Source organism: Ranitomeya imitator, chromosome 4 (genome assembly GCF_032444005.1).
Source record: "Ranitomeya imitator isolate aRanImi1 chromosome 4, aRanImi1.pri, whole genome shotgun sequence".
NCBI classification, from domain to species: Eukaryota; Metazoa; Chordata; class Amphibia; order Anura; family Dendrobatidae; genus Ranitomeya; species Ranitomeya imitator.
The window spans coordinates 351,843,529-352,084,841 of record NC_091285.1 but is presented as its reverse complement, the minus strand read 5'-3'; the positions used below and the strand labels follow the sequence as shown (position 1 = coordinate 352,084,841).

Below are 241,313 nucleotides of genomic sequence, written 5' to 3'. Positions count from 1 at the left end.
AATTTCCCATTGAAACCTATTGACAACGCACTTGCGTCGCGTGTGTGCGTCGTGCGTGCGTTGTGCGACGCATGCGTCGTTAGATAAAATTAAACAAAAAAGTGTCTAGACAGTGCAAACAGTGATAAAAACATCCCCCATATATAAAGAAAATGTTTGGATTGTTTGTCACTTCTGCTGCAGGCTACACATGAGACTAGACACTACTAGACACACTACAAGATTGTCTTTTCATCTGCTGTCCAGAGATGTAAGTATAGAATGATTCTGTGCATTTTCTACATGTATTTTAAAATTGTTTTTGCAAGTTGTGTATTATATTCTGCACTGTGGCTTTTTAAAGATATTGTTGTATTTTTAGTCTGGTTGTGATGTATGGCGTTGTATAGGATGGCGTTTCATTGTCTGCGGCCTTGATTATTGTTCTTTACAGGATAGATTTTTCTTTTCCATTTATTGGTATGGTGGTGTTTTTTGTATTCAGTTGTGATGTTTTCTTGCGTTATATGATGGCGTTTAATAGTCTCCGGCCCTGTCGGTTTTATTGTAAAGTATGGTAGTATAGAATGATTCTGCGCCCTATTATTACATTTAATAATTTTTTATTGCAAGTTGTGTATTATGTTCAGCACTGTGGTTGTGTAAAGACATTGTTGTATGTTTCTGGTTGTGATGTATGGCGTTGTATGGCCTTTTATATTGTATCCGTCCCTGTTGGATTTATTGTAAAGTATGGTGTGTTAATGTTTCTGCCCTTAATTTTTGGGGGTTGTTAATTTTTACCTTTCAAAAATCTATTGTGTTTTTTGGGTTGCTCCATGCATGCATACTGTACTTTTTAAACAAAAAAAACAAAAACTCTTTTGGGATTACTACATAGGGTCTGTTGTAGATTAGTTTTCTTATCATTAGGCTTTTGTTTACTTTGGCATTGGGTTGTCTCTGCCATTGTTTCTTTTAATCAATGTGGCAGTGTTGTTTGCTCAGCGTTAGTTCAGTTGGAGTGCAATGTTCTTTGTGGTTGAAATGAAAATGTTTTTTTTTTTTTTATATTGATGGATTGTGCATAGGAGCATAGGATCAATGTTATTTTGTTTTTTTTTTCAGAATCAGAATTGCATTATGGCCAGTGATACCAGCAACACCCCACCGCTGACGAGTCCGGTGAGTACATGATCTACTATTGCTTACTATATTCGCTGTCATTTGTAGATGGGTCACTCAACTTTTTGGTAAACTATTTTGCAGGCTTCTTCAAGTGAGGAGGAGAACCAGGAGGAACAGAGGGAGCAGGAGCAGAGACCACGGGGCCAAGCTGTGGTTGCAGGACGGAGAGTAAGTTTGTATTTCAAACCTATTCATTTTTTTTCTGTAATTTTTTTGTTTGTGCGGGTATGGGGGGTGGTGGGAAGGGGTGGTGGTGTTTGTGGTAGGTGGCGGTGGAGGAGGTAGGGACAACTTTTTTTTTTGTATCTTGCAAACATTAATATTTTCCATTTATTCTAGGTTTCACAACGGGCCCTGGATGAACCACTGGATATCGACATGATGGTGGCATCCATAGAAGCACGGGGCCCGTTGTGGGACAGCCGTGACCCCCGGCACGCGGACCAGGGCATATTGCGGCGTCTGTGGTTAGAGGTGGCACAATCGCTGTGGGATGGCTTCGACAGCGCTTCCCCCAAGGCCAAAGCTAGTTTCCGTAAGTATTTCCAAAATGCTGCTGTGACCCATCATGCCAGGATTACACAACCGTCTGTGATGTCTTCTATTGGTATTGCACACGGTTGCGTAATCGTTTTAAATATATTCTCTAAAACATTTTTTATTTTTTTAATTTATACACAGTTAAACAATTGAGGACCAGATGGCGCTCCATGAAGGACCGCTTCAGGAGGGGCCTGAAGATGGAGAAACAGACCCGTAGTGGTGCTGCAGCTTCAAGGACCTCGGTGTACAAGTACAACCGTATACTGCAGTTCTTGCGACCGGTCCTTGAAAGCAGAGAGTAAGTATAGTACCTATGCACACACCTAGTTTTTACAACATGCATATTCACCTACTATATTCCAGCCACGTAGCTTATTGCCCAGCCAGTTATTTTGGCAAGTACAAAGTATAGAAATGAAGAAAAAAAGGCAAGCTCACCGAGGCGTGAAAAGTAAAAAATACATACTTTTATCCTCTTCAATAATAAGCAGAGGATGAAACATCAGCACAATACAATAGACACTATCTACGCGTTTCAGGTGACAGGGAACATCCGACCTGAAACGCGTAGATAGTGTTTTTATTGTATTGTGCAGATGTTTCATGCTCTGCTTCTGATTGAAGTGAATAAAGTATTTCGTTTTTATTTTTCACGCCTCGTTGACCTCGAATTTTTTATTCATTTCTGGTCTTCTCACACTTGACACAGTGGCTCCCTTCTGGGACTACTATGTCGGGAACACACTCAGTCGGAGCAGCCTTTGGAAGTGGAGAATCACCAGAAATAATACACAAGACACGTCTTGTATAGTGTATCACTGGGAAGTCTCTGAAGCACGCCTGCCTTCAAAGGTGCTATCCCTTCTTTATATAGTTGTTTCAGTAGGTTTAGTGGTTATACAAGTTTTGCATGTTTAAACAAAGAGACAAAACAGGAAAGAAAGAAAAGAAAACAGTTTCGTGGGCGGCAGTTTCACAACAAACAGTACAAAGGCAATTCCACAGACAAGAAAAACAGGATTTCATACTATAGCTAAAATGTCCTTGAATGGACAGGTCAATATTTATCACAAATTCTTTTTTTTCTTGTTCATTGAGGTAATCATTTTTGTTCTGCTCTTCACAATCCCCCCTTTGACATATTCCATTCAAAACCTTGTCGATCATTTTAGTCATTCTTTTTGTGATATTACAAAAAAAAACCTTTATATTCTCGCATCCATTACACAAAATTTATTTGTGCATACCGAGATACCCTTGAGTACAACCTTGAATAATACATATATAATTACAATAACCATAACTGTATGTATTAGGCTTTGCATAATCCCGGTAACCCACCCACCGATCCCTCTGAACCAATTGGCCAGGTTAAGAAAAGAAAAGGTATCTGACCACCAGCTATCCTTATTTTGGTCATTGTCTTTGTCATACTGATCCCTGAGTCGTTGTACGTCTTTTAATTTAAATCTCATACTCATAGTACTATTCGGGTCTATATAATGACAGCAGGTGGGTCCGATTATTTGACACATACCCCCTTGTGAGGCAGTTAGGTAATCCAATACCAGGGTATGTTGGTTAGTGACTATTATAAGCTGATTCTGTACAGCTATACTAGTATTTAATATGTCCAATATATCCCAAATCTGATCATCTAGATAATCCGTGGCTCTAACTAATTTATCCCACATTTGTGTTAACATAGGATAAATAAAAATGGTACTAGCAATTTTGTTGGGAATTCCCATTTGTACTATATGCGGCCTCCCCGAGGGACGTGGTGAGTTATCTGCAGCTCTTTTATACAGTGTGTGCTTGGGCACGGCTTGCATATTCACTTGTTTATTTGAAATTATGAAAGTAGCCGGGGTTAGGCGTCCTAATGTACAAGTACCCTTTATACCTACGGGAAGCCATTTATATGCTCCTTCTCCGCATATCCAAAATGTACCCTCAGGCAGATCCCACAAAGCTGAGTGCTGCAATACCAATCTGTGAGCCAAATCCACAAAACTAGATACATTCTGAAGCATACACCAAGAGGGTTTTTGTCCCAAGGGGCTACAGTACCCGGCTGCGGGATTCCCACATACATGCATTCCGTTGACATACTCATTGGATTCATTACAAACCAGGTTCCCCGGCTTACTTGTACAACTGTTTGCATCACCTTGGGGGAACAACTCAGAATGTTCCCATTTTCTATTATGTATGTATCTTTCCAATACTGTAGGTTTGAAAGCATCAGAGGAAGGGGTGGTTGTACTGAAACTGAGCTGTAGATTTTCAGTGGGGACCTGTCCTAAATCAGTTAATCCAGTCTTATTCCTAGGTACCCATTTTCCTCCCTTGAATGCTAAATATTGTAAGTTGTCTATTTTTCCTGTAAGATTGCCCTGCCACCAAGGAAATTCTACCCATCCCACAATTGGTATGGCGATTGTAGTATTCCATAGTCTAGTATTGCCAGGTTGGTTGTTGGCCAGGTTGTCTGAACAATTAGGCCAAGCGAATATTTCTTCAGTTGACACGGGAACTGCTAGAAAAGGTATACTTGTGGCTGATACTGGTGAATGGGTACAGATCCAACAATCTGCCAGGGGTTGCGTATTATTTATCAAGTCATGCACTAATTTTCTATGATGTTGTACGAATCTATTTTTCAAAGGGGCTAGAGAATTCAGTCTTTCCCATGCCTCCGTTGAGGTTAACATTATTAACATCAATATCATGAGTCTTATACTGCTTTTTTGCAATGGCTTGCATGTATCCATGATGCCTTTCCTTCAAGCTTGACTGCTGTTGGAGTTGTTAACAGGACTTGGAAAGGTCCGTCAAATCTCGGTTCCAGAGTCTTTCTGGTGTGTCTTTTCACGTAGACTTGATCACCAGGTTCCAACTTGTGGCCTCCTTCGAGATTTTCTGGATCTGGAAGGGAAGCAAAAACTTGCGAATGCACTTTAGTTAAACGTTTTTGTAATTCTTGTACATAAGCAGTTAAAGTCTCAGTATTCAACATCAGTTGTTGTGGAAAATAACAACCCAAATTTGCTGCTCTACCAAAAAGAATCTCATGTGGTGACAGCTTAGCCTTCCCCCTTGGGGTGTTTCGGATGGAATACAGGGCAAGTGGTAGCCCCTCGTCCAAGGCTTTCCTGTTTCTGCCATGGCCTTCTGGATTTTTAATTTTATTGTCCCATTTAATCTTTCCACTTTACCTGAACTCTGTGGATGATATGGAGTGTGAAACTAGTTTTCTACTCCAAACATTTTCATAACATTCTGGAATATTTCCCCAGTAAAATGGGTACCCCTATCTGACTCGATCACCTCAGGCATGCCGTAACGGGGTATCAGTTCATGTGCTATTTTAATGGCAGTAGTTTTTGCTGAGGCTTTACGAACTGGATAAGCCTCTGGCCACCCTGAGAACATGTCCACACACACAAGCACATATTCGTATCCATTGTACCTAGGAAGTTGGATGTAGTCGATCTGGAGTCTTTGAAAGGGATACAGTGGTCTTACATGATGCTTGGTTGGGGTTTTAATGGCCTGACCTGGATTGTGTGCCAGGCATATAGCGCATGCAGCACACATGTTCCGAGCAAAATTACCAAAGCCTGGAGCCAACCACCTTTCTTTTACCTTGAGCGTCATACCATTTGCCGACACATGCGTGGGTAGGTGGAGGTCACTTGCCACTGCGGGGTACCAGGCTCTGGGTAAACACAACAAAGTTCCTTTTTTCCATAATCCTTGCTGATCTTCTGCCCCTTTTTTCTGCCACTGCCCTCGTTCTTCGTCATCTACCTGTTTCTGAGCTTCCTTCAATCTTTCCTCATCATCTTCAGAGCTATCTAGTGTGTGGGCATGATGTAAGGGTTTACGTGCTGCCTGTTTTGCTGCCTTATCGGCTTTATCGTTACCCCTGGCTTCTTCGGTGTCGAGTCTCACATGTGCAGCTACCTTTATCACCGCTATTTCTTTAGTTTCTTGTGCTGCCTCCAGAATCTGTCTAATGAGGGAGGCATGTTTAACAGGTTGGCCTGAAGCAGTCATATAACCTCTGGCTCTCCATATTACGCCAAAATCGAAAATAATGCCATGTGCATATCTAGAATCAGTGTATATGTTTGCTGTCTGATCTTTGGCTATTTTTAGAGCTTCAACTAATGCCGTAAGTTCTGCTTCTTGTGCAGACTGATTAGCAGGGAGAGGTTCTGCTTTCAGCACTTCATGCTGAGTTACTACCGCATAACCTGTATGAAATTGTCCATTCATATCTGCATATCTACTGCCATCTATGAAAAGTTCAAATGTAGCATTACAGAGTGGCTTGTCACGTACATTACATAAGCCCTGAGTCTCTTGTTCCATTAATTGTACACAATCATGCATTGACTTTGATGGGTCAAAGGAGTTGGAGAGTGCAGTTTCAAAGGAGTTGGAGAGTGCAGTTTCCTCAGGTATGGTACCCCCCTCAGACTCTAAAGGGAGCAAAGACGCGAGATTAAGAGTCTGAATCCTGGCAAAGGAAATGTTGGGCGGCAGTAGTAGGGAACATTGGAGACGGAGGTGTCTGGCCATTGAAATATGTTTAGGTTGGACCTGGTTAAGAATGCCATGTACATCATGAGTGGTCTGAACTAGAAGTGGGTGATCAAGAACAATCTCAGAAGCTTTATCTAATAACAGTGAAATTGCGGCTACTACTCTTACACAAGAAGGTGCGGCTCTAGCTACAGGGTCCAGATGAGCTGATATGTATGCCACAGGTCTCTGTTTGTTTCCATGTTTTTGTGTGAGCACCCCTGTAGCATGTGAGGATATCTCAGCTGCCATCAATTGAAAAGGTTTAGTGTAGTCTGGGAGTCCCAAAGCCGGAGCTGATACCAGTGCTGTTTTCAAAGAGGAAAATGACTGTTTAGCCTCTTCACTGAGTGAATATGGTGTGTTGGCAATACAGTCATATAAAGGCTGCATGAGTTGACTTGCATGTATGATCCACTGTCTACAGTGTGAAACAATACCTAGGAAAGCACGCAGCTGTTTGTGATTCCTGGGTTCAAGCATGTTACGTATGGCTTCCGTACGTTGAGGTGTGAGGTGTCTGATGCCCTGTGATATGCAGTGACCTAAAAACACGACTGTTTGTTGACAAGCCTGGAGTTTCTGTCTATTTACTTTACAGCCTTTTTGCGCTAGGAAAATTAAGAAATTAACAGTTGAGGTAACTGCCGTCTGCTCATCAGGGCAACAAATAAGTAAGTCATCTACATACTGTAGAATGACTACTCCTGGTTCTGGGATGAAATTTTTTTAGCACGGTCTGCATTGCTTCAGAGTACAAAGTTGGTGAGTGTACCATACCTTGTGGCAATCTTGTCCATGCTAATTGTTTACCCTTGAATAGTGTTGAGCATTCCGATACCGCAAGTATCGGGTATCGGCCGATATTTGCGGTATCGGAATTCCGATACCGAATTCCGATACTTCCCGCGTATCGGATACCGAAATCGGAAGTTCCCAGAATTCAAACTGAACGCAGCAGCCAATGAGGAATGATTGGAAGTGTGGGCACATCCTGTTTAGCATGGTGGGCATGTAAGTACTGGCAAGGCTTGGATTGGCTGCTGAAATGATGTCACTCTGCACTATAAAAAACGCTGCCGCCATTTTGCGCTCACTCTGCTGTGATTTCAGTTAGGGACAGGACGCTGTGTTCTAACTGAGGGCCAGTCGAGCTAGCTAATTGCTTTATTTTCCTTTCCAAAGGCTAATTTAGCAAAACGCTGTGTGTTCTTCACTGTTCACCTTGCTCTTGCCTTGCAGCGCTGTTTTAACAGCGTTCTGCAAGGTCTCTGTGTGTGTGTGTGTGCAGCTCACTCTGTAGTCTGTGTGCAGCCATATACCCGGTTGTATTCAGCTCAGGGGGGGTTCACACTGCCTCACACAGTTGTCCTTTTTTGCTCTTAGTGCAGCCTGCTGCACATTTTTTCTCAAATTTCCTATTAGTGTTTTTCCACCAGTCTCCAGCTCTATTGTGGAAAAACACTACATAGGATAACCTAGAGGGGTTTTTTTGGGCCTTGCAGCGCCGTTTACGGCTGTCTGCACGGTCTCCGTGTGAGCCCAGCTCGCCCTGTAGTCTGTGTGCAGCCATAGCCGGTTGGATTCAGCTCAGGGTTCGTTACTGGCTCATACCTTGAGAAAAATTTTACTTTTTTTCAAATAGTGCAGCCTGTTTAAAATTTGAAAAAAAAAAATTCCTATTAGTGTCTTTCCACTCGTATCCAGCTAAATAGTGGAAAAACACTATATAGGATAACCTAGAGGAGGGTTTTTTGGCCTTGCAGCGCCGTTTACGGCTGTCTGCACGGTCTCCGTGTGAGCCCAGCTCGCCCTGTAGTCTGTGTGCAGCCATAGCCGGTTGGATTCAGCTCAGGGTTCGTTACTGGCTCATACCTAGAGAAAAATTTTACTTTTTTTCAAATAGTGCAGCCTGTTTAAAATTTGAAAAACAAAAATTCCTATTAGTGTCTTTCCACTCGTATCCAGCTAAATAGTGGAAAAACACTATATAGGATAACCTAGAGGAGGGTTTTTTGGCCTTGCAGCACCGTTTACGGCTGTCTGCACGGTCTCAGTGTGAGCGCAGCTCGCCCTGTAGTCTGTGTGCAGCCATAGCCGGTTGGATTCAGCTCAGGGTGCGTTACTGCCTCATACCTTGAAAAACAATTTCCTTTTTTTCAAATAGTGCAGCCAGTTTAAAATTTGAAAAAAAAAAATTCCTATTAGTGTCTTTCCACTCGTATCCAGCTAAATAGTGGAAAAACACTATATAGGATAACCTAGAGGAGGTTTTTTTGGCCTTGCAGCGCCGTTTACGGCTCTCTGCACGGTCTCCGTGTGAGCCCAGCTCGCCCTGTAGTCTGTGTGCAGCCATAGCCGGTTGGATTCAGCTCAGGGTTCGTTACTGGCTCATACCTTGAGAAAAATTTTACTTTTTTTCAAATAGTGCAGCCTGTTTAAAATTTGAAAAAAAAAAATTCCTATTAGTGTCTTTCCACTCGTATCCAGCTAAATAGTGGAAAAACACTATATAGGATAGCCTAGAGGAGGGTTTTTTGGCCTTGCAGCGCCGTTTACGGCTGTCTGCACGGTCTCCGTGTGAGCCCAGCTCGCCCTGTAGTCTGTGTGCAGCCATAGCCGGTTGGATTCAGCTCAGGGTTCGTTACTGGCTCATACCTAGAGAAAAATTTTACTTTTTTTCAAATAGTGCAGCCTGTTTAAAATTTGAAAAACAAAAATTCCTATTAGTGTCTTTCCACTCGTATCCAGCTAAATAGTGGAAAAACACTATATAGGATAACCTAGAGGAGGGTTTTTTGGCCTTGCAGCACCGTTTACGGCTGTCTGCACGGTCTCTGTGTGAGCGCAGCTCGGCCTGTAGTCTGTGTGCAGCCATAGCCGGTTGGATTCAGCTCAGGGTGCGTTACTGCCTCATACCTTGAAAAACAATTTCCTTTTTTTCAAATAGTGCAGCCAGTTTAAAATTTGAAAAAAAAAATTCCTATTAGTGTCTTTCCACTCGTATCCAGCTAAATAGTGGAAAAACACTATATAGGATAACCTAGAGGAGGGTTTGTTGGCCTTGCAGCGCCGTTTACGGCTGTCTGCACGGTCTCTGTGTGAGCGCAGCTCGCCCTGTAGTCTGTGTGCAGCCATAGCCTGTTGGATTCAGCTCAGGGTGCGTTACTGCCTCATACCTTGAAAAACAATTTCCTTTTTTTTCAAATAGTGCAGCCAGTTTAAAATTTGAAAAAAAAAATTCCTATTAGTGTCTTTCCACTCGTATCCAGCTAAATAGTGGAAAAACACTATATAGGATAACCGAGAGGAGGGTTTTTTGGCCTTGCAGCGCCGTTTACGGCTGTCTACACGGTCTCCGTGTGATTTAAACTAGCTCTGTAGCCCGATCTGCACCAAAAAAAAAGTTAAGTTCACCAAACACAACTTAACACTTGTGTAGGCCACATTTGAAAAATAATAAAGTTTAGTCCACAATTTACAACATTAGTGTTTCTTACACCTGTTAGGAGGAGCATTTCAGGAATAAGCACACTAAGGCCTTAGTACTTTTCTGCTTATCTTTATCTGTCAACCAAGATGAAGAGGGCAGGGAGTAAGGCACGTGGGCGTGGGCGCGGAGCAGGGAGAGGACGTGGTGATTCTGTGCCTGCTGCGGGCGCCGGTGACTCGTCGTCACTCAGTTTCAGCAGGGAACAGTCCTTCATGCGCAGCTTTGTCGGAGAGCGCCGTGCACCGCTGCTACGTGAAGACCAAATTGAAGCCGTTGTCGGGTGGATGGCAGCTAACGCCTCGGCATCGACTTCAGTTAGTGCCACATCCTCTCAGGCACAGAGCACTGGAGAGCAGCCATCTGTCTCTTCACCACCTGCCAAATTGGCCAGGCAGTCAGAGAGCCCAGGACAGGAGCCGTCTCTACTTCTGTTCTCTGAATCTCTTGGCTTGGAAACAGGGGGCCAGCCAAGCAGCATTGGAGAAATGGAAGAAGAGGCAGTGTGCAGTGATGCCCAAAAGCTTTATCTCTCTGACTCTGAAGAGGCAGGTGGGCCAGTGCCTCCGGTGACCACAGCGCAGTACGCATCTGATGATGAAACTCAGGTGCCGCTTTCTGATGCGTACTGTGCTGCCGAGACTACCCAGGAGGAACAGTTGGTGGCAGAGGGTAGTGGAGATGATGAGGTCCTTGACCCATCGTGGCGTGAGGAACAGGAAGGTGGTGGGAGCAGCTCTGAGGAAGAGCTTCCCCTTACGGGCCAAAGAGGGAGAGGGAGGGGGAAGACTGCGGAGCCTGTAGCCTCCACTTTGGCACCCGTTAGGAGCCTGTCTCTTTCCAAAGCCAAAAAGGGCGCTCCCAAGACTTGCAGTGCCTGGTCCTTTTTTGACACAGTTGCAGATGACATTTGTTTTGTCAAATGCAAGCTGTGTCATCAGAAAGTAAAAAGAGGTAAAAGTGTCAGCAACCTCAATACCACAAATATGTGGAAACATGTGCGGAACAGGCACGCGGTGGAGTTACAGAAACACAGTGAAGACGTAGGCCAACCAACAGCGGCAGCTACCACCTCTTCATCTCGTGTTGCCTCTTCCTCCACTGTTGTCCAGAGACCTAGTGTAATTCCACCCACAGCACCACCTTCCCAGTCATCCTCACACTCCCAGTCTACTCTACAGCCATCGGTAGTCCAGGCATGGGAGAAAAGGCGGGCATTCTCGGCCAACCACCCCCGAGCACAGGCTCTGAATGCAGGCATTGCCAAACTGTTGTCCCTGGAAATGCTCTCGTTCAGGCTGGTGGAGACTGACAGCTTCCGTGACTTGATGGCATTGGCAGTCCCACAGTACAAGGTGCCCAGCCTCTTTTACTTCAGCAGGCAGGCTGTCCCTGCCCTGCACAGGCATGTTGAGGCAAACATAAAACATGCGCTACTGAATGCCGTCAGTAGCAAGGTCCACCTCACCACCGATGCGTGGACCAGTCAGCATGGGCAGGGGCGATATGTTTCCCTCACTGCCCATTGGGTTAATGTTGTTGAGCCAGGTACAGATCGTGCAAGTGGCGCAGGACGTGTCCTGCCCACTCCAAGGATTGCAGGAATCCAGTCTGTACGCATCGACTCCTCCTCTTACACCAGTTCCTCTGATTCCTCTCTGCAGGATCCGTCACAGTCCACCTCCACATGGACCCGTGAACGTTTACCTATGACCGACATGAGCACAGCCGTGGCCAAACGTCAGCAGGCCGTCTTGAAACTAGTTTCATTGGGGCATCGAAGCCACACAGCGCAGGAGCTCTGGAATGCCATCAAGCAGGAGAGCGATGTGTGGTTACTGCCAGCGAATCTCCAGCCAGGCATGGTAGTGTGTGACAATGGCCGAAATCTGGTGGCAGCTTTGGCCCTTGGCAACCTCACTCACATCCCATGTCTGGCACATGTGCTCAATTTGGTTGTGCAGAGTTTTCTGAGGGACTATCCGGATCTTGATGCCCTGCTGCACAAGGTCCGCCTAGAGTGTGCTCACTTGCGGCGTTCCAGCTTGGCCAGATCCCGCATTGCTGCTCTGCAGCGCCGATTCCGCCTTCCGGAACACCGCATCATATGTGACCTACCTACCCGGTGGAATTCCACGTTACATATGTTGGAGCGGTTGTGTGAGCAGCAGCAAGCAGTTATGGAGTACCACCTGCATCAGGCGCAAAGAAGTCGCAGTCAGCGCCGATCAGACTTCACAACCACAGAGTGGGCCACTATGAAGGACGTCTGCCAGGTTTTGCGTCCTTTTGATTATTCCACGCGGATGGCAAGTGCAGATGATGCACTAGTCAGCATGACTGTCCCCCTTATCTGCCTGCTTCAGCAAACTTTGCAAGGGTTAAGGGATGATGTGGTGGAAGAGGTGGAGGATGAGGAGTCACCTTTTCCATCAGCTTCTGGAGAGTCAGCGCCACGTGGTTCCTCACAAAGGGGTACGCAGGGGCCAATTTGTGAGGAGGATGAGGAGGAGTCAATGGAGGAGGAAGAGCTCCGTCCAGAGGAGGGAGCGACACAATTGTCCAGTGGTCAGTGTGTACAGCGAGGGTGGGGTGATGACGAGCGGGCAGAGATCATGTCTCAAGCAGGGGACAGCGTTTCTGGGCCAGTTGGCACTCTGCAGCACATGGTGGATTTCATGCTGCAGTGCCTGAGAAACGACCGCCGCATCGACCACATTCTCAACATGCCTGATTATTGGGTGTTCACCCTCCTCGATCCTCGCTACCGGGACAACGTCCAAAACCTCATCCCTGCGTTGACCCGGGAGCGTAAATTGCGGGAGTACCACGACACACTGGTGAATTCCATCATCTTCTCCTGTCCAACTGAGAGGAGTGCTGCTAGTGCTTTACAAAGCAGCTCAGTGCGTCGAGGCAGTGGGGGAGGCTCTGCCCAAAGAGGGAGCAGAAGCAGTGCCTCTGCCCAAGGCAAGCCCAGTATGGCACAACTCTGGCACACTTTTGTGTGCCCGCCCCAAATGTCTACACCATCACCGGCGGCTCCAGTCAGCAGGAGGCAACGGTTCCGTCAGATGGTGACAGACTACATGGCTTGCCCTCTTACTGTACTCCCAGACGGCTCTTCCCCGTTCAAGTTTTGGGTCTCTAAGCTGGATACATGGCCAGAGCTAAGCCAGTATGCATTGGAGGTGCTGGCTTGCCCTGCGGCTAGTGTCTTATCGGAACGTGTCTTTAGTGCCGCAGGTGGTGTACTAACAGACCGTCGCATGCGACTATCCTCCGATAACGTTGACCGGCTTACTTTCCTGAAAATGAACCAGGCCTGGATCTCGCAGGAATTTGCCACTCCTCTGCCTGATTAAGTAATTGGGTGTCATCCAGGTCTCCTGCTGTGTTCATCTTTCTACCACCTGAACTGCTATTCCTGGGCTCCAACACCGCCAGTTGCGGCTCAGAAGTGCAGGCTGCACAGTAAAAACATACGACCCAGTGTTATTGGGTTTCAGTAACGTCAGCTGATCCCCAGCTGTGTAGCCGGCAATGTGTCCTGCGACCGCCACGCTGGCACAACAACCTAAATGTAAGGGAACCTGCCCCACCCCCCCCCCCGTCGTTTGTTACTGAAAGAGCCATCTTGTGCAGCAGTAATGCTGCACAAGGAAAAGGTAGCTCTTTTTTTTTTAGCTCTTTGCACACGCAGAACTTAACACTTATAAAATGTGTTCACTGATACCGTTATACCGTCCCGGAGCTGGGACTTTCCTTCGTAATGTGACGCAGCACAGCCATCATTCCTACCCCCTTGGTGCCATGCGCTGCCTCCTCAGCGTTGTTTTAAGCTGTCACGGAGCCTGCGCTGTTCTGTTATCCCTTGGGCATGCCCTATTTGCGCTGCCTGTCTTCTGACATAATTTGGTGTCAGGCTGGCTGCGCTTGTGCGGCCGCGCTGCCCGAGATCCCGCCTCGCAGTGTCTTCTGATTGAGTCACACTGCGGGCCTGGGATCCATGGGCATGCGCAGTGCATATCTTCCCCTCGGGCTCTCGCTCATTTCCCTCCGCCTTCATTAGACTGTGCGCCGTCAGCTGATCCCTAGCATGCCACGGCCGTGACACCGCACAGTCTGAAGAAGAGGGAAGGAGGGGAGTGAGAGTCGAGGTTATGCACTGTGCATGCCCATGGTTCCAAGGCCCGCAGTGGGATTACGTTAGACGAGACTGCGAGGTGGGATCTGGAGCAGCGTGGACGCACAGGCACTGACAGCCTGACACCAAATTATGTCAGAAGACAGGCAGCGCTAATTGGGCATGGCCAAGGGCTAACAGAACAGCGCAGGCTCCGTGACAGCTTAAAACAACGCTGAGGAGGCAGCGCACGGCATCAAGGGGATAGGAATGACAGCTGTGCTGTGTCCCATTACGAAGGAAATTCGCACCTCCGGAACGGTTTAACGGTATAAAGGGACACATTTTCAGTGTTTACTTCGGTGTTTGCAAGGAGCATAATTAAAAGAGCAACCTTTTCCTTTTGCATCCTTAGTGCTGCACAAGATGGCTCTTTCAGCTACAAACGTCTTGGGGGGGGGGGGGGGGGTTAAAGGTTTCCTTTCAACTTGCTCCAATCAGGCTTCGGCCTACACTCTGTTCCTCTGCTCCTCCTGCTGTCCCTGGGCTCTAACACCGCCAGTTGGTGCCTGGAAGTGCTGTGTGCACAGTCAACAGTCGCTCCTCTGTTATTGGGGTTCAGTAACGTCAGCTGATCCCCAGCTGTGTGTGCGGCAATACCTCCAATCTGCTCCTCCTGCTGTCCCTGGGCTCTAACACCGCCAGTTGGTGCCTGGAAGTGCTGTGTGCACAGTCAACAGTCGCTCCTCTGTTATTGGGGTTCAGTAACGTCAGCTGATCCCCAGCTGTGTGTGCGGCAATACCTCCAATCTGCTCCTCCTGCTGTCCCTGGGCTCTAACACCGCCAGTTGGTGCCTGGAAGTGCTGTGTGCACAGTCAACAGTCGCTCCTCTGTTATTGGGGTTCAGTAACGTCAGCTGATCCCCAGCTGTGAATCCGGCAACGTGTCATGCGACCGCCACGCTGGCACAACTAAAATGTAAGGGGACCTGTCCCCCCCCCCCCCCCCAGGCGTTTGTTACTGAAAGAGTCACCATGTGCAGCACTAATACTGCACAAGGGAAAGGTCGCTCTTGAAATTATGCTCCTTGCAAACGCTGAACTACACACTCATGTAATGTGTCCCCTCACACCGTCCAACCGTCCCGGAGGTGGGACTTTCCTTTGTAATGTGACGCAGCACAGCCGTCATTGCTACCCCCTTGGCACCGTGCGCTGCCTCCTTAGCGTTGTTTGATTCCGTCATGGACCCTGCGCTGTTATGTTATCCCTTGGCCATGCACAGTTTGCGCTGCCCGTCCTCTGACATCATTTGTTGTCGTCCTGGCTGCGCCTGTGCGTCCACGCTGCCCGAAATCACACCTCGCAGTGTCGTCTAATGTGATCCCACAGTGGGCCTGGTATCCATGGCCATGCGCAGTGCATATACTAGCCTCTCACTCCCCTTCTTCACGCTTCTTCAGACTAGGCGGCGTCAGCTGATCCCTAATAGCATGCCACGGCCGTGACGCCGCACAGTCTGAAGAAGCAGGAAGGAGGTGAGTGAGAGGCGATGATATGCACTGCGCATGCCCATGGATCCCTGGCCCGCAGTGGGACTACATTAGATGACACTGCAAGGTTGGATCTCGGGCAGCTTGGACGCACAGGCACTGCCAGCCTGACACCTACATGATGTCAGAAGACGGGCACCGCTAACTGTGCATGGCCAAGGGATAACATTACAGCGCGGGCTCCGTGACAGAACCAAACAACGTTGAGGAGGTGGCGCCCGGCACCAAGGGGGTTGGAATGACGGCTGTGCTGTGTCACATTACAAAGGAAAGTCCCACTTCCGGGATGGTTTGACGGTGTGAGGGGACACATTATATGAGTGTGTACTTCAGCGTTTGCAAGGAGCATAATTTTCGGAGCCACCATTTTCCATGTGCAGTATTACTGCTGTACAAGATGGCTCTTTCAGCAACAAATGCCTGGGGGGGGGGGGGTTAAAAGTTCCCTTTCAACTTGCTCCACTGCAGGCTTCGGCCTACACTCTGCTCCTCTTTGATTCCCTGGGTTTCAACACTGTCAGTTGCCACCTGGAAGTGTTGTCTACACAGAAAAAACACTAGGTGATGTGTCAGTGGGGTTCAGCACCGCCAGCTGTTCCCCTGCTGTGTAGTCGGCAACGTGTCCAGCACAAGCCACGCTGGCACAACAGAACAAAAGCTGCCACCAGTGCAGGCTTCGGCCTACACTCTGCTCCTCTCCTCCTCCTGCTGACCCTGGGCTCAAACACCGCTAGTTTTTGCCCGGAAGTGCTAGCTGCACAGAGAAAAACACCAGCCAATGTGTTAGTGGGGTTCAGCAACGCCAGCTGTTCCCCTGCTGTGTAGCCGGCAACGTGACCTGCAAACGCCACGCAGGCACATGAACTGAAATTAAAGGGAACCTGGCCCCACCCCCCCAGGTGTTTCTATGTATAACAGCCACCTAGTACAGCAGTACTGCTGCATTTGTACAAGGTGGCTGACATTTTCTCCTTGCCCACGTGGAACTCAACACGTACAAAATGTGTCTCATTGAGACCATTCCACTGTCCCTGAGGTGTGACTTTCCTTTCTAATGATACGCAGCACCCCCCTTGGTAGCGTTTCCCGTCTTTTGTCATCATGGTTAGATGGCTGCGCCTGTGCATCCGCCCTGCTAGAAACAACGCCCCTCGTTGTCATATTTATTTTGTCAGCGAGGGTGTGGTTTATGGGCACGAGCAGTGCATATGTTCGCCTGTCTTAACTCATCTCCTTCCGCCTTCTTCAGACTGTGCGGCCTCCTGGCCGTGGTAGGCGATAAGGGATCAGCTGAGGCCGCCCAGTCTGGAGCAGGTGTAAGGACATGTGTAAGCGGCAAACCTATTTACTGCACAAGGCCACGAATCACAGCCACGCAGTGTGATTTTTTGAAAACACACTGTGGGTCTGGGATTCATGTCCATCGCTAACCGCAACGGCCGACATTAAATGAGGTCAGAAGACAGGAAGCGCTCACAGCGCATGGCCAAGGGATCACAATAGCGCAGACTCCTGTACAGCAAATAACAACGCTCAGGAATCTGCGCCCAGTACCTAGGTGCAAATTTTTACACCTGTGCTGCGTCTCCTTAAAAAGACAAGTCACGCCTCCACAACTGTTTGACAGTATAATGGGCTAAATAGTGTACGTGTTTTAGTCAGCGTGTGCAAGGAGCAAAACAAATAGAGCAACCTTTTACTTGTGCAGCATTAATGCTGCACAAGGTGTGGCTCTTGTACCTTGCAACACCTGAGGGGGGTTAAAGGTAACCTTTGAAATTGGTTCAACTAGGCTTCGGCCTACACTCTGCTCCTCTCCTGCTGACCCTGGGCTCAAACACCGCTAGTTTTTGCCCGGAACTGCTAGCTGCACAGAGAAAAACACCAGTCAATGTGTTAGTGAGGTTCAGCACCGCCAGCTGTTCCCCTGCTGTGTAGTCGGCATCGTGTCCAGCACAAGCCACGCTGGCACAACTGACCAAAAGCTGCCACCAGTGCAGGCTTCGGCCTACACTCTGCTCCTCTCCTCCTCCTGCTGACCCTGGGCTCAAACACCGCCAGTTTCTGCCCGGAAGTGCTAGCTGCACAGAGAAAAACACCAGCCAATGTGTTAGTGGGGTTCAGCACCGCCAGCTGTTCCCCTGCTGTGTAGTCGGCAACGTGTCCAGCACAAGCCACGCTGGCACAACAGAACAAAAGCTGCCACCAGTGCAGGCTTCGGCCTACACTCTGCTCCTCTCCTCCTCCTGCTGACCCTGGGCTCAAACACCGCTAGTTTTTGCCCGGAAGTGCTAGCTGCACAGAGAAAAACACCAGCCAATGTGTTAGTGGGGTTCAGCAACGCCAGCTGTTCTCCTGCTGTGTAGCCGGCAACGTGACCTGCAAACGCCACGCAGGCACATGAACTGAAATTAAAGGGAACCTGGCCCCACCCCCCCAGGTGTTTCTATGTATAACAGCCACCTAGTACAGCAGTACTGCTGCATTTGTACAAGGTGGCTGACATTTTCTCCTTGCCCACGTGGAACTCAACACGTACAAAATGTGTCTCATTGAGACCATTCCACTGTCCCTGAGGTGTGACTTTCCTTTCTAATGATACGCAGCACCCCCCTTGGTAGCGTTTCCCGTCTTTTGTCATCATGGTTAGCTGGCTGCGCCTGTACATCCGCCCTGCTAGAAACAACGCCCCTCGTTGTCATATTTATTTTGTCAGCGAGGGTGTGGTTTATGGGCACGAGCAGTGCATATGTTCGCCTGTGTTAACTCATCTCCTTCCGCCTTCTTCAGACTGTGCGGCCTCCTGGCCATGGTAGGCGATAAGGGATCAGCTGAGGCTGCCCAGTCTGGAGCAGGTGTAAGGACATGTGTAAGCGGCAAACCTATTTACTGCACAAGGCCACGAATCACAGCCACGCAGTGTGATTTTTTTGAAAACACACTGTGGGTCTGGGATTCATGTCCATCGCTAACCGCAACGGCCGAAATGAAATGAGGTCAGAAGACAGGAAGCGCTCACAGCGCATGGCCAAGGGATCACAATAGCGCAGACTCCTGTACAGCAAATAACAACGCTCAGGAATCTGCGCCCAGTACCTAGGTGCAAATTTTGACACCTGTGCTGCGTCTCCTTAAAAAGACAAGTCACGCCTCCACAACTGTTTGACAGTATAATGGGCTAAATAGTGTACGTGTTTTAGTCAGCGTGTGCAAGGAGCAAAACAAATAGAGCAACCTTTTACTTGTGCAGCATTAATGCTGCACAAGGTGTGGCTCTTGTACCTTGCAACACCTGAGGGGGGTTAAAGGTAACCTTTGAAATTGGTTCAACTAGGCTTCGGCCTACACTCTGCTCCTCTCCTGCTGACCCTGGGCTCAAACACCGCTAGTTTTTGCCCGGAACTGCTAGCTGCACAGAGAAAAACACCAGTCAATGTGTTAGTGAGGTTCAGCACCGCCAGCTGTTCCCCTGCTGTGTAGTCGGCATCGTGTCCAGCACAGGCCACACTGGCACAACTGACCAAAAGCTGCCACCAGTGCAGGCTTCGGCCTACACTCTGCTCCTCTCCTCCTCCTGCTGACCCTGGGCTCAAACACCGCCAGTTTCTGCCCGGAAGTGCTAGCTGCACAGAGAAAAACACCAGCCAATGTGTTAGTGGGGTTCAGCACCGCCAGCTGTTCCCCCGCTGTGTAGCCGGCATCGTGTCCAGCACAAGCCACGCTGGCACAACTGACCAAAAGCTGCCACCAGTGCAGGCTTCGGCCTACACATTGCTCCTCTCCTCCTCCTGCTGACCCTGGGCTCTAACACCGCCAGTTTTTGCCCGGACATGCGAGCTGCACAGAGAAAAACACCAGTCAATGTGTCAGTGGGGTTCAGCACCGCCAGCAGTTCCCCTGCTGTGTAGCTTGCAACGTGACCTGCAAAAGCCACGCAGGCACATGAACTGAAATTGAAGGGAGCCTGCCCCCCACCCCCAGGTGTTTCTATGTAAAACAGCCACCTTGTACAGCAGTACTGCTGCATTTGTACAAGGTGGCTGACTTTTTCTCCTTGCCCACGTGGAACTCAACACGTACAAAATGTGTCTCATTGAGACCATTCCACTGTCCCTGAGGTGTGACTTTCCTTTCTAATGATACGCAGCACCACCCTTGTTAGCGCTGCCCGTCTTTTGACATCATTGGTTAGCTGGCTGCGCCTGTGCGACTGCCCTGCTCGAAACAACGCCCCTCGGTGTCTTATTTTTTTGAACAGCGAGGGTGTGATTGATGGGCATGTGCAGTGCATATGTTTGCCTGTGTTCACTCATCTCCTTCCGCTTTCTTCAGACTGGGTGTCCTCATGGCCGCGGCAGGCGATAAGGGATCAGATGAGGCCGCCCAGTCTGAAGCAGGTGTAAGGACATGTGTGAGCGTCAAACATATTTACTGAACAAGGCCACGAATCCCAGCCACGCAGTGTGATTTTTTGAAAACACACTGTGGGTCTGGGATTCATGTCCATCGCTAACCGTAACGGCCGACATTAAATGAGGTCAGAAGACAGGAAGCGCTCACAGCGCATGGCCAAGGGATCCCAATAGCGCAGACTCCTGTACAGCAAATAACAACGCTCAGGAATCTGCGCACAGCAGCTAGGTGTAAATTTTGACACCTGTGCTGCATCTCCTTAAAAAGACTAGTAGTCACGCCTCCACTACTGTTTGACAGTATAATGGGCTAAATAGTGTACGTGTTTTATTCAGCGTGTGCAAGGAGCAAAATTAAATAGAGCAACCTTTGACTTGTGCATCATTAATGCTGTTCAAGGTGTGGCTCTTGTACCTTGCAACACCTGAGGGGGGGGGTTAAAGGTAACCTTTGAAATTGGTTCAACTAGGCTTCGGCCTACACTCTGCTCCTCTACTCCTCCTGCTGACCCTGGGCTCAAACAACGCCAGTTTCTGCCCGGACATGCTAGCTGCACAGAGAAAAACACCAGCCAATGTGTTAGTGGGGTTCAGCACCGCCAGCTGTTCCCCTGCTGTGTAGTCGGCATCGTGTCCAGCACAAGCCACGCTGGCACAACTGACCAAAAGCTGCCACCAGTGCAGGCTTCGGCCTACACTTTGCTCCTCTCCTCCTCCTGCTGACCCTGGGCTCAAACAACGCCAGTTTCTGCCCGGACATGCTAGCTGCACAGAGAAAAACACCAGCCAATGTGTTAGTGGGGTTCAGCACCGCCAGCTGTTCCCCTGCTGTGTAGCTGGCAACGTGTCCTGCAAACGCCACGCAGGCACATGAACTGAAATTGAAGGGAGCCTGCCCCCCACCCCCCCAGGTGTTTCATAGTATAACAGCCACCTTGTACAGCAGTACTGCTGCATTTGTACAAGGTGGCTGACTTTTTCTCCTTGCACACGTGGAACTCAACAAGTACAAAATGTGTCTCATTACAGACCATTACAATGTCCCTGAGGTGTGACTTTCCTTTTTAATGACACGCAGCACCCCAATTGTTAGCGCTGCCCGTCTCCTGACATCATTGGTTGGCTGGCTGTGCCTGTGCGTCCCCCCTGCCCGACACAACGCCCCCCGTTGTCTCATATATTTTGACTGCGAGGGTGTGATTGATGGGCACGAGCAGTGCATATGTTCCCCTGTCTTCACTCCCCTCCTTCCGCCTTCTTCTGACTGTGCGGCCTCATGGCCGCGGCATGCGATAAGGGATCAGCTGAGGCCGCCCAGTCTGAAGCAGGTGTAAGGACATGTGTGAGCGGCGAACATATTTACTGCACAAGGCCACGAATCCCAGCACCGCAGTGTGACTTTAGGAAAAGCCACTGTGGGTCTGGGATTTATGGCCATCGTTAACCGCACCGGCCAACATGAAATGAGGTCATGAGACGGCCTGCACTAACAGGGTATTGCCAAGGGATAACACAAGAGCGCAGTTTCCTGTACTGCAAATAACAACGGTAAGGAATCTGCGCACAGCACCTAGGTGTAAATTTGTACACCTGTGCTGCGTCTCCTTAAAAAGACTAGTAGACTAGTCACGCCTCCACTACTGTTTGACAGTATAATGGGCTAAATAGTGTACGTGTTTAATTCAGCGTGTGCAAGGAGCAAAATTAAATAGAGCAACCTTTGACTTGTGCATCATTAATGCTGTTCAAGGTGTGGCTCTTGTACCTTGCAACACCTGAGGGGGGGGTTAAAGGTAACCTTTGAAATTGGTTCAACTAGGCTTCGGCCTACACTCTGCTCCTCTACTCCTCCTGCTGACCCTGGGCTCAAACACCGCTAGTTTCTGCCCGGAACTGCTAGCTGCACAGAGAAAAACACCAGTCAATGTGTTCGTGGGGTTCAGCACCGCCAGCTGTTCCCCTGCTGTGTAGTTGGCATCGTGTCCAGCACAAGCCACGCTGGCACAACCGACCAAAAGCTGCCACCAGTGCAGGCTTCGGCCTACACTCTGCTCCTCTCCTCCTCCTGCTGACCCCGGGCTCAAACACCGCCAGTTTCTGCCCGGACATGCTAGCTGCACAGAGAAAAACACCAGTCAATGTGTTAGTGGGGTTCAGCACCGCCAGCTGTTCCCCTGCTGTGTAGTCGGCATCGTGTCCAGCACAAGCCACGCTGGCACAACTGAACAAAAGCTGACACCAGTGCAGGCTTCGGCCTACACTTTGCTCCTCTCCTCCTCCTGCTGACCCTGGGCTCAAACAACGCCAGTTTCTGCCCGGACATGCTAGCTGCACAGAGAAAAACACCAGCCAATGTGTTAGTGGGGTTCAGCACCACCAGCTGTTCCCCTGCTGTGTAGCTGGCAACGTGTCCTGCAAACGCCACGCAGGCACATGAACTGAAATTGAAGGGAGCCTGCCCCCCACCCCCCCAGGTGTTTCTATGTATAACAGCCACCTTGTACAGCAGTACTGCTGACTTTTTCTCCTTGCACACGTGGAACTCAACAAGTACAAAATGTGTCTCATTACAGACCATTAAAATGTCCCTGAGGTGTGACTTTCCTTTTTAATGACACGCAGCACCCCCATTGTTAGCGCTGCCCGTCTCCTGACATCATTGGTTGGCTGGCTGTGCCTGTGCGTCCCCCCTGCCCGACACAACGCCCCCCGTTGTCTCATATATTTTGACTGCGAGGGTGTGATTGATGGGCACGAGCAGTGCATATGTTCCCCTGTCTTCACTCCCCTCCTTCCGCCTTCTTCTGACTGTGCGGCCTCATGGCCGCGGCATGCGATAAGGGATCAGCTGAGGCCGCCCAGTCTGAAGCAGGTGTAAGGACATGTGTGAGCGGCGAACATATTTACTGAACAAGGCCACGAATCACAGCCACGCAGTGTGATTTTTTGAAAACACACTGTGGGTCTGGGATTCATGTCCATCGCTAACCGTAACGGCCGACATTAAATGAGGTCAGAAGACAGGAAGCGCTCACAGCGCATGGCCAAGGGATCCCAATAGCGCAGACTCCTGTACAGCAAATAACAACGTTCAGGAATCTGCGCACAGCAGCTAGGTGTAAATTTTGACACCTGTGCTGCATCTCCTTAAAAACACTAGTAGTCACGCCTCCACTACTGTTTGACAGTATAATGGGCTAAATAGTGTACGTGTTTTATTCAGCGTGTGCAAGGAGCAAAATTAAATAGAGCAACCTTTGACTTGTGCATCATTAATGCTGTTCAAGGTGTGGCTCTTGTACCTTGCAACACCTGAGGGGGGTTAAAGGTAACCTTTGAAATTGGTTCAACTAGGCTTCGGCCTACACTCTGCTCCTCTACTCCTCCTGCTGACCCTGGGCTCAAACACCGCTAGTTTTTGCCCGGAACTGCTAGCTGCACAGAGAAAAACACCAGTCAATGTGTTAGTGGGGTTCAGCAACGCCAGCTGTTCCCCTGCTGTGTAGTCGGCAACGTGTCCAGCACAAGCCACGCTGGCACAACAGAACAAAAGCTGCCACCAGTGCAGGCTTCGGCCTACACTTTGCTCCTCTCCTCCTCCTGCTGACCCTGGGCTCAAACAACGCCAGTTTCTGCCCGGACATGCTAGCTGCACAGAGAAAAACACCAGCCAATGTGTTAGTGGGGTTCAGCACCGCCAGCTGTTCCCCTGCTGTGTAGCTGGCAACGTGTCCTGCAAACGCCACGCAGGCACATGAACTGAAATTGAAGGGAGCCTGCCCCCCACCCCCAGGTGTTTCTATGTATAACAGCCACCTTGTACAGCAGTACTGCTGCATTTGTACAAGGTGGCTGACTTTTTGTCCTTGCCCACGTGGAACTCAAAACGTACAAAATGTGTCTCATTGAGACCATTCCACTGTCCCTGAGGTGTGACTTTCCTTTCTAATGATACGCAGCACCCCCCTTGGTAGCGCTTCCCGTCTTCTGACATCATTGGTTGGCTTGTTGCGCCTGTGCGTCCGCCCTGCCTGAAACAATGCTCCTCGTTGTCTTATTTTGACTGCGAGGGTGTGATTGATGGGCACGAGCAGTGCATATCTTCACCTGTCTTAACTCATCTCCTTCCGCCTTCTTCAGACTGTGCAGCCTCATGGCCGCGGCATGCGAGAAGGGATCAGCAGAGGCCGCCCAGTCTGAAGCAGGTGTAAGGACGTGTGTGAGCGGCGAAAATATTTACTGCTCAAGGCCACGAATCCCAGCACCGCAGTGTGACTTTATGAAAAGGCACTGTGGGTCTGGGATTTATGGCCATCGTTAACCGCACCGGCCAACATGAAATGAGGTCATAAGACGGGCAGCTCTAACAGGGCATTGCCAAGGGATAACACAAGAGCGCAGACTCCTATACAGCAAATAACAACGCTCAGGAAGCTGCGCCAAGCACCAAGGCGTTATTTGGGACACCTGTGCTGCGTCTCCTTAAAAAGCCAAGTCACGCATCCACTACAGTTTGACTGTAGAATGGGCTAAATTGTGTACGTCTTTCATTCAGCGTGTGCAAGTAGACAAATTAATAGAGCAACCTTTCACTTGTGCAGCATTAATACTGCACAAGGTGTGTCTCTTGTATTTTGTAACACCTGAGGGGGGGGGTAAAAGGTTTCCTTTGAAATTGGTTCAAATAGGCTTCGGCCTACTCTCTGCTCCTCTACTCCTCCTCCTGCTTCAACACGGGCTCTAACATCGCTAGTTTTTGACCGCAAGTGCTAGCTGCACAGAGAAAAACACACGCCATTGTGTTAGTGGGGTTCAGCAACGCCAGCTGTTCCCCCACTGTGTAGCCGGCAAAGTGTCCTGCAAACGCAACGCAGACACAAAGCTGCCTCCAGTGCAGGCTTCGGCCTACACTCTGCTCCCCCTGCTTACCCTTAGCTCCAACACCGCTAGTTGGGGCTCTAGGAAGACAATCTTTAACGCATCTGGGTTCCAGCACCGCCAGCTGGTTCTCGGCAGTGTTCTTGTCACAGGTACTCCCTCGTGCCAAGCCTGGTTTCGGCACCGTCAGCTGTTTCCGGGTTGTGTCAAGCTCACTGAGACGCCTATGCTTGCCCCATCGTGGTGCGGTCGGGTTAGCCAACTCCAGGGTGCCTCCAGTTTAGGAGCTTCCTATGTGGGCTGCGTGAACTGGCAGTCAAGGCTGGTTCTGTAGTGCCAGTAGGCCCAGCTCCCCCTGTAGGACTGTTGGGGTTCGTTAACTGCGGCTGCCTCGCGGCCTAGCTGTTCTCTCCTCTCCTGTGGGCCTTGGGGTCCACCACCTGGTTCCAGCACCGTCAGCTGGTTCCGGGCCGAGCCTTTGGCTTAGGTGCCTCCTCCTGGGTATCCGAGTTCCGCCAACGTCAGGCGGTCCTTGGTAGTGCTTTTAAGCGCGGGCACCTACAGCTTAGTAACCGGGTTCCAGCACCGCCAGCTGGTCCTCGGTCGTGCCATTGGCTCTTGCACACTGGGGCAACGCATCTGGGTTCCAGCACCGCCAGCTGGTTCTCGGCAGTGTTCTTGTCACAGGTACTCCCTCGTGCCAAGCCTGGTTTCAGCACCGCCAGCTGTTTCCGGGTTGTGTCAAGCTCACTGAGACGCCTATGCTTGCCCCGTCGTGGTGCGGTCGGGTTAGCCAACTCCAGGGTGCCTCCAGTTTAGGAGCTTCCTATGTGGGCTGCGTGAACTGGCAGTCAAGGCTGGTTCTGTAGTGCCAGTAGGCCCAGCTCCCCCTGTAGGACTGTTGGGGTTCGGTAACTGCGGCTGCCTCGCGGCCTAGCTGTTCTCTCCTCTCCTGTGGGCCTTGGGGTCCACCACCTGGTTCCAGCACCGTCAGCTGGTTCCGGGCCGAGCCTTTGGCTTAGGTGCCTCCTCCTGGGTATCCGAGTTCCGCCAACGTCAGGCGGTCCTTGGTAGTGCTTTTAAGCGCGGGCACCTACAGCTTAGTAACCGGGTTCCAGCACCGCCAGCTGGTCCTCGGTCATGCCATTGGCTCTTGCACACTGGGGCAACGCATCTGGGTTCCAGCACCGCCAGCTGGTTCTCGGCAGTGTTCTTGTCACAGGTACTCCCTCGTGCCAAGCCTGGTTTCAGCACCGTCAGCTGTTTCCGGGTTGTGTCAAGCTCACTGAGACGCCTATGCTTGCCCCGTCGTGGTGCGGTCGGGTTAGCCAACTCCAGGGTGCCTCCAGTTTAGGAGCTTCCTATGTGGGCTGCGTGAACTGGTAGTCAAGGCTGGTTCTGTAGTGCCAGTAGGCCCAGCTCCCCCTGTAGGACTGTTGGGGTTCGGTAACTGCGGCTGCCTCGCGGCCTAGCTGTTCTCTCCTCTCCTGTGGGCCTTGGGGTCCACCACCTGGTTCCAGCACCGTCAGCTGGTTCCAGGCCGAGCCTTTGGCTTAGGTGCCTCCTCCTGGGTATCCGAGTTCCGCCAACGTCAGGCGGTCCTTGGTAGTGCTTTTAAGCGCGGGCACCTACAGCTTAGTAACCGGGTTCCAGCACCGCCAGCTGGTCCTCGGTCGTGCCATTGGCTCTTGCACACTGGGGCAACGCATCTGGGTTCCAGCACCGCCAGCTGGTTCTCGGCAGTGTTCTTGTCACAGGTACTCCCTCGTGCCAAGCCTGGTTTCAGCACCGTCAGCTGTTTCCGGGTTGTGTCAAGCTCACTGAGACGCCTATGCTTGCCCCGTCGTGGTGCGGTCGGGTTAGCCAACTCCAGGGTGCCTCCAGTTTAGGAGCTTCCTATGTGGGCTGCGTGAACTGGCAGTCAAGGCTGGTTCTGTAGTGCCAGTAGGCTCAGCTCCCCCTGTAGGACTGTTGGGGTTCGGTAACTGCGGCTGCCTCGCGGCCTAGCTGTTCTCTCCTCTCCTGTGGGCCTTGGGGTCCACCACCTGGTTCCAGCACCGTCAGCTGGTTCCGGGCCGAGCCTTTGGCTTAGGTGCCTCCTCCTGGGTATCCGAGTTCCGCCAACGTCAGGCGGTCCTTGGTAGTGCTTTTAAGCGCGGGCACCTACAGCTTAGTAACCGGGTTCCAGCACCGCCAGCTGGTCCTCGGTCGTGCCATTGGCTCTTGCACACTGGGGCAACGCATCTGGGTTCCAGCACCGCCAGCTGGTTCTCGGCAGTGTTCTTGTCACAGGTACTCCCTCGTGCCAAGCCTGGTTTCAGCACCGTCAGCTGTTTCCGGGTTGTGTCAAGCTCACTGAGACGCCTATGCTTGCCCCGTCGTGGTGCGGTCGGGTTAGCCAACTCCAGGGTGCCTCCAGTTTAGGAGCTTCCTATGTGGGCTGCGTGAACTGGTAGTCAAGGCTGGTTCTGTAGTGCCAGTAGGCCCAGCTCCCCCTGTAGGACTGTTGGGGTTCGGTAACTGCGGCTGCCTCGCGGCCTAGCTGTTCTCTCCTCTCCTGTGGGCCTTGGGGTCCACCACCTGGTTCCAGCACCGTCAGCTGGTTCCGGGCCGAGCCTTTGGCTTAGGTGCCTCCTCCTGGGTATCCGAGTTCCGCCAACGTCAGGCGGTCCTTGGTAGTGCTTTTAAGCGCGGGCACCTACAGCTTAGTAACCGGGTTCCAGCACCGCCAGCTGGTCCTCGGTCGTGCCATTGGCTCTTGCACACTGGGGCAACGCATCTGGGTTCCAGCACCGCCAGCTGGTTCTCGGCAGTGTTCTTGTCACAGGTACTCCCTCGTGCCAAGCCTGGTTTCAGCACCGTCAGCTGTTTCCGGGTTGTGTCAAGCTCACTGAGACGCCTATGCTTGCCCTGTCGTGGTGCGGTCGGGTTAGCCAACTCCAGGGTGCCTCCAGTTTAGGAGCTTCCTATGTGGGCTGCGTGAACTGGTAGTCAAGGCTGGTTCTGTAGTGCCAGTAGGCCCAGCTCCCCCTGTAGGACTGTTGGGGTTCGGTAACTGCGGCTGCCTCGCGGCCTAGCTGTTCTCTCCTCTCCTGTGGGCCTTGGGGTCCACCACCTGGTTCCAGCACCGTCAGCTGGTTCCGGGCCGAGCCTTTGGCTTAGGTGCCTCCTCCTGGGTATCTGAGTTCCGCCAACGTCAGGTGGTCCTTGGTAGTGCTTTTAAGCGCGGGCACCTACAGCTTAGTAACCGGGTTCCAGCACCGCCAGCTGGTCCTCGGTCGTGCCATTGGCTCTTGCACACTGGGGCAACGCATCTGGGTTCCAGCACCGCCAGCTGGTTCTCGGCAGTGTTTTTGTCACAGGTACTCCCTCGTGCCAAACCTGGTTTCAGCACCGTCAGCTGTTTCCGGGGTGTGTCAAACTCGCTGAGACGCCTATGTTTGCCCCGTCGTGTTGCAGTCGGGTTAGCCAACTCCAGGGTGCCTCCAGTTTAGGAGCTTCCTATGTGGGCTGCGTGAACTGGTAGTCAAGGCTGGTTCTGTAGTGCCAGTAGGCCCAGCTCCCCCTGTAGGACTGTTGGGGTTCGGTAACTGCGGCTGCCTCGCGGCCTAGCTGTTCTCTCCTCTCCTGTGGGCCTTGGGGTCCACCACCTGGTTCCAGCACCGTCAGCTGGTTCCAGGCCGAGCCTTTGGCTTAGGTGCCTCCTCCTGGGTATCCGAGTTCCGCCAACGTCAGGCGGTCCTTGGTAGTGCTTTTAAGCGCGGGCACCTACAGCTTAGTAACCGGGTTCCAGCACCGTCAGCTGGTCCTCGGTCGTGCCATTGGCTCTTGCACACTGGGGCAACGCATCTGGGTTCCAGCACCGCCAGCTGGTTCTCGGCAGTGTTTTTGTCACAGGTACTCCCTCGTGCCAAACCTGGTTTCAGCACCGTCAGCTGTTTCCGGGGTGTGTCAAACTCGCTGAGACGCCTATGTTTGCCCCGTCGTGTTGCAGTCGGGTTAGCCAACTCCAGGGTGCCTCCAGTTTAGGAGCTTCCTATGTGGGCTGCGTGAACTGGTAGTCAAGGCTGGTTCTGTAGTGCCAGTAGGCCCAGCTCCCCCTGTAGGACTGTTGGGGTTCGGTAACTGCGGCTGCCTCGCGGCCTAGCTGTTCTCTCCTCTCCTGTGGGCCTTGGGGTCCACCACCTGGTTCCAGCACCGTCAGCTGGTTCCGGGCCGAGCCTTTGGCTTAGGTGCCTCCTCCTGGGTATCCGAGTTCTGCCAACGTCAGGCGGTCCTTGGTAGTGCTTTTAAGCGCGGGCACCTACAGCTTAGTAACCGGGTTCCAGCACCGTCAGCTGGTCCTCGGTCGTGCCATTGGCTCTTGCACACTGGGGCAACGCATCTGGGTTCCAGCACCGCCAGCTGGTTCTCGGCAGTGTTCTTGACACAGGTACCCCCTCGTGCCAAGCCTGGTTTCAGCACCGCCAGCTGTTTCCGGGTTGTGTCAAGCTCACTGAGACGCCTATGCTTGCCCCGTCGTGGTGCGGTCGGGTTAGCCAACTCCAGGGTGCCTCCAGTTTAGGAGCTTCCTATGTGGGCTGCGTGAACTGGTAGTCAAGGCTGGTTCTGTAGTGCCAGTAGGCCCAGCTACCCCTGTAGGACTGTTGGGGTTCGGTAACTGCGGCTGCCTCGCGGCCTAGCTGTTCTCTCCTCTCCTGTGGGCCTTGGGGTCCACCACCTGGTTCCAGCACCGTCAGCTGGTTCCGGGCCGAGCCTTTGGCTTAGGTGCCTCCTCCTGGGTATCCGAGTTCCGCCAACGTCAGGCGGTCCTTGGTAGTGCTTTTAAGCGCGGGCACCTACAGCTTAGTAACCGGGTTCCAGCACCGCCAGCTGGTCCTCGGTCGTGCCATTGGCTCTTGCACACTGGGGCAACGCATCTGGGTTCCAGCACCGCCAGCTGGTTCTCGGCAGTGTTCTTGTCACAGGTACTCCCTCGTGCCAAGCCTGGTTTCAGCACCGCCAGCTGTTTCCGGGTTGTGTCAAGCTCACTGAGACGCCTATGCTTGCCCCGTCGTGGTGCGGTCGGGTTAGCCAACTCCAGGGTGCCTCCAGTTTAGGAGCTTCCTATGTGGGCTGCGTGAACTGGCAGTCAAGGCTGGTTCTGTAGTGCCAGTAGGCCCAGCTCCCCCTGTAGGACTGTTGGGGTTCGGTAACTGCGGCTGCCTCGCGGCCTAGCTGTTCTCTCCTCTCCTGTGGGCCTTGGGGTCCACCACCTGGTTCCAGCACCGTCAGCTGGTTCCGGGCCGAGCCTTTGGCTTAGGTGCCTCCTCCTGGGTATCCGAGTTCCGCCAACGTCAGGCGGTCCTTGGTAGTGCTTTTAAGCGCGGGCACCTACAGCTTAGTAACCGGGTTCCAGCACCGCCAGCTGGTCCTCGGTCGTGCCATTGGCTCTTGCACACTGGGGCAACGCATCTGGGTTCCAGCACCGCCAGCTGGTTCTCGGCAGTGTTCTTGTCACAGGTACTCCCTCGTGCCAAGCCTGGTTTCAGCACCGTCAGCTGTTTCCGGGTTGTGTCAAGCTCACTGAGACGCCTATGCTTGCCCCGTCGTGGTGCGGTCGGGTTAGCCAACTCCAGGGTGCCTCCAGTTTAGGAGCTTCCTATGTGGGCTGCGTGAACTGGTAGTCAAGGCTGGTTCTGTAGTGCCAGTAGGCCCAGCTCCCCCTGTAGGACTGTTGGGGTTCGGTAACTGCGGCTGCCTCGCGGCCTAGCTGTTCTCTCCTCTCCTGTGGGCCTTGGGGTCCACCACCTGGTTCCAGCACCGTCAGCTGGTTCCAGGCCGAGCCTTTGGCTTAGGTGCCTCCTCCTGGGTATCCGAGTTCCGCCAACGTCAGGCGGTCCTTGGTAGTGCTTTTAAGCGCGGGCACCTACAGCTTAGTAACCGGGTTCCAGCACCGCCAGCTGGTCCTCGGTCGTGCCATTGGCTCTTGCACACTGGGGCAACGCATCTGGGTTCCAGCACCGCCAGCTGGTTCTCGGCAGTGTTCTTGTCACAGGTACTCCCTCGTGCCAAGCCTGGTTTCAGCACCGTCAGCTGTTTCCGGGTTGTGTCAAGCTCACTGAGACGCCTATGCTTGCCCCGTCGTGGTGCGGTCGGGTTAGCCAACTCCAGGGTGCCTCCAGTTTAGGAGCTTCCTATGTGGGCTGCGTGAACTGGCAGTCAAGGCTGGTTCTGTAGTGCCAGTAGGCTCAGCTCCCCCTGTAGGACTGTTGGGGTTCGGTAACTGCGGCTGCCTCGCGGCCTAGCTGTTCTCTCCTCTCCTGTGGGCCTTGGGGTCCACCACCTGGTTCCAGCACCGTCAGCTGGTTCCGGGCCGAGCCTTTGGCTTAGGTGCCTCCTCCTGGGTATCCGAGTTCCGCCAACGTCAGGCGGTCCTTGGTAGTGCTTTTAAGCGCGGGCACCTACAGCTTAGTAACCGGGTTCCAGCACCGCCAGCTGGTCCTCGGTCGTGCCATTGGCTCTTGCACACTGGGGCAACGCATCTGGGTTCCAGCACCGCCAGCTGGTTCTCGGCAGTGTTCTTGTCACAGGTACTCCCTCGTGCCAAGCCTGGTTTCAGCACCGTCAGCTGTTTCCGGGTTGTGTCAAGCTCACTGAGACGCCTATGCTTGCCCCGTCGTGGTGCGGTCGGGTTAGCCAACTCCAGGGTGCCTCCAGTTTAGGAGCTTCCTATGTGGGCTGCGTGAACTGGTAGTCAAGGCTGGTTCTGTAGTGCCAGTAGGCCCAGCTCCCCCTGTAGGACTGTTGGGGTTCGGTAACTGCGGCTGCCTCGCGGCCTAGCTGTTCTCTCCTCTCCTGTGGGCCTTGGGGTCCACCACCTGGTTCCAGCACCGTCAGCTGGTTCCGGGCCGAGCCTTTGGCTTAGGTGCCTCCTCCTGGGTATCCGAGTTCCGCCAACGTCAGGCGGTCCTTGGTAGTGCTTTTAAGCGCGGGCACCTACAGCTTAGTAACCGGGTTCCAGCACCGCCAGCTGGTCCTCGGTCGTGCCATTGGCTCTTGCACACTGGGGCAACGCATCTGGGTTCCAGCACCGCCAGCTGGTTCTCGGCAGTGTTCTTGTCACAGGTACTCCCTCGTGCCAAGCCTGGTTTCAGCACCGTCAGCTGTTTCCGGGTTGTGTCAAGCTCACTGAGACGCCTATGCTTGCCCTGTCGTGGTGCGGTCGGGTTAGCCAACTCCAGGGTGCCTCCAGTTTAGGAGCTTCCTATGTGGGCTGCGTGAACTGGTAGTCAAGGCTGGTTCTGTAGTGCCAGTAGGCCCAGCTCCCCCTGTAGGACTGTTGGGGTTCGGTAACTGCGGCTGCCTCGCGGCCTAGCTGTTCTCTCCTCTCCTGTGGGCCTTGGGGTCCACCACCTGGTTCCAGCACCGTCAGCTGGTTCCGGGCCGAGCCTTTGGCTTAGGTGCCTCCTCCTGGGTATCTGAGTTCCGCCAACGTCAGGTGGTCCTTGGTAGTGCTTTTAAGCGCGGGCACCTACAGCTTAGTAACCGGGTTCCAGCACCGCCAGCTGGTCCTCGGTCGTGCCATTGGCTCTTGCACACTGGGGCAACGCATCTGGGTTCCAGCACCGCCAGCTGGTTCTCGGCAGTGTTTTTGTCACAGGTACTCCCTCGTGCCAAACCTGGTTTCAGCACCGTCAGCTGTTTCCGGGGTGTGTCAAACTCGCTGAGACGCCTATGTTTGCCCCGTCGTGTTGCAGTCGGGTTAGCCAACTCCAGGGTGCCTCCAGTTTAGGAGCTTCCTATGTGGGCTGCGTGAACTGGTAGTCAAGGCTGGTTCTGTAGTGCCAGTAGGCCCAGCTCCCCCTGTAGGACTGTTGGGGTTCGGTAACTGCGGCTGCCTCGCGGCCTAGCTGTTCTCTCCTCTCCTGTGGGCCTTGGGGTCCACCACCTGGTTCCAGCACCGTCAGCTGGTTCCAGGCCGAGCCTTTGGCTTAGGTGCCTCCTCCTGGGTATCCGAGTTCCGCCAACGTCAGGCGGTCCTTGGTAGTGCTTTTAAGCGCGGGCACCTACAGCTTAGTAACCGGGTTCCAGCACCGTCAGCTGGTCCTCGGTCGTGCCATTGGCTCTTGCACACTGGGGCAACGCATCTGGGTTCCAGCACCGCCAGCTGGTTCTCGGCAGTGTTTTTGTCACAGGTACTCCCTCGTGCCAAACCTGGTTTCAGCACCGTCAGCTGTTTCCGGGGTGTGTCAAACTCGCTGAGACGCCTATGTTTGCCCCGTCGTGTTGCAGTCGGGTTAGCCAACTCCAGGGTGCCTCCAGTTTAGGAGCTTCCTATGTGGGCTGCGTGAACTGGTAGTCAAGGCTGGTTCTGTAGTGCCAGTAGGCCCAGCTCCCCCTGTAGGACTGTTGGGGTTCGGTAACTGCGGCTGCCTCGCGGCCTAGCTGTTCTCTCCTCTCCTGTGGGCCTTGGGGTCCACCACCTGGTTCCAGCACCGTCAGCTGGTTCCGGGCCGAGCCTTTGGCTTAGGTGCCTCCTCCTGGGTATCCGAGTTCTGCCAACGTCAGGCGGTCCTTGGTAGTGCTTTTAAGCGCGGGCACCTACAGCTTAGTAACCGGGTTCCAGCACCGTCAGCTGGTCCTCGGTCGTGCCATTGGCTCTTGCACACTGGGGCAACGCATCTGGGTTCCAGCACCGCCAGCTGGTTCTCGGCAGTGTTCTTGACACAGGTACCCCCTCGTGCCAAGCCTGGTTTCAGCACCGCCAGCTGTTTCCGGGTTGTGTCAAGCTCACTGAGACGCCTATGCTTGCCCCGTCGTGGTGCGGTCGGGTTAGCCAACTCCAGGGTGCCTCCAGTTTAGGAGCTTCCTATGTGGGCTGCGTGAACTGGTAGTCAAGGCTGGTTCTGTAGTGCCAGTAGGCCCAGCTACCCCTGTAGGACTGTTGGGGTTCGGTAACTGCGGCTGCCTCGCGGCCTAGCTGTTCTCTCCTCTCCTGTGGGCCTTGGGGTCCACCACCTGGTTCCAGCACCGTCAGCTGGTTCCGGGCCGAGCCTTTGGCTTAGGTGCCTCCTCCTGGGTATCCGAGTTCCGCCAACGTCAGGCGGTCCTTGGTAGTGCTTTTAAGCGCGGGCACCTACAGCTTAGTAACCGGGTTCCAGCACCGCCAGCTGGTCCTCGGTCGTGCCATTGGCTCTTGCACACTGGGGCAACGCATCTGGGTTCCAGCACCGCCAGCTGGTTCTCGGCAGTGTTCTTGTCACAGGTACTCCCTCGTGCCAAGCCTGGTTTCAGCACCGCCAGCTGTTTCCGGGTTGTGTCAAGCTCACTGAGACGCCTATGCTTGCCCCGTCGTGGTGCGGTCGGGTTAGCCAACTCCAGGGTGCCTCCAGTTTAGGAGCTTCCTATGTGGGCTGCGTGAACTGGCAGTCAAGGCTGGTTCTGTAGTGCCAGTAGGCCCAGCTCCCCCTGTAGGACTGTTGGGGTTCGGTAACTGCGGCTGCCTCGCGGCCTAGCTGTTCTCTCCTCTCCTGTGGGCCTTGGGGTCCACCACCTGGTTCCAGCACCGTCAGCTGGTTCCGGGCCGAGCCTTTGGCTTAGGTGCCTCCTCCTGGGTATCCGAGTTCCGCCAACGTCAGGCGGTCCTTGGTAGTGCTTTTAAGCGCGGGCACCTACAGCTTAGTAACCGGGTTCCAGCACCGCCAGCTGGTCCTCGGTCGTGCCATTGGCTCTTGCACACTGGGGCAACGCATCTGGGTTCCAGCACCGCCAGCTGGTTCTCGGCAGTGTTCTTGTCACAGGTACTCCCTCGTGCCAAGCCTGGTTTCAGCACCGTCAGCTGTTTCCGGGTTGTGTCAAGCTCACTGAGACGCCTATGCTTGCCCCGTCGTGGTGCGGTCGGGTTAGCCAACTCCAGGGTGCCTCCAGTTTAGGAGCTTCCTATGTGGGCTGCGTGAACTGGTAGTCAAGGCTGGTTCTGTAGTGCCAGTAGGCCCAGCTCCCCCTGTAGGACTGTTGGGGTTCGGTAACTGCGGCTGCCTCGCGGCCTAGCTGTTCTCTCCTCTCCTGTGGGCCTTGGGGTCCACCACCTGGTTCCAGCACCGTCAGCTGGTTCCAGGCCGAGCCTTTGGCTTAGGTGCCTCCTCCTGGGTATCCGAGTTCCGCCAACGTCAGGCGGTCCTTGGTAGTGCTTTTAAGCGCGGGCACCTACAGCTTAGTAACCGGGTTCCAGCACCGCCAGCTGGTCCTCGGTCGTGCCATTGGCTCTTGCACACTGGGGCAACGCATCTGGGTTCCAGCACCGCCAGCTGGTTCTCGGCAGTGTTCTTGTCACAGGTACTCCCTCGTGCCAAGCCTGGTTTCAGCACCGTCAGCTGTTTCCGGGTTGTGTCAAGCTCACTGAGACGCCTATGCTTGCCCCGTCGTGGTGCGGTCGGGTTAGCCAACTCCAGGGTGCCTCCAGTTTAGGAGCTTCCTATGTGGGCTGCGTGAACTGGCAGTCAAGGCTGGTTCTGTAGTGCCAGTAGGCTCAGCTCCCCCTGTAGGACTGTTGGGGTTCGGTAACTGCGGCTGCCTCGCGGCCTAGCTGTTCTCTCCTCTCCTGTGGGCCTTGGGGTCCACCACCTGGTTCCAGCACCGTCAGCTGGTTCCGGGCCGAGCCTTTGGCTTAGGTGCCTCCTCCTGGGTATCCGAGTTCCGCCAACGTCAGGCGGTCCTTGGTAGTGCTTTTAAGCGCGGGCACCTACAGCTTAGTAACCGGGTTCCAGCACCGCCAGCTGGTCCTCGGTCGTGCCATTGGCTCTTGCACACTGGGGCAACGCATCTGGGTTCCAGCACCGCCAGCTGGTTCTCGGCAGTGTTCTTGTCACAGGTACTCCCTCGTGCCAAGCCTGGTTTCAGCACCGTCAGCTGTTTCCGGGTTGTGTCAAGCTCACTGAGACGCCTATGCTTGCCCCGTCGTGGTGCGGTCGGGTTAGCCAACTCCAGGGTGCCTCCAGTTTAGGAGCTTCCTATGTGGGCTGCGTGAACTGGTAGTCAAGGCTGGTTCTGTAGTGCCAGTAGGCCCAGCTCCCCCTGTAGGACTGTTGGGGTTCGGTAACTGCGGCTGCCTCGCGGCCTAGCTGTTCTCTCCTCTCCTGTGGGCCTTGGGGTCCACCACCTGGTTCCAGCACCGTCAGCTGGTTCCGGGCCGAGCCTTTGGCTTAGGTGCCTCCTCCTGGGTATCCGAGTTCCGCCAACGTCAGGCGGTCCTTGGTAGTGCTTTTAAGCGCGGGCACCTACAGCTTAGTAACCGGGTTCCAGCACCGCCAGCTGGTCCTCGGTCGTGCCATTGGCTCTTGCACACTGGGGCAACGCATCTGGGTTCCAGCACCGCCAGCTGGTTCTCGGCAGTGTTCTTGTCACAGGTACTCCCTCGTGCCAAGCCTGGTTTCAGCACCGTCAGCTGTTTCCGGGTTGTGTCAAGCTCACTGAGACGCCTATGCTTGCCCTGTCGTGGTGCGGTCGGGTTAGCCAACTCCAGGGTGCCTCCAGTTTAGGAGCTTCCTATGTGGGCTGCGTGAACTGGTAGTCAAGGCTGGTTCTGTAGTGCCAGTAGGCCCAGCTCCCCCTGTAGGACTGTTGGGGTTCGGTAACTGCGGCTGCCTCGCGGCCTAGCTGTTCTCTCCTCTCCTGTGGGCCTTGGGGTCCACCACCTGGTTCCAGCACCGTCAGCTGGTTCCGGGCCGAGCCTTTGGCTTAGGTGCCTCCTCCTGGGTATCCGAGTTCCGCCAACGTCAGGTGGTCCTTGGTAGTGCTTTTAAGCGCGGGCACCTACAGCTTAGTAACCGGGTTCCAGCACCGCCAGCTGGTCCTCGGTCGTGCCATTGGCTCTTGCACACTGGGGCAACGCATCTGGGTTCCAGCACCGCCAGCTGGTTCTCGGCAGTGTTTTTGTCACAGGTACTCCCTCGTGCCAAACCTGGTTTCAGCACCGTCAGCTGTTTCCGGGGTGTGTCAAACTCGCTGAGACGCCTATGTTTGCCCCGTCGTGTTGCAGTCGGGTTAGCCAACTCCAGGGTGCCTCCAGTTTAGGAGCTTCCTATGTGGGCTGCGTGAACTGGTAGTCAAGGCTGGTTCTGTAGTGCCAGTAGGCCCAGCTCCCCCTGTAGGACTGTTGGGGTTCGGTAACTGCGGCTGCCTCGCGGCCTAGCTGTTCTCTCCTCTCCTGTGGGCCTTGGGGTCCACCACCTGGTTCCAGCACCGTCAGCTGGTTCCAGGCCGAGCCTTTGGCTTAGGTGCCTCCTCCTGGGTATCCGAGTTCCGCCAACGTCAGGCGGTCCTTGGTAGTGCTTTTAAGCGCGGGCACCTACAGCTTAGTAACCGGGTTCCAGCACCGTCAGCTGGTCCTCGGTCGTGCCATTGGCTCTTGCACACTGGGGCAACGCATCTGGGTTCCAGCACCGCCAGCTGGTTCTCGGCAGTGTTCTTGTCACAGGTACTCCCTCGTGCCAAACCTGGTTTCAGCACCGTCAGCTGTTTCCGGGGTGTGTCAAACTCGCTGAGACGCCTATGTTTGCCCCGTCGTGTTGCAGTCGGGTTAGCCAACTCCAGGGTGCCTCCAGTTTAGGAGCTTCCTATGTGGGCTGCGTGAACTGGTAGTCAAGGCTGGTTCTGTAGTGCCAGTAGGCCCAGCTCCCCCTGTAGGACTGTTGGGGTTCGGTAACTGCGGCTGCCTCGCGGCCTAGCTGTTCTCTCCTCTCCTGTGGGCCTTGGGGTCAACCACCTGGTTCCAGCACCGTCAGCTGGTTCCGGGCCGAGCCTTTGGCTTAGGTGCCTCCTCCTGGGTATCCGAGTTCCGCCAACGTCAGGCGGTCCTTGGTAGTGCTTTTAAGCGCGGGCACCTACAGCTTAGTAACCGGGTTCCAGCACCGTCAGCTGGTCCTCGGTCGTGCCATTGGCTCTTGCACACTGGGGCAACGCATCTGGGTTCCAGCACCGCCAGCTGGTTCTCGGCAGTGTTCTTGACACAGGTACCCCCTCGTGCCAAGCCTGGTTTCAGCACCGCCAGCTGTTTCCGGGTTGTGTCAAGCTCACTGAGACGCCTATGCTTGCCCCGTCGTGGTGCGGTCGGGTTAGCCAACTCCAGGGTGCCTCCAGTTTAGGAGCTTCCTATGTGGGCTGCGTGAACTGGTAGTCAAGGCTGGTTCTGTAGTGCCAGTAGGCCCAGCTACCCCTGTAGGACTGTTGGGGTTCGGTAACTGCGGCTGCCTCGCGGCCTAGCTGTTCTCTCCTCTCTTGTGGACCTTCAGGTCCACCACCTGGTTCCAGCACCGTCAGCTGGTTCTCGGCAGTGTCTTTTGCTCTTGTACCTTCTGCTCCCCATCCTGGTTCCAGTACCGTCAGCTGGTTCCGGGCAGAGCCTTTGGCTTAGGTGCCTCCTTCTGGGTATCCAAGTTCCACCAACGTCAGGTGGTCCTTGGTAGTGCTTTCGGGCACGGGTACCTCCTGCTTAGTAACCGGGTTCCAGTAACGTCAGCTGGTCCTCGATAGTTCCATTGGCTCTTGGACCTTCGGCTACCCATCCGGGTTCCAGTACCGTCAGCTGGTTCTCGGCAGTGTCTTTTTCTCTTGTACCTTCTGCTCCCCATCCTGGTTCCAGTACCGTCAGCTGGTTCTGGGCAGAGCCTTTGGCTTAGGTGCCTCCTTCTGGGTATCCGAGTTCCGCCAACGTCAGGCGGTCCTTGGTAGTGCTTTTTAGCACGGGTACCTCCTGCTTAGTAACCGGGTTCCAGTAACGTCAGCTGGTCCTCGGTAGTTCCATAGGCTCTTGAACCTTCGGGTAGCCATCCGAGTTCCAGTTCCATCAGCTGGTTCTTGGCATTTTCTCAGCCTTCTTGTACCTTCTGCTACATTTCCAAGTTGAAGACCCTAAAGTCGACCACCCGGAAGACCACCCCGATGACGACGACCCGGAAGACCACCCCGATGACGACGACGACGACGACGGCGGAGACGACGACGGCTGAGACGACGACGGCGGAGATGACGACACTGGAGACGACGACCCTGGAGACGACGACATGGAAGACCGAGAAGCAGAAGAACAAGAGGCTGCAGAACAAAGAGCAGAAGAACATTAAGCATAAGACTTAATATCAGAGCAAAAGATATTATCTAAATTATATGCAGAAGAAGACTAAGCAGTGTATGGGGGTGAGTCCGTTCCTCCTCGTGGTGCCCCTGGATAAAGCCTGATGCTGCAGGCCAAACTGAACGCGGACAAATGTAACTTTTGTGACTGGCAGAACGGAAGGTGTAATCTTCCAACTTTTATAGATAACAACTACGGGAATGCCTGTCACAAATGAGAATATGATGAAGAAGTAGAATAGGAAGAATAATAACAGTGGAATAAAAAGAATATGTAGAATAATAATAGTTGAATAAAATGAATATGAAGAATGTAATAAAAAAAAAAATAGGTAGAAGATGAAGAAGAAGATGAATAAGGTGAAGAAGAAGTTGATGTCAAAGATGCTGATGATGATGAAGATGAAAGTGTGGGAAAAGTAAAAAAAAAAAAAAAGAAAAAAAAAGAAGGGGAAGGGCGTGGAATAGTGAAACATCAATATCTGACAAAATAAAAAAAAATTTACATACTCAATATCTTTTTCACTCCGAACGTCTTAAAAAAAAAAAAAAACATGCTATTCTATTTGATTGGGCTAAACCTCATTGCCTTTAATGTCTCCGCCACCTCCCACAATACATCCTACATTATTCTTAGTTGTTTTCCTTCATGTAGAATGAACCTACAAGGCAAGAAAGGGTTTATTTTAATTCCGATATTTTGGTCCCATTGACTTGCATTGGGATCAGGTATCGGTATCGGCGATATCCGATATTTTTTGAATATCGGCCGATCCTATCCGATACCGATACTTTCCGATATCGGAAGGTATCGCTCAACACTACCCTTGAATGTAAAGGCAAACAAATGCCAACAGTTCTTATGTAGTGGCACAGAAAAAAAATGCGTTTGATAAGTCAATTACCGTAAAATATGCAGCAGTGCTGGGAATTTGAGACAGTAAGGTATGAGGATTCGGTACCACAGGGGTGACCGGTGCCAAAACCTTATTGATTTCCCGTAAGTCGTGCACCATGCGATATTTCACCATAGTTTCTTTGGAGGACACTTTCTTTTTAACAGGATATAAGGGTGTATTGGCGGGTGACCTGATTTCTACCAAAACACCTTGTAACACATAATCCTGAATTTGTTGAGAAATCGCCTGTTCTTGCTGGGCGCTGATGGGGTATTGCCTAAGCTGAGGTAATATGGTTCCCGGGGCAGTTTCTAACAGTATAGGAGCTACTGATAAAAATCCTACATCAGTGTCTCCTTTTGCCCATAGGCTGTCAGGAACCCGAGACAAGTCAATTTTTGCTTGTTGAGTGTAAATTTCGGGAAAATCCTCCATTGCCTGTATTCTAACATATGGTTCCAGAGTTTCTGCATCTTCAGGGATGGTCAGCATAACTGTGCCATCTTCTCTAAAATGGATGTTTGCATGCATTTTACTTAAGACATCAGTACCCAACAAGCAGGTAGGTGCACCTTTAGCAAATAAAAATTTGGATACAAAAGTTTTAGGGCCAAAGCTCACATTTAAAGGTTTTGTAAAGGGCAACGCCTGAATTTTAGCATCATACCCTTCTGCATATGTAACCTTTGAGGATATATTGTCAGGATATGGTAAAAAGTCCTGATTTAAAATGGAGGATGTTGCTCCCGTATCTATCAGAAAAGGTACATTTTTACCCTCAACTTCAACTTGTATTATTGGTCTTCTAGAAGGAAGAGAGACCTGCATAACTTTCAGTCATTCTGAGCTGTCTGTTTGATCAGGCACTGGGTTATTTATCCTATTTTTGGGTACAAAGGTTCCTGAATCTATATCTGCTTTTCTCTTCCTACATTCCCTTTGGAAATGTCCTGGCTTCTTACAGTAATGACAAGTAAACTTTTGATTAGCAGAGCCAGTATTAGCCTGTGCAATTCTTACTGGCTTAGAATTTTCTCTTAAGTCCATTTCTATCCCTACAGCTTTCTGTCTAGCCAGGTATGGGTCTTCCAAGGTTCTCCAATCAGGGGTTGCGGCCTTAAGCTTTTCCTTCACTTTTGGAGACAATCCATCTATAAAGGTTTTTGTAACTAACCTCATCATTCCTGGAGCGGTTAGATCCATGCCTTCATCTCTGAAATTATTTTCTACACTTAGATAATATTCGTCTACTGATTGTCCAGATTTCTGAGCCACCACTCCCGTTGTTCCTCTCTGCCTCTGTCTCTCCCTCATGAAAACCATTAAGTGATCTACAAATTGTGTACCTGATTCTATCGTTTGTAAGGCACCATCTCCTGCTTGGGGCCTATGTACCTGTAGATTTGCTAATAGCTCCTGGAAGAGTCCAGGAGTCATTTTCATTCTACATAATTCTTCTCCATCTGCCCAAACTCCAGCGTGAGTCTGCATAATTTGCTGTATATATTGTGCAAATCTAACTGGACACTGGGTGGGATCTGGTGCGTTATGCAAGAGAGACATGCCTTCAGCGGGGGACCAAGGGAAATATTGTCGAGTTTGGTGATATCTAGTTCCCATTACTCCGTCAGCACCAGGTTCCCTAAAGGGTCTTGGTACTACCCTAACAGGGGCAAGTACAGCGCCATGTCTAGGTGTACCACAGGCTAGGCAATCATTTCTCCAGTCTGGATTTTGTTGTCCACAGTGCGGACATACCCATCCTCCTGGTCCGGCTAAACTTTGAGGTGGTGTTTGGAGAAAAGATGGGGCATGTGGGTTAAGGTATGGGGGTGGGGTATTTTTAGATTCCACATTTTGTTTTTCTCCACAGCCTGTGGGTCTAATACACCACTTTTTACTCTGTTGATTATATGTCCATCCCTTATTTTCTGCTACCCTAGAGACATCAATCAATGCTTGGATCTGATCTATCCATTTCTTGTCTCTGATTATGCCTTTTTTCCTTTCCTGAATTCCTTCCCATAGTTTTCTACTAAAAGCTTCTGCCCTAGTAACTCCAAACTTACTAAAAATCTTTTTCAGCCCCTTAGTGGGATCTTCACCACTTCTCTCCTTTATGATAGTATAGATATCTAATTCTTCTGGTTCCGACTTTGTTTGCTTATTCCCCATTTTCTTATCCTGAGCATTCTTGCCCTAGGTGGCGTTTGGGTATGAGAATACCTCGTTACCTTCTTCCTAAGGAGCTAGGATGTCTTTTTCTTGCCCTAGGTGGCGTTTGGGTATGAGAATACCTCGTTACCTTCTTCCTAAGGAGCTAGGATGTTTAAACTGTGTTGATGTAAGAAAATCCTGATTCCTACACCTATAGCAAACAACACAAATGCAACCAGACAGAAAAAGAAAAAGAACATACAACGTATCTTGTCCCAGGCTAATTTATCTGTCCTGGGCTTATACTATCACATACAACGTATTCTTGTCCCAGGCTAATTTATCTGTCCTGGGCTCATACTATCATACACTTATCCGTCACCAGGTTTTTGTCAAAGACAGGATCAGAGATTGAACATAGGCGCGGAAGTCTCCCCGAAAGGACGCAACCACGTTGCCCAGTGGGACAGTCACTTCTTCTGTTTCAACCCCCTGGGCGGCTTATAGGGCTATTCCCAACTTCCACACACCTTCTATTCACATTCACTCTCATTCAATGCCGTACTCCGTGAGGTGATCAATTCCTAAATAGTTCAAGAACCCGAGCTATAGGTATCCTCCTCTACTAGAACTACCCGCTAAAGAACACGACACAGAAAATCTTACGGACAGTGCAGGGCAGATATAAGAGATCTAACAGTGTCTCTTACCTGGCCAGGTTTTTGTTCATCTGCCGTCCATTATCCCAGATTCTCTTTTCGTTCGTATTCTGCCGGTGTTCTTGAAGGAATACACAGACCTCGGGTCCCTGTTCAGGCGCCAGGAAATGTCGGGAACACACTCAGTCGGAGCAGCCTTTGGAAGTGGAGAATCACCAGAAATAATACACAAGACACGTCTTGTATAGTGTATCACTGGGAAGTCTCTGAAGCACGCCTGCCTTCAAAGGTGCTATCCCTTCTTTATATAGTTGTTTCAGTAGGTTTAGTGGTTATACAAGTTTTGCATGTTTAAACAAAGAGACAAAACAGGAAAGAAAGAAAAGAAAAGAAAACAGTTTCGTGGGCGGCAGTTTCACAACAAACAGTACAAAGGCAATTCCACAGACAAGAAAAACAGGATTTCATACTATAGCTAAAATGTCCTTGAATGGACAGGTCAATATTTATCACAAATTCTTTTTTTTTCTTTTTTTTTTTGTTCATTGAGATAATCATTTTTGTTCTGCTCTTCACAACTACAATGGAGAGCTTAACTTACTAGTAATTTCCCTGAAATCATAAGTATACAGAAAACAGAAAGATAGTAGATTGGCCATGCCCAGGCAATATTTCATAGTGGAGTAGTATAGTGCCCATCCAGTTGTATCCCAGATTTTTTATACACAAAAAATTAAAATATAATAGACACTGCATACCTCCAACTGCAAGGCAGGTTATGTTCCCATGGTTGCTCAGCTCGCAGGACCTGTGATGTTGTCTCGGTCACATGACCGTGACGTCATGGCAGTTCCAACGTAAGCATAATTGTCTGGCGTTACAAACCGCAACCATGGGTGACTATTTGTAATTAAATAAATGCATTTTTTTTTAATATTGATGGTGCATATGCAGTGTCAATATTAAAAATAGGTTAATATTAATGGCGGCAATGGATACCTGGCGGTAAAGTTAATTAATGACGCATGTGAAATGTGATATTTAGTATACTAATGGTTTCCTTTTGTTTTCACAGAACACACAGCAGCACCCGCGAGGCTGTCCGACCCTCTGGAGCGGTCCTTTATGAAGCGCCATCTGAACTGTCGCAGCCATCCCACAGCGAGAGCAGGTCTGCATCACCACAATCTGGCGAACCGGCAGCCGGTCCATCAGATGTTCCCCTGGCCGAGGCCTCTGGCGTTCCTTCCTTCGGGTCTTCCCGACAGCGTCAGCGGGCCTCGGACAGGGCGGTCATGCCCGAATTTTTACATTTGAGCACCGTATTTCAGAATGGTTTCAAGGCGCTGTGCGATAAAATGTCCAATATCGACCGGCGTCTTGAAAACATCGAATCGGAGCTCTCGAGGCCGGCCAAACATTTTTTTAGTGCCATTCACAAGGGCATGGTTGAACATCTTACGCCGGAACTCTGCAGCAGGCTCGGGTCATGCAGTCAGCGACAAATGTGCCCGCAGTACCATCGCTGGCTGCCATGACTCCGACTCCTGCTGCAGAGCACCACCACAGAGCTCCGCGTGCCGAGGGCCACCGCCACCGCCACCACAGAACAGAGCCCCAAAGTTCAGAGCATGACAGGCCTTCAAGGGCACACAGACGGGATGCCGACCCACACCCAGAGGGAGAGAGGAGGAAAAAAAAGAAGAAGACGACGACGACAAGCACTACGACCTTGGCTATGGCTGCTCCCAAAACTACCACCAGAACACAGCCTGGGTCGACCCGGAGCACACCAAGTACCCAGGCTGGGTCTACACGGAGTACACCCAGTACCCAGCCTGGGTCTACAAGGAGTACACCTACACAGCCTGGGTCTACCCGGAGCCGGAGTAGCCAGCCAAGGACACTGGTCGTCCCTCCTCCTCCCTCACCTCCTGCTTTGGCAGTCTCGCCACCATCAACTGCCTGGATTGATGTTGGCATCCCATCTAGTGTCATAGACTATGCTGCTTCCTCCCCCTCGTCCTCCTCCTCGGTCTCCTCAACACCCCCAAAAAGTGGGGGATATCAATCCCCTTTAATCGCTGATGTTGATACCCCCTAACATTTCCCATTCCTTTTTTTTTTTGTGTCCCTAAATAAAATTTATATTTTTTAAAAAAAAATTAGTTTTTATTGTCTCAAATAAAGTTTGCACCAAATCACACCTTGCGCCGTATACACAAATCTTGTCTTTGTAACACCTGATGTGCAATGTCTGACAATATTTTTTCAATTTTTTTTTTTCATTTTTTTATAGGGCTGTCGCTCATTGTACTATCAGATGTTACAAACACAAACAGCATTGCTCAATATGTCAAGTATAAAATGTACCATCACACAACGATTTCAGTATCGATAAAGTTGGTTTTTGTGTGTAACCAACGTTATCTTTTCTGAAATCGTAAAACGATTAGGCCCCTGCTGTGTCAGGGAATGATTTGGAATTTTTTGGGGTAACTGGTCACACGCTGTCATTGTTGGATCGGCGTGTTTGACACCGATCCAGCGATGTCTTTGTTTTAAACAAGGGAATATTGGGTTACTAGCGCAGTGTTTTAAACACTCAAATAAAAAGTGGACAATACCCCACAAATATAAAAAGGTGTCAACCACGTCCCTCGCCGTCATCTTTCCGCACTGACTGACACTGTGATTCCCGCCCGTAAAGCAGAGCACACTGTTGACTTAATAATAAACGCTGTGCTGTGCTTTAGGGCTGGCACAGTACGGAAAGCTGACGGCGATGGACGTGTCACACACCGGAATGTAAGGGTTTTTTGTATTTTTTAAAATTACATTTACAATGGTAAACATCGTGAGTGCGGCCATAACACGGGGACTTGCTCTTTTTTGGTCGCTGGAGAGCTGTCTGTGTGACAGTTCTCCAGCAACCACGCGACAAATAAACAACGATCACGGTCCGGTCGTATCACTGGTCGGTCTCGTTGGATAATAGTTTTATTAATGTACCTTAAGAATATTGGTCAGGTGAGGTGGTAGCAATGTTCACAGTGTCGCCACTATTTGACTCTGGACGATTTCTAGCATCCTGAGTACAATAGTGTTAACTCTGTAGAGTTTTGCAAACATGATCGTCTCCCTCCTTGTCAAGCCAGGTTCCATATGCAAATAGTCTGCAGGATTAAAAATGGTTGACAAGGTGGGAGCCGATTATGTTATACGTCAAAACTATGGAACACACAAATTTTGTGGGACACACATTACTTTCAATAAAATTGGATTTTACAATTCTATTACTATGGAAAAACGTATGGGAGATTTGTTTTTTGAAAACGGAAAGGCACAAGAACTTTATTTCAAAACACAACGCATTAGACAATCAGGGGACATTATAACAAAAACCTTACATAGGATGGTTAAATGACATGGACTCCACAGTGTTTACATGACATCATAATAACAAGAAGAATTAAACCATTTGATCTTGCCATGAAACACGGCCAACATCTGAAACAAAGTATGCAGCAAATTGGTCCCTCATATGAGCAATCTCCACAGTTGTCCGCAGAGGATGATCTTGATAATCAGGCAATGGATTTGGTATGGGTTCATCGAGTTCCACGTTGACTCTCTCTTTATCAATAATAAAATTGTGGAGAACCACGCACGCCTTCACCACCTCATCCACTGTCTCAATTTTCAAATTTATAGCGGATCCTAAGATACGCCATTTGGAGACAAGGATTCCAAAGGCGCACTCCACAGTTCTTCTGGCCCTGGACAGTCTATCTAATATATAATTGCCTAGAATACTACTTCCTGCAATTTGTGCCAACTTCCGTGGCTTTGTCCGGAGCTAATGTCCGGAGCTAATGTCCGGAGATAAGTGACGTCAACAGTGTCCAGTGTCTGATTGGTTGCCGCCTGCTGCGAGCGACCAATCAGAAACGTGCCGTACTGTGACACACTCCGCCCGCCATTTTGGTGTGATTTTTGAATTTTTACCTCACAGCACGTTTCTACTGCGTGGAGGCGGGCCCAGTGACGTTGCTATTCAAGCTCCTGCCGAATTTCGTCAAAAAAATGATGATACCATTTACCAAAACTATATATATTTAGTTGTGAAGTGGTTAAGTGACATTTTCACACCAATTTTGAACTTTTGTTTGGTGTTTTCTCCATATACTGCCTATTATTTTTGTTCTTTCTTACTATTATTTATTAATTGTATTATTCTTACATTTGAATAAATAAAGTATATATGGATTCTAGACTCCCGATTCTTTAGAATCGGGCTGCCATCTAGTAATTAAATATAGTTTTGGTGCGGTCCAACCCCCAACTGGAGTACGGTTTAAGTAGGTTGCCACTCATTTGAAAAGCCTCATCCCCAACCACAACAAATGGCAGGGCCGGGCCTTCGGTGTTGGGAAGAGGTCATGGATGGGGGAAATTAAAATTGTTATTGTACAATCTTCGGCCCATATCAGACTCCTTAAATGTCCGTGAATCATTTGCACGGCCAAACGCTCCAATGTCCACAGCGAGAAACCTGCAGTCCGCACCTGCAATTGCCATCAGCACGGTGGAAAAGTATTTTTTATAATTAAAAAAAAAGAGATCCACTTCTTGAAGGCTTGGTAATCCTAATGTGCTTCCCATCCACGGCTCCAATACAGTTAGGGAAAGAACACACTTGTTCGAATTTTTGGGCGTTGGCCTGCCATATTTCTCTTGTAGGGATGGGTAAAAATTCCTCCCGGAGGTTGTCCCACAATGCGCGGCATGTGTCGGCAATAATACCAGACAGTGTGTAGACTCCAATCCGAAACTGGAAATGCAGTGATCTCAATGTCTCTCCGGTAGCAAGGAAACTGACAAGAAGAAAAATAAATAAATGTAATTAATTAAATTGATTTGAAAAAATTTTTCATTCTAATTATAATTACAATCCCCCACCCCACAATAGCAAAACACATTACTTTAAAAAATAGCAAGAACATATAAATCCTTCACATTGCATTACGTACCGTAGAGTCACCAGCAGACGTTCCTTGGAGGAAATCGATTTACGGAGCTGCGTGTCCTGCCTGGAAATGGTTCCTTCCACCAGACGCAGCAGATATCGGAAGCTGTTTTGTGACATCCTGGTGTATTCGAAGTATTTCTCCTGGTTCTCATTTAATTCACCAAACAGACAATGGTATGCTCCACGACTCTCTCGGACTTCCACTATAGGGTGTAGCCAAAAACGCCGACGACTCCTTCTCCGTAGTTTGTCTCTTTTCCTCTGTTCATGACAGGCAATAGCATAAGCAATAGCAAGGGCTAATTCCAGCTCAAAATTGAGGTAGATACTCTCCATGGGACGATCCATCTTGATGCTGTATGGTTGGAAATAATCTATGTCGGGGTATATATACCACTATTACATTAATACCCACCCTCATCTACCCATTGGTGGCATTATCTATTGTCTAGACACTAGACCCACCCTCTTCTATTCATTGGTGGTGTTATCTAGTGTCTAGACACTAAATTGTGTGTAAAGATATAATCATTGTTTGACAACGCATGTGTCGTAAAACGCTGCGTTTTTTGTAAAAACGCAACAAAAACGCACAAAAAACGCTGCGTTTTACGACGCATCCGTCCGACGCTTGCGTCAAAAAAGGTGCGTTTTTGCGTGCGTTTCCGAACCGTCATGCGTCGCATGACGCTAATGTGAACGTAGCCTTACTGCGTTTTTTGTGCGTTTTTCCCAAATGCATAGAACTGCAGGAAAAACGCAGAAAATCCGCAAAAATAATGAACATGCTCTTTTTTTACCGCAATGCATTTTTTTTGCGGACAAAAACGCATCCATGTGCACAAAACATGCAGAATGCATTCTAAATGATAGAATGCATAATGCATGCGTTTTTAATGAGTTTTTATAGCGTTTTTAGAGCGAAAAAACGCAAAAAAAACGCGAAAAAACCTGAACGTGTGCACATGGCCTAAAACTCTGGGCAAAACCGTCAATGAAAAAGACCTGGGTGTGTGGGTGGACGACAATCTCATGTTCAGTGGCCAGTGTCAGGCAGCTGCTACAAAGGCAAATAAAATAATGGGATGCATTAAAAGAAGCATAGATGCACATGAGGAGAACATCATTTTACCTCTATACAAATCACTAGTTCGACCACACTTAGAATACTGTGCACAGTTCTGGTCTCCGGTGTATAAGAAAGACATAGCTGAACTAGTGCCGCTGCAGAGAAGAGCGACCAAGGTTATTAGAGGACTGGGGAGTCTGCAATACCAAGATAGGTTATTACACTTGGGGCTATTTAGTTTGGAAAAACGAAGACTAAGGGGTGATCTTATTTTAATGTATAAATATATGAGGGGACAGTACAAAGACCTTTCTGATGATCTTTTTAATCACAGACCTGAGACAGGGACAAGGGGGCATCCTCTACGTCTGGAGGAAAGGTTTAAGCATAATAACAGACGCGAGTTCTTTACTGTAAGAGCAGTGAGACTATGGAACTCTCTGCCGTATGATGTTGTAATGAGTGATTCATTACTTAAATTTAAGAGGGGATTGGATACCTTTCTTGAAAAGTATAATGTTGCAGGGTATATATACTAGATTCCTTGATAGGGCGTTGATCCAGGGAACTAGTCTGATTGCCGTATGTGGAGTCGGGAAGGAAAGTGGAGCTTTGGGAAACTCGGCTTTGGGAAAATGGCCGCCGCGATCTCTTCTGCGCACGCGCGGCATCCCGCGGCCATTTTCCTGAAGCCCCGTGCAGCAGAGCACTCCATCTGCGCACGCGCGGCCCCAGGAAGATGGCCGCCCCCACCGATGACAGGGGGTAATAGCGCAGATCACGCGCTGCTTCTTCACGTGCACGCAGTGGAATCGTCACTGCAACATGCGCACACCACTACGCCACCAACGGAAAGCTGGGGAAGAAAAGAGCGATGTCACCACGCCCACCTGACCAGACCAGCCTGATTGACAGGCGAAAACGGCGATTTTGGTAATGTATTGCGCAGCATAGGTGGGGAATCAGGGTACACAAAATACACTATAGTAACGCACAGCGCAGGCCCTATTTAACAGTATTTTTATCTCAATCTGAAAAAACGGGGTGACAGGTTCCCTTTAAGTGTTCCCTTTATTTTTTTGAGCAGTGTATTTCTATTGTGGATTCATGTAAAGCTTATTCAATCAATAGTATTCAAAAATTATAATTAAATGTTCTTGGTAAAGCCATATCTTATAAAAATGGTAGTCACCCCAGTAAAAGGTAAAACTGTATCAATCACATCTATTTGTATAATTGCTTTGTAATGTTTTTATTTCCAGTTCTGTCCAGATGTCACCGTATCCCAGAATTCCAAGCAGAGGAAGTTCACCAACCGCAATATCGGGACACCCAAGTGATGGGTGTCTCAATATGGAAACTGCTGCTGGTACTAACCTATTGCGCGGTACCACCAGCGGAACACCGTCGCACCACACACACACTCTATACGCTGTACACACCACACACTCACACAGACTCATAACCGGTACCACCAGAGGAACACCGTCGCGAACATGCCGCAACCAGGATCAGCCGAGTGATTCACTGACTGCCGCTATCTTTGTACAGGAGGAGCGCATGCGCAGTTTTAATGTGACCGCCACTATCTGCCTGCACAAAGATGGTGGCGGTCTGAAGCATTCAGCTGATCTCGGTGGCAGATGCGCGACATGTCTACAGGCAGAGGAAGCCGGTCACATTAAAAGGGTTTTCCCACGAACAAAAGTTCATTTTAAAAATTGACTGTGTCTGACTGTGTACAGAGCATGCCACATCTCCTGGGCAGGGGAGGAAGCAAAAGAAAACACTGACATTACAGCAGGGGATCACAGTGTATTCATTTTGTGAGGTAAAATATTTCACTGACTGTTCTTAAAAAATATTTTACCTCAAAAAATGTATCCTCTGCGATCTCCTGCTGTAAGGTCAGTATTGTCTTTTGCTTCCTCCCCTGCCCAGGAGCTGTGGTATGCTCGGTACATGGTCAGATACAGACAATTTTTTAAATAAACTTTTGTTCATGGAAAAACCCCTTTAAAAAGCAAATATCAACCCCAACATGGCTCCTCCTAAAAAAGTACGCCAATGACAATGAAAGGAAAGCAGCAAAGGCACAAGCAGCAAAGGCACAACATGGAAGACAACAAAGGGCAAATGAGACTCTTGAAGAGCAACAGCATCACTGGGACAAAAACAATGCATATAAGCGTAGGCGTCAAGCACATGAGTCCCGTGATGCAAAAGTCATTATCACAGGATGCCACTAGGCATCAACAGCGCCGCATGCCTGCCCCTATTGTGACATTACCGCTCTCCATCTAGTTTATACATACTCTTTGTTTCTGCCTTTCTTGTTTGAACATCATTCTGCTCCTATGGGAAAAATAAATGTTATTTTTCTGCAAGTAGAAATGTACTATAAAATATTACCATAATTAGCAGCTACGGTATATTTTTGGATTCCAGTTAGAAATATAAGCAATATTTTATAATTGTGCGCAGAAAGCATTTTTATAAAATATACTGCAACTTGTACATAAATATGTATTGTTTCCACTATTCGGTTGAAGGGGTATTACCATCTCCTAGATCATATCCCAATATGTATGTAGTCGGTGTAATAATAATAATATCAAATACCTCAAATTAGAAATGTAGTATAGTTTTTCTGATTCACTACATCTCGATTACGACCACTGATATAGTGACAGCTAGTTAGCTAGTAGCTAGTGGTCGTAACCATGGATACCTAAAGGTGCTGCAATGACTGCATGAGGAAAGAGATCTAACGAATCAGAAAAACTATACTACATTTCTAATTGGAGATATGCTAATATTATTATTATACCTACTACATATTAGGATATGATCTTGGAGATGAAAATACCCCTTTAAGTTCCCACGTAGAATTTTTTTTTATCTGTATTATCATACATACAGCAAGTCATCCATATAGCTTCCATTTTTATACATCAATAGTTATTAAAATTCACAAAACCAAACACAGTTTCCAGTGTTCAAAAACTGTGCACCCATAAACTGAGTGAGTCTCATCCGAAATACAAAAGAGACAAGTGCATGAAAGAATTTTTTGTTAATGTAGACATACGATCTTTGCAAAAACAATTTCATTTGAACAGATAACATTGGTCCGAGTGCTGTCAGTTATTTATATAGAAGACATGGTTAGGTAAACATATCTTTACAATAGTAACTATAAAAATTTAGAGAAGAGAAAAAATTTCCTAAGCAGGAGTTTGCGATAAAATCTAATGATTTATTAGAAAAGTACCGTATATACTCGAGTATAAGCCGACCCGAGTATAAGCCGACCCCCCTAATTTTGCCACAAAAAACTGGGAAAACGTATTGACTCGAGTATAAGCCTAGGGTGGAAATGCAGCATTTACTGGTGAATTTCAAAAATAAAAATAGATCATTATTGCCCCATAGCTGTGCCATATAGTGCTCTGCACCGTTCATATTTCCCCATAGCTGTGCCATATAGTGCTCTGCACCGTTCATATTTCCCCATAGGTCTGCCATATAGTGCTCTGCACCGTTCATATTTCCCCATAGCTCTGCCATATAGTGCTCTGCACCGTTCATATTTCCCCATAGCTCTGCCATATAGTGCTCTGCACCGTTCATATTGCCCCATATCTGCCCCATATAGTGCTCTGCACCGTTCATATTGCCCCATATCTGCCCCATATAGTGCTCTGCACTGTTCATATTGCCCCATATCTGCCCCATATAGTGCTCTGCACCGTTCATATTGCCCCATATCTGCCCCATATAGTGCTCTGCACTGTTCATATTGCCCCATATCTGCCCCATATAGTGCTCTGCACCGTTCATATTTCCCCATAGCTCTGCCATATAGTGCTCTGCACCGTTCATATTTCCCCATAGCTCTGCCATATAGTGCTCTGCACCGTTCATATTTCCCCATAGCTCTGCCATATAGTGCTCTGCACCATTCATATTGCCCCATATCTGCCCCATATAGTGCTCTGCACCGTTCATATTGCCCCATATCTGCCCCATATAGTGCTCTGCACTGTTCATATTGCCCCATATCTGCCCCATATAGTGCTCTGCACCGTTCATATTGCCCCATATCTGCCCCATACAGTGCTCTGCACCGTTCATATTGCCCCATATCTGCCCCATATAGTGCTCTGCACTGTTCATATTGCCCCATATCTGCCCCATATAGTGCTCTGCACTGTTCATATTGCCCCATATAGTGCTCTGCACTGTTCATATTGCCCCATATCGTGCTCTGCACTGTTCATATTGCCCCATATCTGCCCCATATAGTGCTCTGCACCGTTCATATTGCCCCATATCTGCCCCATATAGTGCTCTGCACTGTTCATATTGCCCCATATCTGCCCCATATAGTGCTCTGCACTGTTCATATAGCCCCATATCTGCCCCATATAGTGCTCTGCACTGTTCATATTGCCCCATATCTGCCCCATATAGTGCTCTGCACTGTTCATATTGCTCCATATCTGCCCCATATAGTGCTCTGCACCGTTCATACTGCCCCATAGATGCTCGGTATAAATCTGTGCCGCCGCTGCTGCAATTAAAAAAAAAAAGCCATACTCACCTTTCTTGATTGCAGCTCCCAGCATCCGGTCCCGGCGTCTCTGCGCTCTGACTGATCAGGCAGAGGGCGCCGCGCACACTAATATGCGTCATCGCGCCCTCTGACCTGAACAGTCAGAGCGCAGATAGACACCGGGAAGATGGAGCGGCGCCCGGAGGCTGGAACGCGGACAGGTGAATATCAAATACTTACCTGGTCCCGACGTCCGGCTCCCCCTGCCGTCCCACGGTCTTCTGTGCCGCAGCCTCTTCCTCTATCAGCGGTCACCGTTACCGCTGATTAGAGAAATGAATAGGCGGCTCCACCCCTATGGGAGGTGGAGCCGCTTATTCATTTCTCTAATGAGCGGTCCCACGTGACCGCTGAAGAGGGGAAGAAGCTGCAGCACAGAAGACCGTGGGACGGGCAGGGGGAGCGTCAGGATCGCTGGAAGCAGGTAAGTATGCCTCAGCGCCCTCACCCGCCGACCCCACCGCTACCGTGACTCGAGTATAAGCCGAGAGGGGCACTTTCAGCCCAAAAATTTGGGCTGAAAATCTCGGCTTATACTCGAGTATATACGGTATCTACTATATAATTGTCTAAAGGTCACTTCCGTCTGTCTTTCTGTCTTTCACGGATATTCATTGGTCGCGGTTTCTGTCTGTTATGGAAATCCAAGTCACTGATTGGTCTTGTCAGCTGCCTGTCATGGCTGCCATGACCAATCAGTCCGATTCATCCCTCCCTACTCCCCTGCAGTCAGTGCCCGGTGCCCGCTCCATACTCCCCGCAGTCAGTGCCCGGCGCCCGCTCCATACTCCCCGCAGTCAGTGCCCGCTCCATACTCCACCCAAGTCACCGCTCACACAGGGTTAATGCCAACCGGTAACGGACCGCGCTATGCTGCGGGTAACTCACTCCGTTACCGCCGCTATTAACCCTGTGTGACCAAGTTTTTACTAATGATGCTGCCTATACAGCATCAATAGTAAAAAGAACTAATGTTAAAATTAAAAAAAAAAAAACCTGCTATTCTCACCTTCCGTAGTCTGACGATGCGCTCGCGCCTGCCGCCATCTTGCCTTCTCAGAGATGCATTGCGAAATTACCCAGAAAACTCAGCGGTCTCGCGAGACTGCTAAGAGATCTGGGTAATTTTGCAATGCATCCTGGGAACGCAAGATGGCAGCAGCCGCGCGCGCATCACCAGAGGTTCGCTGGATCTACGCTGGATCCCGCCGGCGGGTGAGTATATAAATATTTTTTGTTTTAATTATTTTTAACAGGGATATGGTACCCACACTGCTAAATACTACATGGGCTGTGTTAGATACCGCGTGGCTGCTGTATACTACCTGGCCAGTGTTAGATACTATGTGGGCTGTGTTCTATACTGCTTGGGCTGTTATATACTACATGGCTGCTATATACTATGTGGGCAGTGTTATATACTATGTGGCTGTGTTCTATACTGCGTGCTGTGTACTACGTGGCCACTGTTAGATACTATGTGGCCTGTGCTATATATTACGTGGGCTGTGCTATATATTACGTGGGCTGTGTTATATATTACGTGGCCAGTGTTACATACTACGTGGGCTGTGTTATATACTGCGTGGCTGCTATATACTGTTTGGGCTGTGTTATATACTATGTGGGCTGTGTTATTTACTGCGAGGCCTATATTAACACATCGGGTATTCTACAATATGTATGTATGTATATAGCAGCCACATGGTATATACCACAGGCCACGTAGTACTCCTATATACTACGTGGTCTGTTCTATATACTATGTGGCTGCTATATACATACATACATATTCTAGAATGCCCGATGCGTTAGTACAAAAATAAATTGCAACATAAACAACCTCAACTTAAAAAAAATAGTCAGGCAAATGCGTTTCGCATGTATTTCCTTAACCCCTTTCTGTCATTAGACGTACTATTCCGTCCATGTGGGGTGGTGTTGTGAATTCTGTGGCTGAATTCACTCCTGTGGTCACAAGTGGTACTGCAGCTTCTGAGCTTCCTCCCTCAGGTGTTCTGGTGAGCTCGTTGGCTGCTTTGTTATTTAACTCCGCCTGATTCTGTCTTCCTTGCTCCTTGTCAATGTTCCAGTGTTGGATCTGAGCTTTTGGATCTTTCCTGTGGCCTGCTGCTCTGCTTAGATAAGTGCTTCTTTGCTTTTGTTGCTACTTTTTCTGTCCAGCTTGTCAATTCGTTTTGCTGGAAGCTCTGAGACGCAAAGGGTGTACCGCCGTGCCGTTAGTTCGGCACGGTGGGTCTTTTTGCCCCCTTTGCGTGGTTTTTTGCTTTAGGGTTTTTTGTAGACTGCAAAGTTCTCTTTGCTATCCTCGCTCTATCTAGAATATCGGGCCTCACTTTGCTGAATCTATTTCATCCCTACGTTTGTCTTTTCATCTTGCTAACAGTCATTATATGTGGGGGGCTGCCTTTTCCTTTGGGGTATTTCTCTGAGGCAAGTCAGGCTTGTTTTTCTATCTTCAGGCTAGTCAGCTCCTCAGGCTGTGCCGAGTTGCATAGGTAGTGTCAGGCGCAATCCACAGCTGCCTTTAGTTGTGTTTAGGATAGGTTCAGGTATTGCGGTCTACAGAGATTCCACGTCTCAGAGCTCGTTCTATTGTTTTTGGGTTATTGTCAGATCACTGTATGCGCTCTGACTGCTGGCACACTGTGTCACTGGATTGCCTACATAACAGTACAAGGAGCCGACCTAATGATTCTCAATAGAGGGAAAAAAGAAGTTCTGACATCATTTTTTTTTCTCAGCTCTGTGTTCAGTCTTTTTTTTCCCCTAGACATTTGGGTGTTTCAGGACACAGGTGTGGACATGGATATTCAGGGTCTGTGCTCTTCAATGGATAATCTCGTTACAAATGTACAAAGGATTCAAGATACTATTGATCAGAAATCTATGTTAGAACCAAGAATTCCAATTCCTGATTTGTTTTTTGGTGATAGAACTAAGTTTCTTAATTTCAAAAATAATTGTAAGCTATTTCTGGCCTTGAAACCTCATTCTTCTGGTAATCCTATTCAACAGGTTTTGATTATTATTTCTTTTTTGCGCGGCGACCCTCAGGACTGGGCATTTTCTCTTGCGCCAGGAGACCCTGCATTGAGTAATGTCAATGCGTTTTTCCTGGCGCTCGGATTACTTTACGATGAGCCTAATTCAGTGGATCAGGCTGAGAAAAATTTGCTGGCTTTGTGCCAGGGTCAGGATGATATAGAAGTATATTGTCAGAAATTTAGGAAGTGGTCAGTACTCAATCTGTGGAATGAATCTGCGCTGGCAGCTTTGTTCAGAAAGGGTCTCTCTGAGGCTCTTAAGGATGTCATGGTGGGTTTTCCTATGCCTGCTGGTTTGAATGAGTCTATGTCTTTGGCCATTCAGATCGGTCGACGCTTGCGCGAGCGTAAATCTGTGCACCATTTGGCGGTATTGTCTAAGATTAAACCTGAGCCTATGCAGTGCGATAGGACTATGACCAGAGTTGAACGGCAAGAACACAGACGTCTGAATGGTCTGTGTTTCTACTGTGGTGATTCCACTCATGCTATTTCTGATTGTCCTAAGCGCACTAAGCGGTTCGATAGGTCTGCCGTCATTGGTACTGTACAATCCAAATTCCTTCTGTCCATTACCTTGATATGCTCTTTGTCATCGTATTCTGTCATGGCGTTTGTGGATTCAGGCGCTGCTCTGAATCTGATGGATTTGGATTATGCTAAACTTTGTGGGTTTTTCTTGGAGCCTTTGCGGTGTCCTATTCCGTTGAGAGGAATTGATGCTACACCTTTGGCCAAGAATAAACCTCAGTACTGGACCCAGCTGACCATGTGCATGGCTCCTGCACATCAGGAAGTTATCCGCTTTCTGGTGCTACATAATCTGCATGATGTGGTCGTGTTGGGGTTGCCATGGCTGCAAACCCATAATCCAGTATTGGATTGGAACTCTATGTCGGTATCCAGCTGGGGTTGTCAGGGGGTACATGGTGATGTTCCATTTTTGTCTATTTCGTCATCCACTCCTTCTGAGGTCCCAGAGTTCTTGTCTGATTATCAGGATGTATTTGAAGAGCCCAAGTCCGATGCCCTACCTCCGCATAGGGATTGTGATTGTGCTATCAATTTGATTCCTGGTAGTAAATTCCCTAAAGGTCGATTATTTAATTTATCCGTGCCTGAACACGCCGCTATGCGCAGTTATGTGAAGGAATCCCTGGAGAAGGGACATATTCGCCCATCGTCATCACCACTGGGAGCAGGGTTCTTTTTTGTAGCCAAGAAGGATGGTTCGCTGAGACCGTGTATTGATTACCGCCTTCTTAATAAGATCACTGTTAAATTTCAGTATCCCTTGCCATTGTTATCTGACTTGTTTGCTCGGATTAAGGGGGCTAGTTGGTTCACTAAGATAGATCTTCGTGGTGCGTATAATCTGGTGAGAATCAGGCAAGGAGATGAATGGAAAACTGCATTTAATACGCCCGAGGGTCATTTTGAGTATCTAGTGATGCCGTTCGGACTTGCCAATGCTCCATCTGTGTTTCAGTCATTTATGCATGACATCTTCCGTGAGTATCTGGATAAATTCCTGATTGTTTACTTGGATGACATTTTGATCTTCTCAGATGATTGGGACTCTCATGTGAAGCAGGTCAGAATGGTTTTCCAGGTCCTGCGTGCTAATTCTTTGTTTGTGAAGGGATCAAAGTGTCTCTTCGGTGTGCAGAAAGTTTCATTTTTGGGGTTCATCTTTTCCCCTTCTACTATCGAGATGGATCCGGTTAAGGTCCAAGCCATCCAGGATTGGACTCAGCCGACATCCCTGAAAAGTCTGCAAAAATTCCTGGGCTTTGCTAATTTTTATCGTCGCTTCATCTGTAATTTTTCTAGCATTGCCAAACCATTGACCGATTTGACCAAGAAGGGTGCTGATTTGGTTAATTGGTCTTCTGCTGCTGTGGAAGCTTTTCAGGAGTTGAAGCATCGTTTTTGTTCTGCCCCTGTGTTGTGTCAACCAGATGTTTCTCTTCCATTCCAGGTCGAGGTTGATGCTTCTGAGATTGGAGCAGGGGCGGTTTTGTCACAGAGAGGTTCTGGTTGCTCAGTGTTGAAACCATGTGCTTTCTTTTCCAGGAAGTTTTCGGCTGCTGAGCGTAATTATGATGTGGGCAACCGAGAGTTGCTGGCCATGAAGTGGGCATTCGAGGAATGGCGTCATTGGCTTGAAGGAGCTAAGCATCGCGTGGTGGTATTGACTGATCATAAGAACCTTACTTATCTCGAGTCTGCCAAGCGCTTGAATCCTAGACAGGCCCGTTGGTCGTTATTTTTTGCCCGCTTCGATTTTGTGATTTCGTACCTTCCGGGCTCTAAAAATGTGAAGGCGGATGCTCTGTCTAGGAGTTTTGTGCCCGACTCTCCGGGTTCATCTGAGCCGGCGAGTATCCTCAAGGAAGGAGTCATTGTGTCTGCCATCTCCCCTGATTTGCGGCGAGTGTTGCAAAAATTTCAGGCGAATAAACCTGATCGTTATCCGGCGGAGAAACTGTTCGTCCCTGATAGGTGGACTAGTAAAGTTATCTCTGAACTTCATTGTTCGGTGTTGGCTGGTCATCCTGGAATCTTTGGTACCAGAGACTTAGTGGCTAGATCCTTCTGGTGGCCATCTCTGTCACGGGATGTACGTACTTTTGTGCAGTCCTGTGGGATTTGTGCTAGGGCTAAGCCCTGCTGTTCACGTGCCAGTGGGTTGCTTTTGCCCTTGCCGGTCCCAAAGAGGCCTTGGACACATATTTCGATGGATTTCGTTTCTGACCTTCCCGTTTCTCAAAAGATGTCAGTCATTTGGGTGGTCTGTGATCGCTTTTCTAAAATGGTCCATCTGGTGCCCTTGGTTAAATTGCCTTCCTCCTCTGATTTGGTGCCTTTGTTCTTCCAGCATGTGGTTCGTTTGCATGGCATTCCTGAGAATATTGTTTCTGACAGAGGTTCCCAGTTTGTTTCAAGATTTTGGCGAGCCTTTTGTGGTAGGATGGGCATTGACCTATCTTTTTCCTCGGCTTTCCATCCTCAGACTAATGGCCAGACCGAACGAACCAATCAGACCTTGGAAACATATCTGAGATGTTTTGTTTCTGCAGACCAGGATGATTGGGTGTCCTTTTTGCCGTTGGCTGAGTTCGCCCTTAATAATCGGGCCAGCTCGGCTACCTTGGTCTCTCCATTTTTCTGCAATTCTGGGTTCCATCCTCGTTTCTCTTCAGGACAGGTTGAGTCTTCGGACTGTCCTGGTGTGGATTCTGTGGTGGACAGGTTGCAGCAGATCTGGACTCAGGTAGTGGACAATTTGACCTTGTCCCAGGAGAAGGCTCAACTTTTCACTAATCGCAGACGCCGTGTGGGTCCCCGACTTCGTGTTGGGGATCTGGTTTGGTTATCTTCTCGTCATATTCCTATGAAGGTTTCCTCTCCTAAATTTAAACCTCGTTTTATTGGTCCGTATAGGATTTCTGAGATTCTCAATCCTGTGTCTTTTCGTCTGACCCTCCCAGACTCCTTTTCCATACATAATATATTCCATAGGTCGTTGTTGCGGAGATACGTGGCACCTATGGTTCCATCTGTTGAGCCTCCTGCCCCGGTTTTGGTGGAGGGGGAATTGGAGTATATTGTGGAGAAAATTTTGGATTCTCGTGTTTCTAGACGGAAACTCCAGTATCTGGTTAAATGGAAGGGTTATGCTCAGGAAGATAATTCCTGGGTTTTTGCCTCTGATGTCCATGCTCCAGATCTTGTTCGTGCCTTTCATGTGGCTCATCCTGGTCGGCCTGGGGGCTCTGGTGAGGGTTCGGTGACCCCTCCTCAAGGGGGGGGTACTGTTGTGAATTCTGTGGCTGAATTCACTCCTGTGGTCACAAGTGGTACTGCAGCTTCTGAGCTTCCTCCCTCAGGTGTTCTGGTGAGCTCGTTGGCTGCTTTGTTATTTAACTCCGCCTGATTCTGTCTTCCTTGCTCCTTGTCAATGTTCCAGTGTTGGATCTGAGCTTCTGGATCTTTCCTGTGGCCTGCTGCTCTGCTTAGATAAGTGCTTCTTTGCTTTTGTTGCTACTTTTTCTGTCCAGCTTGTCAATTCGTTTTGCTGGAAGCTCTGAGACGCAAAGGGTGTACCGCCGTGCCGTTAGTTCGGCACGGTGGGTCTTTTTGCCCCCTTTGCGTGGTTTTTTGCTTTAGGGTTTTTTTGTAGACTGCAAAGTTCTCTTTGCTATCCTCGCTCTATCTAGAATATCGGGCCTCACTTTGCTGAATCTATTTCATCCCTACGTTTGTCTTTTCATCTTGCTAACAGTCATTATATGTGGGGGGCTGCCTTTTCCTTTGGGGTATTTCTCTGAGGCAAGTCAGGCTTGTTTTTCTATCTTCAGGCTAGTCAGCTCCTCAGGCTGTGCCGAGTTGCATAGGTAGTGTCAGGCGCAATCCACAGCTGCCTTTAGTTGTGTTTAGGATAGGTTCAGGTATTGCGGTCTACAGAGATTCCACGTCTCAGAGCTCGTTCTATTGTTTTTGGGTTATTGTCAGATCACTGTATGTGCTCTGATTGCTGGCACACTGTGTCACTGGATTGCCTACATAACAGGGTGGGCCCTACTTCCCAAGGACGGAATAGTACGTCATGCCCTTTAATGCGACACTGCGACTTAAGTCGCAGTGATCGCATTAAAATTCCGACGCCATCTTACCTGGAGGAAGATGGTGTTGGCATCCTATGGCCTGTCTCCGCCCCCCCCCTCCCCCCCGATCGTTGTGATTGGCTGTTCGATTCTGAACAGCCAATCGTAGCCTTTCTCATTGTTTCAGCCAATCAGATTGGCTGAAACAGTGAGGTCCCAGGCTAGGATCGAGTACCGATGTACTTGATACCTGGCAACGCCAGGCATCAGCCAAAACCCCCCGGATTGGCGTGATCGACGATCACATCGATCGCGCCAATCGCAGGGCACAGCTGCCTGTAACTTCCTGCTCTGGAGCCTGGCTGCTGTGCCCTGCCTGTAAGATCATACTCCGGAGCCTGCAGCTACTGATTGGCGCGATCGATGTGATCGTCGATCTCGCCAATCACAGGGCACAGCAGCGGTGTGACCCCGCTGTGCCCTGATGGTGACCTGCCGGTCACATGCTGGTGACCTGCCTATGATCAGAGCCATGAGCTCCAATCATAGGCTGGTGCCTAGCAACACTGGCGTCACCAGTGCCTCCTCTGATTGGTGGGATCGATGTGATCATCGATCCCACCAATCACAGGTCACAGCAGTGGTGTGACAGCTCTGTGACCTGTCTCACCTGCCCCTGAAATGTCTGACTGCTCTGCAGGAATCCTCACACTTGGTGAGAATTCCTGCAGAGCGGTCAATGCGAGAGATCCCCTCCTGTGCTGAGACTTGTGGTGCCACAGTAGCCTGTGACACCACAATTCTTGCTAAAGAAAAAAGAAAGAAGACAGAAGAAAGAAGAGAGACTATAACCGTAAGTGTTGATACCCCGATCCCGGCCCGATCTCTCTTCATCCCCCCATTCCCCCCTCCACCCCCACCTTGCGTCGTATCCGTTCCCAAATTTAGCAGCCGCCGAGCGTTGATTGGTGGCGCAGTTCACCGATCAACACTCGTGCTCACTTTTTTTCATCCCCTTAGCACCGCCGAGCGTTGATTGGTGACGCAGTTCACCTATCAACACTCGTGCTCACTTTTCTTTTTCCCATCCCCGTGCGCTCACCCAGCTGCCACGTCTAATCCATGCATTCCCTTTTTTTTCTTTCCCCATCCCCGTGCGCTCACCCAGCCGCCACGTCTAATCCGTGCCTTCCCTTCTTTTTTTCCCCATCCCATGCGCTCACCCAGCCGCCGTGTCTAATCCGTGCCTTCCCTTTTCTTTTTCCCCATCCCCATGCGCTCACCCAGTCGCCGCATCTAATCTGTGCCTTCCCTTTTTTTTCCCATCCCCGTGCGCTCACCCAGCCGCCGTGTCTAATCCGTGCCTTTTTTCCCTATCCCCGTGCGCTCACCCAGCCGCTGCGTCTAATCCGTGCCTTCCCTTTTCTTTTCCCCATCCCCGTGCGCTCACCCAGCCGCCGCGTCTAATCCGTGCCTTCCCTTTTTTCCCCATCCCCGTGCGCTCACCCAGCCGCCGCATCTAATCCGTGCCTTCCCTTCTTTTTTTCCCCCCATCCCCATGCACTCACTTAGCCGCCATGTCTAATCCGTGCCTTCCCTTTTCTTTTTTCCCCATCCCGGTGCTCTCACCCAACCGCCGCATCTAATCCGTGCCTTCCCTTTTTTATCCCCATCGCCATGCGCTCACCCAGCCGCCGCGTCTAATCCGTGCCTTCCCTTTTCTTTTTCCCCCATCCCTGTGCGCTCACCCAGCCGCCGTGTCTAATCTGTGCCTTCCTTTTTTCCCCATCCCCGTGCGCTCACTCAGCCGCTACGTCTATTCCGTGCCTTCCCTTTTCCCATCCCCGTGCGCTCACCCAGCCACGTCTAATCCGTGCCTTCCCTTTTTTCCCCATCCCCGTGCGCTCACCCAGCTGCCACGTCTAATCCGTGAATTCCCTTTTCTTTCTTTTTTCCCCATCCCCGTGCGCTCACCCAGCCGCCGCGTCTAATCCGTGCCTTCCTTTTTTTTTCTCTCATCCCCGTGCGCTCACCCAGCACTCGCGTCTAATCTGTGCCTTCCCTTTTTTTTTCACATCCCCGTTCGCACACCTAGCAGCCGCCGAACTTTGATAAGTGACGCGATTCACTTATCAGAGCTAGGGCCTGCTGTTTTAGACTTTTCCTTTCACAGGTATTTTTCTCTCCCCATTTGCTTTTTTTTTCCTTTAGCTTTTTCTTTTCAGAATAGTTTGCACCAAACACTATCCCCCCCACACGTACACATAGTTACCAATAAAGTACACCCATGCACCATACTCACAAAAAAAATGTCCCGCTCATCCAGTTCGTCCCAACAGCGCTATTCAGAGGAGGCATATTCTTTCCTTGCCTCCGACACTGATAGCGAGGGAGAGGATCCCACTTTTTCTTATTTTTCTGATTCTTCCTCATCCTCTTCCCACTCCTCATCTTCCTCCTCCGGCCCTGCGGAACCGCCACGCAGACGTCGCAGGACGGCAGTGCCCATCATTCATGAAGATGAGGCAGGGCCCACTCCTGTAAATGAACCAGCGCGCCCCTCTTCGGACCCCGTATGGACCTCGCCCCCCAAAAATTACGAGCCACTGATTCCTGATTTTCTTGCACAATCAGGAATCAGGTTTGACACCACCGGCCTCACAGAAATAGACTTTTTCAAAGTCTTTTTCTCTGAGGATTTTGTTAACCTCGTCAATTGTATGCTCGTCAATTTTTGGAGCAAAACACCGGTTCATCATATTCTAACTGGTCTCCTGTAGACGCAATTGAAATGAGGGTCTGATCCTTCATATGGCGCTCCTGAAGAAGCCAGAATTTCGGCAATATTGGAGTGTTGATATTTTATACAACACTCCAGTGTTCCGAATGGTCATGGACGTGTTTTGAGGCCATCCATAAGTTCCTGCATTATTCCGATAATGAACAGTGTCCCGCACGAGATGACCCCAACTTTGACCGTCTGTTCAAAGTTTGGCCTGTCATCGAACACTTCAACAAAAAGTTTGGTGAAGTGTACGTGCCCAAAAGAGACATCTGCGTGGATGAGTCCTTGGTTCATTTTAAGGGGCGGCTCAGATTCCGTCAATACCTGCCCAGCAAGAGGGCCAGGTACGGAATCCAACTCTACAAGCTGTGTGAGAGTACCTCAGGGTACACCTACAGTTTTAGAGTCTACGAAGGGAAGGACACCAGGATTGAACCCCCTGAGTGTCCCCTTGTCCTGGGAGTGGGACAATTGTGTGGGATTTGGTGCACCCACTGCTGGATAAAGGTTATCACCTCTACACCAATAACTTTTATACCAGCAGCCCACTCTACAAATCCCTCTCTGCGCGAGGTACCACAGCCTGCGCTACTGTCCGCAAAAATCAGAGAGGCCTCCCGAAAACGCTACTTGTGCAGATGCTCAGAAGGGGTGACAGCAGAGCCCAATGTAGCGACCACCTGCTGTGGTCAAGTACAAGAGGGATGTCCTTCTCTTGACCACCATACACGGTGATGGCAGTGCCCTCAGCACTGTACGGGGTACCTCTACACAGGTCAGCAAACCTGACTGTGTACTGGGGTACAACAAAGGCATGGGGGGCGTTGATCTCTCTGATCAACTTCTCCAACCGTACAGTGCTTTGAGAAAGGCCAAGGAGTGGTACAAAATGCTGCCCGTGTACATCGTACAAATGGCAATGCTCAATGCTTTCCTGCTGTCACGATGTGCACGCCACAACGATACGTCGTACCTTCAGTTCCAGGAGGTAGTGGTTAAGGCCCTGATATTTCGTACACCGGAAGGAGCGGGCCCCAGTACTTCCGGAACTGAAGGTGCTCGTATCGTACCAGGTCAGCATTTCCCGGGGGAGGTCCCGCAAACTGAAAACAGGGGTAAGTCGCAAAAAAGGTGCCGAGTGTGTTACAAAAGGGGAATACGCAAGGACACCATTTATCAATGCGACACCTGCCCCGAAAAACCTGGCCTGTGTATGAAGGATTGCTTCAAATTGTACCACACCTCCATGCACTACTAATTTACTTTACAGGAAACAGTAGATTATTTCCAAAAAGGGGGCACATCTATGTAAGTTCATTGGGGGTCTAGTTTACAAAATGTCACTTGCGGATTTTTTTTTTTACTGTTAAGACACATCAGGGGCTCTGCAAATGGAACATGACGCCTGCAGACCATTCCATCAAAGTCTGCTTTCCAAAACGTCACCACTTCCCTTCCGAGCCCTGACGTGTGCCCAAACAGTATTTTTTCCCACATGTGGGGTATCAGCATACTCAGGACAAATTGGACAACAACTTTTGGGGTCTAATTTCTCCTGTTACCCTTGGGAAAATTAAAAATTGGGGACTAAAAGATCATTTTTGTAGGAAAAAATAGGATTTTTTTATTTTCACGCCCGGGTGAAACAATTAGGGGTTCAAAATTCTCACCACACACCTAGATAAGTTCCCGATTAGGTCTAGTTTCCAAAATGGGGTCACTTGTAGGGGATTTCTACTGTTCATGCAGATCAGGGCTCTGCAAATGGAACATGACACCCGCGTACCATTCCATCAAAGTCTGGTTTTCAAGAACGTCACTATTTCCCTTCCGAGCCCCAAAGTGTACCCAAACAGTAGTTTTCTCCCACATGTGGGGTATCAGCGTACTCAAGACAAATTGGACAACAACTTTTGGGGTCCAATTTCTCCTGTTACCATTGGGAAAATTAAAAATTGGGGACTAAAATATCATTTTTGTAGGAAAAAATAGGATTTTTTTATTTTCACGCCCGGGCGTTATAAATTTAAGTGAAACACTTGGGGGTTCAAAATTCTCACCACACACCTAGATAAGTTCCCAATTAGGTCTAGTTTCCAAAATTGGGTCACTTGTGGGGGATTTCTACTGTTCAGGCACATCAGGGGCTCTGCAGATGGAACATGACATCCACGTACCATTCCATCAAAGTCTGGTTTTCAGAACGTCACTACTTCCCTTCCGAGCCCCAAAGTGTACCCAAACAGTAGTTTTCTCCCACATGTGGGGTATCGGCATACTCAGGACAAATTGGACTTCAACTTTTGGGGTCCAATTTCTCCTGTTACCCTTGGGAAAATTAAAAATAGGGGACTAAAACATAATTTTTGTGGGAAAAAAAAGGATTTTTTATTTTTACACCCGGGCATTATAAACTTCTGTGAAGCACTTGGTGGATAAAAGTGCTCACCACACATTTAGATAAGTTCATTGGGTCTAGTTTCCAAAATGGGGTCACTTGTGGGGGATTTCAACTGTTTAGGCACATCAGGGGCTCGCCAAACGCGACATGGCGTCCGATCTCAATTCCAGCTAATTTTAGCTTGAAAAAGTCAAACGGCGCTCCTTCCCTTCTGAGCCTTGCCATGCGACCAAACAGTGGTCCCCCCCACCCCCCCCCCCCTTCCCCCACATATGGGGTATCGGCGTACTCAGAATAAATTGGACTACAACTTTTGGGGTCCAATTTCTTCTTTTACCCTTGAGAAAATAATAAATTGGGGACTAAACTATCACGTTTGTGGAAAAAATATGTTTTATTTTCACGCTCAGGCGTTAAAAACTTCTGTGAAGCACTTAAGGGAAAAAAGTGCTCACCACACATCTAGATAAGTTCCTTAGGGGGTCTAGTTTCTAAAATGGGGTCACTTGTGGGGGGTTTCCACTGTTTAGGCACATCAGGGGCTCGCCAAACGCGACATGGCGTCCGATCTCACTTCCAGCTAATTTTAGCTTGAAAAAGTCAAACGGCGCTCCTTCCCTTCTGAGCCCTGCCATGCGCCCAAACAGTGGTTCCCCCCCACATATGGGGTATCGGCGTACTTAGAACAAATTGGACTACATCTTTTGTGGTCCATTTTCTCCTTTTACCTTTGGGAAAATAAAAAAATTGTTGCTGTAATATCATTTTTGGGACTAAAAAGATAAATGTTAATTTTCTCCTTTCACGTTGCTTCTGCTCCTATGAAACACCTGAAGGGTTAATAAACTTCTTGAATGTGGTTTTGAGTACCTCGAGGGGTGCAGTTTTTAGAATGGTGTCACTCTTGGGTATTTTGAGCCATATAGACTCTTCAAAGTGACTTCAAATGTGAAGTGGTCCCTAAAAAAAATGGTTTTGTAAATTTTGTTGTAAAAATTAGAAATCACTGGTTAACTTTTAACCCTTATAACTTCCTAACGAAAAAAAAATTTGGTTCCAAAATTGTGCTGATGTAAAGTAGACATGTGGAAAATGTTATTTATTAACAATTTTGTGTGACATATTTCTCTGTTTTATGGGCATAAAAATTCAAAGTTTGAAAAATGCAAAATTTTCAAAATTTTTGCCAAATTTCCGTTTTTTACATAAATAAATGCAAGTAATATTGAAGACATTTTACCACGATCGTGAAGTACAATATATCACGAGAAAATAATGTCAGAATCATTAGGATCCGTTGAAGCGTTCCGGAGTTATAACCTCATAAAAGGAACAGTGGTCAGAAATGTAAAAATTGGCCCGGTCATTAACGTGCAAACAACCCTCGGGGGTAAAGGGGTTAATCATTGCACTTGTGATTAAGGACATGAATCTGAAACGCATTTGTATGACATTTTTATTTTTTAAGTGATGGTGGTTTTGGTGTCAATTTATGTTTGAATACTTTTCTTATAAATCATTTGATTTTATCGGAATCTCCTGCTTCTGGAATTTTTTGTCTTCTCTGGATACTCCTGGTGCACCGCAATTTCCGTCTTTAAAGATTTCTCTAGTTGCGTTATACAGATCTTTCCAAAACGTATCTAGAGGCAGCCTGGAATGTTAGTTTAGCAGGAAATACGACTTAAAGGGTTTGTCTCATTACAAAAGTATATTTTAATAAGCAGATCTTGAAAAAATAATAAGTTCCTCATCTGTATGTCTTAAAAAATGTTCCTGTGCTGCGATATGGTAGTCTTGCAAATGTGCCCCAGCTGTGTATTGTGTAATGGCTGTGTCTAACCAAGCAGAAACATGGTCTGAACATACCACAGCTACTGGTGAGGGAGAAAAAGAGACTATACAGACAGAAAACCGCAGCTGTGATGCCTTGCTGATTATAATGTGAGGTAAAACATGTTTAAAAACAAGCCAAAAATGCTTTATCTAAAAAAAAAGAATCAGATGTGATCCCATGCTGTAAAGTGTGTAAATTCTTTTGCTTCCTCCACTGCCCAGGAGATGTGGTACGATCAGACCACGTATCTGTATGGTCAGGCACAGCCATTACATATTACAAAACAGGGGTACATTTATAAGATTACCTCAGCACAGGGACATTTTTTAACAATTGTAGAACTTATTTTTATTTCTAGATCTATTGATTAAAATGTATTTTGTTCGTGGGAAAACCCCTTTAACCCCTTTACCCCCAAGGGTGGTTTGCACGTTATGGACCAATTTTTACAATTCTGACCACTGTCCCTTTATGAGGTTATAACTCTGGAACGCTTCAACAGATCCCGGTGATTCTGACATTGTTTTCTCGTGACATATTGTACTTCATGATAGTGGTAAAATTTCTTTGATATTACCTGCGTTTATTTGTGAAAAAAAACGGAAATTTGGCAAAAATTTTGAAAATTTCGCAATTTTCCAACTTTGAATTTTTATGCAATTAAATCACAGAGATATGTCACACAAAATACTTAATAAGTAACATTTCCCACATGTCTACTTTACATCAGCACAATTTTGGAACCAACATTTTTTTTGTTAGGGAGTTATAAGGGTTAAAAGTTGACCAGCAATTTCTCATTTTTCCAACACCATTTTATTTTATGGACCACATCTCATTTGGAGTCATTTTGAGGGGTCTATATGATAGAAAATACCCAAGTGTGACACCATTCTAAAAACTGCACCCCTCAAGGTGCTCAAAACCACATTCAAGAAGTTTATTAACCCTTCAGGTGTTTCACAGGAATTTTTGGAATGTTTAAATAAAAATGAACATTTAACTTTTTTTCACAAAAAATTTACTTCAGCTCCAATTTGTTTTATTTTACCAAGGGTAACAGGAGAAAATGGACCCCAAAAGTTGTTGTACAATTTGTCCTGAGTACGCTGATACCCCATATGTCGGAGTGAACCACTGTTTGGGCGCATGGGAGAGCTCGGAAGGGAAGGAGTGCCGTTTGACTTTTCAATGCAAAATTGACAGGAATTGAGATGGGACGCCATGTTGCGTTTGGAGAGCCACTGATGTGCCTAAACATTGAAACCCCCCCACAAGTGACACCATTTTGGAAAGTAGACCCCCTAAGGAACTTATCTAGAGGTGTGGTGAGCACTTTGACCCACCAAGTGCTTCACAGAAGTTTATAATGCAGAACCGTAAAAATAAAAAATCATTTTTTTTTTCACAAAAATTATCTTTTCGCCCTCAATTTTTTATTTTCCCAAGGGTAAGAGAAGAAAATGGACCCCAAAAGTTGTTGTACAATTTGTCCTGAGTACGCTGATACCCCATATGTGGGAGTAAACCACTGTTTGGGCGCATGGAAGAGCTCGGAAGGGAAGGAGCGCCGTTTGACTTTTCAATGCAAAATTGACAGGAATTGAGATGGGACGCCATGTTGCGTTTGGAGAGCCACTGATGTGCCTAAACATTAAAACCCCCCACAAGTGACACCATTTTGGAAAGTAGACCCCCTAAGGAACGTATCTAGATGTGTGGTGAGCACTTTGACCCACCAAGGGCTTCACAGAAGTTTATAATGCAGAGCCGTAAAAATTAAACAAAAATTTTTTCCCACAAAAATTATTTTTTATCCCCCAGTTTTGTATTTTTCTGAGGGTAACAGGAGAAATTGGACCCCAAAAGTTGTTGTCCCATTTGTCCTGAGTGCGCTGATACCCCATATGTGGGGGGAACGACCGTTTGGGCGCATGGGAGGGCTCGGAAGGGAAGGAGCACCATTTGGAATGCAGACTTAGATGAAATGGTCAGCAGGCATCACATTGTGTTTTCAGAGCCCCTAATATACGTAAACAGTAGAAACCCCCCACAAGTGACCCCATATTGGAAACTAGACCCCCCAAGGAACTTATCTAGATGTTGTGTGAGAACTTTGAGCCTCCAAGTGTTTCACTACAGTTTATAACGCAGAGCCGTGAAAATAAAAAATCTTTTTTTCCCACAAAAATTATTTTTTAGCCCCCAGTTTTGTATTTTCCCGAGGGTAACAGGAGAAATTGGACCCCAAAAGTTGTTGTCCAATTTGTCCTGAGTACGCTGATACCCCATATATTGGGGTAAACTCCTGTTTGGGCACACGGGAGAGCTCGGAAGGGAAGGAGCACGATTTTACTTTTTCAACGCAGAATTGGCTGGAATTGAGTCAGATGCCATGTCGCGTTTGAAGAGCCCCTGATGTGCCTAAACAGTGGAAACCCCCCAATTATAACTGAAACCCTAATCCAAACCCACCCCTAACCCTAATCCCAACGGTAACCTTAACCACACCTCTAACCCAGACACACCCCTAACCCTAATCCCAACCCTATTCCCAACCGTAAATGTAGCCCCAACCCTAACGCCTTAACCCTAGCCCCAACCCTAACCCTAGCCCTAACCCTAATGGGAAAATGGAAATAAATAAATTTTTTAAATTTTTCCCTAACTAAGGGGGTGATGAAGGGGGGTTTGATTTACTTTTATAGCGGGTTTTTAGCGGATTTTTATGATTGGTAGCCGTCACACACTGAAAGACGCTTTTTATTGCAAAAAATATTTTTTGCGTTACCACATTTTGAGAGCTATAATTTTTCCATATTTGAGTCCACAGAGTCATGTGAGGTCTTGTTTTTTGCGGGATGAGTTGACGTTTTTATTGGTAACATTTTCGGGCACGTGACATTTTTTGATCACTTTTTATTCCGATTTTTGTGAGGCAGAATGACCAAAAACCAGCTATTCATGAATTTCTTTTGGGGGAGGCGTTTATACCGTTTTGCGTTTGGTAAAATTGACAAAGCAGTTTTATTCTTCGGGTCAGTACGATTACAGCGATACCTCATTTATATAATTTTTTTATGTTTTGGCGCTTTTATACGATAAAAACTATTTTATAGAAAAAATAATTATTTTTGCATTGCTTTATTCTGAGGACTATAACTTTTTTATTTTTTTGCTGATGATGCTGTATGGCAGCTCGTTTTTTGCGGGACAAGATGACGCTTTCAGCGTTACCATGGTTATTTATATCTGTCTTTTTGATCGCGTGTTATTCCACTTTTTGTTCAGCGGTATGATAATAAAGCGTTTTTTGCGTTTTTTTTTTTCTTACGGTGTTTACTGAAGGGGTTAACTAGTGGGACAGTTTTATAGGTTGTTGTCATGTTTGATCGCGGTGTGCAGGGGGTTAATATGCCGGGGGCGGTCCGTGACCACTCCTGGCACATAGCGTCGGATGTCAGCTGCGATAGGCAGCTGACACCCGGCCGCGATCGTCCGCGCTCCCCCCGTGAGCGCGGCCGATCGCGCTGGACGTACTACTCCGTCCGTGGGAATTAAGGCCCACCCCACATGGACGGAATAGTACGTCCGATGGCAGAAAGGGGTTAACCCCTTTACCCCCAAGGGTGGTTTGCACGTTAATGACCGGGCCAATTTTTACAATTCTGACCACTGTCCCTTTATGAGGTTATAACTCTGGAACGCTTCAATGGATCCTGGTGATTCTGACATTCTTTTCTCGTGACATATTGTACTTCATGACAATGGTAAAAATTATTTGATAGTACCTGCGTTTATTTGTGAAAAAAACGGAAATTTGGCGAAAATTATGAAAATTTCGCAATTTTCCAACTTTGAATTTTTATGCAATTAAATCACAGAGATATGTCACACAAAATACTTAATAAGTAACATTTCCCACATGTCTACTTTACATCAGCACAATTTTGGAACCAAAATTTTTTTTTGTTAGGGAGTTATAAGGGTTAAAAGTTGACCAGCAATTTCTCATTTCTACAACACCATTTTATTTTAGGGACCACATCTCATTTGAAGTCATTTTGAGGGGTCTATATGATAGAAAATACCCAAGTGTGACACCATTCTAAAAACTACACCCCTCAAGGTGCTCAAAACCATATTCAAGAAGTTTATTAACCCTTCTGGTGCTTCACAGGAATTTTTTGAATGTTTAAATAAAAATGAACATTTAACTTTTTTTCACAAAAAATGTAATTCAGCTCCAATTTGTTTTATTTTACCAAGGGTAACAGGAGAAAATGGACCCCGAACATTGTTGTACAATTTGTCCTGAGTATGCCAATACCCCACATGTGGGGGTAAACCACTGTTTGGGCGCATGGCAGAGCTCGGAAGCGAAGGAGTGCCATTTGACTTTTCAATGCAAAATTGACTGGAATTGAGATGGGACGCCATGTTTCGTTTGGAGAGCCCCTGATGTGGCTAAACATTGAAACCCCCCACAAGTGACACCATTTTGGAAAGTAGACCCCCTAAGGAACTTATCTAGAGGTGTGGTGAGCACTTTGACCCAACAAGTGCTTCACAGAAGTTTATAATGTAGAACCGTAAAAATAAAAAATCATATTTTTTCACAAAAATTATCTTTTCGCCCCCAATTTTTTATTTTCCCAAGGGTAAGAGAAGAAATTGGACCCCAAAAGTTGTTGTACAATTTGTCCTTAGTACGCTGATAGCCCATATGTGGGGGTAAACCACTGTTTGGGCGGATGGGAGAGCTCGGAAGGGAAGGAGCGCCGTTTGACTTTTCAATGCAAAATTGACAGGAATTGAGATGGGACGTCATGTTGCGTTTGAAGAGCCACTGATGTGCCTAAACATTGAAACCCCCCACAAGTGACACCATTTTGGAAAGTAGACCCCCTAAGGAACTTATCTAGAGGTGTGGTGAGCACTTTGACCCACCAAGTGCTTCACAGAAGTTTATAATGTAGAACCGTAAAAATAAAAAATCATATTTTTTCACAAAAATTATCTTTTTGCCCCCAATTTTTTATTTTCCCAAGGGTAAGAGAAGAAATTGGACCCCAAAAGTTGTTGTACAATTTGTCCTGAGTACGCGGATACCCCATATGTGGGGGTAAACCACTGTTTGGGTGGATGGGAGAGCTCGGAAGGGAAGGAGCGCCGTTTGACTTTTCAAAGCAAAATTGACAGGAATTGAGATGGGACGCCATGTTGCGTTTGAAGAGCCACTGATGTGCCTAAACATTGAAACCCCCCACAAATGACACCATTTTGGAAAGTAGACCCCCTAAGGAACTTATCTAGAGGTGTGGTGAGCACTTTGACCCACCAAGTGCTTCACAGAAGTTTATAATGCAGAGCCGTAAAAATAAAACAAAATTTTTTTCCCACAAAAATTATTTTTTTAGCCCCCAGTTTTGTATTTTCCTGAGGGTAACAGGAGAAATTGGACCCCAAAATTTGTTGCCCAATTTGTCCTGAGTGCGATGATACACCATATGTGGGGGGAACCACTGTTTGGGCACATGGGAGGGCTCAGAAGGGAAGGAGCTCCATTTGGAATGAGGACTTAGATGGAATGGTCTGCAGGTGTCACATTGCATTTGCAGAGCCCCTAATGTACCTAAACAGTAGAAACCTCCCACAAGTGACACCATTTTGGAAACTAGACCCCCTAAGGAACTCATCTAGATGTGTTGTGATAGCTTTGAACCCCCAAGTGTTTCACTACAGTTTGTAACGCAGAGCCGTGAAAATTAAAAAAAAAAATCTTTCCCCCCAAAATTATTTTTTAGCCCCCAGTTTTGTATTTTCCCGAGGGTAAGAGGAGAAATTCGACCCCAAAAGTTGTTGTCCAATTTGTCCTGAGTACGCTGATACCCCGTATGTTGGGGGAAACCAACGTTTGAGCGCATGGCAGAGCTCGGAAGGGAAGGAGCGCCATTTGGAATGCAGACTTAGATGGAATGGTCTGCAGACGTCACATTGCGTTTGCAGAACCCCTAATGTACCTAAACAGTAGAAACCCCCCACAAGTGACCCCATATTGGAAACTAGACCCCCCAGGGAACTAATCTAGATGTGTTGTGAGAACTTTGAACCCCCAAGTGTTTCACTACAGTTTATAACGCAGAGCCGTGAAAATAAAAAATCTTTTTTTTTTCCCACAAAAAATATGTTTTAGCCCCGAGTTTTGTATTTTCCCAAGGGTAGTAGGAGAAATTGGACCCCAAAAGTTGTTGTCCTATTTGTCCTGAGTACGCTGATACCCCATATGTTGGGGTAAACCCCTGTTTGGGCACACGGGAGAGCTCGGAAGGGAAGAAGCACTGTTTTACTTTTTCAACGCAGAATTGGCTGGAATTGAGATCGGACGCCATGTCGCGTTTGGAGAGCCCCTGATGTGCCTAAACAGTGGAAACCCCCCAATTATAACTGAAACCCTAATCCAAACACATCCCTAACCCTAATCCCAACAGTAACCCTAACCACACCTCTAACCCTGACACACCCCTAACCCTAATCCCAACCCTATTCCCAACCGTAAATGTAATCTAAACCCTAACTGTAACTTTAGCCCCAACCCAAACTGTAGCCCTAGCCCTAACCCTAGCCCTAACCCTAATCCTAACCCTAGCCCTAACCCTAGCCCTAACCCTAGCCCTAACCCTAACCCTAGCCCTAACCCTAGCCCTAACCCTAACCCTAGCCCTAACCCTAGCCCTAACCCTAGCCCTAACCCTAGCCCTAGCCCTAACCCTAGCCCTAACCCTAGCCCTAACCCTAGCCCTAACTCTAACCCTAGCCCTAATGGGAAAATGGAAATAAATACATTTTTTTAATTTTTCCCTAACTAAGGGGGTGATGAAGGGGGGTTTGATTTACTTTTATAGCGGGTTTTTTAGCGGATTTTTATAATTGGCAGCCGTCACACACTGAAAGACGCTTTTTATTGCAAAAAATATTTTTTGCGTTACCACATTTTGAGAGCTATAATTTTTCTATATTCTGGTCCACAGAGTCATGTGAGGTCTTGGTTTTTGCGGGACGAGTTGATGTTTTTATTGGTAACATTTTCGGGCACGTGACATTTTTTGATCGCTTTTTATTCCGATTTTTGTGAGGCAGAATGACCAAAAACCAGCTATTCATGAATTTCTTTTGGGGGAGGCGTTTATACCGTTCCGCGTTTGGTAAAATTGATGAAGCAGTTTTATTCTTCGGGTCAGTACGATTACAGCGACACCTCATTTATATCATTTTTTTATGTTTTGGCGCTTTTATACGATAAAAACTATTTTATAGAAAAAATAATTATTTTTGCATCGCTTTATTCTCAGGACTATAACTTTTTTATTTTTTTGCTGATGATGCTGTATGGCGGCTCGTTTTTTGCGGGACAAGATGACGTTTTCAGCGGTACCATGGTTAGTTATATCTGTCTTTTTGATCGCGTGTTATTCCACTTTTTGTTCGGCGGTATGATAATAAAGTGTTGTTTTTTGCCTCGTTTTTTTTTTTTTTTTTCTTACGGTGTTTACTGAAGGGGTTAACTAGTGGGCCAGTTTTATAGGTCGGGCCGTTACGGACGCGGCGATACTAAATATGTGTACTTTTATTGTTTTTTTTTTTTTTATTTAGATAAAGAAATGTATTTATGGGAATAATATTTTTATTTTTTTTTTCATTATTTTGGAATATTTTTTTTTATTTTTTTTTACACATTTGAAATTTTTTTTTTTTACTTTTTTACTTTGTCCCAGGGGGGGACATCACAGATCAGTGATCTGACAGTTTGCACAGCACTCTGTCAGATCACTGATCTGACATGCAGCGCTGCAGCCTTCACAGTGCCTGCTCTGAGCAGGCTCTGTGAAGCCACCTCCCTCCCTGCAGGACCCGGATCCGCGGCCATCTTGGATCCGGGGCTGGAGGGAGCAGGGAGGGAGGTGAGACCCTCGCAGCAACGCGATCACATCGCGTTGCTGCGGGGGTCTCAGGGAAGCCCGCAGGGAGCCCCCTCCCTGCGCGGTGCTTCCCTGTACCGCCGGCACATCGCGATCATCTTTGATCGCGGTGTGCCGGGGGTTAATGTGCCGGGGGCGGTCCGTGACCGCTCCTGGCACATAGTGCCGGATGTCAGCTGCGATAAACAGCTGACACCCGGCCGCGATCGGCGGCGCTCCCCCCGTGAGCGCTGCCGATCGCATATGACGTACTATTGCGTCCTTGGGAAGTAAAGCCCACCCCACATGGATGCAATAGTACGTCTAATGGCAGAAAGGGGTTAAAATATGTGTACAGTGTGTTTCGGAGAAGTTCTGGAGCATGTTTGTTAGGCTCTCCATATATGTGTCGTGACCGTCACACCGCCGCAACACATGCAGCTGCGGAGCTGATCAGCTAGAGCGATCCAGGAAGCTGAGTTCCCTCTGCAGCTTTTTCGGTAAGCACTATAACTTGCTGAATAAACAGAGACCTGAGCAAATTCGCTCACTTCTACCCATGACAGCACACCTGAGACAGGAAACCTACTGAAATAAACGAGTGGCACCTCTCCCCCACAACAGTTGGGTTAGAGAGCATGGAAGAAATGATATACATAACCAACACAACATCAAAAAAACACCCAATCCATATTGCACACCCATATGGCGAGAAGGGGGGGATATAAGGGTGCTGTCATGGGTTCTGGAAAAAAAGGCTACTGCTAAGTAACCTTAGTTTTTTCTCTTCACCCATGATAGCACACCTGAGAGATTTATGGAGAACTGAAACACCTTAGGGAGGGACCACCGATAGCAGCACCCTTCTACCAAAGGTCAGCTCAGTAGGGGTGGATAGATCCTGTCTGTAGTGCCTAAAGAAAGTAGAGGGCAAGGACCAGGTAGCAGCCTTTCAAATCTGTTCAATCGACACCTCCACTTTCTCTGCCCAGGAGGTTGCCAGAGCTCTGTTGGAGTGAGCCTTGATGCCCTCAGGAATCGGAGCACCACTAGCAAAGTAGGCTAAACTAATGACTTCCCTGATCTACCTTGCCATGGTACTTTTGGATACCCCGTATCCCTTTCTGTTACCCTGAAAGGCTACAAACAAGAACTGGGCTTTCCTCCACTGACTAGTTACAGATATGCACTCAAACAGTGACCTTCAAACATCTAGACTGACATTTTTCTTTCCCTGGATTCCTAGGGTTATTACAAAAGGAGGGCAGGACAATCTCTTGATTCCTATGAAATTTTAGGGCAACCTTGGGAAGTTAGGCCAGATCAGGTCTCAATATAATCCTATCCTTATATACCTGCATATAAGGAGGGTTTATAGAAATGAAGTGGATATTGCTCACCCTGTGGGCTGAGGTCAGTGCTACCAATATGTTTTAAGGGTAAGATACTTAGCCAAAAACTCCTGTAAAGACTTGAATGGTTTTTTGGTCAATGCCTTCAGTACTAGGTTTAGATTCCATGGGGGAACCCTTGGAATTGGGACTGGCCTGGGCCTGTCACAGGATTTTATGAATCTCTATATCCACATACTGGCCGCAAGATTATAATTGTACAACACACCCAAGGCTGAAACCTGAACCTTGAGGGTACTAGCAGCTAATAAACTAAAACTTGAATTTTAATCACTGAACTTAAAATGGACAGAAAAACATGACACAAAAATCACATATACATAAAGTGCTTGTGCAAACCAGTGGTCAATTATAAAAATTGGTTTGATCTCACCAACAGGAACAGACATGAATCCACAACAGGTTCCTCCTTATACCGTTTCTGGATATCAAGACCCAAGAAAGGCAAGAAAGGGGAGGGGGAGGAGCAGTAGGGGGTATGAAGTTTTTCCTTAACTCCCTGTTGTGCCCCTAGCAATGTTCCTGTCCTCACAAAGACAGGCCCCAAGTGAACCCTGCTAAGAACAATCCAACATCCTCAAGATATAGAGTATAGGTCTCCCTACGCTTTTCCTCCCGTCTTGGGGATTCAACAGGGGAGTTAAATTATATTAAAGCCAGTGGGACATGGAATATAGATAAAGCTAAGTGTCTGTCATAATGGACCCCGCAGTGGCCGGGTACCTATCAATAAATGTGACTAGTTGTGTCACTGACTATGGCCAATCATTAACAGCCCGCAGTCAAAGCCCCACTTTTATATTGTTCAGAAGGATGACCCGCCCATGGCATGTGACATCATCCAACCACCCGCATGAATACTTACAACCAATTAGGTACTTTCAAACCCCTCGTAGTGTGCACGGTTGTTCTAAAGGTACCGTCACACATAGCGACGCTGCAGCGATACCGACAACGATCCGGATCGCTGCAGTGTCGCTGTTTGGTCGCTGGAGAGCTGTCACACAGACAGCTCTCCAGCGACCAACGATCCCGAGGTCCGCAGGGCCGCGCTTAGTAACCCGATGTTTACCCTGGTTACCATCCTAAAAAGTAAAAAAACAAACGCTACATACTTACCTTCCGCTGTCTGTCCTCGGCGCTCTGCTTCTCTGGTCTGGCTGTGAGCGCCGGGCAGCCAGAAAGCAGAGCGGTGACGTCACCGCTCTGCTTTCCGGCTGACCGACGCTCACAGCCAGAGCAGGAGGAGAGCAGAGCACAGCGCTGGAGGACAGACGGCTGTAGGTAAGTATGTACTGTTTGTTTTTTTACTTTTAGGATGGTAACCAGGGTAAACATCGGGTTACTAAGCGCGGCCCTGCGCTTAGTTACCCGATGTTTACCCTGGTTACCAGCAAAGACATCGCTGAATCGGTGTCACACACGCCGATTCAGCGATGTCTACGGGGAGTCCAGCGACGAAATAAAGTTCTGGACTTTCTTCCCCGACCAGCGATCTCCCAGCAGGGGCCTGATCGCTGCTGCCTGTCACACTGGACGATATCGCTAGCGAGGACGCTGCAACGTCACGGATCGCTAGCGATATCGTCTAGTGTGACGGTACCTTTAGTTGTAATCATCTGACTGCCGGTATAGTTCCGACAGAAATCACAGAGATACATTACACAAGCTGAATCGCAAACAGTATGTGGTTGCACTGCGTTCCACAAGGTGGAACGCAAAGTAACCGGAAGTGGCCGCGCCATCTTGTTTGCGTCACTTACGGTTTCGGGGGGTGGTATGCGCAAGTTGATGCATGATTCAAGGGGAATAATGAAATACACATAACGATTAGTGCTACCAGGATCAAACTGCCCCCATTCATAGTATAGAGCAGTGTTCCCCAAGTCTGGTCCTCAAGAGCCACCAACAGGTCATGTTTTCAGGATTTCCTTAGTATTGCACTGGTGATAATTGCATCACCTGGACAGGAAAGCATTCAATGACCTGTGCAATACTAAGGAAATCCTCAAAACATGACCTGTTGGTGGCTCTTGAGGACCGGAGTTGGGGAACACTGGTATAGAGGATGAGGGAATACACCCAAATCTCCTCTTTTATTGGCACATACCTTATATGTTTCCCACTCTCTTGATATGCATATGGGAGGGGGGAGGATCTTGCTGCATGTTAATATAAGAGAGAGATTCCCATAGGCAGATAATGGAGTCCAGAACTAAATAGTCCCCCATATATGTAGCCCGGTATTCAATTTCCACTAATATAGACAGTACTTCATTTAGAGAAGTAGGGAGAACTATATAAGGGAATAAATAATGATCCAATTCCTGTTTGTCATAATAGACTTCAAAAAATTGTTCTGTTTTAATTGAGGATCCCTAAATTTGGTGCTAGATACATGAATCCACATTGATGTTTCAAAGGCTAATTCTGATCTTCAGAGTGTATTCTGGGACACTGCCTTTCTTAAGGTACCGTCACACTAAACGATATCGCTAGCGATCCGTGACGTTGCAGCGTCCTGGCTAGCGATATCGTTCAGTTTGACACACAGCAGCGATCAGGATCCTGCTGTGATGTCGTTGGTCGCTGCAGAAAGTCCAGCACTTTATTTCGTCGCTGGACTTCCTGCTGACGTCGCTGAATCGGCGTGTGTGACGCCGATTCAGCGATGTCTTCGCTGGTAACCAGGGTAAACATCGGGTTACTAAGCGCAGGGCCGCGCTTAGTAACCCGATGTTTACCCTGGTTACCATCCTAAAAGTAAAAAAAACGAGCGCTTCATACTTACCTTCCGCTGTCTGTCCTCCGGCGCTGTGCTTTCCTGCACTCACTGTGAGCACAGCGGCTGGAAAGCAGAGCGGTGACGTCACCGCTCTGCTTTCCGGCCGCTGTACTCACAGCCAGTACAGAGAAGCACAGCGCCGGGGACAGACAGCAATGAAAAAGAAAAAATAATCTCCAGCATGGATCTTCTAAAAAGTCAATTTATTGAAAACACTTTAAAATGCAAACATTTGCAAAAAAGAGATGGGGGTCCCAGGTGGTCAACGCCGACGCGTTTCGACCATCAGGTCTTAGTCTTGCCATGACTAAGACCTGATGGTCGAAACGCGTCGGCGTTGACCACCTGGGACCCCCATCTCTTTTTTGCAAATGTTTGCATTTTAAAGTGTTTTCAATAAATTGACTTTTTAGAAGATCCATGCTGGAGATTATTTTTTCTTTTTCATTGCTGGCTCTGGACTACGCCCTTGACCAAGGCGGCTCCGTGCATGGACATCATTGCACTGTTGAGGGATTGGTGAGCTGACTTATTTTCTTCCCATTTTTTCCTTTTTCCCTATTTTTGTATTTTGGGGACAGACAGCGGAAGGTAAGTATGAAGCGTTTGTTTTTTTTACTTTTAGGATGGTAACCAGGGTAAACATCGGGTTACTAAGCGTGGCCCTGCGCTTAGTAACCCGATGTTTACCCTGGTTACCGGCATCGTTGGTCGCTGAAGAGCGGTCTGTGTGACAGCTCTCCAGCGACCAAACAGCGACGCTGCAGCGATCCGGATTGTTGTCGGTATCGCTGCAGCGTTGCTTAGTGTGACGGTACCTTTAGGGTCATTTTTGGAAGATCTATTGCTGATGAGGCAAGGTTTACCACCTTTGCTTACATTATCCCCGGGTAAGAGACAAGTCTGAAGCTTGGAATTTAGAACGAGGCCCAGGAATGATTGTAGTCTTACTGGCTTTAGCCTCGACGTTTGAGTGTTCACTATCCAGTCAAGATCCTTTAAGACGACCTTCACATCTCTTCTAAGACGACCTTCACATCTCTCAGTTGTGTTGCTCAGTGGTCTCCAACTTTCCCACTATGAAGAAGTCGTCTAAGTAAGGAAAGATAACGGTGTTCTGGATGCGAAAGTAGGCAGTCATTTCGGCTATTATCTTGGTGAAGTTTCTTGGAACAACTGATAACACAAATGGAAAGGCTCTGAATTGGTAATGATTGATTTCCCCCTATACATACAGGGCCATTCTCAGGTACCTTTGATGGTCTGGATGAATCGGGATGTGGTAGTAAGCATCTTTTAAAATTGACAACCACCATGAAAAAATTGTGAAAGAACAGTTTTATGGCCGTGCTCAACAATTCCTTTTTGAAGATGATTTTTTTCATCCACTTTTTGAGGTTCTTCAGATTGATGATGGTTCTGAATGAACCATTGGGGGTTTTTATAAAAAAGGGGAATAAAATTCCTTCCTCTTTAATTTCTCTGGAACCTCGCACAGGACCCGTTTCCCTACCAAGCCCATGATTTCCGTTTCTAGGGCTAGCTGTTCTTCCAATGACTTCCTGGGGGTTCTCATTATGAAGGTCTTATATGGCAGATGATAGAAGTCTATTTTTAGACCTTAATTAGGTCCAGGAACCATCTGCTGGAAGAGATGTTCTTCAAGCCCTGGATGAAGAGGGAAAGTCTGGCGTCATTGAGAGGATTGTTTGGATGCTAAGGAGGGACCGACAAACATAAATCGGCGCTCTTATCTACATTTGAACTCCCACTTCCTTTTCTCACTCAGAGGATTTCCCTCGTTATATATTTTCCTTCGAAAGGAAGTCTTCCTTGCATCACTTGTGAACCTGGGAAAGCCCTTCCTCTTATCTCCAGCCTTTTCTAAAATGTTACCCAATTTCTTCCCGATTAAAAATTGTCCATCATACGGTATAGAGAATTTTATTTTTAGACTGAAGGCCTCCTGGACAGCCTTTAAGCCACAAAGCTCGTTTTGCAGCATTCAACAAACCAGCAGACCTAGCTGCCAGTATGAGTCTGAAGATGTATCTGCCAGAAATGATACGGCCCCATGTAATAAAGGAAGATTGGGCAAAAATTTTGTCTCGTGGGGTTTTATCTCTGAGCTGTTCTTTCCACTTGTTGCAGCTAGATCATAAGGGAACAGGCGGTAAAGGTCTTCAATCACAGGCTTCAGACCCCTACTGCTGCTTCCCATGTGTGCTTCAAATATTCATTCACTTTTTTATCTAAAGGATCTCTAAGCACCCTCTGCAAAGAGTACTGTCAAACTCTTTGAGAATTTTGATACAGCCGCATCTATCCTAGGGATCATATCCCATATCTTTGAGTCCTTCTCTTCAAAAGGATATCTATCTATCAATAAGACACCTATCCATCACCAATTCTAAAGTTTGTTAAGGGTTAAATAAACACACACCTGCAGAATAAAGTATTTTAATCAGGGCTGTGGACTCGGAGCCCATTTTGGTGGATTCGAAGTCGGAATTAAATGGACCGACTCCTAAAATATATAGTAAATTGGGTACAGTAGTTCAATGCAGTTTGTGGGGAATATTTTTTTCATAAGAATTTGGGAAAGTTATGAAATGTCCTATAAATGTCTGTCCTATTCCTGATCTTAGGTTTAAACTTTTAGCTGAGATGAATCTGTGCTGCACAATACTAATGATAAGTAGTGAAGCTCCTCCTCTACAGATAAGGCATCTTTCACACTTCCGTCCTTGGACTCCGTCGCAATGTGTCGTTTTGGGAAAAAACGCATCCTGCAAATGTGCCTGCAGCATGCGTTTTTTCCCATAGACTTGTATTGCCGATGGATCGCGACGTATGGCCATACATCGCGTCCGTCGTGCACTGGATGCGTCGTGTTTTGGCAGACCGTGGTCACAAAAAACGTTCAAGGGAATGTTTTTTCGTACGTCGGGTCCTGCATTTCCTGCCATACATGGGCGGCTGGAACTCCGCCACCTCCTCCCCGGGACTTTACATTGGGCAGCGGATGCGTTGAAAAACTGCATCCGCTGCCCACGTTGTGCTGAATTTTCACAACGTCCGTCGGTACGTCGTGCCGACGCTTAGCGACGGCCCCGTACCGACGGAAGTGTGAAAGAAGCCTAAGAGGAAAAAATAAACACACAGTGAAGGAAAGCCTACATTCATCTCAGAATTTCTGGAGTGAACAGGAAAGCAGGATTGAAGAAGGTAAGTACTTCCTAAAGCATATCTAAACTTTCAATAAACTATGCATAAATCAATAGTCCAGTATATGTTGTCTCTGTATGCTACATGTTTTAGTTTGTTTTTCCTTTTAGCTCATGTTTGGAGAAATTAGCTGCTCTGATGACTTATATACACTAATCATAGAATATAAGGGGAAAAATGTTTTCTAACATCTCAAATTCAGAAATACAGTAACAGGATCGATGAGGACATATATATTTGTGTGTGTGTTCTGGAATGTGATTCAGCACAAACATGCTCCCTCCCTCCCTCACATAGACTGTGAAGAAATATGATGTGAAGCATTTAGTGAGCAGTACCTTGAAAGTTCAGCATAAAGTTATCTAACATATTTTACAAACTTTATACTGATCATCTGTCCTATTGATTTATGCAAATACTATTTTATCTCTATCCCAAATTATACATTGCATGATTCTTGCAAGAATTACAATATACTCTATTTTTTTACAGGACAAAATTATTTTGAGAGTGAATTTACATAATTACAAAAAATCTAAGAAGCATCTTATGAAGTCAGCTGTATTTGAGCATGTCACAATAGTAACATAGTAACATAGTTAGTAAGGCCGAAAAAAGACATTTGTCCATCCAGTTCAGCCTATATTCCATCATAATAAATCCCCAGATCTACGTCCTTCTACAGAACCTAATAATTGTATGATACAATATTGTTCTGCTCCAGGAAGACATCCAGGCCTCTCTTGAACCCCTCGACTGAGTTCGCCATCACCACCTCCTCAGGCAAGCAATTCCAGATTCTCACTGCCCTAACAGTAAAGAATCCTCTTCTATGTTGGTGGAAAAACCTTCTCTCCTCCAGACGCAAAGAATGCCCCCTTGTGCCCGTCACCTTCCTTGGTATAAACAGATCCTCAGCGAGATATTTGTATTGTCCCCTTATATACTTATACATGGTTATTAGATCGCCCCTCAGTCGTCTTTTTTCTAGACTAAATAATCCTAATTTCGCTAATCTATCTGGGTATTGTAGTTCTCCCATCCCCTTTATTAATTTTGTTGCCCTCCTTTGTACTCTCTCTAGTTCCATTATATCCTTCCTGAGCACCGGTGCCCAAAACTGGACACAGTACTCCATGTGCGGTCTAACTAGGGATTTGTACAGAGGCAGTATAATGCTCTCATCATGTGTATCCAGACCTCTTTTAATGCACCCCATGATCCTGTTTGCCTTGGCAGCTGCTGCCTGGCACTGGCTGCTCCAGGTAAGTTTATCATTAACTAGGATCCCCAAGTCCTTCTCCCTGTCAGATTTACCCAGTGGTTTCCCGTTCAGTGTGTAATGGTGATATTGATTCCCTCTTCCCATGTGTATAACCTTACATTTATCATTGTTAAACCTCATCTGCCACCTTTCAGCCCAAGTTTCCAACTTATCCAGATCCATCTGTAGCAGAATACTATCTTCTCTTGTATTAACTGCTTTACATAGTTTTGTATCATCTGCAAATATCGATATTTTACTGTGTAAAATGACAATGACTCAAGATAATAAATATTTTATGTGTCAGCGTATAAGTGACCCAGATGAAAACAAATGCTTTGATGCCAAAATCAGCGCATACTCAGGCAGTGGTAAAAAATACTCCTTCAAGAGATTCCAATCTAAAAAAAACATTTACAACCCTGCCACGTAGACGTTTACAAAGCTGTGACTGAAAAAGATCACAGCAGCACCAAGAAACCAGAGACCAGCACTTCCCGCCAGGCAAAGGAGGAGGAAAGAGAATCTCAAACGTCAGTTACAAGATATTTTGTAAGTGACAAAGTTACTGTAACAATGAGAGATGTGTTTAAAAGACAGCTCATCGAGCTTGTTATGAAGGACTGTGTACCATTATCATTATTTTCATGACCAGCTTTAACAGCTCTTAATTGGGAAATGGCATGCAAACTTGGTGTTTCTCTGGAAAGAGAAACTATTAGAAAATAAGTGATTGAAGAAGCCCTTAAAGGGAACCTGTACCCCCAAAATCGAAGGTGAGCTAAGACCACCGGCATCAGGGGCTTATCTACAGCATTCTGGAATGCTGTAGATAAGCCCCCGATGTAACCTGATCGGTCAGATCCGATGGGCGTCGTGGTCTGGGGCCTCCCATCTTCATGGAATGACGTCCTCTTCTTGTCTTCACGCTGCGGCTCCGATGCAGGCGTACTTTGCCTGCCCTGTTGAGGGCAGAGCAAAGTTCTGCAGTGCGCAGGCGCCGGGCCTCTCTGACCTTTCCCGCCACCTGCGCACTGAAGAACTTTGCTCTGCCCTCAACAAGGCAGACAAAGCACGCTGGAGCCGCAGTGTGAAGACAAGAGGACGTCATCGTAAGAAGATGGGGGGCGCTGGACCGGACCGCGACACCCATTGGACCAGACCGCAGCGAGAACGCCTCTGGGTGAGCATAATCTAAACTCTTTTTCTCATCTTTCAGGATACATCGGGGGCTTATCTACAGCATTACAGAATGCTGTAGATATACCCCTGATACCGGTGGGCTTATCTCACCTTCGATTTCGGGGGTGACAGGTTCCCTTTAACCAAAAGGAAGATCTTAAAAAGACTCTCAAAATACACTTTGTATTTCTTAAAACGGATGCCTGCACACGTCAGAGTTAACTATTTTGCTTTCAATGTTCGATATGTTTGTTACAACAAAAAAATTGCTAATAAGACACTGGCAGTAAAAGATATTAAAGTTCATCACAGCAGCCAGTTTCTCCAGACCTTAGTGGAAAAAGTTCTGCAAGATTATGAACTCAAAAAAGAACAGATTATTGCTATTGTAACTGATAATGCTTCAAACATGATAAGTACAATTAAACTGATGAATGTGAATAATGAAGGTGAACAGCAGCTAGAAGAACATTCAGTATGTTGGAGATGGAAGGCCACAGTCCTGTTTCCATAACGGAGGAACAAACAGATATTACTACAAAAGAACAGTAAAATGATTCTTTACAATTAGATGAACTTGTTGAAGCTGCTTCACACCTCTTTCCTATACATCACATGTGCTGTGTTGTGCACACGCTGCAGCTGGCAATAAGAGATAGTCTGCAAGAGGGACATGCTGGAACTCCGATTAGCTAAGTGAGGAAATTGTCTATTGCTGCCAGAACCCCTAAAATTGATTCCATCTTGAAGAGACATGCTGGAAAAGGGGCAATTGTGGATTAAGCTACTCGGTGGGTCAGCACATATTTAATGATTGAGCAATTGTTTGAGCTGAAACCCTTCCTTGTAGCTATGGCCAACCCTCAGTTAACACTACATGAAGGTCAATGAACACAAGTGGCTGAATTGGAATTGCTTCATCACCCATTTACAGTGACTAAAAAGTTACAAGCTATGGATTTAACTCCTGCCATTTTTATAAAGGGGTAGAAGAACTTGTTGTTTCGCCTGTCCCAAAGAGGTTTTAGTCACAGATGGCATTGCTGCTTCAATGAAACGGAGAGAGACACTATTAGAAAGTAAAATTCTTCTGTGGACCCGAGTCATCGTATATTGCTGGATGATCAACAGCTTACTAAAGGAAAAGAAGCTTTGATTGAGGTAGCAATTAGGATGAGTGGGCTACAGGACACCCAACAGCAAGAGGACTTGGGTCCTGCCAGTGCTGCTACTGCCGTTCCTTCATCCTCAACAGATGAGGAGTTTAATTTCGACAAGTATTTGGACAACATGAAGCAGGCAAAGGGTTGCTGCAGGCAAAAAGATTTCACTCCCATAAAAAAACTTGCTGTCAAAGAAGTAGAAGAGTTCAATCGTTCATCAAAACTGACTGTGCACAAGGTAATTCCTTTATACTCTGAAATTGTTAGACATGTTGCCCATGTGGTTACTGTTTTGCCAGTAATTAGGTCAGATTTGAGGTCACCTATAAAGGAGGATCTGATGGAGGCGATTCTATTTCTCAGAACAAATTCATAGACTACACAAATGCTATTCAGTACGCTTTTGTTGAAAACTGTTTTATTCCACTTACTGCAGAGTGTATAATAAATTGTAAATATGCAAAGTTTTTTTTGCTCTAAAGTTGTATTCCAATAAATATATTTTATGTTCTATCTAAATGGCTTGATTATTGTATCACAAAAATGATTAAAAGCCTGATGTTACCATTTTACTACAGTAAATTTATCACTTAAACTTAAACATGAGTCATGTATGAGGGAGTCGGGGTTGTAGTCGGTGTCATGGGAATTGAGGAGTCAGAGTCGGAGGTTTGTCTTGTCGACTCCACAGCCCTGATTTTAATGAAAAGAAAGAACACACAATTTGCCATGTTTATTCTTCTGCCAATCCAATCGATCTCCTGAAATAAATAAAAAAACAACAACATACCCATACCTGTCCAGCATACAGTCAGTCCCACGGCGTAATCCATATCTGGGGGATATATAGTTTACAACCGGGAGAGGTGCTAATGTGACAGGCTCGGCTGTAAAGGACAGGGGAATTAATGAAACGCTGGGAGCGGAGTTCCAGTGACTAGCGGTGATGTCACTGAAGCTGCGCTCCTTCACAGCCTGAACTCAGATGAACTCTTGAGTGTGGAACAATGCCCACTGTTTAGTGTTTTATTTCATTAAAATACTATTTTCTGCCTATTTTTTTTAACCCATTAACAACTATAGGATTAGTAATGGATAGGTGTCTTGTTGACACCTTTCCATTACTAACCCCTTAGTGACAGAGCCAATTTGGTACTTAATGACCGAGCCAATTTTTACAATTCTGACCACTGTCACTTTATGAGGTTATAACTCTGGAACGTTTCAACGGATCCCGCTGATTCTGAGACTGTTTTTTCATGACATATTGTACTTCATGTTAGTGGTAACATTTCTTCGATATTACTTGCGATTATTTATGAAAAAAACGGAAATATGGCGAAAATTTTTTAAATTTTGCAATTTTCAAACTTTGTATTTTTATGCCCTTAAATCAGAGAGATATGTCACGAAAAATAATTAATAAATAACATTTCCCACATGTCTACTTTACATCAGCACAATTTTGGAAACAAATTTTTTTTTTGTTAGGGAGTTATAAGGGTTAAAAGTTGACCAGCAATTTCTCATTTTTACAACACCATTTTTATTAGGGATCACATCACATTTGAAGTCATTTTGAGGGGTCTATATGATAGAAAATAATGAAGTGTGACACCATTTTAAAAACTACACCCCTCAAGGTTCTCAAAACCACATTCAAGAAGTTTATTAACCCTTTACGTGCTTCATAGGAACTGAAACAATGTGGAAGGAAAAAATGAACAATTAACTTTTTTTTGCAAACATCTTAATTCAGAACCATTTTTTTTATTTTCACATGTGTAAAAACAGAAATGTAACCATAAATTTTGTTATGCAATTTCTCCTGAATACGCCAATACCCTATATGTGGGGGTAAACCACTTTTTGGGCGCACCGCAGAACTTGGAAGTGAAGGAGCGCCGTTTTACTTTTTCAATGTAGAATTGTCTGGAATTGAGATCGGACGCCATGTTGCGTTTGCAGAGCCCCTGGTGTGCCTAAACAGTGGAAACCCCCCACAAGTGACACCATTTTGGAAACTAGACCCATTAAGGAACTTATCTAGATGTGTGGTGAGCACTTTGAACCCCCACGTGCTTCACAGAAAATTATAACGTAGAGCCGTGAAAATAAAAAATCGCATTTTTCATACAAAAATGATCTTTTTGCCCCAAACTTTTTATTTTCACAAGGGTAACAGGAGAAATTAGACCACAAAAGTTGTTGTGCGATTTCTCCTGAGTACGTCGATACCCAATATTTGGGGGTAAACCACTGTTTGGGCGCACCGCAGAGCTTGGAAGACAAGGAGTGCCGTTTTACTTTTTCAATGTAGAATTGTCTGGAATTGAGATCGGACGCCATGTCGCGTTTGGAGAGCCCCTGATGTGCCTAAACAGTAGAAATCCCCCACAAGTGACCCCATTTCGGAAACTAGACCCATGGAACTTATCTAGATGTGTGGTGAGAACTTTGAATGCCCAAGTGCTTCACAGAAGTTTAGAATGCAGAGTCGTGAAAATAAAAAATATTTTTTTTTCCACAAAAAAGATTTTTTAGCCCCCAAGTTTTTATTTTCACAAGGGTAACAAGAAAAATTGGACCCCAAAAGTTGTTGTCCCATTTGTCCTGAGTATGCTGGTACCCCATATGTGGGGGTAAACCACTGTTTGGGCGCACGGCAGAGCTTGGAAGGAATGAGCGCCGTTTTGGAATGCAGACTTTGATAGAATGGTCTGCGGGCGTTATGTTGCGTTTGCAGAGCCCCTGATGTACCTAACTAGTAGAAACCCTCCACAAGTGACCCCATTTTGGAAACTAGACCCCCCAAGGAACTTATCTAGATGTGTGGTGAGAACTTTGAATGCCCAAGTGCTTCACAGAAGTTTAGAATGCAGAGTCGTGAAAATAAAAAATATTTTTTTTTCCACAAAAAAGATATTGTAGCCCCCAGGTTTTTATTTTCACAAGGGTAACAGGAGAAATTGGACGGCAATAGTTGTTGTCCAATTTATCTAGAGTACGCTGATGCGCCATATGTGGGGGTAAACCACTGTTTGGGCGCACAGCAGAGCTCCGAAGGGAAGGAGCGCCGTTTTGGAATGCAGACTTTGATAGAATGGTCTGTGGGTGTTATGTTGCGATTGCAGAGCCCCTGATGTACCTAAACAGTAGTAACCCCCCGCAAGTGACCCCATTTTGGAAACTAGACCCCCCAAAGAACTTATCTAGATGTGTGGTGAGAACTTTGAATGCCCAAGTGCTTCACAGAAGTATAGAATGCAGAGTCGTGAAAATAAAAAATATTTTTTTTTCAACAAAAAAGATATTGTAGCCCCCAAGTTTTTATTTTCACAAGGGTAACAGGAGAAATTGGACCACTAAAGTTGTTGTTCAATTTATCCTGAGTACGCTGATGCCCGATATGTGGGGGTAACCCACTGTTTGGGCGCACGGCAGAGCTCAGAAGGGAGGGAGCACCATTTGACTTTTTGAGCGCAAAATTGGCTGTCGTGTTTAGAGACCCCCTGATGTACCTAAACAGTGGAAACCCCCCAATTCTAGCTCCAACCCTAACCCCAACACACCCCTAACCCTAATCCCAACCTGATCCATAATCCTAATCACTAACCCTAACGATAATCACAACCCTTACCCCAAAACAACCCTAATGTCAACCCTAACCATAACCCTAATCAAAACCCTAAATCCAACACACCCCTAATCCTAATCTCAATCCTAACCTCAAACCTAACCCTAATCCCAATACACCCCCAATCACAACCCTAACCTTAACCCTAATCCCAAACCTTACCTTAATCCCAAGCGTAACCCTAATGCCAACCCTAACCCTAATACCAACCCTAATCCAAACCCTAATCCCAACTCTAACCCTAACTTTAGCCCCAACCCTAGCCCTAACTTTAGCCCCAACCCTAGCCCTAGGGCTACTTTCACACTTGCGTCTTTTGGCATCTGTCGCAATCCGTCGTTTTGGACAAGAAACGGATCCTGCAAATGTGCCCGCAGGATGCGTTTTTTGCCCATAGACTTGTATTGCCGACGGATCGTGACGGATGGCCACACGTCGCGTCCGTCGTGCACTGGATCAGTGTTTTGGCGGACCGTCAGCACAAAAAACGTTCAATGTAACGTTTTTTTGTACGTCGCATCCGCCATTTCTGACTGCGCATGCGTGGACGTAACTCCGCCCCCTCCTCCCCAGGACATAGATTGGGCAGCGGATGTGTTGAAAAACTACATCCGCTGCCCACGTTGTGCACAATTTTCACAATGTGCGTCGGTATGTCGGGCCGACGCATTGCGACGGCCCCGTACCGACGTAAGTGTCAAAGAAGCCTAACCCTAAATTTAGCCCCAACCCTAACCCTAAATTTAGCCCCAACCCTAACCCTAAATTTAGCCCTAACCCTAGCCCTAACCCTAGCCCTAACTGCGCATGCGCCCGCCATTTTCTTTTCCCCAGAAGATGCCGGCGGCCAGGAGGAGCAGCAGGAGGACCCAAGGACACCGGTAAGTATAATAGGGTCCCCGAATCCCCCTATTTCTCTGTCCTCTGATGTGCGATCACATCAGAGGACAGAGAATTACACTTTGCTTTTTTTTTTTTTTTTTTTTTTCTTTTTGCGGTCGCCGGTAAAGTTAATTACCGGCGATCGGAAAACAGAGGTCGGTAAAACCGACCCCGATCATGCTCTTTGGGGTCTCGGCTACCCCCGGTAGCCGAGACCCCAAAGATTCTGCCGGTGCCGGCCGGCGGGCGCACTGCGCATACGCCCGCCATTTTGAAGATGGCGGCGCCCATCGGGAGCCACGAGGAGCACCAGGGGAGACAGGCGAGTATCGGGGGGCGATCGGGGACCCCTTTTCTCTGTCCTCTGATGTGCGATCACATCGGAGGACAGAGAAATTAAAAAGAAATCGCGTTTTGTTTTTTTTTTTGCGATCGCCGGTAAACGGTTAATTACCGGCGATCGCAAAAGCGGGGTCGGTAAAAAACCCCCCGAATCATGTTCTCTGGGGTCTCGGCTACCCCCGGCAGCCGAGACCCCGGAGAAAATCCGACTCTGGGGGGCGCTATTTACTTTTTCCACAGCGCCGTTAACCCCTTAATCCCATATGACGTACTATCCCGTCGAGGTGGGGTGGGCTTTAATTCCCACCGACGGGATAGTACGTCATAGGCGATCGGCCGCGCTCACGGGGGGAGCGTGGCCGATCGCGGCCGGGTGTCAGCTGCCTAAAGTTACGGTTAGGGTTTAGACTACATTTACAGTTGGGAATAGGGTTGGGATTAGGGTTAGGGGTGTGTCAGGGTTAGAGGTGTGGTTAGGGTTACTGTTGGGATTGGGGTTAGGGGTGTGTTTGGATTAGGGTTTCAGTTATAATTGAGGGGTTTCCACTGTTTAGGCACATCAGGGGCTCTCCAAACGCGACATGGCATCCGATCTCAATTCCAGCCAATTCTGCGTTGAAAAAGTAAAACAGCGCTCCTTCCCTTCCGAGCTCTCCCGTGTGCCCAAACAGGGGTTTACTCCAACATATGGGGTATCAGCGTTACCCTTGGGAAAATACAAAACTGGGGGCTAAAAAATATTTTTTGTGGGAAAAAAAAGATTTTTTATTTTCAAGGCTCTGCGTTATAAACTGTAGTGAAGCACTTGGGGGTTAAAAGTTCTCACAACACATCTAGATGAGTTCCCTGGGGGGTCTAGTTTCCAATATGGGGTCACTTGTGGGGAGTTTCTACTGTTTAGGTACATTAGGGGCTCTGCAAACGCAATGTGACACCTGCAGACCATTCCATCTAAGTCTGCATTCCAAATGGCGCTCCTTCCCTTCTGAGCCCTCCCATGCGGCCAAACAGTGGTTCCCCCCCACATATGGGGTATCAGCGCACTCAGGACAAATGGGACAACAACTTTTGGGGTCGAATTTCTCTTCTTACCCTCGGGAAAATACAAAACTGGGGGCTAAAAAATAATTTTTGTGGGAAAAAATTTTTGTTTTATTTTTACGGCTCTGCATTATAAACTTCTGTGAAGCCCTTGGTGCGTCAAAGCGCTCAAAACACATCTAGATAAATTCCTTAGGGGGTCTACTTTCCAAATTGGTGTCACTTGTGGGGGGGTTTCAATGTTTAGGCACATCAGTGGCTCTCCAAACGCAACATGGCGTCCCATCTCAATTCCTGTCAATTTTGCATTGAAAAGTCAAACGGCGCTCCTTCCCTTCTGAGCTCTCCCATGCGCCCAAACAGTGGTTTACCCCCACATATGGGGTATCAGCGTACTCAGGACAAATTGTACAACAACTTTTGGGGTCCAATTTCTTCTCTTACCCTTGGGAAAATAAAAAATTGGGGGCGAAAAGATAATTTTTGTGAAAAAATGATTTTTTATTTTTACGGTTCTGCATTATAAACTTCTGTGAAGCACTTGGTGGGTCAAAGTGCTCACCACACCTCTAGATAAGTTCCTTAGGGGGTCTACTTTCCAAAATGGTGTCACTTGTGGGGGGTTTCAATGTTTAGGCACATCAGGGGCTCTCCAAACACAACATGGTGTCCCATCTCGATTCCAGTCAATTTTGCATTGAAAAGTCAAATGGCGCTCCTTCGCTTCGGAGCTCTGCCATGCGCCCAAACAGTGGTTTACTCCCACAAATGTGGTATTGGTGTACTCAGGACAAATTGTACAACAACTTTTGGGGTCCATTTTCTCCTGTTACCCTTGGTAAAATAAAACAAATTGGAGCTGAAGTAAATTTTTTGTGAAAAAAAGTTAAATGTTCATTTTTATTTAAACATTCCATAAATTCCTGTGAAGCACCAGAAGGGTTAATAAACTTCTTGAATATGGTTTTGAGCACCTTGAGGGGTGCAGTTTTTAGAATGGTGTCACACTTGAGTATTTTCTATCATATAGACCCCTCAAAATGACTTCAAATGAGATGTGTTCCCTAAAAAAAAAATGGTGTTGTAAAAATGAGAAATTGCTGGTCAACTTTTAACCCTTATAACTCCCTAACAAAAAAAAAATTTGGTTCCAAAATTGTGCTGATGTAAAGTAAACATGTGGGAAATGTTACTTATTAAGTATTTTGTGTGATATATCTCTGTGATTTAATTGCATAAAAATTCAAAGTTGGAAAATTGCGAAATTTTCATTATTTTCACCAAATTTCCGTTTTTTTCACAAACAAACGCAGGTACTATCAATGAATTTTTACCACTATCATGAAGTACAATATGTCCCGAGAAAACAATGTCAGAATCACTGGGATCTGTTGAAGCGTTCCAGAGTTATAACCTCATAAAGGGACAGTGGTCAGAATTGTAAAACTTGGCCCGGTCATAAACGTGCAAACCACCCTCGGGGCTTAAGGGGTTAATTAACGGCGCTGTGGTTTAAGTACCCTTAGCGGCCGCCGTTAAAAGGCGTATTGGCGGTCGCTAAGGGGCTAAGGCGGCTTAATGTCACCTTGCAAAACAAAGGTTACATTAACCTCTTATTACCCCAAATGCCATCACTACAGGGCAGTGGGAAGAGAGAGGCTAAGTGCCAAAATTGGCGTGTCTTACAGATGCTCCTTTTCTGGGGTGGCTGGGGCACATGTTTTTAGCCAGTGGGGAGCCAATAACCATGGTGCCTCTCTAGGCTATTAATAACTGTCCTCAGTCACTGGCTTTCCCTCTCTGGCACAGAAAATTGCACGGGAGCCCACGCCAGTTTTTTCAGTGAAACATTCTTTTATTAAATACATACCGGTCCCAACTTTTACACACACCTACTACTAACAGTATTAGACACTGACATATATAAATCTAAGGCTACTTTCACACACTAGATTTTCGCTGTCAGGCTCAGTCCAGCTAAATTTCAAAAAAACGGATCTGACGAATGTTGCCGCCAGATCCCTTTTTTTCCCATAGACTTGTATTAGTGCCGGATTGCGCCAGATGACATTGCGTTTCATCCGTTTCCAATCTCTGGAAAAAACGTCCATAGTAACGTTTTTTGTCTCCAGCGAAAAAGCCAGAAGCGCCGGATCCAGCAGTCCGGAAAATGACAGATTCCGGCACCGGTTTCCATTTTTTAAACTGAGCATGCTCCAAATTTTTTTTTTATCCAATAATCTAGATAGATATGCTAGCCGGATCTGTCGAAAAAACAGATGCGTTGCATCAGTTTTTCACAATCTGCGCCAGGATCCGGTTTTTCCAACATTCGCCGGATTGTGACTGATGCAAAAAACCTGATGTGTAAAAGTAGCCTATCTGTTCTGCAATGGCCTACTGTATGGAAACCATGTCTAATATCCTGTCGGCTTCTGCAATGATTTTACAGAAGCCCACAAATTAATTATTGACTATTCTGCTGTCTATGAAATATAAAGATATACAGTTATATGAAAAAGTTTGGGCACCCCTATTAATCTTAAGCTTAATGTTTTATAAAAATTGTTTTTTTTTTTTTGCAACAGCTATTTCAGTTTCATATATCTTATAACTGTTGGACACAGTAATGTTTCTGCCTTGAAATAAAGTTTATTGTACTAACAGAAAATGTGCAATCTGCATTCAAACAAAATTTGACAGGTGCATAAGTATGGGTACCCCACCAGAAAAGTGATATTAATATTTAGTAGATCCTCCTTTTGCAGAAATAACAGCCTCTAGTCGCTTCATGTAGCTTTTAATGAGTTTCTGGATCCTGGATGAAGGTATTTTTGACCATTCCTCTTTACAAAACAATTCCAGTTCAGTTAAGTTTGATGGTCGCCGAGCATGCCCTCTTCAAATGATCCCATAGATGTTCAATGATATTCAGGTCTGGGGACTGGAATGGCCATTCCAGAACAGTGTAATTGTTCCTCTGCATGAATGCCTCTGCATAAACATGCCATCATTACCCCTTTACTTAAAAAGCCATCCCTGGACCAGAACTGCACGGCTAACTACAGACCTGTCTCTAACCTTACCTTCATCTCTAAACTCCTGGAACGCTTGGTCCACTCCCGTCTAATCCGCTATCTCTCGGATAACTCTCTTCTTGACCCCTTACAATCTGGTTTCCGCTCTTTACACTCCACTGAAACTGCCCTCACTAAAGTCTCTAATGATCTAATAACAGCTAAATCTGTTGTGAATTCTGTGGCTGAATTCACTCCTGTGGTCACAAGTGGTATTGCAGCCTCTGGGCTTCCTCCCTCAGGTGTTTTGGTGAGCTCGTTGGCTGCCTTGCTATTTAACTCCACCTGAGTCTGTCTTCCTTGCTCCTTGTCAATGTTCCAGTGTTGGATCTGAGCTACTGCATCTTTCCTGTGGCCTGCTGCTCTGCTAGATAAGTGTTACTTTGTTTTTGTTTCCGTTTTTTCTGTCCAGCTGTGCTATTCTCTTTTGCTGGAAGCTCTGAGACGCAAAGGGTGCACCGCCGTGCCGTTAGTTCGGCACGGTGGGTCTTTTTGCCCCCCTTTGCGTGGTTCTGCTTTAGGGTTTTTTGTAGACTGCATAGTTCTCTTTGCTATCCTCGCTCTGTCTAGAATATCGGGCCTCACTTTGCTGAATCTATTTCATTCCTACGTTTTGTCTTTTCATCTTGCTAACAGTCATTATATGTGGGGGGCTGCCTATTCCTTTGGGGTATTTCTCTGAGGCAAGTCAGGCTTGTATTTCTATCTTCAGGCTAGTCAGCTCCTCAGGCAGTGCCGAGTTGCATAGGTAGTGTTAGGCGCAATCCACTGCTGCTTTTAGTTGTGTGAGGATAGGTTCAGGTATTGCAGTCTGCAGAGATTCCACGTCTCAGAGCTTGTTCTATTGTTTTTGGGTTATTGCCATATCACTGTATGTGCGCTGATTACTGCACACTGTGTTGCCTGATAGCACAGCATAACAGTACAAGGAGCCAAACTAATGATTCTCAATAGAGGGAAAAAAGAAGTCCTGACATCATTTTTTTTTTCCTCAGCTCTGTCTTCAGTTTTTTTTTTTTTTTCCCCTAGACATTAGAGTGCTTCAGGACACAGCTGTGGACATGGATATTCAGGCTCTGTGCTCCTCAATGGATAATCTCGTTATAAATGTACAAAAGATTCAAGATACAATTGATCAGAAATCTATGCTAGAACCAAGAATTCCTATTCCTGATTTGTTTTTTGGTGACAGAACTAAAGGTACCTTCACACTAAACGATATCGCTAGCGATCCGTGACGTTGCAGCGTCCTGGATAGCGATATCGTTCAGTTTGACACGCACCAGCGATCAGAATCCTGCTGTGATGTCGTTGGTCGGGGCTAGAAGGCCAGAACTTTCTTTGGTCGCTGGATCTCCCGCTGACATCGCTGAATCGGCGTGTGTGACACCGATTCAGCGATGTCTTCACTGGTAACCAGGGTAAACATCGGGTTACTAAGCGCAGGCCCGCGCTTAGTAACCCGATGTTTACCCTGGTTACCATCCTAAAAGTAAAAAAAACAAACACTTCATACTTACCTTCCGCTGTCTGTCCCCGGCGCTGTGCTTTCCTGCACTCACTGTGAGCACAGCGGCCGGAAAGCAGAGCGGTGACGTCACCGCTCTGCTTTCCGGCCGCTGTGCTCACAGCCAGTACAGAGAAGCACAGCGCCGAGGACAGACAGCGGTAGGTAAGTATGTTGTGTTTGTTTTTTTTACTTTTAGGATGGTAACCAGGGTAAACATCGGGTTACTAAGCGCGACCCTGCGCTTAGTAAACCGATGTTTACCCTGGTTACCGGCATCGTTGGTCGCTGGAGAGCTGTCTGTGTGACAGCTCTCCAGCGACCAAACAGCGACGCTGCAGCGATCCGGATTGTTGTCTGGATCGCTGCAGCGTCGTTTAGTGTGAAGGTACCTTAAGTTCCTGAGCTTCAAAAATAATTGTAAGCTATTTCTGGCCTTGAAACCTCATTCTTCTGGTAATCCTATTCAACAGGTTTTGATTATTATTTCTTTTTTGCGCGGCGACCCTCAAGACTGGGCGTTTTCTCTTGCGCCAGGAGACCCTGCATTGAGTAATGTTGATGCGTTTTTCCAGGCGCTTGGATTGCTTTACGATGAGCCTAATTCAGTGGATCAGGCTGAGAAAAATTTGCTGGCTTTATGCCAGGGTCAGGATGATGTAGAGGTATATTGTCAGAAATTTAGGAAGTGGTCAGTACTCACTCTGTGGAATGAATCTGCACTGGCGGCTTGGTTCAGAAAGGGTCTCTCTGAAGCTCTTAAGGATGTCATGGTGGGATTTCCTATGCCTGCTGGTTTGAATGAGTCTATGTCCTTGGCCATTCAGATCGGTCGTCGCTTGCGCGAGCGTAAATCTGTGCACCATCTGGCGGTATTGTCTGAGAGTAAACCTGAGCCTATGCAGTGCGACAGGACTATGACTAAAGTTGAACGGCAAGAACACAGACGTCTGAACAGGCTGTGTTTCTACTGTGGTGATTCCACTCATGCTATTTCTAATTGTCCTAAGCGCACTAGGCGGTTCGATAGCTCTGCCGTCATTGGTACTGTACAGTCCAAATTCCTTCTGTCCATTACCTTGATATGCTCTTTGTCATCGTATTCTGTCATGGCGTTTGTGGATTCAGGCGCTGCCCTGAATCTGATGGATTTGGATTATGCTAAACGTTGTGGATTTTTCTTGGAGCCTTTGCGGTGTCCTATTCCGTTGAGAGGAATTGATGCTACACCTTTGGCCAAGAATAAGCCTCAGTATTGGGCCCAGCTGACCATGTGCATGGCTCCTGCACATCAGGAAGTTATTCGCTTTCTGGTACTGCATAATCTGCATGATGTGGTCGTGTTGGGGTTGCCATGGCTACAAACCCATAATCCAGTATTAGATTGGAACTCTATGTCGGTAACCAGCTGGGGTTGTCGGGGAGTACATGGTGATGTTCCATTTTTGTCCATTTCGTCATCCACCCCTTCTGAGGTCCCAGAGTTCTTGTCTGATTATCAGGATGTATTTGAAGAGCCCAAGTCTGATGCCCTACCTCCGCATAGGAACTGTGATTGTGCTATCAATTTGATTCCTGGTAGTAAATTCCCTAAGGGTCGTTTATTTAATTTGTCCGTGCCTGAACACACCGCTATGCGCAGTTATGTGAAAGAATCCCTGGAGAAGGGACATATTCGCCCATCGTCATCACCATTGGGAGCAGGGTTCTTTTTTGTAGCCAAAAAGGATGGTTCGCTAAGACCGTGTATTGATTACCGCCTTCTTAATAAGATCACTGTTAAGTTTCAGTATCCCTTGCCATTGATATCTGACTTGTTTGCTCGGATTAAGGGGGCTAGTTGGTTTACTAAGATTGATCTTCGTGGTGCGTATAATCTGGTGAGAATCAGGCAGGGAGATGAATGGAAAACGGCATTTAATACGCCCGAGGGTCATTTTGAGGATCTGGTGATGCCGTTCGGACTTGCCAATGCTCCATCTGTTTTTCAGTCTTTTATGCATGACATTTTCCGTGAGTATCTGGATAAATTCCTGATTGTTTACTTGGATGACATTTTGATCTTCTCTGATGATTGGGAGTCTCATGTGAAGCAAGTCAGAATGGTTTTCCAGGTACTGCGTGCTAATTCCTTGTTCGTGAAGGGATCAAAGTGTCTCTTCGGTGTGCAGAAAGTTTCATTTTTGGGGTTCATCTTTTCCCCTTCTACTATCGAGATGGATCCGGTTAAGGTCCAGGCCATCCAGGATTGGACTCAGCCTACATCTCTGAAAAGTCTGCAGAAATTCCTGGGCTTTGCTAATTTTTATCGTCGCTTCATCTGTAATTTTTCTAGCATTGCCAGACCATTGACCGATTTGACCAAGAAGGGTGCTGATTTGGTTAATTGGTCTTCTGCTGCCGTGGAAGCTTTTCAGGAGTTGAAGCGTCGTTTTTGCTGTGCCCCTGTGTTGTGTCAACCAGATGTTTCTCTTCCGTTCCAGGTCGAGGTTGATGCTTCTGAGATTGGAGCAGGGGCGATTTTGTCACAGAGAGGTTCTGGTTGCTCAGTGTTGAAACCATGTGCTTTCTTTTCCAGGAAATTTTCTGCTGCTGAGCGTAATTATGATGTGGGCAACCGAGAGTTGCTGGCCATGAAGTGGGCATTCGAGGAGTGGCGTCATTGGCTTGAGGGAGCTAAGCATCGCGTGGTGGTATTGACTGATCATAAGAATCTTACTTATCTCGAGTCTGCCAAGCGCTTGAATCCTAGACAGGCCCGTTGGTCGTTATTTTTTGCTCGTTTTGATTTTGTGATTTCGTACCTTCCGGGCTCTAAAAATGTGAAGGCGGATGCTCTGTCTAGGAGTTTTGTGCCCGACTCTCCGGGGTTATCTGAGCCGGCGAGTATCCTCAAGGAAGGAGTCATTGTGTCTGCCATCTCTCCTGATTTGCGGAGAGTGTTGCAGAAATTTCAGGCTAATAAACCTGATCGTTGTCCGGCCGAGAAACTGTTCGTCCCTGATAGGTGGACTAGTAAAGTTATCTCTGAACTTCATTGTTCGGTGCTGGCTGGTCATCCAGGAATCTTTGGTACCAGAGAGTTAGTGGCTAGATCCTTCTGGTGGCCATCTCTGTCACGGGATGTGCGTGCTTTTGTGCAGTCCTGTGGGATTTGTGCTAGGGCTAAGCCCTGCTGTTCACATGCCAGTGGGTTGCTTTTGCCCTTGCCGGTCCCGAAGAGGCCTTGGACACATATTTCGATGGATTTCATTTCTGACCTTCCCGTTTCTCAAAAGATGTCGGTCATTTGGGTGGTCTGTGATCGCTTTTCTAAAATGGTCCATCTGGTGCCCTTGGTTAAATTGCCTTCCTCCTCTGATTTGGTGCCTTTGTTCTTCCAGCATGTGGTTCGTTTGCATGGCATTCCTGAGAATATTGTTTCTGACAGAGGTTCCCAGTTTGTCTCGAGGTTCTGGCGAGCCTTTTGTGGTAGGATGGGCATTGACCTATCTTTTTCCTCGGCCTTCCATCCTCAGACTAATGGCCAGACCGAACGAACCAATCAGACCTTGGAAACATATCTGAGATGTTTTGTTTCTGCTGACCAGGATGATTGGGTGTCATTTTTGCCGTTGGCTGAGTTCGCCCTTAATAATCGGGCCAGCTCGGCTACCTTGGTCTCTCCATTTTTCTGCAATTCTGGGTTCCATCCTCGTTTCTCTTCAGGACAGGTTGAGTCTTCGGACTGTCCTGGTGTGGATTCTGTGGTGGACAGGTTGCAGCAGATCTGGACTCAGGTAGTGGACTATTTGACCTTGTCCCAGGAGAAGGCTCAGCTTTACGCTAATCGTAGACGCCGTGTGGGTCCCCGACTTCGTGTTGGGGATCTGGTTTGGTTATCTTCTCGTCATATTCCTATGAAGGTTTCCTCTCCTAAATTTAAACCTCGTTTTATTGGTCCGTATAGGATTTCTGAGATTCTCAATCCGGTGTCTTTTCGTCTGACCCTCCCAGACTCCTTTTCCATACATAATGTATTCCATAGGTCGTTGTTGAGAAGATACGTGGCACCTATGGTTCCATCTGTGGAGCCTCCTGCCCCTGTTTTGGTGGAGGGGGAATTGGAGTATATTGTGGAGAAAATTTTGGATTCTCGTGTCTCTAGACGGAAACTCCAGTATCTGGTCAAATGGAAGGGTTATGCTCAGGAGGATAATTCCTGGGTTTTTGCCTCTGATGTCCATGCCCCAGATCTTGTTCGTGCCTTTCATGTGGCTCATCCTGGTCGGCCTGGGGGTTCTGGTGAGGGTTCAGTGACCCCTCCTCAAGGGGGGGGTACTGTTGTGAATTCTGTGGCTGAATTCACTCCTGTGGTCACAAGTGGTATTGCAGCCTCTGGGCTTCCTCCCTCAGGTGTTTTGGTGAGCTCGTTGGCTGCCTTGCTATTTAACTCCACCTGAGTCTGTCTTCCTTGCTCCTTGTCAATGTTCCAGTGTTGGATCTGAGCTACTGCATCTTTCCTGTGGCCTGCTGCTCTGCTAGATAAGTGTTACTTTGTTTTTGTTTCCGTTTTTTCTGTCCAGCTGTGCTATTCTCTTTTGCTGGAAGCTCTGAGACGCAAAGGGTGCACCGCCGTGCCGTTAGTTCGGCACGGTGGGTCTTTTTGCCCCCCTTTGCGTGGTTCTGCTTTAGGGTTTTTTGTAGACTGCATAGTTCTCTTTGCTATCCTCGCTCTGTCTAGAATATCGGGCCTCACTTTGCTGAATCTATTTCATTCCTACGTTTTGTCTTTTCATCTTGCTAACAGTCATTATATGTGGGGGGCTGCCTATTCCTTTGGGGTATTTCTCTGAGGCAAGTCAGGCTTGTATTTCTATCTTCAGGCTAGTCAGCTCCTCAGGCAGTGCCGAGTTGCATAGGTAGTGTTAGGCGCAATCCACTGCTGCTTTTAGTTGTGTGAGGATAGGTTCAGGTATTGCAGTCTGCAGAGATTCCACGTCTCAGAGCTTGTTCTATTGTTTTTGGGTTATTGCCATATCACTGTATGTGCGCTGATTACTGCACACTGTGTTGCCTGATAGCACAGCATAACATAAATCCAAAGGTCATTGCTCCCTGCTGATTCTCCTGGATCTCTCTGCCGCATTTGACACTGTGGATCATCAGCTCCTTCTCAAGGACACAGCCCTCTCCTGGTTCTCCTCCTACCTCTCTGACCGCTCCTTCACTGTATCTTTTGCCGGCTCCTCTTCCTCTCCTCGTCCCCTTACTATCGGGGTTCCGCAGGGCTCAGTCCTGGGCCCCCTCCTCTTCTCTCTATACACTGCCCCTATTGGACAATCAGCAGATTTGGGTTCCAGTACTCTCTCTATGCTGACGACACCCAATTATACACTTCTTCCCCTGACATCACCCCTACCCTAATTCAAAATACCAAGGATTGTCTGTCTGCTGTCTCTAACATCATGTCCTCCCTCTATCTGAAACTAAATATCTCCAAAACTGAACTACTTGTGTTTCTCCCTTCTACTAACCTCACTCTACCCAACATCGAAATTACCCTGGAGGGTTCAACCATAACTCCCAAGCAGCATGCCCGCTGTCTTGGGGTGATATTCGACACCGAACTTTCCTTTACTCCCTATATCCGATCACTCACTCGCTCCTGTCACCTGCATCTTAAAAACATCTCCAGAATCCGACCTTTTCTCACCTTTGAAACTGCTAAGACTCTTACTGTTGCGCTCATTCATTCCCGTCTGGACTACTGCAACTCTCTTCTGATCGGTCTCCCTCTTTCCAAACTTCCTCCTCTCCAATCCATCTTAAATGCGGCAGCCAGGGTCATATTTCTGTCCAGCCGCTTCACTGATGCCTCCATCTTGTGCCAGTCATTACACTGGCTACCCATTTGCTACAGGGTCCAGTATAAACTCATCTCTCTTACCCACAAAGCTCTCCACAGTTCTGCACCACCTTATATCTCCTCTCTCATCTCCGTCTATCGCCCTACACGTGCCCTCCATTCTACAAATGACCTAAGACTAAGGGTAGCGTCACACTGAAACGACGCTGCAGCGATTCGACGATGTCGATCGCTGCAGCGTCGCTGTTTGGTCGCTGGAGAGCTGTCACACAGACAGCTCTCCAGCGACCAACGATCCCGAAGTCCCCTGGTAACCAGGGTAAACATCGGGTTACTAAGCGCAGGGCCGCGCTTAGTAACCCGATGTTTACCCTGGTTACCAGCGTAAACGTAAAAAAAACAAACATTACATACTTACATTCCGTGTCTGTCCTCTGGCGCTGTGCTTTCCTCTGCACTGTCAGCGCCGGTCAGCCGGAAAGCAGAGCGGTGACGTCACCGCTCTGCTTTCTGGCTGGCCGGCGCTGACACAGGATGCAGGAGGAGTGCAGAGAAGCAGAGCGCCGGGGACAGACAGCTGAAGGTAAGTATGTAATGTTTGTTTTTTTTACGTTTACGCTGGTAACCAGGGTAAACATCGGGTTACTAAGCGCGGCCCTGCGCTTAGTAACCCGATGTTTACCCTAGTTACCAGTGAAGACATCGCTGAATCGGCGTCACACACGCCGATTCAGCGATGTCAGCGAGAGATCCAGCGACGAAAAAAAGTTTCAGACGATCTGCTACGACGTACGATTCTCAGCAGGGTCCCTGATCGCAGTAGCGTGTCAGACACAGCGAGATCGTAACGATATCGCTGGAACATCACGGATCATGCCGTCCTAGCGAGCAAAGTGCCACTGTGTGACGGTACCTTAACATCCCCCGTAATCCGTACCTCGCACCTCCGTCTTCAAGACTTCTCTCGTGCTGAGCCAGCTCTCTGGAATGCACTTCCCCAGACGATCACTGATACCTAGCCCCGACCTATTCAAGCGTGCTTTAAAAACCCATCTCTTCAAACAAGCCTACCAAATCAACTACTCAGTAAACTAACTTTGTCCTGTTCCCTCCTTCGAAATATTATCTGCATGTGAATCTGCACCCTACTATTCATCTGTCTCGACACCCTCCATGCACATAACTACACTTGATACTTGACTATTGCACTTAAATACACAGGCTGATGACCGGATCATGCAGCTTTATATGAAAATCCCTATTTATTTTAATTGCCAGACCTGAAATAATAAGCACTTTTCACCTATTGTGTCCCCCCATTTCCTTGTAGATTGTAAGCTTGCGAGCAGGGACCTCACCCCTAATGTCACTGTTTAAATTGTCTTAACTTGTACTGAATTTATTGTCTGTACATGTCCCCGCTTAATTGTAAAGTACTGCGGAATTTGTTGGCGCTATATAAATAAAAATTATTATTATTATACTATATGGAGGACTGAGGAGTGTATTATAGTATATGGAGGACTGAGGAGTGTGTTATACTATATGGAGGACTGAGGAGTGTATTATACTATATGGAGGACTGAGGAGTGTATTATACTATATAGGGAACTGAGGAGTGTATTATACTATATGGAAAACTGAGGAGTGTATTATACTATATGGAGGACTGAGGAGTGTATTATACTACATGGAGGACTGCGGAGTATATAATACTATATGTAGAACTGAGGAGTGTATTAGACTATATGGAGGACTCAGGTGCACATTATAATATATGGAGGACTATGGGGAGTATTATAGTAAACAAACAAAATGCTGCCTATTCATCAAGTGATTGAATTTTTTGTGGCAATAGAAATCCTTGTTCTCAGCAGCACATCGCTGGTGTAAACTGTAGTTGTGCTGCTAACATGATACTGTATGGGGACAGATTGATCTAATTGTGATTGTTCTGTCCCCATCATTCTTTTTCAGTTGGTGTAAAGAGGCCGGGAAACAAGCGAACGACTTCAGTATTGTCGATCACACTCGTTTAGTGGCCTGAGATCAGCGCATGTAAATACAACAGAAATGCTTTGCAGGGAGACCAGGCAAGGAGGATGACAGTTGTAGTTAGCACCCGGCGCCTGGGAATAACACTAACTCTACTGCTTTTCCCAGCCGCCAGAGCATTTAATTCTGGTATGTGTAATGATTTTTATGGTTGTCAGATGCGTAATGTCAGCTGCTATTGGTGTAAGTGTAAGTAATGGTGTAAGTAATGGTGTAAGTAATGGAGAGGTGTCTATCAGACACCTCCAGTACTAGCCCAGACCTGGCGAGACTCAGCGACTCTAAAGAGCGGTGACTGTAGTAACAATACCGCTCTTTATAGTTGCCGAGCTCAGCGCAAGACCCGGAACATCTGAAGAGCGGTGACGTTACTGATGTCACCGCCCTTCAGAGTCACCGGGTCTCGTGCTGCGCAGCGGAACCAAAAGTGGCTGTAGGCAACGTTTATGGAGCCTGTGGTCGTCTCATCCCTTCATTATCTACGAGATCCAGTTATGTAGGTAAAGTAGCGGATTTTCTTGGTACTGCAACTAAAAGCAATAAATAGGACTGAGCTGTAATGTTGGATACAGCTGTGATTATATGTTATATAGTCGTGTTACACTCCCCTCACTTCCTGTAACCTACAAGTGTACAAAGATGATATAGTCACCATGTGACAAGTGGGCCTGTGTAACTTCAAATGCCAGGGCTGAATTTTAGTCCCAGTCCGGCCCTGATGGGAGCGCTAGCGAAGTGAGACTTAACGGAGAGAAAGGCCTTGGAAACCTCCTCAGACCACAATTTGGGATTTGCTCCCTTCTTGATGAGGGCAACCAAGGGAGCTACCAAAGTTGAGAAGTGTGGAATGAACTGGCGATAGTAATTAATGAACCCCATAAAGCGCTGCACCGCTTTAAGAGAATGGGGTTCCTGCCAGTCCATCACAGCCTGTAGTTTGGCAGGATCCATAGCCAATCCCTGGGCGGAGATGATATAGCCTAGGAAAGGTAGGGACTCCTGCTTGAACACACACTTCTCCAACTTGGCATAGAGGGAGTTTGCCCGTAGGAGGTCGAAGACTTTGCAAACATCTCTCCGGTGGGAGTCAATATCTGGAGAGTAGATGAGAATATCATCCAGGTAGACTACGACCGAGGTGGAGAGCACATCCCGGAAGATGTCGTTCACAAAGTCTTGGAAAACGTCTGGGGCATTACAGAGCCCGAAGGGCATCACAAGATATTCATAGTGCCCATCCCTGGTGTTAAAAGCCGTCTTCCATTCGTCCCCCTCACGGATGCGAATCAGGTTGTAAGCACCCCACAGATCTAATTTTGTAAATACCCTTGCTCCCCGAAGCCTATCAAAGAGCTCAGATATCAAGGGCAAAGCATACTTATTCTTAACAGTGATGGCGTTAAGACCCCTGTAATCTATGCATGGACGTAGTTCCCCATTCTTCTTCTGCACGAAGAAGAACCCAGCCCCTGCAGGTGACACTGACTTCCTAATGAATCCTCTTGCCAAATTTTCCTGGATGTACTGCGACATTGCCTCCGTCTCCAGGAGAGATAACGGATAGACTCGACCCCGGGGAGGCTTAGCACCAGGCAAGAGGACAATAGGACAGTCTTAGGGGCGGTGAGGCGGAAGGGTCTCCGCAGCTCTTTTGGAGAACATGTCTGCATAGGGCCAATATTGCTTGGGGAGGATAGATCTGCGGGTACCTCAGTAGTAGCAACCTGAACACATTCCCTCTGACATCTACCCCCACAAAATTCACCCCATCCCAAAATTCTGCCTGTGGACCACTCAATATGAGGAGAGTGGTACCATAGCCAAGGCATCCCCAACAGGACCTCGTCAATTCCCTCAGGAATGACAAGGAGAGATATAATCTCCTGATGAGATGGTGACATGGACAGAGTGAAAGGGATGGTCTGGTGTGTTATCTGTGAGGGCAGTGTCGACCCATTTACCACTCGTACGGTCACTGGTTGAGCTAACATTACCAGGGGAATTGCATGACGTTGGGCGAAGGCAGATGACATAAAATTGCCCTCCGCCCCAGAATCCACGCAGAGCTCTACCGAGTGGGAAAATGAGCCTATAGTAATTGTCCCCTTATAGGACAATTTGGAGGCAAACGTCGCCGTGTCTAATGTACCTCCACCTACTACCACTAGACGCTGACGTTTCCTCGACCGCTGGGGACATCTGGTGGCAAGATGTCCTGACTGCTGGCAAACATGACAAACCTGGAGTGCACGAGCGGTCCGGGACTTAGATCCCGCTCGTGACACTACCATAGGCTCATGGGACACAGGGGCCTGGACTGGAGATTCCAAAGGCTTGTCGAAGGTAGGAGCCAGCCGAAACCTCTGCCTACACTGGGCTCCCTCTAACCTCCGCTCGTGAAAACGGAGGTCAATACGAGTGGACACTGCTATTAACTCTTCCAGTGTGGCTGGAATCTCCCTACTGGCCAGAGCATCCTTCACGTGGTCACCCAGCCCCCTCCAAAATATCTGAATAAGGGCTTTATTCGACCATTCAGGCTCAGATGCTAGTGTGAGAAAGTGGACGGCAAAATGGCTGACCAAGGACGAGCCCTGAGTTAATGCCAACAGTTGGAGCGCCGTATCATGGGCGACACAAGGTCCTAACAAGACCTGTTTCAGAGTGCTCAGAAACAACGGAGCATTCTGCACCACATGATCGCCACGCTCCCACAGCGGTGTAGCCCACTCCAACGCCCTGTCCGACAGGAGAGACACAATAAATCCCACCTTAGCCCGCTCTATGGGGAAATGTGCGGCCAGAAGCTCGAGATGAATAGAGCACTGACTCACAAAACCCCTACAAGATTTACTATCACCAGAAAAATTTTCTGGCAGTGGGAGGCGAGATAGAGTCGGAACAGAGGTGGCAGTGGACAAGTTTGCTGCTGCCACGCTAGCAGCCTGAACAGCAACTGCGGTTACATCCACAGCTGAGGTTGTGCACTCAAGAGCCGCCAACCTACCCTCCAGCTGCTGGATGTACTGCAAAGATTGCTGTTTGTCCGTCATTACTAGCCAGACCCTGGCGCTAGTATAATGTTAGGGCTAGTGGAACGCACCAAATAATTAAATAGATATAATAAGGTGCGTTCGCAGCTCGGGGTCCACCGTGCAGAGATGGAACCTGCTGCTAAGTAATGACGGACTATATGGCGGTACAATGAGGATACATACATGGGTTAACTTCACCCTGTATTAAGAAAGCGATCCCTGTTAAGTCACAGGGTCACGGTACCGCACAGAGCGCGCAAGCAAGGAACCACAGAACTCTATCCCAGGACACAGGATTATAGTATAGACCTCTTGCGATCGACACCACAATTGGGGCATCAGAGGTAACTAATATGCACAGAAGTGCATGCTGTGCCACACTAGCGAACGCCACTAACCACCCAGACTTGGGTAAGGTAAGCGCTCTAATAGCGCACGGCGCTGCACTGGCGGTCACAGCAGTTAGACGCTGTTTTGTGTGTTAAAGCTGTGAGTTCAGCCGGGCGCTAGATTGCAGCCATACACCTTACACGAACAGTCATACACAAGGGATGGGTTGTTTAAAGGGACACTGTCACCTGGATTTGGAGGGAACAATCTTCAGCCATGGAGGCGGGGTTTTGGGGTTTTTGATTCACCCTTTCCTTACCCGCTGGCTGCATGCTGGCTGCAATATTGAATTGAAGTTCATTCTCTGTCCTCCATAGTACACGCCTGCGCAAGGCAAGATTGCACCTTGTGCAGGCATGTACTACGGAGGACAGAGAATGAACTTCAATCCATTATTGCAGCCAGCATGCAGCCAGCGGGTAAGGAAAGGGTGAATCAAAAACCCCAAAACCCCGCCTCCATGGCTGAAGATTGTTCCCTCCAAATCCAGGTGACAGTGTCCCTTTAAGGAACGACTTGCACCCATCAACACACACACGATAACAATTGTATACTAGTGCATGGCCGTGCGGACATGCATACCTTTTATAGCTGCAGCAAGTACAAGACCTTCCGAGAAGGACCAATGGGACTCTGCCACAGAAGAACACCTTTAGGACCTTCCTAGAGGACCAATGGGATTAGCTGCAGTATCTAAGCATGTGACCCCCGACCTCCAATGGGAGGTCATCCCATGGGCATGTTCAGAAAGGGAAAATCTGGACTTAGTCCCAGAAAGACCTGCTCGCTGCTGAACATTGCTGGCTACAAGAACAGAGCCTGAAAGGGCAGTAGTAACCAGTCGTCCAGTATTAGCCTGAGCTAGACGCTGGGACCGACGTCTCCGCTGAGCAGACTCCACTGCGGCTGGAGAAGAATGGGAGACCGCAGCGGAGATGGTTCAAGTTTCCCCCTGTGCAGAGGCGGGAACTCGACACCTAACTCGACACTCAAAAAAGGAAGGGGGAGCTAACCAACGCATTTCAAAGAGCCTCGCTCTTCTTCATGAGGGTTACTGCTCCCCAGGATATGCCTTCCATATATACTCTAAGTGGGCATGTACACCGCCACTCATTTTAACCCAAAATTGCCCAGCAAGTGCTTGTGCACCCGTGCATTCACACTCAGACATCAATCCTGCATATACATATACAGTTGTGGCCAAAAGTATTGACACCCCTGCAATTTTGTCAGATAATACTCAGTTTCTTCCTGAAAATGATTGCAAACACAAATTCTTTGTTATTATTATCTTCATTTAATTTGTCTTAAATAAAAAAAACACAAAAAGAATTGTCCTAAAGCCAAATTGGATATAATTCCACACCAAACATAAAAAAGGGGGTGGACAAAAGTATTGGCACTGTTTGAAAAATCATGTGATGCTTCTCTAATTTGTGTAATTAACAGCACCTGTAACTTACCTGTGGCACCTAACAGGTGTTGGCAATAACTAAATCACACTTGCAGCCAGTTGACATGGATTAAAGTTGAGTCAACCTCTGTCCTGTGTCCTTGTGTGTACCACATTGAGCATGGAGAAAAGAAAGAAGACCAAAGAACTGTCTGAGGACTTGAGAAACCAAATTGTGAGGAAGCATGAGCAATCTCAAGGCTACAAGTCCATCTCCAAAGACCTGAATGTTCCTATGTCTACCGTGCGCAGAGTCATCAAGAAGTTTAAAGCCCATGGCACTGTGGCTAACCTACCTAGATGTGGAAGGAAAAGAAAAATTGACAAGATTTCAACGCAAGATTGTGTGGATGTTGGATAAAGAACCTCGACTAACATCCAAACAAGTTCAAGCTGCCCTGCAGTTCGAGGGTACAACAGTGTCAACCCGTACTATCCGTCGGCGTCTGAATGAAAAGAGACTGTATGGTAGGAGACCCAGGAAGACCCCACTTCTTACCCCGAGACATAAAAAACCCAGGCTGGAGTTTGCCAAAACTTACCTGGAAAAGCCTAAAAAGTTTTGGAAGAATGTTCTCTGGTCAGATCAGACAAAAGTAGAGCTTTTTGGGCAAAGGCATCAACATAGAGTTTAAAGGAGAAAAAAAAGAGGCATTCAAAGAAAAGAACACGGTCCCTACAGTCAAACATGGCAAAGGTTCCCTGATGTTTGGGGATGCTTTGCTGCCTCTGGCACTGGACTGCTTGACCGTGTGCATGGCTTAATGAAGTCTGAAGACTACCAACAAATTTTGCAGCATAATGTAGGGCCCAGTGTGAGAAAGCTGGGTCTCCCTCAGAGGTCATGGGTCTTCCAGCAGGACAATCACCCAAAACACACTTCAAAAAGCACTAGAAAATGGTTTGAGAGAAACAACTGGAGACTTCTAAGGTGGCCAGCAATGAGTCTAGACCTGAATCCCATAGAACACCTGTGGAGAGATCTAAAAATGGCAGTTTGGAGAAGGCACCCTTCAAATATCAGGGACCTGGAGCAGTTTGCCAAAGAAGAATGGTCTAAAATTCCAGCAGAGCATCGTAAGAAACTCATTGATGGTTACCGGAAGCGGTGGGTCGCAGTTATTTTGGCTAAAGGTTGTGCAACCAAGTATTAGGCTGAGGGTGCCAATACTTTTGTCTGGCCCATTTTTGGAGTTTTGTATGAAATGACCAATGTTTTGCTTTTTGCTTCATTCTCTTGTGTTTTTTCATTTAAGACAAATTAAATGAAGATAATAATACCAAAGAATTTGTGATTACAATCATTTTCAGGAAGAAACTGAGTATTATCTGACAGAATTGCAGGGGTGTCAATACTTTCGGCCACAACTGTGTGTATATATATATATATATATATATATATATATATATATATATATATATATATACAAGCATTCACAAATTTATTTGTTGCTTGGTCAGAGAGATATAAACATACGAATGCACACATTATTGTACCGCCATATATACGGGCGCAAGGTAATCAATCGTCCGCATGACATGGTGTATTGTGTTTATTAATTCTACAAATGCATACTTCAATTGCACCTGCTGGTTGGATACTGAGAGTGGTTGATAAAGTGCTTAGATGTCTAACCAAATAAGTAAATGATGGATGCTAATACTCCATAATTCATAAAGTTAAATACACGGTTTTTAGTTTAACCCCTTAGCGACCGCCGATACGCCTTTCAACGGCGACCGCTAAGGGTACTTAAACAACAGCGCCGTTAATTAACGGCGCTGTGGAAAAAGTGAATAGCGCCCCCCAGAGTCGGATTTTCTCCGGGGTCTCGGCTGCCGGGGGTAGCCGAGACCCCAGAGAACTTGATTTGGGGGGGGTTTTAACCGACCCCGCATTTGCGATCGCCGGTAATTAACCGTTTACCGGCGATCGCAAAAAAAAAAAAACGCGATCTCTTTTTAATTTCTCTGTCCTCCGATGTGATCGCACATCGGAGGACAGAGAAAGGGGGTCCCAGGTAGCCCCCCAATACTCACCTATCTCCCCCGATGCTCCTCGTGTCTCCCGGTGGGCGCCGCCATCTTCAAAATCGCGGGCGCATGCGCAGTGCGCCCGCCGGCCAGCACCGGGGGTAGCCGAGAACCCAAAGAACATGATCGGGGTCGGTTTTACCGACCCCTGTTTTGCGATCGCCGGTAATTAACTGTTTACCGGCGACCGCAAAAAAAAAAAAAAAGTAAAGTGTAATTCTCTGTCCTCTGATGTGATCGCACATCAGAGGACAGAGAAATAGGGGGATTCGGGGACCCTAGCATACTCACCTGTGTCCCTGGGTCCTCCTGCTGCTCCTCCTGGCTGCCGGGGAAAAGAAAATGGCGGGCGCATGCGCAGTGCACCCGCCATCTGTCTCCATCTGCTGGCTGGCAGGAGAACAGCAGTTGGGGCTAAAATTAGGGTTAGGGGTAGGGTTAGGGCTAGGGCAAGGGGTAGGGTTAGGGGTAGGGCTAGGGTTAGGGCTAGGGTTAGGAGTAGGGTTAGGGCTAGGGGTAGGGATAGGGGTAGGGTTAGGGCTAGGGTTAGGGGTAGGGTTAGGGGTAGGGTTAGGGGTAGCGTTAGGGTTAGGGCTAAGGTTAGGGCTAGGGCTAAATTTAGGATTAGGGCTGGGGCTAAATTTAGGGTTAGGCTTCTTTCACATACCGACGCACGTTGTGAAAATTGTGCACAATGTGGGCAGCGGATGTAGTTTTTCAATGCAGCCGCTGCCCAATCTATGTCCTGGGGAGGAGGGGGCGGAGTTACGGCAACGCATGCGCGGTCAGAAATGGCGGATGCGAAGTACAAATAAACGTTTCATTGGACTTTTTTTGTGCCGACGGTCCGCCAAAACACAACTGATCCAGTGCACGACGGACGCGACGTGTGGCCATTCGTCACGATCCGTCGGCAATACAAGTCTATGGGCAAAAAACGCATCCTGCGAGCACATTTGCAGGATCTGTTTCTTGTCCAAAACTATGGATTGCGACAGGTGCCAAACGACGCAAGTGTGAAAGTAGCCTTAGGGCTAGGGTTAGGGTTGGGGCTAAAGTTAGGGCTAGGGTTGGGGCTAAAGTTAGGGTTAGAGTTGGTATTAGGGTTAGGGTCTGGATTAGGGTTGGTATTAGGGTTAGGGTTGGCATTAGGGTTACGCTTGGGATTAGGGTTAGGTTTGGGATTAGGGTTAAGGTTAGGGTTGTGATTAGGGGTGTAGTGGGATTAGGGTTAGGTTTGAGGTTAGGGTTGAGATTAGGATTAGGGGTGTGTTGGATTTAGGGTTTTGATTAGGGTTATGGTTAGGGTTGACATTAGGGTTGTTTTGGGGTAAGGGTTGTGATTATCGTTAGGGTTAGTGATTAGGATTATGGCTCAGGTTGGGATTAGGGTTAGGGGTATGTTGGAGTTGGGTTGGAGCTAGAATTGGGGGGTTTCCACCGTTTAGGTACATCAGGGGGTCTCCAAACACGACAGCCAATTTTGCGCTCAAAAAGTCAAATGGTGCTCCCTCCCTTCTGAGCTCTGCCGTGCGCCCAAACAGTGGGTTACCCCCACATATGGGGCATCAGCGTACTCGGGATAAATTGGACAACTTCTGGGGTCCAATTTCTCTTGTTACCCTTGTGAAAATAAAAACTTAGGGGCTACAAAATCTTTTTTGTGGAAAAATATATATATTTTTTTTTTATGACTCTGCATTATAAACTTCTGTGAAGCACTTGGGCATTCAAAGTTCTCACCACACATCTATGTAAGTTCCTTGGGGGGTCTAGTTTCCAAAATGGGGTCACTTGTGGGGGGTTACTACTGTTTAGGTACATCAGGGGCTCTGCAATTGCAACATAATGCCCACAGACCATTCTATCAAAGTCTGCATTCCAAAACGGCGCTCCTTCCCTTCCGAGCTCTGCCGTGCGCCCAAACAGTGGTTTACCCCCACATATGGCGCATCAGCGTACTCGGGATAAATTGGACAACAACTATTGCCGTCCAATTTCTCCTGTTACCCTTGTGAAAATAAAAACTTGGGGGCTGCAATATCTTTTTTGTGAAAAAAAAAAATATTTTTTATTTTCACGACTCTGCATTCTAAACTTCTGTGAAGCACTTGGGCATTCAAAGTTCTCACCACACATCTAGATAAGTTTCTTGGGGGGTCTAGTTTCCAAAATGGGGTCACTTGTGGGGGATTTCTACTGTTTAGGCACATCAGGGGCTCTGCAAACGCAACATGGCGTCCGATCTCAATTCCAGCCAATTCTACATTGAAAAAGTAAAATGGCACTCCTTCTCTTCCAAGCTCTGCGGTGCGCCCAAACAGTGCTTTACCCCCACATATTGGGTATCGACGTACTCAGGAGAAATTGCACAACAACTTTTGTGGTCTAATTTCTCCTGTTACCCTTGTGAAAATTAAAATTTGTGGACAAAAAGATCATTTTTGTAGAAAAAATGTGATTTTTTTTTTTTCAGGGCTCTACGTTATAAACTTCTGTGAAGCACATGGGGGTTCAAAGTGCTCACCACACATCTAGATAAGTTCCTTAAGGGGTGTAGTTTCCAAAATGGTGTCACTTGTGGGGGGTTTCCACTGTTTAGGCACATCAGGGGCTCTCCAAACACGACATGGCGTCCAATCTCAATTTCAGCCAATACTACATTGAAAAAGTAAAACGGCGCTCCTTCACTTCCAAGCTCTGCGGTGCACCCAAACAGTGGTTTACCCTCACATATGGGGTATCGACGTATTCAGGAGAAATCGCACAACAACTTTTGTGGTCTAATTTCTCCTGTTACCCTTGTGAAAATAAGAATTTGTGGGCGAAAAGATCATTTTTGTGTAAACAAAAGCGATTTTTTATTTTCACGGCTCTACGTTATAAACTTCTGTGAAGCACTTGGGGGTTCAAAGTGCTCACCACACATCTAGATAAGTTCCTTAAGGGGTCTAGTTTCCAAAATGGTGTCACTTGAGGGGTTTCCACTGTTTAGGCACATCAGGGGCTCTCTAAACGTGACATGGCGTCCCATCTCAATTCCAGCCAATTCTGCATTGAAAAAGTCAAACGGCGCTCCTTCACTTCTAAGTTCTGCGGTGCATCCAAAAAGTGGTTTACCCCCACATATGTGGTATTGGCGTATTCAGGAGAAATTGCATAACAAAATTTATCGTTACATTTCTGTTTTTACACATTTTTTCCTTCCACATTGTTTCAGTTCCTGTGAAGCACGTAAAGGGTTAATAAACTTCTTGAATGTGGTTTTGAGAACCTTGAGGGGTGTAGTTTTTAGAATGGTGTCACACTTGGGTATTTTCTATCATATAGACCCCTCAAAATGACTTCAAATGTGATGTGGTCCCTAAAAAAAATGGTGTTGTAAAAATGAGAAATTGCTGGTCAACTTTTAACCCTTATAACTCCCTAACAAAAAAAAATGTTGTTTCCAAAATTGTGCTGATGTAAAGTAGACATGTGGGAAATGTTATTTATTAACTATTTTTCGTGACATATCTCTCTGATTTAAGGGCATAAAAATACAAAGTTTGAAAATTGCAAAATTTTAAAAATTTTCGCCATATTTCCGTTTTTTTCATAATCGCAAGTAATATCGAAGAAATGTTACCACTAACATGAAGTACAATATGTCACGAAAAAACAATCTCAGAATCAGCGGGATCCGTTGAAGCGTTCCAGAGTTATAACCTCATAAAGTGACAGTGGTCAGAATTGCAAAAATTGGCTCGGTCATTAAGTACCAAATTGGCTCTGTCACTAAGGGTTAAAAAAAAAAACGATAAGGGGAAAATAGAAAAATAGAGGGAGAAAAAGATGTGTTTTAAAAACAAAATTTATTTATACCATCAATATTAAAAACATAAATCCTCATCCAGTTGGGTTGATTGTCAATACTAGGGTTGAGCGAAACGGATCGGTCATATCCGATCACAGCGTGGGATCGGCCATGCGATACGCGATCTTCGCGCCAAAGTCGCGTTTCATATGACGCGTTCAGCGCCATTTCTCAGCCAATGAAGGTGGAAGCAGAGTGTGGGCAGCGTGATGACATAGGTCCTGGTCCCCACTATCTTGGAGAAGGGCATGGCAGTGATTGGCTTGCTTTCTGCGGCGTCACAGGGGCTATTAAGGGGCGTGCACGCTGACCGCCATCTTATTGCTGCTGATCTGAGCATAGGGAGAGGTTGCTGCCACTTCGTCAGAAGCAGGAATAGCGTTAGCCAGGGTACATTAACCCCCAAACCGCTTGTGCTGTAGCGATTTCCACTGTCCAACACCACCTTTTCTTTGCAGGGACAGTGGAGGCTAGATTTTTCTTCATCAGCTCTGTAGCTTATTGGGCTGCCCTAGAAGGCTCCCTGATAGCTGCATTGCTGTTTGTACGCCGCTGTGCAAACCAACTGCTTTTTTCAAAGCACAAATCCTGTTGCTCCTTCCTTTCTGCACAGCTATCTTGTTTGTTTGTCCACACTTTTGTGTGCAGCAGTCCTTTTTATTGCTGCCTGCCATACTTTTCTGAGATTATTGTAGGGAGATAGTAATTGTAGTACAGTCCCTTTTTTTTATTTTTAATATATCTTCAAGCCACTTTCTGCCCCTGAAACTGTGTAGTGTAAAACAGTGAGCCTGTATTTTTCTGCACTGTCCCACACCTAAAAAGGGAGATTTATATTGCCAATCAGTGCATCTGTTCCAGTCCAGTCTGTGGTATCTCTGTCAGTCATTTTTCTGCCACAGAAACTATACTGTAATACAGTGGGCCTAATTTATTCACTAGTCTCCCATATAAAAAAAGGGGAGATTAATATTGGCAAATCTGTGCATCTGCGCCAGTCCTGTCTGTGGTATCTGTCAGTCATTTTCTGTCACAGAAACTATACTGTAATACAGTGGGCCTGATTTATTCACTAGTCTCCCATATAAAAAAAAGGGGGAAGATTAATATTGCCTAATCTAGGCATCTGTGCCAGTCCTGTCTGTGGCATCTGTCAGTCATTTTCTGCCACAGAAACTATACTGTAATACAGTGGGCCTGATTTATTCACTAGTCTCCCATATAAAAAAAAGGGAGATTTATATTGCCAGTGTGTGCATCTGCGTCAGTCCTGTTAGTGGCATATCTGCCAGCCTCTTTCTGCCAATCAACCTGTGTAGTGTAATACAGTGGGCCTGATTTTTCTGCTGTCTCCCACATAAAGAGGGAGATTTATATTGCCAGTGTGTGCATCTGCGTCAGTCCTGTTAGTGGCATATCTGCCAGCTTCTTTCTGCCAATCAAACTGTGTAGTGTAATACAGTGGGCCTGATTTTTCTGCTGTCTCCCACACATAAAGAGGGAGATTTATATTGCCAGTGTGTGCATTTGCGTCAGTCCTGTTTGTGGCATATCTGTCAGCCACTGTCTGCCACTGAAGCTGTGTACTGTAATACAGTGGGCCTGATTTTCCCTGCAGTCTCACACACCTATCAAGGGAAATTTCTATTGCCACTAAGTGCATCTGCGTCAGTCCTGTTAGTGGCATATCTGTCAGCCACTGTCTGCCACTGAAGCTGTGTACTGTAATACAGTGGGCCTGATTTTCCCTGCAGTCTCACACACCTATCAAGGGAGATTTAAATTCACAACAAGTTTGCGTACACCTTCTAACTGGTTTTACAGTACCATATAACGTTTGTTAGTTTGGTTACATTTTTCCAAGAATGAGGAAGTCTGGTGGAAGAGGTCGTGGCCGTGGGCGGTCATTGCCAGCTGGTAATGATGGTAGTGGTGATGGAGCATCAGGTTGTCGTGGGAAAAACAATATAGCACCTAAGTCTCGAGTTGTTGAGCCAGCGTCTGGCTACACAAGGCCTCGACCGCTCCCTTTTCTGGGAGTAGGAAAACCGCTTTTAAAGCCGGAGCAGCAGGAACAAGTTTTGGCTTTCCTTGCTGACTCTGCCTCTAGCTCTTTCGCCTCCTATTCGGAAAGTGCAAAATTTAAAAGCAGCGCGTCGTCAGTGGATGTTCCCGGACAGGAACAAGTCGCTTCCTTGTGTTCTTCACCCAGAACAACAGAGAAGGATGTGTCAGGAGACACAACGGGTTACTCCAAGGAGCTCTTTACACATACCGTGCCTGGGTTAGAAAGGGAAATTGTTAACAGGCCATACCCATTACAAGATGAATCGGACATGGAGTGCACAGATGCACAGCCACAGCTAGATTACTATGCTGTTCCTTTGACTCAGATCACAACATTGCCCTCGCAGTGTACTGATCCAGAATCTGACCCTGATGAGACTATGGAGCCCCGTCACGAACGCTATAGCACCAGCTTACACGGTGACAAAGAGGAAAGTTCACAGGACATAGAAGAGGAGGTCATAGATGACCCAGTTGTTGATCCCGATTGGCAGCCATTAACGGAACAGGGTGCAGCCGGCAGTAGCTCTCAAGCAGAGGAGGTATCAACATCGCAACAGCTTCCATCTGGCAGGCCCGTATCTGGCCAAAAACGTGTGTCAAAACCTAAAACAGTTGTAGGACAGCGTGGTCATCCGGTTAAAGTAGCTCAGTGTGCAATGCCTGAAAAGGTATCCGATAGTAGGAAGAGTGCAGTCTGGTACTTTTTTAAACAAGATCCAAATGATCAGTGCAAAGTCATCTGTAAGAAATGCTCAAGGACCTTCAGCAGAGGTCAGAATGTGAAAAATCTAAATACAAGTTGCATGAAAAGACATTTAACCACCATGCACTTGCAAGCCTGGAGTAACTACCAAACGTCCCTTAACGTTGTTGCACCCTCTCACAATGAAGCTAGTCCGCAACGCTACATTCCTTCCCTCACTGTAAGCCCACCGTTTACCACACCACCTGCAGCAAATGTGGAGGTTTCGTCGCAAGGCCAAAGCAGTCAGGGAATCACCAGGTTCATGGTAGGAAACACTGTGTGTAGGCCAACTGCAAGAATACCATCACCAACCCTCTTTCAGTCTGCCATGTCCACCATCACGCCCGCTAGTTCCACCATATGCAGCACTCCAGTCCACCTCACCCTACAAGAGACTCTCCTTAGGAAAAGGATGTACTCATCCTCTCATCCGCGTACACAGGGTTTGAACACCCACACTGCTAGACTAATCTCGTTAGAGATGATGCCCTACCGGTTAGTTGAAAGCGAAGCTTTCAAAGCCCTGATGGCCTACGCTGTACCATGCTACGACCTACCCAGTCGACACTTCTTTGCGAGAAAGCCATCCCAGCCCTCCACCAGCATGTAAAAGACCGCATTGTCCATGCACTACGGCAATCTGTCAGTAGAAAGGTGCACCTCACAACAGATGCATGGACTAGTAGGCATGGCCAGGGACGTTACGTGTCCATCACGGCACACTGGGTTAATGTGGTGGATGCAGGGTCCACAGGGGACAGCCAGATTGGGACAGTTCTGCCTAGCCCACGGTGTAGGAAACAGTTGGCTGTAGGCGTTCGCCACCCCTCCTCCTCCTCGTCCTCCAGCAGAAGCGAGAGCTCGTCCACAGACCGCAGTCACACAACCTCTCCATCCGTAGCTGTCACTGTTGCACCTGAGGTGTCCCATTATGGAACAGCTAGTGGCAAGAATCAGCAGGCTGTGTTGGAAATGAAGTGTTTGGGTGACAACAGACACACCGCGGAAGTTCTGTCCGAGTTCTTGCAGCAAGAAACTCAGTCATGGCTGGGCAGTGTACATCTTGAGGCAGGCAAGGTAGTCAGTGATAACGGAAGGAATTTTATGGCTGCCATAGCCCTTTCACAACTGAAACACATTCCTTGCCTGGCTCACACCTTGAACCTGGTGGTGCAGTGCTTCCTGAAAAGTTTTCCGGGGTTACCCGACCTGCTCCTGAAGGTGCACAGACTTTGCTCGCACATCCGCCGTTCACCCGTACACTCCAGCCGTATGCAGAACCATCAGCGATCTTTGAAGCTTCCCCAGCACCGCCTAAACATTGACGTTGCAACAAGGTGGAACTCCACACTGCACATGCTTCAGAGGCTGTGCGAACAGAGGCGTGCTGTTATGTATTTGTGGGAGGATACACATACACGGGCAGGCAGTTGGATGGCAGACATGGAGTTGTCAGGTGTGCAGTGCTCGAAGCTACAAGACCTGTGTCAAGTCCTTCAGTGTTTTGAGGAATGCACATGCCTGGTTAGTGCAGACGACGCCATCATAAGCATGAGCATCCCCCTAATGCGTCTGCTGATGCAAACTTTGACGCACATAAAGGAGCAGGCGTCTGCAGCCGAGGACGAGGGAAGCCTTGATGAGTCAGCCATTGTCTGGTCAGGGAAGTCTACTGGACGAGGTGGCGGGCGAAGAGGAGGACGAGGAGGATGATGGGGATGAATACTTTTTTAATGAGGAAGCTTCTCAGGGGGCAATAGAAACTGGTGGCGTTGCAAGGAAAGGTTCACGGTTTTTGAGGGAGACAAGTGACGTTGATTTGCCAGAAAGTGCTCCTCAACCCAGCACAAGCAGTGAATTGACAACTGGAACATTGGCCCACATGGCGGATTATGCCTTGCGTATCCTAAAAAGGGACCCCCGCATTATAAAAATGATGGCCTGAATTGGCAGAATATGCATTGCAGGAGCTTGCTTGCCCAGCAGCTAGTGTGCTATCAGAAAGAGTATTCAGTGCTGCTGGTTCAATACTGACCGAAAAAAGGACTCGTCTGGCTACCCAAAATGTTGATGATCTAACCTTCATTAAAATGAACCAATCATGGATTTCTAATTAATTTGCCCCACCTTTCCCGGCTGACACCTAGCTTTCCTGTAAAAAGGTCTTGCTTTTGGACTGGTCTTACTGAGTGTTCCAATTTCTCCATTTGCAGCTGCTGTATGTCCAGCATACGACATTTTTAAACCTCCCTAAATGGGCCGACTCCCCCCACGGGGCCGTGGTCAGTCACCACTTGGCGCAAGCACCCGTGAGAGTGCCGTTTGTCTGAAGAGGTGGGTGTGCCCACTTTTGGGCGACAGCACTGGCATAGGGTCCGTCATAGTACAATGAAGTGTCTCCGGCGGTGCTTGTGCGCACCCAACGTCAGACACACCGTTGTAACATGAGGGGCCCTGGGCCAGTACCGCCGCCCATGAGAGAGTGTTCCCCCCCCCCCCAGCTCAAACAGTGCTCTACCACTTGCAAAATTATCTCTCACTGCTCCACCACTGTTTAGTCTATGCGGTTAAATCCTTCAATGGCACTTCCAATAACAATTTGTTGACATGTATGATGCTAGTAAAAATATTCAGGGGCCCTGTCCTACATTTACACCAGTTGAGTTAATACTTTGCACCAAATACCAATGCCTGCAAGTCAGCAGAGGAGCCCACCCCTGTACCTAGGTATGCCACCTGTTTATTTATTTTTTTTTTTTGGCGAGACATTAACATTTATTATTTTGGAGTACTGTCAGACACTCCTTCCAATTGTCCACCGCTGACCACACCAATGCTGCCTGCGTACCCCTGTAACCTAATAAAACCTGCATCGAGCCTAATTTTTTTATTTTAGGCCTACTAAGTCTGTCTGCGGTCCCTCCTTCCAATTGTCTTCCGCTGACCACACCAATGCTGCCTGTGCACCCCTGCAACATAATTAAACCTGCATTGAGCCTAATTTTTTTTATTTTAGGCCTACTAAGTCTGTCTGCGGTCCCTCCTTCCAATTGTCCTCCGCTGACCACACCAATGCTGCCTGTGCACCCCTGCAACATAATTAAACCTGCATTGAGCCTAATTTTTTTTATTTTAGGCCTACTAAGTCTGTCTGCGGTCCCTCCTTCCAATTGTCCTCCGCTGACCACACCAATGCTGCCTGTGCACCCCTGCAACATAATTAAACCTGCATTGAGCCTAATTTTTTTTATTTTAGGCCTACTAAGTCTGTCTGCGGTCCCTCCTTCCAATTGTCCTCCGCTGACCACACCAATGCTGCCTGTGCACCCCTGCAACATAATTAAACCTGCATTGAGCCTATTTTTTAATTTTAGGCCTACTAAGTCTGTCTGCGGTCCCTTCTTCCAATTGTCCTCCGCTGACCACACCAATGCTGCCTGTGCACCCCTGCAACCTAATTAAACCTGCATTGAGCCTAATTTTTTGTTATTTTAGGCCTAGTAAGTCTGTCTGCGGTCACTCCTGCCAATTGTCCTCCGCTGACCACACCAATGCTGCCCGTGTACCCCTGTAACCTTTTTTAAACCTGCATCAAGCCAACTTTGTGGTGTAAGGCCTATTACCAGCGTCTATCTGCGCCACTCAATACAGCTGTCCTCCTCTTAAAAAAGCTGAGCTGCAATTGTCAGGTTTTCAGCCTATCAGAATTTGAAAACTGCATTGGGGCTACAAGTTTGGTTGGGTTCTACAAATGGTGTCTGCCGCTCCAAGGTGTTCTCCATGTTTACTTTCCCGAGCTTCAATCTTCAGGCTCTCATTAAGTAGTTGTTAAAGGGGTTGTCCACTACTTTCAATTAACCCCCCAATGTACCCCCCCGGGGCCCCTAATGAATTGTGCAATTACCTTCCGTTGCCGTTTTCGCCTGTGAGCGGCGCTATGCTGGCTGCTGAGTCCGGGTCACGTGACCCCCAGGCTGCAGCCGCCTCTAATTTCCGCCGACGTCACATCAATTTCCAGACTCTGGAAATTGACGTGACGTCAGCAGCAGGCGTGACCCAGCCTCCACAGACAGCAGTCACTCATCAAGAGTGGCGGCGCTGGGGGCTGCCTGCGGGGCTGTGCTGGGGGCGGGCGGGGCTGTGTGTGCTGGGATCTGCGGGCGGGCGGGGCTGTGCTAGTGTGCTGCGGTCGCCGGGGGTCTGCGTGCCGGCGCCGGTGTTTGCGGACCGGCGCCTGTGTTTGTGTTCCGGCGCCGGTATGTGCAGACCGGCGCCGGTGTCAGCGTGCCGGCGCCGGGGGACTGTGTGCCGGCGCCGGTGTCTGCGTGTCGGCGCCGGTGTTTGCGGACCGGCGCCAGTGTCTGCATGCCGGCGCCGGTATGTGTGTGCCGGCGCTGGGGCCCGCTGCGGGGTGTGGGTGTGTGTATGTGTGTATCGTCCGATGGGACTACAAGTCCCATCGGGCTATGCCTGCTACAGTGGCAGTGACACATTAGCCAATGATGAGACAGTAGTAGTCCCATCATCCGGCTAATGTGTTGAATGTAAAAAAAAAAAGCATACACAGTACATACATACATACATACAACACACACCATGTGACATCATGCAACACATGCACCATGCGACGACATGCACTATGCGACGACATGCACCATGCGACGACATGCGACATGCACCATGCGACGACATGCGACATGCACCATGCGACGACATGCACCATGCAGCGACATGCGACATGCACCATTTTTTTTGCTGATGATGCTGTATGGCGGCTCGTATTTTGCGGGACAAGATGACGTTTTCAGCGGTACAATGTTTATTTATATCCGTCTTTTTGATTGCGTGCTATTCCAGTTTTTGTTTGGCGGTATGATAATAAAGCATTGTATTTTGCCTCGTTTTTTATTTTTTGCGGTGTTCAATGAAGGGGTTAACTAGTGGGACAGTTTTATAGGTCGGGTCGTTACGGACGCGGCGATACGAAATATGTGTACTTTTATTGTTTTTTTTATTTAGATAAAGAAATGTATTTATAGGTACAATATATATTTTTTATGAATTTTTTTAGGGGGGCATCATGTTGTAGTGTAAGATCGCTGATCTGACACTTTGCTGTGCACTGTGTCAGATCAGTAATCTGACATGCACTCAGGGAGACTTCCCGACGCCTGCTCTGAGCAAGCGCTGTGAAGCCACCTCCCTGCAGGACCCGGATGCCGCGGCCATTTTGGATCCGGGCCTGCTGCATGGAGGAGGTAAGAGACCCTCGGAGCAACGCGATCACATCGCATTGCTCCGGGGGTCTCAGGGAAGCACGCAGGGAGCCCTGTCCCTGCACGATGCTTCCCTATACCGCCGGAACACTGCGATCATGTTTGATCGCAGTGTGCCGGGGGCGGTCCGTGACCGCTCCTGGCACATAGTGCCGGATGTCAGCTGCGATAGTCAGCTGACACCCAGCCGCGATCGTCCGGGCTCCCCCCGTGAGCGCGGCTGATCGCTCTGGATGTACTATTCCGTCCTTGGGAATTAGGGCCCACCCCACATGGACGGAATAGTACTTCCAATGGCAGAAAGGGCTTTAAAAAAAAAGGGAAAAAAATGTTGTGGGATCCCGCGCAATTTTCTGGGCCAGAGAGGGAAAGCCAGCGACTGGGAGTCCGATGTTTATAGCCTGGGAAGGGGGTAATACCCATGAATCTTTCCAGGCTATGAATCTCAGCCCGCAGCAGTATATTTAGCCTTTACTGGCTATTAAAATAGGGGGACCCCCCCAAAAAATGATGTGGGGTCCTCCTATAAATATTAGCCAGAACAGGCTATGCAGACAGCTGCGGTTTAATATTAATAGCCTAGGAAGAAGCCATGGATATTGGCCCCCCAGCTACAAACACCAGCTCAGAGCTGCCCCAGAAATGGAACATCTCTAAGATGCGCCAATTCCGGCACTTATCCTCTCTCTCTTCCCACTGCCCTGAAGCGGTGGCATATGGGGTTGATGCACCTTTGAATTGTAAGGTGACATCAAGCCAGCTTAGTAATGGAGAGGCGTCAATAAGACACCTTTCCATTACTAACCCTATAGTTGTGAAAGGGTTAAATAAAGACACAGCCAGAATAAAGTATTTTAATGAAATAAAACACAACGCAGTTTTGCCATCTTACTGTTCTGCCAATCCTTGCGACACCCTCGATCTCCTGCAAAAAAAGAAAAAATAATAAACCAGCATATATACTCCCTGGTCTGACGCAGTCCATTTAATAATGAGTGTCCCACGACAATCTCCCCTGTAGAGCCTATCACATCAGGAGATGTGACTGCTCTATAGGCTTCCAGTGACACACTGACAGGAGACAAGGCTCCTGCAGTGTTATCACTGAGGGTTATTATTATTATTAGTAATAATAATAATAACCCTCAGTGATAACACTGCATGAGACTTGTCTTGGGTTCAATGGACTCTCACTTTACGGCACTGCTGCGTGAGAATTTTCCCACACAGAGGTGCAGTAAGTGACAGTATGAACTTTGCACTCACAGCGGCATAGGGATACAGTGCGGAGGATTACTTCCTGTCACTGTATCACATCTGCCGAGATGACAGCTCTCCACTTTTGGTTTATTAATATTTTTTTTTTTTTACAGGTGATCGAGGGCTTTGGGAACTAGGTGTATAGTGAGTATATACTGTATGTTGTATGTACTGTATGTGTATATGTGTGTATGTGTTTTGTTTTTCACACTTGAATACAGTAGCCGGATGATGAGACTACTACTGTCCAATCATCCGGCTAGCTGTCACTGAAGCAGGCATAGCCGGATGGGACTAGTAGTCCCATCGGCTGAAGCTTGCCTACTCACAGCCCCGCAGACACACAAACACCCGCACATAGTCTCCGCCCACACACACAGTCTCCGCCCACACATTCTTCCTCCTCCCTATCTGCAGCATTTCTCGCAGGCAACTCTGCAGAAAATCCGCAGATCTTTTTTATACCTGCGGTTTTACTGTGGATTTGCTTGACACAATGGAAGTCAATGGGTGCAGAAACGCTGCAGATCAATAAAAAGAATTGACAGGCTGCGGAAAATAAAACGCTGCAAATCCACGTGGTTTTTTTCGCAGCATGTGCACACCAATTGCCAATTTCCCATTGACTAAGGCTACTTTCACACTAGCACGTCGCAATGCGTCGTTTTGCAGAAAAAACGCATCCTGCAAAGTTGTTTGCAGGATGTGTTTTTTCTCCATAGGCTTGTATTAGCGACGCATTGCCACACGTCGCAACCGTTCCAACAAAAACATGTTTCCAAAATTTTGCTGATGTAAAGTAAACATGTGGATAATGTTATTTATGAACTATTTTGTGACATGATTCTTGAAAATAGTTTTAAAATTGCAAAATTTTCACAAATTTCAATTTTTTTCATAAATAAATGCAAGTCATATTGATGAAATGTTACCACCATCATGAAGTACAATATGTCATGAAAAAAACAATCTCAAAATCAGTGAGATACATTAAAGCATTCCAGATTTATTAACACATAAAGTGACACTGATCAGAACGGTAAAATTTGGCTTTGTCATCAAGGTCAAAATTGTCTCGGTCGCTAAGGGGACAAAGACATCCAGGTGCCCACGATCCAGGAGTAGCAGCGCTTTGGACATATCCCATGTTAGTCTCTTCTTGAAATCCCATCCACTATGTTGTAATATCTGGCCGCTGCGGGTTTGACGCTGCAACTCTGGATCACGAGCACATACCTTTATTATTTCAAGATCTATTGATTAAAATAAACTTTGTTTGTGGGGGAAACCCCTTTACGTTTTTTATTCAATAAATATGTGTACATATTCATGTAATATAGCGTGAATGTATTTACCCCTTCACCCCTAAAGTCTGTTTGCTGTTGAAAGAATCACACAGACTCAATAAATCTTAATTAAACCATACTAACGACCTAACCCATTCCACCGACGCCCTTGTCATCTGCAAGAGTTAAAAATAAAAAAACAATAATATTCCTCACCTTTCCGCAGAAACGCTGGTAATCCATTTGTCCCACGACAGGTCTAGCTCTGCTACATCTAGACAGCAGGATGCATGGTTGCATTATGCAACCATGCAGCCTGTCATTCAGCAAACACTGAGCACTGTGGGTGCTCAGTGTCTCTCTGTGAGGTCCTATTACCTATGTGATGGCACCGCGAGCGTGAGAAGGTTCTACTGCTCGCGGTGCCATCAGACAGGTCCTGCGTGTTCACAGCCAATTAACTCGATTCACCTATGTGATGTCAGCGTGAGAGCCATTGGAAAATTTCCCACAGCGCTCACGCTGACGTCAGAAAGATGAAGTGAGTTCACTAGCTGTGAACTCGTAGGACTTGTCTGACGCCACGGCGAGAACTTTCCGTCGGATAGGTAATAGGAGTAGGTGTGTATGAATCTATTCTATTTTATTCCAATCTGACATTCTGTGATTTTACTGTACGCGGCACATGAATTGCCAGTCGTGGAACAAATGGATTAGCAGGATCTCTGTGAAAAGGTGTGTATGTATCGATTCTATTCTAACCTGTAACTCTTTGATTCTATTGTACCCGGCGCATGATTGCCGGGTTTTCATATGCGATCGGAGTTTAGAAATCGGAGAGCACTCGCATGGCCAAGTGCACTGTGGGTTTTTTTCTCGCACCCACTGACTTCTATTGCGGGATGCGATGCGATTTCAGAATACAATCTCAGCATGCTGCAATTTTGTTCCAGTCCGATCGTGATCCAATCCAAGATGAACACACAATGATAGAACAACATTGGTCCGAATGCAATACGATTTTTTTAGTGGATTGCATTCGTTCGATTTCATCAGAAGTGGGAATGAGCCCTTAGGGCTCATACTTGTGAGAAACTCGGATGAGCCTCGCACGGCAATACCCGGCACTCAGGAGCGGAGCGTGCGGCTGCATGTATTGCTATGCGGCCGCACGCTCTGATCTGAGTGCCGGGTATTGCCGTGCAAGACTCATCCGAGTTTCTCGCAAGTGAGTATGAGCCCTTAGAGAGATGTACTCAGTTGTAGAGCAGCACAGCACAGCTCCGTCAACTGCATAGTGACCGTGTACTGCACATCCGTTGCCTATTGAAATCAATAGGTGTAGAGTGTGTGCATATTCGTCTGCCACTGGCACAAAGCGCAGCTCTTCATTCGTGGTGCCAAGTGCTGCACCCTCACAGATCAAATATCGATATGACATATCCTAAGTACAGGACATCAATATAAAAGTCCAGGACAAGCTCTTTACATGTTGAAATGCTTCTTCCCCAGCACAAAATGTGGAAAAACGGTAAATTAATGAAAAAGGTAAATAAACATCAAATAAAACAATAAATAAAAAAAAGGTGCTGTCTGTCCAAACTGTTACTAGCCATCCCGAGTCGGACAAAAAAGCCTTATGTTGATATCTATATACATAATTGTCTAAGGGGTACTTCCGTCTATCTGTCCTTCTGTCATGGTTATTCGTTCGCTGATTGGTCTCGGCAGCTGCCTGTCATGGCTGCCGCGACCAATCAGCGACGGCCACAGTCCGATTAGTCCCTCCCCTACTCCCCTGCACTCACTGCCCGGCGCCCGCTCCATAATCCCCTCCACTCACTGCTCACACAGGGTTAATGGCAGCGGTAATGGTCCCTGGTGTAACGCACTCTGTTACCGCTGCTATTAACCCTGTGTGTCCCCAACTATTTACTATTGATGCTGCCTATGCAGCATCAATAGTAAAAATATGTCATGTTAAAAATAATTTAAAAAACCTGCTATACTCACCCTCCGCCGCCTTTCTCGCTCCTCTCCACGCTCCCGGGACCGCTCCATTGCAAGCGCCAGCTTCCGCTCCCGTCCCAGGGCTGGTGTGCGACAAGGACCTGCCGTGACGTCACGGTCATGTGACCGCTGCGTCATCATAGGTCCTGCTACTACTACTACTACTACTATACTACTGGTATTAGGGTTAGGGTTGGCACTAGGGTTACGCTTGGGATTAGGGTTAGATTTGGGATTAGGGTTAAGGTTAGGGTTGTGATTAGGGGTGTATTGGGATTAGGGTTAGGTTTGAGGTTAGGGTTGAGATTAGGATTAGGGGTGTGTTGGATTTAGGGTTTTGATTAGGGTTATGGTTAGGGTTGACATTAGGGTTGTTTTGGGGTAAGGGTTGTGATTATTGTTAGGGTTAGTGATTAGGATTATGGATCAGGTTGGGATTAGGGTTAGGGGTGTGTTGGGGTTAGGGTTGGAGCTAGAATTGGGGGGTTTCCACTGTTTAGGTACATCAGGGGGTCTCCAAACACGACAGCCAATTTTGCGCTCAAAAAGTCAAATGGTGCTCCCTCCCTTCTGAGCTCTGCCGTGCGCCCAAACAGTGGGTTACCCCCACATATGGGGCATCAGCGTACTCGGGATAAATTGGACAACAACTTCTGGGGTCCATTTTCTCTTGTTACCCTTGTGAAAATAAAAAATTGGGGGCTACAAAATCTTTTTTGTGGAAAAATATATACTTTTTTTTTTATGACTCTGCATTATAAACTTCTGTGAAGCACTTGGGCATTCAAAGTTCTCACCACACATCTATATAAGTTTTTTGGGGGGTCTAGTTTCCAAAATGGGGTCACTTGTGGGGGGTTACTACTGTTTAGGTACATCAGCGGCTCTGCAAACGCAACATAACGCCCACAGACCATTCTATCTAAGTCTGCATTCCAAAACGGCGCTCCTTCCCTTCCGAGCTCTGCCGTGCGCCCAAACAGTGGTTTACCCCCACATATGGGGCATCAGCATACTCAGGAGAAATTGGACCACTAAAGTTGTTGTCCAATTTATCCTGTTACCCTTGTGAAAATAAAAACTTGGGGGCTACAATATCTTTTTTGTAAAAAAAAAAAAAAAAAATTATTTTCACGACTCTGCATTCTAAACTTCTGTGAAGCACTTGGGCATTCAAAGTTCTCACCACACATCTAGATAAGTTCCTTGGGGGGTATAGTTTCCGAAATGGGGTCACTTGTGGGGGGTTACTACAGTTTAGGTACATCAGGGGCTCTGCAATCGCAACATAATGCCCACAGACCATTCTATCAAAGTCTGCATTCCAAAAAGGCGCTCCATCCCTTCCGAGCTCTGCCGTGCGCCCAAACAGTGGTTTACCCCCACATATGGCGCATCAGCGTACTCGGGATAAATTGGACAACAACTATTGCAGTCCAATTTCTCCTGTTACCCTTGTGAAAATAAAAACTTGGGGGCTACAATATCTTTTTTGTGGAACAAAAAATATTTTTTATTTTCACGACTCTGCATTCTAAACTTCTGTGAAGCACTTGGGCATTCAAAGTTCTCACCACACATCTAGATAAGTTCCTTGGGGGGGTCTAGTTTCCAAAATGGGGTCACTTGTGGAGGGTTTCTACTGGTTAGGTACATCAAGGGCTCTGCAAACGCAACATAATGCCCGCAGACCATTCTATCAAAGTCTGCATTCCAAAACGGCGCTCCTTCCTTCCGAACTCTGCCATGCGCCCAAACAGTGGTTTACCCCCACATATGGGGTACCAGCATACTCAGGACAAATTGGACAACAACTTTTGGGGTCCAATTTCTCTTGTTACCCTTGTGAAAATAAAAACTTGGGGGCTAAAAAATCTTTTTTGTGGAAAAAAATTTTTTTTCACGACTCTGCATTATAAACTTCTGTGAAGCACTTGGGCATTCAAAGTTCTCACCACACATCTAGATAAGTTCCATGGGGGGTCTAGTTTCCAAAATGGGGTCACTTGTGGGGGATTTCTACTGTTTAGGCACATCAGGGGCTCTCCAAACGCGACATGGCGTCCGATCTCAATTCCAGCCAATTCTACATTGAAAAAGTAAAACGGCACTCTTTCTCTTCCAAGCTCTGCGGTGCGCCCAAACAGTGGTTTACCCCCACATATTGGGTATCGACGTACTCAGGAGAAATTGCACAACAACTTTAGTGGTCTAATTTCTCCTGTTACCCTTGTGAAAATAAAAATTTGTGGGCAAAAAGATCATTTTTGTAGAAAAAATGCGATTTTTTTTTTTCACGGCTCTACGTTATAAACTTCTGTGAAGCACATGAGGGTTCAAAGTGCTCACCACACATCTAGATAAGTTCCTTAAGGGGTCTAGTTTCCAAAATGGTGTCACTTGTGGGGGGTTTCCACTGTTTGGGCACATCAGGGGCTCTCCAAACGCGACATGGCGTCCAATCTCAATTCCAGCCAATTCTACATTGAAAAAGTAAAACGGCACTCCTTCTCTTCCAAGCTCTGCGGTGCGCCCTAACAGTGGTTTACCCCCACATATTGGGTATCAGCGTACTCAGGAGAAATTGCACAACAACTTTTCTAATCTAATTTCTCCTGTTACCCTTGTGAAAATAAAAATTTGTGGGCAAATTTTTTTTTTCACGGCTCTACATTATAAACTTCTGTGAAGCACATGGGGGTTCAAAGTGCTCACCACACATCTAGATAAGTTCCTTAAAGGGAACCTGTCACCCCGTTTTTTCAGATTGAGATATAAATACTGTTAAATAGGGCCTGCGCTGTGCGTTACTATAGTGTATGTAGTGTACCCCGATTCCCCACCTATGCTGCGCAATACATTACCAAAGTCGCCGTTTTCGCCTGTCAATCAGGCTGGTCTGGTCAGGTGGGCGTGGTGACATCGCTCTTTTCTTCCCCAGCTTTCCGTTGGTGGCGTAGTGGTGTGCGCATGTCGCAGTGACGATTCCACTGCGCGCACGTGAAGAAGCAGCGCGCGATCTGCGCTATTACCCCCTGTCATCGGTGGGGGTGGCCATCTTCCTGGGGCCGCGCGTGCGCAGATGGAGTGCTCTGCTGCACGGGGCTTCAGGAAAATGGCCGCGGGATGCCGCGCGTGCGCAGAAGAGATCGCGGCGGCCATTTTCCCAAAGCCGAGATGCTTTGTGGGCGAAAAGATAATTTTTGTGTAAACAAAAGCGATTTTTTATTTTCACGGCTCTACGTTATAAACTTCTGTGAAGCACTTGGGGGTTCAAAGTGCTCACCACACATCTAGATAAGTTCCTTAAGGGGTCTAGTTTCCAAAATGGTGTCACTTGTGGGGAGTTTCCACTGTTTAGGCACATCAGGGGCTCTCTAAACGTGACATGGCGTCCCATCTCAATTCCAGCCAATTCTGCATTGAAAAAGTCAAATGGCGCTCCTTCACTTCTAAGTTCTGCGGTGCGCCCAAAAAGTGGTTTACCCCCACATATGGGGTATTGGCGTATTCAGGAGAAATTGCATAACAAAATTTATGGTTACATTTCTGTTTTTACACATGTGAAAATAAAAAAAATGGTTCTGAATTAAGATGTTTGCAAAAAAAAGTTAAATGTTCATTTTTTCCTTCCACATTGTTTCAGTTCCTGTGAAGCACGTAAAGGGTTAATAAACTTCTTGAATGTGGTTTTGAGAACCTTGAGGGGTGTAGTTTTTAGGATGGTGTCACACTTCATTATTTTCTATCATATAGACCCCTCAAAATTACTTCAAATGTGATGTGGTCCCTAAAAAAAAATGGTGTTGTAAAAATGAGAAATTGCTGGTCAACTTTTAACCCTTATAACTCCCTAACAAAAAAAAATTTTGTTTCCAAAATTGTGCTGATGTAAAGTAGACATGTGGGAAATGTTATTTATTAACTATTTTTCGTGACATATCTCTCTGATTTAAGGGCATAAAAATACAAAGTTTGAAAATTGCAAAATTTTAAAACATTTGCGCCATATTTCCGTTTTTTTCATAAATAATCGCAAGTAATATCGAAGAAATGTTACCACTAACATGAAGTACAATATGTCACGAAAAAACAATCTCAGAATCAGCAAGATCCGATGAAGTGTTCCAGAGTTATAACCTCATAAAGTGACAGTGGTCAGAATTGCAAAAATTGGCTCGGTCATTAAGTACCAAATTGGCTCTGTCACTAAGGGGTTAAGGCTATGTGCACACGTAGGAAATGTGGTGCAGAATTTTCTGCACTAAATCTGCATCTGCAGATTTGATGCAGTTTCTGTGCAGTTTCTATGCAGTTTCTGTACAGTTTCTGCGCAGTTTCTGTGCAGTTTTTAGGCTACGTTCACATTAGCGTTTTGCGTGTTTGCGTCGGGTTTGCGTCGGGCGACGCAGCGGCGACGCATGCGTCCCTATATTTAACATGGGGGACGCATGCGTTTTTGTGTGATGCGTTGTGCGACGCATGCGGGTTTTTTGCCGCAAGCGTCTGGCCAAGAAAACGCAACAAGTTGCATTTTTCTTGCGTCCAAATTTCGGCAAAAAACTACGCATGCGTCGCAAAACGCAGCGTTTTTGCGTGCGTTTTGGTGCGTTTTCATTTGCGTTGTGCGTTGCGTCGCCGACGCAGCGGCGCACAACGCAAATGTGAACGTAGCCTTATGCAGTTTCTGTGCAGTTTCTGTGCAGTTTCTATGCAGTTTCTGTGCAGTTTCTGTGCAGTACAATGTAAATCAATGTGAAAAGAAAAAAGCTGTGCACATGGTGCAGAAAAATCTGCGCAGAAACGCTGCAGAACTGCACAAAAGAAGCAACGTGCACTTCTTTGAAATCTGCAGCGTTTCTGCGCAGATTTTTCTGCACCATGCGCACAGCTTTTTTCTTTTCACATTGATTTACATTGTGCTGTAAATCACAGTGCAGTTCTGCAGCGTTTCTGCAGCAGAAAAATCTGCTGCAGTTCTGCACCAATTCTGCACTAAATCTGCATCGTGTGCACATACCCGTCATTTTTGGTAACAAAAAAATAAAGAATGCACAAACAGACATGTATTTCATTTATTTTCCCAACAACATCAGAATATTAAAAAAAACATGAAAATGAAGTGGACTGTTTTGCATTCTGTCGGCTTAAAATAGATATGTGCACAAATATATGTCAAACACAAACCCATTTCACATATATTGTCCCCATTGTCGTATCTATATACATAATTGTCAAAGGGGTACTTCCGTCTGTCTGTCCTTCTGTCACGGTTATTCGTTCGCTGATTGGTCTCAGCAGCTGCCTGTCATGGCTGCCGCGACCAATCAGCGACGGCCACAGTCTGATTAGTCCCTCCCCTACTCCCCTGCACTCACTGCCCGGCGCCCGCTCCATAATCCCCTCCACTCACTGCTCACACATGGTTAATGGCAGCGGTAATGGCCCGCGGTGTAACGCACTCCGTTACCGCTGCTATTAACCCTGTGTGTCCCCAACTATTTACTATTGATGCTGCCTATGCAGAATCAATAGTAAAAATATGTCATGTTAAAAATAATAATTAAAAAAAAAAAAAAACTGCTATACTCACCATCCGCCGCCTTTCCCGCTCCTCGCCACGCTCCCGGGACCGCTCCATTGCAAGCGGCAGCTTCCGGTGAGGTCCCGTCCCAGGGCTGGTGTGCAACAAGGACCTGCCGTGACGTCACGGTCATGTAACCGCGACGTCATCATAGGTCCTGCTCAAACGAGCCCTGGGACCGCAAGCTGCCGCTTGCAATGGAGCGGTCCCGGGAGCGTGGAGAGGAGCGAGAAAGGCGGCAGATGGTAAGTATAGCAGGACTTCAACGGGCTATAGGTGAGTATATGTTTATTTTTTTTTGTAAGTCTCTATACTACGTGGCTCTGTGCTGGGCAATATACTACGTGGCTGGCCAATATACTACGTGACTGGGCAATATACTACGTGGCTCTGCTATATACTATGTGGCTGGGCAATATACTACGTGGCTGGGCAATATACCGTACTACGTGGGCTGTGCTATATACCATGTGGCTGGGCAATACGTGACTGGGCAATATACTACGTAACTGGGCAATATACTATGTGGCTGGGCAATATACTACGTGGCTGGGCAATATACTACGTGGCTGGGCAATATACTACGTGGCTGGGCAATATACTACGTGACTGGGCAATATAGTACGTGACTGGGCAATATACTACGTGGACTGTGCAATATACTACGTGGACATGCATATTCTAGAATACCCAATGCGTTAGAATCGGGCCACCATCTAGTCTATATATATAATTGTCTAAGGGTTTTTCCGTCTGTCTGTCTTTCTGTCTGTCTGTCCTGGAAATCCCGCGTCTCTGATTGGTCGAGGCCGCTAGGCCTCGACCAATCAGCAACGGGCACAGCGACGATGATGTCATAAAGGACGTAGACATCTCACGTTTCTGATTCAGCGACGGGCACAGTATCGACGTAGATATCATAATGGTTGCCATGGCGATGATGATGTCATAAAGGTTGCCTCGACCAATCAGCGACGGGCACAGTCTGCCGCGAATTCTGGAATCATCATTGTCCATATACTACGGGGACATGCATATTCTAGAATACCCGATGCATTAGAATCTGTCTGTCCTGGAAATCCCACGTCCCTGATTGGTCGATGCCGCCAGGCCTTCGACCAATCAGCGACGGGCACAGTATCGACGTAGAAATCCCGCGCCTCTGATTGGTCAAGGCCGCCAGGCCTCGACCAATCAGCGACGGGCACAGCGATGATGATGTCATAAAGGATGTAGACATCCCACGTCTCTGATTGTTCGAGGCCGCCAGGCCTCGACCAATCAGCAACGGGCACAGCGACGATGATGTCATAAAGGACATAGAAATACCACGTTTCTGATTCAGCGACGGGCACAGTATCGACGTAGATGTCATAATGGTTGCCATGGCGACGATGATGTCTTAAAGGTTGCCTCGACCAATCAGCGACGGGCACAATCTGCCGTGAATTCTGGAATCATCATTGTCCATATACTACGGGGACATGCATATTCTACAATACCCGAGTCTCCCGCGTCTCTGATTCAGCGACGGGCACAGTATCGACGTAGATGTCATAATGGTTGCCATGGCGACGATTATGTCATAAAGATTGCCTCGACCAATCAGCGACGGGCACAGTCTGCCGCGAATTCTGGAATCATCATTGTCCATATACTACGGGGACATGCATATTCTAGAATACCCGATGCGTTAGAATCGGGCCACAATCTAGTCTACTATATAATTGTCTAAGGGTCACTTCCGTCTGTCTGTCTGTCCTGGATATTCATTGGTCGCGGCCTCTGTCTGTGATGGAAATCCAAGTCACTGATTGGTCTCGCCAGCTGCCTGTCATGGCTGCCGCGACCAATCAGCGACGGCCACAGTCCGATTAGTCGCTCCCTACACCCCTGCAGTCAGTGCCCGGCGCCAGCTCCATACTCCCCGCAGTCAGTGCCCGCTCCATACTCCCCTCTAGTCACCGCTCACATAGGGTTAATGCCAGTGGTAACGGACCGCGATATGCCGCGGATAACTCATTCCGTTACCGCCGCTATTAACCCTGTGTGACCAAGTTTTTACTATTGATGCTGCCTATGCTGCATCAATACTAAATAGTAAAAAGATCTAATGTTAAAAATAATTTTAAAAAAAACAAAAAACCTGCTATACTCACCCTCCGTAGTCCGACGATGCGCTCGCGCCTGAAGCCAGCTTCCGGTCCCAGAGATGCATTGCGAAATTACCCAGAAGACTTAGCGGTCTCGCGAGACCGCTAAGTGATCTGGGTAATTTCGCAATGCATCCTGGGAACGCAAGATGGCAGCAACCGCGCACATCGCCAGAGGTTCGCTGGATTTACGCTGGATCCCGCCGGGTGAGTATATAACTATTTTTTATTTTAATTATTTTTTTTAACAGGGATATAGTGCCCACACTGCTAAGTACTACGTGGGCTGTGTTATATACTGTGTGGCTGCTATATACTACCTGGCCAGTGTTAGATACTATGTGGGCTGTGTTCTATACTGCGTGGGCTGTGCTATATATTACGTGACCAGTGTTATATACAGCGTGGGCTGCGTTATATACTACATGGCTGCTATATACTACGTGGGCAGTGTTATATACTACGTGGCTGTGTTCTATACTGCGTGCTATATACTAGGTGGCCACTGTTAGATACTATGTGGGCTGTGCTATATATTATGTGGGCTGTGTTATATATTACGTGGCCAGTGTTACATACTACATGGGCTGTTATATACTGCGTGGCTGCTATATATTGCGTGGCTGCTATATACTGTGTGGGCTGTGTTATATACTACGTGAGCTGTGTTATTTACTGCGTGGCCTATATTAAAAGGCCACTGTCACCCCCCTTCAGCCGGTATAATAATAATAATAATAATAATAATAATCTTTATTTATATAGCGCCAACATATTCCGCAGCGCTTTACAGTTTAACAGTTTCAAACACAAAAGTCATAAGTAACAACGTTAACAATACAATAATTAAAGGGACTCTGTCACCTGAATTTGGCGGGACTGGTTTTGGGTCATATGGGCGGAGTTTTCAGGTGTTTGATTCACCCTTTCCTTACCCGCTGGCTGCATGCTGGCTGCAATATTGGATTGAAGTTCATTCTCTGTCCTCCATAGTACACGCCTGCACAAAGCAATCTTGCCTTGTGCAGGCATGTACTATGGAGGACAGAGAATGAACTTCAATCCAATATTGCAGCCAGCGGGTAAGGAAAGGGTGAATCAAACACCCAAAAACTCCGCCCATATGACCCAAAACCAGTCCCGCCAAATTCAGGTGACAGGTTCCCTTTAAAGCAAAATAAGACGACCCTGCTCGTGAGAGCTTACAATCTACAATGAGGAGGGGGAGATGCAAAGTACAGGTGTGTATTTACAATGATGTATTTACAATCATGGTCCAGCCATCTTCAGGGGTTGGGGAATAGATGGGGATAGTGAATGGGCTACACACACAAACATAACATAACTTTGATTAGTGAACAAATGTGTTTTGAGCGAGCGCCTAAAACTATGCAAATTATGGATGGTCCTAATATCTTGGGGTAGAGCATTCCAGAGGATTGGCGCAGCACGGGAGAAGTCTTGGAGTCGGGAGTGGGAGGTACGGATTAGTGCAGAGGTTAATCGAAAGTCATTTGCAGAGCGCAGTGGTCTGTTAGGCTGATAGACAGAAATGAGGGAGGAGATGTAAGGGGGTGCCGCACTGTGGAGAGCTTTGTGGGTGAGAACAAGTACTTTGAATTGTATCCTGTAATGAATGGGTAGCCAGTGTAACGACTGGCGAAGAGCGGACGCGTCCGAGTAACGATTAGCCAGATGGACGACCCTGGCTGCTGCATTAAGGATGGACTGGAGAGGGGAAAGTCGAGTGAGGGGGAGGCCAATTAATAGAGCGTTACAGTAGTCCAGGCGGGAGTGGATCAGGGCGACAGTGAGGGTTTTAGCTGTCTCCATGGTGAGAAAAGGGCGGATTCTAGAGATGTTCTTTAGGTGTAAGCGGCACGAGCGGGCAAGAGATTGTATATGGGAGGTGAAGGAGAGATCGTTATAAACTAAAAGAGCCACCTTGTGCAGCAGTAATGCTGCATTCTAACAAGGTGGCTCTTTTAGTTTTTGTTTCTGTTATTCCCACAATAAATGTATTTATAATTTTGCTGAAATACCTATCTTTGTCCATGGAGGCGGGACTGAAGCCTCCTCTTAGAAGCGCCCAACTGCCGTCAGTCATCTCTTGTGTAGATTTTCGCCGCCCCCTCAGCGCTGTTATTGTGTGAATTCCGGCGCCTGCGCTCTGCTCTTCTGCCTTGCGCAGGCGCATAGAGCATTATCCGTCCGAGCGCTGGTGCCGGGTTCCTTTCTGCGCCTGTGCGGTCAGTGCGGCCAGCCTGTTACTGAATCCCCGCCCCGCACTGTGTTATGCAGTATGCACAGTGCGGGGCTGGGATTCCTGGGCATGCGCACTGCGCTTGTCAGACGCTCCACAGGTCCCCCGCCTTCCAACGTTGTTCTGTGCGGCTGTTCCAAACGCCGGCAAGGATACCTGTATATTCCGGCAACACTGAAAGGCGGGGGACCTGGGGAGCGTCTGAGAAGCGCAGTGCGCATGCCCAGGAATCCCAGCCCCGCACTGTGCATAATGCATAACACAGTGCGGGGCGGGGATTCAGTAACAGGGTGGCCGCACTGCCCGCACAGGCGCAGAACGGGACCCGGCACCAGCGCTAGGACGGCAAATGCTCTATGCGCCTGCGCAAGGCAGAAGAGCAGAGCGCAGGCGCCGGAATTCACACAATAACAGTGCTGAGGGGGCGGCGAAAATCTACACAAGAGATGACTGATGGCAGTTGGGCGCTTCTAAGAGGAGGCTTCAGTCCCGCCTCCATGGACAAAGATAGGTATTTCAGCAGAATTATAAATACATTTATTGTGGGAATAACAGAAACAAAAACTAAAAGAGCCACCTTGTTAGAATGCAACATTACTGCTGCACAAGGTGGCTCTTTTAGTTTATAACGGCTGGAAGGGGGTGACAGTGGCCCTTTAACGCATCGGGTATTCTACAATATGTATGTATGTATATAGCAGCCACATGGTATATACCACAGGCCACGTAGTACTCCTATATACTACGTGGCCTGTGCTATATACTATGTGGCTGCTATATACATACATACATATTCTAGAATACCCGATGCGTTAAAATCGGGCCACCATCTAGTCTATATATATAATTGTCTAAGGGGTAATTCCGTCTGTCTTTCTGTCTGCAACTTCCGTAACGGAAATCCCGCGTCGCTGATTGGTCTCACCAGCTGCCTGTCATGGCTGCCGCGACCAATCAGCGACGGGCACAGTCCGATTAGTCCCTCCCTACTTCCCTGCAGTCAGTGCCCGGCGCCCGCATACTCCCCTCCACTCACCGCTCACACAGGGTTAATGCCAGCGGTAACGGGCCGCGGGTACCGCACTCCGTAACCGCTGCTATTAACCCTGTGTGACCAAGTTTTTACTATTGATGCTGCGTATGCAGCATCAATAGTAAAAAGATCTAATGTTACAAAAAAAGAAACGTTATTCTCACCCTCCGACGAGGCGCTGTCCTCAGCAGTGCAAGTGGCAGGTTCCGGTGCTAAGGATACTATGCGAGAAGGACCTGCCATGACGTCACGGTCATGTGACCGCGACGTCATCACAGGTCCTGCGCTCAAGCTGCCGCGTGCACCGCACACAGGCGCCAGGACTACAAGAGCCCTTCAGAAGGTGAGTATGTTTATTTTTTATTTTAAGTCTTTTTTAACCTGTTACATACGTGGCTGGCAATATACTACATGGCTGGGCAATATACTACGTGACTGGGCAGTATACTACGTGTCTGAGCTGTATACTACGTGGCTCTGTGCTGTATACGTTGCTGTGCAATATACTATGTGGCTGGGCAATATACTACGTGGCTGGGCAATATACTACGTGACTGGGCAATATACTACGTGGCTGGGCAATATATTACGTCGCTGGGCAATAAACTACGTAGCTAGGCAATATAGTACGTAACTCGGTAATATACTACGTGGCTGGGCAATATACTACATGGCTGGGCAATATACTACGTGGCTGGGCAATATACTACGTGGCTGGGCAATATACTACGTGGGCTGTGCAATATACTACGTGGACATGCATATTCTAGAATACCCGATGCGTTAGAATCGGGCCACCATCTAGTCTACTATATAAATGTCTAAGGGGTACTTCCGTATTTCTGTCTGTCCTTCTGTCTACAACTTCCGTCACGGAAATCCCGCGTCGCTGATTGGTCTCGCCAGCTGCCTGTCCGGGCTGCCGCGACCAATCAGCGACGGGCACAGACCGGCCGAGAATTAGTCCGAACCATACTCCCCTCCAGTCAGCGCTCACACAGGGTTAATGACAGCGTCAACGGACCGCGTTATGCCGCAGGTAACGCAGTCTGTTAACGCTGCTATTAACCCTGTGTGACCAACTTTTTACTATTGATGCTGCCTATGCAGCATCAATAGTAAAAAGATCTAATGTTAAAAATTAAAAAAAAATAAAAAAAAAACTGCTATTCTCACCTTCCGTCGTCCGCCGAGGCGTGCGCGGCTACCGCCAGCTTCCGTTCCCAGAGATGCATTGCGAAATTACCCAGAAGCCTTAGCGGTCTTGCAAGACCGCTACGTCATCTGGGTAATTTCGCAATGCATCGTGGGAACGGAAGCTGGCGGCAGCCTGCGCATCGACAGAGCTTCGCTGGACGCCGGAGGGTGAGTATATAACTATTTTTTGTTTTAATTATCTTTTTTAACAGGGATATGGTGCCCACACTGCTAAATACTACGTGGGCTGTTATATACTGCGTGGGCTGCGTTATATACTACATGGCTGCTATATACTACGTGGGCAGTGTTATATACTACGTGGCTGTGCTATATACTGCATGGCTGCACAAAGCTCTTCACAGTGCAGCACCCCCTTGCATCTCCTCCCTCATTTCTGTCTATCGGCCTAACCGACCTCTTCACTCTGCAAATAACTTTCAACTAACCTCTGCACTAATCCATACCTCCCACTCCCGACTATAAGACTTCTCCCGTGCTGCTCCAATCCTCTGGAATGCTCTACCCCAAGAAATTAGGACCATCCACAATTTGCATAGTTTTAGGCGCTCCCTCAAAACACATTTATTCAGAGCGGCCTATCATGTTCCCTAATCAGTTATTTTGTTTGTGTGTAGCCCATTCACTACTTCAATCTATTCCCCACTCCCTGAAGATGGCTGGACCATTATTGTAAATACATCGTTGTAAATACACACCTGTACTTTGTATTTCCCCACCTCATTGTAGATTGTAAGCTCTCACGAGCAGTGTCATCTTGTGTTGCTTTAATTATTGTATTGTTAACATTGTTACTTATGACTGTTGTGTTTGAAGCTATTAAACTGTAAAGCGCTGCGAAATATGTTGGCTCTATATAAATAAAGATTATTATTATTATTATGTGGGCTATGTTATATACTGCGTGGGCTGCGTCATATACTACATGGCTGCTATATACTACGTGGGCTGTTATATACTGCGTGGCTGCTATGTACTCTGTGGGCAGTGTTATATACTACATGGCTGTGCTATATACTACATGGCTGCTATATACTACATGGGCAGTGTTATATACTACATGGCTGCTATATACTACGTAGGCAGTGTTATATACTATGTGGGCTGTGTTATATACTGCGTTGGCTGCGTTATACACTACATGGCTGCTATACACTACGTGGGCAGTGTTATATATTATGTGGGCTGTTATATACTGCGTGGGCTGCGTTATATACTACATGGCTGCTATATACTACATGGGCTGTGTTATATACTACGTAGGTGTGCTATATACTACATGGCTGCTATATACTACGTGGGCAGTGTTATATACTACATGGGCTGCGTTATACACTACATGGCTGCTATACACTACGTGGGCAGTGTTATATACTATGTGGGCTTTTATACTGCGTGGGCTGCATTATATACCACATGGCTGCTATATACTATGTGGGCTGTGTTATATACTATGTAGCTGTGTTATATACTACGTGGCCAGTGTAATATAGTACATGGCTGTGTTATATACTGCATGGCCACTGTTATAAACTGCGTGCCTGTATTAACGCATCGGGTATTCTAGAATATGTCGTGGCCTGTGCTATATACTATGTGGCAGCTATATACATACATATTCTAGAATACCCGATGCGTTAGAATCGGGCCACCATCTAGTATGTAACTATGTATTTGTTCAATTACTTTTTTTTACATCACAAACTCATGTCAAGTGCACCACAAAGCATTGGTGTGAACACGACCTTATACTGCAATCAAACCTAAATCAGCAGTTCAGGATATGAAATAACTAAGCCACAGTGTACTTCCTAAATTGTAGTCATGAGGTAATGCCGTTTTTGTTTCCCAGACATGTGAGGTAAATGTCCTTTTGTGCACATTTTCTCTCATAATGTATGACAAGACTGCGATTTACTGGACACAGCAGTAATAGCAGAAACAACTAAATGCACAAGTCATTCTGTATGCCGAACTAACAGATGTCTGTCAGCATTTGGAGCTAGATGATGGAGGAATGGTGGCCGCTTTTGTAAAATGTCCACTAAGCTTTCACTTTCCTTCAGAGCCCCGACAGATACTCTAATGAGTTACCGCCTATCACGAAAAGTAGAAACGTACAAGCTGGAACCACCTACCGAGAGCCACCGACCCAGTTCATTGTGCCTGTGAAAGACTCGCGAAAAGTGACGTCCACAAAAAAGGCGGCAAAAGCGACCTCCGCTCTTCACGTCATGTGACCAGACCGTGCGGCTTCCTACAGAGCGACGCCACAGTCCTCTCAGGTGTGAAGCGGCCGCTAGTCTGACTGTAGACTAGAGAGACTTGTAGTCGCCGCGTTCCTGTCATGGTCGTACTGCACATGACTACATGAAAGCCTCTGACGTACACAAGTGCACAATACACACTGTCTGGCTCCCATGTAGAGTTATAAAACACACAGGTCGTCTTTACCAGGCTGTCTGCTTGACTTTCCAGGATATAGTGCCCAAACGCACTCCACTAGGGCATTCCTCTGATATAAGGGGGTGTCTGTTAAAAAAAGGTATCACCTATCCTCAGGGTAGGTGATCGTTTCCTGATAGGTTGGTGTCCCACCTCTGGGACCTGCGCCAATTGGCAGATCAGGGTACTTTTATCCCTGTTACAAGATGGTGGCACTGATTTGACACCAGACCACCGCTCCATTAATTGTCTGTGGAGGTACCAGAAAAACCCAAATGCAGGGATCAGCAGCACCATAGAAATTAACTGAGCGGAGCAGATCTGCATTTCCCATTGCTGCTCCAATAAGAGTGAAAGTTCCCCATTCTGCCCTACTGGTGTTTGTCCCAGAGCTTCGACCCCCAATAATCAACAAGTTATCACGTATCCTAAAGATAGCTGATAACTTATTAGGCCGGCGTCACACTTGGCGTAAGACAATACGGTCCGTATATTACAGCCGTAATACGCTGAAAAGTCCCCAAAAAAGTGGTCCGTAGCTCCTCCGTAGGCAGGGTGTGTCAGCGTATTTTGCGCATGGCATCCTCCGTATGTAATCCGTATGGCATCCGTACTGTGTGTTTTTCTCGCAGGCTTGCAAAACCAACACACGGCTATACAAGGGATCCATGTGTTAAAAAAAAAAAATTATATATATATATATATATATATAAATATATATATATATATATGTGTCATTAGACACATATATGCATATATATTATTACTTCATACGGCGCTAGATAGCTTTAAAGCCGGTAATTCAATTACCGACTTTTGCTTTCTCCTTCCTAAACCCGACATGATATGAGACCTGGTTTACATACAGTAAACCATGTCATATCACCTTTTTTTTTGCATATTCCACACTACTAATGTTAGTAGTGTGTATATGCAAAATTTGGCCGTTCTATCTACTAAATTAAAGGGTTAAATGGCGGAAAAAATTGGCGTGGGCTCCCGCGCAATTTTCTCCGCCAGAGTATTAAAGCCAGTGACTGAGGGCAGATATTAATAGCCTGGAGAGGGTCCATCGTTATTGGCCCCCCCTGGCTAAAAACACCTGCCCCCAGCCACCCCAGACAAGGCACATCTGGAAGATGCGCCTATTCTGGCACTTGGCCACTCTCTTCCCATTCCCGTGTAGCGGTGGGATATGGGGTAATGAAAGGTTAATGCCACCTTGCTATTGTAAGGTGACATTAAGCCAAATTAATAATGGAGAGGCGTCAATTATGACACCTATCCATTATTAATCCAATAGTAGTAAAGGGTTAAAAATACACAAACACATTATTAAAAATTATTTTAATGAAATAAACACAAAGGTTGTTGTAATATTTTATTCAACGCCCAATCCAGTCACTGAAGACTCTCATTCTGTAACCAAAAAAAAATAATAAACCAACAATATACTTACCTTCCGAAGATCTGTAATGTCCAACGATGTAAATCCATCTGAAAGGGTTAAAATATTTTGCAGCCACGAGCTTTGCTAATGCAATGTTGTTCGTGGCTGCAAAACCCCGGGGAATGAAGGTAAAGTAGGTCAATGACCTATATTTACCTTCATTTGCGGTGAGGCGCCCTCTGCTGGTTGTTCCTAGATCGTGGGAGAACTTTCCTAGAAAGCTCCCAGGCTCGAGTTCATAAGAGGCGCCCTCTGCTGGTTGTCCTCATATGAACTCGAGCCTGGGAGCTTTCAAAGGAAAGTTCCCACGATCTAGGAACAACTAGCAGAGGGCGCCTCACCGCAAATGAAGGTAAATATAGGTCATTGACCTACTTTACCTTCATTCCCCGAGGTTTTGCAGCCACGAACAACGTTGCATTAGCAAAGCTCGTGGCTGCAAAATATTTTAACCCCTTCAGATGGATTTACATTGTTGGACGTTACAGATCTTCGGAAGGTATGGATATTGTTGTTTTGTTTTGTTTTTTGTTACAGGTCGAGGGTCTTCAGTGATTGGATTGAGCGTAGAATAAATTATTACAACAACCTTTGTTTTTATTTCATTAAAATAATTTTTAATAATGTGTTTGTGTATTTTTTAACCCTTTACTACTATTGGATTAATAATGGATAGGTGTCATAATTGACTCCTCTCCATTATTAATTTGGCTTAATGTCACCTTACAATAGCAAGGTGACATTAACCCTTCATTACCCCACATCCCACCGCTACACGGGAATGGGAAGAGAGTGGCCAAGTGCCAGAATAGGCGCATCTTCCAGATGTGCCTTTTCTGGGGTGGCTGGGGGCAGATGTTTTTAGCCAGGGGAGGGCCAATAACCATGGACCCTCTCCAGGCTATTAATATCTGCCCTCAGTCACTGGCTTTACTACTCTGGCAGAGAAAATTGCGCGGGAGCCCACGCCAATTTTTTCCGCCATTTAACCCTTTAATTTATTAGCTAGAACGGCCAAATTTTGCACATACACACTACTAACATTAGTAGTGTGGAATATGCAAAAAAAAGGTGATATGAGATGGTTTACTGTATGTAAACCAGGTCTCATATCATGTCGGGTTTTAGGAAGGAGATATCAAAAGCCGGTAATTGAATTACCGGCTTTAAAGCTATCTAGCGCTGTATGAAGTAATATATATACATATATGTGTCTTACTGACATATATATATATATATATATATATATATATATATACAGTATATACCTATTCTATGTGTACACATTTATTCTACCTATTCTAATGTAAGCTGTCAGTGTGATTTTACTGTACACCGCACTGAATTGCCGGATTTTCTCTCTAACACCGCTGCGTATGTCTCGCAAGTCACTCTGCTGGTCCATGTGTAATCCGTATTTTTCTGGCTTCCATAGACTTTCATTGGCGTTTTTTTTGCGCAATACGGTGACAGAGGCCGGCGTCACACTTGGCGTAAGACAATACGGTCCGTATATTATGGCCGTAATATGCTGTAAAGTCCCCAAAAAAGTGGTCCGTAGCTCCTCCGTAGGCAGGGTGTGTTAGCGTATTTTGCGCATGGCATCCTCCGTATGTAATCCATATGGCATCCGTACTGCGTGTTTTTCTCGCAGGCTTGCAAAACCAACACACGCCTATACAAGGGATCCATGTGTTAAAAAAAAAAAATTATATTTATATACTGTCTATATATATATATGTGTGTCATTAGACACGTATATGTATATATATTATTACTTCACACAGCGCTAGCTAGCTTTAAAGCCGGTAATTCAATTACCGGCTTTTGCCATCTCCTTCCTAAACCCGACATGATTTGTGACATGGTTTACATACAGTAAACCATCTCATATCACCTTTTTTTTTTGCATATTCCACACTACTAATGTTAGTAGTGTGTATATGCAAAATTTGGTCGTCCTATCTACTAAATTAAAGGGTTAAATGGCTGAAAAAATTGGCGTGGGCTCCCGCGCAATTTTCTCCGCCAGAGTAGTAAAGCCAGTGACTGAGGGCAGATATTACTAGCCTGGAGAGGGTCCACGGTTATTGGCCCCCCCCTGGCTAAAATCATCTGCCCCCAGCCACCCCAGAAAAGGCACATCTGGAAGATGCGCCTATTCTGGCACTTGGCCACTCTCTTCCCATTCCCGTGTAGCGGTGGGATATGGGGTAATGAAGGGTTAATGCCACCTTGCTATTGTAAGGTGACATTAAGCCAAATTAATAATGGAGAGGCGTCAATTATGACACCTATCCATTATTAATCCAATAGTAGTAAAGGGTTAAAAAAAACACACACACATTATTAAAAATTATTTTAATGAAAAAATCACAAAGGTTGTTGTAATAATTTATTCTACGCTCAATCCACTCACTGAAGACCCTCGATCTGTAACAAAGTCAAAATAATAAACCAACAATATCCTTACCTTCCAAAGATCTGTAATGTCCAACGATGTAAATCCATCTGAAGGGGTTAAAATATTTTGCAGCCACGAGCTTTGCTAATGCAACGTTGTTCATGGCTGCAAAACCCCGGGGAATGAAGGTAAAGTAGGTCAATGACCTATATTTACCTTCATTTGCGGTGAGGCGCCCTCTGCTGGTTGTCCCTAGATCGTGGGAACTTTCCTAGAAAGCTCCCAGGCTCGAGTTCATAAGAGGCGCCCTCTGCTGGTTGTCCTCATATGAATTCGAGCCTGGGAGCTTTCTAGGAAATTTCCCACGATCTATGCCCTCAGTCACTGGCTTTACTACTCTGGCGGAGAAAATTGCGCGGGAGCCCACGCCAATTTTTTCCGCCATTTAACCCTTTAATTTAGTAGATAGAACAGCCAAATTTTGCTGGGGCGGTCCCGGTTCAGTTCGGGCCTGATGGGTGTCGCGGTCCGGTTTGGCACCTCCCATCTTCATGCGATGATGTCCTCCTCTTTTCTTCCTCCTGCGGCTCCTGCGCAGGCATACTTTGTCTGCCCTGTTGAGGGCAGAGCAAAGTACTGCAGTGCGCAGGCGCCGGGAAAGGTCAGAGAGACCCGGCGCCTGTGCAATGCAGTACTTTGCTCTGCCCTCAACAGGGCAGATAAAGTATGCCTGCGCAGGAGTCTCAGCAGGAAGAAAAGAAGAGGACGTCATCGCATAAAGATGGGAGGCGCCGGACCCAGACCGCGACACCCATCGGACCCGAACCGAACCGGGAACGCCCCTCGGTGAGTATAATTTAACTCGTTTTTCTTATCTTTCAGGGTACATCGGGGGCTTATCTACAGCATTACAGAATGCTGTAGATAAAACCCTGATGCCGGTGTCCATAGATATATTCTCGAATTTTGGGGTGACAGATTCCCTTTAACTTTTTTTTATCAAACAGTGCAAAATGCTAAGTACCTTAAGTTTTTAACATTTACATCAATTGTAGAGTTCATGTATTGATTAATCCAGGGCCGGCGTCAGCACCCGGCGCACCTGGTCAGGTGCCGGGGCCCAGAGCAGGCGAGGGGCCCACTCGCCATCAAGGACACCAGCGTGTGCAGTGGACGCTCCATGAGACTGTCTGAGATCGGGCTCTGAGCTCTCCATGAGACGGCACAGACACGAGTGGGACTGTGCGCTCCGTGAGACGGAGGCTGAATGACGGATATAGGGCACTGAGCGCCCCGTAAGATGGCCGAGGGGCTGGCAGCGGACGGCTGGAGGAGCCATTGATGCCAGGGTGTGGCTGCTGCAGGCAGTGAGGGCAGAGCTCAGGCTCATACACCCGGCGGCGCCGCTCTTCTCATCCGGCGGCTGGGGGCTTCTTACAAGGAATGCGCCAGCAGCAACGCAGGGCTCTGGGGATGCCCGGTCTGCACTCCGGCGTGGGAAGCAGATGGAGGTACCGGAGTCAGCATGGGAGTGTTGAGCTGCCCCGGGATCAGCGCCCTGCTTTTGCCCCTTTTACACCTGGCACTGGGTAAGTCCCCCCCACAGGGCGCTATCTGCACCCAGCACTTATTAAGGCTACCTTCACACTAGTGTCGTACGACGCACGTCGCAATGCGTCGTTTGGAGAAAAAACGCATCCTGCAAAATTGCTTGCAGGATGCGTTTTTTCTCCTTAGACTAACATTAGCGACGCATTGCGACGCTTTGCCACACGTCGCAACCGTCGTGCGACGGTTGCGTTGTGTTGTGGTGGACCGTCGGCACCAAAAAACGTATGTAATGTTTTTTGGTACGTTGTGTCTGCCATTTCCGACCGCGCATGCGCGGCCGGAACTCCGCCCCCTCCTCCCCGCAGCTCAGAATGGGGCAGCGGATGCATTGGAAAAATGCATCCGCTGCCCCCGTTGTGCGGCGCTTCCACAGTATGCGTCGGTACGTCGGCCCGACGCACTGCGACGGGCCGAGTACGACGCTAGTGTGAGAGTAGCCTAACTTGCGCTGCTGCTGTTGTCACTGATAGCTGCTGTAAATAGTGACAAACAGCGCCGTATATGTGCTGCGACCCCCAATTGTCGGCACCCCTGTATCGTGTGTGATCTTGTAAGTGGGAGCAGACATGGTATAGTGAGAACCCCTATATATCTTTATGTATTCCTAAATGCCTGTCTGTGTGCACCTCCATATAGCTATATGCACCCAATGCCTGTCCTGTGTCTGTGTGCACCCCTATATATCTATATGCACCCCAATACGCCTGTCGTATGCGTCTGTGTGCACCCCCATATATCTATTTGTACCCCTATACGCCTGTCCAATGTGCCTGTGTGCATCCCCATATATCTATATGCACCCAATGCCTGTCCTATGTGTCTGTGTGCACCCCTATATGTCTATGCACTCCTATATGCCTGTCATGTGTCTGGGGGCACCCCATATAGATGTATGTACCCCTATATTCCTATCCTATGTGTCTGTGTTCACTCCTAACTCCTATATATCTATATGCACTCCTTTATGCCTGTCATGTGTCTGCACCCCCATATATCTATATGCACCCCATACGCCTGCCCTATGTGTCTGTGTGCACCCTATATATCTTTATGCACCCCTATACTCCTGTTCTATGTGTTTGTGTGCACTCCCATATATCTAAATGCATATATCTAAATGCAAACCTGTACACCTGTCCTGTGTCTGTGTGCACCCCATATATCTATATGCACCCCTATACGCCAATCCTCTGCTCGTGCGCACCCCCAAATATCTTTATGCACCCCTATATTCCTGTACCATGGGCCCCTCATTATACTGTATGGAGCATTATATGGGCCTCATTTTACTGTATAGAGCAATACATGGGGCTCATTATATACTGGAGCATTATATGGGGCCCATTCTGTTTGGAGCAATTTATGAGGCTCATTATACTGTATGGAGCATTATATTCGGCTCAAACTGTATGGAGCTGATTACACTGTATCGGGCAATATATGGGGTGATTATTCTGTATGGAGCAATATATCGGGCTCATAATACTGTATGGAGAAATATACTGTCCGATTTCTGAGCAATTGTAGAATGTAGAATAGATATCACTCATGTAATGTAAGAAGTGAAATCTTTGGCATTGTACTGTACCTGTATTTCTCTGCCGTATCTGTGCATCATGAATTGTGGTATGTGTTAAAGGGGCCCACTGAGACTTTTTCGCCCGGGGCCCACAAAATCCTGGAGCCGGCCCTGGATTAATCGCAGTGTGCTGTCACATCATGTACTGTATGTATATGTTTGTATATTAGCCACCTGTACATTAATTTAACATTAAGGGTATGTGCACACGTTGCGGATTTGCCTGTGGAATTTTCTGTGTGGATTCTGCATCTCTTGGCAGAAAACGCAGGTCAAAATCTGCGTGTTTTTTTATGCGGATTTTGTGCGCTTTTGTTGCGGATTCTGTGCGGATTTCATGCGTTTTTACCCCTGCGGATTTGACATTCTCCTTCTTTTAATCCGCTGCGTTTTCCGTGCGGAATTTTCCGCACCGTTAGCACAGCATTTTTGTTTTGCCATTTTACATTGTACTGTAAATCACTTGCGGATCTGCATAGTTTCTGCACCGAAAAAAATGCTGCGGATCCGCAGGAAATCTGCAACGTGTGCACATAGCCTAAAGGTGTGAGGGCCTTATTATTATTTTTTTTTTACATCTGAGCACTGTAAAAAAATTTCACAAACCTATATGTTGCATGAGCAGGGCTGGTTTTAGACAAAGTGTAGCCCTAGGCAAAAGTTTAAAATGGGGCCCCAAATGCTAACATATTGCACATCACACAGAAGCATTTCTGTTGTATTTACATGGGCTGAGTTCAGGCCGCTAAATGAGTGTGATCGACAATATTGAAGTCATTCAACGCTTGTTTCCTGGCCTCTTTACACCAACTGAAAAAGAATTATGGAAACAGAACAATCACTATTAGATCAATCTGTCCTCCTATAGTATCATGTTATCAGCAGCACATCTATAGTTTACACCGGCGAAGTGCTACTGAGAACAATGATTTCTGTTCCGGCATAAACAATCCAATCACTCGATGAATATGCAGCATTTTGCTTGTTTAGTATAATACACTCCATAGTCCTCCATATATTCGTATTATAATGTGCACCACAGTCCTCCATATTGTAAAATGCACACCCCATAGTCCTCCATATAATATAATGTGCCCCATAGTCCTCCATATAGTATAATACACTCCCCATAGACCTCCATATAGTATAATACACTCCCCATAGTCCTCCATATAGTATAATACACTACTCATAGTCCTCCATATATTAAAATTCACTGCTCAGTCCTCCATATAGTATAATAAACTCCTTAGTCCTCCATATAGTATAATACACTCCTCAGTCTTCCATATAGTATAATACACTCGTCATAGTCCTCCATATATTAAAATACACTGCTCAGTCTTCCATATAGTATAATACACTCCTCAGTCTTCCATATAGTATAATACACTCGTCATAGTCCTCCATATATTAAAATACACTGCTCAGTCCTCCATATAGTATTATATACTCCCCATAGTCCTCCATATAGTATAATACACTCCTCAGTCCTCCATTCACTTCCCATAGTATAATGCACCTCATAGTTATTCATATAGTATAATGTATTCCCCATAGTCCTCGATAAAGTATAATGCAGCCCACATATAGTATAATGCAGCCACCCCATAGAGTATAATGCAGCCACCCCACAGAGTATAGCACAGCAACCCCACAGAGTATAATGCCGCCACCCCACAGAATATAATGTAGCTCCCTCAGAGTATAATGCAGCCCCACCGTACAATATAATGTAACCCCCATAGAAAATAATGCAGCTCCCCTCATACTATAATGTAGCCCCCCACAGAATATAATGCAGCCCCCTTATATAGTATAATGTAATCCCTCCATGGAATACAATGTAGCCCTCATATAATATAATGCAGCCACCATAGAATATAATGTAGCCCCCTCATAGAGTATAATGAAGCCCCCATACAATATAATCTAGAATATAATAAATGTAATACAGCCCCCACAGAATATAATGTAGCCCCCCATAGAATATAATACAGCCCACCTCCCCATAGAATATAATGTACCCTCCATAGAATATAATACAGCCCACCTCCCCATAGAGTATAATGTAGCCCCCATAGAATATAATACAGCCCACCTCCCCATAGAATATAATGTAGCACCCCATAGAATATAATAAAACCCACCGCCACATAGAATATAATGTAGCCCCCATAGAATATAATACAGCCCACCTCCCCATAGAATATAATGTAGCCCCTCATAGAATAAAATACAGCCCACCTCCCCAAAGAATATAATGTAGCCCCATCAAAGAGTATGATGCAATCCTCTCTCATAGAATATAATTCAGTCCCCCATAGAATATAATGTAGCTCCCCATAGAATATAATACAGTCCACCTCCCCATAGAATATAATGTAGCGCCATCAAAGATTATGTTGCAATCCTCACTCTTAGAATATAACTCAGCCCCCATAGAATATAATGTAGCCCCCCATAGAATATAATACAGCCCACCTCCCCATAGAATATAATGCAGCCCCCCAGAGAATATAATACAGCCCACCTCCCCATAGAATATAATGTAGCCCCATCAAATATTATGATGCAATCCTACCTCATAGAATATAATTCAGTCCCCCCATAGAATATAACACAGCCCACCTCCCCAAAGAATATAATGTACCCCCATAGAATATAATACATCCCCCCCCCCCCAGAATGGCCCCACAGTCCAGTACTCAGTAATATATTTTTTAAAAAACACAATCCTCACCTCTCCTCATGCCCCGTGCTGCTCCAAGCTCTCCTTCGGTCTCAGTGGCTGCACTGCCCGGGTCCGGCACACAGCGGGTGCGTGATGAAGTGATGTCAACGCACACCCACAGTGTCAGAGGCAGAGGGGAATGATGGGAGAGGGAGCGTCATCTGACACTCTCTCCTCCATCATTGCTTTGAACTGTACCGGCGTCATTATGACGCGGTGGGGGGAGTCTGCGCTGGAGGCAAGCGGGCCCCCCTGACCCACGGGCCCCATAGCGGCTGCGTGATGTGCCGCTATTAGTGTCACGTGACTGGCTGGGGGCCCCTGGGGGAGCGAGGGCCCTAGGCAGTTGCCTGGTCTGCCTGCCGCTAACGCCAGCCCTGTTCATGAGTTAGTTTAACCCGTGACTCAGATCAAAATCGGATATGTTTCCTTACTTTGGTGTGGACCACTTGGTTCACAAAAAAGGGACATGTGAGCAACCCCATAGACCAGGAGTGGGCAATTAATTTTCACGAGTTGCCACATTAGAAAAAATGACTGCTGTGGGGGACCTAACCAATAAGCTGAAATCAATTCTGCTCAATATTAATATATTGATTATAATTATTTATATTAATTGTATCACTTAATATTGAGCATAATTAAGTATGCTGATATCCTCATATATACCATATGAGCCCGCACACAGTCCTCTATATGCCATAAGAGCTCATACACGTGCCCTATATATAGGATATGAGCACCACATAGCCTTCTATATCCAGCGTGAGCCGCTATATAGTCTCAATATACACAGCGTGAGACAATACATAGCCCCCAATATACAGTATGAGCCCCCAAAATAGTCTCCAATATACAGTGAACCCCACATAGCCTACATATGTACAGTGTGAGCCTTACATAGTCTCAAATATACAGTATGAGCCACAGATAGCCTCTGTCACGACTCTGTTGTCGGGTGTCCTAGGACCAGGGGCTCCTTCCCTGTCCCTAACACTAGGGGTGCCCTAGTTTGCCCTGATCCCGGATTACTTCTGATAGTGAAGACACCAACGCAGCGTACCCTGCCTTAGCTTCTGAATCTGCCTTCAGTCTGTACCCTTCCCCCACTAAGGGAAGATGGGAGTAGTAGTGTACCGTAATACACCAACCAAACTAACAAAGTAATACTAAGGCCGGCCTCACACTCGGCGTATAAAAATACGGTCCGTATTTTACGGCCGTAATACGCCACAAAATTTTAAAAGTGGTGATCCGTAAGTACTCCGTAGGCAGGGTGTGTCAGCGTATTTTGCGCATGGCATCCTCCGTATGTAATCTGTATGGCATCCGTACTGCGCGATTTTCTCGCAGGCTTGCAGAACCGACATACGGACATAAAATGGATCCATGTGCTCAAAAAATCGTAAAAACATATATACTGTCATATATATATATATATATATATATGTGTCAGTGAGACACACATATATATATATATATATATATATAAATATATCATACAGCGCTAGATAGCTTAAAAGCCGGTAATTCAATTGCCGGCTTTTCCTATCTCCTTCTCAAACCCGAAATGATATGAGACATGGTTTACATACAGTAAACCATCTCATATCCCTTTTTTTTTTTTGCATATTCCACACTACTAATGTTAGTGGTGTATATGTGCAAAATTTGGGCGCACTAGCTATTAAATTAAAGGGTTAAATTGCAGAAAAAATTGGCGTGGGCTCCCGCGCAATTTTCTCTGCCAGAATGGGAAAGCCAGTGACTGACGGCAGATATTAATAGCCTGGAGAGGGTCCATGGTTATTGGCCCCCCTGGCTAAAAGCATCTGCCCCCAGCCACCCCAGAAAAGGCACATCTGGAAGATGCGCCTATTCTGGCACTTGGCCACTCTCTTCCCATTCCCGTGTAGCCTGGGATATGGGGTAATGAAGGGTTAATGCCACCTTGCTATTGTAAGGTGACATTAAGCCAGATTAATTATGGAGAGGCGTCAATTATGACACCCATCCATTATTAATCCAATAGTATGAAATGGTAAAAAAACACACACACACACATTATTACAAAGTATTTTAATGAAATGTTGTAATATTTTATTATACTGGTAATCCACCTGAAGACCCTCGTTCTGTGAAAAAGGTCAAATTAAAAAAAATTTACAAGCAGGAGCCTGCTAATGCAGCTGTGCTCCTGCCTGTAAAGCCCCAGGGAATGAATGGAATGTTGGTCAATGACCTGTAGTTACCTTCAGTTGCGGTGATGCGCCCTCTGCTGGATGTCCTCATATGAACTCGAGCCTGGGAACTTTTCAGAATATTTTCCCATGCTCGAGTTCATATGAGGACATCCAGCAGAGGGCGCATCACCGCGACTGAAGGTAACTACAGGTCATTGACCTACATTCCATTCATTCGCTGGGGTTTTACAGGCTGGAGCACAGCTGCATTAGCAGAGCTCCTGCTTGTAAAATTAGTTAACCCCTTCAGATGGATTTACATAGTTGGACATGACAGAACGACGGAAGGTATTGGATATTGTTTTTTTTTTATTTTACCTTTTTTACAGAACGAGGGTCTTCAGGTGGATTACCAGTATAATAAAATATTACAACAACCTGTGTATTTATTTCATTAAAACACTTTGTAATAATGTGTGTGTTTTTTAACCATTTCATACTATTGGATTAATAATGGATAGGTGTCATAATTGACGTCTCTCCATTATTAATCTTGCTCAATGTCACCTTACAATAGCAAGGTGACATTAACCTTTCATTACCCCATATCCTACCGCTACACGGGAATGGGAAGAGAGTGGCCAAGTGCCAGAATAGGCGCATCTTCCAGATCTGCCTTTTCTGGGGTGGCTGGGGGCAGATGTTTTTAGCTGGGGGGGGGGCAATAACCATGGACCCTCTCCAGGCTATAAATATCTGCCCTCAGTCACTGGCTTTACCATTCTGGCGGAGAAAATTACGCGGGAGCCCACGCCAATTTTTTCCGCGATTTAACCCTTTAATTTAATAGCTAGAGCGCCCAAATTTTGCACATACACACTACTAACATTAGTAGTGTGGAATATGCAAAAAAAAAGGGATATGAGATGGTTTACTGTATGTAAGCCATGTCTCATATCATGTCGAGTTTGGAAAGGAGATAGGAAAAGCCAGCAATTGAATTACCAGATTTTAAGCTATCTAGCGCTGTATGAAATCTTAATATATGCACATATATGTGTCTCACTGACATATATATATATATATATATATATATATACCCCTATACTATGTGTAGACATTTATTTTAGCTATTTTATTCTAACCTGTCAGTGTGATTTTACTGTACACCGCACTGAATTGCCTGCTTTTATATAGAACACCGCTGCGTATTTCTCGCAAGTCACACTTCTGGTCTGTGTGTAATCCGTATTTTTCTAGCCCCCATAGATTTTCATTGGCGTATTTTTTGCGCAATACGGTGACAAACGCAGCATGCTGCGATTTTCTACGGCCGTAGAACACCGTATAATACGGATCAGTAAAATACGACTGATTGGAGCTGGGGCATAGAGAAGCATTGTACCGCATGCAATCCGTATTTTCAGCACCTCTCTTATGTCCGTAAAACACGCTAGTGTGAGGCCGGCCTAACAGGGATAACGAAAAATAGCAAATACACAAATATACACAAACAAGGCAACAAAGGAATGTGGTTAAACCAAAGTAGGAGAAGAAAGGGAATAATCACACTCTCAAAACCTAGCAACAGTCACAGATAAATCCACCAAATGCCTTCTCCAATAATAAGCATCAGCAACCTCCAACTATACAGAAAAAGCTAGATCTGACAATGAATGCTAGCCACAAGATTATATAGGAAATAAATACATCAAAAAAGGAAAAAAAGCTATTGTTAGGACTGGCGGAACGCCGCACCAAGTACAAGATGAAATGGAACTAGGTGCGTTCGCAGTCCGAGGTCCACCGTGCAGGTTAAAACCCTGCTGCTAGTAAGACGGACTATATGGCGGTACTACAAGTATACACGCACGGGTTAACTGCACCCTGCGTGAAGGAAGCGATCCTGTTGCGTCACAGGACCACGGTACCGCACATAGAGCGCGAGCAATAAGTCAGCGAACTCAACCCCAACTAGGATTGAAGTCCGATTAGACACTTGCTGGCACAACACCGCAACTGGGTGTGTAAGGAAACTAAATAATAATATAAAGGCACAAGAGTGCGTGCGGTGCCGCACAGACGGACACCACTAACCACCCAGGCTTGGGTCAGGAAAGCGCAGAGCAAGCGCACGGCGCCGTACAGGCGGACACAGCAACTGGCAGCTGTAATGTGTGTTACGTGCTGTTGGATAAGTCGGGCGCTAGATAGCAAACATACACCTTCCGCGAACAGACATTCAATAGGGAGGGTATTTAAAGAGCGACTTTCACTCACAACACACACACATATTTACAAGACAATACTAGCGCATGGCCGTGCGGTCATGCGCAGTTTATATAGCTGCAGCACAGGAAACAGCTACAGAAGTTTTGCCCTTTCAGGACCTGCCAAAAGGACCAATGGGATGTGCTGCAGTACCTGAGCATGTGACCCTCGATCTCCAACAGGAGATCTTGCCCTGGGCATGCTCAGTGTGTGCAAATAAGGACTTAGATCCAGAAACGTCCACTCGCCGCTGCCCAGCACTGGCTTCAATGGCAGAAGCAGGAAAAGCAGCAGTAACTCTTCGCATAGAGTCAGACTGAGCGAGACGCTGGGATCGACGTCTCTGCTGAGCAGACTCCACTGCGGCTGGAGGAGAATGGGAGACTGCAGCGGAGACGGATCGAGATTCCCCCTGTGCAGCAGAGGAAACTCGACTCCTAACATTACCCCCCCCCCCTTCTTGGGCCTCGCTACGTTTGAAGGCAGCAATGAGCTGCAGGGCCCGAATGTGCTCAACAGGCTCCCAGGACCTGTCCTCGGGGCCATAACCCTTCCAGTCTACCAAATAAAATTTTTTGCCACGTACCACCTTGCACCCCAAAATAGCGTTCACCTCATAATCGTCCGTAGACGAACCCGATGTCCCAGCAGATGACTCGGAGAACCGGGACATATGCACGGGTTTCAAGAGGGACACATGAAAGGTGTCGGTGATACCCAGGCGTGGCGGAAGGGCCAAACGATAGACCACAGGATTAACCTGCTCGAGGACCTTGAATGGGCCCAAGTAGCGAGGAGCAAATTTAGTGGACTCAACTCGCTGCCTGATGTTACGGGCGGAGAGCCACACCAAGTCGCCAGGAGCAAAGGTCGGAGCGGGGCGCCGATGAGCATCGGCGGAGGACCTCATTCTCTCCTTAGAGGCCCGAATGGCATCCTGAGTGCGGTCCCAAATATCCCGTGCCTCCACAGCTCAGTCTGCCACCCTGGAGTCTGCGGAAGACACGGGCATAGGCACAGGTACCCGTGGATGCTGACCATAGTTGAGGAGGAATGGGGTTTGTCCAGTGGAGTCGGCTACGGCGTTGTTCAGTGCAAACTCTGCCCATGATAGCAAGGATGCCCAGTCATCCTGCCTGGCTGAAACAAAATGTCGCAGGTATGTGACCAAGGTCTGGTTGGCCCTCTCTACCAACCCATTCGTCTCGGGATGATATGCGGAAGAGAGATTTAACTCAATGCTGAGAAGACGACAAAGCTCTCTCCAGAACCGAGACGCAAACTGGGGACCCCGGTCACTGACAATTTTGTCTGGCATGCCGTGTAGGCGGAAGATGTGTCTTATGAACAACGCTGCCAAGGCCCGTGCAGAAGGTAACCGTGGGAGCGGCACCAAATGCACCATTTTCGAGAAATGATCGGTAATAACCCAAATGACGGTACAGCCGCGAGACTTGGGCAAACCCACTACAAAGTCCATCCCGACCATCACCCAGGGACTGTCTGCCACCGGCAAGGGATAGAGTAACCCAGATGGCCGTTGTCGAGGAGACTTATTTTTGGCACATGAGACACACGCCAGAACGTAATCTCTGACATCTCGGACCATATGCGGCCACAGGACGTCCTCGCCAGTAGCTCAGATGTCCTCTTTGTCCCAAAGTGTCCACCCACCCTGGACGAATGAGCCCAAGAGAGAACCTCCGGTCACAAATTAATGGGCACAAAAGTCTTGCCCGGAGGCACAGACTCTAGCGAAACCGGCGCTACGGTTCTCAGGCTCTCGGAAGGGACAATAAGCCGAGGCTCCTCTTCCTCCTCCTCAGTTGACATAAGGGAGCGAGAGAGAGCGTCAGCACGGATATTCTTCTCCCCGGCGAGAAAATGAAGGGAAAAGTGGAACCGGGAGAAGAACAGGGACCATCTGGCCTGGCGAGAATTTAGCCGCTGGGCTGTCTGCAAATAGACCAAATTTTTGTGGTCCGTGTAAATTTGGAAGGGAAACCGCGCACCTTCCAGAAGGTGTCTCCACTCCGAAAAGGCCAACTTCATTGCTAGCAACTCCCTGTCCCCGATGGAGTAGTTTCTCTCCGCTGGCGTGAAGGTCTTAGAGAAGAAGAAGCATGGATGCTTCCGACCTTGAGCATCCTTTTGATAGAGGACTGCTCCAGCACCAACGGACGAGGCATCCACCTCCATTAGGAATGGCTTATCCACATCGGGACGATGTAAGATGGGAGCGCTAGCAAAGTGGGACTTAATAGAAGTGAAGGCCTTGGAGACCTCTTCCGACCACAATTTGGGATTCGCTCCCTTCTTGGTGAGGGCTACCAAGGGAGCTACCAGAGTTGAGAAGTGGGGAATGAACTGGCGGTAATAGTTTATGAACCCCATAAAGCGCTGCACCGCTTTAAGAGAATGGGGCTCTTGCCAGTCCATCACAGCCTGTAGTTTGGCAGGATCTATAGCCAATCCCTGGGCGGAGATGATATAGCCCAGGAAAGGTAAAGACTCCTGCTCAAACATACACTTCTCCAACTTTGCATAAAGAGAGTTTGCCCGTAGGAGGTCGAAAACTCTGCCAACATCTCTCCGGTGGGAGTCAATATCTGGAGAAAAGATGAGAATATCATCCAGATAGACTACAACTGAGGTGGAAAGCATATCCCGGAAGATGTCGTTGACAAAGTCTTGGAAAACGGCTGGGGCATTACAGAGCCCGAAGGGCATTACCAGATACTCATAGTGCCCATCTCTGGTGTTAAACGCCGTTTTCCATTCGTCCCCCTCACGGATGCGATTCAGGTTGTAAGCACCCCGCAGATCTAGTTTAGTAAACACCCTTGCTCCCCGAAGCCTATCGAAAAGCTCAGATATCAAGGGCAAAGGATACTTGTTCTTAACGGTGATAGCGTTAAGACCCCTGTAGTCTATGCATGGACGTAGTTCCCCATTCTTCTTCTGCACGAAAAAGAACCCTGCCCCAGCAGGTGACACCGACTTCCTGATGAACCCTCTTGCCAGATTCTCTTGAATGTACTGAGACATTGCCCCCGTCTCCGGGAGAGATAATGGATAGACTCGACCCCGGGGAGGCTCAGCACCAGGCAAGAGATCAATAGGACAGTCATAGGGGCGATGGGGCGGAAGGGTCTCCGCCGCCTTTTTGGAGAACACGTCTGCATAAGACCAATATTGCTTGGGGAGAGAGGATAGATCTGCGGGTACCTCTGTAGTAGCAACCTGAACGCACTCTCGGTGACACCTACCCCCACAAGATTCACCCCATCCCAGAATTCTGCCTGAGGATCACTCGATGTGAGGAGAGTGGTACCGTAGCCAAGGTATCCCCAACAGGACCTCATCAATTCCCTCAGGAATGATGAGCAGAGATATAATCTCCTGATGGGATGGCGACATGGACAGAGTAAAAGGGATGGTCTGATGTGTTATCTGTGAGGGCAGTGTCGACCCATTCACCACTCGTACCGTTACTGGTTGAGGTAGCATAACCAGGGGTATTGCATGACGTTGGGCGAAGGCAGAAGACATAAAATTGCCCTCCGCCCCAGAATCCACGCAGAGCTCTACCGAGTGGGAGGATGAGCCTAATGTTATTGTCCCCTTAAAGGACAATTTGGAGGCAAATGTCGCCGTGTCTAGTGTACCTCCACCTACTACCACTAGACACTGACGTTTCCTTGTCCGCTGGGAACATCTGGTGGCAAGATGTCCTGACTGCTGGCACACATGACAAACCTGGAGTGCACGAGCGGTCCGGGACTTAGATCCCGCTCGTGACACTACCATAGGCTCATGGGACTCAGGGGCCTGGACTGGAGATTCAAAAGGTTTGGCGAAGGTGGGAGCCAGCTGAAACCTCTGCCTACACTGGGCTCGCTCTAACCTCCGCTCGTGAAAACGGAGGTCAATACGAGTGGATACTGTTATTAATTCCTCCAGTGTGGCGGGAATCTCTCTAGTGGCCAGAGCGTCCTTAACGTGGTCAGCCAGCCCCCTCCAAAATATAGGAATAAGGGCTTTATCCGACCACTCCAGCTCAGATGCTAGGGTGCGGAAGTGTACGGCAAAATGGCTGACCAAGGACGAGCCCTGAGTCAATGCCAATAGTTGGAGCGCCGTATCATGGGTGACACGAGGTCCTAAAAAGACCTGTTTCAGAGTGCTCAGAAATAACGGAGCACTCTGCACCACATGATCGCCACGCTCCCACAGCGGCGTAGCCCACTGCAACGCCCTGTCCGACAGGAGAGACACGATAAACCCCACCTTTGCCCGCTCTGTAGGGAAACGAGAGGCCAGAAGCTCGAGATGTATAGAGCACTGACTCACGAAACCCCTACAAGACTTACTGTCACCAGAAAATTTCTCTGGTAGCGGGAGGCGAGATAGAGTCGGAACAGGGGTGGCAGAGGACAAGGTAGCTGCAGCCACGCTAGCAGCCTGAACAGCGACAGCAGTGACATCCACAGCTGAGGTTGAACGCTCTAGAGCCGCCAACCTTCCCTCCAGCTGCTGGATGTACCGCTGTAAACGCTGATCGTCCGCCATTTACTAGCCAGACCTTGGCACTAGTATTATGTTAGGACTGGCGGAACGCACCAAGTACAAGATGAAATGGAACTAGGTGCGTTTGCAGTCCGAGGTCCACCGTGCAGGTAAAAACCCTGCTGCTAGTAAGACGGACTATATGGCGGTACTACAAGTATACACGCACGGGTTAACTGCACCCTGCGTGAAGGAGGCGATCTTGTTGCGTCACAGGACCGCGGTACCGCACATAGAGCGCGAGCAATAAGTCAGCGAACTCAACCCCAACTAGGATTGAAGTCCGATTAGACACTTGCTGGCACAACACCGCAACTGGGTGTGTAAGGAAACTAAATAATAATATAAAGGCACAAGAGTGCGTGCGGTGCCGCACAGACGGACACCACTAACCACCCAGGCTTGGGTCAGGAAAGCGCAGAGCAAGCGCACGGCGCCGTACAGGCGGACACAGCAACTGGCAGCTGTAATGTGTGTTACGTGCTGTTGGATAAGTCGGGCGCTAGATAGCAAACATACACCTTCCGCGAACAGACATTCAATAGGGAGGGTATTTAACCCCTTTACCCCCAAGGGTGGTTTGCATGTTATGGACCGGGCCAATTTTTACAAGGGTGGTTTGCATGTTATGGACCGGGCCAATTTTTACAATTCTGACCACTGTCCCTTTATGAGGTTATAACTCTGGAACGCTTCAACGGATCCCGGTGATTCTGACACTGTTTTCTCGTGACATATTGTACTTCATGATAGTGGTAAAATTTCTTTGATATCACCTGCGTTTATTTGTGAAAAAAACGGAAATATGGCGAAAATTTTGAAAATTTCGCAATTTTCCAACTTTGAATTTTTATGCAATTAAATCACAGAGATATGTCACACAAAATACTTAATAATTAACATTTCCCACATGTCTACTTTACATCAGCACAATTTTGGAAAGAAAATTTTTTTTTGTTAGGGAGTTATAAGGGTTAAAAGTTGACCAGCAATTTCTCATTTTTACAACACCATTTTATTTTAGGGACCACATCTCATTTGAAGTCATTTTGAGGGGTCTATATGATAGAAAATACCCAAGTGTGACACCATTCTAAAAACTGCACCCCTCAAGTTTCTCAAAACCACATTCAGGAAGTTTATTAACCCTTCAGGTGTTTCACAGGAATTTTTGGAATGTTTAAACAAAAATTAACATTTAACTTTTTTTCACAAAAAATTTATTTCAGCTCAAATTTGATTTATTTTACCAAGGGTTACAGGAGAAAATGGACCCCAAACCTTGTTGTACAATTTGTCCTGAGTACGCCAATACCCCATAAGTGGAGGTAAACCACTGTTTGGGCGCATGACAGATCTTGGAAGCGAAGGAGCGCCATTTGACTTTTTAATGCAAAATTGACTAAAATTGAGATGGGACGCCATGTTGCCTTTGGAGAGCCCCTGATGTGCCTAAACATTGAAACCCCCCACAAGTGACACCATTTTGGAAAGTAGACCCCCTAAGGAACTTATCTAGAGGTGTGGTGAGCACTTTGACCCAACAAGTGCTTCACAGAAGTTTATAATGCAGAACCGTAAAAATAAAAAATCATTTTTTTTCACAAAAATTATCTTTTCGCCCCCAATTTTTTATTTTCCCAATGGTAAGAGAAGAAATTGGAACCAAAAAGTTGTTGCACTATTTGTCCTGAGTACGCTGATACCCCATATGTGGGGGTAAACCACTGTTTGGGCGCATGGGAGAGCTCGGAAGGGAAGGAGCGCCGTTTGACCTTTCAATGCAAAATTGACAGGAATTGAGATGGGACGCCATGTTGCGTTTGAAGAGCCACTGATGTGCCTAAACATTGAAACCCCCCACAGGTGACACCATTTTGGAAAGTAGACCCCCTAAGGAACTTATCTAGATGTGTGGTGAGCACTTTGACCCACCAAGAGCTTCACAGAAGTTTATAATGCAGAGCCGTAAAAATAAAACAAAAATTTTTTCCCACAAAAATTATTTTTTAGTCCCCAGTTTTGTATTTTCCCAAGGGTAATAGGAGAAATTGGACCCCAAAAGTTGTTGTCCAATTTGTCCTGAGTGCGCTGATGCCCCATATGTGGGGGGGATCCACCGTTTGGGCGCATGGGAGGGCTCGGAAGGGAAGGAGCGCCATTTGGAATGCAGACTTAGATGGAATGGTCTGCAGGCGTCACATTGCGTTTGCAGAGCCCCTAATGTACCTAAACAGTAGAAACCCCCCACAAGTGACCCCATATTGGAAGCTAGACCCCCCCACGAACTTATCTAGATGTGTTGTGAGAACTTTGAGCCCCCAAGTGTTTCACTACAGTTTATAACGCCGAGCCGTGAAAATAAAAAATCTTTTTTTTTCCCACAAAAATTATTTTTTAGCCCCCAGTTTTGTATTTTCCCAAGGGTAACAGGAGAAATTGGACCCCAAAAGTTGTTGTCCAATTTGTCCTGAGTACGCTGATACCCCATATGTTGGGGTAAACTCCTGTTTGGACACATGGGAGAGCTCGGAAGGGAAGGAGCACTGTTTTACTTTTTCAACGCAGAATTGGCTGGAATTGAGATCGGACGCCATGTCGCGTTTGGCGAGCCCCTGATGTGTCTAAACAGTGGAAACCCCCAAATTATAACTGAAACCCTAATCCAAACACACCCCTAACTCTAATTCCAACGGTAACCCTAACCACACCTCTAACCAAGACACACCCCTAACCCTAATCCCAACCCTATTCCCAACCGCAAATGTAATCCAAACCCTAACCCTAACTTTAGCCCCAGCCCTAACTGTAGCCTTAACCCTAACTGTAGCCTTAACCCTAGCCCTAACCCTAGCCTTAACCCTAGCCCTAACCCTAGCCCTAGCCCTAACCCTAGCCCTAACCCTAGCCCTAACCCTAGCCCTAACCCTAGCCCTAGCCCTAACCCTAGCCCTAGCCCTAACCCTAGCCCTAGCCCTAACCCTAACCCTAGCCCTAGCCCTAACCCTAGCCCTAACCCTAGCCCTAACCCTAGCCCTAACCCTAGCCCTAGCCCTAACCCTAACCCTAGCCCTAATGGGAAAATGGAAATAAATACATTTTTTTAATTTTTTTTTTATTTTTCCCTAACTAAGGGGGTGATGAAGGGGGGTTTGATTTACTTTTATAGCGGGTTTTTTAGCGGATTTTTATGATTGGCAGCCGTCACACAATGAAAGACGCTTTTTATTGCAAAAAAATATTTTTTGCGTTACCACATTTTGAGAGCTATAATTTTTCCATATTTTGGTCCACAGAATCATGTGAGGTCTTGTTTTTTGCGGGACAAGTTGACGTTTTTATTGGTAACATTTTTTGATCGCTTTTTATTCCGATTTTTGTGAGGCAGAATTACCAAAAACCAGCTATTCATGAATTTCTTTTGGGGGAGGCGTTTATACCGTTCCGCGTTTGGTAAAATTGATAAAGCAGTTTTATTCTTTGGGTCAGTACGATTACAGCAACACCTCATTTATATCATTTTTTTAATGTTTTGGCGCTTTTATGCGATAAAAACTATTTTATAGAAAAAATAATTATTTTTGCATCGCTTTATTCTGAGGACTATAACTTTTTTATTTTTTGCTGATGTTGCTGTATTGCGGCTCGTTTTTTGCGGGACAAGATGACGCTTTCAGCGGTACCATGGTTATTTATATCTGTCTTTTTGATCGCGTGTTATTCCACGTTTTGTTCGGCGGTATGATAATAAAGCATTGTTTTTTGTCTCGTTTTTTTTTTTTCTTACGGTGTTTACTGAAGGGGATAACTAGTGGGACAGTTTTATAGGTCGGGTCGTTACGGACGCGGCGATACTAAATATGTGTACTTTTATTGTTTTGTTTTTTTTATTTAGATAAAGAAATGTATTTATGGGAATAATATTTTTTTTTTTTTCATTATTTAGGATTTTTTTTTTTTTTTCACACACTTGTAAAAAATTTTTTTAACTTTTTAACTTTGTCCCAGGGGGGGACAATACAGATCGGTGATCTGCCAGTTTGCACAGCACTCTGACAGATCACCGATCTGTCTGAGAGCAGTGCAGCGTTACCAAGTGCCTGCCCTGAGCAGGCACTTGGTAAGCCACCTCCCTCCCTGCAGGACCCGGATCCGCGGCCATCTTGGATCCGGGACTTTCTGCAGGGAGGGAGGTAGGAGACCCCCGGAGCAACGCGATCACATCGCGTTGCTGCGGGGGTCTCAGGGAAGCCCGCAGGGAGCCCCCTCCCTGCGCGATGCTTCCCTGCACCGCCGGCACATCGCGATCATATTTGATCGTGGTGTGCCGGGGGTTAATGTGCCGGGGGCGGTCCGTGACCGCTCCTGGCACATAGTGCCGGATGTCAGCTGCGATAAGCAGCTGACACCCGGCCGCGATCGGCCGCGCTCCCCCGTGAGCGCGGCCGATCGCCTATGACGTACTATTCTGTCCGTGGGAAGTAAAGCCCACCCCACATGGACGGAATAGTACGTCTAATGGCACTTTCACTCACAACACACACACATATTTACAAGACAATACTAGCGCATGGCCGTGCGTTCATGCGCAGTTTATATAGCTGCAGCACAGGAAACAGCTACAGAAGTTTTGCCCTTTCAGGACCTGCCAAAAGGACCAATGGGATGTGCTGCAGTACCTGAGCATGTGACCCTCGATCTCCAACAGGAGATCTTGCCCTGGGCATGCTCAGTGTGTGCAAATAAGGACTTAGATCCGGAAACGTCCACTCGCTGCTGCCCAGCACTGGCTTCAATGGCAGAAGCAGGAAAAGCAGCAGTAACTCTTCGCACAGAGTCAGACTGAGCGAGATGCTGAGATCGACGTCTCTGCTGAGCAGACTCCACTGCGGCTGGAGGAGAATGGGAGACTGCAGCGGAGACGGATCGAGATTCCCCCTGTGCAGCAGAGGAAACTCGACTCCTAACAGCTATTGTCTTAAAAATTTCAACACTTTATTGAGAGAATAAAAATGCGTATCTAAAAAAAATAAATATTTTTTTTTAAATTTTTGATACAACCTTTTTCCACCGTTGCCTGTTTTGGACGTTCCTGGCACCCATTATGTGGACTACCTTCTATCAATCGCTGGCACTCTCCAATGATTGAATGGATCCTATCAAGTGCACTTTTGGACTTAAGCCTTATTTATGCATTATTATTTATTATTTATTTTTTATTTATTATTTTTCGTTTATTTATTTTTTATTTATTTATCATTATTTCTGTCTTACTTAAATGTATATTTTTATATTTTCACGTTACACAAGGATGCTCTAATTTATATATCCCATATCATGGGGATTCACCCTCTTTATGTAATTTATCTAAACATTTCCCTTTTATAGTTCCCATGGTTTTCTCCCATATTTCATATGTTTCATTATTGTTTTTCAATTATCAATCACTTTTTAATAAGGATTTTTTTACCCTTTTTATCCAGCTCCCTTCATTCCACACATCCTCGCACCATTTCTTTATTCCCCTTTTTATTTTTTATTTTTCACACAACACATCACTTATTTCTTTTCCGGGTCCCATTCACATTATGTCATTGTTTACACATAACGCATTTCTTACAGATTCACTCACATTCTGCACTTGTTCTCACTTACTCTTATACATTCTCTTGGCTCCATTTACCAGCGGTGTGCGCACCGTCTGGGCTTCCTGCACGAGCGTTGCCGGGGTGACACGTCTCTATGTGCCTGGTTCTGCCTCCCCATGCTGACGCGTCAGGTGGGGAGGAGCTTCAGTGTCACATGACGCCGAGACCTGGTGACGTCAGGCGGATCCCCCCAGCCACAGCACTATAACTCACCTGCTGCTACTAATGTTCAAAACACTCATGATACATAAGTTCCAAGATTCTGACACATACACAAATACCCCTCGAGAAAGCTGTACGCGAAACGCGCGTCGGGGATTCCGGTCTGCACCTCATAGGTAATGTGCCTTCGCCACTAGTGCTACATATACTGTATCTAACTGGGTTATCTACAGCCACATTTGTTCCTCATGTTTGCCCTTTATAGCTGCTAGTCAGACCAGCTATCTTATTAACTCTTGCACTTGCACTGAGACACTTTATACACTTATAGTATGTTGTAATTATTAGTCACTTGACATATTGTTGTGAATTTAATCTATTTTATAGGACCCCTTGACCATTTAAAGAGGCTTTTTGCCCTTTCTAATACAAATTCTATTGATTTATTTTCTGCTATTTGCTGCTGTAACTTCTTTCAGACCATTCTAACCTGTGGCACATTTTACCATATGGGTCAGGCCAATTTCATTTTGTGCTACGTGTCTTCGCAAGTTTATTGTATTTTTGTTATTTGAAAAAAGTAAAAAAATAAATAAATAAAAAAATATTTTTTAGATATGCATTCACAACAGTACCCCCCCTTGAGGAGGGGTCACCGAACCCTCACCAGAGCCCCCAGGCCGATCAGGATGAGCCAAATGAAAGGCACGAACCAAATCGTCAGCATGAACATCGGAGGCAACAACCCAAGAATTATCCTCCTGGCCATAACCCTTCCATTTGACCAGATACTGAAGCTTCCGCCTCGAAAAACGAGAATCCAAAATCTTCTCAACCACATACTCCAACTCCCCATCAATCAACACCGGGGCCGGAGAATCAACAGAGGGAACAACGGGCACGACATACTTCCGCAACAAGGATCTATGGAACACATTATGGATGGAAAAAGAGGCTGGAAAGGCCAAACGAAAAGACACTGGATTGATAATCTCAGAAATCCTATAAGGACCAATAAACCGAGGCTTGAACTTAGGGGAAGAAACCTTCATAGGAACATGACATGAAGACAACCAGACCAAATCCCCAACCCAAAGCCGGGAACCAACACACCGACGACAGTTAGCAAAACGTTGAGCCTCCTCCTGAGACAACACCAAATTGTCCACCACATGAGCCCAAATCCGCTGCAGCCTGTCAACCACAGAATCCACACCAGGACAATCAGAAGGCTCAACCTGCCCTGAAGAAAAACGAGGATGAAAACCAAAATTACAAAAAAAAGGCGAAACCAAGGTAGCAGAACTAGCCCGATTATTAAGGGCAAACTCGGCCAATGGCAAGAAAGCCACCCAATCATCCTGATCAGCAGACACAAAGCATCTCAAATAAGTTTCCAAAGTCTGATTAGTTCGCTCGGTCTGGCCATTTGTCTGAGGATGAAATGCGGAAGAAAGAGACAAATCAATGCCCAGCCTAGCACAAAAGGCCCGCCAAAACCTAGAAACAAACTGGGAACCTCTGTCGGAAACAATATTCTCCGGAATGCCATGCAAACGAACCACATGCTGAAAAAACAACGAAACCAAATCAGAAGAGGAAGGCAATTTAGGCAAAGGTACCAAATGAACCATCTTAGAAAACCGGTCACAAACCACCCAGATAACCGACATCCTCTGGGAAACCGGAAGATCTGAAATAAAATCCATAGAAATATGCGTCCAAGGCCTCTCAGGGACCGGCAGAGGCAGAAGCAACCCACTAGCGCGGGATCAGCAAGGCTTAGCCCGCACGCAAATCCCACAGGACTGCACAAAAGAACGCACATCCCGCGACAAAGAAGGCCACCAAAAGGACCTACCAACCAAATCTCTGGTACCAAAAATCCCAGGATGGCCAGCCAACACAGAACAATGAACCTCAGAAATCACTTTACTAGTCTATCTATCAGGAACAAACAGTTTCCCCACTGGACAGCGGTCAGGTTCATCAGCCTGAAATTCCTGAAGAACCCGTCGTAAATCAGGGGAGATGGCAGAAAGAACCATCCCTTCCTTCAGAATGCCGACCGGCTCAAGAACCCCAGGGGAATCAGAAAAAAAACTCCTAGAGAGGGCATCCGCCTTAACATTCTTAGTACCAGGAATGTACGAGACCACAAAATCAAAACGGGAGAAAAACAGGGACAATCGAGCCTGTCTAGGATTCAGTCGTTTGGCAGACTTGAGGTAAATCAGATTCTTATGATCGGTAAGGACCACAATACGGTGCTTGGCCCCATCAAACCAATGACGCCACTCCTCAAATGCCCACTTCATAGCCAACAACTCCCGATTGCCGACATCATAATTGCGTTCCGCAGGCGAAAATGTCCGAGAAAAGAAGGCACACGGTTTCATCAAGGAACCATCAGAATTCCTCTGAGACAAAACGGCCCCTGCCCCAATCTCAGACGCGTCAACCTCAACCTGAAATGGAAGAGAAACATCCTGTTGCGCAACACAGGGGCAGAAGTAAATCGGTGTTTAAGCTCCTGAAAGGCAGAAACAGCCGCAGAGGATCAATTCGTCACATCAGCGCCTTTCTTCGTCAAATCGGTCAGGGGTTTAACCACACTGGAGAAGTTGGCAATGAAACGACAATAAAAATTAGCAAAGCCCAAGAATTTCTGAAGGCTCTTCACAGATGTGGGCTGAATCCAATCAAGAATGGCCTGAACCTTAACCGGATCCATTTCTATAGATGCGGGAGAAAAAATGAAGCCCAAAAAAGAAACCTTCTGCACTCCAAAGAGGCACTTTGACCCCTTCACAAATAAAGCATTATTACGGAGGATCTGAAATACCATCCTGACCTGTTTCACATGAGACTCCCAATCATCGGAAAAAATCAAAATATCATCCAAATATACAACCATGAATTTATCAAGATAACTCCGAAAGATATCATGCATGAAGTATTGGAACACAGATGGGGCATTAGAGAGTCCGAATGGCATCACAAGGTATTCAAAATGGCCTTCGGGCGTATTAAATGCAGTTTTCCATTCGTCACCCTGCTTAATACGAATAAGATTATATGCCCCTCGAAGGTCAATCTTAGTAAACCAGCTAGCCCCCTTAATCTTAGCAAACAAATCAGTAAGCAAAGGCAGAGGGTATTGAAATTTGACCGTGATCTTATTCAAGAGGTGATAAGCAATACAGGGTCTCAAGGAGCCATCCTTCTTGGCAACAAAAAAAAACCTGCTCTCAATGGTGAAGAAGATGGCCGAATATGCCCCTTCTCCAAAGACTCCTTAATATAGCTCCGCATGGTGGCATGTTCTGGCACCTACAGGTTGAAAAGTCGGCCCTTAGGGAACTTACAACCTGGAATCAAGTCAATAGCACAATCACAGTCCCTATGCGGTGGAAGGGAACTGGATTTGGGCTCATCGAATACATCCTGGAAGTCTGACAAAAACTCAGGAATTTCAGAAGAGGGGGAAGAGGAAATTGACATTAACGGAACGTGACCATGAACCCCCTGACAACCCCAACTAGTCACAGACATAGATCTCCAATCTAACACCGGATTATGTAGCTGCAACCATGGAAAACCCAGCACAATATCATCATGCAAATTATGCAACACCAGAAAACGTCAATCTTCCTGATGGGCTGGCGCCATGCGCATGGTCAGCTGTGTCCAAAACTGAGGTTTATTTTTAGCCAACGGTGTAGCATCAATGCCCCTGAAAGGAATAGGGTTCAGCAAAGGCTGCAAGGGGAAACCACAACGTCTGGCAAATTCTAAGTCCATTAAGTTCAGAGCGGCGCCTGAATCCACAAATGCCATGACAGAAAATAATGATAATGAGCAGATCAAGGTCACAGATAACAGAAATTTAGGTTGTACAGTACTGATGGTAACAGAACTAGCGATTCTCTTTGTACGCTTAGGGCAATCAGAAATAATATGAGCAGAATCGCCGCAGTAAAAACACAACCTATTCTGACGCCTGAATCTTTGACGTTCAGCTTTAGACAAAATCCTATCACACTGCATAGGCTCAGGGCTCCGCTCAGAGGACAACGCCATAGTGTGCACAACTCTGAGCTCGCGCAAGCGCCGATCAATCTGAATGGCCAGAGGCATAGAATCACTCAGACCAGCAGGCATGGGGAACCCCACCATAACATCTTTAATGGATTCAGAAAGACCCTTTCTGAAAATTGCCGCCAAGGCATCCTCATTCCATTTAGTCAGTACAGACCATTTTCTAAATTTCTGGCAATACGATTCTGCCGCTTCTTGACCTTGACACAGGTCCAGCAAGATTTTCTCAGGTTGATCCACAGAATTTTGCTCATCATACAATAACCCCAATGCTTGAAAGAAAGAATCAACATTAAGCAAAGCAGGATTGCCAGTTTCCAGGGAAAATGCCCAATCCTGTGGGTCACCACGCAGCAGGGATATGATGATTTTAACCTGCTGAATGGGATCACTAGAAGACCGGGGTCTTAATGCAAAAACAGTTTACAGTTATTTTTGAAACTCAAAAATTTGGATCTGTCACCAAAGAATAAATCAGGAGTGGGAATCCTAGGTTCTAAGGCAGGAGTCTGAACAATATAATCTGAAATACTCTGAACCCTAGCAGCAAGCTGATCCACACGAGAAACTAACTCCTGAACACTCATGTTATTACTAGGTTCCGCAGCCACCCAGAGATTAAGAGGGAGGAACAGGCTAAGGAAAAAAAATGGCTCAAAACCTTTCCTCCCTTCTTTTGAGATGCAATTAACTCATTGTTGGCCAGTTGTATTGTTATGATCTGGTGGCCTTGGAGCAGCATGAGACGTACTCTGGAGAAGGTGGCACCTGTACTGACCGCAAACCCTGAACTTAGCAGCGCAACTAGAAGTAGCCGTGGGGGGTACCTAACGCTCCCTAGACCCCTCGACACAGCCTAAGAATTAACTACCCCTTAAGACAGAAGCAGGAAACCTATCTTGCCTCAGAGAAAATCCCCAAAGGATAGACAGCCCCCCACAAATATTGACTGTGAGAGGAGAGGGAAATAACATACGCAGACATGAAATCAGGATTTAGCATAGGAGGCCATACTAGCTAAAAAGAATGGATAGAACAGAGTACTATGCGGTCAGTATTAAAACACTAGAAAATATCCACCACAGAAAATACAAAACACCACATCTGACTAAAGACATGGAGGGTATATCTGCATCTCCAGAGACACAGCTAGGCTGCAAAAAATCCTTCACAAGTAAGCTGGACAAGACAAAACATGAAAAATGCACAGAACTATAAGGTCCACAGCAGGTGGACAGCAAAAACAAAGCCAGCACTTATCTTTGAAGAAAAGCACAGCGAATAGGAGAGACCAGAAGGGATGTGAATCCTCCAAAAACAATGGACAACTGGCACTGACTAAAGGAACAAGCAAGGCTATATAGCCCAGCCCAAATTGCAAAAAATAGATACACCTGATAAATGCTGCGATCCAACTACCACAGCACTACCACTCATAACCACCGGAGGGAGCCCAAGAGCAGAATTCACAACACTCCTATATACATACAAATATCCCATACACATGAAAAAAACAACACATTCTCACCTCGCTCCAATTCCCCCGTGGCTCTGCTCCTGTCTCCTGTTCACTGAGTCTCAACAACAGCGCGATAAATTGCTGCTGACTCACATGCTGATTGAAGAAAGATGGAGCCACATAGCAGGTGTGTGCTTTTCAAAATCAAGTCCTATCAGTTTAATTAAACACAGCTGGACTCAAGTAGGATCACAAGGATGACTTAAATATGAGTGTCTGAGCAAAGGGTCTGACTACTTATGACCATGTGATATTTCAGTTTTTCTTTTTTAATAAATTTGCAAAAATTACTACATTTCTGTTTTTTCAGTAAAGATGGGGTGCAGAGTGTACATTAATGTGAAAAAAAATCAACTTTTTTGAATTTACCAAATGGCTGCAATGAAACAAAGAGTGAAAAATTTAAAGGGGTCTGAATACATTCCCTACCCACTGTACGATGCAATGTTGCGGTCGTTAAAAAAAAAAATTCTGGAGTCTTGATTTTTTTCTCGTTACTCCGTTTAACCCCTTTCTGACATCGGACGTACTATCCCGTCGAGGTGGGGTGGGCCCCTATGACCACGGACGGGATAGTACGTCCAGCGCGATCGGCGGCGCTCACGGGGGGAGTGCAGCCGATCGCGGCCGGGTGTCAGATGCCTTTCGCAGCTGACATCCGGCACTATGTGCCAGGAGCGGTCACGGACCGCCCCGGCACATTAACCCCTGGCAAACCGTGATCAAAGATGATCGCGATGTGCCGGCGGTGCAGGGAAGCATCGCGCAGGGAGGGGGCTCCCTGCGGGCTTCCCTGAGCCCCCCGCAGCAACGTGATGTGATCGCGTTGCTGCTAGGGTCTTACCTCCCTCCCTGTCTGCTCCAGACCCGGATCCAAGATGGCCGCGGATCCGGGTCCTGCAGGGAGGGAGGTGGCTTCACAGAGCCTGCTCAGAGCAGGCACTGTGAAGCCTGCAGTGCTGCAAGTCAGATCGGTGATCTGACAGAGTGCTGTGCAAACTGTCAGATCACCGATCTGTGATGTCATCCCCTGGGACAAAGTAAAAAAGTTAAAAAAATTTTTTCCAAATGTGTAAAAAAAAATAAAAAAAAAATATTCCTAAATAATGAAAAATAAAAATAAAATATTATTCCCATAAATACATTTCTTTATCTAAATAAATAAAAAAAACAATAAAAGTACATATATTTAGTATCGCCGCGTTCGTAACAGCCCGACCTATAAAACTGGCCCACTAGTTAACCCCTTCAGTAAACACCGTAAGAAAAAAAAAAAAACGAGGCAAAAAACAACGCTTTATTATCATACCGCCGAACAAAAAGTGGAATAACACGCGATCAAAAAGATACATATAAATAACCATGGTACCGCTGAAAGCGTCATCTTGTCCCGCAAAAAAGGAGCTGCCACACAGCATCATCAGCAAAAAAATAAAAAAGTTATAGTCCTGAGAATAAAGCGATGCAAAAATAATTATTTTTTCTATAAAATAGTTTTTATCGTATAAAAGCGCCAAAACATAAAAAAATATATAAATGAGGTGTCGCTGTAATCGTACTGACCCGAAGAATAAAACTGCTTTATCAATTTTACCAAATGCGGAACGGTATAAACGCCTCCCCCAAAAGAAATTCATGAATAGCTGGTTTTTGGTCATTCTGCCTCACAAAAATCGGAATAAAAAGCGATCAAAAAATGTCACTTGGCCGAAAATGTTACCAATAAAAACGTCAACTCGTCCCGCAAAAAACAAGACCTCACATGACTCTGTGGACCAAAATATGGAAAAATTATAGCTCTCAAAATGTGGTAATGCAAAAAATATTTTTTGCAATAAAAAGCGTCTTTCAGTGTGTGACGGCTGCCAATCATAAAAATCTGCTAAAAAACCCACTATAAAAGTAAATCAAACCCCCCTTCATCACCCCCTTAGTTAGGGAAAAATTAAAAAAATTTATTTATTTCCATTTTCCCATTAGGGCTAGGGTTAGGGCTAGGGCTAGGGTTAGGGCTAGGGTTAGGGCTAGGGCTAGGGTTAGGGCTAGGGTTAGGGCTAGGGTTAGGGCTAGGGTTAGGGTTAGGGTTAGGGCTAGGGCTACAGTTTGGGTTGGGGCTAAAGTTACAGTTAGGGTTTAGATTACATTTACAGTTGGGAATAGGGTTGGGATTAGGGTTAGGGGTGTGTCAGGGTTAGAGGTGTGGTTAGGGTTACCGTTGGAATTAGGGTTAGGGGTGTGTTTGGATTAGGGTTTCAGTTATAATTTGGGGGTTTCCACTGTTTAGGCACATCAGGGGCTCTCCAAACGCAACATGGCGTCCGATCTCAATTCCAGCCAATTCTGCGTTGAAAAAGTAAAACAGTGCTTCTTCCCTTCCGAGCTCTCCCGTGTGCCCAAACAGGGGTTTACCCCAACATATGGGGTATCAGCGTACTCAGGACAAATAGGACAACAACTGTTGGGGTCCAATTTCTCCTGTTACCCTTGGGAAAATACAAAACTGGGGGCTAAAAAATAATTTTTGTGGAAAAAAAAAAGATTTTTTATTTTTACGGCTCTGCGTTATAAACTGTAGTGAAACACTTGGGGGTTCAAAGTTCTCACAACACATCTAGATAAGTTCCCTGGGGGGTCTAGTTTCCAATATGGGGTTTCTACTGTTTAGGTACATTAGGGGTTCTGCAAACGCAATGTGACGCCTGCAGACCATTCCATCTAAGTCTGCATTCCAAATGGCACTCCTTCCCTTCCGAGCCCTCCCATGCACCCAAACGGTGGTTCCCCCCAACATATGGGGTATCAGCGTACTCAGGACAAATTGGACAACAACTTTTGGGGTCGAATTTCTCCTCTTACCCTCGGGAAAATACAAAACTGGGGGCTAAAAAATAATTTTGGGGGGAAAGATTTTTTTTTTTAATTTTCACGGCTCTGCGTTACAAACTGTAGTGAAACACTTGGGGGTTCAAAGCTCTCACAACACATCTAGATGAGTTCCATAGGGAGTCTAGTTTCCAAAATGGTGTCACTTGTGGGGGGTTTCTACTGTTTAGGTACATTAGGGGCTCTGTAAATGCAATGTGACACCTGCAGACCATTCCATTTAAGTCTGCATTCCAAATGTTCCTCCTTCCGAGCCCTCCGATGCGCCCAAACAGTGGTTCCCCCCCCCACATATGGGGTATCAGCGCACTCAGGACAAATTGGACAATAAATTCTGGGGTCCAATTTCTCCTGTTACCCTCGGGAAAATAGAAAACTAAGGGCTAAAAAATAATTTTTGTGGGAAAAAATTTTTGTTTTATTTTTACGGCTCTCCATTATAAACTTCAGTGAAGCCCTTGGTGGGTCAAAGCACTCACCACACATCTAGATAAGTTCCTTAGGGGGTCTACTTTCCAAAATGGTGTCACTTGTGGGGGGTTTCTACTGTTTAGGTACATTAGGGGCTCTGCAAACGCAATGTGACACCTGCAGACCATTCCATCTAAGTCTGCATTCAAATGGCACTCCTTCCCCTCCGAGCCCTCCCATGCGCCCAAACAGTGGTTTTCCCCCACATATGGGGTATCAGCGCACTCAGGACAAATTGGACAACAAATTTTGGGGTCCAATTTCTCCTGTTACCCTCGGGAAAATACAAAACTGGGGGCTAAAAAATAATTTTTGTGGGAAAAAATTTTTGTTTTATTTTTACGGCTCTCCATTATAAACTTCTGTGAAGCCCTTGGTGGGTCAAAGCGCTCACCACACATCTAGATAAGTTCCTTAGGGGGTCTACTTTCCAAAATGGTGTCAATTGTGAGGGGTTTCTACTATTTAGGTACATTAGGGGCTCTGCAAAGGCAACATGGCGTCTTATCTCAATTCCTGTCAATTTTGCATTGAAAAGTCAAACGGCGCTCCTTCCTTTATGAGCTCTCCCATCCGCCCAAGCAGTGGTTTACCGCCACATATGGGGTATCAGCGTACTCAGGACAAATTGTACAACAACTTTTGGGGTCCAGTTTCTTCTCTTACCCTTGGGAAAATAAATAATTGGGGGCGAAAAGATAATTTTTGTGAAAAAATATGATTTTTTATTTTTACAGTTCTGCATTATAAACTTCTGTGAAGCACTTGGTGGGTCAAAGTGCTCACCACACCTCTAGATAAGTTCCTTAGGGGGTCTACTTTCCAAAATGGTGTCACTTGTGGGGGGTTTCAATGTTTAGGCACATCAGTGGCTCTCCAAACGCAACATGGCGTCCCATCTCAATTCCTGTCAATTTTGCATTGAAAAGTCAAACGGCGCTCCTTCCCTTCCGAGCTCTCCCATCCGCCCAAACAGTGGTTTACCCCCACATATGGGGTATCAGCGTACTCAGGACAAATTGTACAACAACTTTTGTTGTCCAATTTCTTCTCTTACCCTTGGAAAAATTAAAAATTGGGGGCGAAAAGATAATTTTTGTGAAAAAATATGATTTTTTATTTTTACGGTTCTACATTATAAACTTCTGTGAAGCACTTGGTGGGTCAAAGTGCTCACCACACCTCTAGATAAGTTCCTTAGGGGGTCTACTTTCCAAAATGGTGTCACTTGTGGGGGGTTTCAATGTTTAGGCACATCAGGGGCTCTCCAAACGAAACATGGCGTCCCATCTCAATTCCAGTCAATTTTGCATTGAAAAGTCAAATGGCGCTCCTTCGCTTCCGAGCTGTGCCATGCGCCCAAACAGTGGTTAACCCCCACATGTGGGGTATTGGCGTACTCAGGACAAATTGTACAACAATGTTTGGGGTCCATATTCTCCTGTTACCCTTGGTAAAATAAAACAAATTGGAGCTGAATTAAATTTTGTGTGAAAAAAAGTTAAATGTTCATTTTTATTTAAACATTCAAAAAATTCCTGTGAAGCACCAGAAGGGTTAATAAACTTCTTGAATGTGGTTTTGAGCACCTTGAGGGGTGTAGTTTTTAGAATGGTGTCACACTTGGGTATTTTCTATCATATAGACCCCTCAAAATGACTTCAAATGTGATGTAGTCCCTAAAAAAAAATGGTGTTGTAGAAATGAGAAATTGCTGGTCAACTTTTCACCCTTATAACTCCCTAACAAAAAAAAATTTTGGTTCCAAAATTGTGCTGATGTAAAGTAGACATGTGGGAAATGTTATTTATTAAGTATTTTGTGTGACATATCTCTGTGATTTAATTGCATAAAAATTCAAAGTTGGAAAATGGCGAAATTTTCATAATTTTCGCCAAATTTCCGTTTTTTTCACAAATAAACGCAGGTACTATCAAAGAATTTTTACCATTGTCATGAAGTACAATATGTCATGAGAAAACAATGTCAGATTCACTGGGATCCGTTGAAGCGTTCCAGAGTTATAACCTCATAAAGGGACAGTGGTCAGAATTGTAAAAATTGGCCCGGTCATTAACGTGCAAACCACCCTTGGGGGTAAAGGGGTTAATGATTGGATTAATTTATTTTATATTTTTTACACAGCGATACCAAATATACCGTATTTTTCAGACTATAACACACACTTTTTCCCAAAAAAATTTATGAGGAAAATGGGGGGTGCATCTTATAGTTCGAACGCAGGCTTACTGGTTGTTTGCGGTAGTGGTGTGGCAGTGGTAGAGATGCAGTGATGCTGAGGCACGGTGGGCAGTATGGCGTGCACCTGAGCAGGGTACCTTCCACAGGTGAGGTGACGCCGTGGCCCGGTATCCAAGGCGAGCAGCAGAGCCGGGTGAATCAGGGGTTTCTCGGTGGCGGCGGCCATCTTCCTGAGGCCGTGCGTGCGCAGACTGAGTTCTCTGCTTCCCGGGCCTTCAGGAAAATGGCCGTGGGAGGCCACGCGTGCACAGATTGAGATCGCGGTGGCTATTGTCCTGAAGCCGAGTTCACAGATTGAGATCTCGGCTTCAGGAAAATGGCCGCCACGTTCACCAGTAATAGTACGACGGAGGTCGGTAAGGGGTTAAATTCGGACAATAAGACGGACCCCCATCTTATAAAAATCTTTTTTTCTGCTATTTTCACCAAAAATTTGGGGTGCGTCTTATGGTCCGGTGCGTCTTATAGTCCGAAAAATACGGTATGTATTTTTTATTTTTAATGGGCAATAGGGGGTGATTTGAATGCTTTTTTATTTTTTTCAAATTTTTTAAAACTTTTTTTTTTACTTTTTACAGAATTAAATAGACAACTTAGGATACCTAAAGCTGCTATAGTTCGATCACTTGTGATATACATAGCAGTACATTTGCACTGCCACCTAGAGCAAAAATCACAATCTCCTATGAGCGCCAGCCACGGTCCAGTTTGCTATGGGGTCCCATGATTTCAATATATAACTCTGTCAACTAGTCAATAAGTTATCTCCTGTTATTTGGAGAGGTAATAGCTTTTTTTTATCAACAAACAAATCATGGGCAAAATCTTTATCCTCCCTGAGCAAAATCTTTTTCTTCTCTGAGCAAAATCTGTCAGTTGACTGTAGTTTGATTTCCCGGGCTACAGGCTCTTTCCCTATACCTAAAGCTAGGGGCACGCTAGCTATCCCTGCTCCCCGGACAAATGGTGAAGAGGCTGAGGCCACGTACCTTGCTTAGGTCCTAAATCAGCCCTTTTCTTTCCCCTTCCCCACAAAGGAAAGTGGCAACGAGAACAACAACAGAAGACGTGCAGGGATAAATGAAAATACCAATCATACAAATATACACTTTGAAATAACAGAGTGGAACACCGGGAAGTAAAAGGAAGGAACAATCAAATAAGGGAGGATGAGGATATGCACACAAATAACTAAGCAGCAGTCTTTAGATCAACACTCCAAACGCCTCCATAACAAACACCTCCAGCTCCACACCAGGCAGTATAAAACTAAGGCTGGCAATCCTGATTGCCAGAGGTGAGTGTAAATAGCTGATGGGAGAGGTCAACACTTAACAGCTGAGATAATCAAAGCAGAAAAGCTTCAGAGACTCTCAACTCAACAGATTTAACCCCTACACTGCTAGCAGAAACCTGCACAGTTTAATATGATGGTGAAATGCTTCTAATGAGTGCAGAAGTATGTGGAATCAGACACCAGTCTTCTGGCCCCTCTCTGTCGAGGTAAACACAAGAAAAGACTCTTTCCTCCCAGGGCAAAATCTTTTTCCTCCCCTTGACAGTACCCCCCTTTTAAGGGGAACCTCAGGGCCGAGTCTATCAGGGTGTGCCGCATGAAAAGACTAGATCAACCTGACCACATAGACATTAGATACTGGTACCCACATTCTCTCTTGAGGACCATAACCCTTCCAGTGAACTAGATACTGAATAGACCGACAAACCAAGCGAGAATCAACGTTCTTAGCTATCTGAAATTCCAAATTCCCATCAACAATGACCAGGGATGGAGCACTGAAAATGCTTGGCTTTCTAATGTATTTGCAATTAAATAAAAAGTCATCAGATGCACACTTTTTCTTGAATTGCAGTGAATGTTTCTGTGTGCTTGAACAGTAACCTATTTACACCGAAGAATAGCACAGCAGGCTAGGCTATTGTTCTCATCCTATATGCCAGCAATGGCTGGTGATACCAGCATTTTAGCCATAAGAACAGATGGGACAACTAATGTGCATTACATAGGGCCTCAATCATCACAACTTTTGTGAAATTATAGGGGGAATTTATTGGCAACTCAAAAACAGAAAATGGGCGTACAAGCAAAGTTGCAAATTAAATTTTTACATTGCTCTCACCATTTAAAGTGGGAGGTGTTTAGCAGGTGGACTCCCCTCCCCCACCCTGGTGGGTTTACTCTAATTTAGGCTAGAAAGTGTTATAACGTAAATCTACACTAGCCCATTTACTGTATTCGATTCGTCTTCTATCACACAGACAGGCGAAAGATGTGCCAAATTTATTGAGAAGCTTATGCCTTTATGTTGCCTCTTACCACAGTTTTCTTTGTACGGTTGTAGGAAATGCCAATCTTTGTAAATTTCCTCCATAATGTCTAATACATCTTTGATTGCAAAATTGTTCCATAAATCATAAAGAAACTCTACTTGCAATTTTTTCTCTAATTGTCAAGGATAACAGCCGGGAGATCATGCAGATCACACGACTGCCACCAATTTGTCAAGGAACAACACTCCGCTGCCTCCAATCGTCAGGACAATTACGCCATTGAGTGACGAAAGACTGACGAGGCTCAGCTGTTTCCACTACTAGGCCGATTCTGGAACTCACATTGGGCATATAGTATATGCACATCCAACTCAACGTATGGAGAGTATATATATATATATATATATATATATATATAGCGCCTTGCGAAAGTATTCGGCCCCTGGAGCTTTTTAACCTTTTCCCACATATCATGCTTCAAACATAAAGATACCAAATGTACATTTTTGGTGAAGAATCAACAACAAGTAGAACACAACTGTGAAGTTGAACAAAATTTATTGCTCATTTTAAATTTTTGTGGAAATTCAAAATGTATTCGATCCCTTGCTGATTTTGTAAGTTTGCCCACTGACAAATACATGAACAGTCTATTATAAGGCTTAAAGGTTGACCAGTGATTTCTCATTTTTACAACACCATTTTTTTTAGGGACCACATTACATTTGAAGAGACTTTGAGGGGTCTATATGATAGAAAATACCCAAAAGTTACACCATTTTAAAAACTGCAGCCCTCAAGGTGTTCAAAACCACATTCAAGAAGTTTATTAACCCTTAGGTGTTTCACAGGAATTTTTGGAATGTTTAAAAAAAATTTACATTTAACTTTTTTTTCACAAAAAATTTACCTCAGATCCAATTTTTGTTTCCCAAGGGTAACAGAAGAAAGTGGACCCCAACAGTTGTTGTACAGTTTGTATTGAGTACGCTGATACCCCATATGTGGGGGTAAACCACTGTTTAGATGCATGGCAGAGCTCGGAAGGGAAGGAGCGACGTTTGACTTTTCAATGCAAAATTGGCTGGAATTGAGATTGGACGCCATGTCGCGTTTGGAGAGCCCCTGATGTGCCTAAACAGTGGAAACCACCCATATTGACACCATTTTGGAACGTAGACCCTCTAGGAAATTTATCTAGATGTGTGGTGTGCACTTTGAACCCCCAAGTGCTTCACAGAAGTTTATAATGTAGAGCCGTAAAAATAAAAAATCATATTTTTTTCACAAAAATTATCTTTTCACCCCCAATTTTTTATTTTTCCAAGGATAACAGGAGAAATTGGACCCCAGAAGTTGTTTTCCAAATTGTCTTGAGTACGCTAATACCCCATATGTGGGAGAAAACTACTGTCTTGGCACACGTCAGGGCTCGAAAGGGAAGTAGTGATGTTTTGGAATGCAGACTTTGATTCAATGGTCTGAGGGCGTCACATTGCGTTTGCAGAGCTACTGATGTGCCTAAACAGTAGAAACCTCCCATAAATGAACCCATTTTGGAAACTAGACCCCTCGAGGAACTTATCCAGATGTGTGGTGAACACTTTGAACCCCCAAGTGTTTCCCTAAAGTTTATAACGCAGAGCCGTGAAAAAAAAAAATTCCCACTGTTAGGAGTCGAATTCCCACCGCTGCACAGGGGGAATCTCGAGCCACGTCCGCTGTGGTCTCCCATTCTCCTCCAGCCGCAGTGGAACTTGCTCAGCAGAGATGTCGGTCCCAGCATCTGACTCATGCTGATACTGTGAGCTTGGTTACTGCTGCTTTTCCAGGCTCAGCCTTTGTAGCCAGCACTGTTCAGCGGCGAGCAGACGTTCCAGTGACTAAGTCCTGCTTTTCTCCTACTGAGCATGTGCGGCACCCCAGGGTCCTGGTCGTCGCAGTAGTATTGCTTTCCTCTCGGGGAGAGTGATGCTACGTTTGGAGGCAAAGAAGGATAACTGCATCCAGGTACCACAAACATGCAATACATTTCACACTCCAGACCACCAGGGGGAGCTTGTGCTCCTATTTGTTAGGTACTCCCCATATATATATAACTGGTAGTCTGTAGGGAAAATTAGTGAGTTCCAGACAGTAGTCTGAGGTGGACAGAGGGTTAAAAGGAGCTGTGCATGCCCTCAGAGCTGCAGCTCCCAGAAAGAGACATTCAGAAGGCAGAATTATATTGCAGCAAGCGTGCAAGGAGAGGAAGCATAGGAGAGGATACCAGAAGGTGACCAGCCCTGCACAGGCTGCCTCCTTCTGAGGCGCAGGATCCCAGTAGCCGGAACACAGAGGGAGTAAGGACTTTTATGCTTTGCTCCAGAGACCGGCAGGACAGCTAATTGCAAGTTACCTATCCGCCCCTATACCCAGGAGGCACGGTGGCACCCCTTAGAGGCTGGGGCATGCTAGAGTCCCTATAAACCGCCTCAAGCCACCAGTCATACGGGTTTGCCCTATCCTATCTGGGGGACAGAGAAAGACAGAACATCTACAATAGTTGTGAGGACCTTATGAGAAGCTTAGCAGTAAGAGACTACAACACCACGGCGCTAGAGGAAGGCTTTTATTTCCACCTGGACAAGGGGACTCTGGACTTGCCTCCAAACCGGCCGGACTCTGCCTGCCCTGTGATCAGGAGCCCTGGACTGTGAATGCTGAAGTCTTCAGTAAAGGTAAAGAGACTGCAACCTTGTGTCCTTGTTCTGCTCTGCGCCTCTCACCATCCACCATCTACACACCGGGAAGCCCTGGGGATATACTTCACCATAGTATACCATCTAGCTGCCATAACATCACCCCAGCGGACCCCTTAAAGCAGCATCGGTCACCCTGACTGAATACCACAGGTGGCATCACGAACACAAACTTTATCCCTTTAAAGACCTTTCCCTTTTACACGGACGCTCCACGGGCCATGGACCGGGTCAGCCACCGTGACATCCGCCTGTGAACTGCAGGACCCAGTACCGAGTACCCCACGGCCCCATTGGGCCAACCAACTTTGGCGTCATGAACAGGATCTACTAAAGCCTGAAAATCGGGTTATGTGCACCTAGAGACTGTACCAGAGCTGTCCCTAACTGTGCTAAAAGACTGTATAACTAATAAACTGTGATTTGCTGCCAAAAATCCCCGCCAAAACCACCGCCATTGTAGCGCCATGCAGCGTGCAGGAGGAGTGGGGCATGTCATCATGGGCGTAGCCTGGAAGAACAGCGCAAAAATGGAACCAGCCCCTCACAGATACTACTATGTTAGAAGAATATGCCAATCAACAAATGGAATCCGCCTCCTAGTCTGGGATGGTGGAGGAAGAAAGAACCGCCCTCCAGAAGAGGAGGAGCAGGAACCAGAGGAGGAGGCAGGCAGAACCCTGGTTGGCAACATGACGAGCGGAGGTCACCAGGAGGAGGGGGAGAATATCCACAGCGCTTCACACCAATCAGAGGCAGAAGAGGCCCCGCTGTCATTCATGAACCCGGAAGTTCTCAGTGTGGAGGTCGAGGAGCTGTGCCGCCAGCTCCGGAAATCCTGGTACCGCGCAGTTGCCAGCGTCCAGGAGCAGCAGCACAGCCAGCTGATGGAGTCGCCGCCTGAAGTGGATGAGACCAGCACCAGAGTTGCTGTGGCCGCGGGTAAGCCTGCAGACCCTGCCCGGTAGCTGAGGACACCGCCCTGCTAGTTCCCGTCAAATCTCCTCCACCACCACCACTCGGACGGGTGTGTAGCCGTTTAACCTGGGACCGGCCCTGGGAGACCTTGGAGACTGCTGATACCCCGCTGCAGCCCACCAAAAAGGTCATAGACATTCAAGGGGAGTGGGTGACCTTCAGGTGGACCCATACCACCACCGACCTGATTGGGTTCCCTGGGGAGGCTCAGCGAGAGGGGGAGCAGATTGAAGTCATCACCCAGCAGGAGTACTGCCGGCAGCAGGCCTTACAGAGTGAGCAGAGAGAGAGGGAAGAGGAGCTAAAGCGCCAGGCCGCGCACGAAAAAGACTTACAAGCCAAGGCCCGGGCCAGGAAGATGGGCCATGGAGACCGGGGCCCGCAGAGATGCGGGACCATGGTGGTGTTTCGCCTCGATGGCGGGTGGGGTTTCATCAAGGAGTCTGATCTTTAACCGGAGGTCTTCATGAACCGACGTGACGTGGAGGCCCATCTGATGGAGGGGCATCCAGGCAGTGACCTCTACCCTAGTGACCGTGTCACTTATATGCGACATTGAGGAGACAAAGGGTTTTAAGCTCTCCACATGCACTAGCGTGAACTGAACGAGGGAAGACCGCCATCTAGAGGCTCTGAGCCATTGCCACCATAGGTTCCACATTGCCCAACGCTGCCCCCATCTGGTCAGGTGAGAGACAAAGCTAACTTCGACAGAACACCCGTTGTTCTGTATTCCAGATGCGCACGCGCTCTAGTGGAACAGAGGACTGTAAGTACACAGACTCCCATTCGGAGTGCAGACGCACTGTATGTGATGCCTAGTAGCCATCCATACCCGAAGGGACTACCTCCACCAGTACTACCTGCAGAACTGTTCAAGTAATTTAATTGAAGAGACTGTAAATAGTTCACTGTTGCCTCTGTTGCCTTTTGCTGCTACCGCTCCTAAGTTCATAAACCCTACCAGGGCTTCCATTTCAAGGGGTCCCATGTTAAAGGGATCCTTTGTTTACAAAGTTGCCTTTTCTTTTGCCTTAACCCCTTAGCGACCGCCGATACGCCTTTTAACGGCGGCCGCTAAGGGTACTTAAACCACAGCGCCGTTAATTAACGGCGCTGTGGAAAAAGTAAATAGCACCCCCCAGAGTCGGATTTTCTCCGGGGTCTCGGCTGCCGGGGGTAGCCGAGACCCCAGAGAACATGATTCGGGGTTTTTTTTACCCACCCCGCATTTGCGATCGCCGGTAATTAACCGTTTACCGGCGATCGCAAAAAAAAAAAAAAAGCGATCTCTTTTTAATTTCTCTGACCTCCGATGTGATCGCACATCGGAGGACAGAGAAATAGGGGGATTCGGGGACCCTACAATACTCACCTGCGTCCCTGGATCCTCCTGCTGCTCCTCCTGGCCGCCGGCAAAAGAAAATGGCGGGCGCATGCGCAGTGCGCCCGCCATCTGTCTCCATCTGCTGGCCAGCAGGAGAATAGCAGTCGGGGCTAAAATTAGGGTTAGGGGTAGGGTTAGGGTTAGGGCTAGGGTTAGGGTTAGGGGTAGGGTTAGGGCTAGGGTTAGGGTTAGGGTTAGGGCTAGGGTTAGGGGTAGGGTTAGGGTTAGGGTTAGGGTTAGGGGTAGGGTTAGGGCTAGGGTTAGGGGTAGGGGTAGGGCTAGGGTTAGGGCTAGGGTTAGGGATAGGGTTAGGGTTAGGATTAGGGCTAGGGCTAGGATTAGGGCTAGGGTTGGGGCTAAATTTAGGGTTAGGGTTGGGGCTAAATTTAGGGTTAGGGTTGGGGCTAAATTTAGGGTTAGGCTTCTTTCACACTTACATCGGTACGGGGCCGTCGCAATGCGTCGGCCCGACATACCGACGCACGTTGTGAAAATTGTGCACAACGTGAGCAGCGGCTGTAGTTTTTCAACGCATCCGCTGCCCAATCTATGTCCTGGGGAGGAGGGGGCGGAGTTACGGCCACGCATGTGCGGTCAGAAATGGCGGATGCGACGTACAAAAAAAGTTTCATTGAACTTTTTTTGTGCCAACGGTCCGCCAAAACACAACTGATCCAGTGCACGACGGATGCGACGTGTGGCCATCCGTCACGATCCGTCGGCAATACAAGTCTATGGGCAAAAAACGCATCCTGCGGGCACATTTGCAGGATCCGTTTCTTGTCCAAAACGACGGATTGCGACGGATGCCAAACGACGCAAGTGGTGTGAAAGTAGCCTTAGGGCTAGGGTTAGGGTTGGGGCTAAAGTTAGGGCTAGGGTTGGGGCTAAAGTTAGGGTTAGAGTTGGGATTAGGGTTAGGGTTTGGATTAGGGTTGGTATTAGGGTTAAGGTTAGCATTAGGGTTACGCTTGGGATTAGGGTTAGGTTTGGGATTAGGGTTAAGGTTAGGGTTGTGATTAGGGTTAGGGTTAGGGTTGTGATTAGGGGTGTATTGGGATTAGGGTTAGGTTTGAGGTTAGGGTTGAGATTAGGATTAGGGGTGTGTTGGATTTAGGGTTTTGATTAGGGTTATGGCTAGGGTTGACAGGGTTGTTTTGGGGTAAGGGTTGTGATTATGGTTAGGGTTAGTGATTAGGATTATGGATCAGGTTGGGATTAGGGTTAGGGGTGTGTTGGGGTTAGGGTTGGAGCTAGAATTGGGGGGTTTCCACTGTTTAGTTACATCAGGGGGTCTCCAAACACGACAGCCAATTTTGCGCTCAAAAAGTCAAATGGTGCTCCCTCCCTTCTGAGCTCTGCCGTGCGCCCAAACAGTGGGTTACCCCCACATATGGGGCATCAGCGTACTCGGGATAAATTGGACAACAACTTCTGGGGTCCAATTTCTCTTGTTACCCTTGTGAAAATAAAAACTTGGGGGCTACAAAATTTTTTTTGTGGAAAAATATATATATTTTTTTTTATGACTCTGCATTATAAATTTCTGTGAAGCACTTGGGCATTCAAAGTTCTCACCACACATCTATATACGTTCCTTGGGGGGGTCTAGTTTCCAAAACGGGGTCACTTGTGGGGGGTTACTACTGTTTAGGTACATCTGGAGCTCTGCAAACGCAACATAACGCCCACAGACCATTCTATCTAAGTCTGCATTCCAAAACGGCGCTCCTTCCCTTCCGAGCTCTGCCGTGCGCCCAAACAGTGGTTTACCCCCACATATGGGGCATCAGCATACGCAGGATAAATTGGACAACAACTTTAGTGGTCCAATTTCTCCTGTTACCCTTGTGAAAATAAAAACTTGGGGGCTACAATATCTTTTTTGTGGAAAAAAAAATATTTTTTATTTTCACGACTCTGCATTCTAAACTTCTGTGAAGCACTTGGGCATTCAAAGTTCTCACCACACATCTAGATAAGTTCCTTGGGGGGTCTAGTTTCCAAAATGGGGTCACTTGTGGGGGATTTCTACTGTTTAGGTACATCAGGGGCTCTCCAAACGCGACATGGCGTCCGATCTCAATTCCAGCCAATTCTACATTGAAAAAGTAAAATGGCACTCTTTCTCTTCCAAGCTCTGCGGTGCGCCCAAACAGTAGTTTACCCCCACATGTTGGGTATCGACGTACTCAGGAGAAATTGCACAACAACTTTAGTGGTCTAATTTCTCATGTTACCCTTGTGAAAATAAAAATTTATGGGCAAAAAGATCATTTTTGTAGAAAAAATGCGATTTTTTTTTTCACGGCTCTACGTTATAAACTTCTGTGAAGCACATGGAGGTTCAAAGTGCTCACCACACAACTAGATAAGTTCCTTAAGGGGTCTAGTTTCCAAAATGGTGTCACTTGTGGGGGGTTTCCACTGTTTAGGCACATCAGGGGCTCTCCAAACGCGACATGGCGTCCAATCTCAATTCCAGCCAATTCTACATTGAAAAAGTAAAACGGCACTCCTTCTCTTCCAAGCTCTGCGGTGCGCCCTAACAGTGGTTTACCCCCACATATTGGGTATCAGCATACTCAGGAGAAATTGCACAACAACTTTTGTGGTCTAATTTCTCCTGTTACCCTTGTGAAAATAAAAATTTGTGGGCAAAAAGATCATTTTTGTAGAAAAAATGCAATTTTTTTTTTCACGGCTCTACATTATAAACTTCTGTGAAGCACTTGGGGGTTCAAAGTGCTCACCACACATCTAGATAAGTTCCTTAAGGGGTCTAGTTTCCAAAATGGTGTCACTTGTGGGGAGTTTCTACTGTTTAGGCACATCAGGGGCTCTCTAAACGTGACATGGCGTCCGATCTCAATTCCAGCCAATTCTGCATTGAAAAAGTCAAACGGCGCTCCTTCACTTCTAAGTTCTGCGGTGCGCCCAAACAGTGGTTTACCCTCACATATGGGGTATCGACGTATTCAAGAGAAATCGCACAACAACTTTTGTGGTCTAATTTCTCCTGTTACCCTTGTGAAAATAAGAATTTGTGGGCGAAAAGATCATTTTTGTGTAAACAAAAGCGATTTTTTATTTTCACGGCTCTACGTTATAAACTTCTGTGAAGCACTTGGGGGTTCAAAGTGCTCACCACACATCTAGATAAGTTCCTTAAGGGGTCTAGTTTCCAAAATGGTGTCACTTGTGGGGAGTTTCTACTGTTTAGGCACATCAGGGGCTCTCTAAACGTGACATGGCGTCCGATCTCAATTCCAGCCAATTCTGCATTGAAAAAGTCAAACGGCGCTCCTTCACTTCTAAGTTCTGTGGTGCGCCCAAAAAGTGGTTTACCCCCACATATGGGGTTTTGTCGTATTCAGGAGAAATTGCATAACAAAATTTATGGTTACATTTCTGTTTTTACACTTGTGAAAATAAAAAAAATGGTTCTGAATTAAGATGTTTGCAAAAAAAAGTTAAATGTTCATTTTTTCCTTCCACATTGTTTCAGTTCCTGTGAAGCATGTAAAGGGTTAATAAACTTCTTGAATGTGGTTTTGAGAACCTTGAGGGGTGTAGTTTTTAGAATGGTGTCACACTTGGGTATTTTCTATCATATAGACCCCTCAAAATGACTTCAAATGTGATGTGGTCCCTAAAAAAAAATGGTGTTGTAAAAATGAGAAATTGCTGGTCAACTTTTAACCCTTATAACTCCCTAACAAAAAAAAATTTTGTTTCCAAAATTGTGCTGATGTAAAGTAGACATGTGGGAAATGTTATTTATTAACTATTTTTCGTGACATATCTCTCTGATTTAAGGGCATAAAAATACAAAGTTTGAAAATTGCAAAATTTTAAAAATTTTCGCCATATTTCCGTTTTTTTCATAAATAATCGCAAGTAATATCGAAGAAATGTTACCACTAACATGAAGTACAATATGTCACGAAAAAACAATCTCAGAATCAGCGGGATCCGTTGAAGCGTTCCAGAGTTATAACCTCATAAAGTGACAGTGGTCAGAATTGCAAAAATTGGCTCAGTCATTAAGTGCCAAATTGGCTCTGTCACTAAGGGGTTAAAGAACATTGGAATCATGGACGGCGAATGATCCACAAACTTTATTTGTAAAGAGTTTGCACCTTCTTAAGGGTGCTTCCTACTGGTTTTACAAAAAGAAAGGAAGCTTTTGAAGAGACATAGTAACATAGTAACATAGTTAGTAAGGCCGAAAAAAGACATTTGTCCATCCAGTTCAGCCTATATTCCATCATAATAAATCGCCAGATCTACGTCCTTCTACAGAACCTAATAATTGTATGATACAATATTGTTCTGCTCCAGGAAGACATCCAGGCCTCTCTTGAACCCCTCGACTGAGTTTGCCATCACCACCTCCTCAGGCAAGCAATTCCAGATTCTCACCACCCTAACAATAAAGAATCCTCTTCTATGTTGGTGGAAAAACCTTCTATCCTCCAGACGCAAAGAATGCCCCCTTGTGCCCGTCACCTTCCTTGGTATAAACAGATCCTCAGCAAGATATTTGTATTGTCCCCTTATATACTTATACATAGTTATTAGATCGCCCCTCAGTCGTCTTTTTTCTAGACTAAATAATCCTAATTTCGCTAATCTATCTGGGTATTGTAGTTCTCCCATCCCCTTTATTAATTTTGTTGCCCTCCTTTGTACTCTCTCTAGTTTCATTATATCCTTCCTGAGCACCGGTGCCCAAAACTGGACACAGTACTCCATGTGTGGTCTAACTAGGGATTTGTACAGAGGCAGTATAATGCTCTCATCATGTGTATCCAGACTGCTTTGTGAAAGTTGTTATTGCTGCTATTTTTAATGTTTTGACTGACTTGAATATTAATGTGATTGACATTTTGCACTACCTCAGTAAAAGAGACTTGAGTTCACCCTTAAAGGGAATGTTTGCTAGTTGCACTTTTCTAGAGTGTTCTAGAAGTTAGAAGAATTGTATTTTTGCATAGCAGATAGTAAGTTAATGTAATGAGCAAGACCGAATTAAAGACGATGTACTTTTAATGAGCTGAAGAAGATATAGTAAACCCGTGGGGGTTGGTTGAAACTTTGCACTGTAACTTGAATAAAGAAAAATGTTTGATTCGCACTTTAAGGTTTTAAGATAGTAAGCCCGTACGGGTAATCGTATTTCATACTTACTAACTGTTTTCCACTCTTATTAAAGTGTGCACACAATGTAAATATGTTTTGTAATGTAACGTTCAAGAGTTCTCACCTCCCATAAAGGGAAGCTTTAGTATAATATTAATTTGTTTTATAGAATTCCAAAATTTGTATGTCTTTTGCTAACCTGTAACTGTTGTTTTCTTTTCCCAGTCCGGGAGTATTGGATTTAACGGGGGGAATGCGGCGCCCCAGGGTCCTGGTCATCACAGTAGTATTGCTTTCCTCTCGGGGAGAGTGTTGCTACGTTTGGAGGCAAAGAAGGATAACTGCATCCAGGTCCTACAAACATGCAACACATTTCACACTCCAGACCAACAGGGGGAGCTTCTGCTCCTATTTATTAGGTCACTCCCCATATATATATAACTGGTAGTCTGTAGGGAAAATTAGTGAGTTCCAGACAGTAGTCTGAGGTGGACAGAGGGTCAAAAGGAGCTGTGCATGCCCTCAGAGCTGCAGCTTCCAGAAAGAGACATTCAGAAGGCAGAATTGTATTGCAGAGAGCGTGCAAGGAGAGGAAGCAAAGGAGAGGATACCAGGAGGGGACCAGCCCTGCACAGGCTGCCTCCTTCTGAGGCGCAGGATCCCAGTAGCCGGAACACCAAGGGAGTAAGGACCTTTATGCTTTGCTCCAGAGACCGGCAGGACAGCTAATTGCACGTTACCTGTCCGCCCCTACACCCTGGAGGCACGGTGGCACCCCTTAGAGGCTGGGGCATGCTAGAGTCCCTATAAACCGCCTCAAGCCACCAGTCATACGGGTTTGTCCTATCCTATCTGGGGGACAGAGAAAGACAGAACATCTACAATAGTTGTGAGGACCTTATGAGAAGCTTAGCAGTAAGGGACTACAACACCACGGCACTAGAGGAAGGCTTTTATTTCCACCTGAACAAGGGGACACTGGACTTGCCTCCAAACTGGCTGGATTCTGCCTGCCCTGTGATCTGGTGCCCTGGACTGTGCTGAAGTCTTCAGTAAAGGTAAAGAGACTGCAACCTTGTGTCCTCGTTCTTCTCTGCGCCTCTCACCATCCACCATCTACACACCGGGAAGCCCTGGGGATATACTTCACCTGTGGTAAGGTATACCATCTAGCTGCCATAATATCACCCCAGCGGACCCCTTAAAGCAGCGTCGGTCACCCTGACCGAATACCACAGGTGGCGTCACGAACACAAACTTTATCCTTTTAAAGACCTTTCCCTTTTACACGGACATCCTAGGGCCACGGACCGTGTCAGCCACCGTGACATCCCCCTGTGAACTTCAGGACCCGGTATCGAGTACTCCACGGCCCCATGGGGGCGATCCACATGCCCACGGGTCGACCTCTCATTGGAGGTTGGGGGTCACATGCTCAGGTCCTGTAGCAGCTCCTATTGGACCACTAAGAAGGTCCTGGAGAGCTACAGCTATAATAGGTTTGCATGGCCACTCGACCATGCTCTAATATAAAACCTAAATTGTGTGTGTGAGCTTGTATGATTGTATCTGGTGAATTCTCCTTAATGATCCCCTTCCCTCTGGTTGTTGCTTGGGCATTAGGGTGAGTGGAGCTAAGATACAGCGCCAGTCAGTGGCTAAGCCTCCGCCACACACTAGGTCAGCGTCAGTAGCGGCATACTCAAGCGTGACGCTGCGCACACGCCGTGCGCTGTTGCTTTCCATTAGCGGTTCTTTGTCAGTGTAGGGTGGGAATTCCTGCTTGAACCCAGCATCTGTCTCGGGGCGTCCTCAGGCGCGGGCTCAAAAGCCACTGAGTGACAGGGCGGGTTCAACCACCAGTGTAGTGGGGGTGAGCGTTAGGGATACCACTAGATCCTACTCTGCTGCACTCTGTGCCAGCTAACAGGGTACAGCGTTCTATTGTGCTCTGTGGCTCTGTGAAGTAACTGAGTTTGCGTCTGTTCACACCGGATGACGTTAACCCGTGTGTACTTTCATGTAATACTGCCATATAGTGCCGCCATTACCGAGCAGCAGGTGACATCTCTGCACAGTGGACCCTGGCCTACAAACGCACCTTATTCTTTACTTATTATTATTTGATGCGTTCCGCTAGCCCTAACACCCACAAAAATGATTTTTTAGCCCCCAAATTTTTATTTTCACAAGGGTAACAGGAGAAATTGGACCCCAAGAGTTGTTGTACAATTTGTCCTGTGTATGCAGATACCCAATATGTGGGGGTAAACCACTGTTTTGGCGCATGGCAGAGCTCGAAAGGGAAAGAGCATCATTTTACGTTTTCAACGCAGAATTGGCTGGAATTGAGTTCAGACGCCATGTCGCGTTTTGAGAATCCCTTATGTGCCTAAACTGTGGAAACCTCCCAATTCTAACTCCAACCCTAACCCCAACACACCCCTAACCCTAATCCCAACCCTAACCATAACCACACCCCTAAACCGAACACACCCCTAATCCTAATCCCAACCCTAACCACATCCCTAACCCCAACACACCCCTAACCCTAATCCCAACCCTAACCACAACCCTAACCCCAATGCACCCCTAACCTCATCACACCCCTAACCCTAATGCCAACCATAACCCTAACCACACCCCTAACCCTCACACACCTCTAATCCCAACCCTAACCCTAATCCCAACCATAAATGTAATACAAACCCTAACCCTAACTCTAGCCCCAACCCTAACTTTAGCCCTAACCCTATGCCTAACTTTAGTCCCAACCCTAACCCTAACTTTACCCCAACCCTAACCCTAACTTTAGCCCTAACGGGAAAATGGAAATAAATAAATTTTTTTAATTGTATTATTTTTTCCCTAAGGGGGTGATAAAGGGGGTTTGATTTACTATTTATAGCGGGTTTTTATATTGTGTTTTTATGTTTGGCAGCTGTTACACGCTAACAGACTCTTTATTGCAAAAAATAGTTTTTGCATCACCACATTTTGAAAGCTATAATTTTTCCATATTTTGGCCCACAGTGTCATATGAGGTCTTGTTTTTTTGTGGGACGAGTTGACGTTTTTATTAGTACCATTTTCTGGCACATGACATTTTTGATCACTTTTTATTACAATTTTTGGGAGGCAGAATGAACAAAAACCAGCAATTCATGAATTTCTTTTGGGTGGGGCATTTATACTGTTCCGCGTGTGGTAAAATTGATAAGGCAGTTTTATTCTTCAGGTCAGTACGATTACAGCGATACCTCATTTATATCATTTTTTATGTTTTGGCGCTTTTATACAATTAAAACTATTTTATATAAAAGATAATTGTTTTTGCATAGCTATAACTTTTTTATTTTTTTGCTAATGATGCTGTATGATGGCTCTTTTTTGCGGGACAAGATGACGTTTTCAGCGGTAAGATGTATATTTATATCTGTCTTTTTGATCGCGTGTTATTCCACTTTTTGTTCGGCGATAAGATGATTAAGCATTGTTTTTTGTCTTGTTTTTATTATTTTTTTTTGCGGTGTTCATTGAAGGGGTTAACTAGTGGGACAGTTTTATAGGTCAGTCGTTACGGACGCAGCGATACTAAATATGCGTACTTTTATTTATTTTTTTTGTTTACATAAAGAAATGTATTTTTTGGAAAAATATATATATTTTTTCTTTATTTAGGAATTTAAAAAAAAAATATTTTTACACATGTCAATTTTTTTTTTACTTTGTCCCAGAATGGGACATTACTATAGTGTCAGATTGCTGATCTGACACTGGATAGCACTGTATCAGATCAGCGATCTGACAGGCAGTGCAGGAGGCTTGCCGGCACCTGTTCTCAGCAGGCACTGAGAAGCCACCTCCCTGCTGGACACAGAAAGACCCCGCGGCCATCTTAGATCCGGGGGCCTGCATGGAAGAGACCCTCGGAACAACGCGATCACATCGCGTCATTCTGAGGGTCTCAGAGAAGCACGCAGGGAGCCCTCTCCCTGCGCGATGCTTCTCTATGCCACCAGAACACTGCGATCTTGTTTGATCGCAGTGTTCCGGGGGTTATAGTGCCGGGAGCAGTCCGTGACCGCTCCTGGCACATAGTGCTGGGTGTCAGCTGTGATAATCAGCTGATACCGACCGCGATCGGCCGCACTCACGTGGCAGTGAGTGCGGCTGATCGCGTATGACGTACTATTCCATCGATGGTCATATGGGCCCTGGTCACCTTGATGGGATAGTACATCTGATGTCAGAAAGGGGTTAAAATTATAGACTGTTCATCTCTTTGTCAGTGGGCAAATTTACCTAATCAGCAAGGGATCAAATACAAATTTCCCCAACGTATATATACAGTACAAAAAAAGATAAAGACAGCACTACTTCTTAGAAAAAATATAGTGGTTTATTAGATCATATGGGCTCCTGCGATGTTTCAGCTCAAGGTGTGAGCCGAAACATCGCAGGAGCCCATATGGGCTAATAAACCACTATATTTTTTCTAAGGAGTGCTGTCTTCATCTTTTTTTTCATAAACTAATTTATTTATTAATTAAGGACAGCATATAGTTACAACATTTCTAAATACCACCAAAGAGGTACCGTATATACTCGTGTATAAGCTGAGTTTTTCAGCACTTTTTTTGTGCTGAAAACACCCTCCTCGGCTTATACATGAGTCATTGTCCCAGAAAGACGGCGTGGGAGGGGGAATGGCGGGTCACAGTGACAGGAGTTGGCAGTGACCAGCTGCCAGCTTCCAGCACATATCATACTCACCTACCTGCGCGACCTGGGTGCTGGCACTGCATCTTGTTCCGGCTGCCGGCGCCTGCAGCTTTTCCGGCCGAGCGATCACGTGCCCACGCTCATTAAGGTAATGAATATGCGCTTCAAGCCGATGGGAGTGGAGAGCAGTGAATATTCATTACCTTAATCCCTTCTGCCCTTTCCGGCGGTAAGCCCGCGTGCAGGTAAGTGAGTATGATGTTTGTTTGTTTTTTCAATAGGAAACATGCAAACAGAGATAGGGGATAAGGAGCCATGCATACAGGGACGGGATGAGGGAGGCATGCATAAAATGACCGGGACAGGGGAGGCATGCATACAGGGACTGGGAGGCATGCATACAATGTCAGGGAAGGGGGAGGCATGCATACAATGACAGGGACAGGGGAGGCATGCATACAATGACAGGGACGGGGCAGCCATGCATTTCAGGACAGGGATGAGGAGACAATGCATACCTGCCTTATTCTCGAATCCATAAGCTTACCCAGTTTTCTGTGGCAAAAGTAGGTGCCTCGGCTTATACTCGGGTCGGCTTATACTCGAGTATGTACTGTAGCTTTTATTATAGTGGTACAGATCATAGCGATACTGTCAAAAGGTTTCAAAAATATCAAGATAATATGCTATCGTCATATTGCATATCAGAGCACCGCTTTTTTAAGAAAAGTATGACATATTAACAAATTGTTCATTAACTTCTTGCAATCAAGTTGAGCTTTGTCAAGCCTGACAAAAGAAAGAACGTTTAGTAGAAAATCATAACAAAATAGAAAAGTCAAGAAGAGATCTTAAGAGGAAAGGAAAAGATGAGCAAGGTTTATAAATCCACCCGGATTCAGGTATGTACAAGTACAATATATGGTGTCTTCATCACGATAGAAGGATTGAGTACTCCGGGGAATCTCTAAATAAAATCCATCCTTGCCAGTAGTGTGTGTGGCCTCCACGTGCCTATATGAACTCCCTACAATGCCTGGGCATGCTCCTGATGAGGCGGCAGATGGTCTCCTGAGGGATCTCCTCCCAGACCTGGACTAAAGCATCTGCCAACTCCTGGACAGTCTGTGGTGCAACGTAACGTTGGTAGATGGTGCGAGACATGATGTCCCAGATGTGCTTAATAAGATTCAGGTCTGGAGAATGGGTGGGCCAGTCCATAGCTTCAATTCCTTCATCTTCCAGGAACTGCTGACACACTCCAGCCACATGAGGTCTGGCATTGTCCTGCATTAGGAGGAACCCAGGGCCAACCGCAGCAGCATATGGTCTCACAAGGGGTCTGAGGATCTCATCTCAGTACCTAATGGCAGTCAGGTTACCTCTGGCGAGCACATGGAGGGCTGTGCGGCCCTCCAAAGAAATGCCACCCCACGCCATTACTGATCCACTGCTAAACTGGTCATGCTGAAGGATGTTGCATCCATCCGTGGACCTCAGGCACTCAGACCATCCTCATAGAGTCGTTTTCTAACCGTTTGTGCAGACACATGCACATTTGTAATATAATAAATTGGCACTCAACTTGTATGCGTATATTTCTTAGAAAGTAATGTTTTTATTGCAGTCCAAAATAAATAAACGTTTCGGTCATAACACGACCTTCTTCAGTAAACCGACTGCTCTTATGTGATAACTAATTGGGTGTCACTGTACCCCAATCAAGACAAAGGAAACAAACGGGAGCTCGATCTGTAAAGGTATATGGGAGAAGAAATCTCCCAGATGAATTTTATGTCCCAGTAAGACCAAAAAAAGCTGTGGATCTTCAGATAGGAAAAGAGCTACTGTGAATAACTTGGCGTAGATATTTAGCAAGGAGGAAAGAATGGAGATATATCTTGTGGCGTATCCAGTAACGAAAACTTGATGGTGTAGTACCAAGTAGTTCAGCAGAGCCCACCCAGGTGTAGTTTAAGATGCGTGATCTAACCAGCGGCGGACACCGCGTTAGATACGCTACTTCACGCATCTTAAACTACACCTGGGTGGGCTCCTCTGAATTACTTGGTACTACACCATCAAGTTTTCGTTACTGGATACGCCACAAGATATATCTCCATTCTTTCCTCCTTGTTAAATATCTACGCCAAGTTATTCACAGTAGCTCTTTTCCCTATCTGAAGATCCACAACTTTTTTTGGTCTTACTGGGACATAAAATTCATCTGGGAGATTTCTTGTCCCATATACCTTTACAGAGCGAGCCCCCGTTTGTTTCCTTTGTCTTGATTGGGGTACAGTGACACCCAATTAGTTATCACATAAGAGCAGTCGGTTTACTGAAGACGGTCGTGTTATGACCGAAACGTTTATTTATTTTGGACTGCAATAAAAACATTACTTTCTAAGAAATATACGCATACAAGTTGAGTGTCAATTTATTATATTACATATTCACTGGTTTGGGGAACCTATCTTGTGCACCAACACAGCTGTTTCCATGATATACTTCACTACATGCACATTTGTGGCCTGCTGGAGATCAATTTGCAGGGCTCTGGCAGTGTTCCTCCACAAAGGCTGAGGTAGCGGTCCTGCTGCTGGGTTGTTGCCCACCTATGGCCCCCTCCACGTCTCCTGGTGTACTGGCCTGTCTCCTTGTAGCACCTCCAGCCTCTGGACACTACACTAACAAACACAACAAACCTTCTTGCCACAGTTCGCATTGATGTGACATTCTGGATGAGCTACACTATCTGAGCCACTTGTGTGGGTTGTAAAGTCCGTCTCATGCTACCACAAGGGTGAAAGCACAACCAACATTCAAAAGTGACCAAAACATCAGCCAGAAAGCATTGGTACTGAGATGTGGTCTGTGGTCACCACCTGCAGAACCACTGAGTGCGTCTTGATAGTTGCCAATAATGTCCATTATTTTTTGTTAAGTGTTCCCTTTATTTTTTTGAGCAGTGTATATATATATATATACTGTATATATATATATATATATATATATATATATATATATATATACTGTACATATGTGTATGTGTCAGCCAGATGCCATGTTCAAATATGTTTACACACACAAATATAAGTGAATATATATATATATATATATATATATATATACAGTACAGATCAAAAGTTTGGACACACCTTCTCATTTAAAGATTTTTCTGTATTTTCATGACTATGAAAATTGTACATTCACACTGAAGGCATCAAAACTATGAATTAACACATGTGGAATTATACACTTAACAAAAAAGTGTGAAACAACTGAGATTATGTCTTATATTCTAGGTTCTTCAAAGTAGCCACCTTTTGCTTTGATGACTGCTTTGCACACTCTTGGCATTCTCTTGATGAGCTTCAAGAGGTAGTCAACGGGAATGGTTTTCATTTCACAAGTGTGCCCTGTCAGGTTTAATAAGTGGTATTTCTTGCCTTATAAATGAGGTTGGGACCATCAGTTGTGTTGTGCAGAAGACTGGTGGATACAGCGGATAGTCCTACTGAATAGACTGTTGCTAAAGTGGACAGCTGGAGGCTAGTATTCTCAGGCTGGTAAAGGGCCATGACTATTAACATCGCTCAGCCTAAAAATAACAGCCCACAGCTGCCCAGAAAAGGCACAACTATTAGATGCACCAATTCTGGCGCTTTGCCCGAACTTCCCACTTACCCTGTAGCGGTGGTGAGTGGAGTTCATATTTGTGGGGTTGATGTCACCTTTGTATTATCTGGTGACATCAAGTCCATGGGTTAGTAATGGAGAGGTGTCTATAAGACACCTATCCATTACTAATCCTATAGTTGTATGGTAAATGATGAATGAGCTGCTGCAAGCGTAGAATCAGTAACTAGCGGTGACGCGAGCTTCAATGGAATGGGTGTTAGGGGAGTATAACTGTGTTTGTTATTTTTAAATAAAAATGGAAAAGTGTGTTTCATTTTTATTTCAAATAAAGGACTTTATACTTTGTGTCTTTCTTTACTAATCAACTATAGGATTAGTAACGGATAGGTGTCTTATAGATGCCTCTCCACTACTAACCCATGGGCTTGATGTCACCAGACAAAACAAAGGTGACATCAACCCCACAAACATGAACCCCACTTGCCACTACTACAGGGCAAGTGGGAAGAGCTGGGCAAAGCGCCAGAATTGGCGCATCTGCGGGCTGCTATTTTTAGGCTTGGGGGAGTCAATATCCGTGGCTCCTTACCAGCCTGAGAATACCAGCCCCCTGCTGTTTAATTAAAGAAAAACAGCGTGAGGACCCCTCTTTTCTTGATAACCAGCCTTGCTAACGCTGACAGCTGAGGGTTGCATCCTGCAGGTGTCACTTTTGCTTGGCTGGTTATCAAAAATACAGAACTCATGCCATTTTTTTTTATTTACTCCCATCAGCTGCCGCCTGCTCTCACTGCTATTAGCCGCAGCAGGTGTAGTCTGATGGGAGTAGTAGTCCCATCAGCCGCCATCTGCTCTCACTGTTATCAGTTGAATATAAGTCTCAACATTCTCCCCTGCTTGCGCCGATTGCCGGCAGAGCAGGGGAGAATGATGAGAGTGATCTTCAGCACCGGTGATTGGGAACAGTGCTAACTGTACCGCTGCTTCCCAGGCATCCGATGCGTTGACATGCATCTGTGTGTCAGTGTGCACATGTGCGGGACATTTTGCGGCCTGTGCTGCTGTTAAAAAACGGACATGTCAGCGCATTTTGCCCACAGACACACAGTCTATGGAAACACACTGACATGTGCACAGACACATTCACTTGAAATGTGTGTGTAATGGTCTCCAGTACGAGTGTAAACTGTCACCACACGTAAAAGACACACTGACATCTGAAGAAGCCTACTGGATTTAAATTTTCAGATGATTTTATGGTTATTAGTTGTTGGGGAGAAAGAATAAGACTAAGACTTCCGGGAGGCGGAGCCTGTGAATGGCCGCTTCTTACCAGAGCTCCTGGACCAAGGGCGCAAAACACCTATTATAGCGCCAGCTTCTCTTACTTGGAGGCCAGGATAGGGACCGGACAAGGGACACCTGTTGCTGTCCCAGCTCTCCGGACTCCCCGGGAGTCACGAGGCACAATCAGCGCCACATACATCACAGCACGCGGCGCCGCTCCTTTCCGGCAATCAGAGGTCAGAAGCGGTGAAGAAACCAGAGGACAAAGGGTGCTCAGCACACAACAGCACCAGCTTATAAGGACTCACCGATCACCGCCAGGAGGAGGAGGGTAGGAGTCACTGGTGAGGATCCGAGGCGACCCCGGGACGGTAAGCGGCGCCAGAGGTGTGCAGGGGGATCAGCGCGGGAAGAGGAGGTGAGCCGGCGCCATCTTGCCAGAAAGTGCGCCAGTCCTCACCGCCTGCCGCACACCGCAGGAGGGGAGAGGAGAGCCAAGCTGCAACTGCCGCCGCTGTGACAGGGTGAGCGGCACAGGGGACACTCATAGTACTCAGGCACGGGGGAGGCAGGTGACGGCTGCAGGACCCGGAATACCTGAAACATACCCCACCAGAAAGCGCGCCAAACCCCCCACATTGCAGGCCATACCTCATTGGGGACCCACAGGAGGAAATAGTGCTAGTGCAGGAGAAGGGGAGCAGCATCCTTGACCCCAGACAATTATAACACCGGCAGGGGTGTGGGGCGAGGGGAGAGACATTCCTACAAGCTTGAAGAAAAGCACACCTGGTATCGGTGACAGTCTGCTGGGTGGTCTGCACAATTGCGCAGCTAGGGCCCTGTACTGGCTCCTACCACAGCCTTATATTGACTGAAGTGTATATGCAACATCTCTGTGAAAGGCACATTTAATTCTTCTGGCATAATAAGTGCAAAGTCTTTAGTGAAAGCCCACCCAGTGCAATAACCTAAAAGACATCCAAATTTATCCCCAGATGTAACTACCACGTATAACGATATCACTGACAACTTTACTAACTACCTCAGGCATCCATCTCATCATGGACAAATTTGTGGGTAAAAATGCCAAGCCTGGCAGAAGCTCCACACGTAACCAGGCAGGCACATCTCCTGTATCACAAAATGCCGATATTAACACAGAAAACCCACAGTCAACTGCTATCATAGAACGGCTGATGCCTGAGATAGACAATCGCTTGGCAGCTTTCCAAACTTCATTGGACACAATAGTCTCACAAATTAACACCCAGGGTGCACGCATAGCAGAACTGGAACAAAGAATATCAGACCTGGAGGACTCTACCATGACCCTCAAAGACAAACTAGATGACAAAGAAAAGGTCATTTCAGATCTTCTGGACAAAGTAGATGACCTTGAAAATAGGTCTCGTCGCAATAATTTGAGACTTATAGGCCTCCCAGAGTCTATTCCCCCCTCGGAGCTAGTCAAAATTACATCTGAGTGGCTGCCTAAAGCTCTTGGGGTATCACCAACATCGGGCGTAATGGCTATTGAGAGAGCACATAGGTTGGGACCCCCGAGGGGAGAAGAGGGTAATAGACCACGTCCAGTCATCTTTAAAATCCTGGACTTTCAAGATAAAATTCGCATTTTGGCAGCATTTAGGAAACAACGCACCTTGCTGTATGAGAACCACAAACTACTATTGTTCCAAGACTACTCGGCCGCAATGGCAGCCAAACGTAAAGCCTTCAACCCTGCTTGTAAACTATTGGTTGATAAAAACATTCGCCTTAGCCTGCAATATCCCTCGATTTTGCGTTTTGTCATGGAGGGGAAAAATCGGTCCTTCAGTGACCCAGGAAAGGCTCTGGAATTTCTTCGGGAAGCACCCCGGGCTCATTCTAATTCTGACAATTCCTGAATGAGAAGAGCTGCTCTAATCTGTCATTATTAAGTGATGTCGTGTTTATGCTAATACTCTTTTGCCCTTAGGCGGCATGTTTATTTTCTATGTTATGCTCACTCTGAGATTGAGTACATCTGTTATAGTTATAAAGTTTAATTGGGGAAGGGAGTTGGGAGGGGGGGAGGGGCTCTGCATGCGCATACTTAACTCTTGGGTCCTGGGAGGTCTCACGCTCACTCGCTGGGATGGGTGGGGATCTCACTTACAACTTCTGCAGGTGGGTCTGGCGGTTTCCCGAATAGGGATAGGTTAATGACTGACCAGGCAGGCACTAAAGACACCACTATCCGCTCCTTACAATGGTGCTCATGGAATGTCAATGGACTGAACTCCCCAGTTAAGAGGAAAAAGGTTCTAAATTTTTTACAAAAACAAAACTTCCACATCATTTTCCTTCAGGAAACACATTGGATCAAAGGTAATCACCCCTCTCTGCTAAGCAGGAAATACACACTTTGTGCCGAGGCTTCATACACTAAAAAACAACGAGGAGTAGCTATACTAATATATAATGGCCTCAATTATGAGATACTTGACACCCTAGAAGACCCTCAAGGCAGATTCCTCTTGGTTAAAATTATAATTGAAGGAATGTGTTTTAGTCTAGTCAACATTTATGCCCCAAACACGCCTGAGGCTCAGTTTCAGGTTAAACTGAGGGAGAGTTTGGCGGGGTGGGATACGTCACGGGTGGTCATGGGAGGCGACTTCAATGAGGTAGCAGACATCTCCATGGATAGATCTAACCCTAAAGATGCTCATCGACCGCTGCTGGGAAGTGGTATTCAATCATTGACAGATCACTTTGACTTGATTGACATATGGAGACTACAACACCCCTTGGAGAGGGACTATTCTCACTACTCCCATGTACATGATTCACACGCCAGGATTGACTGCTGGTTGTTACACGAGTAATTGATACCCTTAGTAACACAGTCAAATATACAAAATATTCACATTTCAGATCATGCCCCGGTAACGTTTCAATCCAAACTAGCATTCCCAATCCACCAGGAGAGGAGGTGGCGCTTCCCTTCATACCTATACCAATCAGATGATTTTAAAAAATATTTGCAGATGTCATGGGGAGTATATAAAAACGATAATCAAGTTCACTGTGATGACGCACACCTGTTTTGGATGGCCTCTAAGGCCGTGCTGAGAGGTCAAATTATCTCCTATGTTAGCCATAAACAAAAATATTATGAAAAGAGCAATGGAAACACAAAAATCAGTAACCCAAGCCTACAAAGATTTTAAACTAAATAACACCCCACTGACAAAGGAAAAATTTTTGAGGGCAAAGGAGGAGGCGGACACTCTGGCCCATGAGATGGCTATGTTCAACTTGGACTATCAAAAACAAAAATATTTTAAATGGGGTAACAAACCGGGGAAAGTGTTGGCATCTCTTTCAAGGCCATACAGGAAAGCAACGAGAATATATAAAATACAACAACGCAACGGTCACACTCTAACAAATAATGAAGAGATAGTGGATGAATTCCGTTCCTTTTTCGGCGAGTTATATAGGTCAGAGGCGGGAGGAGGAGGAGGGAGTGGGGAATTCTTTAAAAAACACCTTGCTCCAGCGCTCACGGAAGAAGAGAGGGAAACCATTAACTCCCCAATAACACCCTCAGAAATCTTACAGACTATAACTAAACTTAAAGACACAAAAGAGAATAGTAAAACCAAAAACACTCAGTTTGAAAAAATGTTGCAGTAATCCGCAAGTGCTAGTAAAAGATGTAAAAAACAGGGTATTTAGTTGATACGTTTTTTGCAAAAAATGTATACTAAGCTGCTCTACCAATCTTCACGGTATACCCTTATCAGAGCAGTCCTAACTAATGTATGCAATCCCTATCTGATGTATTTAAAAACCTGATCATCTGTTTATAACCTGTGTGAACAGGGTTCAGAGAGGAAAAATCCATGTGTGCATACAGGGTAGAACAGCTTTTGTGCAGATAGCCCAAGAGGAGTGGTGGAACTCCCCAGTCTTGTAGACACAAGAGAACAATTATGGAAACAGGAACACATGGGCTACTTGCACAGTGAACAAGTCTGTATGATCATGTTCACACACCACCAAGAAACCTGAAGACACAAAAGAGAATAGTAAAACCAAAAACACTCAGTTTGAAAAAATGTTGCAGTAATCCGCAAGTGCTAGTAAAAGATGTAAAAAACAGGGTATTTAGTTGATACGTTTTTTGCAAAAAATGTATAGTAAGCTGCTCTACCAATCTTCACGGTATACCCTTATCAGAGCAGTCCTAACTAATGTATGTAATCCCTATCTGATGTATTTAAAAACCTGATCATCTGTATATAACCTGTGTGAACAGGGTTCAGAGAGGAAAAATCCATGTGTGCATACAGGGTAGAACAGCTTTTGTGCAGATAGCCCAAGAGGAGTGGTGGAACTCCCCAGTCTTGTAGACACAAGAGAACAATTATGGAAACAGGAACACATGGGCTACTTGCACAGTGAACAAGTCTGTATGATCATGTTCACACACCACCAAGAAACCTGAAGACACAAAAGAGAATAGTAAAACCAAAAACACTCAGTTTGAAAAAATGTTGCAGTAATCCGCAAGTGCTAGTAAAAGATGTAAAAAACAGGGTATTTAGTTGATACGTTTTTTGCAAAAAATGTATACTAAGCTGCTCTACCAATCTTCACGGTATACCCTTATCAGAGCAGTCCTAACTAATGTATGCAATCCCTATCTGATGTATTTAAAAACCTGATCATCTGTATATAACCTGTGTGAACAGGGTTCAGAGAGGAAAAATCCATGTGTGCATACAGGGTAGAACAGCTTTTGTGCAGATAGCCCAAGAGGAGTGGTGGAACTCCCCAGTCTTGTAGACACAAGAGAACAATTATGGAAACAGGAACACATGGGCTACTTGCACAGTGAACAAGTCTGTATGATCATGTTCACACACCACCAAGAAACCTGAAGACACAAAAGAGAATAGTAAAACCAAAAACACTCAGTTTATAACTAAACTTAAACTATCCAAAGCACCAGGCCCAGACGGGTTCAGCAATGAACATTATAAGATCCTAGGAACATGTATAGCTCCTCATCTGAATGAGTTATTTAATAATATAGCTACATTTGGTCACCTACCGGACCGGTTCAACGAGGCGGTGGTTATTGTTCTCCCAAAACCAGGTAAAGACCACACGCAGGTTGAGGGATATAGACCTATCTCGTTATTAAACTTGGACATAAAAACTTTTACAAAAATCCTGGCGGATAGACTACAGAAAATAATTCCAAATTTAATCTCGCCACAACAAACTGGATTCATCCATGGGAAATCCATCACGTACAACATTAGGACAGCTTTGAGTGCCATATCTTATAGCAGAGCACACAAACGTATGAAAACTATCGTGGTTAGTCTTGACGCTGACAAGGCGTTCGATAGGGTAGCATGGGATTATCTATACGATCTGCTATCATTCCGAGAGTTTGGCCTGTGGTTTTGTGAAGCTGTCAAATCAATTTACAGACAGCCACTGTCCAGGATGTCCGTGAACAATGTTTTATCTAGACCCTTTGAGATTCAGCGGGGGACGCGTCAGGGCTGCCCTTTGTCCCCACTCTTGTTCGACATAGCATTAGACCCTTTCCTGAGAACACTACAGAACGAAGCAGCTTTCGAGGGGGTGGGGGTGGGAGCTACATCCATAAAGATCTCAGCCTTTGCTGATGATGTTCTTTTTGTTTATTGCCAACCCAGAAAAAGCAATCCCGGTCATTATGCATATTCTAGAGAGTTTCAGCAGATGCTCTGGATTCAAGGTTAACTATGGTAAATCTGAGGCCCTGGCGGTCTTTAGATCTGGGAGGTTGGGCGACCCCTCATTCCCATGCCACTGGTGCCAGGAATCTATCAAATACTTGGGGATACGGTTGCCTGCAGACCCATCTATTTTATATAGAGCCAACTACAAACCACTAATCTCCTCCATAGTTGACATTCTCCATTCATGGAAACACTTCACACTGTCATTTTCTGGGAGATGCCATTTAATTAAAATGATAGTATTTCCTAAACTGCTATACACCTTTCAGACGTTGCCCCTTCTCCTGACTCGATCAGATCTGGGCTTGTTGAACCTAAACTTTGGTAAATTTATTTGGGGGTTGGAGGTAGAACATGCATAAGTCTTGCAAGATTACAGGCGATGAGATTGGAGGTCGGTGTTAATTTTCCTGATTTGGGAAGATGTAACTTAGCGGCTAATTTTAGATATGCAATTGATTGGATTAGGGGTATTTCTCACTTTGCAAATGTTGAATTGGAACAACAATTCTACCCACATATCTCGTTACCGGCTTTGTTACACCTAAACGGGGAGGACCTCCCAATGGGAATACGCGAACACCCGTCGCTATGGCAAACGTTGCTAACTTGGTGACACTGTAGAAAGATTTGTAATCTAAAGTATAATCTGTCCCCCTACCAGCCCTTTCTGGGAAATCCTGAGATTTTGAGGGACTCTGCAACATCTTTTTATAAGCTTTTGGCTTCCCAGGGATGTGGGCAGGTAATAGATCTCTTGGATCTTAATTTCTCAATATTATCCTTTGAAACGGCGTCACAACGATTCCCATTATTTAGCAATAAACCGTTCTTATTTCTCCAGGCGCGCAGCTTGGTACAGAAATGTCAGTCGATGGGGGGGGGGGGGGTGGTGGTGGAGGGGAGGACTAATCTAGATGGGTTTATTCGAAATGCAAAATCCCACCCGGCTTCTATAAGCAACATTTATTCAATACTATGTAGAAAGTGGGTGGGGGAAGGGAAAACCACGGGAGTGGCGAGGTGGCTGAGGGACATGCCATGCTTGGAGGTGGGAGACCTCTTTGAGGCTACCATGACACAAAGAAAGATTCTGCCATACAGCAGCTACACCGACATGGCACTCTTTATACTACACAGAGCCTACATTACACCCTACCTGCAATCTAAGATGTCCCCCTCCACCGTCTATCTGTGTTCTAAATGCAAATCTCGCAACATCGACATATACCATCACTTATGGAGCTGCCCGCAAATTCTGGGATTGTGGGGAGAGGTACACAAAGAATTGCAGAAAATTTGCAAAGTAAACTTCACGCTTACTCCACAATGGGCCATTTTTAATATCCTAGACGAGACATCTCACAAATTGCCCAAACACATTAAGGCAACACTTATGATATGGGCTTCGGCGACCAGGAAAAGCATTTTGCACCAGTGGTTGAGTCCATTAGTCCCTTCACTCCCTTTCATCCGCACTAAAATCCAGTTCATATTCAGAATGGAGTGGTTGGACGCATTGACTAACAGAGAGAAGCAGGCGGGTAAATTCTTTTCCACGTGGTCTACTTTTATTCCATCACTCTCTCTAGAGACTAGGGAGAAACTGAGAGCACATTTTGAAAATACCCAATGGTATTTATTACAGCGGATAGGTGGCAACTCACCAATTCCATAAGACACCTCTTCGGCCACGAGCACGCAGAGACTGGGGGTTTCTATTTTGTTTATGTAGGGGGGGGAGGGATTTGGGGATACAATATCATTTAATATTGTTACCTTACTGTATTATCACCAATGGAATTGTTTGGTTTGTACTGTATTACAAAACTTTAATAAACAGATTTTCAAAAAAAAAAATAAGACTAAGCAATGGATAATTTCTGAAAGACACTGTTCTAGTTTCTGACTACTTTGTATGTACAATTGTAGCCAAAAGTTGTGTCACTGGCAAAAATTTTGGCTTCCACAATGATGTTACTATGGTTACTGAAGTACAGTTATCAGCATTTCATAAGTTTTTTACACTTTTATTGAGAAATACATCAAGTTTATGCAAAGGCTCAATATTAACAGTGCTGACCATTACTTTTCAAGATTTCTGCAACTCTCCCTGGCATGTTGGATAACAGCTTCCTGGCCAAATCCTAACTGATGGCAACTCATTCTTGCTTAATCAGTGTTTGAAGATTATCTCCATTTCTGTATTTTTATTTGTCCACCCACTTTTCAAGATCTGAGATTGACATAAAATGTCACTGTTTTGTTCACTGAGCCACTTAGTTATCACTTTTGCCTTGTGACATGGTCTCTATCATACTGGAAAAAGCATTATTCATCACCAAATTGATCCTGGGTCACTGGGAGAAGTTGCTCTTGGAAGATGTTCAGATTCAAATCTTTCATGGCAGTGTTCTTAAGCAAAGTTGTGAATGAGCCCTTGGGTAAAAAGTAACCTTGTACATTAAACAGGAAGCTTTAGGGTACTGTCACACTATACGATTTACCAACGATCACGACCAGCGATACGACCTGGCCGTAATCGTTGGTAAGTCGTAGTGTGGTCGCTGGAGAGCTGTCACACAGACAGCTCGCCAGCGACCAACGATGCCGAAGTCCTCGGGTAACCAGGGTAAACATCGGGTTACTAAGCGCAGGACCGCGCTTAGTAACCCGATGTTTACCCTGGTTACCAGCGTAAAAAAAACCAAACAGTACATACTTACATTCCGGTGTCTGTCCCTAGCCGTCTGCTTCCCGCACTCACTGACTGCCGGCCGTAAAGTGAAAGCACAGCACAGCGGTGACGTCACCGCTGTGCTCTGCTTTCACTTTACGGCCGGCAGTCAGTGAGTGCGGGAAGCAGACGGCAAGGGACCTGACGTACACCGGAATGTAAGTATGTACTGTTTTTTTTTTTTTTACATTTACGCTGGTAACCAGGGTAAACATCGGGTTACTAAGCGCGGTCCTGCGCTTAGTAACCCGATGTTTACCCTGGTTATAAGCGAACGCATCGCTAGATCGGTGTCACACACACTGATCTAGCGATGACAGCGGGAGATCCAGCGATGAAAGAATGTTCCAAACGATCTGCTACGACGTACGATTCTCAGCAGGATCCCTGATCGCTGCTGCGTGTCAGACACAGCGATATCGTATGGATATCGCTGGAACGTCACGAATCGTACCGTCGTAGCGACAAAAGTGCCACTGTGTGACGGTACCCATAGGCCGGCGTCACACACAGCGTAAAACAATACGGTCCGTATATTACGGCCGTAATACGCTGAAAAGTCCCGAAAAAAGTGGTCCGTAGCTCCTCCGTAGGCAGGGTGTGTCAGCGTTTTTTGCGCATGGCATCCTCCGTATGTAATCCGTATGGCATCCGTACTGCGTGGTTTTCTCGCAGGCTAGCAAAACCAACATACCGCTATAGAAGTGATCCATGTGTCCCAAAAAGAAAAGAAAATATATATATACTGTATATATATATATATATATATATATATATATATATATATATATATATATATATGTGTGTCAGTAGACACATATATTAGAGAGAAAAGCCGGTAATTCAGTGCGGTGTACAGTAAAATCACACTGACAGCTTACAGTAGAATAGGTAGAATAAATGTGTACACATAGAATAGGTATATATATATATATATATATGTCAGTGAGACACATATATGTATATATATTAATATTTATTCCAGCGCTAGACAGCTTGAAAGCCGGTAATTCAATTACCGGCTTTTTCCTTCTCCTTCCTAAAACCCGACATGATTTGAGACATGGTTTACATACAGTAAACCATGTCTTCTCTCCATTTTTTTTGCAGATTCCACACTACTAATGTCAGTAGTGTGTATCTGCAAAATTTGGCCGTTCTAGCTCTTAAAATAAAGGGTTAAATGGCGTAAAAAATTGGCGTGGGCTCCCGCGCAATTTTCTCCGCCAGAGTAGTAAAGCCAGTGACTGAGGGCAGATATTAATAGCCTGGAGAGGGTCCACGGTTATTGGCCCCCCCCTGGCTAAAAATATCTGCCCCCAGCCACCCCAGAAAAGGCACATCTGGAAGATGCGCCTATTCTGGCACTTGGCCACTCTCTTCCCATTCCCGTGTAGCGGTGGGATATGGGGTAATGAAGGGTTAATGCCACCTTGCTATTGTAAGGTGACATTAAGCCTAATTAATAATGGAGAGGCGTCAATTATGACACCTATCCATTATTAATCCAATACTAGTAAAGGGTTAAATAAAACACAAACACATTTTTTTAAATTATTTTAATGAAATAAAAACAATGGTTGTTGCAGTATTTTATTCAACGCCCAATCCAGTCACTGAAGACCCTCGTTCTGTGAGTAAAAAAACATAATAAACCAACAATATACTTACCCTCCGCAGATCTGTAACGTCCAACGATGTAAATCCTTCTGAAGGGGTTAAAACATTTTGCAGCAAGGAGCTGTGCTAATGCAGGCTGCTCCTCGCTGCAAAACCCCAGGGAATGAGGCTAAAAATAGATCAATGATCTATATTTAGCTTCATTTGCGGTGAGGCGCCCTCTGCTGGCTGTTCATAGATCGTGGGAAATTACCTAGAAAGCTCCCTGGCTCCCTGGCTTTCTAGGTAATTTCCCACGATCTATGAACAGCCAGCAGAGGGCGCCTCACCGCAAATGAAGCTAAATATAGATCATTGATCTATTTTTAGCCTCATTCCCTGGGGTTTTGCAGCGAGGAGCAGCCTGCATTAGCACAGCTCCTTGCTGCAAAATGTTTTAACCCCTTCAGAAGGATTTACATCGTTGGACGTTACAGATCTGCGGAGGGTAAGTATATTGTTGGTTTATTATGTTTTTTTACTCACAGAACGAGGGTCTTCAGTGACTGGATTGGGCGTTGAATAAAATACTGCAACAACCATTGTTTTTATTTCATTAAAATAATTTTAAAAAATGTGTTTGTGTTTTATTTAACCCTTTACTAGTATTGGATTAATAATGGATAGGTGTCATAATTGACGCCTCTCCATTATTAATTAGGCTTAATGTCACCTTACAATAGCAAGGTGGCATTAACCCTTCATTACCCCATATCCCACCGCTACACGGGAATGGGAAGAGAGTGGCCAAGTGCCAGAATAGGCGCATCTTCCAGATGTGCCTTTTCTGGGGTGGCTGGGGGCAGATATTTTTAGCCAGGGGGGGGCCAATAACCGTGGACCCTCTCCAGGCTATTAATATCTGCCCTCAGTCACTGGCTTTACTACTCTGGCGGAGAAAATTGCGCGGGAGCCCACGCCAATTTTTTACGCCATTTAACCCTTTATTTTAAGAGCTAGAACGGCCAAATTTTGCAGATACACACTACTGACATTAGTAGTGTGGAATCTGCAAAAAAAATGGAGAGAAGACATGGTTTACTGTATGTAAACCATGTCTCAAATCATGTCGGGTTTTAGGAAGGAGAAGGAAAAAGCCGGTAATTGAATTACCGGCTTTCAAGCTGTCTAGCGCTGGAATAAATATTAATATATATACATATATGTGTCTCACTGACATATATATATATATATACCTATTCTATGTGTACACATTTATTCTACCTATTCTACTGTAAGCTGTCAGTGTGATTTTACTGTACACCGCACTGAATTACCGGCTTTTCTCTCTAATATATGTGTCTACTGACATATATATATATATATATATATATATAGACAGTATATATATATTTTCTTTTCTTTTTGGGACACATGGATCACTTCTATAGCGGTATGTTGGTTTTGCTAGCCTGCGAGAAAACCACGCAGTACGGATGCCATACGGATTACATACGGAGGATGCCATGCGCAAAAAACGCTGACACACCCTGTCTACGGAGGAGCTACGGACCACTTTTTTCGGGACTTTTCAGCGTATTACGGCCGTAATATACGGACCGTATTGTTTTACACTGTGTGTGACGCCGGCCTAATACTGATCAGTAAAATACGGCAAATAGGAGCAGGGGCATAGAGAATAATTGTGCCGTATTTTTTGCGAGTTTTACGGACGTAGATTCTGCGCTCTTACGTCCGTAAAACTCGCATGTGTGACGGCGGCCTTACTGTTGGCATGACACAGCGATCACATTAGCACTCCCCTTATTTTTCTCATCATTCTTCCAGATGTCCCAATCAGTCTAAAGGGGAACTCATAAAAAAAATAACTTAGCAGGAAGTGAGGCAATTGGACTATGGAGGACTGGGATAAAATTATTTTCTCTGATGAAGCTTTTTTCAGATTGTTTTCACAGAACCACAGACTTATATGGGCAATTTTGGTCTGGGACTTGGATCAAAAACGGTCATGTCTCATGATTACAAAAAACACTGATATGTGAACAGCACCGTAGACTATAATGCCTTTGTGTACTACCTGTGAAAAAACACGACTAGAACACATATGTGAAAAATGGACATCTAAGTGTGTCCATAAAAGGTTTATATTGAATTAATGCTTTCAGAAATGGAAGCTGAGCTGTCACTGGTTGCCCTGAATCGTAATAAAATAGGCGTATGGTTTTATGTTCAGCAGATATGTGCTAAGAATGTGGGTATATGTACTGTTAGGCTATGTGCACACAGTGCGTTTTTGCAGCGTTTTTTTTCCACGAGGAAATGTGCCAAAAATGCTATGGAATCCTTAGGCAAGCTAATTCAATGACAATCCTGAAGTGTTGTGCACATGATCAGTCATTTTCTTTTGAGCATTTGCAGTGCATTTTTTTCTGCAGCATATCAATTCTTTTTGCGGATTTTTAGCGTTTTTCCCCCATTGACTTCAATTGAGTCCAGTCAAATCCGCAGCAAAAATGCAGGTATAAAAATGTTTGTGGATTTGCTGTGGATTTGCTGAGTTTTTGTTTTTGTTTTTACCAGTTTCCTATTGTGTTTGCCATGCTGTCATCTGTGTGACAGCGTGAGAAACACAGGCACAGTAGTTCTTATCGGCGGTAACACTACTGCCAGTAAGACGGTCGGTCAGAGCGCTGTAGGCTCATGCTGTCAGTCAGATGTCAGCGTGAGCCTGCAGCTGTGACTTGCGGTAACACTACTGCTGGTAAGACTGTTGGTCAGAGCGCTGCGGGGTAATGCTGTGAAATGTCAGTGTGAGCCTGCAGCTGTGACTCACGGTAACGCTACCGCCGGTAAGACTGTTGGGCCTTCGTCACACTGGCGTATTGCATCCGATGCAAGATCATCGGATGCGATATGCTAATGACACTCGGCTCCTGCTCGCAGCAGAGCAGGAGCCGAGTGTCATGCGTCTGTGCTCCGATTCTCTCGCAAAGGGAGGATCGAAGCACAGCTGCGGAGGAGGCGGAGAAATGAATTTCTCCATCTCCGCCATTGCTGGGGGTCTGCTTATAACACACATCACTCGGATGATATCCGAGTGGTGTGTGCTGTCTCACTTGCACCCATAGGCTTATATGGGTGCAAGTGAGCCGAGAGTTTTCCTCAATCCGAGACAATCGCAGCATACTACGATTGTCTCAGACTGAGGAAAACGACCGACAAAAAGTCGGCTGGTGGGAGCTGCCCCATAGCTTAACATTGGTCCGAGTGCAATGTGATTTTTTATCGCAGTGCACTCAGCCGTTTAAAACACCAGTGTGACGCTGGCCTAGGTCAGAGCACTGCGGGGTCATGCTGTCAGTTAGATGTCAGCGTGAGCCTGCAGCTGTGACTCGTGATAATGCTACTGCCGGTAAGACCGCTGGTCAGAGCACTGCGGGGTCATGCTGTAAAATGTCAGAGTAAGCCTGCAGATGTGACTCGCGGTAACGCTACTGCCGGTAAGACTGTTGGTCAGAGCGCTGCGGGGTCATGCTGTCAGTCAGATGTCAGCGTGAGCCTGCAGCTGTGACTCGCGGTAATGCTACTGCCGGTAAGACCGCTGGTCAGAGCACTGCGGGGTCATGCTGTAAAATGTCAGAGTAAGCCTGCAGATGTGACTCGCGGTAACGCTACTGCCGGTAAGACTGTTGGTCAGGGCGCTGCGGGGTCATGCTGTCAGTCAGATGTCAGCGTGAGCCTGCAGCTGTGACTCACGGTAATGCTACTGCCGGTAAGACCGCTGGTCAGAGCACTGCGGGGTCATGCTGTAAAATGTCAGAGTGAGCCTGCAGATGTGACTCGCGGTAACGCTACTGCCGGCAAGACTGTTGGTCAGGGCGCTGCGGGGTCATGCTGTCAGTCAGATGTCAGCGTGAGCCTGCAGCTGTGACTCGCGGTAATGCTACTGCCGGTAAGACCGCTGGTCAGAGCACTGCGGGGTCATGCTGTAAAATGTCAGAGTGAGCCTGCAGATGTGACTCGCGGTAACGCTACTGCCGGTAAGACTGTTGGTCAGAGCGCTGCGGGGTCATGCTGTCAGTCAGATGTCAGCGTGAGCCTGCAGCTGTGACTTGCGGTAATGCTACTGCCGGTAAGACAGCCGGTCAAAGCACTGCGGGGTCATGCTGTGAAATGTCAGCATGAGCCTGCAGCTGTGACTAGCGGTAACGCTACTGCCAATACAGCCGGTCAGAGCACTGCGGGTCATGCTCTCAGATGTCAGTGTGAACCTACAGCTGTGACTCGCGGTAACGCTACCGCCGATAAGGCAGCCGGTCAGAGCACTGCGGGTCATGCTCTCAGATGTCAGCGGGAGCCTGCACCTGTGACTTGCGGTAACGCTACCGCCACTAAGACTGTCGGCCAGAGCGCTGTGGGGTCATTCTGTCAGATGTTAGCATAATCCCGCAGCTGTGACTGTGACCCGCAGCAGTGACCTGCGGTAAAAAGCTAGAAAAGGCTAAGCAAACAGCTGTGAGCTGATATTAGAAGCCTGGGAACCGTTATGGCTATTGACTCCTACCCAGAATATTAACATCAGCCGACTGCCGTTGGCTTTCCTTCTCCTGGTTATGAAAATTACTCGAGAGTGCACGCAATTTTTTTTTCTTTAAAATTAACAGTTGCTGTTTGGTTACAGCCTATGTATGTTCGGTCTGTTAACGCTCCTACATAGGCGTGTGCGTGTGTGTGTGTGTGTGCTTGCGAACTTGTGTTTTAAGGTACCTTCACACATAACGATATTGTTAACGATATCGTTGCTATTTGTGACGTAGCAACGATATCGTTAATGAAATCGTTATGTGTGACAGCGACCAACGATCAGGCCCCTGCTGGGAGATCGTTGGTCGCTGAGGAAAGTCCAGAACTTTATTTCGTCGCTGGACTCCCTGGAGACATCGCTGGATCGGCGTGTGTGACACCGATCCAGCGATGTCTTCACTGGTAACCAGGGTAAACATCGGGTTACTAAGCGCAGGGCCGCGCTTAGTAACCCGATGTTTACCCTGGTTACCATGCTAAAAGTAAAAAAAAACAAACAGTACATACTTACCTACAGCCGTCTGTCCTCCAGCGCTGTGCTCTGCTCTCCTCCTGTACTGGCTGTGAGCCGGAAAGCAGAGCGGTGACGTCACCGCTCTGCTTTCCGGCTCCCAGACAGTACAGGAGGAGAGCAGAGAAGCAGAGCGCAGCGCTGGAGGACAGACGGCGGTAGGTAAGTATGTACTGTTTGTTTTTTTTTACTTTTAGCATGGTAACCAGGGTAAACATCGGGTTACTAAGCGCGGCCCTGCGCTTAGTTACCCGATGTTTACCCTGGTTACCGGCATCGTTGGTCGCTGGAGAGCGGTCTGTGTGACAGCTCTCCAGCGACCAAACAGCGACGCTGCAGCGATTCGGATCGTTGTCGGTATCGCTGCAGCGTCGCTAAATGTGAAGGGGCCTTTACTTATCGGCTTAGTAGTGAGGGTGTCAGGCTGACACCTTTTCATTACTAAGCCTAGGTGTCAATGACAGCTGCTGACACCAAGCCCTAATCCTATTACCCTGATGCCACCCCATCAGCATGAAAAAGTTGGTGTTGAATAGTGATGAGCAAATATACTCGTTACTCGAGATTTCCCGAGCACGCTCAGGTGACCTCCGCGTATTTTTTAGTGCTCGGAGATTTAGTTTTCATCGCCGCAGCTGAATGATTTACATATGTCCGGAGTCGCAGGGCCGCTGCGTGCGTGTTACCACGCATAGTGGAGAAGGGATTTCATTAAATCCCCTCCACTATGCTGTAACATCTGGACGCTGCATGTTTGACGCTGCGTCTCTATGCAGCGTCAAACACCCAGCGTTTACTGCAAGTGGAAACATACCCTAATATTGTCACACAGGGCACATGTATGTATGTATTATTATTATTATTATTTATATAGCACCATTGATTCCATGGTGCTGTACATGAGAAGGGGTTACATACAAATTACAGATATCACTTTAGTAAGCAAACTAACACTTAGAGCTCATTTCCACTTGCGAGACATACGGCCGTGTCTCACAGGGTAAAACCCTCCTCTGGCGTTGGCACTCCAGAGCGGAGCATGCAGCCGCATAGCAACACATGGAGCTGCACGCTCCGCTCCCAAGTGCCGGTGCCAGAGCTTTGTTTTAACCTGCAAGACACGGCCGTATGTCTCACAAGTGAAAAGGAGCCATAACAGACTGATACAGAGGGAAGATGACCCTGCCCTTGCGGGCTTACATTCTAAGGCTGGTTTCACATTTGCGGTTGTGTCTGCAGCGTTTTGGACGCATACATCCGCATACCTCGTGTATTCCTATCTTTAACATAAAGGACGCAGGTGCCTGCGATAGGTTGCGTTTTGCCGCGTTTGACGACGCATGCGTCATTTTGTTGTGTGCGGCTTGGCGCGGTAAGCGCTACATGTAGTAATTTCAGAGGCGTCAATTTGCCACCTCAAAACATATGCGGTTGTTAGCGTAAGGAATGCATTGAAAAAACGCATTACAGTCTATGTGAACGCATGCGTTCGCAAGCACATGCGTTTGTTTGCGTTTGTGAACGCTTGCGTTTTACCACAGGAAACATGTCTAGACACTGATTAGCTACCCCCACATACAAACTGATAAAAGGAGGGAGTAGGCATTTGCAGGTCAGTACTCAGCAGACTGGGAAGAAGAGCAGATAGGCTCTGGAAAGAACCTGGGAGGAATCTACACTCTGAAATATGTATCAAAGCCAATGTCTTTATTTTCTTTTTTCTGTCTCTATATGTCCTAATAATTTCTGTATTTTTTTCTTGCTGCATGCATCAGAATGTCTTCTTCTTCTGAGGAGGAGCAACGTCTTGGGCCTGCACAAGGTACTCACCTCTTCAGATTGGTAAGTATTCTCTGTCGCATCTACACGTGACACTTTTTTTTTTATTTTTCAGGACAGTTCTTCAACTGCGGCAGAGGCCGAGCAGGAGCAGCGTGGACACGGTTTGTGTGGCAAGGCGGCGTGTAAATATACCTGACTGATTGTACTCTACTTATTGTATCCTGACTTTACTATTCTTTACTGTTCCTTTCTTTACTTTGCTCTTTCTTTTTCTTTTTGACTCCTTTTTTTTCTTGATTTTGAATATTCTTGCCTGTTTTCTGTCTCTGTTATTTTCTTTCTTTTCCTTATGTTAATGTCTCAAACATTAATGTATTTATTTATTTTCTATATTCCAGAACGAGATGAGAACCTCATTGACAATGACATCCTCATCTCCCTGGTCCATGAGCGAGTCCGTTGTGGGGCACGCGAGTTCCGCAGCACTCGGACAACATGACGATCTGGCGGCTATGGAATGAGGTGGCCCAAGCAATGTGGGATGGCTGGGACAACGCCCCGACTCGGGTCCGCAATGCATTTCGTAAGTATTGCTATGCGGTGTGATGCAGCAGTGACCTTGGCCGGGATCACACAACTGTGTGAGATGAGAGAAACTCCTGAGATTTTCTCTCATCACACATAGTTGTGTGATCACGGTCAAAAGTGCATTGCCTAACCAAAATTTTTATTTTTCAACAGTGCTCAAAGTCAAAACACGTTGGCGTTCGATGAAGGATCGCTTCAACAAGGACCTTCGTCAAGAGAGCCGGGTTCCTAGTGGCTCTGGAGAAAGGATCCGAAAATATAAATATTACCGCATCCTGGCATTTTTGAGACCGGTCCTTGTCCAGAGAACGTAAGTGTTTTTTGTTGTGTTTTGGGTTGTGTTGTATTGCCTAATCTGTATTTTTCTATTCCACAGGAGTTGGCGCTTTTACTATTGTAAATGTTTGGTACTAATGTTTTTTTTTTTTTTCACAGCACATGGAGCAGCACTCTTGACCCTGGTTCTGGAGCTGTCGTTCATCAAACAGCCACAGACCCGTCCCAGCCATCTAACAGCACTGCAGCAAGTGGGCCTGCAACACAGACTGGAGACTGGTCCATCAGGTGATCCCCTGTCCCAGTCCTCTGCCACTGCCTCTTTTTTTGGGGGCCTCGGACAGGTCACTCATGCCTGAGTTTTTGCACTTGAGCTCGGTCTTTCATGATAAACTCAAGGCGATGGGAGACAGACTGGATAGTGCCATAAACCATATGAATACACTTATCCAGGATATCACCAGAAACCTTGACCAAGTGAAAGCGGACCTTCAGAGGCCAGCACATCATTTTTTCAATCAAATAGAGAAGGGCATGTCAGAACACCTTACTCCTGATCTCCAGCTTAGTGTCATGCAGGCCTGCAATGCTCTTTACGTGCAGGCTATGCAGCAGAGTCGGTATTTTCAGCAGCCAGTGGTGGCATTTCCACCTGTGCCAACACTGTCACGCTTGACCTCAATGCCGAGCTCTGTGGCATACCACTGCACAGCCACCACCATTCCAAGCACTGCCGGACACCACTACAGCGCCACCACCATGCCAAGTGCTGTTGAACAGCCCACCGTCACCACCATGCCAACTGCTGCTCCTGCTTGGATATCCTCCACTGCCACCACCATGCAGCAGCAGCAACAGCACCTCGGAATGGCTTTCCGCACCACCACCATGCAGCAGCAGCAGCCGGACCCTGGCATGGCCTTCCCCACCACCACCACAAAGCAGCAGGACCCTGGCATGGCCTTCCGCACCACCACCACGCAGCAGCAGCAGTCGGACCCTGGCACGGCCTTCCCCACCACCACCACCATGCAGCAGCAGGACCCTGGCATGGCCTTCCGCACCAACACCATGCAGAAGCAGCAGCCGGACCCTGGCACGGCCTTCCCCACCACCACCATGCAGCAGCAGGTCCCTGGCATGGCCTTCAGCACCACCACCATACAGCAGCCGGACCCTGGCATAGCCTTCCCCACCACCACAACCATGCAACAGCAGCAGCACACGGACCCTGAAAGGTTGGCCACCAAGACAAGGCCGCAAGAAATGTGCCCACTGAGGCTCCTCAGACCGCAGCGCTGATCCCAAAAACGGCAAAAAAAAAAGCAGCGGAGTATCTTTATTCCTCCCCCCTCACCTCCCAATGTGTCTGTGATGTTAGGTTTGTCTCACCCTTCCAGTGTGTCTCTGCCTTCTCATGCTTCCAGAACCATCCCCGAACTCCCAGACCCCACTACTTTAATTGCCCCTTCTCCTGCAACCCCTGCGTCGTCGACGGTTAGCCAGACCTCACAGCTACACACACCCCCAGTTCCGTCACTCTACCCCAAGCAGGCACAGTTACCGTATATACTCGAGTATAAGCCGAGATTTTCAGCCCATTTTTTTGGGCTGAAAGTCCCCCTCTCGGCTTATACTCGAGTCATACACGGGGGTCGGCAGGGGAGGGGGAGCGGGGGCTGTCTAGTTATACTTACCTGCTCCCGGCGCGGTCCCTGCAGTCCCTGCTTCTTCCAGCGCTGCATCTTCTTCCTGTACTGAGCAGTCACATGGTACCGCTCATTAAAGTGATGAATATGCGGCTCCACCTCCCATAGAGGTGGAGCCGCATATTCATGACTGCAATGAGCGGTAACTGTGACCGCTCAATACAGGAAGATGCAGCACCGGGAGAAGCAGGGACACAGCGCCAGGAGCAGGTAAGTATACGGGGAGGGGGAGCGCAGCGCAATATTTACCTGCTCCTCGCTCCGGTGTGGCTCCATCTCCAGCGTCCTCCGGCTGTGACGCTCAGGTTAGAGGGTGCGGTGACATAGTCAGTGCGCGCCCTCTGCTGAGCGTCAGTGCTGGAGACGGAGCCGCACGAGGAGCAGGTACATATTGAAAGCGCCGGCGTCCTGAGCGAAGAGAGGTGAGTATGTGATTTTTTTTTCCATTGCAGCAGCAGTATTATATATGGCACAGCTTTCTATGGAGCATCTATGGCGCCATAATGAACGGTGCAGATCATTCTATAAGGCACATCTTTATATGGAGCATCTATGGGGCTATAATGAACGGTGCAGAGCATTCTATATGGCACAGCTTTCTATGGGGCCATAATGAACGGTGCAGAGCATTCTATGTGGCACAGCTTTCTATGGAGCATCTATGGGGCCATAATGAACGGTGCAGAGCATTCTATATGGCACAGCTTTCTATGGGGCCATAATGAACGGTTTAGAGCATTCTATATGGCACAGCTTTCTATGGAGCATCTATGGGGCCATAATGAACGGTGCAGAGCATTATATGTGGCACAGCTTTATGTGGAGCATCTATGGGGCAGTAATGAAGGGTGCAGAGCATTCTATATGGCACAGCTTTCTATGGAGCATCTATGGGGCCATAATGAACGGTGCAGAGCATTCTATATGGCACAGCTTTCTATGGAGCATCTATGGGGCCATAATGAACGGTGCAGAGCATTATATGTGGCACAGCTTTATGTGGAGCATCTATGGGGCAGTTAGGCTAGGGTCACATTGCGTTAGTGCAATCCGTTTAGCGCTAGCGCTAGCGGATTGCGCTAACGCAATGTTTTCTATGGGGCTGCAGTCGGGGTCGCGGTAACCTCCCCGCTCTCGCAGATCCCCGATCTGTGGGAACGGACCGCGGGCGCGCCTCGGACGCTGCAAGCAGCGTCCGCGGCGCGCCAGGAATCACCGGCGCGTCGCTAACGCGTGCCGAACATGGCACGCGCTAGTGAAGCGCGTTCCCATTAGCGTGAATGGGCGCCTTAACGGCCGCGTTGCACGGCGTTAATTTCGCCGTGCAACGCTGTCCGTTTAACGCGGTCCCATAACGCAATGGGAACCCAGCCTAATGAACGGTGCAGAGCATTATATGTGGCACAGCTTTCTATGGAGCATCTATGGGGCCATAATGAATGGTGCAGATCATTATATATGGCACATCTTTCTATGGAGCATCTATGGGGCCATAATGAACGGTGAAGATCATTCTATAAGGCACATTTTTATATGGAGCATCTATGGGGCCATAATGAACGGTGCAGAGCATTATATGTGGCACAGCTTTCTATGGAGCATCTATGGGGCCATAATGAATGGTGCAGATCATTATATAAGGCACATCTTTATATGGAGCATCTATGGGGCCATAATGAACAGTGCAGAGCATTCTATATGGCACAGCTTTCTATGGAGCATCTATGGGGCCATAATGAACGGTGCAGATCATTTTATAAGGCACATCTTTATATGGAGCATCTATGGGGCCATAATGAACGGTGCAGAGCATTCTATATGGCACAGCTTTCTATGGAGCATCTATGGGGCCATAATGAACGGTGCAGAGCATTATATTTGGTACAGCTTTATGTGGAGCATCTATGGGGCAATAATGAATGGTGCAGAGCATTCTATATGGCACAGCTTTCTATGGAGCATCTATGGGGCCATAATGAATGGTGCAGAGCATTATATATGGCACAGCTTTATAAGGAGCACCTATGGGGCCATAATGAACGGTGCAGTGCATTATATGTGGCACAGCTTTCTATGGAGCATCTATGGGGCCATAATGAACAGTGCAGATCATTATATATGGCACATCTTTCTATGGAGCATCTATGGGGCCATAATGAACGGTGCAGATCATTCTATAAGGTGTTGTGAATTCTGTGGTCGAGCTCCCTCCTGTGGTCATGAGTGGTACTTCGGCTGGTTCTGTCCATGAGCTTCCTTTGGTGGATGTGAGTGGGGCTGCGGCTTTTGAGTTTCCTTCCTCAGGTGACGAGGTTAAGTCGTTAGGTGCTGCTCTATTTAACTCCACCTAGTTCTTTGTTCCTGGCCTCCAGTCAATGTTCCAGTGTCGGTCTTGCTCTCTCCTGGATCGTACTTGTGGCCTGTCTACCCTGCATAAGCTAAGTTTTGCTGGTGTTACTTTTGTTTGCTATTTTTTCTGTCCAGCTTGCTATATTGTTTTTTCTTGCTTGCTGGAAGCTCTGAGACGCAGAGGGAGCACCTCCGTACCGTTAGTCGGTGCGGAGGGTCTTTTTGCGCCCTCTGCGTGGTTGTTTGTAGGTTTTTGTGCTGACTGCAAAGCTATCTTCCCTATCCTCGGTCTATTCAGTAAGTCGGGCCTCACTTTGCTAAAATCTATTTCATCTCTGTGTTTGTATTTTCATCTTTACTCACAGTCATTATATGTGGGGGGCTGCCTTTTCCTTTGGGGAATTTCTCTGAGGCAAGGTAGGCTTATCTTTCTATCTTCAGGGCTAGCTAGTTTCTCAGGCTGTGCCTGAGGCGCCTAGGTCTGGTCAGGAGCGCTCCACGGCTGCCTCTAGTGTGCTATGATAGGATTAGGGATTGCGGTCAGCAGAGTTCCCACGTCTCAGAGCTCGTCCTATGTTATTAGTAACTATCAGGTCACCTTGTGTGCTCTTAACCACTAGGTCCATTGTGGTTCTGAATCACCAGTTCATAACAGTACTGGAGGCCCAAAGTACTAATGCTTCTCAATAGAGGGAAAAGAGAAGTTCTGAGACCATTTTTTTTTCTTTGCACTGTGTTTTGTCTTTCTTTTCCCCTTTACATCAGGGTGGTTCAGAACACAGGTGTAGACATGGACATTCAGGGTTTGTCCTCTTTGATGGATAATCTCGCTATAAGTGTACAGAACATTCAAGATTTAGTGGTTCAGAAACCTATGTTAGAACCTAAAATTCCTATTCCTGAGTTATTTTCTGGAGATAGAGCTAAGTTTCTGAATTTCAAAAATAATTGTAAACTATTTCTGGCTTTGAAACCCCGCTCCTCTGGTGACCCAGTTCAACAAGTAAAGATCATTATTTCTTTATTACGTGGCGACCCGCAAGACTGGGCTTTTTCCCTTGCGCCAGGAGATCCTGCATTATGTGATACTGATGCGTTTTTTCTGGCGCTCGGGTTACTTTATGATGAACCTAATTCAGTGGATCAGGCAGAGAAAATCTTGCTGGCTCTGTGTCAGGGTCAGGATGAGGTAGAGATATATTGTCAGAAGTTTAGGAAGTGGTCTCTGCTCACTCAATGGAATGAATATGCTCTGGCAGCAATTTTCAGAAAGGGTCTCTCTGAAGCCCTTAAGGATGTCATGGTGGGATTTCCTATGCCTGCTGGTCTGAATGAGTCTATGTCTTTGGCCATTCAGATCGATCGACGCTTACATGAGCGTAAAACTGTGCACCATTTGGCGGTATTATCTGAGCATAAACCTGAGCCTATGCAATGTAATAGGACTTTGACCAGAGCTGAACGGCAAGAACACAGACGTCGGAATGGGCTGTGCTTTTACTGTGGTGATTCCACTCATGCTATCTCCGATTGTCCTAAGCGCACTAAGCGGTTCGCTAGGCCTGCCACCATTGGTACGGTACAGTCAAAATTTCTTTTGTCCGTTACTTTGATCTGCTCTTTGTCATCCTATTCTGTCATGGCATTTGTGGATTCAGGCGCTGCCCTGAATTTGATGGACTTGGAGTTTGCTAGGCGCTGTGGGTTTTTCTTGGAGCCCTTGCAGCATCCTATTCCATTGAGAGGAATTGATGCTACTCCTTTGGCCAAGAATAAGCCTCAGTATTGGACCCAACTGACCATGTGCATGGCTCCTGCGCATCAGGAGGATATTCGCTTTTTGGTGTTGCAGAATCTGCATGATGTGGTCGTGTTGGGGTTGCCATGGCTACAAGTCCATAACCCAGTATTGGATTGGAAATCAATGTTTGTGTCCAGCTGGGGTTGTCAGGGGGTACATGGTGATGTTCCATTTCTGTCTATTTCATCATCCACCCCTTCTGAGGTCCCAGAGTTCTTGTCAGATTACCGGGATGTATTTGATGAGCCCAAGTCCAATGCCCTACCTCCGCATAGGGATTGTGATTGTGCTATCGATTTGATTCCTGGTAGTAAGTTTCCTAAAGGTCGACTGTTTAATTTGTCTGTACCTGAGCACGCCGCTATGCGGAGTTACGTAAAGGAATCCTTGGAGAAGGGTCATATTCGCCCGTCGTCGTCGCCATTGGGGGCAGGGTTCTTTTTTGTGGCCAAGAAGGATGGTTCGTTGAGACCTTGTATTGATTACCGCCTTCTAAATAAAATCACAGTCAAATTTCAGTACCCCTTGCCGCTGCTGTCTGATTTGTTTGCTCGGATTAAGGGGGCTAGTTGGTTCACCAAGATAGATCTTCGTGGTGCGTATAATCTTGTGCGTATTAAAAAGGGCGATGAATGGAAAACAGCATTTAATACGCCGGAGGGCCATTTTGAGTACCTGGTTATGCCATTCGGGCTTTCTAATGCTCCATCAGTATTTCAGTCCTTTATGCATGACATCTTCCGAGAGTACATGGATAAATTCCTGATTGTATACTTGGATGATATTTTGGTCTTCTCGGATGATTGGGAGTCGCACGTGAAGCAGGTTAGAATGGTGTTCCAGGTCCTGCGTGCGAATTCTTTGTTTGTGAAGGGGTCAAAGTGTCTCTTTGGTGTTCAGAAGATTTCATCTTTGGGATTCATTTTTTCCCCTTCTACTATCGAGATGGACCCTGTTAAAGTTCAGGCCATTTATGATTGGACTCAGCCGACATCTCTGAAGAGTCTGCAAAAGTTCCTGGGCTTTGCTAATTTTTATCGTCGCTTCATCAATAATTTTTCTAGTATTGCTAAACCGTTGACTGATTTAACCAAGAAGGGTGCTGATGTGGTCAATTGGTCTTCTGCTGCTGTGGAAGCTTTTCAGGAGTTGAAGCGTCGTTTTTCTTCTGCCCCTGTGTTGTGCCAGCCAGATGTTTCGCTCCCGTTCCAGGTCGAGGTAGATGCTTCTGAAATTGGAGCAGGGGCTGTTTTGTCGCAGAGAAGTTCTGATGGCTCAGTGATGAAACCATGTGCCTTCTTTTCCAGGAAGTTTTCGCCTGCTGAGCGTAATTATGATGTTGGCAATCGAGAGTTGCTAGCCATGAAGTGGGCATTCGAGGAGTGGCGTCATTGGCTTGAAGGAGCTAAGCATCGCGTGGTGGTCTTGACTGATCACAAGAACTTGACTTATCTCGAGTCTGCCAAACGGTTGAATCCTAGACAGGCTCGTTGGTCGCTGTTTTTCTCCCGTTTTGACTTTGTGGTTTCGTACCTTCCGGGCTCTAAAAATGTGAAGGCGGATGCCCTGTCTAGGAGTTTTGTGCCCGACTCTCCGGGTTTGCCTGAGCCGGCAGGTATTCTCAAAGAGGGGGTAATTTTGTCTGCCATCTCCCCTGATTTGCGGCGGGTGCTGCAAAAATTTCAGGCTAATAGACCTGACCGTTGCCCAATGGAGAAACTGTTTGTCCCTGATAGATGGACGAGTAGAGTTATCTCTGAGGTTCATTGTTCGGTGTTGGCTGGTCATCCTGGAATCTTTGGTACCAGAGATTTGGTGGCTAGATCCTTTTGGTGGCCGTCTCTGTCGTGGGATGTGCGTTCGTTTGTGCAGTCCTGTGGGATTTGTGCTCGGGCTAATCCCTGCTGTTCTCGTGCCAGTGGGTTGCTTTTGCCCTTGCCGGTCACGAAGAGGCCTTGGACACATATCTCTATGGATTTTATTTCGGATCTCCCCATCTCTCAAAAGATGTCGGTCATTTGGGTGGTTTGTGATCGCTTCTCTAAGATGGTCCATTTGGTACCCTTGTCTAAATTGCCCTCCTCCTCTGATTTGGTGCCATTGTTTTTCCAGCATGTGGTTCGTTTACATGGCATTCCGGAGAACATCGTTTCTGACAGAGGTTCCCAGTTTGTTTCGAGGTTTTGGCGAGCCTTTTGTGCTAGGATGGGCATTGATTTGTCTTTTTCCTCGGCTTTCCATCCTCAGACAAATGGCCAAACTGAACGAACCAATCAGACCTTGGAAACATATCTGAGATGTTTTGTTTCTGCTGATCAGGATGATTGGGTGTCATTTTTGCCTTTGGCTGAGTTCGCCCTTAATAATCGGGCCAGCTCGGGTACTTTGGTTTCGCCGTTTTTCTGCAATTCTGGTTTCCATCCTCGTTTCTCTTCAGGGCAGGTTGAGTCTTCGGACTGTCCTGGTGTGGATACTGTGGTGGATAGGTTGCAGCAGATTTGGACTCATGTGGTGGACAATTTGACATTGTCCCAGGAGAAGGCTCAGCGTTTCGCTAACCGCAGGCGCTGTGTGGGTCCCCGACTTCGTGTTGGGGATTTAGTTTGGTTGTCGTCTCGTTATATTCCTATGAAAGTTTCCTCTCCTAAGTTTAAGCCTCGTTTCATTGGTCTGTATAGGATTTCTGAGGTTCTTAATCCTGTGTCTTTTCGTTTGACCCTTCCAGCTTCTTTTTCCATCCATAATGTATTCCATAGGTCATTGTTGCGGAGATACGTGGCGCCTGTGGTTCCATCCGTTGATCCTCCTGCCCCGGTCTTGGTTGAGGGGGAGTTGGAGTATATAGTGGAGAAGATTTTGGATTCTCGTATTTCGAGACGGAGACTCCAGTACCTGGTTAAGTGGAAGGGTTATGGTCAGGAAGATAATTCTAGGTCTTTGCCTCTGATGTTCATGCTGCCGATCTGGTTCGTGCCTTTCATTTGGCTCATCCTGGTCGGCCTGGGGGCTCTGGTGAGGGTTCGGTGACCCCTCCTCAAGGGGGGGGTACTGTTGTGAATTCTGTGGTCGAGCTCCCTCCTGTGGTCATGAGTGGTACTTCGGCTGGTTCTGTCCATGAGCTTCCTTTGGTGGATGTGAGTGGGGCTGCGGCTTCTGAGTTTCCTTCCTCAGGTGACGAGGTTAAGTCGTTAGGTGCTGCTCTATTTAACTCCACCTAGTTCTTTGTTCCTGGCCTCCAGTCAATGTTCCAGTGTCGGTCTTGCTCTCTCCTGGATCGTTCTTGTGGCCTGTCTACCCTGCATAAGCTAAGTTTTGCTGGTGTTACTTTTGTTTGCTATTTTTTCTGTCCAGCTTGCTATATTGGTTTTTCTTGCTTGCTGGAAGCTCTGAGACGCAGAGGGAGCACCTCCGTACCGTTAGTCGGTGCGGAGGGTCTTTTTGCGCCCTCTGCGTGGTTGTTTGTAGGTTTTTGTGCTGACTGCAAAGCTATCTTCCCTATCCTCAGTCTATTCAGTAAGTCGGGCCTCACTTTGCTAAAATCTATTTCATCTCTGTGTTTGTATTTTCATCTTTACTCACAGTCATTATATGTGGGGGGTTGCCTTTTCCTTTGGGGAATTTCTCTGAGGCAAGGTAGGCTTATCTTTCTATCTTCAGGGCTAGCTAGTTTCTCAGGCTGTGCCCGAGGCGCCTAGGTCTGGTCAGGGGCGCTCCACGGCTACCTCTAGTGTGGTATGATAGGATTAGGGATTGCGGTCAGCAGAGTTCCCACGTCTCAGAGCTCGTCCTATGTTATTAGTAACTATCAGGTCACCTTGTGTGCTCTTAACCACTAGGTCCATTGTGGTTCTGAATCACCAGTTCATAACAATAAGGCACAGCTTTCTATGGAGCATCTATGGGGCCATAATGAACGGTGCAGATCATTCTATAAGGCACATCTTTCTATGGAGCATCTATGGGGCCATAATGAACGGTGCAGAGCATTTTATATGGCACAGCTTTCTATGGAGCATCTATGGGGCCATAATGAACGGTGCAGAGCATTCTATATGGCACAGCTGTCTATGGAACATCTATGGGGCCATAATGAACGGTGCAGAGCATTATATGTGGCACAGCTTTATGTGGAGCATTTATGGGGCAATAATGAACAGTGCAGAGTATTATATGTGGCACAGCTTTCTATGGAGCATCTATGGGGCCATAATGAACGGTGCAGAGCATTCTATATGGCACAGCTTTCTATGGAGCATCTATGGGGCCATACTGAACGGTGCAGAGCATTATATATTGCACAGTTTTATGTGGAGCATCTATGGGGCCATAATGAACGGTGCAGATCATTCTATCAGGCACATCTTTATATGGAGCATCTATGGGGCCGTAATGAACGGTGCAGAGCATTCTATATGGCACAGCTTTCTATGGAGCATCTATGGGGCCATAATGAACGGTGCAGAGCATTCTATATGGCACAGCTTTCTATGGAGCATCTATGGGGCCATAATGAACGGTGCAGAGCATTCTATATAGCACAGCTTTCTATGGAGCATCTATGGGGCCATAATAAATGGTGCAGATCATTCTATAAGGCACATCATTATATGGAGCATCTATGGGGCCATAATGAACGGTGCAGAGCATTATATATGGCACAGCTTTCTATGGAGCATCTATGGGGTCATAATGAACAGTGCAGAGCATTCTATATGGCACAGCTTTCTATGGAGCCATAATGAACGGTTACCACTGATTCTGTAAAATCACTATTTGATCATCCCACTTGTGATCTCTGGTCTGCTGCGAGCTGGTCCCTTCACCTCCAAAAACCTGGTCAATGTGAGAAAGCCAGGCAATTTCCTTGGCCTTGAAGTCCATATCTATAAGAGAAGCTGTGCAAAACACAGCAAAGAATATGTAACCACTTATAGTACTATTTTGCATGGTACGTGTATAACAATCAATAATTATTCACCATGAATGCGACTACCATACGACCTATCATATATAAAACATATCACAAAGAACAGATGATACTAGGTCAAAAAAAGTCTTATAAAATCACAGTACTTTATTTATCAAAAATATAAAAAAATTGACATCAGGTGACTAAAGGAGATGAACAGCACAAGAGCAGGATTGTGCTACATAACAACATTGACGAGAGGCATTGGACCAGGGGGTCAATTAATATAAATGCAGACTCCAATAACAATAATTGATAACCAACCCAGAGACAGCGGATGTAAATAACCCAACATATGGGGGGATGAATATACCCTCAAACACTGGCACCAGGTCCCTATCCATAAAGAGGTCCCAAGAATGAACGCTGCATAGCAAAAAGCAGTGGGACTAATAGTAGCCCATGTCTGCAATACCGCCGCTATAATACTGAAAACAATCTCAAAAGCAGCGAAATGAAAGTGTATGGCAAGACAAGAATTATACCCACCGCAGTGTAGCTCGACCCTCCTGGAGCACGCCTCCACCCCAACGTGCGTTTCGGTTAAAAAACCTTCGTCAGGGGCAATTAATTTGAGTGTGGAGTGTGCAAAAAAAGGGTTGCACCCGGAAGTGATTGACCCGCAATGCCAGAAGTGACCTAGCGCCGTCATGACAACCTGCAACGCTGGCGCCCGCCGAGATGCTCAAACCAGGGAAGTGCACCTGGAAGTGATTGACCCGCAATGCCGGAAGTGACCTACCGCCGTCATGACAACAATAAATTTACAATACTACACAATCCCTTATGTACCCTCCATATACATAGCAATAATGATACAATAATACAAAAAACACCATTCCCAGATACATAGACCACAGAATACGAATAACCAATCTAATGACATAATATTACCGAAACATATATATTAATTAATATAGAACATTTTGATGGAGAGGTAAATTCAGGTACAATATCCTTTGAATGGATCACTTCTTGGCCATATTCCAAAGGGAGAATCAGAATCTTCCATATAGGCGTCCAATATCAGGCAGGTAACTTCCGTCACAACCCATATCATAGAATAAAACCACGACCAAAACTAGAAAAAACTAAAAAACAAGTAATGAGAAAAAGACACACACAATAGGTAAAATATTAAAAACAACAATACAGAGATATAGCACTCTCCAAACCGTGCTGTGATGCGCTAAGCTTGACCAATGACTACAAAAATGGGGCATAACTGATGTTCTCGTTTAATCCTGCTGGGTAGACTGTTTTTAACACCCAGATCCATCTTGATTCCATTTGAGATAGACGTTGAAAGGTACCGCCACCCCGAATACCCACTTCCAATAAATCAATACCCTTCACTTTTAAGAGACTGGCGTCACAGTCATGGAATCCCCAATACATGTTCCCTAACCCTTATCTTAAGCTGTCTTGTTGTCATGCCAACATAAATTTTGTTGCATGGACAGACAGCATGGTAGATAACATTCTTGCTGGTACAGAGCATTATATGTGGCACAGCTTTCTATGGAGCATCTATGGGGCCATAATGAACGGTGCAGAGCATTATATGTGGCACAGCTTTCTAAGGAGCATCTATGGGGCCATAATGAACGGTGCAGAGCATTATATGTGGCACAGCTTTCTATGGAGCATCTATGGGGCCATAATGAACGGTGCAAAGCATTATATGTGGCACAGCTTTATATGGAGCATCTATGGGGCAATAATGAATGGTGCAGAGCATTATATGTGGCACAGCTTTATATGGAGCATCTATGGGGCAATAATGAACAGTATGCAGCATTATATGTGGCACAGCTTTATATGGAGCATCTATGGGGCAATAATGAACGGTATGGAGCATCTATTTTTATTTTTGAAATTCACCGGTAGCTGCTGCATTTCCTACCCTAGGCTTATACTCGAGTCAATAAGTTTTCCCAGTTTTTTGTGGCAAAATTAGGGGGTATATAAGGTAATTTGTTTTTGTTTTTTGTTTATAAATAAATGTAAATGTAATTTGCCCCAATACTGTTTGGTTGTGTATTTCGCTGCCGGCAACACACACTGTGCGCCGAATAAACACACTGCGCCGTACACTTTGATTTTTGCCACCTCATATCTCCAGTAGTTATTAAGTACAACACTGCAGCTTTGTCTGTTTGATATGGAGCTATGAGTTGTCCAAAAATATTACTTGTATTTTCTCCATAATCTCTTCAGTCTGCTTAATCTGTGTCGCAGACTGAAGAGACAATGGCAGTAATACAAAGCAGAACTATACTCAACAGGTCATGTGTCAAAAAATCCATTATTTATGACACCTGACCTGGTGAGTAGAGAATTGCCTTGTATAACCTCCATTTTCTCTTCAGTCTACGTAATCTATTTCATACAAACTGAAGAGACGATGGAGGTCATACAAGGTATACCTATACTCATCTGGACAGGTGTCAGAAATAGTGAATTCATGAGGCTGGGTTTTGTGCTCATTAAGTAATTATTTCTCACACATGAACTGGTGAGTATAGATCTGCTTTGTATTATACCTCCATCGTCTCTTCAGTCTGCGTCCAATACATACTGCAGAACAAAATCAGGATGTAATGATGTCAACTACCTTACCACTAACAACATAAGTGGTTTCTAGAGGAAATACATAGGAGACTCGATACAGGTATCAAAACACGTTGTTTATTAACAAAAAATATTAGTAACATTTAAAACATAACTGGTACAGACCCAAACCCAACAGCACATTTTACATAATATTATCTTGCTATGCCACACATCCAATGTCAGAAACAAAATAGGCAGCAAATTGGTCCCCCATGTGGGCAACTTCAACAGTTGACCGCAGCGGGTGATGCTGGTAATCTGGCAATGGGTTTGCAACTGGTTCATCCAGTTCAATGTTGGGTCGCTCCTTAGCCATTACGTAATTATGGAGAACCACACAGACTTTGACCACCTCATCGACTGTCTTCATTTTTAGAATAATGGCTGTCCCAAGAATGCGCCATTTTGAGACAAGAATCTCAAAGGTACACTCCACTGTTCTTTGGGCCCTGGTCAGTCTGCAGTTATAAATCCTTTTAGTGTGGTTCAAGTCCCGCCTGGAATATGGCTTCAGTAGGTTTTCACACATCTGAAAGGTCTCATCCCCAACTATAACAAATGGCATCAGTGGGCCTTGAGTGTTGGGGAGAGGTTGTGGCAGGGGAAAATTAAAATTTTTGCCATACACACGTCGGCCCATATCTGAGTTCTTGAAAGTCTGGGAGTCATTGCTACGGCCAAAAGCTTCAATGTCCACGGCGATAAAGCGACAATCCACATCTGCTATTGCCGTGAGCACCACAGAAAAATATTTTTTGTAGTTAAAGTACTCAGATCCAGTTCTGGCGGGTTTGATAATGCATATGTGCTTTCCATCCACCGCACCCAAACAGTTGGGGAAATCACACACACTCCAGAATTTTCGGCAATTTCCATCCACATGTCCGCGGTGGGTAGGGGGGTAAATTCACCCAGGAGAACGTTCCACAAAGCCCGGCAGGTCTGCAACTATTCCAGACAAGGTGGAAATTCCAAGCCGGTACTGAAAGTGGAGTGATGATAAGCTCTCTCCGGTAGCCAGAAATCTGAAATAAAATAAAAACAAAAATGTACAAACAATTATATTTATGGTGGTGTTTAGCTAAAGGCAAAAAGGAAAATACAAATAATACATGGCAGACCAACAATAATTATGACTGCCATTTGTTTAGAATTATTACGTACCTTAATGTGACCAGGAGACGTTCCTCTGCAGGAATCACTCTACGGAGCTGGGTGTCCTGTCTCCGGATGGCTCCTTGGATATAAAATGATAAAAATGAAAAGTTACAAAAACCACTCAAGGAAACAAAAATAGAGTTCTGTAAAAAGTCACTTCAAATAGCGTCCATTAATACAGTTCTATCCTTGAAGGTATTAGGAACGGCACTGTACTTAGTGTCCAGGAATTTAGTTCCATTTTTCCAACGGAGTTATCAATATAAAGTCTAAAGAAAGTTCAAAAAGAGCAAAAAGCAAAGTTCAAAAAGCAGTCTTTCCGGAGCTTTGATTTAGTGCCTCCGGGCTGATAAAAAGTTCAAGAATATGCAATAAGTTCATACAGACAAGTCTCTGTAGGCACTGGGCTTAAACGTTGCAGACTGATAGCAATGACTATACTACATTTTCTGTTTAACTATATACGGCATAACATATATACAATTCACATTATGAGCTTTATAGTTGGTAATCTGCATACCTGGCCGGTAATTGACCCTGGGTACTACGCTGTGATCTACGTAATAGAGGTGTCTCTTCATGTGGTGTACTACTGTCTACTGCGGATGTAGTATCTGCCCGCTCTGCTAAAGATAATTCCACGACTATGGAGTTGGCAAGTCCACCGTGAATGGGATTACTCTGACCAGGAATCTGTTCTTCCTGGCCTGGAACCTCCTGTAGTACGGGGTCAGCCTCTTCCTGTCTTGGGACTTCTGGTATTGGGTTCGGTGTTGGGTAAAAGGCCACCATGGGAACCACTACTGCACCATGGTATGTTAGTAGGGTTTTGGGAAAGTCTCCTATACAGGTGTGATACACTTCCTCTTCTTTTTCCTTTACTGGTTGAACCTGTATGGGTTGAATAACTTCTGGTTCTGGCTGGACAACGTCTGGCTCTTTCAATGCTTCCGGACATAATTTAAGATTGTCTCTTGACACTAGTACAGATGTTAAGCCTCCGTTTTTGCTAATGAGACACATTTTAGGATTATCCACTCTTGTTGGTAAAACTGTGTAGGGTACGGCTTCCCACTGATTGTCCAGTTTATTGGTTCGACGATTTCTCTTGAGCACTTGGTCACCCGGTCTTAATGGGGTCGCTAGAGCATTCTGGTTGAAAGTTCGCTCTTGTCTTTCTCTAGTTTGCTGAAGGCTTCTTTCCACACTCTCTTGCACTTGGCGATACTGCTTTTGCCGTATGATATCCCAATTGGAGTCTTGAACTTCTGCGTCTGGTTTCAGAATTCCCATTTCTAGATCGATTGGTAATTGGCCGGGTCTTGCACGCATAAGGTAAGCTGGGGTGCAGTTGGTGGAGCTCACCGGGACATGATTATACAGATCCACCAAGTCAGGCAATTTCTCTGGCCATTGATTCCTTTCTGTCTCAGGTAAAGTCTTTAGTAGGTCTATTACAATATGGTTCATCTTCTCGCATAAGCCGTTTGTTTGTGGATGATAGGCCGTCGTCCGGATCTTTTTGCAACCATACATATTACAGAATTCTCTGAAGATCTCTGATTCAAAGGCTGTACCTTGGTCGGTGAGAACCTGTTCCGGATATCCATGGGGTCTACAAAAGTACGTTTGGAACGCTTTGGCTGCTGTTTTTGCTGTCAGATCTTTTACGGGTACTACTACCAAGAAACGTGAATAATGGTCCACGATGGTCAAGGCATAGACATAGCCGGACCGGCTTGGTGTCAACTTCACGTGGTCCATGGCTACAAGTTCAAGTGGTTGTTTGGTGATTATGGGCTGCAGTGGTGCTCTTTGGTTCTTTTGATCGTTTCTTCTGAGGTTGCACGGGCCACAATTTCTGCACCACTGTTCGATTGATTTTCTCATCCCGACCCAATAAAATCTTTCTCTTAGAAGTACTTCTAACTTTTTCCAACCGAAGTGACCAGCACCATTATGGTAAGCTTCGAGGACCATCTTCACAACTTGTTTAGGCACAATAATCTGCCAAACCAATTCATGTGTTTTCGGATTGGTGTATCTTCTACAGAGCTTCCCTTGATACAAGAACATTTTGCCTCTCTCTTTCCAGAGTTGATGCGTCTCTTCTGGGGCATCCTCATAGGGATATGCACTTTGCTCAGTCAACAGTTCCTTCACCAACTTCACAGCCGGATTGCTGTCTTGGGTGTCAGCCCATCTATGGTGTGCTAACGGATTAAAATTCACCTCTTGTTGTTTCTGATAGGTACTTGACTGATGATGTTTTGCCTTGGGACGATGGAAGGCTGGTAGTTCAATTTCTTCAAGCTCCCCCGTTTCCTCTTCTACATCTCTCAAGTGTGGCATCCGGGATAGGGCATCGGCATTTCCATTCTTGCGACCTGCTCGATACTTGATTATGAAGTTGTAATTAGATAACCGGGCTATCCATCGCTGTTCTAACGCACCTAATTTGGCTGTGTCCAGGTGGGTCAACGGATTGTTGTCAGTATAGACAATAAATTCTGCAGCGGCCAGATAGTGTTTGAAACGCTCCGTCACAGCCCAAACTACTGCCAGTAGTTCCAATTTGAAGGAGCTGTAATTTTCTGAATTTCTTTCAGTAGGCCGGAGCTTTCTACTTGCAAAGGCGATGACTTTCTCCCGACCTTCTTGCTTTTGTGACAGCACCGCTCCTAGTCCCACATTACTGGCATCGGTGTAGAGGATGAAAGGTTTATGGTAATCTGGGTATGCCAGAACCTCTTCTCCGGTTAGTGCCTTCTTTAGTTGTTCAAAGGAGTCTTCCCTTTCGTCGTTCCACTGAAAAGGAGGGTTTCGGTTTGAAGGTTTCTTCGTCTGCCCTACCAAGGTGTCTTGCAAGGGTGCTGCCAACTTGGTAAATCCTTTTATAAATCTGCGATAGTAACCCACCAATCCCAGGAATTGTCTCACTTCTTTTGCGCTGGTAGGTCTTGGCCAATCCCTTATGGCGCTTATTTTCTCGGGATCTGGTGCTACTCCCTCCGAACTCACGATGTGTCCCAGGTACTGTACCTTTGGCTTGAGAAGGTGACATTTGGATGGCTTGACTTTCATGCCATACCTGGATAAGGCTTCGAACACTTCTGCCAGGTCTATTAAGTGTTGTTCGTAAGTCTTTGAGTAGACGATCACATCATCTAGGTACAGGAGGACGGTCTCGAAGTTCTTGTGTCCGAGGCAGCATTCCATCAGCTGCTGGAAGGTACCGGATGCGTTGCAGAGTCCGAACGGCATGCGATTAAATTCACATAGACCCATTGGTGTGGTGAATGCCGTCTTTTCCTTATCTCTCTCAGCCACAGGGACTTGCCAATACCCGCTTGTTAAGTCTAAGGTGGAAAAATAATTAGCAGATTTCAAAGCAGTTAAGGACTCTTCTATCCTAGGCAAGGGGTAGGCGTCTTTATGGGTGATGTTATTAATCTTCCGGTAGTCTACGCACATTCTCATGGTTCCGTCCTTTTTTTTGACAATCACTAGAGGGGCCGCCCAGGGGCTACAGCTGTCTCTTATTACCCCGGCCTGTTTCATTTCCCTCAGCATATCTTTTGCACATTGATAGTGAGCGGGCGGTATGGGTCTATATCTTTCTTTTATTGGGGGATGGTCACCTGTGGGGATTGTGTGTTCTACCCCTTCTATCCGTCCGAAGTCCAATGGGTGTTTACTGAAGACTTGTTCATATTCCGTCACTAGCCTATACACCCCTTGTTTTTGATGGGTAGGTGTTGAATTTATGCCCACGTGTAGCTGTTGGCACCAATCCTCCATTTCTCCATCTGAGCCATTGCCTTCCACCTGACAGGTTGGTTCTAAGGGCTCAATGGTTGTGATGGCATTGTTGTCAACAGTATATAGCTTTGCCATTGTAGCATACCTTGGCAAAGTGACCTCTTCCTCTCCACAGTTCAAAAGTCGTACCGGCACTCGTCCCCGGTGTACCTCGACTATCCCTCGTGCTGTGAGTATAGTGGGCCTGCTGTCGGTGTACACTGGTTCTATTAAGGCTTGATAATCTCGTCCCTTAGTACCAATGGCTGCTCTACACCATACCAGCATTTCTGTTTTTGGTGGGATTACAATAGACGTTGGATCACTTACCCTCACACTGCCGATTTCTCCACCTGCAACTTCTACCTGTTGCCTTAACATCAATACTTTTATTTCCCTCCGGAGAACTCTCTGCTGGCAGGATTGGGCAGTTTCAGCAATTTGCTGTAAGACAGAAATGACTTCGGAAAAGCAGTTCTCTAACACATTCATTCCTATCAATACAGTTGGTTCACAGTTCCGCCGGTCAACATCAACAACAATTAAACCCTGTTTCTTCAGTTCTACTTTACCAATCTTTATGGTCATCTCCCTGAATCCTAGTTTCGGTACCAACTTACCATTACTGGCCCATATATCTAGTTCAACATCAGAGGGCCCTTTATCAATATCTGCATCAGCCCAGTACCTCTTATAAAGGATATACGGTATAGATGAAATCTGGGAACCTGTGTCCAGCAAAGCGTTGAGGGGAATTCCGTCCAGCACGATAGGGATAATGGGTCGTCCTCTGATGTACCTGTTGTGCCAGGGTGTTGGGCCTTGAAAGTTCATTCCTGCGAAGCGGCCCGCATTCCCAGGGGATTCCCGTTTAAATCACAATCTCGTGCAAAGTGGCCCGGCTGCTGGCAACGGCGGCAAATGGGCTGTCCATCCGGTTGGTAGCGGTCGCGGGGTCGTCCTCTCCATGTCGGGTATCTCCGGGGTCTCATCCATGGAACATCCTCTCTACAGTTTGCCAACTCCATCTTGTGTCCTCTCATCTCCTGCATGGTTTTAGCCATTGAAGCAACAACATCAGCTAAAGAGTCAAGCTTTTATTGAAGAGCCTCATTAGTACTGGGCCCCAGGGGCTTAGCAATGGCCCCAGACATAGCTGATGTCACTGGCACTCCCTGTTGTTGAGGTGCCTCTGCCATGGGTTGCGCAGGATCCTGATCCCGAGGTGCCTCTGCCAGCTGGAGACGTATAGCGCTCTCCTTTAATTGGGCAAATGTCAATTCAGGGTTCTTAAAAACAAGCATGCTCACATGCCCCCGGTGAGAAGGGGTGTAGAGTCCCTCAATAAATTGATCTCTTAGCAGTTTATCCGCTCCGGTGTTAAAAATGGGTTCAGCCAGTGTAAGTGATTTAAGGGCTTCCTGCAGGTTTAAGGCAAAGTCTCTCACGCCCTCATTAACTTTTTGTTTGCAACTAAAGAATCGTATTTTAGCTTTGCTGCTGGCCGTGGTTTCAAATGTAGCTTTTAATCCAGCAAATATGCGTTCAACAGTGCCTTTTAGATCAGCTGCCCATGCTGTGACTTCTCGCTTAGCATGGCCACTTAACTGCATCATCAGGAGACTAACACGCTGAACTTCACCCACAGGGAACATGTCAAAATGGGCCAGCATCTTTTCTCTGAAATCGTCAAGGGTATTAGGCTCACCTTCATACATTGGAAGCCATGGGCCACCCGGGGTATATGGCATCAGCACCGGCATGATGGGCGCCACTCCTTGAACCGCTGCGCTGCCGGACTCTCTATTGATACTCTGTCTTTCAGCTGCATTAGCGTTGCTGAGTGCTGCGGCGTCTCCGTGCTGCGACATACTGTGCCCCCTTAGTTAATCCGGACCCTTCCGGTCCTCCGCTTCCGTCGGGATAGTGTAGATTCGTTCCGCTGTGCAGCAGGATCGATTTTCCCCTTGCTCTGATGTCAGAGCGCTCAGCTTGGTGCCGCCCACAATGACACGCCCCCTGCTGCTCCCACCCACCGCGCTCTGTAATGGCGGATTCTGAAGTTTTTCAGTTAGACTGGGGCTCAGGTGATGGCGTAGCTCAATTAACAGTCTCGTGCCTAACGGTTATGAAGTGATTACCTCAGGGGATGGCGGCCATCTTTACTCCATTATAACCAATGGGGAAAAGTCACTTTCAATAGTTTTCAATGGGGAATGGATTTTTCTTTAATAAAGTCAATTTTCAAGATTTTTCATCCCAGTTTTGGGCTCCAATCACGGCACACAATACCCGGTATACGGGCTGACTAGATCCTGTTCGTGACGCCAATTGTAACGCCCAGGAGACCGGGATACCCAGCACCGGACCAATGGAGTCTGTCTCTTGAGGGGGATGTCACGGGTGGCTTGACCCGGTGCTGTGGCCTCAGGCAATGCACAGTGTAAGGGGTATCATGAGGGAACAGGCACTTACTTGATCAGCAGCAGGTTCTCCCAGCGGTGATGATCCTGATCCTGGATAGATAGCTATTGTCCAAATGAAAGTCTGAGGCACTGAAACGTTTAACCAGTTTACTTCAACATAAAAGGATTTACAACCAGTCCTGTCACCGGAGTCTGTATGGGAACTCTGAGTTACTTTGACCCTGCCGGGGTCTTCGCCTCTTATTGTACGCAATTTCTGTGTGGCCCTGCTGCTGTATGTGAACTGGCTGCCGGCCCAATCTGTCCCCTCCGGGTCCTGGTTCGACGGGCAACCCGAGTCCTTTTATCGGCTTACCCCCTCCAGGAGTACCGCTGAACTCTGTGTCTGTTGCTGCATCCGACCCTAGTGAAGCTGATATCACCTCACGTTTTTCCGGTTGCTGTATTATATATAATGAATACAGCCACGGATCCGGTATCCGTCTTTGCGCCTGTTCTGGGTAGTGATTAATGCTACCCGGTTCTCACAATGTCCTTTTTCTCTATCCCTCTTCTCCTCAGGCCGGTGATTTAGGCCTGGTAACAGTCAAAGGGCTGTTAGAGATTCAACTGTATGACCTCTCACTATCAGCTCCTTGGCCCAACTGCCATTTCTTCTCTCAGACCAGAATGGATCAAGGGGAGTCTCTGGAGCTCCCCCTTCTGGCCGGAGGTGGTAGTGCAGTCTTGCTATTTTAGTATTTGTACTTACTGTCAGTAACTATTTTTGTGGCAAATACCCCTAGGGGTGCCACAGATATGACCAAGCAAATCCTGAAAAGACTCTTGAGACATCTTGGTATGTTCCGGGAATTTGTCCGGGTTGGCATTAAGCTCGCCATATAGCGTGTGATAGGCTCCACGGCTCTCACGTAGTTCGATAATGGGGTGTCTCCAAAAACGCCAACGCCGTGCCCTTCTCTATTTCTTTGTTGCTCCCAAGCAAACGCACAGGTAAGAAACAGCTTGATGCTTAAATCCAGGTTGAAATAAAAGCTCTCCAT

General features: G+C 46.6%; 2 long non-coding RNA genes across 2 annotated transcripts; one reads left to right on the top strand and one right to left on the bottom strand.

Moving 5' to 3' along the window:
- The first annotated feature begins 1,191 nt into the window (after positions 1 to 1,191).
- Positions 1,192 to 1,907, top strand: LOC138674118 (uncharacterized). The gene is made up of 3 exons (XR_011320493.1): positions 1,192 to 1,335; positions 1,507 to 1,702; positions 1,849 to 1,907. It is a non-coding gene; the product is annotated as an uncharacterized lncRNA (long non-coding RNA).
- A 2,126-nt stretch (positions 1,908 to 4,033) lies between these two features.
- LOC138674120 (uncharacterized) lies at positions 4,034 to 143,225 on the bottom strand. Its single transcript, XR_011320494.1, has 3 exons — positions 143,198 to 143,225; positions 51,009 to 51,048; positions 4,034 to 4,641 (listed from the first exon to the last, which is right to left on the bottom strand). It is a non-coding gene; the product is annotated as an uncharacterized lncRNA (long non-coding RNA).
- Positions 143,226 to 241,313: the final 98,088 nt, after the last annotated feature.